Consider the following 242,704-nt stretch of genomic DNA (forward strand, 5'->3'; position numbering starts at 1 on the left):
CCACGTGAGGTTTTTCAAAGTTGAGGTAGCTAAAAATTGTCAAAAGGAGTAGTTAGGCTCGCTAAAAGCTATGAAGAAGATTACTGAGATAGATGAAGTCTTTGAATCAGACACCTCAAGAAAAGGGAATAACGCTTTGTCATTAAGAAACTTGCTTCATCTCTCTATTATTGGGACAACAAATCTCTGTCATTCATCACCGACTAGTTTTTAGGTCGCCTAAACAACAATTATGAAAGGAATCTGTGCCAATTAGCAGGTGGATTGCTAGGATCTGTTTTTGGTACTAGGACGGTATTTTTTATAGCTAGATATCGTTTCTAACTACTTAATTACAGTATTTCAAAAAAACAAGAAAACTGAAACTACTGATAATATTTAAACTCGAACAAATTAACAAGTTTTTGGTAATTCATTTTAAAACAAGTTTCACTTGTACCTTTTCTTCTTCTTCTGTAAGACCAGGACAAAAAAGCATTTCCACATTCTCTATTTTATTATTATATGCTGTTGTTGGCGCTAGCTCTTGGAATAGGTTGGGCGGTAAAACATAGCTGCAGGAGACTGGAGGACGGCAAAAAGAGGAAGAGAATCAAGAGATCGATAGAAAATTGAGTGGGTTGGTGAGCAAGCTTGTGAGTCATGTTTTCGTGAGTATTCAGACATGCATGTTGGCTTAGAATATGTGACTAATCCTCATGTAAATAATATGCTTTAGCAGGAAAGAGAATGTAAATCTACAAATTGACTTAACTTAAAATGGTATAAATTACCTTTGTTATAAAAGAGATTTAACATACGTATCATGACTTTTGAGCCATACAAGTTTAAGAATTTATTTTTATAAGATCTTTTTTAGCTTTAAAATTTCTCATAATTAAAAAATATAAATAGCTAAATAAAAGCAAGAAATTAATTAAGTACATGCATTAATACTACTATAATAGCTAACAAATTTCTTTTTCTCTCTCGCTTTTCTTTCATCGTATTTTCGGGCCGGTTAATTAAACGTATTTCCTAAGAAATACTATTTCTTAAAAAATTTACCGAAAATTATTATTAATATTTTTTTGTACATGGGAGTTACTGATAGGGATTGATCCCACGCTCCCTTTAGAGATTTGACAACTTGGCCACTTGCATATATATTTCAGTTTTCCGTTTTGGGTAATGTGTTGCTCCCACATAAAAAGAAAAAAGAAATTGCCAATTTGCCAGAGTTTTCTTCTTGGTTCAAGCTAGCTTATGATGGCAAAAGTTGAGCATATATAATTAATGCGATTACACAACGTCGTACTAGATTAGTTTTCAACTTCGGTGGAGTTCGGATCTCAAACATAATCTTAAGATTGGTGATGAGCATAATTAATAATGCCACTAGCTTGCAAATTATCTTTGCGTTGCCAAATAAAAACAGAAGGTCGAATAATTATATATATCTATTTCGTGGCAATCTCATGATGATCATGCGAGCTGATATATTTTCTTTCTTTATTGAATAGGCGTACTTTGATTATATATATTCCTTATAATTATATTCCAAGTAGTTAGATCTTCTTGATCTTTTCGGTGATACTGCAAAACTGTTTCCACCATTTCACACCATAACATCCTTCATAATTCACGATGCTCATATCTTTGAATCACAAAGTTTTTGGGTAAGTTCTTTAATTTATTCTCGAGTTGCCAAAATGTATGCACGAACCTAGCTATATGGGTCAAATATAGCATCTAATCTGCCCTAAACTATTCCTGATCTATTGCCTATGGTGGAGAACCAATTTGAGAATTAGTATCTGGGACTGGGATATCTACCGAACTAAAACGTCCTTGAGGGCCTCCAAGAGGCATAAAAGAATAAAGTCCCAGTACTGGACCAACATGCATGCATGCTTCGATGCATGTGTATCATGTGTCTGTATATATATATATATATATAGAATTCCACAACACAAACAATAATTCGTATATGCTCGATCGTTTGATACAAATAATTGGAGAAATTACAAGAATGTACATGAATTCTTCTTTTCGATCTTTTTTTAATCAAAAGAATCTTGAAATCTTGATCACGGCAAGTAATTATATATGACCCAATATCATGAAATTAATCAGGTCATGATCATGCTTTATTATATTTTCCTATAGTAACGAGAATATATAGAAGCTGGGAATATTGCATTATATATTAACCTAGATGTAATACTGATAACTAGTTACGAGAAAAAATATTATTTTCTTTTTATATAAAATTAACAAAATTAAAAGCACCTTTCGGATACTAGAGCTCGTGATCGATCACAAAGATAAAATATCCTGTTTCGAATAAAAGTGAATCATTTGCTTTTTATATAAAAAAAAATTAAATTAAATTAAATATTCTAACGGATCATGATCAAATGAATACACGTCAATTTGTGATATTATTTTTGTATGGTTTCTTTATAAATGTAACAGTTTTTTGACTCTATATATATTACTATTCAATCCACTTTTATTGCTCTCACACATACGAACAATTTCACCCGCTCAGTTAAAGATAAATATTAAATATTAAATTTACCTAGCTCTTCCTAGTTATCAGCTTATAAATTAGCTTTCCGGATAAGTTATGTCTTCACATGGTATTAGAGACAGGTTCATCCTCATTGATATTATATATATAAACATGTTCATGAAGTTGGCAATTATGGACAAGGTTTGAAAATTCTCTACTTTGGCTCTTCTGTTTCATTTCACAATCTACGTCACCATGATCGAGATGGTCCATCGCATGCATGAAGTGTCACACATCTACTGATCACCCTAATAATTCGTTTGGTTAAGCTTAGAGTAGCAATAGTAGTATTAATCGATCCGTGAATTAGAGTAGTGTTAATTTTATGATCAGATCATATAATGTTACGCTGGGCACAGCTAATATATATATATGAGTAATTAATTAATTAACTAATTGAAGTACGCAAATATATATAATTAAATATTATAAGTAGGATTATCTAGAAACACTATAAATTAAGTTTCGTTTATTCGATTAAAAATCACCATTAGACGCTTTCTAGCTAGTTCCTTCTACACGATCCATCGCCAACTTTTCAATGAATCATCATTGCAGAACACCCAATAATATTTATCGATCATGTCTCCATAATGCTGTGAATACTTGTGAGCCTGATCTTCATTTATTTATAAGTACTAGAGATCTTTAGCTGCTTAACCCCTTAAAAAGTCCGAGCCGGCCACTTTAAAAGATTTGGCCCAAAATAGAAAAAACAATCCTGCCCTGTTGCAGCAAACAACAATGGCTAAAAGAAACTGATCATACATTAATGATCAATATCTGGATTTTATGTTTGAAACCGATCGATTTCTAAGTTATAGGATCAACAATTCATCTGTCCGTCCAGACTTTACCTTATCATGTTTTGAAAGAATAAAATTCCCGATTAGATCAATTAATCCGATCATTGGATTGGACGTTTGTACTATATATATAATGAACTTTTGATTTTTTTTTCTTGAAAAAAATGCCCTCCGGCACCCAGATGGAAAAACCAGACGCAGCACAAGATGGATGTTTTTATTTTATTTTTTGAGACGTGACTGCAGGGAAAATGTTGCCATGGCTATGATTCATCAGGGACCCACAAATAGAGCCATAGTGCGAAACCCACTCGTGGCCACCACGCCCACTGGTCTCTATCCTCACTGGTCTGTAATTTTCTTTCCCCACTAGCTAAAACCTTGCAATAACCTGGATATCCCCGTTTCTTTTTCTTTTCTAGATTTTTGTGGAATTTAATATTTTGTGGAGGGCGGGGCAATTTGAACTTGCAGAGGTCGATCATCTTTCTGGCCGTCTGCCAACTTTCAGAGTTTGATCGAAAGTGTGTTATTGTTTTGTGTGTTTGGCAAGTACTACAATGGAGGGAGCTGGCTGTAAAGGTGCATGGGGTACGTATTAAGAACCGTGCCACACTTTGCTTGTAATTCTATCATCTGCCATCTGGAAAGTGGAAACAACTCTTTCAACTTTCTATATCATGAATTCATCTAAAGTTTACAATTACAACTAAGTGAATTTATTGCATTTATATATAATTAACCATGATCCACGTGAGTTGCAACGGTAATATATTAAATGTTTAATCTTAGTCTTCTTCAAGCACTTAAAATGAAGATGATATTTTCTAGTGTGTATATATATATATTACTCTAGATATAAAATGATTACATAAAAATGAATCTATAAAAGTGATGTAGCTTAATGTGATATATCATATTGTAAAATTATTTTTATAGTAAAGTACATCTAACGGATTCTATAAAACCACATCAATTTGTAAATTTATTTTGTGTAATTTTTTTTGTATATGTAGCATATATATATATATATATATATATTTGTGATGGGTTTTGTGTTTTGGCAGACGTTGTTGGTCAGTATAATTTGCAAGCTTTTATGAAAAATGGAAGTCAATTAATGTTAGTAACATTCGAGTTAATAAGGCTGCAAGGATGCAGGAAATGGTTTTAATAAATTGACAAATCATGTTTTTATTCATTATAAATGTTGTTATCTTTAATTATATTTTTTGTGCTGACATATTTTAAGGGGTAGATATGATGTGAAAAGTAATAATTGACAAGATTTAAGATAAATACTAATATTATTTTAATTAAATAATATAAATCAATTATATATAATAATATAATTATATATATATAAAAGGTGTACAATTCGAATGAAAATATATATATTATTTCCTAGTTGATAATACTGTCATTGAAAGATCAACTCAAATCATGTATGGTATCTCCTTTTACATTTGTTTTATTTGAAGGAATGAAAGCAAATGTACTTGGAGGGAACATGCCAAGAACATAATTATTGCAGTAATTTGTGCATCTTTGGAAGTCATGAAAAGATTGCTTATAATCGATTCTCTTTATTTGTCAAAATCAGAGTCCCCCCCCTCCTTTTTAATTTTTTTTGAGTGCCTATTGCACTAGAGTAGATGGTCCAAAGTATAATTGATTGTCTTGTAGTACCCACAAAGGAACGTTATATCTTACAATGTGACATTCCATTATCGAGGCTTCTCTAGCCGCCATTAATTATCGCTCGAAGGTTCTTTAATTTTCACGTTTCTTTTTAGCCAACCCTAATTAATATTGCATTTTTAGCATTGCGGTAAAACATAGAACTTATAGCTTTAGGGCTTAACTTATAGTTGAAGTATATGTTTGGAGTTGCAATAGAAAATATTACTTTTAACTGAATGCTTATAGTTTAGAGCTTAACGTAATAAACTTTACTATTAAATAATTATTTATTATTTGGGATCCGTATGTCTAAAACACATTCAAACATATTATATTTATTTGGAAACAAATTTAAAAAATACTTTTTGAGATATAAATGACATAAAAGGACAGATACTTGATAAAAATCAAATATTATAATAAAATAATAACAAAAGTAGTCTTATAAATTTTTCATTAATTATAATGAATAAAAAATCTATTCAATGATACATAAGTAATATGAGAAGAATGAAAAATATTGATAGATAAAGTCTTGAGTAGATTATACAAAAATAATGAAAAATATAGATAAGTAGAGTTGTCATTATGTTAAAATGATAATGGTCATTTTGTAATGTACATAGCACGGTAAAATAGGAACTATTTTTTATGAAGTGCTTCTCCAAAAACCATCACTTCGATGCTTTTGTTGAAACGTAGTTTTCTATTTTTTCTTTGTTTTAAAGTACTTTGATGTAAAACTACCAAACGAACAAATTTTATCATTTAAGTACTTTAAACCGTTCTACCGCAGTACTTTTTAGACCTCCCACCATGATCCCAAATAGGCCCTAAATAATAAGTTCTATTATTAAAATGTTATTTAATATTTGGTAACTATATGTTTCTATCACTTTCAAATATTTTATATTTATTTGAAAACAAATTTAAAAAAATGTTTTATAAGGAATAAATGATGATTATTTAATTTTTTTTAAATAATGATCATATTCTTAAAATTTTAAAAATTGTAATTATCTGAAAGTTATATAGATATTTTCACATATTAACAATTTTTTTCAAATTCAAATTATGTTCTATATTATCAGCAAAAATACGTTTGAGCTCAAACAAAAGCACATTTTAACTTATTTGAAATTTTAAAAAATATTTTAATATATAACACTCAAACAATATTTTTTTTATTATTATTAAAGAGCTTTTAAAACCGTTGAAGTATTTTTTTATACTCTTAACGTAATCTCAAATTGATTCTTAATTTCCATCAATTTAGTTTTACCGTTCCTATCAAAACACACAAAAACTGAAAAAATAAAATAAAAGAAGAAGAAGAAGGAGTGATTTTCCTTGAAAATTAATGTTCTGAGCGCAAACAACGGTCTCGAATGTTGATTTTTATTGGGTCTAGTAAAATAAGGGATCATCTTGGCATGAGGTCCGAATCAAAATGATGTACACATTTCATGCTAAGAACTCAAAAGTTGGTGAATAAAGTGAGTGAGGGAACCAATTTGGCAAATCATCGCTCAATTGAAAAAAAAAAACTTCCATATATTCCTCCACGTTAGGGCAAGGGATCGAAGCTTATTCGACATAATAAAGTCAATTTTCGATTTTTGATTTGATCACAGGCTTGCGCATGATATGATTAGATCTCTACCCACTCAATGACATGACTACCTGCAGTGTTTGAAAATTTAAAATACAAAAAAATGAAAAAAATATCAAGTTCGAAATTTATTCCAACTTTAGTCTATAGTCACGTGCTCTTATATTACCAAAACAGGTGACTCATAAATAATAAATAAATAAAAAACTTGTTATCTTTAGGCCGATACAAGGACAGCCGCAAATGATCCGTTAGGTTTCGTAACTAACTTCCAATATAAAATTTTCATCTAATTTTATTATTATATTTTTTAAATTTTTTATACAAAATATAATAAATAATTCAATTTTTTTTTAATCCTAATTCAATTTTTTTAAATTTTAAAATAATAATAATATTACAAAATAATATTTTAAACTTTCGTCGAAAATTAAAAATTTTCATCTCACTCCCCAATCCTTAAATCAGGTTTTCTTTTAGGAATTTCTACATTTTTTTCACAAAGAGAAATTCCATATTTATAATGAGAACTTTGACGTGTACATGTATTTTTTTTAGATCAAATAACCTTTAAGCTATTAAAATTATCACTTAACATGACTCGAAATATTAATTACAATCTAATCTGTATTCTAAATTAGAGAGTAAATGGTAATCTTAATATTCTGAATGCCATGTAACAAAATAGGTAATGAAATTGAACTCTGATGGGAATTGATCAGAAAATTGCAAAACTTTGATAAACAGCATTAACCCACTTTTTTGGGAATTGATTGGGCCTTTTCTTAGTTCACGACTAGTCCAACCCAAACTTTACAGAGGCTCAAGATTGGGCCTTATTAGCTATTGTTCGATTGCAGATCATCAAATTAAAATGTCCTTGCGAAGTGCACCCGAAATTTGCTTGATTGCCATACCAGCCCATCTCCCCTCAAGCCTCGATCTCCTGCCAATATGAACAAGTGGAGTTGCACGACTTAATTCAAGTATGTCTCATATTAAAATTTTCATTTTATCTATTTTTTTTAATTTTCAAACAAAAAAATAAAAAATAATTCGAATTTTTTAAATTTCAAAAAAGAAAATTTGAAATTATATTATAATAAAATTTTAATTTTATAATATTTTTTATTTAACATTTTCTCTTTCATTTTTCAAAATTTAAAAGATACTCAATTCAAACTATTTTACTATTATTCATAAATTATTTTATTATTATTCATAAAATTTCCATCTCATTTCAGTCTCCAAACGAGCCTAACTACACACGGAGGATAATAATACGAGTAATGCACTTTTTATCTTAGTTTTTATCATTTTTAATTATAATAAGTCACATTTCAACCAAGCCGTTTGAAAAATGTACTGTTTAAGGTGCCAAGATTTAGAATAGAGAGTAATATAAAAGAATTTGAACCCAGATGTGCTGAAAAAGAAAATGTTTATTAATCATAGTTACTGTAATATTAATCAAAGGATAAGGTAAAAAGCTCCTAATCCTTTGATCATATTAATTTACTAGATTTTCTTGGCCCATTTTTAGATGGCTTTTTCATTTATATATTAATTGTTTGGATGTCCATTGTCAAATACTTTGTCACGAATATAGTTGTAGTTGTAAGTGATTTATATACTTATATTTGCATTATCAATCACATTAATCGTGTCTAAAAATGTATTTGGATAAGTTAAACTCATTTGTATGAAAATATGTTGAAACAAACCGTATTTAGTATAACTCACTTTAGTTGATAATTAAATAGATTACATAGATGTTGTCGTGTTACTTGTTATATATATGAATTATGTCATCTTATGATTTTAGGAGTTGATTTGTTCAATTAAATCAGCTGTGTTTAATTTACCTATATAGCCAAATATAAATTTTATATACAATCATTGTTACGTACTTTTTTATATACTTTATTCATGCGATTAGTTACGTATTAAAAGAAAATTGATGCAGTTAATCATATTAATAAAATGTACAAAGAGTACATAATCAAATATTACACGATAGTAATGCTAAATATTATTATGAGTTATACAAGTATTGCACATTCATTTTAAAAAAGATTGAATCTGCTATTAAAAAATTAATTTTTTATACAAATATTCTTTTATTTATTTATTTTAAAAAATAATTTACAAATAAGTAATACTACATACAATCATAAGCTATACAAATATTATGCATCCCTTTTTTAAAAAATAAATTTTATTATTACAAAATTATGAGTTTTGCTATTTATAAGTATAGTATCACACTTTTTTTATTTTTTATTTTTATTTTTATTAAATTAATTAAATTTTTATATTTATTATTTATATACCAAATATTCGGTGGATAATAAAAAAAAGTGTACTGTGCGCTTATGTTTAGAATTTTTCCGTAAGAAAAGGCTGGACTCGTTACGTATAGGCTACGGCTTTTCAGGCCCGAAGCGGCATTGATAAATTGTAGGTTGATAAGATCCTCCGCTGCCTTCTGGGTCTTCCCCCTGTCCTCCTTTCTCACAATCTTCAACGCCCCGTTAAGCTATTTCCGCGGCAAATCCGTCTCTAGGACGAGCGGGGCGTTCAAGCTCATCAAGCTCACCCCCCCCCCCCCCCCCCCCCCCCCCCTGCCTTTCGAGTTTTCATCCTTCATCAGATTTATTCGATTCTTGATATCATCCATATACCTATAGAGAGAGAGAGAGAGAGATTAGATCGAGGAGTAGCGATGGACGGTATAATGAACAAGCTTCGGAACCTGGACGCGTACCCGAAAATAAACGAGGACTTCTACAGCCGCACGCTCTCCGGTGGCGTTATCACTCTCGCCTCCTCCATTGTCATGATCTTGCTCTTCATCTCCGAGCTCCGTAACTTTCTTCCCATTTCTAATTAGTCGCGCCCGTATATGCACTGTTTTGTCTTACGAGGGTTTCAATTTTTGTTCTCTATATTTCGATCTAGTTCTTTGCAAATGTTATACATACATAGATACAATTTCTTCGTGATCTGTTTAAATTGATTAATATAATACAGGCCTTGATATTGATAATTGTTTTTCCTATGCTGTAACGCTCAAGAGGCTGAGTCATTGGATAGTCAATTAGGACCAGGAGAAAAATCCACCAGGTTTTGTTCCTGCCATATTCTGATAAATTGGACTTGGTCTATTTTTTTGTGAAGAATATTTATTTCTTCGAATGATAAGAGTAAAACTAGAAAGTTTGAATGATAAATTGAGTAATTTTTTTGTTCTTTTTAAGTACGTCTGGCTGGGAAACAATGATCCACAACATTACGTAGTCAGAAGGTTCTAATTCTGGTCTGTTCTAAACTTTCTCGCAATTCAAAATGGTTTGAGGACTTTATAAACTTTTTTTGGTGCAATGACATACATAGGTTCACAACGTTGAGCCCTATTGCTTCATTCTTTGCGTCTCAATCACAAGTGACAAGGACAAAATCCAACTGATAAGATTATTCGGATGAATTAATACTTGGCTCTTAGGGTAATTAGTGTCTGATTTTTCAGAAGTCTAGTTGTGGTTACCCTAACAGCTTTGCTAGTTGTATGGCTGGTGTTGCTTCGATGTAGATAGATAATGTAGTGCTTTTGTTTCCTTCATCTATCTTTCCATTGGCCGGGTACCATTGATTAATTAGCAGAATTTGTGTTATTATTCTAAATTGCTAACTATGCCTTTTATTGTGCATTGCTTTCAGAATTGTATCTTCATTCTGTAACTGAAACAAAGCTCGTGGTAGATACTTCGAGAGGAGAAACGCTACGCATCAATGTAATGTTTGTATTTTCTGTTTAAAAATTCAATTTTTTTGTTATCTTTTTATAAACCCTAGAATCTTGCATAACCTTTCTTTGAGGTGCTGCTACAACCATTTTTTATGACACGAGGAGTTCCTTACTGTTCTTGAGGGCTCCTGATTCTCTTACTTAAAGCTCGGAATCTGCTTTCTTTCCTATTCAAACAAATTTTCTCAGATTTAAAAGATCTTATCCAGGATATGAAATTGATCCTACAGTTTTTCCTATATTATTAGGGTTATGTGATACACTTCAATTGTCCACTTAAGTTATTGATTCATGTTCCTCATGGTATTTTAAACTGCAGTTTGATGTTACCTTTCCTGCCCTCCCATGCTCTATACTCAGTCTTGATGCCATGGACATAAGTGGAGAGCAACATCTTGATGTGGTATGCCTTGCAAGAGTATTTTTTTCACTTTCTTCAATGGTTATGTGTGTACAATTCTGTTTACAAATTTGCCCACTTTCTTTCAAAAAATTAGTTGTAAATGCTGATGCTTCTGATTAAGCTTCCCTCCCTCTTCCCGTCTCTCTCATACATATGAAGATGCAGAAAAGCACAAAAGACTCTTGTGATCCTCTCAGTTAGAGCATGAGTGGGATTGATTGTTTGACTTATTTTGCTTGCAGAGACATGACATAATCAAGAAAAGATTAGATACTCTTGGAAATGTTATAGAATCAAGACAAGATGGAATTGGTGCTCCTAAGGTTGGTAATACAGTTTTCCTTGCAGTTTATTTCTTGGTACTAACACACACACACACACACACACACACACACACACACACATTAAAAATCGCTTCAAATTTCTACTGGATATACTGAGCTTTAAATTTGGAGCGTCTTATCTCCAACCTAGCATCGTTATGTTTGCTTGAGAAATTTGTGTTTTGCAACCCATGAGAGATGCAAAAAAATGAATTGGATCGATAAAATGTTACATGAAATGAATATTTTGCATTAAAAAAATCAGAAAAGGAACAATGTTGGAGCTGTTCACCCATAATATCAATGAAAAGCCATTTAGATTATGAATATTAGCCTGGAAAGTGAACAACCTGGGCACTCTGATTCTTTTTGAATAAAATTTCTTGGTTTTGATGTTATGTGGCTTTGTTTTGCAACTGGGATTACCTTAAAGTTATATCATGGAATTCAGTGAATTTTTCTCCTAATCAGTCCAGTAGTACATCGTCTTTGTTCTTTCTGCCAATTCAGTGATCCTTTTCCTCTTTGTTTCTCTCTACTTATTTCCTGGTCTGCTCGACTCAGATTGATAAGCCACTACAGAGACATGGTGGCAGGCTCGAGCACAATGAGACATACTGTGGCTCCTGTTATGGTGCAGAAACGGTATGCTTGTCTGTGGAGGCCCTTTTAGTGATTCAAAGTTTTTTAGTTTAGTCTTGGAAGCTCTATGTAGCTTGTTGAACATAAAATGTTGAAAGTTGTTGGTGCAATATGGGTATCATCGATTCTGTTTCCGTCACTGCAGGCAGATGAAGATTGTTGTAATACCTGTGAAGATGTTCGTGAAGCATATCGAAAGAAAGGTTGGGGAATGTCGAACCCAGATCTGATTGACCAGGTTCGTCTTTCATAGAAGCTTGTTTATCCATCCTCAATCTGCAAATATTTTGTAACAAGCTTTCAAGACTGGAAAAGTAGCTTGATACTGGAAGAATAACATGCCTTTATATACTTCTATTGTACTTGATGTGTATCTTTAATTTTCACCTTATTGGAGAACTTTTATGTGCAGAAAGAGATTTTTTTTAATCTTTTGATTTCCTTCCACTATCTGATCAGTACACACAATACTATTTTTTTTTTTTTGAAATATAATCAAGAAGTTTTATTCATAATAATAGGCAAAGCCCAGGTACACAGGGAGTCTACTTGAGAAATACCTAACTAGTACACACAATACTATTTGCTTCTTTAGTATGATATCTTAGTGTGGTGTGCTTGAGACAGAGTTTAAACACACCCCCCCCCCCCCCCCCCCCCCCCCCACACCCTTCTTCCTCCTCCTCCACCCAAACACTTTCCATCCAAATAAAGAAGAGATGGCTCCTAATTTCTCCCATTAGTTTGGTACTGGAAGCTGGAGGGATATCAACTGGCTAACAATGACTGAGGTTGAATAAAACATTTTTCTCCTAATACTGGGTGGTTTTTTTTTTTTTTTTTCAAAACAAAAGGAATAAAATGTTTTATTTGGTGCCTAAATTCCCTCATGCCTGCATTTTGCACTCCTCATAAATATGGCCTTGAAAGTATAAAGAGAAATGGCTACTAGTTATACCTTGCCTAATTTGGCGTGCTCAGTACTGTCATACATGATCAGATAAAAGTGGCTATTGCGTCTCCAGAACACTTGTACTCATATGGATCTTTGTGCAGTTATGTCCAGTAGATTATCATGGAGGAAAATGCCTCGATGAAATTATAGACAACGATTTCTGTTGCAAGTTTAATTTTTTACATGATTACTCTGAAAAAGCTTAATGCCACCTTTTACCGTGTTTAGGTCCTAACTTATTCGAAACTTTCCATATACTTTGAAGCTTTTACCATTGTTGATTAGGTTAGAACAAGCAACTGATTAGATCAAACTAGATTTGAAATCATGTTTTTAAACATCAAATTTCCTATTAAAACAGTTCTTTATGTTGTGATAAATTAAAATTGATTAGTATAGTTGTTGTTTTGGGGGGTGGGGGGCACACACGCATCAGGTTATAAGATTAATCTGGATCATATGAGACCAGAAGTACATGGTGTAGCAGTTCTCTGCAACTATTACCTGTTCAACTATCTAATTGGGACATTATAATTTGATCAATGCAATATTTGCATTAGATAATAAATATGTATCCATAAAAAAGATAATGAATACTTTAGTGGTGATAGTGCAAGATGTATTATATATAATACCAATAACATGTGACAATCAGTGCAAAAGAGAAGGTTTTCTACAAAGGATTAAAGACGAAGAAGGTGAAGGATGCAATATATATGGATTCTTGGAAGTCAATAAGGTGGCAGGAAATTTTCATTTTGCTCCTGGAAAAAGCTTCCATCAGTCGGGTGTTCATGTACATGATCTACTAGCATTTCAAAAGGATAGTTTTAATGTAAGTTATGAGCCTGATCTTTTCATTGATATGCTGTTGATATTAATCCATATATTTTTAAAAGTCTTCAAATGTCATGCTATTGTATTTCCTTTTATTTGACCTTTGTTATACTTTCTGGTAAGGCATCTGATAAATGTGCTATATGTGATACAGATAAGTCACAAGATCAATAGATTAACTTTTGGAGACTATTTCCCTGGTGTTGTGAATCCTCTGGATGGGTAGGCAATTTTTTTCCTTTCACCCTAGTCCAGTGAGCCATCCCTTGTACAAAAAACATAATCCAATTTTTGTATATTTGTCACATTGTATATATTAAAATAAAAATATTCTATTATGTACAAATTTCAGGGTGCAATGGACACACGAAACACCAATTGGGATGTATCAGTATTTCATCAAGGTTAGTGTCCTGGATGATTGCCTCGTGTTCTCATATAATGGAAGCCAAGCATTATGATGCCTCTCGATTTTATTTTGATTATTATACTCTCTAGGTTATTTGCCTTCTATAACCTCTTTATAAGTCACTTGATTCTCTTGGAGCATTTGCACCAAACTCAGGTCCGAAAGTATTTGGATAAAAGATATTGCTAAAAAGTTCTTGATGAAATCATTGAGAAACTCTTATCTGGTTTTAAGGAATTTTACAGATTTGCTTTATTTTCTAGGTTGTACCTACAGTATACTCAGATGTGAGTGGGCACACCATCCAGTCAAATCAGGTGCGGTTAAACTCACAGAAGCCATTAATTTATTATTTTGCTCTTGTATACAGAACATGACATGATACAAACTTGAATTTGATTTTGGCAGTTCTCGGTGACTGAACATTTTAGGAGTTCAGAACTAGGTCACTTTCAGTCCCTTCCAGGAGTATTTTTCTTTTATGATCTTTCTCCAATTAAGGTGGGTTTTCGCTTATGGCAATTCACAAGAAAGATCTTTCAATCAAATATACTCGGTGATGCTGGAACTATTGAAGAAAATTTTACCGTGTGATTCTGGTGCGTGGACTTTTACTTTTGGGCTCATTTTTATTGTATCTGGCTTGCACTCCGCAGGTAACTTTCACAGAGGGGCATATCTCATTTTTACACTTCCTAACAAATGTGTGCGCTATTGTTGGAGGTATTTCCAAAACATTCCCTTTGATTTCTCAATCTCAAATTTATTGAGAAAGAACGTTTATTTTTTTAATGTTTGATTTGATGCATAACAATGATGTTTGTCTGTTGTGTTCAGGAGTTTTCACCGTTTCAGGAATATTGGATTCATTTATATATCATGGTCAAAGGGCGATTAAGAAGAAGATGGAAATCGGTAAATTTAGTTGATGATTGATCTGGTTGGCAATTGGCGCTGCTGTATTTGGATATTTTGTCAGTAGATGGCTTTATGGAGAGGAGAGCTAAATTAAGAGGAGGTACTATCCAATCGACACTCCGTAATTTTGGCTGGGCCGCTTATGATCACAATTTACAGCTGAAACTGAAAGTATTCTCAATATATCTGTTTGGTCACTGAAGGTTAAATTCCCACTTGACAGCTCCTTTTTGCCCAGTCTTACCAGTTTGTAACTGCTCTGTTAATGTGACTTATCGGGGGAGGTTTCCTAGTGAGACATGTCGAGGATAAATCAGGCTTTTTCGAAAGATAATTGTGAATTATATTTATATATATTACATGTTGGAAAATGCTAGGGCCCCTCATTCTTACTGCTCATGAATTTTAATTTTTTTAATTTATTTATTTTTAATGGTTAAAGAAGTGATATTGTATATATATATATTTTTAATTTTTTCTTATGATTAAAGATGTTAAAAAAATCTTTAAAAGAAACTATCTTTAGATTATAGCTAACAGTATGGTACGCTCAATGGTAAATACTGGACGGCCACTATCATCATTGTTACATGTTTTGTCCTTGCCGAAGGGGAAGACTGTAATAGTCCTTTTGTTTTGTCGACTTTCCCCTGACCTCCAACACCATTATTTTCAATATAGTTTATCATGGGCATTGCTACAAACTCTAATTCGAAGGACAGTTTAGTTTCGTGTCATTTTTTTTTTTTTTTGGGAGAAGGGGATTTGTGGACTTAAGGTTAAATAGGTTACAATAGTTATTTTCCATAACCTATACTCCAGTTGCATCTTTTCTGATTGTAGAGCATTAAGAGTTGCTGGTTAATTTATGGTTAACAACTCAATGGGACGAGGAAATGCATTTAAAGCATGGGTTTCATTTAGTTTTACAATATAAATGAGATAAGATATTTTGTTAAAAGTTAAATAAAATCTTGTTATAAGATAATTTTTTAATATTAGTTTTGTTTTGAGATTTGAAAAAGTTGAATTGTTTATTATATTTTGTATGAGATTTTAAAAAAGTAATAACAATGAGATAAGATGCGATAATTTAAATTTAGATAAACAAATGAAACCTAAAAAAAACCACACTCGAAATCAAGTATCAAGGGTAAAAAAAAAATATTGGTGTTATTTATTTATTTTTTTAAATATTTTTTAACAGTCTTAGTTATTAAAATATATATATATATACAATTTTATTAATATTCAATTCCTTAATCATAAAGTAAGAAAATAAAAATTAAAAAAAATTAAAATATTTGAACTGTAATTTTGAACGATAATATTGAAAGATTAAGTAATATTTTTGAAAAAAGTTATGCATCAAAGTATTAAAAACTTATATTTATACTACTATTGATCAAACTACATATTGAATTACATCTGAATCAAATTCTTATTAATTAAATATGAGCCACATATTTTTAAAAAATACCCTACAAATAAATATCTCTTCCTTAACGTGTGTGACTCATTTTTTTCCGAGGGACGAGGCCAACAGAAGTTGCAAAAATGGGGAAAAAAATCAAAACAAAAATAAACAGAGCCCAAGATACGGCCCAACTTGCCCGATACAGTTGGGCCAACGATAATAAATTGACCGAAGAGAAACGGCGCTAGGGTTTTCGTCAGCTCGCCTCCCTACAATACATATAAACCCGAGAAACCCTAACAAAGCTTCGTGCGGCCGAGCAAGCGATACGACAGAGAGATAGGCTTAGCTTCATTTCGTCGGCGAGGCTGTAAGTTCCCCCCACTTTTTATTTCACTTTTTTGATCATTTCGTTTCAATTGAGACTCCATCTTTCTCCAACTCTCTATTTGGTTGCTGAGAATACTGACTTTTGGTTAAGAAAATCTAAACTGGTTTTCTGCAAATTCCAAGGTATAAGCGCATATATATTGCCTTTTGACCTTTTTGTTCTGCCCCATTTCCAGATCTATGCGTTTTACTGCTATCCAGAGTTATCATAGTCCCATTTATGAATTGGGTGATGCTGTTTAAGATTTTTTCGGGGATGAAGTTTTTGATTGTATGTCTCGAGTAGCTTCTGTTTGGTTTCTGAGAAAAAAGTGGGGAAATAGACGGAAAGGGAATTTTATTTTTTAATCCAATTATGTTTCATTTTCCCAAATAGTCGAATAACCTGGCTATTAAGTGCTTCCTTTATGGCCATAAGAATAGAAAAAAAATGCTTGGTCGAACATCACGTGAGAAGTGTACGAAATGATGATATACTATGTATTTCGAAATGATGGTAGCATTGTTCGTCGAACTATTTAGAGCATTCTATGGGGTTAAAACAGCGCCTGAAGAAGATTAAATATCGTATGCTGCATAAGCTGTATCACGTCCATTTTTTGTAATAGCCCTGTTTTTACTGATGCATATTGTTTGTTCTTTGGAACAATGATGTGTAAAAAGAACGTAGTTAGAAGTACATGGTTTGTTGCACGGACCACGAAAAGCAGGTTTGAACTTCCATTTGAGGGTGCATCTTAACGTATATATATGAAACAAATTCTGTTTGCATCTAACAGCATTTCTCAGTTTTAGTTTAGAAGACGTCACTTGGACCCCTGTAACATACATTAATGTCCAAGTACAAGATAAAGATTATTTTTTGATCTTTCACTGTGTGGATTGCACTTAGTTCAGAGATTTTCTTTGCTCCATGTACCATATACTCATGGTGTTAACTGTATGTTTATTATTTGAAGTTATATCTCAGTCATTCCATGGCTTTACAGGTAAGAAATGGTTAAGCACAACAATGTTATCCCTAATGGTCACTTTAAGAAACAATGGCAGAATTCTGTAAAGACCTGGTTTAATCAACCAGCTCGGAAACACAGAAGAAGAATTGGTGAGTATTTTTTCCCTTTTAGGGATGTTGTTCCCCATTTCTGGTACTGAAGTGCTACATTTTGATTGTTCACTCATAAAAACGCCATGCATGTATCCTTGGAGGCAAAAACTTTTGTTTGGAGATGGAAGTTTTGACTGACTTTTGATCTGTTCTGTATAATAACTATCAGCTCGCCAGAAGAAGGCTGTCAAAATTTTCCCCCGTCCAACTTCTGGACCTCTTCGTCCTATTGTACATGGGCAGACATTGAAGTATAACATGAAAGTAAGGGCTGGGAGGGGCTTTTCTCTTGAAGAATTGAAGGTGGGGTGTCTTGAATGTCAACTTTACTGTCTGTTAAAGTTTGGTTTACCCTATACTGACTTGTTAATACACTGGTCAGTTTATTTGGAATATTTCCATGTTCGCTGAACTCACAATCCTTGAAAATCAAGTTGTAGTCAGTAGGATGCATTCTGCTTCTAAATCTCCATAGATTTTTCTAGCGAATGGTTTTTTGAAGATAGTCTTTAAAGATAATAGTTGTTCTCTTGCAACCAAACAGAGGGTTGAATCCAGTATTCCCTTTCCTCTTGCAGTCATGCTTAGTATATGTCAGCTTTGTATTGTTCTTTATGTTGTTACGATATTGAGAGCTTTTTGTAATCCAGCAAACATTTTTTTCATATAAACAGGCTGCTAACATCCCCAAGAAACTTGCCCCAACTATTGGGATAGCAATTGATCATCGCAGGAGGAATCGCTCCCTGGAGAGTCTTCAGGCGAATGTGCAGAGGCTGAAGACATACAAGGCAAAGTTGGTTGTCTTCCCAAGGCGTGCTCGCAGCAAATCTAAGGTTGGCTTATGGCTGAACTTCTACGATTGGACAATAGTTTTTTGCTAGCGTTGCACATCTAACTCTCGTACCTTTATTGCAGGCTGGTGATTCTGCACCTGAGGAGCTTGCAACTGCAACCCAGGTCCAAGGCCCATACTTGCCCATAGTACGTGAGAGGCCATCTGTTGAGCTGGTGAAGATTACTGAAGAGATGAAATCATTCAGGGCATATGACAAACTTCGCATTGAACGGACCAACACGCGCCATGTTGGTGTTAGGATGAAGAGAGCTGCAGAAGCTGAAAAGGAAGAGAAGAAATAGTTTTGGTTCAATGCCATCAAGAAGCAGCCTTTGGAACTTCTAATGTTGAAAGGCGTTTTGCATTTTTGGTTTTACACATTTATCTGGACTCTTGAAACTTTTTATTTTAGGTTGTTTAAGGTCCGTTGAATTGATGAATTTTCAGGGCTTGGTTATGTTGACCTCTATTTGGTAATGGTTCTGCGTCCTTTCTTGGAATGATTACACTTTAGTGCCGTCGTTTGTAGTGTTGGATGAGATTTTGGAGTTTGAAATAGCTTAGTTAAGATGCACTTGGGTGGGGAATTTTAGCAAGCTACGGTCTTCATTTAGGGCATCTCACTTCGATCAGAAGTGTTCTTAAATTGATTGGCTCCCTGGGCTCCGCTTCAATTTGATGTTGTGGTTGAACTCGTTTAATATGTGTAGAATTTTAAAAATGGTGGAATTTGTGAGTTTTATTTATGGGGGAGCTTGGTAAAGGTTATTTAGTTTTTATGTTTTATGAATCGCCTTGAGCGTGGAAAATATATTAATGCAGTATGTATGCATTTACAGCATCCTAAATTGTTTTTCTGCTTTTTCCCTTTCCCATTCAGTTTTTTGCATTATCAAAAAACGGAAACTCGTAAATAGTGTATGGCAGTCACCATCGCTAACTCAGTCTGTGTTCATATATTCAACGGTCTGCTATTATTGACCCGTAACGCAATACTTGCATTATTACCTTCTCCTAAGGGTCAGACGGTGCAGACACCACTGGCTGGATGCCAAAAGATTCACGGGGACGGGTGAGAGCGACGATAACATTGATATATAGACCGGTATATTAACTGATGTTCTACACCATATTATGAGTTAATTACCAGTGCGTTTACAGTTCAATCTTGTACATTTTAAAGTGTGCATGTCTAGCGAATTAATCAAATACGCCGAGTAAACCATTTTGGAGTCGCAGGCTGCATATATGCGAATGATATCTATCTAACGTCTGCAGCTTCTCATATTCTGGAATGATCAAGAATTAGGAAATTTTATTTAATTAATTTTTGTCATCACTAGGTCAGTTCCAGGTTCGTAGAGGACAAAATATATATAACGAGACATGTCAGAAACAGTGTAAAGCAACCACCACGTGTACACTTAATAGCCAAACAACCAGGGCATTTTTTTTTTCTTTTCGGTTTTGTTCGAGCAGGCTGTGCATGTACTAATTCACTATGTCATCAGACGCACCCCTGGACGGAAAATGATCGGCGACGGGTCTGAGGAAGGATACCAGGTTCCCATAAACATGGTCAGAAGCCAGCTTTGATTAATCAGTACTTCAAGGCCTGAAAAGATTGTTCCAAAATGGGTCAATCACGAGAGGATCTTTGATGTTCCTTTTCTTTTAGGCAGGAGGGATATTTGGTGAGAAATATATAGAGGAATGTTACTAATAGTTGTGTAATTGTAAACGCCGTGTAATCATTTTAAAAAAGAATGAGGTCCACGATTAAAAAGTTAGTTTTTTTTTCATGTGAATTCCATATTAATTTATTTTTTTCAAAACGATTGCATGCCGCTTGCACAACTACAACTGCAAATATCATTTATCAAATATATATATCAAGAGCTGTCATTTGTGAGAGCAATCAGTGTCATAGTAAGAAATTGTAGCTTAAAAAGTAAGAGTGCCAGAACAGTTCAATCTATGACATGTCACACGACATTCTGGTTCCTCTGTCATTTGCCGTGGGGGTAACAGCTGAACGCCATATTGGCAGGTCTATATGTTCATGTTGCCAAGAAATAAACGATTCTAATAAGCTTTTATTGATATAATGACTGACATTGACCTGGAGCACTTACAGCCTTACAGGAGGATTCTTCTCCATGTGTTATTGATCAGCCAAAAAACTTTTTGCCTGAATTTCCAAAATTAAGCAAACCTTTCAATTTTCTATTATCGTCCGGACAGGGAGAATGCCGTTTTTGTTAAACGTAGTTTAGCAAATGAGACTTTGAAATGTGGGAGGGAGAGAGGTCAAGACTTCTAAAGGAATATATCCTAAAAGAAAAGAAAAGCACCTTCTTTTTAATACAGCCAACACACTGTCAACGTGGAAGTTTTAACAACTTATACGTACCAAAACTCATACCTTAGAAGCCCTAACCCAAGTTCCATCTATCCAATCTAGGCGGGGTCTTAAGGCAGAGTGCTGAAACTCCTCTTCGTCTTTCGTGCCCTTGAAGTAAACTTTGTACCTTGAGCCCTTGAGAACCCTGGAAATCACACCCTCCCACCAACCATCATTGTAAAAAGCATCAACTTCTTCATTCAAATTGAAATCACAAGCCATGACAATTTCAGGAGGCGGCGGCCTTATGTGCTGTATATCAACCTCTTCTCTCAAAAAGTTTGTGTCATCTTCTGTTCTCAGGCTCCGGTACTCAATGAGGTATTTTTCCTGTCCTATAGCATTGAGAACGGTTGCAGCAAACCAAGCACCTTGAAATCCATCTTCGTCACTGCTTACCTCCACTGGTGTTCCTTTCTTAAACTTTTTCATCGTTGCCCTGCTTGAATTTGCGTCTTTCTTGATCGACCATTCCTGCAGTCTAGGATTTGAGAACATTGAACTAAACAAGAAAGAGGAACCCACAAAGATAGAATAAAAGTAACATAACAAAAAGGTAATTTGCCATGACTATTAGTTCAGAAAGACTGTAGAGGCTCCGCATTCAAAATACTGATTTTTACAGGTTTTTCTGGATCCCCTTGTTGCTTGTTGTATTAAGGCATTCTTACGCACACAGGTCCCAAGCCTGAAACAAGTGAGAGAATATTTTCTTACGCACAAAACATGTTCTTCAATGCTTATTGAAATTAAACAGTTACAGGATTAGCCAGGAGAGAGAGAGAGAGAGAGAGAGAGAGAGAGAGAGAGAGAGAGAGAGAGAGAGAGAGAGAGAGAGAGAGAGAGAGAGAGAGAGAGGCGCGCGCACGCACACAAGCAGGCGCATTATCACTTTGACTGTGCATGGTCAATAAGAAGAAAGCCATCAGCTAGTTCTTACAACTTGTTCATTTTTAATTTCGGAGAGAGATCTCTCCGGCTCTTTACCTGAATTAGAGGTCAAATTCTGAGAGAGAAGGATATTCTTAAATATTAGTGAGTCCAAATTATCCGGAAAGCGACGAAATTCATATGTTGGGTCTATGCCGAGAATCGAAGAAGATCCCGTTGAAAGCCAGCGCCTACTAGAGAAAAAGGGAGAAACAGGAACAATAAAGAAGACAACGAGAGTTCAGTCAAGAAGGTTAATAACAATTAATATTTTATGTGGATGGAAACCCAATCTATCGGTGAGAGGAAAATTGTTCTTTATAATTGGCTATTTCTCGTGCGAGTCTAACCCAACTATGACTATGAGTCTCACTATAGCTAACAGCCTCAAAACAATCAATAAAATTGTTCTTTGATGAACAGATTAATACTTCGCAGATTTCCCTTCATTGGATGAGGAAAAGAAACCAACTTAGGTTGAAAAAATAAAATAAGGAATCTTACCCTAGGTGGAAGCCAAGTTCCCTCAACCCACTCCCGATGATGCCTTAGCTCCTCGGCCTGAAACGAAAACTGCTGCTGCGCAAACCTAAAGTAAACCCAGTACGTCGGACCCTCAGCGACCTCAGTGATAACTCCTTCCCACCATCCGCCGCTAAAAAACGCGTCGACCTCGTCCCCAAAATCGAAACTGTAATCGTGTTCTGGTGGAGGGAAGGGCCTTAAGAGCGCCAGATCAACCTCTTCCCTCAAGGATTCATCGTTTTCCTGTAGATTCTTGTATTCAACCACGAACTTGTTGCTTTCGGATGGCCCAGCGATTATCGTCGCGGGGAATAGCGTGCCGCGTAGGTCGTGGTCCACACTGGTGGCCTCGACCTCGGCTCCTATCTTAAGGTAAGACCGAGCCGGGTTTGCCTTGCTGCTAGCCATCAAGACTTCAGGATTTTCCTTCTCTTGTTCAACTTCTTTAGGGTTTCGGGGTTGGCGAAGGAGAACTTTAAAGTTTAAAGTTCCACCATGATAAGAGGCCGTGCATGCATTCTAATTCCCATATCAGAATAAATATGGTATCGGAGGTCGGGTCCACAACTTTTTATTGGACACAATTATCCTGGTCTGGAAATATAGCATTACTCTTATATTATTTTTGTTGTTATTTGTCCTACAGGTTCTTGCTCAATTAAGCCACTTTATTTTTTAATCTCGAGAAAATTCAAAAAGTAAGATAATGCTGTTTATATAAAAGAATTATATAAAAATAATTTTACAAATTGATGTAATTTCATCTGATTTATTAAATCTACTTTATAATAAAAATAACTTTATAATTTGACGAATCACATAAAATCATATCAGTTTATAAGATTATTTTTATGTAATCCTTTTATTTCTAGAGTATTTTCTTAAAAATAATCATTTAATTTTTAGTTTCAACCATTATTTCAAATTATATAGTTGAAATATTTATGATGTCAACATTTTTTACTCTCAACATAATATTTATCATTAAAATATTTATTATATTTTTAAAGATTGTATAAATCAGATTTCAAGCATTGAATTCAAAAGCAATTGTTGAGATTAAAGGATTATAGACATATGTAAAAATTAGGACATCCTATATTTAAGATGATCAGAAATACTTGCCTGGTATTAGTTGGTGAAATATTTTCAGATTCTAGGAACTTCTGTTATTCCTGAACACTGCTATAATTAATTAAAACGTTAGAAGATAACCAAATGACATAATTTGGGTATTATTTAGTTATCTATTTAGAAGTCTTTACGCTACGTACGTACCATCAACTTATGATATAATTTGATTTATAAAATTTAAATTTTAAAATTTATTTTTTAAATCAAGTGATATTATATAAATAATATATAGTGTAAAGACTTTTAAATAAAATTATTATAATCAAATACCCACATTGGCATGTTACCCACAAAGGTGAGATTTTAGAGAAACGTGGGTTCCCATTACATTCAACTTGGGAAAACACATTCGATTAAGAGGATGTTTGGAAATAATTTTCATCTTATCTAATCTCATCTCATCTCATTACATATCATTTTATTCACAAATATCATTTAAATACAAACATTTTTAAACTAATCATTATATCTTTCCCAAATTTTTAAATTAAAAACAAATAATAATTTAACATTTTCAAATTTCAAAACAAAAAATTATATTCTAATAATATTTTAACTTCAAAATTTTCTAATCGGCTCTCTTTTATTTTTCAAAACCTAATAAATACAAAATATTTAGAAATAATTTCCATATCATCTTATCTCATCTTATTCTATCTCATTTATTACCCAAACATCAATAAAATATACACACTTTCAAACTAAGCATTACAACATTTTCAAATTAATTATTATAACTTTCCTACATTTTTAAATAAAAAATAATTTAATTTTTTTAAATTTTAAAATAAAAATAATATTAAAATATTATAATTTATTAATATTATAATTTTATAATATTTTTTATTCAACTTTTTCTCTATCATTTCTTAAAACTCAAAAAAATTTTTATTCAAACTATCTAATTTCTATTCACAAATCATCTTATAACTATTCACGAAATTATATCCTTCACTCCCAGCATACTTTTAAGTCAAAATTACAGATCCAGACGGGGGAATCTGTCATTGTACTGTACAGGGACATGTTACGAATAAAAAAAATTTATAATAATAAAAAGGACTTTTTAACTACTGTTCAAATGTATTACCTCTAAGACGTGTTTATACAAGAGCTTCTATCAAATGCGAAATCTCGTTATCCTAAAATAAATACGCCCAAGAAGAAAATTGGAGCAGTCACCAAAACAAGTCAATGTTATAATTTCATGAAATGTCGCATCTTTAAGTTTCACTCATCATCATCTGCATAACTGTCGCTTTCAAGAGCAGGAATTCTTCGGAAACGGGCCAAGTATCGAAAATATGATACTTCACTTTTATTTGATGTTACTGATCTCTTCCGCTTGGCTGAAAATCCTTTCGCAGATAATGAATCAAACAAGTCCCCCATGTTCATATCCTTTGGGACCCCACTGCTTTCATCAGCAAAACTATAAAATCACCCATGACACTAAATATTAGTGACAAAAATAATCCTTTTCTAATGGCATTACAGATACAGTTTAAGATATCAGTACACCTGATGATAGACATGGAGGAAAGTAAAATTATAAATCCTATAAAAGTTCCAGTTGTTAAGATGAAAATGTCTGATGAGTTTCCTACATCAATTGAAAAGGAAGGCCACTAGGAGTTAAGGGAAGCCATACCGCTCGCGAATTATTTTAAAAGCTTCTTTTGTTGCATAAGGTTGCCCTGTCTTTGGATCGCGGTACCTACAACAGCAGATGACAATTAATTGGAAGGTGTGATAAGGTGAAATTCTCAAAAAATACAAAAAATTTCTATATCAGGCCAATAGAAGTGAAAAGAATTCAGTTTCCTAAGGCGTCAGATGGGTCAAAAAAATTGCAAGGAAAATACAAAATAAGACAGCGTCCCATAACTAATCTTCACACTAGTAGGGGTATCTTGTTATTCTGGCACAAAACAATTTCTTGTTTACCCCCATCTTCCTTTCATCATTTTCTTTGATTAAAAAAAAAAAGTTACTTTGGAAAGCACAAATTGGGGGTGAACAGTTACCCAGTGAGAATACACAAAAGGTCTGAGGAGTGAGGATACCCAGCCAGAGAAGCGATAAATATGGTCACCGAAAAAATAATAATGTCAATGTAGAGCAAGTTGAAACACTTGGTGGGGAAGGCTTTAAGGGGGGGTCCAGTACCCCTTCAACTTTCCTAATCCTCTTCCCAATCGACTAATTAAAAGTAAATCTAAACAGGGGGTGTAGCACCCCACCCCATCCCTTCCACATTCATTCTCTATCCTCTCCCTCCATCGAATTAAGGGCTAGTTATTCATAATAGAACATCGAGGTAAAAGCCACATGTACACCAACTGTACTGGTATAGAAATCATCAACAATATTAGACAATGCAATAGTTTCCAACAGTAATTTCTTTAACGAAAATCATTAACAGCCAAATAAGGAATTGGATCTTACCTGGCAGGCAAACCAGTAACTGCACATACAGCTTTTTCTGGATCTGGAAAGAAATTTAAAAAGAGTAAGTGAATCAATAGCATGGCCATAGAGTACAATCAAGAAGTCCCTAACGGCCACCAAAGAATGTGGATCTGCATCTACATGTGCTTCTAAATGCAAAAACCTTTGGCATATATTTCTTCTTTTTACACTCTATTCTACTAAAGCCCGGAATTATTACTTTGAAACAATGACAGATTGAAACCTTCAATCATTTTAGGCTTTTCAGTAAACCAGAATAAATATTAATTTTGGAAGTAACTGCATCACGTGGTTAAGACCTATTCCTATCCTTCATGGAGCTCCAGGTTTTATGGAACATTTAGGAGTCTAAAAGAGACATTTCTTGCCACCTTCATCTTAATAGGCCACTCGCTTCGACTGCAGAAAGCTATACAAATTTGTTTCAATGAAACAGAGGTGAAGAAAATGGAATTTCCACAATGAGAGCAAGGCCTTCAAATATAACCTGAGATACAAACTCTAAGATTATCATCAGACGCTTAAGGTTATTTCAAAAGGCATTTGTAAGATTCCTACATTGTTAAGGCATGGGATCTAAAGGTTCATCTCAACTCCAACAGAACGTATGACTGAATTGTTTGGTGGGAAAAAAAAAAAAAAATCCATAACAAAAAAAATACTTATCGATAAATTAGTCACATTTTGCATGGAGACCCTTCAGCAATTTCACTAACACGATATAGTGCTCACAAGCATGTAAAGTGAAACTCACATGGAACAGACAATGTAGAAATCTCTGACTGAAATGACAATCCTTTACTGAATTCTAAATATGAAGAACCTGTAAGAAATTTAAAGATGAACATTAAATTAATCCAAATTGAAATGATATTTCCAATCAAATAAAACTTCATATATCACTATGTTCTTTTCAAAACAATATGAACACTAGAGAATGAAAGAAAGCTTGCCATCTTTTGAATAATATCGTATCTGTGGACCACTGTAGACGGCTTTATGCACAATTGCTCTTTTCTTAACTTCTTCCTCCCTTGCTAAAACACGTTCCAAGTTCCTCAAGTTCATGATTTCTTCAAAGTTGTCATCAATGTCATTCAAGTTGAGATCGCACAGAAACCACCGTCCTCACAACATCAGACATTTACTTACAAAGTTTCAGGCAATCTACAGATAATCTCCTAAATATTGAGATAAAAGTCAAAACCTGTTTGAGCTGCTTCCAAAAGCATCTCTTCTTGTGTCATCCTCTTCTCCTCACCTTCTTTTTTCCTTTTTATTGGCTAACAATGTTGAAAATAGCATTACTATGATGATTTCACCAATAACAAAATCTACATAAATCAAATAACCCAAGGAATGCTGAAAATGGAACTTCCTTCTTATTGGCTAACAATGTTGAAAATAGCATTACTATGGTGATTTCACCAATAAAGAAATCTACACAAATCAAATAAACCAAGGAACGCTGAAAATGAAACTAAGGATTGCAATCACATGTTCAGCAATATGGGCCAACTCATTTAGGAGAATTAAAAATTAAAAAAACAAAGAAAAAAAGCAAGCACATTTTGAAACAATTGGGGCCTTTAGCAAAGTGCAAAGCAAAAGAAATGTGCATCTCTCATACCAGGACAGGCATTTGAGACAGTTAAAATAGTTCAATTCAAACAACTTCAAAGAGGATTGGCCTGAGACCTAAATCTATATATAACATCTTTCAACTTATTCTATCATATGAGATGTTAATGATAGCATAAAAGGTCTGGTTTCCGTCAGCAACCTATTGTTCCTCTTTTTATTATTTTTCTTTCTCTTAACAGAGAAAAACAACCGGGATTGCAGAATAAAGGAAACAAACAATAGGAACTCAAAATTTAAAAATAAAATAAAGGATAAGATATCTATGAACTTCATAAAAATTGAACTGAAAACATTGTTTCAGTATATGAAACTTTAATAATCCCACAACCAAGTCGAACTGGATTCATCAAGTTAAAGTATCATCACAATCAAAGTGAATGGCTATTAACATCGATTATCATTTCATCTAACCAACAAGCAGCACTTCAATCATGATTCAGAAGCATGTCCAACAAGAAATGCAGTGAAAGAACACCAAACTGACCTTCATTGTTGCTTGCAGAGCTGCACGTATTGCATCTCTCTCAGCTTGCCTAACAATGACCGAAGTTCTAGTAGATTTCCTCACCGTTCTCTCTCCGTTGTCATCAGGGACATCGTGGTGTTCAGGCGAGGCCGACTTTTGAGTTGGTTTTTCATCCTTGGTACCGGCCTCTAACTTCGAAAGGTCTTTCTTTTTCTTTTTCTTTTTCGGTACAGGTTTCCCTGGGAATATTAATCTCTTCTTTTTACGCGTCCTATAAGAAAACCAAACAATAAGAAGCACAAACAAATTATAGTACATAAAGTGTATCCTTGCCCTTGGCTTTAGCCAATAGAAGCTAAACCTGTCATCCGCATCGTTATCTACTTCTTCATCGGGCTCGGGCTCCTAAATAAGACGATAAAAGAATTTTGAGCATGACTGGAAAAGTAAAATACGAGCTTGATTGCAATACAGATATCATTGACATGAAATATCTTAACAGTGATAGTAATCTCACATCTTCATCAAAGTCGCTATCAAACTCGTCAGCAACCTCTGGCTCTGCTTCATAATTAATATCGTTCTCTTCCTGTAAAACACATAGTATTACTTACAATTTTGTTGGCCATTCGAGATTTTCATAAAACATAGACACGCACACAGAGAAGCTTTATGTGCAAATTTAGGCAAATAATCATAAAAATAGGCATATTTCTAACTAGATAAACGAAAAGGAAAATAATCGTGAAGAATGAAACCAAAAAATTGAGACAAGTACATATCGAATCTACCTCTTTAAGAGCTTCCTGGTTCCAGAACAGCTCATCCTCCTCAACTTCATCGTCCAGCAACTTGGTCATCCTCTTTCCTCGTGTCGCTCGAGAGCCGCGATCGAGAAAGATAGGGGCCTCTGGGTCTTTTGAGGTTTCCATCGTTCTACTTTTTCTCCTTCAACGCAAGCTCCGAAGGAATTTGAAATAGTTCTACAGCAAAACGGAGCTAGATATATATAAATATATATTCCGATCGAAATGATATTCTAAAAATCCGGAAGTAGCAGTTCTCGTCCGGGGTTTTATCCCGGCGAGGGACCGATGGGGTTTGCAACAGCGGGGAGCCGACGGTTCACGGCAGGGATGTTGGTAGGGCGGAACCAGGTGCACGTGGCTCGCGTTTTCGATTCCAACAAAAAGGCCTTTAAAATGGGCTTCGCGACTCCAAAAGCCCTTCTATATAAATCCAATATCATCCAGTAATAGGATGCCGTTTTATTTTCGTTATTACTTTTTGTTTTTAATTTTTTTCATTTTTAAATTACTTCGCATAGCCAAGAGCACGGAGACTAGAGGCATGTCGGCCGGTTTTTAAAATCGAAAATTTGAGTTAAAAAAGAATGATTTCGTCTATTAATTACTTAATAGATACATATTTAAAATATATAACACCAAGAGATAACAAAACTTATAATGAAAAAGATACGGATAGATAATATAAATAAAGATATAAGAATCTTATTAGTTATTATTATTCAATGATAATTTGTTTTTAGCATTTCCTCTTGTAAGATTTTAGGGTTCAAATAGTATATTTAAATTTGTATCTAATATTCTTTAATGAGTATGCATTCCTGCCAATTTTTTGTCCGATTCAGTCTAAAATTTAAAAAAATTAAATTCATTTTATAGATATTTGAATTTCATACTTATTCATATTCAGATACGGGTATGATTATATAATACAAGTTTCAGATTAACACTTAGTACCCGTAACTATTTTCATATTAAAAAAAAAAATTACCTTATAGATAAAATGGCATCGTTTTGTGTTTATAATCCTCATATTTAAATTATTATTATTATTGATAAATCCAAGTGTTCAGTTGCAATTTGGATGACTAGATATCTTGATTTTTATAATTTAAAATCCGTCCAAATTATAACTAAGTTAACCCGGACTAGTATCTGAACTGTATTATAAATCTGAACGTGGATTCAAGTATATTTGGGTACCCTGATTCGCATTCAAATTTACATTTCTACATTATTTAATATGAGACCTTTTTTAATAGTCTAATATAGAAGTTATCAATCTTTAAATAATGTATCATCTAATTATTCAAAAATAAATGGCATGGAGTATGTACAAGTTCAATTGAGATTCAATTATCAAATAATTCTTATCATTTATTTTTTGTCTATTTTAAAGATGAAAAATAGATGAACCGTGTAACTTGTAATTCGTCTAAGAATTTTTTATTTTCATTTACACTTGTTAAAACATTATAATTTAAATAAGTCTGACGTTAATTATTTAAATAAATAATTCTCAAAATGTGATCTAAAATAATAAATTTAAAATGCATTTCAATTTCAAACGGTCTTATTGAAAGGAGAAATAAAAATAAAATAAAAAAAATGCCGTGAGTGATATAGGCCTATCATTTCGCTAATGAAATTTACACGTTGGATCGGATCACTTGCGTGTTACGGGTTCGATTGTATGCCATGACTTCGCACTGCAAACATTCGTAAGCTCGGCACCGGACCCAGAAAACCCACCCTCCCACTCCCAGCAAAGGTATTACCAATTTACTTGTGTCCTAATTTTTGTGATAGGCTAGGATCATGGCCACAACCCTGCCATGGCAACCCCCACTCCAGTTAAAGCCACGCCACCGTATCCCTATACCCTACCGTACCCGCCAGGCCACTTCTGTTCGCCAATTGGCGCCCATCCGGGCCTTCAGGCGCAGCGACATCGACGGTTTCGCGAGGCGCATGGTCTCCGGTGAGGCCTTGAGGGACGCCTGGCGCAGTGCCAACGACGGATTCGAGCAGCTAGCCTTCGAGGCCAAGAAGGCAGCCGAGCGCCTCGACCGCCGATACTCCGTTTCGCGCCGCCTTAGCTCCGTTGCCCGCTCCGCCTCCGAACGCGCACGCGACATCGACAGGGAGTTCGAGATCGGGCTCCGATGGCGCACTTTCACCATGGACTTCAATAGAAACTTGCCGAGGGTTTGTTCTATCTCCCTTCCATCAACCTGTTACATTTCGTAAATTGTAAGGGCTTCGTTTGTTTGGTTTGCTGAGGAGACATTGGAAATGAAATCGACACCAGAGAATTATGCTGGTTTTTAATTGGGATTAGCTGTGAGAGTGTTTATGTAGGTCTTTCTTTGTACTGTGTTTCATCCAAATGCCATTATTTTTCTCAATTGTGCATTTTAATTGGTTCGAAAGTAGTGGAAACTAATAGTATGAAGTTCACGATTCTGCTTCCTAGTTAGGGAAAGAAAATCACTATTCCTTTTATTTTTTATTTTTTTATCAGTATTCAATGTTCATTTGATTGCCGCTTTTTAAACTTTTTTCAACCCCACTTCCTGTCCAGCTTGCATTTGGTGAGCTTGCCACCATACGATCGAACCCTCCCTGAGATTCGTAGTTGCATTAGTTATACCTTCATTAGTTGTTAACAAAGTCGATTCTGAATTTTCATTCATTCCTAGGCATAACTTGTATCCCTGCACTTCAGAAAACAGAGAAATACAAAATAAAAAAGATGAAGCTTTTACTTATAAAAAAAGAAAAGAAAAGATGAAGCTAGGGCGAAAGAGTTTTACCAATTATTCTATGCACACACCTTGACATATGTTTCGTATATATTACCACTTTTAGAATTTACAATGATTCAAAATGCATCTTCGTTTACAGATTTCAGATTATTTTCAGAATCTGTAATACCACTACAACAATATTTGAACAGCTGAAGTAATCAAGTACACTTCAATTTCATCCGCCTAGGATTTGTCAAAAGATGGATATCTTTGAACAACAAAGAAGATAACTATTTGGTTCGTTGACATTTAAACTTCAGAATTGTAAGCTCTAAACCTAAAATATGCCTTCTTATCTTCAACAAAGAAGATAACAAAGAAGTTACCTTTCCTTATGATTTATGGTTTTAGAACTCATCTTTTCTTGAGAGTTCTCATCTATATTTCGAACTGCTTGAGTGCATAATGTAGTGCTAAGTTAGGATCCAATACAAAAACGGATGGAGGATGGATTGCTCTGCCAGAAACTTTGATGTGAAATCTTTTGAATTTAGCACTATATACTGGTACCTTGGGTTTTGGATCGAGTAGAAGATGGTGAATGATATCTCACATTACTTATGAGAGAGAAGTTATTTTAGTTTATATTGATCCCAAATGGTTTCAATTGTACCGTTGATTTATTCATTTGGAGTATAAGCCTAGATGTAAGTTGGGCTTTTCTTGACTCGACACATAAAAAACAAAAGAAAGCAAGTTTTTTTTTTCACCTTTTACAGTTGTTTCTTCCAAGGCTTCTAGTTGGGGTGCCTTACATTTGTTTGTGTTCTGTATGAAATTGACACTGTCTTTGTCTTTAAGTATTGTTTTTGCCTAATTGGATCTTATGTTTTCAGATGTCAGTGTGATTAATCATAATTTTTCCTCATCATCCATGCAGTACAGGAAACAGCTCAATGATTTTCTGGATACTCCACTGGGAAAAAGTTTTGCGGTATGTATACCTCAAATTTTTGCAGCATGTTACACTTAATAGTTAATGGTGTTTTCTACGACAATTATTGTTGGTTACACTTTATATTATTTGACAGATGGCCCTGATTGAAATACATTCTTGTGATTATGCAGTTTTGGTTGTGTTTTAGTTTTAGAGAAAACTGTTTCCTCAGAATTTTTGTGTCAGCAGTTGATTAAGGTTTTGGAGGGAAACACAACAGAGAGAAATTATTGAACTACTCTTTTGACCTTAAGATATTTTAGTAGTGATCAGTTCTAGAAACTACCAAATACAAAACTGAATCATATATATTTAATCTTGCCTTTCTTGTGCCAATAAACAGTTATGATATTGCACATATTTTGTTTGGTAGGTAAGTAACGAAGAAAAAGAAAAAGAAAAAAAAAAAGGCAGGTTAGAACTCCTAGGGAATGATACTCATGGATCTGATGGAACCAAACTCTGCCTTTGAATGCCATATCCCTTCTGCCTGCTGCTTTCTTTGGTTTTAAATAGACATGAGTGACTTGCACATATACAAACTTTGTGAAATTACTACTAGTCCCAAAAGTTTAAGTTGATGGGAAGGGGGAGATTTTATTATTTATATTTTTGTTTTAAGAGTCCCTCACATGTGAGCCAAGCTCGTCAATAAGTGGGTCATCACATGGAATATTTAATTAATTGGGTGAACTATAGAGTTAAAAAATAAAAAAATGTGCTATTCCATATTGCTAATCTAGCTTGTCCTTTAGTGCAACTTTTCCTGCCAGATTGGATATGCACATGTTACAGGGTGCAGATACCAAATGTTTGCCAGCTCTATAGCTGTGATACAACTTGCTGGCACTTTTCTCACTTCTTTTCTCGTTGATCAATTAAGGTTGGGTTTCTAATGGTGAAGCCTTCACCTATTAATGGGTTGTGTTCGTGTTCTGTCAAGTTGTGTATGTTATATGATATGGGTCAACCCGAACACAACCTGTTAAACTTAATGGGTCATATTTTCAAATCCTAACACGACCCATTAAAATAATGGATTGACACGACACGATCCGTTATGAATTAATTTAAAATATATTGACACAACATGACCCATTTTAACCCGTTTATGTAAAGGGTTGAATTGATCCAAATAATCCATTTGACCTTATCAACATAATTTCACATAAAATTTAAAATCACAATATTTTCCAAAAATATAAAACTAACTACATAAGTCTAAAATTATAATCGAAACATTAAAAACACCAAAATTACAATCCATAGGAAGTGTGGGAGGTGGTCGTGACTCTTGAGAATTGACTCAACTGAGAATTAAGATAGAGACTCAATATATGTGAAGATGAATGTGAGATTGTGAGGGAGTTTGAGTTAGAGTGCAGCGGGAGTAGGATTTTTTACTTTTTAGGTATAAGGGTAAAAATGTAAATTTAATTGTCTTAACAAGTCATAATGGGTTGACCTGTTAAGCAATTGTGTCTTAACGGGCTAAATTATTTTGACTCGAACCCGTTAAAACTAAACCCAAACCCGCTTTTATCGTGTCGTGTTCGTGTTAGGTTAATAGGTCGTGTCATATATTGCCACCCCTACCTTCACCTAACACAAGATTCTTGTTTAAAATGACTTATTTACTCTAAGCACACAAGATTCCTATGTACTTGGGCTATGCCGACCTTTATATTATGAATAAAATATTTTACTTATAAAAAAAGATGGAGGGTTGTATATTCTGTTTGTGAGTGGTGTAGAAAATCTAAAATATGAAATTGATATATTTATTTCATACTTTGAACACCTGGGTGATTCTTCATAAGAATTTGTATGCTCATTTCCTGTCCCTTTTGCCATAGCCTTGGGGGGAGGAGGTGTTGGAAAGGGGTGGAAGTGGGGAGAGACATTGTATTATTAAGTATATTGAGGAAAAATATTCTTGAATATGTATTCATGTTCTCTCTTTGTGCCTTCTGGATGTCAGCTCTGCAAATGTTTTCTTAGCTCACTTAATGTAGTTTTCCAACTTTCTTGTTTTCTTTTTGTAGACTATTCTCTTCCTCTGGCTTGCATTATCTGGATGGCTTTTTCGTTTCTTGATATTTGCGCTATGGATACTTCCACTTGCCGGTCCTCTTCTCATTGGGACTATTGCCAATAACCTTGTTATAAAGGTATGGCCAGTTCTTGTTCAACTTTTGCCTGCAATGTGCGTGCATATGTGCTCATATAATTTTATTATTGTTCTCTGTTACTAGTTGCATTGTATACCATTATCAGGTTTGCTTTGTACCTCATAAACTCAAATGAATTTTGGGACAGAAGTCAACCTGATGAGATGAGATAACCAAGTGATTCTCTTTGTTTGAACTTTCTAGCTGTTAGCATTCCACTGAAATTTTGGCATTTTGTCTTTATAGCTTTTGCAACTACTATCCCGTTTGGATAGTGAAAGTGTTTCATCTTATCATTACAACTTTTCCAAATTTCCACACAAAATATAATAAATAATTCAACATTTTCAAATCTCAAACTAATAATAATATTTAAAAAATAATATTCTAACAATATTTTATTCAACTTTCAACTTGTATCTCATCTCAAATCACTATCCAAATGGCACCTAAATGAAAAGGGAGACCCTTACTATAATTCTTTTTGTCTGTATTCAGGTTGAGCCCCTTGGACCCTCGCGATTATAATATCATTGCTTTTACTTATGCAAAAATCCTCCATTGGCATGTGCACCTCTTTTTTATCAAAGAATTCATTTGGTTTTGAAAATTGCTAAAGGGTGGAAATGGTTTCTACTGAGTTTGGGCCTTGTCATTTAAATAAATAATATATTAATTATTTTCGTTAGGAATTTAAATATTTTCATCCTACTTAATTATGTCCTCTAACTTAGTTCAATAATTGGATTTGAACGATTTTGTAGTATAGCTTGTTCACACGTGTCAGATATTGTCAAAGATAATCATGTTTCCTTAGCATGAAATAGTAGTGATCAATACAAGTCATTTTGGTTGGTAGCTTTTCTTGATGTGCCTTGGGGCGCTCTCTCTCTCTCTCTCTCTCTCATATTTATATTTATATATCGTAACATGTTATTCACACCATTTTGCACTAAAATTGGACAGGGGGCTTGCCCAGCCTGTAAGAGGCAATTTGCTGGTTACAAGAACCAAATAATTCGTTGTACAAGCTGTGGAAACATCGTATGGCAGCCAAAAGGGGACTTCTTTTCAAGAGACAGCAGAGGCACCACTACTTCAAAGTCGGAGCCTGACATTATTGACGTGGACTTTGAGGAGAAATGACGGGATACCCAGGTAGTAGTGCCATGGTGGTTCACTCAAACTTGGACATGGTATACAGAGAGCTATGAGAATGCAAGCCTTTTCACTGTTTGTCTGTTCTGATATTTAGTCTCATATATTTTTCATGTTTAGTGTTAATTTTTTTTCCTGTAACTTGAAAGTGCTTATAATTTTTGCTGGATAACGAGGATCTGTATATTTTTTTAAAAAAAATTAGGAATACCCCGATGTCTTGTTCAGCACAGAAATCTTCATATCGATGGTAGGCGGCCTTATCATCTTAAGAGATTCAGCTCCCCTTAGCTTTTGCAAACACAATCTTTTCAGGGTAGGGTGAAGTTAGTTATTTAGTTATGTTTGCTGTTATCCTTTGGACCTTCGGTAGCACTAATCTAGTGAAGTCTTGCTGTCATTTTTTCTTTGAATTCTCGATGTGAAGATGATTGTTTGATCTTAATGCATGAAGTTCATTGATTTATAACCCACGGTTTGAGGCCTAGTCCACGTATGGCATGCATGTTATATAGATCCGATTTATTGCTATTTTCAATTGTCTTATTACTTCTTGTTATTATTAGGGTGTTCACGGTTTATTCATCACTCCGGTTGCACCATTCTGGCAGAATTACTATCTTAGAAATGACTTCTTGGAAGTGATTTCTACATTCTATTGTTAATTGTCAGAACACTTTTCTTCATTTCTCTTTACGTTTGCATATAAGACAGCGTTTCTGGGTATTTGTCTACTATACAATTAATGCACGCTGTACATAACCGTGATTGTAGACTGAATGAGGACAAAGAGGGTATTTTGTTGTGCAGCATGCAGTGGGTCTTAGATGGCAAATGGCAAAATTTGATGTGTCACAGAGAAAAAACTAGTTTAATGCATTGCCGTAAACCAGTGTGGATTAATACATAGTGAAAGAGATATTTGGAACTAGCTTAACAAACGCCAGGAGAACCACCTGGATATTATTTTGATTGGTAGAGATTCTATGATAACATATATCAATAAGATCTATGCGTCTGCAAGAGATTAGAAATCACTGAAACCCAGAGTGACCATTGATTTTCATCTTCAAACCAGACCTTGATATCACCACTGTGGCTTTTTAGGCTGATGGAGAAGTTGCCATGAGCTTCCTCAGTTTCCTCCGTCACATGAAAAATCTTGTCTGCACGGTGTTAGATTATACTTAATGATTTTACTTGAGTTAAATTAAGGGGAGAAAAAAAAAGGTTTCTCATATTATGAGCGCATGTGAATTTTGTTGTTGCCATATCCAGTTTAGTAGTTGGCACTACCCTAATCCCAATATTTTACCTTGAATAATTTAGTTTGAAAGCCTGATCTACACCACACATCATTCAAGTGGTATAATGAGATTTGAAAGATAAATTTTAAAAACTTGAATATTACAAATTAAATTATGTTATGTGGTGTGTGGTGTAAAAGTGTTATACTTTATATCACTTCAAATCATTCCCGAGGGCATGCAAAAAGTTATTTAATTAAAAAAAAAAAAAAAAAGGACGAAGAAGAATAGATCTTACACTTCTTTAATGTTGTCAAAACTCCCAAGAACTTCTTTTCAAGGCTCAAAATGAGCTGCTTACGTTTGAAATAAATGGAGACCCGCATATGTCTTTTATTCCCTGTGCGTATGAACCAAAAATTGTTTAGGATCATTTTACCAGCAGAAGTAAAGTGTTCATCCTTTAGCATAAATTCTCATATGCTTCTGTGACAACAAAATTATGGAAATCATTCAAGGGGACCGTAATTTTACCAGAAGGTGTGACTACTGCCAACTGGGCCCCTATTTCAAGCAGTTCTGGACACCTTGATAAAGAGTCGTATGCCATAGCTCTGGATTTGAGTATCGCAGCTCCTCTTAAACCTGGCCGAAATTTCCTCATACCATCAGTTTAATCCATCGGCAAGAAATGAAGTGGTCAACAGAAAGGGAAACTGTATAATCAGATCGTATTCTGAAGTTAAGGTGAGTATAGGATGCATCACATGTTGCAGCAGTTGCTGTAAGTGTAATTATATCAACAGGGGTTTGAGCGGCGAGGCCCGAGTTGACGGCCGAGGCGACATGGGCTTTGTTTGCGCCGATGGACTCTGCGGTTTCAGCACATACTGTGGCTATAAGAGCAGCAGCCGAAGCAACAGTGTCGCCCATGTTCTTGTCCCATGCTACTTTGCCTCCATCTCCATTACCGATAGGGATGACATCTTTTGCTGCCTCTTTGGTGCTGTTGGCAGCAATGCCAGCTATTGCGGCAGCCAAACATGCCACAGAAAGGGTAGCATGGACATTGGCAGTGCGAAGTCGGTCTTCCTCTTTTGTCGTCACTCTACGTCTTAATAAGCTGGCAAAGAACTTAGGCTTTTGAAAAAAAGATGGAACAGACCTTTCAATTGTAAACAGTGCCTGCGAATAGTGGCCTAAAATACGTTAAAATGTTTCTACTTCTGCTTTTATGGTGGTAATGTTCAAGGAGATTTCCTTTTTATTTAACGCAACATCAGGTTTTAGTTTGAAAAACATTGATAAATTCGTGTGTGAGAGAGAGAGAGAGAGAGAGAGAGAGAGAGAGAGAGAGAGAGAGAGAGAGAGAGAGAGAGAGAGAGAGACCCACCCGACTGAAAGTACTTCTGTTGCTTTGGGCTGCATACCCTTTGGTTTTCTCCATCTCTGCTTTTCCTTCCTGCTCTCCTAACGTATGATCGTCATGTAGCTTTTCCTCCTGCCGTCCTAGATAGCAACTGTCTTGTGAAGGAAACAACAGATTCTGCAAAAACGACAATCAGCGTTCTCCCTTACCAGAGCAAGCAAAAATTATGCCGTTTATTTGTTTGTCTTAAGAAAGATCGATCATCTTCAAATCAAGCAAGCTCGATACCATGAGAGAGAGAGAGAGAGAGAGAGAGAGAGAGAGAGAGAGAGAGAGAGAGAGAGAGAGAGAGAGAGAGAGAGAGAGAGAGAGATTATCTCAACTCTCCATCTCCATCTTTATCTTAAAAACACTGTGAATAGTGAACGGCATTAGAGAAATTAGCCGTTGGACATCATTCATATCTCATAGCCAAGTAACAAATACCACTGATTAAGCATGTTAAAGCCAGGCAACACCCTGCATGCTTACTGCTTCCCCTTCTTTTGCCTTATCAATATTATGCAGCCAAATCATGGTAACACATTTCATCCATATAAGCAAACTTGTCAAAGGATAAAGACATGACATCTGATTGTGGTTTCTCACGTACAGTACTAGATGAAAATATCTGCATGAAGTTAGTTGCCGAGGGGCTCCATGGGCGACACAGGAACTCCATGGCATGGACAGGACCCTGCAGAATGTCCGAGGAGCGGCAGGAAGAAGAGCAGGATGGGTTTTCATTTGTAGTCAAGCATCCATGTGCTCTTGTACAAGATTCGGGCTTCCGTTCCTAAAATTAACCATGTTTCAATGGACAGAGGGAAAAGATATTCAAAGGGAAAAAGCGAAGGAGAGAAGTAAATAGTAATGTTGCTTCAACCTGAACAAAATATTAATTCTAACGGAAAAGGAGTACTGTACTCATACTCACTAAATCAGCTGTTGATTGGTGCTCATTTTTAAAGGAGATTCTCCCTGCTCTAAAGGCTCCTTGTGAATCCATGCAAGATTCAAGTTATGCCATCTGTGTGCAAGTAACAAAATCGTACAGGTCTTTTCTACCTGTGCCGAACACAAATCATGATTTTTCCGATCTACGTGTGCTTAAATTAGAAAAAGAGTCGAACAGGTATTCATATTACTGATCATCTGGTTTTAGATACTAGCTAGCTGTATTTATCAAAGTTAGGAACTTAGGGTTCATTGAAGATACAAATGGCCACCTCGAGTTCCTAGAGAGGGATAAAAAACAAAACAAAACAAAACAAAAAAAAGGAAATGTGAGATAAAAAAAAAAAAAAACAACAACAACAGGAACGACCAAAAATACAGACCATAATTGTAAACTGTAACCATTCTAAATGGAGAAAATATAACGATCATGAAAGTTAGGGAAATTACTGCAATTTAGCATAAAGATGCATCTTGAATGAAAGACTTTCTCAAAGAGGAACGTCAAGGTATGCCATCTATCTATGTTTGTAAAGGAATGATTAATCGAGAGAGAGAGAGTCCGCACTCATTACTTAAGGTGGAATTCTGTTGGGACAAAAAAAGACACACTGCCCGAAGTAGTGTGTCCTGTATCTGGATTACCATACAAAGCTCCTTCATTCTTCTATTTATAATAGGGTTCTTTTCTTTAGATTCCACAAGTGGGAAAGGATTTTCACAAGTGGGAAGGGAGACTCCCAAAAATAATATTCCCGTGAAAGCATGATTTTAGATCCTCCTTCACAGAATTAGAGTTCACAGATACCATTAATAACCAAACATTAATTACAACTCCACAATAAACTAATAATTTTTTTAAAACTCAAACACCAAATCAAAGCAATTGTATAAAAAAAGTAACACCCATATTTATTTAAAAAACTATTATTTATACTTATAAATTTACTTACATAATCATACGTGCTAATGTGTAAACAATTGAAAAGGATAAAAATTTTAAAATTCAAAATTTGAAATTCAAATTAAAATAATAAAACACTGATAAAACGGAACTGCCACTTAATATGTATAATATTATGTGTAAAATTGTACGTATGTGTAACACTCGTATTTTATTTTATAGAATCATAATTATTGCATCACATAGATGACAAGATTTTGGGTGGTACTTCTGAATCTTGATTTTAACACCCATATAGTTATTGATTTTAATACTCATATAGTTGTTGATGGAAGTAATCTCGGGAAGTGTGGAAGAAGCGGATGCGGAGGTATCCTTAGGGATGCAGATGGTCACATGATTTTGCTTTTTCAGATTTTATGGCATAAGTTTCAATAATAATGTTGAGATCAGGACTCTCTCAGATTGTTTTAATTTATGTATACAGATGAATATTATGCATATTGAAGTTGAAACTGATTATAAGCTGGTGGTCAAGTGGTGGGAGGAGTCAAACATATTGGCATGAGGTTAAGTTGAAAGCTAGTTCGTTGGTGATGAGAATCTCTCATACTTTCAAGGAAACGAACCACGTAGATGACAAATTAGCTAAGCATGAGATTAAGTTGAAAGCTAGTTCGTCGATGATGAGAATCTCTCATACTTTTAAGGAAACGAACCACGTAGATGACAGATTAACTAAGATGGGAACAAATGGTAATGATATATATTTTTTCTAATAAACAGAGTCTTCCGAAAGACATTATGGGAGTTATTTGAATGGATCAAGTTGGATTACATATTAAACTTCATACAGGTTTGCTTTCGTTTATTTTGTTTTATCTTTACTTTAACCGGATTGTTTGATTTTTATGCAGGTATATTTTTCGGTTTTCTTACTTTGTCATTAATATCGGTAGGTCAAAGCTTTATGTAATGTTTAGAATGATATTTTTATATCTGAGTTTGGATTTTATGATTATATATAATCTCTAGGTGTTTTGGTTGTAATTATGATATTTTTCCGCCATAAATAAGAGCTATCAATAAAATTGAGGCACCGTAATCTTTAAAAAAAAAAAATCTTAGATTGAGAAATATACAATGTTGATTAATATTTAGGCCTTGGGACCACGTTGACTCCAAAGAGATGGTATCGGGCTGCATGTAACCCTCCTCTGTTTGAAATGTACTATATAATTATATATGTATTAGCTAGGCCCGCCTAAAATAAGAAAGAATAAACAAAAATCTCATGCCTTTTTAGGTAGTGCTTAATCTTTTGCGTGAAGAGCTAGACTGCAATGGCAATTGCATAGGGATCCATGCATGCATTCATCCGCGTATATATTTATGTATTTGTTTAATCAACAATTTGTACGCACTTTAGCATGCTCCTTTAGTCTATTGCTACTTCCCAGATCTAGGTTTTGATAGATCGCATTCTTCGACGTCGCTAAAAAATTTTATTATTAGCTATTCACTTCTGCAATCGATGCTAGCCGTACCGTAAAATGGCATGCACACAACGAAAAGATCTTTTTCCCCATCATATGATCAACCATCGAAACGACCAAGCCATTACACAATCTTTTTTTTTTTTGAGGCAAATGCTAAGAAGTACGACTATTACATTAATACTAGTTCAGTAAATTAGGTACGTAAGTGGATCCTTTCCACTGTGATAATCTGAGAGAAGTAAATGCATTTTACCAAATCATATGTATACTAGATCTAATTTGCATTACCTGATTAAAGTATTCGATCCGTTTTGTGTAGTCTTGGAGGATGATTATGATCTTTGTGGTGATGGGAATGAAATGAGATTAGATTAGATTGTTGTGAATAATAGTGGAATGGTTTGAATTATGATGTTTTAGAAAAATGAGAGAAAATTTTGAATAAAAGGATTATAAAGTTGAAGTATTGTGAGCACATAAAATTTTAATATAATTTTTATTTTAAAATTTGAAAAAGTTGAATTATTTTTTGTGTTTTGTTTGAAAATTTGTGAAAATTGTAATGATTATGTATGAAAAAGTTGAAAGTTTAAAATTGAAAAATATTTGTATTTAAGTGATGTTTAGGAAATAAATGAAATAAGATGAGATCTAGAGGGACAACCATGCATGTAGGAGGTTTCCATTGATTAAAAAAGTTTCCAAGGGACTGAATTTTCCCATGCACAGGTTGAAATGAGCGGCTTAGATGAAAGAATGCAATCAAAACTCTAAATATATATAGTTACTATTGAGTAATATTACTTATCATTCTTTTTTTTATCATCTTCTCATAATAATCCTATGATGTGACAGTAGATAATTGAATATTATTTATTATATTTCACTTTTAAATATATCATCTAATGTCATATCATGAAATAATAAAAAAAATAATGATAAAAAGAATAATGAATAGATTTTTTTCAATTTAGTAACCGGGCAGTACTACTTGATCTCTTCATTAAAGTTGAACTTTTACTTCCTGGCCTCCCCCACCCGAAAAATAAAAAATAAAATCCCATTAATGATATATAAAGCTAGGTAACTTCTATTATGGGCCGATCTTATATTAATGTTTAGGTGCAGAAAGTTATTTTGAAAACATACTATATACAAAAGTGATTTTCTTGGAAGAAAACCCAGCTCGTGATTGTGGTCCATCGATCGTCTATAATTCATGAAATTAATATATCGAGTTCTTGATGTTAAAAATCCTCATTCAAAGACAAGTAATCGGTTCGTTGACTCCAAAGTCCAATACAATTTCGAACAAAATTAATTAAATTACTAGAGATCAAATGCATGGGTTCCGCGTTTCAGTCTTATTACCACAATTAGTTTTTAATAATTATTAGCCCACATGAGGCATATGTTATGTACTTTATCCCAGAAAGAATGATTTGATAGATTTTAATAATATTTTTAATTTTTAATCACGATTTATTGGAAAGCCCAGGCATTCATCAACAGATCGATCTATCCCCGCCGCTTCCATCCATGGCTCATCGATCTTGTTAATTGTAACACAGATTGCGAAGCAGGCCGTACGTTTTGCGAAGACAGAAATAGAATTATTTAATAATAGGCATGTAGTAGCAAATGCAATTATCTGAATGACCCAACTGTCCAGCGTCTAGTTAATTAAGTCATGGTGGACACGTGGTCGAGGCACCCCCCAAAAAAAAATATATATATATATTAATTATGTACTCAAGAAGACTAGAAATCTTGCATGATATCATATTATTTGGCTTGAATCAAGAAGCATACATGTAACGAATCATTTTTAGTCAATATTTTCAGCCCTACCTTGGGCCAGAAAATGAGATACCGATCATCTCCTAATTAGATGACTCTACTTCATCTTAACCGGGCCAACAACTTCGATCGATTTTACAGATCTTACGGCCAGAATATTGATGATCAGTTTGATATTAATATGAATATAATTGAATGCTTGATGGCTAATGATCTAAGTATATCTACCATGCGGTAAACGCCAATTATATATGCTTTTTATGAGCAATATATATACATTAAAACGCACGTAAGTAGTAGACGAAAGATTTTAGTTTCACATGGTTCTAAATCCCATACGCAATAAGCGCGCACTCTTGATCATATATAGCTCTAAACTTGGTTTTCTACTCAGTAGCAGTTTATAACATCTATTGAAAATTAATTAGCTCATGATCACATATCAAATATTGTTAGCAATGACCGTGGCATAACGATTCTTGGCCGTCACAGGAAGGCCAGACGCGGCATGCATGACCGTTCACGGGCAACTATTTTTGAGTCGCGCCGTGATGGCTAGAGTGGTTGGCCGCTCATGGGTACTGGCCCTATCTGGACCGCCTTGGCTGCTAGCTAGACGGTGGCAGCCACATTTGCCATCAGATATATAATTTGAACTTTTTAATTTTATTTTAAATAATTATAAGTAATTAATATTAAAACAATATTATTTATTTTTACTATTCATCAAATATCTGAAAATCTGATTTCAAAACCTAATTTCAAACTCATCTTACAGTAATTAATTCACAAAACATTTTTTTTTTCTTTTTACAGATTTCTATCTCATCTTACGTGCAAACATACCTTTGGGGGCTTGTTATAATAAGGTAATTAAGAACCGTCTCGCGTGAGGAGATACGGATGATTTCCCACAGAACTCTACAAAAGTAAACCTCTGCTTCACTACCACACAAGACCTGTAGATTTCGGCCAGAGATCATCACTATCAAACCATGCATATCTCTTGATCAGCAACAAGCAAATCACATGGATAACTTCAACGATAGACTCATCCGTATAGTCATATTCTGCCTTTTGTTAATCGGTTTACTCTATATTGTATTCATCGACACCCCCACCAGCTCCAAGCCAGTACTCTTTTCGTTACGATATCGCCTACGTCAACCCTCTCATGAGATAGTGAGCATCATGATCCTTTTAATCCCCGTGTCCCTTTTCTTTTTATAAATTCTTTTCCGAGAACAGCTACCAATATTATGGTTAATTTCTTTTTTTCATTTATATATATATATATATATATATATATTTATTATATATGGATTGATTGTAAAGTTAACTTTGTGGTCTTATATATTTTATGCGATGGAAGTGTTACAGTAGGACCAAGCACAGCGATGAACTTGAAGCAGCTTTGTCTAAGGCTTCCATGGGGAAAAAGAGTACTACTGTGATAATCGCAATTGTCAACAAGGGTTACATAGATCAGGGCGAAAAGCCAATGCTTGACATGTTTTTGGATAGCTTTTGGGTCGGGGAAGACACCAGGGAATTGATGGATCGTCTTTTACTAGTTGCGGTTGATCAGAGGTCCTTTGAAAGATGCAAATTTCTTCGGCTTCATTGCTATAAGCTTGAATTAATATTGGACGAGGGTGCCGTGGATTCTAACGGTGAGAAGCTGTACATGTCTAATGACTTTATGAAGATGATGTGGAGGAGAACCCTCTTTCTAGGAGACATACTCAAGCGGGGTTACAGCTTCATATTCACAGTACGTTCGTACGTTAAACTTAATTCTCAAATTTCTGTTAACATTAATTTAATTAGCAGTTTACTTTTCTTCCTAAATTCTTGTTTTTCTAAGCAGCATTAGCAGTACTTTTCGATCCTTATTTGGGTTACAAGAAATATAACCTTGAGAAGAGCGTTTGTATGAGAATATATCATGCCTTATTAGCCGTAGGATCGACTTTATGGCTAATAATTAATAATAATTCAGTATTGTAGATGTATATGAAATCAACACTTGTTTTAAAAGTTTAAACCAATAAAAAAATATAGACTAATTTATTATTTATTTTATATGATCTTCATATATCGTCAATCCTTTTCTACCAATTTATCCAAAGAATTAATGTCATTTTTTTAAAAAATTATCATTTTTATCATATTTAATTTAATATATCCCTTAATTATTTATTTTAAAATTAATCTCCGAAGATTACTTAAAAGATGCCACTCATGTAAATTAATATGATTAAAGATCATAACATATCATTATTATTATCTGCGCATCCTACTTCACATGAGCCTCTCGGTTCTCTCCGGCCCGTCTTTCTAACTCTTCTAAACGAGGAATGAATGACCTATCAGCTTGAACTGAAACGGGAGATAATCAGCTAAAGAACTGAGGGATGCATGACCCGAAAGTAGGGATAATGAGGTACTATATATATATATTGGAATTTAAGACTTTTATTTCGACCCGAATTCATATGCATGATGCACTAAGTACGTACGAGTTCAAATGACCAAATTAACTGAAAAAAGTTGTTTTATTACAGGACACTGATGTAATGTGGCTAAGGAACCCATTTCCAAGGCTGAGCCAAAACGAAAGTATAGATCTTCAAATCAGCACCGATCGATTCAACGGAGATGAACAGTCGGAAGCCAACCAACTTATCAACACTGGCTTCTACATGATCAGATCCAACAACAAGACCATCTCTTTATTTGATGCATGGTACGCCAGGAAAAATAGCCCTGCGGGATTAAAAGAGTGAAGAATAATAAAGACTGTAATATATTCATTTGTCTTACATTACATGGAGTGCAGTATTCTATTTATAGAGAGACGCAGTACTGCACTAATTCAAGCCTGCGTACAAGCAGGTGATATGCGTTGGTGCTTTTACACACAGCTGGGAATCGTTACAACCGAAAGATTCCTTTGTACAATTATATTCAAAAACAGAAAATACAGAATTACAGAGAGGACATTCTAGAGGATTCTGCTGGTAGAGATGAGACAGGATCATGTTGTGGAGCTGACATGGAGTCTTGCTCAGAGGAGGTCTTGCGTGGAGCTGACTTGGAGACAGCAGTGCTGGTATTGCTTTCACCCTCCCGCGAGTCCAACAGGGGCACCATGGTGAGACTCGTCCGTAATTGCAGAAAGCGTGAGGAGGCCAATGATTTGGTCAGGACATCTGCAAGTTGATCACGAGAAGAGATGAAGGCAACATTAAGTGTTTTGGCTGATACACGATCTCGGACAAAATGGAAGTCAATTTCCATATGCTTGGTGCGTGAGTGAAGGACAGGGTTCGCAGAGAGATATGTTGCGCCAAGATTGTCGCACCATAGTGTAGGAGGTAGAGGCAGAAAAATTCCAAGGTCTTTGAGGAGAGACTGAATCCATAGAAGCTCTGCAGTGGTATTAGCAAGGGCTTTATACTATGCTTCCGTGCTAGAACAAGCAACAGTTTTCTGCTTCTTTGAGCCCCACGAGAGAATATTTGAGCCAAGGAAAACACAAAACCCGCCAGTGGAACGACGGTCATCGGGGCACCCTGCCCAATCGGCGTCCGAGAATGCATGTAGTGAATACTTTGAACATGGTCGAATATGAAGACCAAAATCTGCAGTGTGCTTGAGGTACCTTAAAATTCTTTTTACAGCTTGCCAATGGGGAAGCTTGGGAGCATGCATAAATTGAGCAACCTTATTAACAGCAAAAGCCACATCAGGACGTGTAAGGGATAGATACTGAAGACTCCCAACAGTGCTTCGGTAAAGGGTTGGATCAGTGAAGGCAGGGCCATCTGTGAGAGACAGGTGAGTTGAGGTGGACATTGGCGAGGTGATGGGTTTGGCAAGATCCATATTTGTACGCTTGAGAAGGTCACATACATATTTGGTTTGGGATAGATGAAGTCCCGTGGAAAGGAAATTAATTTCAAGACCAAGAAAAAAACGCAATGGTCCAAGATCCTTGACTGGGAAAGAAAAACTGAGGGAGTGAAGCACTGAGGAGATGGCATCCAAATGTGACCCAGTGAGAATTATGTCGTCTACGTAGACAAGAAAAAATAAGGTAACAAAATCATGCTTGTAAATAAACAGGGAAGGGTCGGCATGAGAGGATGAAAAACCGAGATCAAGTAGACGAGCACTTAACTTGGAGAACCAAGCTCTGGGAGCCTGCTTAAGGCCATAGATAGCCTTATTTAATCGGCACACATGAGTTGGGAAGTTTGGATTGATGAATCCAATCGGCTGAGTCATGTAAACTTGCTCATGGAGATCACCGTGCAAGAAAGCGTTGTGAATATCAAGCTGCCGAAGACTCCATCCTTCGCTAACAGCAATGGTGAGTATGGTTCGAATAGTTGTCGGTTTGACAACTGGGCTAAAAGTCTCGGAGTAGTCAATTCCGGCTTGTTGGTGGTAGCCTTTGGCAACCAAGCGAGCCTTCCGTCGCTCAACTGAACCATCTGCAAGACGTTTTGTCCTAAAAACCCATCGACAGCCAACACGGTTAGTAATACCAGAGGAGGGAACAAGGGACCATGTATTGGTGTTTAGGAGTGCTTGAAATTCCTCAGTCATGGCATTTCGCCATTCTGAATATTTGGCAGCCTCGGTGTAGGAGGTGGGGTCTTCGGGTATGGTGGAAACAGAGGTAAGATAGCTGCGTGGTGGTGGCCATAATATGGTGCCATCGGTGAACTGTCGAGGATGAAGAGAATTTGTTTTTGAACGAGTGACAATTGGAGATGGAGAGGAAGAGATATCTGATGCTGAGGAAGGAGAGACTGCAGAAGTGTTAGGTGAAGAAGATGATGAGCTGTCGGAAGAAGAAAGAGGGTCACTAGGCTCAAGGGAAGCAGAAATAGGTGAAGAAGTCGTGGGTGAATTTGACTCAGTGGACTGCACAGGAGGAGAGTCCGTGAGTGAGAGGTTTGCATGGTCAGCAGGTTGCGTGGGCTGACTGGGCATATGAGACACAGGAGGGGGGCCTAGAAGTGACGGAAGAGTAGTTGTGGAGGATTCTGGAATGGGGGGGCAGTTTGAAAAAGGAAAGAAAGTTTCGTCAAAAACAACGTCACGGGAGTAGTATATGCTATTAGTGGGGACATGGAGACACCTGTAACCTTTATGAGAATTACTGTAACCCAAGAAAAGGCATTGAGAAGAACGAAGGTCAAGTTTGTGTCGGTTGTAAGGCCGTAGATGGGGCCAACAAGCCGTACCAAAGACCCGAAGAAAGGTATAATCTGGAGATTTTAAAAACAGCTTCTCAAAGGGAGATTTGTTTTGAAGAAGGGGAGTAGGAAGTCAATTGATTAAATAAATTGCTGTGTGAAAAGCATCAGCCCAAAAAAGTTGAGGTAAAGATGCTTGGGCCATAAGGGCGAGGCCTGTCTCAACAATATGGCGGTGTTTGCGTTCCACGGCTCCATTTTGTTGATGAGTGTGGGGACAAGATAAACGGTGTGAAATGCCTTGCTTTTAAAGAAGGTTGTGAAGGGAACGATATTCACCGCCCCAATCACTTTGAATTGAGAGAATTTTGGCATTAAACATTAATTCAACATGTTTTTGGAAATTGATAAAAACACTCAAAACATCAGATTTTTGAACTATGGGAAACCACCATGTATATCGTGTAAAATCATCTAGGAAGGAAACATAATATTTAAAACCTTCTCTAGAAATTACAGGGGCAGGGCCCCATACATCGGTGTAAATAAGTTGAAGGGGTCTTGTGGAATGCTGATGTGTAGATCTGAAGGGAAGTTGAGTGCTCTTGGCTTGTCGACAAGCTGGACAAACTGGAGAGATAGAGCTAGCAAAAACAGGAAGATTATTTGACTTGATGATACGATGGACAAGTTGAAGAGATGGATGCCCGAGACGTGCATGCCACTGTGAGGAAGAGGTGCGCTCACCAACAAAAACTTGAGAAGGAGAAACTGACTCGGATTGCTGAAAGGAGTAAAGGCCATTAAGCATTGGACCACGAAGAAGAGGGGCTCTCGTCTTGGAATCCTTCACAAGAAAAAAAGAGCTGTGAAACTCAAAAAATACAGAATTATCACGACAAAATTGACTAACCGAAATTAAATTTTTGGTTATGTTAGGAACATGTAATAAATGCTTGAGAAGAAATGAACGAGAAGAGGAGGAGAGAGCAGATTCACCAATATGAGAAATGGGAAGGGCAGAGCCATCACCAACACGTATCTTGTCTGTACCACCATAAGGAGTGCACTGAAGGTTCAGATTAGAGAGATCAGAGGTTAGGTGGTTTATGGTAGCAGTATCAGGATACCAAGTGGGGTTAGGAGAGGAAGCAGAGGTGGTGTAATGAGCTGTGAGGGAAGGAGGTGGTTCACTTTGATAGGAATGGTCAAAACGGAAATAGCACTTTAAAGCACCGTGACCAACTTTTCCACATACTTGGCAAGTGGGCTTGTTGGTAGGTAGAGGAGCTGAAGATTGAGTAGGATGTGGAAAAGATGAGGGTGATGTTGTGCGTCCCCTCCTACGACCACGATTGTTACCGGGATAAGAACCACGGAAACCACCACGGCCACGTACGGGAGAGGAGGTGGTGAAATTGGCAGAGAGGTTGAAAGAAGAAGGCAAATGGTTGGAATGAGCAAGGCGATTTTCATAAGTGAGTAAAAGGCTGTATAATTCTTCAGTAGAGAGAGGGTCAAGCCTGGCTGTAATAGAGGTAACGAAGGCATCATACTCACTATTAAGGCCGGCAAGAAGGTAAGAAAGAAATTCTTCTGGAGAAAGGGGAGAACCAGCGGCACTCATAGTGTCGGAAAGATGCTTGACCTTTCGAAAATAATCAGTGACAGAACTAGACCCTTTTGAGATAGTAGCTAGCTGATAGCGGAGCTGAATGATCCTAGCATGAGATTGAGAAGTAAACAATTTTTCAAGGGCTTTCCAAACCTCACGAGCTGTAGAGTAGCCAACGACTTGAGCAATAAGATTATCAGATAGGGAAGAGATTAAGGCACTTAAGATGAGCTGGTCAGTTTGAATCCAAGAGAGAAATTCTGGGTTGGTCGTGTTATCAGGAAGAGTGGGGGAAGGAGGTATTCCAGTGCCATCAACAAAATAAAAAAGTCGCTGCCCTTTGAGATGGGGCACCATTTGAGTACGCCATAAAAGAAAATTTTCATTTGTAAGTTTAACAGTAACTAGATGAGAAAGATGTGGAAGAGAAGGGGTGGAGGAGGACGATTGTGAAATCTGGGTTTTTGGAAGGGGAGACTCTTCCGCCATCGTTTGACATTAGTCTTAAAAAAGCTCTGATACCATGAAGAATAATGAAGACTGTAATATATTCATTTGTCTTACATTACATGGAGTGTAGTATTCTATTTATAGAGAGACGCAGTACTGCACTAATTCAAGCCTGCGTACAAGCAGGTGATATGCGTTGGTGCTTTTACACACAGCTGGGAATCGTTACAACCGAAAGATTCCTTTGTACAATTATATTCAAAAACAGAAAATACAGAATTACAGAGAGGACATTCTAGAGGATTCTGCTGGTAGAGATGAGCAAGGATCATGTTGTGGAGCTGACTTGGAGTCTTGCTCAGAGGAGGTCTTGCGTGGAGCTGACTTGGAGACAGCAGTGCTGGAATTGCTTTCAAAGAGCAAGATGTTTTATTAAACATGATGCGTGCCGGCGTCTTCAGAGAGCTGGGCCTTGAAGTAAGGTTCTTGGACACCAACTATTTCAGTGGGTTCTGTGAAGATAGCAAGGACTTCCGAGCCGTTACCACCGTTCATGCCAATTGCTGCCGTACTATTGTTGCCAAGGTGGCAGATCTGATGGCTGTTTTTCACGATTGGAAAATGTTCAAGAGGTCATCTACCAATCAGACTTCGACATCTAGATCATGGACGAATCACAAAGCTTGTAGAGATTCGTGGAACTAAAAGCAGTACTTGCATGCAGTCATCTCTAATATATATATATATATATATGGTTATTTTGTATGAGATACGTGCTACAGTCATAAATAAAATTATAAAGACAAACTTAATTACATTAAACCACAAACTAATGTGGTTATTTTGTAAGGTTATAATTTAGATTTACTATACAATAAAAACAAATTTTCATAATCTTACGTATATACCATATTACATCAGCGCTTCCTGCTCTACGTACGTGAATTTCCATTCTCTTTTTGCTTGCGGGAACGTATATATGCGAGCTTGTTGTTTTTAAATTATATCATGCAACCAAACTGATAATGTTAAAGGATTATATACATGATTCAGGAGAAAATTAATTACAACCAAACAGTTATCCCTTAATGATCATTGTGAACTCGAGCATCGCAAGTTCATGTATTTATTTTTTGTGATGGCAGGCCGCACGCTTGTATTCTATTTTCAGAAAGAAATTAGCGGAGGAGAAAGAAATATATAACCTGATTTCTTAGCCCCATTTTGCAAACCACCGACCTTTAAGGCCCCCCAATGATAACGGAAACCACAAGTGACAAACAAAAAAAGAGCGTGGACTTCCCTTCAAGTCTCACGTACATTGTTTCCGGTTCCCAAGCTAGCTGTCTCATGTCCATGCTGCGGCTTATAAATACGCCTATATTTATAGATATACATTCATCCAAAAACTAGTAATATTCAAACACCGAAATACACCAACATGGTCGGAAAAAGGACATCATGCGTCGCCGTCCATGCGGCTCTAATGACAGTTCTTCTCATTGCTATATCTGTCGTCTCGGATGATGCAACGCCAATACCAGCCGACAAGGCCCAAATAAATACCTGGTTCGACAACAATGTCAAGCCGTACAACCAAAGGAAGGGTACTCTAGATCCCGCACTGGTGAAGGCTGAAGAGGGTGTTGAAGTTATTAAGGTCAGGAGCAAGGGAGGAGCAAATTTCCAGACCATCACCGATGCCATTAACAGCATTCCGGCCGGGAATACCAGACGTGTCATTATTTATATTGGATATGGAGTCTACAAAGAGAAAATTAAAATTGATCGGTCTAAGCCTTTTGTTACTTTATATGGTGCACCCAACTCAATGCCAACTTTGACTTATGACGGTACTGCAGCGCAGTATGGAACCATAGAAAGTGCCACCTTGATCGTGGAATCCAATTACTTTGTTGCCGCAAATATTATCATTGCGGTACAGATGCATGCGTCTAAAACATCGTCCATCTTCTATTTTTGGCATGCATACAATCGTTGGAACTTTATCTCTCCGTATGTGTGTGTATGATAACATCAATGATTTGTTGTTGCAGAATTCTTCGCCAAGGCCTGATGGGAGACGAAAGGGAGCTCAGGCATCTGCTCTGAGGATTTCTGGGGACAAGGCAGCCTTCCATAACTGCAAAATAAAAGGATTTCAGGACACCATCTGTGACGACAGGGGAAAGCATTTCTTTAAGGACTGCTACATTGAAGGCTCAGTTGATTTCATATTTGGAAGTGGCACATCCCTTTACATGGTACGTACGTCCAAATTAACTGATCTCTCCGTGTCAAAAGAGAAACAATAGCAAGGCTTTTGATATCTCCCTGCCATGAATGCCTTTTTTGAATAAGGATGCTTCTTTTTTTGTTCTATCTTGAGATCAATAATAATATATGTCGAATGATTTTTGTACAGAACATTACACTAAACGTACTTGGGGATGGTGGTTTTTCGGTGATCGCAGCACAAGCAAGGGAATTTGCAGACGAAACTGGATACTCATTTGTACACTGCAGCGTAAGTGGCACTGGAAGCGGAACATATTTGGGAAGAGCATGGATGAACAGGCCCAGAGTGATTTACGCCTACACCATCATGAGCGGCGTTGTCAGTCCCGTTGGATGGAGCGACAACTTCCACAAAGAACGTGACGGGTGAGCCTTCTTCTTCCCGTTTCTGTTGATCAATAACATATTTTGGGAATTAATTAAGCTGTGACGATTGACATTGCATGGATGCAGCACCGTTTTCTATGGAGAATACAAGAACTCCGGACCGGGTGCAAGCGTTTCTGGCCGAGCCAAGTATACCAAGCAATTGAATGAATTTGAAGCCCAGCCCTTCATCAGCCTTGGCTTTATTCAGGGTTCCTCATGGTTGCTTCCTCCTCCAAAGGTTTGAATATTTCTACAATGGAATAGGCTGGCTCAAACAAATGCAAACGGAAATTCCAATCGCATGATCCCTCGTGGCCCCGTGGGTGTCACGTACAGCATGCAGTACTGCACATTTTGTATATAGAATCAGGCCTTCCACCGATCATAAGAGAGGTGATTTACAAGAAAGATGTATTATAATTTTAAATTAATATGCATAGATACACCATAGGCATCTTTATTACGTGTATTCGAATTAATAAAGCTATATAGTTTCTTCCTTGAATTTGAAGGATGGTTAGTGACGTATTATGATCAAAATTAAATTACTCCTTTTTTTATTGAACAAGAAAATGCGAAGAATTATTTTTATAAAAAATGATTAAAAATACAATTAGTTTACAATTATTTTTTAATAAAATGGTACAAATATATTAATTAATTTAAAATAATATATAAAAAGGTCGTAGATATATATAAATTATCCTGTTAGCCTATGATCATAAATAATTATCAGTTGAAAAGTTAATTAATAGCCCATCGTAAAAAATACTTGAGTTGAAAAGTAATGGACGTAGTGTATAGAAATTCATACAAATTTAATGTAAAAGGATTTGTGGGAAGACGGGGCCGGCCCTGTCCATGGTCGAATGAATTAATCGGTTTTCCTTGCGGCGAGAGTCATTAGACGGAGATCACTTTTCATCATGACTCAGAGGTTGGCAGTCTTATTTTTCACTTAATCATGATATAGAGGTCAGTTATAGCAGGTACACTAAATACCATACTGAAACATAGCCCAAATAGATTTTACATTGTTTCCTTCTGATCTGGCTTTTGTATTGTGGCTATCCTTATTAATCTATGTACTGCTAGTGATAAATCTGCTACACGGCAGAGCACCAATACACACACTGTACAAAATTAGTATATTCTAGATTAATAATCCTTGCTGCAAAATACCATAGCGCGTTTCTATTTTTTCAATTGACTATGATATGAAAAAATAATATAATCCATCCTTTCAATGCCATACAAAGAGATGTGCACATTATAAAGAGGTCTGATTTGGGCTCTGTTTCAGTATCAGTTACAGTTCAATCCAATAGGTCAAAAATTAGTAATCATCTTATTGCAGAATGACTAGAATATATCTAAATTTTTGTGCATCTCTCATCTCATTTACAATACCCAATGGAATTTTTTCTGTTCATCTACAAAGGAACTAAAAGACACCTATGCTCTTTTGTACAATAATTTAATGCATATGACAAGGATAAGGAACCAAGCCTGGGAAAACCTGAGTATTTCTGTTCCCATCATCTTAGGGGTGATGTCTTCAGAGACAGAAGGCTGTTCAGCTCCGAGATGGGGAAATCTTCATTGCTAGGGGGTCCAAAAATCTCCCAAAACCGAAGAGTCTCGTCTGCCCCAGCTGATACCACAGTCAAACCATCAGGGCTCTGCAACAAATCAATCATATGAACTTAGTTCAAGCGCTGAAAGACATACTCTGTAGTCTACCTGCCAGTTTGGCTGTTCCATGAAATCAAATGGCCTCATTTATACCTTTACAACATCTAATGCACAAATTAGCAACTTAAATGGGGACATACGAAGAGTCTGGAGTCTTCACTACAATAGATGGACTAGAGTCACCTTAAGGTTTTCATTACGTGCGCTTAAATTAAACTTTCTAATGTACAAGTTTGGATTTTGTACATCAAATTAATACAAAGCTCAAATGATGGAGCTAATCAAATTCTCTTGAGTAACTTTCAACTTAAGCTGTATAGAGACAAACCTGGGAAAGTTGGAGGACTCTGGATGCATGGCTCTTGAATTCTCCTGCTTTAGTCATGGAAGGATACCTCCATAAGCATAGCATGTTCTGATTCTCCCTCCCGCTGAAGCCATGACCACTCATGATCTCTTTGTGATGCCTGTTCCACTCCAGTCCACAAATCTGGATACATAGTACCAAGACTGCACGCGATGAGAATACAAAGTAAAGGGGTATATTCGTAAAAGCCCACTGTTGTTTTATAGAGAGACTGGTTAACCAATGGCAAATAACAAATCAGTACAGTGCATTTCTTTTTACTCAAAATCGATAATTTTTTAACTAGTTAGAAGTATAAGAACTATGTAAACTTAGGATACAAAAAAAAAAAAAAAAAAAAAAAAAAGGAATTTAAATTCTATATAACTAACCTGGGCTTTGGTATCTATGCTGTTGATGCAGATGCCCCTTTGTATATTCCATATCTTGATACAACCATCTGCTGTGCCTCCTCCGGATGCAAGTATATCAAACTGATATGGGCACCATGCAAGAGCCTTGACTGCAGCGGTATGGTCATTGAAACGAAACAAGAATTTCGAAGAGCTCATTTTGGAAGATTCCCATATGTATATAAGATTTTCGTTACCGCCACTTGCCAATATATTGCCCGTTCTTGACCATCTCAAACCGCACACTTCTTCGGTGTGTACTTGTATATGTGAGGTCATATTATTTGACGCTCGAACTGCCAAAGAAAACATGCATGCCGGGGCGTAAAAAGGTTAAAATTATCTCGTTCTAACAACTATTTATCATACTCAGAATAGAATGGAAAGCACTGATTTAGGATTAAATTACCATCATGATTGATAATGGATTTGTCCTGGCTTCCAGATGTTAGAATGTGACCATTCCATCCAGTGGCTGCTATCCTGCCATTATGACCTTTTAGGCTTCTAATCTGTAGGTTAAACCATAAGAGTAATCCCAAAACCTTGAGTCCAGAACCATTGATTCGTCTTTACAATTTACAAAGAAAAAAAAAAGGCAGAAACACACACAAACACAGAGGTTTACAAGTTTGGAAGTCTCGGCATCCCAGATTTGAAGTTTGGAATGCATGTACCCAACCGCCACCTTTTTGGCATCCCCCGACCAGGCCACGCTTGTAGGATAGTCACCGGCACCAACTTGCAACAACTTTTGTACACGTCCGTTCTCTGAATTCCACAGAAAGGTTTCTGAACCCAAAGCTACGGCAAGAATGTTGTTTCTCCCCCAATCCATGATGTTGAGGTAGAAGTCATTTATTATGTTTGGAGCGTCCAGAATCCTAGATTCTCTCTGTAGACACAACTAAGTTATCTGAGCATCGAACAGCATAAATAATGAATGGAGAAAAGCTCCCCGCCTGTACATACTAGGGAAAGAAAATAAACCACTCATCACTTGCCCGCGTGTCTAAGCTTATATGAATACATGAATGAATATGCATTTACGTATTAATTACCAAACTTTGGTTCACATACGATTTTTAAAGTTTCAAACTCAGAACTCACACGAAACTACGAGGGGCTAAATAAAACTAGAAGAGAACGCTGTGACGAGCACCTTGGGCAAACACCGAAATTGATTGTCCTTTGTACTATTATCCAATGCCTCTTCCTCCTCCCGTCGCGTTTCGTCAATAAGACGAATCGATTTTCTACTTGATTTTGGGCTTCCCCTAAAAACCAACATTCTGAATGGTCTCCCCTCTGAATCCAGAGTCAGCTTTTCCTCCAATCTCTGTCGGTACAGTTCCTGCCGCAAATAAAAGAACAGAGAGTAAAATGAAGATTACCATTTCCTTCATTGTAACAAGTTCATCAAGTCATAATCAAGAAAATCCGAACTCCCAAGAACTTATATACCCATTTGAAGCTCTCGATATATGTTTTATCCATCTATAAACTTTGGGAAAGAAAAAAAACAAAAACCCACGAATCTAACCAGTATCGCCTTAAAGTCAGGTACAAAGAAATTTCAAATAAAAAGTGAGCATCCGGGAGTGTAAATAAACCATTAACGATTTACAAGAAAATAATTCCAAGAAACATTTTGGCACACACAACCCCGCAAAATTTCGAAAAATACGATAAAGCAATGAGAAGAATGGTCAAGCGTACACTAAAACCGGGATTGTGATAAGCTTTATTAATCCTGCTTGTCAACAGACTGCGGGCTTGATCAAGATCCATCAAACTCCTATTCGGTATAAACCGGTCACCCTGACAAAAATACCAAACATCAAAACAACAAAACCATCACTAACCAAGCGGCAAAAAATAAAAAAATGGTTCTTGATGAAGAAAACTAGTCGTACCGGAAAGTCGTACTGGATGGCGGGATCGCTGAGGATGCGAGTGGGAGAGTACCGATCTGATTGAAGTTTCCACATTTTTTTTTTTAATTTCCCTATTGGGTCTTCGGGACTTGGGAGTCCTTCCGAAGTAGAAGAATTAAAAAATAGAGAAAAAGAGGATCAAGGGCGTTCTCATTTGAGGCATTTCTGTCTACACGGGTATCTCCCCATTTCCCGCCAAATTCGTCTTTCGCATTTTATCGAGGGGATGCCTTCTTGAACCGTTATTACCGTTAGGATAATTTGGTAGTAATTTGTTATTCACACCTACTAAATGATTTCGAAGTTTTCGCTCTAGTCTTAATACTTTTCTGCTAAATTAATTCCCAATGCAACTTCTGCATTTGCCAATTATATTTGCAAGTTAACTATGTCTATTATACTTCCATTAAATTCACAGAAGAAATATTGGTTCACAAAAATATTTCATAAAAATAAGTCTTTAAATGAAATAGCATAATATGGTTGAAGTTGATATCAATGTCTTGTAATCAAAGTATATTGAAGTACATGAGAAATAATAATTTCAATCATAAAGTGTATGCTCCTTTTAAAAAACTGTATAAATCTAGGACCTGCATTTAAAAAATTAATATTTTAATGATAGATTTTTTTTTTTAAGAGATCAGTCCACAGGACTTACACATTATAAAATTATATCTAATATTACTATATATATATTATATGAACAACCACTAGATTAGGGGTGACAATTCATGTTCGTGAATTATATTCATGTCGTGTTAAGTCATAAATCATATTCGACTATATGGCTTCTTAACTCGAACCCGACCACTAAGCTAAAATATGTCAGATTTTCAAATCTTAACATGATCTATTTAAATAACAGGTCATATTGTGGCACCCGTTTTGACCTATTAATAATTAATTATAAATTGATCAACAGGACATGACTCATTTTAGCCCGTTTCATGTAAATTGGTTGAATTAATCCGTATAATCCATTTGACATAATTAATATGATTTCACATAAAAGTTAAAATATATATTTATTAATATCCACAATATCTTAAAAAAAAACAGTTAGACTCCTTACTAACAAAAAATATTAATACTTTTCATATTTTGACTTATAATAAAATCAATATTACAATTCTGATATTAACAAATATGAGCAAGTTCATAATTACAATCCTAACAATAAAAATAGAAGCATATTGAAAAATATCAATATTACAATCCAGCAATAATAAAATTGTGATTGTGATTTAAATCTAAACAAGTCATAATAGGTTGATTTCGTGTTAAGAAAATTAACCCATTTATAAATCATGTTTTAACGAGTCAACCTATTTTCACTTAAATCTGTTAACATCAAATTCAAACTTATTAATCGTGTCACATATTACCGCTACTACACTAAATTAGTCCCCAACCGTGCTTTATTTTTCCTTTAATAATTTCTAGATTGCTTGTACATTTCGGGAATCCATGGAAGTTCGTCCAAGGCAGAAGACAATATAATGTTGATTTCCGGTGGGAAATTCCCTACCCTCTGAGAATTTTGAGGACGTGCATTTTTCATCGATTGTAGTGGCCGTGGCCGGTACTGCATGCATTGGAGTTAATTATAATTATGTATTCTGATGGATTGATTTAGATATCGATTGAATTCATTTTATATAAAAATTAAAAATTAAAAATTAAATAAAATATTATTATAGTATAATTATTTAATATTATTATTTTAAAATTTTAAAAAATTAAATTATTTATTATATTTTATATAAAAATTTAAAAATAATTGTAATAATTATGAAAAATGAAACTCAACTCATTTGATAATCAAACCGGGCCTAATTAGGATAATCTAATCATTGTTTTATGTGATAATTGATCTAATCGTGATGTTTAAATCTATTATTACAGCCTTACCTAACTTTCCATGATTATTAATTTCTTCTTAATCTATAGTAAGATTGTATTTAATGCTACGTTTGGGTAATGAGTTTGGGTAATGAAGTGATATTAAATAATCTGTAAAGAGTAATAAAAAAATGATAAAAAATAATAATAAATTATTAAATAGTAATAAATAATAATGAAAAATATATAAAAAAATAATGATAAAGTATTAAATAATAACGAGAATTCCACTACCCAAACACAGGCTAAATTATTGTCGCTGAGATGTACCATGGTATATTTATATATATATTGAGGTGAAAAATCTAAATCATTTAATTTGATAATAACGATAATTAAGATATAAAAACTCCTTAGTAAATTGATTTACAATATTTTTCATTAATCCACGTCTGGCCCAGGTTTTATTTTTCTTTCATATACAAGGGAAATGTTAGTAGAGTCCTTCAAATTTACCGCTTGATTTTTTTAATTTATTGTTTTACTTAATGATTAAAGAATTTAACTATTGATAAAGTTGTGTATTTTGTTCTTTTGTTCTTAATAATTAAGGATGTTGAAAAATACAAAATTTAAATACATTGGTGGGGCATGCCAATGGTAATAGTTGGGTGGCCCGCTAGCAGTATCCCACCACTACAATAGATTGGAGTTTTCCCGGCGAGTCAAAATTGCCAACAAAATTAGAAAAATCTCCGCTATATCCCTATGCCAACGACTAAAAACTCGCCGGTCAATCGCCGGTACTATTCAACCATTTCTAATATATTGCGGCGTAAAATAAATATCGCCGCCAAATATGGCATATTTCCCAATGATTTTCTAATCGCTGGCATAAGAATTCAAAAACATAACAAAATTTGCCAGCAATTTTTGAAATGCTGGCAAGGGAATTCCATAACCGAAATTTTTTCTCAACGATTAAAAAATCGCTATCAAAGAAATTTAAAACTTCGATTAAAAAATCGATGGCATATCAAATGGCAGCAAATTTTAAAATGCTAGCAAAGAAATTTAAAAACCGAAAATCAAATTCCAGTGTTTTATAAATCGCTATCATTTGATATGCCAGTTATTTTTTAAAATTAATAACGATTTTTTAAATCGTTATATAAAAGTGTTTTTATCCTCATTGTCTTAGTTTTTTGGTGACGGAAAATTAATAACAAAAGCTGAGATAGATAAATAATTTACGTTACACATCTAGTCATGTTTAGTTTGGATTTCAAAATTTTCCTTTATATATATACCATCATTAGAAATTAAGAAAGTGATATATCATAATTGTGTTTAACTAATCACATTAATCCAACATGTTCAATAGTTTAATGATGTACTAAACAGATTGAGCCACTAATTTTAAGTGATCAAATTATGATAATTTGAGTTTTAAAAATTGAAAAATTAAAAACTGACGCCTAAATAAGTAATTGGATGATCAAACGAAGTACCCTGATTTTAAAGCAACACGGGTCTCATTGATCATGAAGGGTTGGATGAGTACTTATATATGGTCCCTCCCATCATGGCTTAATTCCACTTTGATCTAAAACTAGTTTAGGTTTGTTCAATCAAACAATCAAGAGATAGATGACCCACTTTCAATCTTTATTACAATATTTGGTGAATCAAATTTGTAACTCAAGATCTAAGACTGTCTTTCCAGCATGGAATCTGAATCAAGAAGCAGATATTTTGTCTTCATGTATGAGTTGGTGGGGGGTATATAGGAGACTAGAGAGGAAAGTAGAGGGGTAAATAAATTCTGGAATTATATTGTTGAAATAGTCAGCGATATCATTTTTAAAGGAATTATGGAGTCTTAGCCCAAGGCATAAAAATATGTTCATCTTTCTTTATAATAATTCTTTTTAATGAGATATAATATTGCTTTTGTAAACATATATATTACACAGTGTTAAGCTTGTTGCCTACAGTCATATTATAAAATATATCTAACTTTTATTGTTTAGATTAATTAACCTAAAAATTGACATCTTTATTTGCCTATAATAACATAATAGCATATTCCTCCATATGTGTCTACATTTTGTCATGCTAATTAACAACATGTGACCAAGTCAGCGATTCTCAACTAATAGTGGGTTTTGCCAGGAAATAGCATTTTTATCAAAATTGAATAAATATGAGTAAGCTTAAAAAGACAGCCTTAGGAATAAATAAACATTACCATGAGCTTTGTTTGAAAAGAACACCTAGTTTCAAGCAACCAAGCATACTAAAATTGAATTTAACAAGCATAATGATTTTTGGAAAGAACAAAAGAAACTCTTGTTATATACAATTTTTTCTTTAAAGCCTGCATGGACAATGTTGGAGATATACGGTTTCTTTTTCCCTAATCAATTATTTCCCAGAATGTAGCCCTAAAACTAACCCCAAATGCACATTGTTAGATGAATGGAGAAATCGCAGTAGCACGATCAGTGAAAAACCTAATATATTTGAGGTTATATATGCAGAAATTGCCAACTACCAAGAATGATAATCAACCAATGAATCGATAATATGCACAGCATCGACATATCACAATATATATATATATATATATATATATAAACTACAAAAAGTTTATATTAAATAATTTGTGCATGTCATCCAACAATCCAAGTAGACAAACAAATGACGCTATGTTCATGCATGTATGGAGAAAATAATGAGTTCCAAATAGAGTTTGTGAGTAGAAAAATACCTTGGACACGCTGAGCAGCACTCGAGCAGTTTTGGCCAATCGAGGGCTTAGAATGGATTGGCAAGCCTCGCACACAGGATGTTTGGGACAGCAATTTTAGGGGAATTTCTGGTAGCTCTAATGCACAACAGAGGGTGATTTTGGCAGCAATCGTCGTGTGTACATATGCATTCAACAAAAGGGGGATTTAATTTTTGGTAGCTGAAGTATTGGGTGGCCGAAGTGGAAGATTTGAAGGGGGTTCATAGCAAAACTAATGGGTAAGCCGATTGATGGAGGCAAAGCTTGGGTCTTAGAAGGAAACGATGAGCAACCTTCTATGCACAAAGAAAATGTAGTGGAGACCAGAGATAGAGTTTCGGGAGCGTTTCATAAATGGGGATTACTGGAACTACCATGTATGGATTCGCCGGAACAGATTTTAGTTGCAGGTGATGGAAAATCGATGACAAACACACACAAAGAGCAGAGAGGGTACTGTGAATAAGTTGCGGGGAGGGAAATAAAATGCAAGTTTGGTGCCTGAGAATATTTATGACATTTAACAGCGAAAATTTTCGTTGCTAAAAATATAAAAATTGCTTCCATACAGGCACTGTGTAACAGCCCGCTAGAAATTCAATTGTGAAATTTCTATTAACTTTAGGAACCTCGTGAAAACCCCATAAGTTTTCACGAATCCATTAATCGTATAGGTTTTTGTCTAACTACATAGTTAGTGTTATTATTTACTATGGTATCAGAAGTGTGTTTTTGATTATTGGAGATAGTTAGAAGTGTCAAAATGTATTATGGTTTGTGTCATTAGACTCGGAGGGTTATTTAAAGTCTTATGGCGCAATAACATTTTTTCATATTTTCGGACAAAACGTCTGTTCAAAACTGTAGATATTATTGGATAAAAAGAAATATCTTGAGGTAATTTTCATGAATATTATTGGGTAAAAATATTTTGAGTTGATTTTTTATAGATATTATTAGATAAAAATATCTTAAGTTGATTTTTTGTAGATACTATTGGATAGAATATTATGAGATAATCTTTTATAGATATTTTGGGTAGGAGAAAACTACACTCAACTCTCAACTCCAGCCTCATCTCTTCCATATCTCATTCATAAGTATCTCCAGCCACCTCTCCCCACGAAATTATCTTCATTTACACTTTTCATTGAAAGAATATCAAACACTCTCTCTCGGACAGCTTTTAGGAGGTCTTTTGCACACCCATTTCGAAGCTTTTGTAAGTGTTTTATCATGAAGTCTCCTTCATATAAGTTGTTCCTTTTTTAGTCTAGTTTACATGGATATCTTATTTGCCCCATTTGAAAATCATTTGATCAGTCAAATATTGTGTAAACTATAGAAAGGTCATTCTGGGAGATAAACTGGAGAATATGTTATAGTTTTGAGTTTTTGACCAAGCTAATGGATAGATATTGGTCTGAAATTTTTATGGAGTATTGTTAACATGTATATGTGACTATTGGTTGAGGAGTTTTGCATGATTAAAGGTTTTGATGAAAGATTTTCTTAGATTTAGAAAATTAGAAACTGGAAGAAGAAAAACAGTTTCTGTTTTGAGAAAGTTTAACTCTTTGGTGGTCTAAACCTATTCTAATGACTTTAATAATTTTATTGGAGGATCCTAAGTATCTTATATACATGTTATATTATTATTTTGAAGATATTTGATATTAGTTTCAAAAATATGAAATTTTATGCAAAGAGATATTCAAATAAGCCAAAGTGTGGATATTCTTGGCTAAATTTATGTTTTGGTTAATTTCTAACCATGTGATCTTAAATTAGAAGCTTATATATGTTTTAGGACATTTTTTTAAATCATGTAATGGTTTGGTTTGAAGATCATATATTTATAAGTCATAGATCAAGAGATTTATCAAAACTAGTTGAGGAAAAAGTTTCTGTTTTTGGACTAAGTGTAAAACCAAAAATTCCAAATGTTATTTTGTGATTTTGGTGACTTTAGTTTGATGATTTAAAGCATGGTTGATGTTAGGATGATATTATGAATATGTTAGAAGTAAGATTTGATTTTTGAAATTCTTGGAGATGTTTTGATTTAAGGTCAAAACTTGTGATTCAAGTGCTTGGATTTTTTTACAAAAAGTTTGGTGTTAATTATTAGCTTTTTCTAAATGGATGTTTTAAGTATGGTTTTGAACTTAGGATTGGAAGATGTTTGTTGCAAAATTTTGGTTTAAGCACGAGTTTTGAAGTTGGAAGGAATTGCAACAAAAATCAAGGGAAATGGCCTATGGATGTTTCGGCCATAGTGTGTTCTTCATAGTTGTGTTTTGTTTTAAATTTTTCTGAGTTGATATTTAAGTTTGGGAAAATTCATGTAAATTTTGGAAACTTTTGGAGTTAGTATGCAAAATCCTTAAGTTATGGGTAAAACGGTCATTTTCCCAAATGTAGAGAGTAAAATGAAAATTTTACTCTTTAAGTTAGTATTTTTCATATTTCAAATTATTAGTGATTTAGTTCTAACTTTTAGAATCACTAATTACAGTTCCTCGTGGTCGCATTTGAAGTTTTATAAGAAACGCGGAGATCGAGGTAAGTTAGCTTTTAACTTACTAGTAGTCTATTGTGTATGTGTGCTAAGTAAAGGAACTACAGTGTATGTATGTGTGTTATCATATATGTCATGCCATGTCAAGTTATCATGCAATTGTCTATTATACAGAATTTATTCTGTCGTCAATTTTTATCTGTTACATAATATATTCTGTTATGTATTACTATACCTTACAAGTACGTCATGCTAAGTATGCCATCTATTACATGTATGTCAAGTCATGTAATATTCATTGTTGCAAGTATGTCATGTTAAATATGTTGTCTATTATATGTTATGCAATGTTACGAAATTTTTCTATCTCAAGTTAGTCATATATTTCAAGTTATATTTAAGTCACGTTATGTTATGTCAGGGATTCAGTCATTTCGTATTCCAGTCACGTTTCATCTTGATTACTTATGTATGAGGTCACAGCAATTGTGACGCATACACTACGTGAGACACAGCAATTACGACATGTAGAATACATGAGGCCACAACAACTGTGGAGTATGTATTTAAGCAGTTAAAGAATAAGTTTCCGTAGAATACATGGGGCCACAACAACTGTGGAATATGTATTTTTCATATTAAGTCAAGTTTGTGTAGAATACATGGGGTCACAACAACTGTAGAGTATGTATTTACACGTAGAATACATGGGGCCACAACAATGGAGTATGTATTTTTCATGTTAAGTCAAGTTTGTGTAGAATATATGGGGCCACAACAACTGTAGAGTATGTATTTACACGTAGAATACATGGGGCCACAACAACTGTGGAATATGTATTTTTCATATTAAGTCAAGTTTCAGATCAAGTTCATGTCAAGTCAAGTTCAGTTCATGTTTCAATTTAAGTTATGTCAATTATGCTATGTTGTACGCCAAGTTATGCTTTAATTACTTATGAATTTGATTATGCATTTATGCTTTTACTGTCATGCATGCATCATTAGCTTGTGTGGAAGTTTTTTGTTAACTTACTGAGATTTGTAATCAAATCTCACTTTGGTAGTCCCAACTACCATTCCCCCCGAATGGTAGATCTTGTTACAGGACCTGAAGGAGAATCAGGAGCTGATCAACTAGACACGGTTGACTAAGCGACGGTGCGACGTCAATGTTAATATAGTAGTTAACGTAAATTACTACTTGTACAATGGAGTTACATCTTTAGTACTTTTTGGATCATAACCATTTTGGACTAGTGTTGTGATCTACTCAATGGGTCTTTATGTATGAAGTATGTTTTAAGCATTTGGGATATTTTCAATTTGGTGCATGGTATTGCTAAAGAAAAAAATTATCCGCTGCGAATATTGCATAATGTTAGATGCATGTTAGGAACATTGCATCTTATATGTCATGAACGGGGGCAGGTAACCTTGTGTTGCATGTCTCGACGCTTCAAATGTCCGTCCGATCCCAAACGGAATTTGAGGGCGTCACACACTGACCCGCCAGCTTAGGATTTATTTTCTCCAGCGAGTAAGAAATCGCCGTTATATGTAATATATGCCAGCGATTTCTTTGTCAGCGATTCAAAAATTGCTGGTAAAAGCCCAGATTCTTGTAGTGTACTTTAGAGATTTGTTACTCTTCATTCTCATACATCACACTTGTTTTTATTTATTTTTATTTTTTGTTTTGTTTTATTCTTAAAAAACTAATTGATTTATTATACTCATAATCTATACACCACATATTTGATGAGAGAAAAAAATAAAAAAAATTATATGTGACATGTGGTGTGTGGTGTACTGAAGATAATGAATAGAATTTTTCAATGCTTTAATTTGTGACACAAGTGGGATTAGGATTAGCCAAATAAGCTTTTATTTTTCCCCCCTCAAGTCCCACGACATGAAATTGATGAAATATAGTGAAATGCAATTAGAGAAGTAAAAAAGCTAAAGTAATTACTATAATATATAATATATCACTATTTATATCTATATATATTGAGACCTCCGAATTAGGACATAACTTCCGGTCACTGATGCAGAGAACACCCTAGCTATCTAGCAAGCAATGATGAACGGCATTAAGAATGTCAGGCAAGAAGAGGAAGGAGCAGTACCATATAATATGCTTATATCTTCACACGCTCTATGTTGTCTATCAGGAAAGATCGCTTTGTGAATGATAGCAGTACTACTCTCTGATATGGATCGGAAGGACTAGCTCCGATATTCCGATAATACTCGCAAGCTAGATCAATGAGTGCATGCAAAACAGTGTGGAGGCCGGCCTGCTAGGACTTGACGTTTCGAAGAAGAGAAGGCCCAGCATGAGAAAGAAGAGACTGCTAGATTAGCCAAGGAGATTGCCTACGAACCATACAGGAGCAGCTTCTTGCTACAGCTAGACTGCAAAAATACATGACTCGATCGATCGTCAATACGGTTGATTGCATGAAGAAGAAGCCTCTTGGAGGTGCAGGCAAGTCATCCTTGGCTACCAAACAGGACTCTTATCCTCAGGCTAGATCTCTCTTCTCTCAGATGATTTTGCTTCCTTATCCGAAAGCTAGCTGGATGATGGTGAGAAATACTACGTTTTGGAGTCTCTATTTATAGGCCTAGCTAGGGCTGAGGATGAGAGAAAAAGAATCGTGTTTGGACCGCCCCAAATGTAATCTAGCTTACGTCCCTTCTCTAACCAAATTGCATGCCCAGTCCTTATCTTCTCGCATTTTCCTTTCCATTTGTCAACTGCATCAATTAGCTGACCATATATGATAGAATATATTCAATATTACAATTAAAAAAAAAAAAAAAAGGAAAGCTGGTGAATTGGCTTCAACCTTGCACTTCAGTTGGGCAACTTGCACCAAATGAACTTGCTTGCTTGCTTGCATAATTCAAAAGGGAATTATGGCTACATGTATTAATGTCTCGACTTTGTTCACCACTTTTTCTTCAGCTAGTTTCTGTGTTGAAGCGACGGGGTGGGTATCTCTCAACATGTGCTTGGTCCTGATCCCTTGATGCACAGGATATTTCTCTCTCATTGGATGGTAGCTAGGCCTGTTGTCACAAAAGTACCAACACCATGCTAGCTGGGTGCTGGACCATTGTGCTTCTCTCTTTTTTTAAGTCGGATAGGGTAATTCCATATATAGTCAAATTGCATTTCTTTTTTTTCCTCTTCTGAGCTCACAGTCAAAATAATGTATGATAAGTTGCAGTGGCGACATCAACGTCTTATACTTCAACGTACATACATTACTTCAGTGCTGGAAAGTGGAAAGTATCATGATGGTATGTTTCTTTAGTGAGACGTTTGCAAGTTAGCGAGGATAACATGCCCCTTTACACAACTCATGACATGACAAAACTTAATTTGTGTGACAAATTTAAAAATCAAATTTCTTTCTATTCTATTAGTACGTTTGGATATAGAGATGAGACATAATTATTGATATTTAAAAAAATTCTCATAATTTTATTCTCAAACATCATTTAATTATAAAGCACTTTTTAATTTTAAATTTTTAACTTTTTCATTTAATAATTATCTAATTATTATAACTTTTACAAATTTTTTAAACAAAATATAAAAATCATTACAATTTTTATAAATTTTAAAATAAAAATAATATTAAAAAATTAAATATATTCAACCAATTTTATAACTTTATCATATTTTTATTCAATTTTTTTTCTTATTTTTTAAAATTCAATAAAATATTTTAACTCAAACCGTTTTATTATTATTTATAAAAATCAAAAATATTTCAAATGTCTAAACGAGCCATAACTCTATCATGTCAGCTATGTAAATACCTAAATGGTATGTTTTTCAGGTCAACGTGCACGTATAAGTATTATTTAAAAATGATAATAAACTTATAATTATTTTATAAAATTTATATTCGGGGAAAAAATTAATACACATAATGCAGCTATGGCAATCGTAAATTCACATATGTTAATCTCGAAATGTACAAAATTTTAAAAATTTTTATGATAAAATTCACTTTTTTATAAGTTCAAGTTTTTATTTTTTATTTTTTTTTATTTTTATGTATAAGTAAAATCGTGTATTAATTATAATATTAATATTAATTTTTTTATATTTAAAATTTAAATTAATATTATTTTTAATAAAATTTACTTTTTAATTAATTATATTAAATTAATACGTATTAATGTACGCTTAGATTTTTGCGTTGATAATAATCGAACCGTCAGCAATGGGATGTACTAAATCCCATATATACCCCTGTCTAATCACAAAATCACTAGTTTCAGCTTTGGCCCCAAATCCACAGACAATGCCCGTCGGCCGCCCGATCCCAAACTCAGACCCATTGAAATACGGAGGATTGGAGCTGGAAGCCATCTCATACTGGTAAATTGAACTGAGCGTCGGAGTGAGAGTAGAGTAGAGAGAGAGGGAGATGGATCGGCAGCACGAAGAGCAAGAGCACGAAGTGTATGGAGGAGAGATCCCCGACGAGGGTGAGATGGAGGTTGACGTTGAGATGTCCTCTAGAGCTGACGACGAGGAGCTTCAAGATCCTAACTCCAAGGTTTCCTTCCCTTACCTACAATCAATCTCTCTCGTTCTCTCTCCGTCGCTCTCAGTCAATATTTTATATTAGTAACTTTGCTTTCGTGATAGGACTTGGAGGACATGAAGAAGAGGCTTAAGGAGATTGAAGAAGAAGCCGGCGCTCTTCGCGAAATGCAGGCCAAGGTTGAGAAGGAGATGGGCGCTGTTCAAGGTCTCTCTCTCTCTCTCTCTCTCTCTCGTGTGTGTGTATATATATATATATATATTTGTGTGTGTGTATGATTCCTCAAAACTGCATTTTGTTGGGTGCTCTAGGTTCTGGTTTTCAGTAAATGGTTGGGTTAAGTAAAAAAACTGTGTAGCCACTTGTTTCTGTATGGGACATTTAATATACTCGTTGGTGAGATTTGTTATTTCTTGTTTATATTTAAAGCTTTTTCCTAGTGAATCGGTTAGGGGAAAGAAATTGAAATATTATCCCATTCTGAGACGGGTATGAACAGCAGTGTTGGGTTATGTGCAGTCTAGTGAGCTGAGAAGGTGTCAACCCAAGAGTTGGCTTGACTTTTGCTCAACATGACACTTGAGCAAAGCTCAGGCTAAGAGTTTGCTCGAGTAGCGCTTGACATTGGGCTCGAGCGAAGTTCAGGCAGAGAGTTTGCTCAAGTAGCGCTTGACATTGGGCTCAAGCAAAGCGAACTCTTGGGTGCACTCGATGGTTGGGTTGAGCGAACATTGAACAGAGAGTTCGTTCAAGGCTCGCTCGATAGGCTGCTCAAATGTTGGATAGAGAGTTCGCTCGAGGTGCTCTCGAGATTTTGTTCGAGCGAATAACCCAAAAGTTGTTGCATTAGGGTTTCTCATGTCGTTTGCTATATAGATGTTATTAAATACTTATAAAAAAAATGTTATTAAATAGAACGGAAAAGGACAGTATTGAGCATATTGAATCCAAAGAGGAGAGTAATAGCATTTGAGCTTTCTAGAGAGAGAGTTGAGATTGTGAGGAGAGAGAAGCTCTTGTAAAACACTGTATGTTGTAAATCTCCTTTGAGTAAAATCCCCTGCAACTCCGTGGATGTATGCATGTTGCCGAACCCCATAAATTTTGTATCATGTGTGACTGATTCCTATGTTTCCTTATTTATCGTTTCACTGTCTTTCTCGTTATCATTGTTTGTGGGTGTGGTGATTCCCCAACAAGCAGTACAAAATTTTAGTTAATGATTGCAGACTTTCATTGTGTCTGGATTGTGCTATCAGTGGCAATCAGTGTCAATCAAAGAAGTTATAGTAAAGCAATCAGTGGCAGCCCGGTTAAGTCATTTTGAACCATATGTGGCTTGTATGCTATACTGCACGTTTCCTCTCATTTTCTGGTTTTGAATTTAGTATTTGTTTGAAGATTTGACTCTTTAACTAATGATACATAGAATTTGTTTCATTAGTAATGTTATTTTTGAATATGTATGAAGATTCATCCAGTGCTACTGCAACTCAGGCTGAAAAGGAGGAGGTGGATGCTCGATCCATTTATGTTGGTAATGTGAGGTTCTAACCATCCATTTCTTGCTCCATCTCATTTTCTTTTATTTCAAATGATATTATACACTGAACCTACTATTATATATGTTTTTGCTTATTCTTATCCATTATTTAAAGTTTGTACAGTCTATCCTTTGTACAGGAAAATTTGAATCGTGAATGATGACTGATAGTTTTTTATTGCGCTGTACCAAGTTGAAAGAAGGAATTATTGATTGAGATTGTTTTAATAAGTGCTTATTGATTGAGAATATTACTTACTTTTAACTAGGCATATATATATCAACTATCCATTTCTCGTTCCTAACCTGTAACTAGGTGTTATCCATGTATACTTTATGTGTACTTGGGCTTTGCCTATTTACTTGATTAATAAAATCCTATGTATGTCAACTGACTAGTTTAGTTTAGTAAATGACCGATAAAAAAAGAAGAAGTTAGTTTGGTAAACGGTGCTTATCTTTACTTTGTTTATTGAATTTGTATTTCCAGTAGGAATTTCGGTGTTCAATTTGCCTTTATGCACTGGGTAGTCTTGATCACAATGCTTGTGATGCGAAGATGTTGGCATTTGCTTGAGTAATAGTTAATAAAGCTTTTGATGAAGATGAAGTGGTTGGGCAAACAAGTGTATTGGTTGATTTGATTAGACTTTGTTGACCAGTACTTGGGAGTAAATGCCAAAAAGTGAATGCACTGGGATTTAGGTTCCTTGTTATAAGGGATTTCACAATTTACTAGTTGTTGAAGAGTTTCACGACTCTTGAAAGATTCCCGGCTTTAACTTCTGAACCAAGTTCACATATACCTTAAATTGACTGTAGCAACTGCATCATCAATCTGATATACTTCAGCATGCACAAAATCTTCCACTCTGAGACAAAACTTATATGCATTGAGTTTCATAGTCATTACAATTTATCAACTTCTTGGATCTTCAATATTACACTAAAACTTTCTTCTATTTTCTGGTTCATTTTGTTATCTTTTGAGTGATTGGAAGAGAATACTTGCCCAACAACGCTCCCAAGCCGAAACACTTTGCTTGCCAAAAGCAAAGCACATTTATAAAAGTGCATTCTATGATCAGTAAAAAAGTGATAATAAAACAAAACTGAGTGGAAGAGGATGAGGATGAGAGGGTTGGAGGAGTTTGGGAACTCAGCCGAATCATTGAAGTAATTTGCAGGTCGGTATGTTTGGCTCTGATGAAAGACCTTTTTCCCTTGAATGTCTGCTTGTGCGGGATTTTAACTAGGAGGGAATAAAGGAGGTAGGTCGAAGGGCTTATTGGGTAAGTTTCTTGTGATTTAATCCTAACTGTACGTGAAAGCAGCAAGCCAAAAAACTCAAAACACCCTGACCAATTATACTCCAACAAAAACTCTGTTAATTAACAGTTCTAGTGTTTATTGTCATATCATTTACCCAAGCCATCTATCAATTTAAGTTGTTGCATGCATAGAGACTCTTCTTCAGTGACCGATGCATTTTGTCTTCCCAAGTTTTCAGTTGTGGTATGGACCCAAAGTGAAATTTTGGGTTGCATGCAAGTGTTTGAAAGAAACCACATGTCAGGGATTGGTACCATGTACATCTGTACTTCCTCTGATGCATATTTAATTTGTTTAGGAATGCTTTGGACTTCAATAAATACTTGAGGAATAGTTCTGGTACTAAATTTTATGATGCTTCATGCATGTGAGGCCCTTGGAAAATGATCTTGTATTATCAATCTCAGGTTGACTATGCATGTACTCCTGAAGAGGTCCAGCAGCACTTTCAATCTTGTGGAACAGTAAACAGAGTGACAATTTTGACAGACAAGTTTGGGCAACCAAAAGGATTTGCTTATGTTGAGTTTGTTGAAGTTGACGCTGTTCAGAATGCTCTTCTGTTAAATGAATCCGAATTGCATGGTCGTCAATTGAAGGTATTGAAATTCTATTTGTGTCATTAATTACTTTGTGAACTTAATTAATTACAGGAGTGGGCTTTGGCTTTATATAGGTCTCTGCTAAGCGAACAAACATTCCTGGAATGAAACAATACAGAGGAAGACGACCTAACCCATATTTAGGTTTTCAACCCCGAAGGCCCTTTATGCCTGTTTATCCTCCATATGGTTATGGGTAAGTGTTAGAATTTTTACTCAATTTGGTTGCTGGAAGGGAAAGAAAATAAATGAACTTGGGAACTGGACATTTTCTTTGAAATCAAATGGAGCCTTTACTTCACTATCTTTTAGATTGCAATGTGTTTGAAGCTTTAGATACCTTACAGTATATAAGGGATTCATTGTGTGTTTTCCCAGCTCATTTCATTTGTGTGTGTGGCGGGGGGTGGATGAAGGGGTTGTTAAGCTTCGGGCCAATCTAATTTCTGTTCAAGCTGTTACCGGATAAACAATCATGGATAATGATCATTTTCATGAGTTGTGGTCCATAAATCATTTATATATATATATATATATATTTTCAAGAAAGTCCTCGACAATTAAATTGGTTTAACTAGATGCCAGCAAGCACGCACACAGAGATATAATCATTTAAATTTCTTTCACACTGTTTTATCCTAGTCTGTACCTTGGTTTTCGATATGTTTTGAATCTAAGTACTCATGTTTTCTCAGCCTCAAATTCCGAACTTACAGTTGAGACATCATGTATATATTTCATGTCTGTTGTTGCATTGTTGGAATGACTGCCTTTGCAAATACTCTCTTCCAATCTTGTCTTCACGCACACCACCTTACCCTATTGCTCAGACTATTCATTTGTCCATAAATGCAGAAGGGTTCCAAGGTTCAGAAGACCAATGCGGTACCGGCCATACTAATGGTTAAATTGTGGACGTGAATTTTTCCCCCTAAGTTGGAGCTTGTAGTATTACGTTTATCAAATTACGCATTTACCTGCTTTGGAGGAGACAAAAGGAGCGAGTATGCAGATTATAATTGTAGTGATAACTATTAATTCTCTTTAGGCCTCTATGAGTTCCTCCTCCAGATTGGTAATTTTCAATTCAGTTTGGCTCAGCTCAGACATTGTAGAATTCAAATTGATCCAGTATTTGCATTGATTATGTACGCTAATTGTGAATTATGGAAAACTATTTTGCAAGTTTCAAGTGTCGTGAGATTATCTAGCCTAGGTAGAGAATGTGCGACGAGATTGGTGTTTAATATTATCAGAACAGATTTAATTTTTGTTAAAGTGGGATTAACATATATAGTCCTTCTGTTTCTAATATTTAGTGTCGAGTAGAATTTAGCCTTCGGTATGAAATTTAACCTTCTTAGGTTCACAAGAAAATTCGGCAAAAATAAAATTCTTAAATTGACAAATCACATAAGTTTGTGGATATAAATTCTCAAAAATGAAATTCTCAAATCTTACAAATAACTGTTTTTCTTTTATCGGTACCTTGTGATCAGGTGGCCCTTAGATATTGTTTGCACTCAAGAAGATTTGAATCTTAGATCGGGAGAGCACATCCTTGAATTTAAAACATTTACCACTTGAGCCAACTTTTAAGAGTTTTCAAATCTTACAAATCACATAAGTATGCGAATATAAATTTACAAACATGTCTTTGTAAATCAAATATATATTAAAAACTAAACCTAAAACTTTCTAACACAACCTTTGGAAGTACGCATGTTGATGTTGTGATATCCCCTTTTTATGTATATTTTCACTGAAGGGTTGTTTTTAATTTGAATAATATATTAGTTTATTTATTTTAAATTAATGTGTTTTAATTGGTTTTAATTTATTTGATGTGTTTAATTTATTTTAATCATTTTATGGTTTTTAATATCGTTTTCGGCGGATCAGTTTTTGGTCTCCAGAGTGAGGATTGAACCTCATTTCTTTTCTTTCCTCTTTTTCATTTTCCCTTTTTCCTTTTCTTTTTCCTTCTTTTTCTTTCCTTTTCTTTCTTTTCTTCTTCTTTCTTCTCCTTTCTCTCCCACGTACGCCCAGCTGCCCCTTTTTCTCATTCCCGTCACCGCCACTTTGACTGGCCAGTTCTCCACCGTCCGGCCACCGTTTGGTGCGCCGTCACCACCATTCTCTTCCCCTTCCACCAGAGATCATCCCCACCAATTTTCAGAGCCATCGGAGCAGCCGTTAGCTTTCGAGAGCCGCCGGAAGTCGCTGCACCTGCTTTGTTTTTGCCCCTGTCGCCGATTGCTTTCGCAGCCCAGAATCGCCGCTCGCCAGCGGCGTGGCCGACACCACCCACCCAGTTTTCTTCCCCTTTCACCGGTGAACATCCCCACCAAGTTTCACCTCCATCTGAGCCACCGTTAGCCGCCACAAGCTCCTCCAAGCCATACGGTTTTTCACCGTTTCCGGCACCGTCGCACCACCTCCGGCCACCATCTTTTCACAGCTTCTTCCCCTACCTCTTGCCGACCTAAACCACCCATTTCCGGCCTCGATCCGTTGCCGGAGCAGCTCCCACGAGCTCAACTCCGTTCAGCCCTTTTTTGGCCTTCGACCGCCATTTCCACCACCACCCACGGCCAAAACTCATTTCCCTTAGCTTCATAAATATCTCAAGGCCATTCCCTATCAATTCCGAGCCTTGGTTTGTCCCCGTTCGAAAATGGGTAATTTATTACCCACGACAACAGTGTAAATTACACTGTTACGTTGCTTTTTCTCCGCCGTTTGCAACGCCGGGTGTTTTCTAAAATTACCGTATAGTGCTGTAAGTATTTTCCAAACCCTATTTTCAGATTTAAAAATATATTGCTCATTCAATTATTTTATTTGTTGGTTGGCTGATTCTGGACTGAGTCCGAGGAGTTCGGGGGTCGGATGGATGGAGGACGGAGTTGCTTGATTTATTGTTTTATGGTTGGTTGTTTGTTTTGGAGCATTGATAATTGCATTTGCATGGCGCATGCTTGTGTATTTATTTTATTTGAGAAACCATGTTTTGCTGACGTGAATGGATTTTCGGGTGCGTGTGTCTCACGAGCCCAAGCCGTGATGGGTTATTATCTCGGTGGAGCTCCTTTGGTCACTCGGGAGTGGATAATACTGAGTGACGTTCCCTGAGTCGTCGCTGAGCGACGACGGGAGCGGGGCTAGAGGATGGCCCGGCCAGGTACGCGCGGGGCGCGAGTCTGGGCATCGCTCTACTCACCAACTCCGTGGCCCTTCGCTGGCGAGGGCTAGAGGATGGTCTGGCCAGGTACGCGCGGGGCGCAAGTCTGGGCATCGTTCGTTTAGGTGTCACATGCGTAGTTGTTACCTGCGGTGTGGCACAGAGCCAGGGTGTGTGGATGATCCCTAGGGGAGATCATGGTGCATGCATAACCAATTTGTTTTTATGGCTTTCGGATGCAGGCCATTTTCTGGGAAAATGGCGAGTTTTGGTTTTGAGGCTTTTGATCCATTTTCTGGAAAAATTGTGGTTTGGGCCATTATCTGGGATAATGGCGAGGCGTGGTTTTTAAGAATATGTTTCTATTGGGCCAAATGAGTTTTTGGCGTGCGTGGAAAAAATGTGGTTTTGTGGGGCATGTGCATTGGTTTTTCTTGCATCCATGTTGTTTGAGTTCTATGTGTTTTTATCTGGTGGTGTTTGGGTTTTACTTACCTGCGGTGCCATTTTTGGTTCCATAGCTGTTGGTGCAGAGTTGGAGGACGAAGAGGAGGAGGCTGAGCCCGAGGATACGGCTCCGCCGGGTTGCTAATGCTATGCTTTATATTTGGTTTAAAACTGTATTTGTGTTTTGTAATATTTTATTTATGTATGTTTAAACAGCTTGTATTATGTTGAGAAAAAATTCTGGTACTTAGTTATGACTTTCGTTATCCGCTGCGTGTTCTTTCGTGCACATTTGTTGCTTTTGCACACACTTGGGACCCGTCGATAGGATGGTGACCCGGGTTGTCACCATCCGGACGTCTCGATTTCCCCGTGTTCGGGCGTGGGGATTTGGGGGCGTCACAGGTGATATCAGAGCCGTTTGGCTCTGGGTAAAACCATATGTCCCATAGGTGGAGTACCAGAAAGTTTTAAAAGCTGGTGTTAAATTTATTTTAATTTATTTAAGTTGATTTGTTTTTCTTTAACTTGATTCGATTTTATTTGATTTGAATTTATTTTATTTAATTCCATTTGATTTGGTTTGGTTTGATTTTATTTTATTTGAATTGCAAGTATATTGTTTATTTGTTTTATTTATTTTGTTTTAAGTTGTTTTGTTTTGTTTTGTCCGAAGTTAAAGTGGGGTTGAGGATTGTGCTATGGCAGGAGGACAGTACTATTGAGAATGTCGTTGATAGGAAAAAAAAAATACTTAGTGAAGTAGGGTTGAATTTTATAGAGGTGGGTTACTTTTATAATATTGTGGTTAGAAGGGAACGACATGGATTAGACAATTTCTTGGGAGTAGGAATGTAAGTTGCAACTAAGGAGGGGAGTTAGCTTTAAGTCGCTTAAGATGGTTAAGGTCTTAGGTTTTGTAGAATTTATGTAATGAAGCTATAGAATAGGAGAGTGTAGGTTCAACGAACTTTAAGGATTGGTTTAAGATAATTTTATCTAAGGTTTGAGGCCTTATAGATTTTAGGAAATAAGATTTTGGTAATTAAGGTTTTAGGTTCGACAAGCTTTGGAGGAAATAATTAAATTCCAAGTTTTAATTTCGCTGATTCGAATGAGCAATTTGGTGGCACTTTGGGTTTTAAAATTTACAAGCTTTGAAGGTGAATGTTTTAGATTAAAGCCATCAATCTTGAGGATTTCAGAAAATGATTTATTATCTATTAATGTTTTAGAATTTGAAAGATTTGGGAGTTGATTTTTTTTTTCTATTATGGGATGTGAGTTGTTTGATCTTAGAAGTTCCGGAAGATGATTCTTATTTGATTTAAGGTTTTAGAATTGCAGAGTAGAAGGATTGACTTATAATAAGAATTGAGTTCTTAGTTTTACAGACTTAGTGCTGTAGCTTGATCTACTCTGGTGAGTGATTAGTTTATAACCATTAAAATGGGGTTGATTAGAGTTGAGTTATTGATATGAAAATTTTTCTAGAGTAGATTTCTTTGAGAATGGAAGGTAATGATCTAGCTCATATACTTCTTTGAGAATTGTAGATATTGACTTAGTTTAGAAAATGACTATTGTTAACTCGAGGTTGTAGTAATTGATTTTAGGAAATGATTTTTGTCGGTTCGGAAGAAATAGATCCATTGAGGTTTTGGAAGCAATAGTTTAATTGTTGGTATTGAATTCGATTGAAGTTGAGACCTCATATTCCGGAGACTTTTGGGAACGGATTATTAGCAGGTTTAAGGTCATTTTCAGTACAAAGCTTTAAGCGATAACTATTTGCTGATGTTAAGGGTATAAGTTAAGCAGATATAGGAATGATTCATGTTGATTTGCAGATATAAGTCCAGATGATGGAAATAGTAGTAATGGATTACTTGTACGTTAGAATGACTATTGGTTTCGGCTAAGGACGTATGAGATCGACACGTGATAGTGGTGAATCGATTGGAGTGTTCAGTCTAGGCGTGTTACTCAATGGAATGTAGGTTGGCAATAATTGTTATAGCTCGAGGTTATAGTGATAAGTTTTGGGATTGATTCATACCGAGTTGAGGATAATAGATGATGCAGGTTTTGGGAAATGATTTTCGTTTATTTTGACGATATAGGTACGGATGTTGGAAATGGAAATAATGGATCACTTATACGTTAGAATAATTATTGATCTTAGCTAAGGGTACATGAGATCCATTTATAGTGGTGGTGAGAGTGTATGGATTTCGGAGAGTACAAATCCTAGTCTCTTTTTGGCTTGAGAGAAGTGGCTTTGGTGAGTACTGAAGTGGATTAGATGTGATAGTATTAAATTCAATAGATCATAACTTCGAGTTCTTGGTGAGTTGATCGGAGTGTAGAGTTGAAGTGGGTTACCAATTGGAGTGATGGTTGTCATTAATTATTGAGACTATCTCTAAGAATTAATTGTGACTTGAGGTCACATAGGAATTTAAATTTTGAGGCTATACTTTCCTTTGGAGTTTGAGTGTCCAGTTGGGAGAGTTATAGACATTTTATTTAACTTGAGAGATTGTTGGGTCGCAATGTGTAGGTGGATAATAAAATCTTGAAAGTGGAAGCTGGGGAATCAACGGTGATTAGCCTAAGCAGGTACGTGAGGTAATAAGCAGTAGGAGTTAGGAGGGTAGTGCAATAGTTTTGATGGATTGGAGATATGAACAGCATGGCCTATCTTGAGATTTAATTTTGTATGCAATTAAAGGAAATAGTCGTGCTACTACTAGGGTTATGAGAATGGAAGTAGGTAAGTGAGTTTTCAAGAAGGGTTCATTAAGGTTATGGTGAATTCAATCGTGGTTCGTAGTGTATTTAGTCATCTCTAAATTTAGACGATATTCAGAATTTAGGTGATGATCTTGATAGTGTAAGTTGTTGGGTAGGAGTTATAGGTGCTTTATTAGTTGGTCGGGATGGATTCGAGCCTTATGTTCTTTATCTTAGATGAGATTGGCGTATTTTGAGATAATGTTACTTGTTTTTAATTTGGAAGTTGCAATTGATTGATATTGTCTTTTTGTTGAGGATCATGGGTGTCATTGAGGAATCTTGATTTGATTAAGGTAGCTAGAGATAATTGAGGGATAGGAGTGATGATTCATGATTTTGGGAGATTTTATTTTCTATCAAAGTGTGGTAAAGGATTTTCTTGCTTTCAGGTGTTAGAGTTAACTTGTACTCAAGGGTGTTAATTTATGAGGATATAGTCTTTTTGCATTTTGGCGAGTTATCAGAGTGCGCACAGAAGCGTGATATTTTGAAGATAATTAGGTGTTTAAATCTTGTGCTGATTTTGGAAAATTAGTGATGACTTAAAGTTTTAGTCAGAAGTTAATCATTTGGTTGTACAAATTATGTTGATTGATGGTTTATTTTGGAAGTGATTATTAGGTTACCAAGATATAGTGTATAATGAAGGTTTGGAGGTTATAACACAGGAGCTGATTGAGGTTAACACAGTTTATTGTGGAAAGATACTAATTGTTGGAATTTACTTGGGTGCGGTTTTGAAGTTCTTGTGGATATGGTGATTTCTGTTTACGGGGCCGCTTTAAGAGTTCTAGACGTGATGCGTCTCTGAGAGATTAGTGCGAATGTGATGGAATTGCTTATAGGAGTATATTTGGAGAGAGCTTTATTCATACTTGTGTGAAAATGGTTGATAGTATGATTTTTTTTTTTCAAGTATAATCTAAGTTGTATATTGTATCTGCTTGGAGCTTATGTTTGATTTCACAAATTTCGAGGACGAAATTTATTTTAAAGGGGGGAGGATGTGATACCCCGTTTTTACGTGTATTTTCACTGAAGGGTTGTTTGTAATTTGAATAATATATTGGTTTATTTATTTTAAATTAATGTGTTTTAATTGGTTTTAATTTATTTGATGTGTTTAATTTATTTTAGTCGTTTTACGGTTTTTAATATCGTTTTCGGCGGATCGGTTTTTGGTCTCCGGAGTGAGGATTGGACCTCATTTCTTTTCTTTCCTCTTTTTCTTTTTCCCTTTTTCCTTTTCTTTTTCCTTCTTTTTCTTTCTTTTCTTCTTCTTTCTTCTCCTTTCTCTCCCACGTATGCCCAGCTGCCCCTTTTTCTTATTCCCATCGCCGTCACTTTGACCGGCCAGTTCTCCGCCGTCCGGCCACCGTTTGGTGCGCCGTCACCACCATTCTCTTCCCTTTCCACCAGAGATCATCCCCACCAATTTTCAGAGCCATCGGACCAGCCGTTAGCTTTCGAGAGCCGCCGGAAGTCGCTGCACCTGCTCTGTTTTTGCCCCTGTCGCCGGTTGCTTTCGCAGCCCAGAACCGCCGCTCGCCGGCGGCGTGGCTGACACCACCCACCCAGTTTTCTTCCCCTCTCACCGGTGAACATCCCCACCAAGTTTCACCTCCATCCGAGCCACCGTTAGCCGCCACAAGCTCTTCCAAGCCATACGGTTTTTCACCGTTTTCGGCGCCGTCGCACCACTTTCGGCCACCATCTTTTCACAGCTTCTTCCCCTACCTCTTGCCGACCTAAACCACCCATTTCCGGCCTCGATCCGTTCAGCCCTTTTTTGGCCTTCGACCGCCATTTCCACCACCACCCACGGCCAAAACTCATTTCCCTTAGTTTCATAAATATCTCAAGGTCATTCCCTATCAATCCCGAGCCTTGGTTTGTCCCCGTTCGAAAATGGGTAATTTATTACCCACGACAACAGTGTAAATTACACTGTTACGTTGCTTTTTCTCCGTCGTTTGCAACGCCGGGTGTTTTCTAAAATTACCGTATAGCGCTGTAAGTATTTTCCAAACCATATTTTCAGATTTAAAAATATATTGCTCATTCAATTATTTTATTTGTTGGTTGGCTGATTCCGGACTGAGTCCGAGGAGTTCGGGGGTCGGATGGATGGAGGACGGAGTTGCTTGATTTATTGTTTTATGATTGGTTGTTTGTTTTGGAGCATTGATAATTGCATTTGCATGGCGCATGCTTGTGTATTTATTTTATTTGAAAAATCCTGTTTTGCTGACGTGAATGGATTTTCGGGTGCGTGTGTCTCACGAGCCCAAGTCGGGATGAGTTATTATCTCGGTGGAGCTCCTCTGGTCACTCGGGAGTGGATAATACTGAGTGACGTCCCCTGAGTCGTCGCTGGGCGACGACGGGAGCGGGGCTAAAGGATGGCCCGGCCAGGTACGCGCGGGGCGCGAGTCTGGGCATCGCTCTACTCATTGACTCCGTGGCCCTTCGCTGGCGAGGGCTAGAGGATGGCCTGGCCAGGTACGTGCAGGGTGCGAGTCTGGGCATCGCTCGTTTAGGTGTCACATGCGTAGTCGTTACCTACGGTGTGGCACAGAGCCAGGGTGTGCGGATGATCCCTAGGGGAGATCATGGTGCATGCATAACCGGTTTGTTTTTATGGCTTTCGGATGCATGCCATTTTCTGGGAAAATGACGAGTTTTGGTTTTGAGGCTTTTGATCCATTTTCTGGAAAAATTGTGGTTTGGGCCATTATCTGGGATAATAGCGAGGCGTGGTTTTTAAGAATATGTTTTTATTGGGCCAAATGGGTTTTTGGCGTGCGTGGAAAAAATATGGTTTTGCGGGGCATGTGCATTGGTTTTTCTTGCATCCATGTTGTTTGAGTTCTATTTGTTTTTATCTGGTGGTGTTTGGGTTTTACTTACCTGCGGTGCCATTTTTGGTTCCGTAGCTGCTGGTGCAGAGTTGGAGGACGAAGAGGAGGAGGCTGAGCCCGAGGATGCGGCTCCGCCGGGTTGCTGATGCTATGCTTTATATTTGATTTAAAACTGTATTTGTGTTTTGTAATATTTTATTTATGTATGTTTAAACAGCTTGTATTATGTTGAGAAAAAATTCTGGTACTTAGTTATGACTTTCGTTATCCGCTGCGTGTTCTTTCGTGCACATTTGTTGCTTTTGCACACACTTGGCACCCGTCGATAGGATGGTGACCCGGGTTGTCACCATCCGGACGTCTCGATTTTTCCGTATTCGGACGTGGGGATTTAGGGGCGTCACAGATGTCATAATAATCGGTCCTATGAAGGAGAAGATGGTACATTACGACATCATCCAACAAAATTAACCCTACGAAGTCATTATTATTATTATTATTTTTATGGAGGAGGCTGCTGGGCGTGGACAGTTTTATATTTTTATTTTATTTTTTTAAATATATTTAAATATATATATATATATATATATATATATGCTAATACATTAAAAGTTACTTTTTTAATAATTAAATAAAAAAAAATTAATTTGAGGCGTATAGTAGATTTATTCTTTTTTATGACATGGAAAATGAAATACAACTATTCGTACGAAGGACAGAAATAAAATTAGAAAACGATTATCAAATGGTTCCCGTTCCGAAAAGAAAACACCCATGATTTTAGTTGCTAAACAAAGCGTTTCAATAAATAATCTTTTACACTAAACGATTCTGTTTTTTATATCCTCCTTTGCTTGGTAGAACGATAAAACAAGCTATTTCTTTATAGTTTTGATACGTATAAATAAACTTATGTATTAATTTATGTATTAATATTGATTCTTTAATATTTAAAATTTAACTTAATATTATTTTTGATAAAATTTACTTTTTGACCAATTACATTATATTAATGCATATATTAGTACACAATTATACTTGCAATTAGATCTTTCCATTTCTTTATATATTTTGGATCAGGTGATACCATTATGGGCTTTATGGGCCTGGGCCTGTCTGGCCTCATTTGCATATATTGGTCATGCTATGAAGACACGGGGTAGCTCTCCCTCTCTCTCTGTGACTAGAGCGAAATTCCAAGTAAAGATCTCTTCCTCCCACATTTTTTTTTTTTTTTTTTTTAAATTTTCGCAAGTTTTCGTTGCAAAGAAATTTGTTTATTGATTCGTGTTTCCCTTCAGTGGAAGAGGGTTCAGTGGCCTCTATTGAAGAAGAAGTCGACGATGTAGCCAGTACTCCTTCCTCGTAAGCACCCAACGCTTTCTTCTTCTCGATTTTAAGTTACATGATTCCGATTTCCGACCCATTAGATCTCCGTCTGTATTCCGTATTTGATTGCTGGGACATTCGAGGAAAGGATGGGAAGGATGAAGGGGGCGGGGGGAGGGGGACGGCTCAGTCTTTTTTTGTTTTTGGACGAGTCTTCGAAGAAGTAGATGAAGAAAATCATCCGAGTCTTAATAGTTGCGTTAGTCTTGGTTTAGTGGCCTCTTTTACTGTCTCAGGCAGATAAAAGATTATCTTTAAAATTCTTTTGACTTTTTTTTTGGTTTTTGTTGTTCTAAAACTGTTCTCGCCATGTAAAAATAGGGTATTCTCTCAATTGCATAGCTTTGGTTTTATTTTTTTCCTTGTGATTGCAGTGATATGTTGAGGAATATACGATTCAAGGTTCTTTCCCTTTGTTGAGTGACTCTTTTTTTTCTTTTTTAATTTTTTAATTTTTATTTCAGGCCAGAGAACACGTATAAAGATCCAGATGATGGAAGGCAACGGTTTTTGCTTGAATTGGAATTTGTACAATGTCTAGCTAATCCCACCTACATCCACTGTAGGTTTCCAAATTTCAATTTCCTTCTTGGCAATCAAATGGTGCATTTGTTATTATGATGCAACTATGTGGGGGAAAGAAAGCCCCCTCTTCCACTAAAGCTTTCTAACGGGTCTCTTATTAGATATTTTTTGGTAGGTTCTTAGGTTAATAAAACTCTTTTTTTTTTAAAATCATATATTCATCCATGTTTATTCAATGCTTCAGTTAGTGTTACAGACATATTTGATAAATGTAAGGGTTAGGTCTGGTTGTGTTTGCGTGAATGATTTGTAGGTGGAAAAAATTGGAAATATCCACTGACACATTTCTAATTTTTTGCTTTCAACATCTTACTTATCAAAAAAAAAATTTTTTTGCTTTCAACATCTTGAATGCTGGTGACTTCTCTGATTCTGATTGCATTGTGGTTGCCTCGTGCCCAATTGACTAAGCTTTTGTTTTGTGGAATATTTTTTTATTGGCACCGGGTGTCCGGAAACAAATTCCCAACTAATCTCGGGGTGCACAAGCCCTCGGCAAGGATCTTTCCGCAAGTGCACCTCGGGTAATTCAAGGGAAAAATCCCCTAGTCTGATGGTCCCAAGAGATTGTTTGCACCTAAGGGAATTTGAACCTTAGATCTGGGAGGAGCATACCCCAAAACCCAAAGCCTTTACCATTTGAGTCAAACCCTAGGTTTTTTTTTTTTTTTTTTGGAATATATAATTACCATATCAGTGGTTCTTGAGCTCCAATGGTATATATGTTGGGAATTAGAATAGGTCATTAAGGTTCATTTTAATGTTCAAACCATCATTTTTGTTTTTGTTTTTGTTTTATTTTTTTTTTCCCTCAGTCAATGCTATGAATCCAACCATTGGTCCCAACCCCACCATTTTATATGTCACCCATAGAAAAAGTTCCTCCTTTTTACATGACTTTTCTGAATAAAATTGAAGAGCAATGCTTTAAGAGTGTCAGCTTTGGGGGGTTTTGGGGTGTTGTGGGGGGGGGGGGGGGGGGGGGGGGGGGGGGGGGAGGGAGAGAGAGATTCTGGGATCAGAAGGACAAGGTTGCGAGCAGCAGTTCCATGTGAAATATTGGGGTTATTTGAAGAGTAACTAAAATGAATTTTTATTCCTTACCCAAATTAGCATGAATATTTTTAACAAATGAAGTAATCTCAAATTTGCACAAAGACATGCTAGAGGATGTTAGCAGTGGCAATGATCACTTCTGTTAACATTGGATACGTTTTCTTTGTTGGTCTTTATTTTTCTGAAATGTCTAGAGATCTAAGGATTGGATGCTATTGTCTGCAGTGTGTGAGCCTATGTGTGCTTTCGTGTGTTGTTTTATTCCTAATACTTGGTTCCATAATCTCTAATGGTAGATTTGGCTCAGAATCGCTATCTTGAAGATGAAGGTTTCATTGGCTACCTTAAGTACCTTCAATATTGGCAACAGCCTGAGTACATAAAATATATAATGTGAGCTAATCTCTCAGTATCATGCCATGACATTACCTCTGGTCTTTTTTTTTTGGATGGGGGTGAGAGTGGGAACTGAGTTTAGCTTTTCTCTAGGGTTTGATGTTCTGCCATTTTCTATCCTTTTTTCCTCACATAATTGCAGGTATCCTCATTGCTTATTTTTTCTTGAACTTCTCCAAAACGCCAACTTCCGCAATGCCATGGCACATCCTGGAAACAAGGTCAAAATCTTTTACTTTTATATTTCTCTTGAGCTAAATCATGTATCTCTCCATTAAAATGTCCTTGATGCCTCAAAAATCTATTTGAGAACAGTAACATGATCGGTTTAAACTTCTTGGACTTTTCAGGAACTGGCGCACAGGCAGCAATTTTACTTTTGGAAGAATTATAGGAGTAATCGGTTGAAACATATTTTACCAAGACAGCTTCCTGAGCCCATTGCTGCACTCCCTGCTCCTGCTCCTGCTCCATCCCAGCCACCTGTACAACCTGTTCCACCTGTGCCACCTGTTCCAGCTACGTCTATTGCTGTTACAGCACCCTCTGCTCCAGCTCTTTCTCCAATGCAGTATGCTATTCCCCATGGATCAGCTCTTGGAAAAAATGATATGCGGAGCAGTGGGGTTGATCGAAGAAAAAGAAAGTATGTAAAATTTTGTCTACTATGGAAGTTAAGAAAATTATAGATTTTTTTTAAATTTTATTTTCAGTTCAAATGTATGTATTATCTAACATCAGTTTATTGCACAAAAGACCTTGATGAACCAATATTCTGATAAGTATATATATTTGATTATTTCAGGAAAGAAGGATAGCTTGCCCTCTGTTATAACAGGAAAGAGAATGCAGGGGCGAGATGCCTACTAAGGTAGTTAATATTTTCTTGTCCTCCTGGTTTATGAGATTGGAGAGAGATTGACACCAATTCTCTATTAAAAAATGTTGACACTATGATTACCACCTTTGTAACAACATAGAACCATGATGTTTCGTACATTACACTTAATTGCTTAATCTAGATTTTACATCTTGACATTTCCTTAATATGAACATTTACTTCATCGTTCTTATGCTTCTTGAATGATGATCTGGGTACTTCATGAAAGTCTTTCTGCTCCAAGCTCTTCCCGTATGTCAATGAATTGCAGTGTTGAAGGTCCTTAAAGAGTTCTGTATCCACGCTTTGGGTAGACCAGAATTCAGGATTCCAAACAATTAACATTTTTTAGATTCAAACAATGATAGCCAGCTTTCTCATTGTAAATTTCAACCTACAGCAATTCCATCCTGATGTAGTGTAATAGGCAATGACGCATCACCTACTTAATAGGTTACAGATGGAGGAAAATCTTGAATATGTCACACCGTTGCATGCCCTTTTGCCCTCCCTCCTTCCCTCGGTTCAATGAACTGCTTACCAAGTATTCTTCTTTTACATTTACTTGAGAAAAGAGGTCTCTCTTAGATTAATGGATGCTATACATTCCATATGAAATGGGGATCTGTTGGAGGTGAACACCAGAAGCTCTGTTTCTTGGCTAGATTGGACTTACCAGGATGTAATGTCTCCAATTACGTGTTAAAAATTAAAAATGCATACCTCTCTACTTAACTTTAGCTCAATACTTGCATTTAGTGGCGAAAAACAAGCTTTAATCATGTTGTGGATTCCTATCAAACTTGCATGCCAACGACACGCTTCCAACATGCTCTCCGCACACCCCTTCTGCGTGGTAATCTGCCTTGTATCCTTGCCCTTCTCAATTGATGATATTTTAGATTTATTTTATGAATTTCAGTCTATATTCTGTACCCATGAAAATAAAATGTCAGACTGTATTATGTGATTTAAAATCGTGTGATTATTGATAAAAATGACATTGATTTATATGAGATATTAATAACGTGTGGAAATTCAGCTTAGACATGATTCTTCTGATATTCATTTTTCAAAATAACACATTTTTCTGCTATGATTCTTCTGATATTCAATTTTCAAAACCCTTGCAAGAAACTCTCCGTATCACCCCTTATAATATTTAAGAAAATATATTTGAAATTTGGATGCATATTTTAAATAGACAGAGATAGACATGCCCACAAAATCCACCCAAATGATCCCTACCATAACAGTTGACACCCAAATCAATCAGACAAGTGTCAGGCGTGTAGCACTTGGTTAGAACTTCTTTTGGAGGGCAATTTGAAATATTTTAATCAGATATATATAGATATAATTGTGATATTTATTTCTCCAAGAAGATCATCAACACACGAGTGCACGACCGTGCCATTTTTCTAAGGATTGAATGCATGTAGCCAAAAACAAAATTGAATCAATCTAAGTGGGCTGGCCGTGTACGAAGCTGGATATAGTTCAATGTCTCGTCCGAAGCATTTCGCCTTAATTTGATAATGGATTATCATGTTGCCCACGTTTTTTGGATGTCATTCATCCAAGTAGTTCATCTTCTCTTCAGAAATTGATATATTTCTTTAGGCTCTATTTTGCGTGTTGCAATGTGATATTTTTTGTATTAGAGAACATCTTTGGGTAGGATAATCCGATATATGGAGTTTAATAAACACCAATAAAAAGTTGTCACATTAGCATCTCACACAAATGTAGCATACACACGCACACATAATAACATTAGACAAATCAAACTCATTTTAGAAAATCGAAGTATGCCGGTGGAGAAGAGCCAGAGTAGACTGGCCCAGCCCACCATAGTCCCTAGCCCCATCGCAGCAGCTGCCTTCCAGACCATGCTGTCGCACGCTGTGTGTTGATTTTTTCTTTAGGCTCTATTTTGCTTGTTGCAATGTGATAGTTTTTGTATTAGAGAACATCTTTGGGTAGGACAATCCGATATATGGAGTTTAATAGACACCAATAAAAAGTTGTCACATTAGCATCTCACACAAATGTAGCATACACACGCACACATAATAACTTTAGACAAATCAAACTCATTTTAGAAAATCGAAGTATGTCGGTGGAGAAGAGCTAGAGTAGACTGGCCCAGCCCACCATAGTCCCTAGCCCCATCGTAGCAGCTGCCTTCCAGACCATGCTGTCGCACGCTGTGTGTTGATTTTTTCCATTTGGTGAAAGCAGTTTTTTTGATATTTTTGTTTCATTTGTGTAAATTTCATGTTAGAAATTCACAAACTGAAACTCGTTTTGATCAAATTTTTAAACAAGCATCAACATAGACAAAAATACAGTATATACATGATGAAGTGCTACGCAAAAGATGGAATTAAATACAAAAATAAAGTCCCATATATGTCTATATATAACAGTTCTTCCGCAATACAAATGTAAATTCCTAAATGCGAGACCCACTCCATCCTGTGCAGCCCCACCACTCCCTCCCACTAACAAACATATACACATCATTGAGCTCAATCGGTCAACATTTCATTCATACGCTCAAATATACACATCACTGAATTTCCCAACTGGAACGTAACAAACATTTTCATAAACAAAGATTTGAAATTACTGAGCTTTGGGAAGAAGTGGACGTCGATTGAACTTTACTTTGATTGAGATTTGCGGCTTTGAACTCAAGGTTCCTAGAGATGGGTGAATGGAGAGAGGGTCACCCACAAGTCACGGGGTCTCAGCGTCAAGTAGAGATGCCGTCAATGGGAGATATTGGGCAAGTGTGGGAATCGGTTGGAAATGTCATCGAGTAGAGATGTTGATGGTTGGGTGGGTAACGGTAGGGGTCGACGGGAGAGAGTGGGGCTATCGGAAGGGAGTGAGTCTGTTGTTGGCTTGAGAGAGAGAGAGAGAGAGAGAGAGTGAGTGAGGTCCAATGGGAGAGGGATTTGTATAATCCATTTGTTACTCTGTATTGCAGTGTATATGTTTTAGTTTGTGGACTCTACATGGTAATGTGATATTGGAGTTTGTTATATGGGATTTAATGGATAGTCCTATTTGAAGATAAACTCTGTGTCATTGGCATGGAGTCTAGCTCATTTACACCACACGTGGTAGCTACATTATGGCCCAAAAACATATGTCTATAAGGAGGAAGCCACGTCGTAGTTTTGATGTTTTCTTAAAAGGAGTAACGTTCTTTTTATATTGTCAAAGAGAATTTTAGGTTTATAAAACATCTTAAATTTATCATATGATATAAATTAATTTGATATTTTATATATATATATATATTATAAAAGAATATTTTATAATTTAATATACTATATCAAACTACATAAAGCTTTAATTTATTTTTATAAAATTCCTTCATAAATTATCGAGAAAATCCTTTTATCCGAATACATTTATTTTAATATAAGTATTACTACTGGACAATTTAAAATTTACCATTTAAATGACTTTTTTGACGCAACACTACATGTCACACGATTTATTAAAAAGAGTAATTTTACATATAAATAATATATTTAAATATAAAAAATGTTTAGAAATATAGAAATAAAAAGACTCAAATTCTATACTTTTTCTCAACCGTAAATTTTGGCCAAATGCCATTATTTTGTCCAAAAAATAAGAGTCAAATCCCTAGACTGGATAAGAACGTAAGGCCCAACGTGGCAAGAGCAGGCATGCCACCTAATTTCTTGACTGCTTGTGTTTATTTTATGTATTTTATTATATATAAGTAAAGTTATGTATTAATTTATATATTAATATTAATTTTTTTATACTTAAAAGTTAAATTAATACTATTTTTAATAAAATTTATTTTTTAACCAATTACAATAAATTAGTACATATATTAATACATAAATATATTTACAATTAAATTTTTCTTTATTTTATTTTCTGGTGTTTTTACTGTTTGGTCAGACGAAAAGCTGGCAAGCTTATCTAACTGTCCACTTCATCAAACGCGGCGAAACAACGAAGACCCGGAGGGTGCTCAGGAGCGCCGCGTCACGACCAAGCTGTGTTTAGGACTTGTTTGAACTAAAAAGGCCAACCACGTGGAATGAGTTAATTGGGGAGAGGTACGAAGAGTCAAGACCTTTCCGGGTTGTGAACGGTCGAGAACTTCCCAAGTTCATGGGAATTGACAGTACTTCTCGAATCTATGCATAAGGCACCGTCCCCACATCTCGATGAATTTGATAATTTCATCCAGATATTCAGGTACTGAAAAAGTAATAAAAAAATATTAAATAATAATAAATAATAATAAAAAATAATGATAGAATAAAAAATAATAGTGAAATATTATAAAAATACTTTACCATTCAAGCCAACTCTCAAATCTTATTTCCTCCGTTAATAACCATGATAATAAATATATATTTACTTTTTATTAACCAGAAAGTAATAATAAAGGTGTTTTTGGATGCACTTTGCAATATATATCAACTCTCTTTCAATATATTTATGTTAATCTTTTGCTAAATTTGCTGCTAAATGTCAAAGAGGTAAAAGGTATAAAAAAAGGTGTTTTTGTTGGGGTTTTTTTTGGGGGTTGGGGGGGTGGTTTGGATTGGGGTCTTGAAAAAATAAAATAAAATAAAAGAAGTTGGTTCTTAAAGACAGAGAGAGAGAGAGAGAGGATATTATGGAATTATTCCATCCTAATTAGCTTTGAGTTCTGCTTCCCAATCAGACTCTGCCTTCAAAAACTTTACAATAATGTTATATATATGGAAAAACATAATTGTAAGTATAATTGTATATTAATTTGTGCATCAATGTGATGTGATTGGTCAAAAAGTAGATTTTATTAAAAACAGTATTAATTTAAATTTTAAGTATGAATAAATCAGTATTGATACATAGATTAGTGCGTAACTGTATTTGTATGTCGCAAAACTCTATATATATAGTTGAGATTGTAAGTACGTATAATTATTTAAAAAAAATTACATAATTTTTTACTATTTACACAATTTCTACGCACCATATTTTTTATAATTTTTATTATTATTTTTAATTAAATATTTAATATATAGATACTAAATAGAAGAATTTAATTAATTTAAAAAAATAAACTCAAAAAATATTTTTAAAATATATGAAAACATTTAAATTTTTTTTTTAAATATGACATGCAGAGATTAGGAAAGTTGAATAGCATTAATCAAGTAATTGAAGGACGCATGCAGACTCACGTCCCAACATCTATCCGTCCACGAGAATTCAACAATTGCACTGCCAGAAGTGTATAGCCCATTCCTCTCTCTAAATGGCTATATATATTGTACTACCCGTCGACCCTAAACCGCCATTCACTCGTTTCTTGTTCTCTTAACTAAAACCAACTCTCTCTCTCTCTCTCTCTCTCTCTCTCTCTCTCTCTTTCCTGGGTTTTTCAAATTTTTCCTTCCCTTTCTTTTCAAGCCAGATTCTTTTACTATCCTATCAAACTATCTAGCCGTCTTACCATGAATGCTCTCGCCGCAACGAACCGTAATTTCCGCCATGCGGTACGTTTACTCGGGTTGGACTCAAAGGTAGAAAGGAGCCTCATGATTCCCTTCAGGGAGATCAAGGTTGGGAAATTCTTAGTTTTTCGGTTCACGGATTTTTTTTTAGGACATTTTTTCCCGGAAAATCTGATCTGTGGTGGTGTTGCTGTTTGGTTAGGTGGAGTGCACGATCCCCAAGGATGACGGCAGTCTGGTATCGTACGTTGGGTTCAGAGTACAACATGACAATGCACGTGGCCCTATGAAGGGTGGGATCAGATATCATCCTGAGGTTTGGGTTACCTTACCTTTTTTGGTTCCTTTGAAGCTTGAAAATTGTCATTTTGTCTCAGTTCAAAAGTTTTGTTTGTTTCCCTGGAAATTGCAGTTAAGAGTTCCTTTTTTTGTGCCGTCAGAACCTTTTTTTTTTTGTTTTCAGAAAAAAGAAATTTAGCGGTCCTTAAAATATACCATTGAATAAGGGTAATAGGATTTTATATAGAAAAAGTACCAGTACAATCTTAAATAAAATAAAGGGTGTCTTTGGATGCACTTTGCAATATCGTGCTGTAGTGGAGAGGGGAGTTGTTTTAGAATTTTATGTTCATAAGGAATGCGCACATTGATCTTGTGGATTTACATGAACACCAGGAGGATAAAAAAAAATGCCAGGGATAAGACCCCGCTTTATGCGAACATTCCACATATCATTCACCGTCTTGTTTTTTCCCCAAGATTTTCAATGTGGCTTTTCGACTTGCAAACAGTTTGCCTGCTATCTATCTTGATGAAAACTGGAGCGTATTTTTTTTTTCTTTTTTTCCTGTGGATTTATGATATGTTTGTTTTGAAAAGGTTGACCCTGATGAAGTGAATGCTCTGGCTCAACTAATGACTTGGAAGACCGCTGTCGCGGACATTCCATATGGAGGAGCAAAGGGTGGGATTGGATGCAACCCAAAGGACTTGAGTTCGAGCGAGTTGGAGCGTCTCACTCGTATCTTTACCCAGAAAATCCATGATCTTATTGGAATTCATACTGATGTTCCTGCCCCAGACATGGGCACTAATGCTCAGGTTTTATGCCCCCCTCTAATTATTTTTCTTTTATGAATCCAGAATTTCCCTTCTCTTACATGTCTAAAAACTATTTGGACAGACTATGGCATGGATTTTGGATGAGTACTCAAAATTTCATGGTCACTCGCCAGCTGTTGTGACAGGAAAGCCCATAGTAAGTATTTGAGACTATAAAACATCAAGAATATCTTTGTTAGATACTCTCACTTTCTCTATCTCACATGTGGCTATCCTTCCGTTTTTAGGAAATTGGTGGATCATTCGGTAGGGATGCTGCTACTGGGCGGGGCGTTGTATATGGAACAGAGGCTTTACTTGCTGAGCATGGGAAGTCAATTAAGGATCTGAGATTTGTTATTCAGGTAGATTTGTCAATTTGTGTGTTGATTATGGATCCGCATAATAATGAAAATTTCCTTTGTTTTAAAAAATACTTCACCATCTTCTAAACCAGTACTTTTATGAATAAATTCTCTAGGGATTTGGAAACGTGGGTTCTTGGGCAGCTAAGCTAATTCATGAGAGAGGAGGTAGAATTGTTGCAGTGAGCGACATCACTGGTGCAGTTAAGAACCCAAAAGGCATTGATATAACAGAATTGCTTAATCATAGAGAAAGCACAGGAAGTTTAAAAGATTTCCATGGTGGAGAGACAATGGATCCAGATGAACTGCTTGTTCATGAATGTGACGTTCTCATCCCATGTGCTTTAGGTGGAGTTCTGAACAGGTTTGAACATTTATCAAGAAATTGTCTCCCAACTTTTAATTTCCAGGTTCTTGTGTTTGTGAAAAACTAATGCTCAGAACCATATCCATCTGAGACTCAGATTTCTTACATGCCATGTGGTGCCAAACCAAATTTTGTATTATGTGAAATGGAAATTATATTGTCTATTTTAGTTGAAGAAACAGAATATAGTAGAGCGGTATACCTGATCAGTTATTATAGTCTCCATCAGAAATTATTTTATAGTTGAGATTGTTTCGTGGGTTGAAAACTTGTAGCTGGTTAGACTGATTGATATTAGCTTTTACCATCTGTGTGCTATGGTAAGTTGTGTTAGCTGAATTTTCCCGAAGTATTACACCCCTAGCTCACTTGGTCTAAATTCCTTCATTTCTGCCGTGAAGGGAAAACGCTGCCGATGTGAAGGCCAAATTTATAATTGAGGCAGCAAACCATCCTACTGATCCTGAAGCAGATGAGGTATAGTTGTCATTCCACTTGTTTACACTTACATTTGATTAAAAGTTAGATTCTGACATATGATAATATATTGATGCAGATCCTATCAAAGAAAGGAGTTATAATACTCCCCGATATATATGCCAATGCCGGAGGTGTGACCGTTAGCTACTTTGAGTGGGTTCAGGTAACAGAGCAAATGTGTTCTCTGTAAAACTTCTGATATAGGAGTGGCCATATGCACAAATAGATTCATCATATTTTTAAGGAGAATGCTGATAATTGTGGCAATTTAATTGAATTTGCAGAATATTCAAGGTTTTATGTGGCATGAAGGGAAGGTAAATAAGCAGCTTAGGAGGTACATGACTCGAGCTTTTCAAAACATGAAGAACATGTGCAAGTCACATGACTGCAATCTCCGAATGGGTGCCTTCACACTAGGAGTAAACCGGGTTGCGCGTGCCACCCTCCTGAGGGGTTGGGAAGCATAAATAGCTTACTTTTTCAGTCTTCTGATTCTATCTTTACTGCTTAAATGTTGCGGGAGGGATTTGTTTTATCAAGCAATTGGTATTTCTTACTGGTTACTAGCAATTTGTTTGGAAGAGTCAGTCTTCATTATTCTTGTTACTACTTTCATTCATGTTTGGGATAAATTCCATCTTTCATGACTTCTGGAGTAAATGAGAACATTTAAGCTTTGGTGTTCAGCCCCTATTCATGGTCCTTAGTTTCCCAAAAGAATCTCGATCAGCATCTTATGGTGGATAGTATGTGTTTTCATTAAATCGATTGTCCACCTTTTTATTTGATGGATTGGTTGAATCAATTGGCTCATATTTTCAGTGTAATGCGATTCTAACTGAACTTGTCCTCAATTTTCAATGATCTGAAATCCATTCATCTGAGTTCATTGTTCAAAGATGTTGCACCAAAATTTTAGCCAGTTTGTGTAACTAGTGACAGTAAGCAAGGAAATATTAAGAGTAACTCCACAATCAAAGATCAGCCTGGCCAGGGAAGTTGAATGCTTAGGTGAGGAGGCAACTTTAATTGGCATCTCTAATGCATTATATTTCTCTTTTACAGACAATGCCAATTCTGTAGATAAAAGTTGAATACTTGCCCATAACTTTACTGACAAAAGTGTTGAAAAACCACCTGCAGTGTGAAAACAAAGAGAAACACCGTTCTCTCCCTTGGCATATTAGGCACCTCCCACAGACACCCACAGTGTCTGCACATCCATTTCTTCCATAAATCCCTCCACCGAAATTGTAAGTTGTAGGCTGCTCTCTCCTATAAATAGGAGAGAGCTCAGTTGCAGAATTTGGGGCGGTGGGCAGAAGAAAGGCAGTGGGTGAAGAGAGAAAGAGGGATGTGAGAGAGAAATAAAATTTTGTAGAGTATTTTGTAAATCTCGTACAAATTCTATAACAGAGGTTCCAGTAGACGTAAGCAATTTGCTGAACCACTTTAAAATTATTTTGTGTGAATTATGGACAGGCCGAAGGCAAAACAATTGGTATTAGAGCTCTGGTTCAAGCTGTCCGAAAATTCAAGTTGCTTAAAATCAATTTTTGACAACTCCAAGGTATTCCTCGCGTCGAGACGAATCCGTTGCCGCAAACGGAATCGAAAACGGAGGTCGGAGGAGCCCACACGTGCCCCTAGAATATCGGCATGTGCATTTGCTGCAACTCACGCGCCCCCACGCGCATCGGAGGTTGAAGACGACTGATCCAAACGCGCCCACGCGCCCCCATGCACTCTAGAGGAGGAAGACGCGTGTCAGACACGCGCCCACGCGCCCTCACGCGCCCTACACAGGTTCAACGTGTGTTATACACGCGCCTCACGCGCTCCCCACGCGCATACAGAACTATAACGCGTGTGATACATGTGCCCACGCGACGCCCAGACGCCCTACTCCGCGCGTGCATCCCACGCGCCAGACAGATTAGAACTGTCCGTTTTTCAGATTTTTTTTGGGCTAGATCTAAGCCATTCGGAGTCCGATTTCGACGATCAAATAGTGCTTTCTAACTATTTGGATCATTCTGGACTCATCCGTACGATGTGAATGTTAAGATTCGCCATCGGTATAGTCAACCTGTACCGTCCACGTGTTGCAGATCATTTTGGGCTAGATCTACGCCAGTTGGAGTTTCATCGCGATGATCAAATAGTGATGACAAACTATTTGGATCATTCCGGACTCATCCGTACAGTGGGAATGTTGAGATTCGCTATCGGTACATTCGATCTGAACCGTCCACGTGTTGCAAATCATTTTGAGCTAGATCTACGCTAGTTGGAGTACCATTGCGATGATCAAATAGTGCTGAAAAACTATTTGGATCATTCCGGACTTATCGGTATGGTGGGAATGTTGAGATTCGCCATCGGTACTTTCGATCTGAACCGTCCACGTGTTGCAGATCATTTTGGGCTAGATCCACGCCAGTTGGAGTTCCATTGCGATGATCAAATAGTGCTGACAAACTATTTGGATCATTCCGGACTCATCGGTACGGTGAGAATGTTGAGATTCGCCATCGGTACTTTCGATCTGAACCGTCCACGTGTTGCAGATCATTTTGAGCTAGATCCACACCAGTTGGAGTTCCATTGCGATGATCAAATAGTGTTGACAAACTATTTGGATCATTCCGGACTCATTGGTAAGGTGGGAATGTTGAGGTTCGCCATCGGTACTTTCTATCTAAACCGTTCATAGTTGCAGATCAGTTGTGGGCTTGATCGTAGCCAGTCGGAGTCGTGATGAACTCATTTGTTTTGGGCTTGATCTCAGCCAGTTGGAGTCGTGCCAAACTCATTGGTTTTGGAGCTTGATGTCAGCCAGTTGGAGTCTAATGTTGCCGGACTCAATTCGTTTGGGCTTGATTTAAGCCAGTTGGGATCGTGAAGTTTGAGGAGCAAACTTCAGATCATTGGACGATGCTGATTAACTTGTTATATCAACAGGTTTTTTGCAGTCATACAACTCATGGAGCATAATATTATTAAGAGAAGAACCGCAACGAATCTCATTGTGGCTTTCTTTGAAAAGCCAATTGCAAATAACAAAGTGTAGATGAAGAAACAGTTCAACTTCATAAAAGGCAGAAGATACTATTGTTGCCCAATAGCATTTGACGTTGTGGTCAAAAGATTGAGAGTTCATGAGAATGGCTATGAGTAATTATGCAAAGAAGTCAAAGTTGAAGTTTCTTAATGTAAGAGATCTTATCCTAGATAAAGAGGTGCGCAGAAGAGATTCTGACAAGATCTCGAGTTGTTGGTCCTGAATGTTGATAGTAAGGACAGAGGCAAGTCAAGATTTGGACAACAGATGACTCGCTAGAAATTGTGGCAAGACAAACCACAAGAGACTGCTAAAATCAGGAGAAAATTGAGAATGATGCTGTGAATATGGTAACTGAAGAAATACATGGCGTTGCATTTCTTGCAGTGCACAATGCTGTTAAAAACAACTTGAAGACAATAGTCATTCAGTAGTGTTTTCTCAAAAAGACATGGAAGGTCACGAATGATTCATTGGTCTTGGCTCGTGGTAATGGTCGTGTGAATTAAATGAGGAAGTAAAAGGAACTCAGTTTTACTTTTCCTCATCTAAATCTAAAGAAATCTCCTTAGACCACGACATGAAGTACATGTGTGAGACATGGAAACAAAACGTAAGATGTTTCAGGGATGTCTACACCTAAAGTTGGTGATCACATAACTGCCAAGACGATCAGACCTCCATGGTGGTTACTACCTTAAACTATATCCTGCTGAATGAAGGTAGTGAACTATGGTATGAAGAAAATCTTGCAAGAATGGAGATTATGCAAGTCGAAGTTAGTAGAGACTGCACACAAGATGGGCACATCGACTGAAGACAGAATATGTTAGCAGCAGGATGGAGAGTCAGTCGCCCAAGTCAGAGATGGAGACCTCAGCAACAGGTTCTCTTATATGTGTCAAGGTCCGTGCGAGACCATTGATTCCCAGTACAGTGGGAGATGTGTTGCCCTATATAGATGTATTGATTAAGGGCACTGTACGTGATGAACTAAAGTTATGCATCACTTTAGTTAGTCTTCTAAGATGAAGACATGAGCTGTAAAATTGTATAGATGATAAGGAATCAAGCTAGAGATAGAGGCTAGCATGTTGAGAACTAGTCTCCAAGTTGGAGATTGGTGTGATTGTAGGATTATGGAGCCTGGTTTTGAAAGCTGTAAAGGCACCAGGTAGATTTTTCGCTCGGTTGTGGCTCGAGCAAAGCTCAATTTGCTCAAGATGTACATGAGTGCAGACTTATGGACTCGAGTAAAGAAAAATCCTAGGGAGTTGAGATTGTGCAGTTAAGCACTTGTAAATCTCCTCTGAAGAAAATCCCTTGCAAGCTCAGTTGATGTAGACAATGTTAATGCATTTGAAGATGCATTTGGAGAGGCATTTGAACATCCATTTGAAGACGTACCTGCAGATGCATTTGATAGCGAAAATCTCTCATGTCAAAGAAAGAGGTGCATTCATTTGAAGAATGAATCCGTTTGTAAGCAGCCTAATATGGTACACTTGGGTGGAGGGGGTGATTGTTGAAAAACCACCTGCAGTGTGAAAACAGAGAGAAGCACCGTTCTCTCCCTTGGCATATTAGGCACCTCCCACAGACACCCACAGTGTCTGCACCTCCATTTCTTCCGTAAATCCATCCACTGAAATTGTAAGTTGTAGGCTGCTCTCTCCTATAAATAGGAGAGAGCTCAGTTGCAGAATTTGGGGCGGTAGGCAGAAGTAAGGCAGTGGGTGAAGAAAGAAAGAGGGACATGAGAGAGAAATAGAATTTTGTAGAGTATTTTGTAAATCTCGTACAAATTCTATAAAAGAGGCTCCAGTGGACGTAAGCAATTTGCTGAACTACTTTAAAATTGTTTTGTGTGAATTTTGGACGGGCCGGAGGCGCAACAAAAAGCAGAGGGGCGAAGATAAGTTTTTCTATTTTAAAGCATGGGCTTCTTCCCTACTTTCTACCCATAAGACCATTTAGACTCGTAGAGCAATAAAATAGAAAGGAAAGAAGAAAGGAAGAAACAAGAGCGAGATGAAGAGCTTTCTTACAGGAGGAAACATGTAACAGCCCGCTAGAAATTCAATTGTGAAATTTCTATTAACTTTAGGAACCTCGTGAAAACCCCATAAGTTTTCACGAATCCATTAATCGTATAGGTTTTTGTCTAACTACATAGTTAGTGTTATTATTTACTATGGTATCAGAAGTGTGTTTTTGATTATTGGAGATAGTTAGAAGTGTCAAAATGTATTATGGTTTGTGCCATTAGACTCGGAGGGTTATTTAAAGTCTTAAGGCGCAATAACATTTTTTTCATATTTTCGGACAAAACGTCTGTTCAAAACTGTAGATATTATTGGATAAAAAGAAATATCTTGAGGTAATTTTCGTAAATATTATTGGGTAAAAATATTTTGAGTTGATTTTTATGGATATTATTAGATAAAAATATCTTAAGTTGATTTTTTGTAGATATTATTGGATAGAATATTATAAGATAATCTTTTATAGATATTTTGGGTAGGAGAAAACTACACTCAACTCTCAACTCTAGCCTTATCATCTTCCTTATCTCGTCCATAAGTAGCTCCAGCCATCACCTACAAACTTATCTTCATTTACACATTCATTTAAAAGAATATTAAATACTTTCTCTCGGACAGCTTTTAGGAGTTGTTTTGCACGCCCATTTCGAAACTTTTGTAAGTATTTTATCATAAAGTCTCCTTCATATAAATTGTTCTTTTTTTAGTCTAGTTTACATGGATATATTATTTTCCCCATTTGAAAATCATTTGGTCAGTCAAATATTATATAAACTATAAAAAGGTCATTCTGGGAGATAAACTGGAGAATATGTTATAGTTTGGAGTTTTTGACCAAGCTAATGGATAGATATTGGTCCGAAATTTTTATGGAGTATTGTTAACATGTATATGTGACTATTGGTTGAGGATTTTTGCATGATTAAAGGTTTTGATGAAAGATTTTCTTAGATTTAGAAACTTAGAAACTGGAAGAAGAAAAACAGTTTCTGTTTTGAGAAAGTTTAACTCTTTGGTGGTCTAAACCTATTCTAATGACTTTAATAATTTTATTGGAGGATCCTAAGCATCTTATATACATGTTATATTATTATTTTGAAGATATTTGATGTTAGTTTCAAAGATATGAAATTTTATGCAAAGAGATATTTAGATAAGCCAAAGTGTGGATATTCTTGGCTAAATTTATATTTTGGTTAATTTCTAACCATGTGATCTTGAATTATAAGCTTATATATGTTTTAGGACATCTTTTTAAACTATGTGATGGTTTGGTTTGAAGATTATATATTTATAAGTCATAGATCAAGAGATTTATCAAAACTAGTTGAGGAAAAAGTTTCTGTTTTTGGACTAAGTGTAAAACTAAAAACTCCAAATGTTATTTTGTGATTTTGGTGACTTTAGTTTGATGATTTAAAGCATGGTTGATGTTAGGATGATATTATGAATATGTTAGAAGTAAGATTTGATTTTTGAAATTCTTGGAGATGTTTTGATTTAAGGTCAAAACTTGTGATTCAAGTGCTTGGATCTTTTTACAAAAAAGTTTGGTATTAATTATTAGCTTTTTCTAAATGGATGTTTTAAGTATGGTTTTAAACTTAGGATTGGAAGATGTTTGTTGCAAAATTTTGGTTTAAGCATGAGTTTTGAAGTTGGAAGGAATTATAACAAAAATCAAGAGAAATGACCTATGGATGTTTCGGTCATAGTGTGTTCTTCATAGTTGTGTTTTATTTTAAATTTTTCTGAATTGATATTTAAGTTTAGAGCAAAATTTACATGAGGAATGTAAATTTTGGAAACTTTTGGAGTTAGTATGCAAAATCCTTAAGTTATGGGTAAAACGGTCATTTTCCCACATATAGAGAGTAAAATGAAAATTTTACTCTTTAAGTTAGTATTTTTCATATTTCAAATTATTAGTGATTTAGTTCTAACTTTTAAAATCACTAATTACAGTTTCTCGTGATCGCACTTGAAGTTTTATAAGAAACGCGGAGATCGAGGTAAGTTAGCTTTTAACTTACTAGCAGTCTACTGTGTATGTGTGCTAAGTAAAGGAACTACAGTGTATGTATGTGTGTTATCATATATGTCATGCCATGCCAAGTTATCACGTAATTGTCTATTATACAGAATTTATTCTGTCATTAATTTTTTATCTGTTACATAATATATTCTGTCATGTATTACTGTACCTTACAAGTACGTCATGCTAAGTATGCCATCTATTACATATATGTCAAGTCATGTAATATTCACTGTTGCAAGTATGTCATGTTAAATATGTTGTCTATTATATGTTATGTCATGTTACGAAATGTTTCTATATCAAGTTGGTCATGTATTTCAAGTTATGTTCAAGTCACGTTATGTTACGTCAGGGCTTCAGTCATTTCGTATTCCAGTCACGTTTCATCTTGATTACTTATGTATGGGGTCACAGCAATTGTGGCGCATACACTACGTGAGATACAACAATTGTGACACGTAGAATACATGGGGCCACAACAACTGTGGAGTATGTATTTACACGTAGAATACATGGAGCCACAACAACTGTGAATTATGTATTTTTCATGTTAAGTCAAGTTTGTGTATAATACATGGGGCCACAACAATTGTGGAGTATGTATTTACAAATAGAATATATGGGGTCACAACAACTATGGAGTATGTATTTTTCATGTTAATTCAAGTTTCAAAGCAAGTTCATGTTAAGTCAAGTTTCAGATCAAGTTCATGTCAAGTAAAGTTCAGTTCAAGTTTCAATTTAAGTTATGTCAATTATGCTATGTTGTATGTCAAGTTATGCTTTAATTACTTATGAATTTGATTATACATTTATGCTTTTACTATCATCCATGCATTATTAGCTTGTGTGGAAGTTTTTTGTTAACTTACTGAGATTTGTAATCAAATCTCATTTTGGTAGTCCCAACCACCATTCCCACCGAATGGTAGATCTTGTTACAGGACCTGAAGGAGAATCAGGAGCTAATCAACTAGACACAGTTGACTAAGCGACGGTACGACATAAATGTTAATATAGTAATTAACGTAAATTACTACTTGTACGAGTAAGTTGCATCTCTAGTACTTTTTGGATCATAACCATTTTGGACTAGTATTGTGATCTTAGTTGTTCAATGGATTTTTATATATGAAGTATGTTTTAAGCATTTGGGATATTTTCAATTTGGTGCATAGTATTGCTAAAGAAAAAATTTATCCGCTGCAAATATTGCATATTGTTATATGCATGTTAGGAATATTGCATCTTATATGTCATGAATGGGGGCATGTAACCTTGTGTTGCATGTCTCGACGCTTCAAATGTCCGTCCAATCCCAAACGAAATTTGGGAGCGTCACAAAACAAGAGCAAGATGAAGAGCTTTCTTAGTGCAGCCATGGCTTCCATTACCATTATTGGCCCATGCCGTATAACTTGCAGTTCACATCATGTCACCAAGAAAAAACAGCCTCAATCTGCATGGGCGCGCTCTTTAGGGCCAAAGCATGTGACTTATGTTGTTACTCCAGATCTTGAGGGCCGAAAAGGTTTTAACATGGCAGAACAGCATTTGAAGTCTCCTTTGCACATTGATAAATCAAAGAATGCGAAAGATGAAGTGGAGAGTGGATTAAAACTAGAACATTCTGCGTCGAGATTTACAGACGAGCGATGGAAGCATGGGACATGGGATCTAAACATGTTTGTTAATGATGGGAAGATGAACTGGGATGAAGTTATTGTTGCAGGTAACTCACTCTCTCTCTCTCTCTCTCTCTCTCTCGCAGAAAGAACAACCATTTTTTCCTAGACCTTTTCTTAGTTCACAGTCTTAGCTCTAAAAGGTACAGTAGCCTGAAAATAGCATTTTGTGTAACTATAGGGACCCGTGGATAAAATCGACGAAGTACCTGCATCAACTTGGGATCCTGTCAAATTACCATATAATTGTACTTTTAGGCTTTAGAGTGTGACAAACAATATGTTTCAAATTTCCACAGGCTAGCTTCTAGCTACTCATCTTTAAACATTCCATATTTCCTTTAATGTTCCAAATATGTTGGCGTTGCAAAAGCAAGGAGAAGAAAGTTTCTTGAATTGTATCCAGAAGCATTAACAAACGAAGAACCAGTCCTATTTCGGACTTCCATCATTCCTTGGTGGGCATGGCAGAGTAGATCTCATCTCCCAGAAGCCGAGCTCCTCAATGGTTATAACCAAAACCTTTAGGCTTTAGCACTTCACATTCCCATTATTCAAGTCTCTGAAATTGCAATATTGCCAGTCACTCGCATCCTTGTTGTAGGTCGAGCTGCAATGGTAGGGTTCTTCATGTCATACTTAGTAGATGCATTGACAGGGCTCGATGTAGTAGGCCAAATTGGCAATTTCATATGCAAGGCCAGACTCTTGGTGACGCTCATCGGCATGATGGTCTTCAGGCGAACCCAAGACGTTGAGAATCTGAAAGGCTAGCCGATGAGGCTACCTTCTATGACAAGCAATGGCAAGCATCGTGGCAAGACAACAAAAGTGCATCCACCGTTGCTTCAGAGCAAATTGGAAAGAACTCTTAGATTGCCTTCCCAAGTATGAAACTGTTCATTTGTTGTTAGAGAAGTTAGAGATGAAAATAGGCATCGAATTTAGCATGTGAAAGATAGATAGATAAACGGGGCCCAATTTTGTTATATTCTGTATGCATAGCTAGGTCTAGTTGATCGATCAGTTTGATTTTTCGTTCATAAGTAATAGAGCAAATGATGACTAAGCCTCAAAGGAATCTTCTGCAACAAATTCACAACAAACCTGTACCGAGAACGTGCTGGAATAATGGAACAATCTATAAATTCTCTTGTAACCAAATCCTTTTTATTTTGTCTGGAATATAGACTAAATCAAGTCAATAAATACTGCACTGTGTTGGCATTATTGTATCAAGGAAAATACCTGTGATAGAATGAATTCCATTTAGTAGAAATCTTTCTTTGTGGCATTTTATCAAATAGATACAATGCAACTCTATTTTTATATTTCTTTCATGGTATCAGTCAGCCATTAGGACCTCCGTCCATCTCTGTCTCGTTCCCTCATGGCTCTTCAAGTTATTCCAAAACCCAACCCCAACATTACCTTTTTCGTCGCCCATACCATCACAGTCAAACTTACCTCAACCATCTTCTCTGGCAAGCACAGGTCATTCCGTTTCTCAAAGGCAATCAGCTCTATGACTTTGTGGATGGATCGTGCCCCAAACCTCCTCCTACCATTGATGATGCTCCTAACCCCAACTATGAAAAATGGGTGCTTCAGGATCAACTCTTAATTTCTGCTCTTACTTCCACGCTATCTGATAGTGTCCTTGCCCAGGTCTTGGGCCACTCCACTTCTCATGAGGTTTGGACGACCCTCCATGGCCTCTTTTCTGCTCAAACCCATGCTCATCTCATGCGAACTCATCTCCAGTTAGCAACTCTCAAAAAGGGAAATGAATCCATTACTGAATACTTTAATAAAGCCATGGCACTCTCATCTTCCCTCACTGCCGCTGGTTTTCCAATAACTTCCACTGAGTTTAATGTCTATCTTTTGGCTAGTCTTGGATTTGATTATGAGTCCTTGGTCACATCCATTTCCACCAGACCCGACCCACTCACTTCCAATCAAATCTTTAGCTACCTTCTCAATCATAAATTGCACATCACTCATCAAACGAAATCTCTTCTTTCCAGCAGTCCACTAGCTACGAACTCCATGTCTGTTCCCCCTCCCTTTTCTCCATCAAACCGAAGCCGTGGTCGTGGCTTTTGGCGTGGACGAGGTGGAGACCGTGCCTCTGTCTCTCCTAATTTCTTTTATTCTTCATCTTCCAATCGCCCTCTGTGTCAGGTTTGTCATAAGGTGGAACACACAGCCTTAGAGTGTCACCATCGCTTTAATCATTCCTATCAATCTTCTCCTCCACAGTCCCTCTCGGCGAACAACATCACTTATTCTCCCTTGCCCAATAACCTGAACAGCTAGTTCCCTGATACTGCAGCCATCAACCATTTTACATCAAATCTCTCCAACTTAAGCTTGGATTCCTCTTCGTATCAAGGCACTGACCAAGTTTGCATTGGAGATGGCTCTTCACTTCCCATACAACACTGGCAATGGCATTCTCCCCTCCCCCCATGGTAACTTTCTTCTTCGTCATTTACTTCACATTCCTTCTATTTCTCGCAATTTGTTATATGTTCATCAATTTTGTTTAGATAACAATGTATTCTTTGAATTTAATTCCTCTAGTTTTCTTGTGAAGGATTTGCGCACTCAGGGGGTCCTCCTCCATGGTCCCGTTAAAGAAGGCTTATATGTGCTTCCCGATGATGCTCAGGCCATAACTAATCCATCCAAAGCCCTCATTGGTGAATGCACTTCCTCTCAAATTTGGCACTACAGGCTTGGTCATCCTTCCTTGCATATTACAGCTTTCATTATTCGGCAATTCCAACTTCCAGTTACTACCAAAAATAATGTATCCCCATGCTCTGCATGTCTTCAAGCTAAATCTCATACACTCCCACATCCACCTTCATCAACTCGGTCTACTCAACATTCTCAACTTTTATTTTTAGATATTTGGGGACCAGTGCCTATGCTCTCCTCTAGTGGGTTTCGCTTTTATTTGTCTATAGTTGATGACTTTAGTAAACGCATTTGGTTTTTCCCTCTTCGTGTCAAATCTAATGTTATTCCTATATTTCTAGCATTTATTAAATATGTCTCAAACACCTTTTCATCCAAAATTATTGAAATTCAAACTGATTGGGGAGGTGAATTTCGCCCTCTTCCTAAAATATTTCAAAATTTTGGAATCACTCATCAAATCACTTGTCCATATTCTCATCCTCAAGATGGTAGTATTGAACGGCGTTATTGTTATATTGTAGAAACCAGACTGTCCTTATTATCTCAGTCTTCGGCTCCTATTAAATATTGGGTCGATGCTTTTCAAACTGTTGTGTTTATTATCAATCGCATGCCAACTCCCATTTTACAACATCACTCTCATTTCCAAATTCTCTTTCATAAAATCCCTGATTATTCTTTTTACGTACTTTTGGTTCTGCTTATTGGCCTAATTTACACCCATTTAATCGTAATAAAATGGACATGCACTCTAAACTTTATATTTTTCTTGGTTACAAAACTGATATCTCACGGGATGTCTACTTTGATGAAAATACATTTCCTTTTGCTACTAGCACAAGTCTCCCTTCATCTACTACTACAGTTTCACCCACTGGCCCTTTACATGATTTTCATAATCCCATACTTTCTGAGCCTTCCTCAAACTCATGGCCCTCTAGTCCACATACGATCTCTCCTTTTCCCTTAAACACTTCACATCCTTCTATCTCTCAGAACCTAACTTCCCTTCTCGGCCCAACATCACAAATCCACCAAAACACCTCGGCTCGGCCCGATACTCTTCTTCATACTCCCAAAACTTCTTCCCTGCATCCTGAGTCTTCATCTCCTTCTACAAACCCTAATACTTCACATTCCCAACTACCCATGCCGCTACCATCATCCTCTGCCCTTACCTCACGCTCCAATTCCAGTCCAAACCCGAGTCACCGAACCTTCATAGCTCAACCTGATCCTCTTTCTAACCACTCAGTTCCACAATCTTCCTCTGTTTTGACACCTAGAAATACTCATCCCATGCTCACTCGAGCAAAATCAAACACTCACTGCCCCTTGGTACGTTCCAACAGTACTATACTGTGGCCCACTCCAAAACCTTCTTCTCATCTTACTGAATCTACATCAATTCTTGAAGAACCTCACACATACACCGAAGCCTCTAAATTCGCTGCCTGACATGCTACCATGGCCAGTGAATTTGAAGCCCTTCTACATAGTCATACATGGATCCTTGTTCCACCTCATCCCACTCAGAATATTCTTGGCTCGAAATGGGTTCTCAAGACTAAGTGGCATGCTGATGGCACTCTAGAGCGACGCAAAGCTCATCTAGACCCTTTATCAGCAAGCCGGTCTTGATTACTCTGAGACCTTTAGTCCCGTTGTCAAACCTATAACGATTCGGTTGTTGCTCTTTATTGCGGTTTCACGTCACTGGCCTTTGCATCAATTGGATGTTCAGAACGCTTTTCTTCATGGCGATCTAGAAGAGGACGTCTTTATGCAGCAACCAATAGGGTTTGTAAATCATGACTTTCCTCAGCATGTTTGTAAACTCAAAAAATCTATTTATGGACTTAAACAAGTCCCAATGGCTTGGTTTTCCAAGCTCATTTCGAAATTAATTGATATGGGTTTTCATGCATCTGTTTCTGATTCATCATTGTTCATATACACTTCAGATTCAGTCTCTATCTATGTGCTTGTTTACGTAGATGATATCATAGTTACTACTTCTAAGTTATCTTTTATTTATGATTTCATCACTACCTTATGCTCTACTTTTCCTGTAAAAGACCTTGGAATGTTACACTACTTTTTAGGAATCCAAGTGTTGAGAACCTCTGCTGATTTATTTATGTCACAGTCCCATTATATTTCTGACCTTCTCTCACGGACAAATATGCAAAATTCCAAACTTGTGTCTACGCCCATGTCTACCTCCACCAAACTCAGTGCTCTTGATGGGTCTACATTTGAGGACCCACAACTCTATCGTAGTGTCGTAAGGAGTCTACAATATCTTTATTTTACAAGGCTGAATATCTTCTATGTTGTGAAAAATGTTTGTCAATTTATGCATTGTCCCTGTCTCTCTCATTGGCAAGCTTTTAAACTCATACTTAGGTATCTCCGAGTAACAGCTACCTTTGCCTTACATTTTTCTCTCAATTCCTTGCCAAAACTCCATGCCTTTTCTGATGCTAATTGGGCTGGTTATCCTGATGACCGAAAATTCATTGGTGGATGTGGATTTTGTATCTTTTTTGGTTCACACTTAATATCATGGGGATCTAAGAAGTAACCTACAACTGCTCGCTCTTCAACAGAAGCTGAATACAAGTCGGTAGCAAATACTGCATTTTTCTCATTGCCCCTCCTACTTTATTACGTGATAACCTTGGTGCTACTTATCTATATGTGAATCCTATTTTGCACTCTAGAACAAAGCATGTAGACTTGGATTACTATTTTGTAAGGGACCGTGTGGCTACTAAGACACTCACTGTGTCCTTTGTTCCTAGTCATGCTCAGCTTGTTGATATTCTCACCAAGCCCCTGTCATCAGCCCGTTTCTCCTTGCTGCGATCAAGTCTTACCATACTACCTATACCGCTTGACTCGAGGGGGGCTAATAGAGCAAATGATGACTCAGGCTCAAAGGAATCTTCTGCAACAAATTCATAACAAACCTGTACCAAGAACGTGCTGGAATAATGGAACAATCTAGAGATTCTCTTGTAATCGAATCCTTTTTATTTTGTCTGGAATATAGACTTAAGGGTGGGTTTGGGTGTTGAGAAGTGTTGAGGAGAGTTGTGAATAGTAATAAAAAGTAGGTGAAAAGTAATAATAAAGTAATGAATAGTAATAAAAAGTAGGTAAAAAGTAATGAATAGTAAAAAAAGTAGGTGAAAAGTAATAATAAAGTAATGAATAGTAGTGAGAAGTGTTGAGAAGTGTTGAAGATACTTCAACACCCAAACACAGCCTAAATCAAGTCTATATATACTACACTGTGTTGGCATTACTGTATCAAGGAAAATACCTGTGATAGAATGAATTCCATTTAGTAGAAATTTCTCTTGGTGACATTTTATCAAATAGATACAATGCAACTCTGTTTTTTTATTTCTTTCAATAAGCAAATCTTTCTTCTTGAGCAAAAGGTCACGATGACCTAGAAGGCATTTGAGCGAAAAGAGCGATCACGCAGAATCGTTGGATATTTCTTCTGCTAAGACTTGAGAGTCTATATTTATCACCTACAAATTAAAAGCTATTGGAGATCAGAAATGTGGAAGAACTTCCTGATAACTACTTACTAGTTAGATTACGGAAGATGAGTAGCTAGAAGCTAGCCTGTTGTTTATATATATAAAAGACAAAGATGAGTGCACAATTTTTTTTTTTAAAAAAAAAAAATAAATACATATTTTATATTAAAAAATTAATTTTTTAATAAATAATTTTACTCTTTTTTAAAATAATTATATAATATTTACACACTTTATAACTATATATAGATCACTTAAAAGTGACATCATTTAAACGTATAATACTAAAATGGCAAATCTAAAAATAATGTTAATTATCCTAGGATCCCCACCCATAATAAGTCTTGGACTTTTTAAAAGTATTTTTTCAATGATGTGAACTTTTTAAAATATTTAAAAATATAATAAAATATATGGAAAAAGAGATCAAAAGACTCTGTGGACAGAATTAATCGGATACACCCTTGATGGGCGTACCACGACTCCAAACCCAATTGGAATATTAGTTCCGGTCATTTAATGGATTGAAGGCGCCATGCAATTTGCATGACATATGGCAACACAGTTGTTTTTTTTTTTTTTTTTTTTTGGGTCAATTAAACCTCCACGATTGTTTTATTTTTGATAATTTCATTTAAAAAAATTATATTAAATCAAGTGATTATAAATTGATTTTAAATATATATTTTAAAAATTAAATTTTATTAATCAAATCTTATCATTTAAATAATATAAATTATAGATTTTATATATATTAAATAATAGAATATATAATTAATTTATATACTACTTAATTAGACATCGTTTAAATATAATTAAAAATAATAAAATCTAGAATCCATAACACGGATAGCAGTTACACTCAATTCATTGGTGTAAGGACAAACGCTAGGCATAGTCTAACGCTTAAAAGGTCATCCGAAAGCCTTCTCCCTCTCCTTCGAGAAAAAATAAAATAAAATGAAAACCTCCTCTCTCTCTCTCTCTCTCTCTCTGAGAGTCAGTGCTGAATAAAAAATAAAATAAATAACCAGTGTACTCCATAAGTAACCATCCTGATTCCTGCGTTTCTTGGTTCTCTCGCGGACCAAAATGGCATCAGCGTCTCCGCCATCGCCACCTCTGCAGGATAACGTTGACGCGGAACGCCGGCTCCGGGAGGCCGAGGACCGCCTCCGTGAGGCTATCGAGGAGCTCCAGCGCCGCCAGCGCAAGGCCGGGGCTGCGCGTGGTGCCCACCAGCACCAGCACCATCAGCATTGCCCGCCCTGCGACCACGCCGTAGACGAGCCATCGTGTGTGGCTAACGCCATCGGCAACCTATGCCAGAGCTTCCTCCTCTCCTACGGCGTACGCGTCGGCATCGGGATCCTCCTCCGCGCTTTCAAGCTCGCCCGTCGCCAGTCCTACTCCTCCCTCCTCGATCTCAAGGTCAGAGCTCCCGCTTTGAATCTTCCGTAATCATCGGCATTCTCTGCGTCTTTTTGTTATTGTTGTTGTGTACTGGATTGGCTTGCTAGTGATTCGTGATGAGGTTGATTTCAATTAGGGATTTGAAAATATAGCCAAAACACGTTCAAAGTTTGAAGTCAAGACGTTGATCTTTTTGTTTTCTGTAAAAAATAAAAGAAAACATAAAGTCTAGTTAATGCTTTTTACGGTGTTTTCTTTAAGTATTTGGGACTGCGTGATGAAATACATATTAGAACTTCTTCTTATTCATTGATTTGTTAAAAAGTTACGCAATAGAAGTGAAATCAATAAATAATTTATGTGTATCGGTGAGGGTATTCGTTGAGAATGTTCTCAAGGACGATTTGTGATAATGCGATTTTGTTTGCAGCAACTTGTCTCAGAAAAAGATCTAATAGTAAGAGAGGAAGCGTGCCGTATCGGGTTATTTTTTGGTGGATTCACTGGATCTTATCATGCCCTGAGATGTTTGTTGAGAAAGTTGAGAAAGAAAGAGACGCCATTCAATGCGTAAGTTTGCACATTCAATCCTACTAATTGATTATTTCCATCTTGAGTCACTCTTGATACTTCTTTTGTTTTACTTTGTGGTGCCTTGAAGTCATATGCCTTATTTATGACTGTTTAAGGTGATGATGGAGCAGCATTTTAGCAGGTTCAGTTGCTGGCCTGTCTATTTTAGCCCTAGAGGATTCTAACGGGAGGCGTACACTTGCTTTATATCTTCTGGCTAGGGTAGCTCAGGCATGTGAATAAATGCCATGTAACCTAATTAATTTTCATTTGTTATCTGAATCAATCATTATTATTTTTGTTTTGATTTGCTTTTATGCTTGCTTGTGCTTGTGTGGATGCATGCCAGTCTTATGATTTTTTTTCCTTATCTTATCAGTGTGCTTATAATTCTGCAAAGTCTAAGAACAAGTTTCACCTTTGGGGAAGCCATTGGAGGCATGGAGATTCTTTGCTGTTTGCTTTAGCTTGTGCACAGGTACCATAAAGTTCATTTTGACTTGTAAAGCTGTAATTAACTTGAGAAACTTTTTAGAACCTGTTTCATGTTCTAAATATACATTGCCTAGTGAAATGGCTTCCAAATAGAAGTATGGAAGTAGTTATGATTGATGACCAAGTCCTGCCGGATAGTCACCATCGTTGTCGCTTTGAGTGTAATGTACCTAAGTGGTACAGAATTGAAGTTTGAAGTTGCCCATTGAAGTAGTTTGCAATGGATGAAATACTCTAATGCTGTGTGATCAACCATACTATCATACTGGAGGGATAATTTAATAGACAGGTATTTGGTCAGCCATGCTGTCATGGAATCACATGTTGTGTGGTTTAGCTGAAACTTGTCCCTGAGTTAAGCTAAGTTGTACGCAAATGTTAGTTATAAAAAAAATAGTTGTATGCAAATGTTACTTATAAAAAAAAAAAAAAAAATAGCTGTATGCAAATGTTGAGAGTTGAGATAAGTTATAAACTTAGGAAGTGCAAAGTTAGTTTATATATAGTATTCATCTAAAGTTGGGGGAATCAAGCAGTTGGTGAAGATTTTTCATCTTAGAGTGAGAAGTATGGTAACTATTCCAGAAAGAACTTCAGACTCCTGTTATGATGCAAAGTAGTAAATTTTTTCTTCAAAATCTGTTCTCTCTCTCTCTCTCTCTCTCTCTCTCTCTCTCTCTCTCTCTCTCTCTCTATTCTTGATTGATTAGCTACACACATGCATATTGGCTCTTGTGGGTAGGAGATACCAGTTGAGCTACAGCTCATTGTCTACCTCGATTGATTTGTTCTATTGTATTTTTTACTCACTTTTAAGTTGGTGCATGTCGGCAAGCTCATTCACCTTTGTAAACATATTGCAATTCTGCTTCTTTTGACATGCTAACACAATGATGATATGATTTGAATTTCTTAACTCTTCTATGATCCTCTCAAAATATATTTTCATGAGTTGCCTTTCTTTCGCATATCAGGTGATGTATGTCTTTGTAATGCGTCCTGAGAGCTTGCCGAAAGCATATCAAGACTTCATCCAGAAGACTGGTCCTGTTGCGCAGCCTGTATACAAGGCAGTGAGGGACAGCTGTAGAGGTTACCCTGTGGATGTGGTCTCACTTTCTGCATACTTATCTGACAGAAGGAATTCCAACTGTGTAAAGTTGGAAGAGTTTCCCTCCATTGTTCCTTGTTCCATTATTCACCCAGACACAAGCTCCTGTTTAGCTCACAATGCAAATGCAACATCAGCCACATTCAGGAAAACATTTCCAATTTACTTCTCTTTGACCTTTGTACCATTTGTTGTTTTGCATCTACAAAAGGTACATTCTTCACTCTCAAGTTTATTTTACCTCTACTTTCAATCTCTAGTAGCACAATCACAACATGTATTTTCATTGATAGCACTATTGCTGCCATCTTTTCCATAGGGATGTTGCCACTTCCTGTCAATACTTCAATTGACAGGAAGTGGTTGTGCTACTAGAGATATTATTAAAAAGGTCCCTTGATATTACATATTATTAGAAACCTGTCAAAAAATACTACAATTGACAGCACCATCTTCTCTGCCTTCTCCATCTTCATCAACACTACCAGTCACATACTTTTGCTCATAACTATGTTCATAGACATTATTGGTCTATAACTAAAACTTCACCACGGCTATCTCCATTCATTTCAAGTTGTACTGCTAGCAATAAGGATACTTTTATGCTACGTGGACAAAGATCATTCTTATGTTTCGGTTTTGTTCTTTCCGAACACACTGATATAGATCAATTCACCTTTATCTATGTAATAATTGAAATGAGATTTATGCTGACTGCTGGAATCTTAGTTTGTGCACTGCTGCTGCATGAAAAATGTTGCTATTAGTGATATCGTTTGAAATGTAATTGGAAAAAATGAAGCCCTGTATTCTCAATCTTATTTGGAATTGGCAAATTTCCTAGACCTTAGAACTTATCATTCAAATGAGAAAGGAAAAAAGAAAAGAAAAGAACTTCCCATTCTTAATTTTCTACTGTTATTCCATACATGATACATCTGCTGTGCAAGGCTTGGACTTGGTCGTCCAAGTAGATTAAATTGACTCTCATTGTGATATCATCTCTGGGAATAGAAGCACAGCAATTCTGATAGTCTTGCTAATTTGAACTTCCCTGTTCCTTACATTTAATTCGTTTTGCACATGTTATGTGGTATGATCTTGTGGTAACTGATTTAGATGTACCAGATTCCAATGATTGGAACCAGGACAAAGTAAAACATCATTTCAAAGGCAATGAACATAAACGTTTTGCCTTTTCTGGAAATTGAGAGGGATTTTTCTTTATTTAGACTAGCCATGGATGACATGTTATATCTCTGGAAATATCATTGATATTTGCCTGATGCCTTTGTAGTTCATGGATGCTCCTGCTCGTACCTGTGGGCTTGCTGTTAAGGGGGCTGTTCGCTCAACAGCATTCCTTTCAGCTTTTGTTGGGATTTTTCAGGTACCTGTCTCTTAATCTTTCTCCACATGTCAATTAAATCTGCATGACCATGTTTTTAATCGTGTGATGCTTGGGCAATGCAAGGGAGTTATATGTATGCATAGAAAAGTCTCGTCAAAAGACCACAAGCTTGTATATTGGATCGCAGGTGGCATGGCTGCTCTTTCCGTACTGTTGGAGAAAAAAGCTAGACGGAGTGAACTTGCTTTATATGTTCTTCCCCGAGCTGGAGCCTCATTGTGGTATATCTTAGTGAACCGTCACCTGCTTCCAGATATTAGGAATGCTGAGGTATTGTCTGTTTTCTTGCGTAACCAAAACATATTGCCATCCAAGATTGCAGTAACTGAAACCTTTTGTTTTCTTTCATACCAGATATTTACTTAAATTTGACACGTTTTCAACTGACAGGTGTTTTTATTTTGTATCTGTATGGGAGGAATTATGTACTATTTGGAATATGAACCAGACACCATGGCTCCATTGCTGAGGGGCTTGATTCGCCGATTCCTTGCCAGCAGAATTAGCAGTCCTGGCATTGCATCAAATCGTAATGCTTCCTATACATATTTGGAAACTCTTGATGCCATGAAAAAGCCAACATTGCAAGATGGTCAGCCTGATGAAGCTTCCCCTTCTCAAAAATACAGTCTTGAATCCATTCCAGGACTATAGGAGAGGGGGGGGGAACTCACGTTAGTGGTGGAAAGTATCCTGATTTTTTGGAAAAAAAAAAAAAAACAACAATAAAAATCGAAAGGTTCAATTACTCTCAGTTCCATAGCAATTTTTTATTATTTTTTATTTTTTAAAATATGAAAGACGATACTTTTCTGTCTCTATTGAGCTATTGGAATCTTTATTGGTTTGAAAGAAAAGAAAGAATTTACAGCAAACACAAAGATGGAAGACAACTGTTGAAATTTTGATTGGCAGATATTTCAGAATTTATCAAATTATAGGACGTGTGGATCCTGTTCAAAATGCTGAGAACTGGTAGGTCATCTGATCCACACGTCCTATAATTTGATAGTAGGTCATTTGTGGAAGCTAGAGTTGCTTCTGATTTTGGATACCTTTTGTAGGTCATATCATTACCAGTATGACTCCCCATATTTACTCTTACTAGTAGGAGTGCGTACGATAGGATTGGGCACAAGGAACGAAACAATTTAATAATGTTAAAGCACCCAATAATCAAAACCAAGTACAATCATCGTATACAAGTAAACATAGCATCATCAACCCCAGGTTAGAAACGTTTACAAATATGTTGATGACCCTAGCCAAGCACGGCAAGAATTATAATGAACCAATAATCACAATGATTTGTACTGCTCAATCAAATGAGAAGCATGGAGGCGGGACGTAGGGGTGATAGTGCATCCCAAATTTTGCAAATAAGAGATCTGCCATTGACAACGTAACAAAAGAACGGTGAGTTTCACGGCCATAGACAATCACACTGGACAATATGTACTTAGGCTGGGAATTTTAAAGCCTTACGGCCCGAGCCTAAACTTACTACTAGAGTGGGAAGCAAAACTAAATGGTATCATATGAACGCAAGACACTTCTTGAAGAGCTAAAAACTAAGGACTTATTTGGAAAATGAGATATATCATCTTATCCCATCTCAAAATTTTTTATAATTTTAAATTTTTTTCCAAATATCATTCAAACACAAATACTTCGCAATTTCAAATCAACTTTTTCATCTAATCATTACAAATTTTCCAAAATTACAAACAAAACAAAAAATGCAACATAACTTTTTCAAATTTCAAAAAATAAATATTATGTTCTAACAATATTTTAATTTTATAATATTTAATTCAACTTTTTCTATTTATTTTCACAAAACCGAATAAAACATCTTAACTCAAATCATTTCACTACTTAGAATTTTCATCTTATCTCATTATCCAAACACCCCCTAAATCATGATTATTTCAATCTTTTCACAACTTAAAAATAAGAAAAAATTAGATACATACCTGTTTACATGTTGGTGCGGATGTACCCATCGACTTCTCAATCCTTAGTTTTTGGAAGTGCTCCTGAAAGGGAAAAAATATATATTTGATAGATTGATAACAACGACAAGTACATATTGGATTTAAACATAGTTCTTTATTGGTTTTTAGTACAAGACGGTTTATCAGCCTGAACTACATCAGATATGATGAAGAGCCCTAAATAGGCAGTCTACCCTGTAGAAAATATGCTAAAAGATTCTGGATCACTTTTTAGAATCACTGACTAAATCAGACAGTTAATTGAGTAAGAAAAAGGAAAAAAACCAAAACCAAACAAGAAAAGTGACTTTGCAGCCAAAGGTGGAGAATACAGCATATTATAAGTGAAATATCAAACCTGCTTTTCCCTCATTAAATGGGCACGTTTATCAGCAGGGATTTGCTCCCATCTCAAAACCTAAAGAAAAAAGAACCAAGCCTACATGTATTAACAATATATAAAACTTTAACAAGAAGGGCAATCAAAGTAATCTTTTTCAGTGCAAAAAGTAGCTGCTATGAATAGTAAAGCATTGTATATGTTGAAGCCACCCATTATTATCCTAAATTATTGGCCACAGCATACTTCTGAGAACCAGCAAATATACTTACATATTCTGCATATTGAAATGCTTCATCACAGCTCAGGCACAATTTCAGCGCACTCAGAACATCCTGAAATATACATACATATACATATATATTTAATAAGCAACAAGAACTACAAAAGGTGCAATCCAAGTACACATGATGTATATAAGAAAAACGCCTATCTAAAAATGTTCTAACAAAGAAAACAGTATGAAAATACATTAATAAACTCTTAACTGAATTCTACCTTGATGTAAAAAGAAATGGGAACCATAATCGACATAAATATATATGAAAAGAATACTCTCATAGAACTTAAACATCGAAAAATGTCAACATTGCAGCAGAATAAGGCCAACAAAAGTTTGTTGTAACCAGAAGGATCACCCTGATAGAGTTTGTCATGACTTTTACTGGTTCCTAATTAAAGCTTTGTAGTTTCGAAAGCATGCTGGACATAAAAAATATGCCACGGCATTAAAGTCAATTCAGTCACTCCAAAGGACAGCACAAAAGATAAAAGAGCAATGACATTTCTTGGAAAACATTAGGACCAATTTGACAGCAAAGTTTTCAAGTCATGAACATAATTGCGTATTTTTTCAAAGAAGAAATATTTACTTCAACCAAACTTAATTATACATTGCAAATATGCCAATTTATTGTTTAAGTATAAACATGATGTACTTAAATAGGCGTCTCTAGCCCTGCTCTTCAATTGTTCATCCGTAAAATGGCCTATAGCAAACACCTTGTATAGTTTCATAACTTAAACAAATAAAAAACATTGCAAGATTTAGACATTTCAGTTATCTCCTTAAATACATTGTTCAGTCTTATGCTACTAGAAAATAATATTAGAGAAAATGCTGTTAGCATAGCTAGGGTTGAGCCATTCAGGTAAGTAAAGAAATCGCAGTGCATTATTTTCCCAAGAATGGTATGTGTAAACTAAAGTGCAGAACACAATGCATGATTCTTGTTGCATAGAAGGGGAGCAAAGTAAAGAGCAGACAAATAATAACTTGTATTAAAATATAATTGGGCAGCTGAGAAAAAATATAATTAGAGAAACTATATGACCTTGTGTTTGTTTTTCTTGGCTCTTTGGCGTTCATCAATTACAAAGCCCACCTATAAATACCACAAAGTGACATAAGTCAGTACTCACACTTCCATTTTGTTTGCATTTCAATGATCAGTGACCGAAATTATGGATTTTAAAAGTGCAAAGCACATGCTCGTTTCCTAGCTAACTAATACAAACATTATCAACCACTTATACTAAAACTAGAAAATTAAATCAAACTAGTGTGTTGAATTCGGAGGGGAATAAATAATAGAAATGTAGAAATGTAGAAATAATAGATGAGAGGGATTAAAACTTTCCTCTTTCAATACTATACTTCATTGGACAGCTGTTATAGATTTTAATAGACTAATATGGTTTGGTAGTAAGATAAGAATTTTGAGTTTTAAGATAAAATATTAAAATATTATATTTCTATATTATTCTTGTTTTGGGATTTGAAAAAGTTAAGAAAAAGTTGAATTATTTATTATATTTTATATGGAAATTTGGGAAAATTGTAATGATGAGATGAGAATTTTGAGTTTGAAATAAAAATTTTGATGGCCCAAACCGAACTAAAGGTTTGTTTAGACACGTTTTAATGAGTTTCTTGCATATTTTTTTATTTTTATTTATTTTTATTTATTTTTTATTAGGCATTCCTCTTGTATGTGTCTTGTATACTTGGGCTATGCATTTTATGCTTTTTAATAAATTATTTGGTTACTTGCAAAAAAAGTAACACTAGAACGAAAAATAAGCAGAAGTCAATGTTATACCCAAGATTTGTCTACTTATCAGTATTATGCATGAGACTTTTTACTCCTTATAAATATAGATAATTTGACAAATCAGACCATATCTCTTCTATTTCACAATGACAACCAATCTCTACGAATTTATAAAATTTAACTCAATGTCAAGAACATCTTCATCTAGAACAACAATAACCATCATCATATACCTTCAGCATTAGTATCAAACATCCTATGTTACCTTAACCACCATCAAAACTACTTGATTCCATGCATATCAATCTTCCTAACTACATCGCTGAAACCTGTAAATAACATGCCAACCTAAAGCACTTATATAATTATGTTATTTAAATGAATTAATATGGCATGATAGAGAAAAGGATGTAAATAAATGGTCAAGTTTCTTCCTATATTGAGCACGGAGCACGTTATCTAACCGACCTATGTACTTCTTTTCATTATTCCCAATCCCGGCTGGTGTGGCTAATAGGATGGAAAGAATTTTCCGTGCTTTCTTGTGGGGCGGATTGGGGGATGAGAAAAAATTTCACTTGATTAAATAGGAGAAGATTTGCACTCCCCTTGCTTGTGGAGGTCTGGAGATTAGAAAGCTGAGTATTTTCAATAAGGTCTTACTTGGAAAATAGTTGTGACAGTACCATAAAGAAAGGAAGGCTTTATGGAGGACCGTGGTTGATGGCAAATTTGAAAGTACTTGGGGAGGCTGGATTTCTAATGAAGGGCGAGGATCGTATGATGTGGGTGTACGGAAATTTATTAGGAAGGGCTGGGAGAATTTCATTCGTAATTTTAGATTTGTGGCGGGGCGTGGAAATAGAGTTAGATTCAGGGTTGATGTTTGGTGTGGTGATGCTACTTTAAATGAGGTTTTTCCTTCTCTTTTCAGAATTGCATTGCATAAGGAAGCCTCTATTGCTGAGTGGGAGACATTTTTTATTTCTATAGCACCTTGTATGCACTGATTTGGAACATGGCGTGGAGGACACACTGCTGTGGACAATAAATTCTCAGTCAGTTCTTTATATAAGGCTATGTATACCCACTCTTCTCAGAATTTCCCTTGGAAGCGCACTTGGAAGAGCAAAATGCCTAGGGGGTATCGGTGCAGTTTTTTGTCCAAAATTGAACCGCACCGATACCCTGAAATGATGTAAATCTCGACCAAAACCGACTGGTGAAGGGGGAGGAAACCGTCGTCATCGGTCTCTGGTCGGTTCGTTGGCATCTTCGGTGGCTGCGTTTGCCGAGAGAGAGAGAGAGAGAGAGAGAGAGAGAGAGAGAGAGAGAGAGAGAGAGAGAGAGAGAGAGAGAGAGAGAGAGAGAGAGAGAGAGAGAGTTGGTGACAGAGGTGGCCATGCATGGCTGCATGCGCTCTGTGTGTGTGTGTGTGTGTGAGAGAGAGAGAGAGAGAGAGAGAGAGAGAGAGAGAGGAGCAGCAAAACTTGAGAACTGTGAAACACTGAAAGTGAAAAAAGAAATGAGGAGGAAGAAGAGGAGTGTGCGCTACCCTAGCGTTAAAACGGCGCCGTTCCTTTTAGTTCAACAATCCAGCCCAAGCTTAAACCAGAACCAAACCACTAGACATCGATTTTGAATAAATTCCCCCGTGCACCGACCAGTTCTACCCCGGTTCCGATCTCCGGCGACCGGTCTGACCAGTCGGCTTTTCGGTATTTTGTACAGCCCTAAAAGTTGCTTTCTTCAATTGGCTAGCCTCTCATGATATAATTCTGACCATAGACAAGTTGAGGAAGCGTGGTTTCTTCATAATTGATTGGTGTTTCATGTGCAAAAGGAATGGCAAATCGACGGACCATCTTCTTATCCATTACGATATGGCAAAAGCTCTATGGGATGAAGTTTTCATAAGGCTGGACATTGCTTGGGTGATGCTCAAAAAGGTGGTAGACCTATTGGCTTGTTGGAGTGAAACACGGGGAAATTGTCAAGTAGTGGATGTTTGGAAGATGGTGCACTTATGTTTTATGTGGTGTATATGAAATGAGAGGAATGGAAGGTGTTTTGAAAATAGTGAACATTCATTGGTGGGGATTAGAGACTCATTTTTCCAAACTGTTACTTTGGGCTAAGACTATTGTATTAGATGTGGGTAATTTTAGTGACTGGCATGCGTCTTTTTTTTTTTTTTTGTTCATAGGCTGTAATTAGGCATTTCTCTCTTGTATACCACCTGTATACTCGGGGATCAATAAACTTTATTAATTATAATAAAAATAAATAAATAAAAATAAAAAGAATATTTGGACACAAGATGACAAAAAGAATGACTGAATTTTTTGATCTAGACTTACATTTTACTTCAGATACCATATAAAACATAATTTACTACACTACCCATTACTTGCAAAACAACAAGAAACAAGTCACCTTGTCAAGCAACCTCTTGGGATTCTGAAATGCTTGCTTCTTGGCCCATTGATGGAATAAGTGGGAAATAACTGATCTGTCCTCCACACTGAATCTGAAACAGTAACAACGAATCAAGTTCAGTTACAACATACCTTTTTTTTTTAATTGGCACCAGGTGTCAAAGAACAAAGTCTCGACTAATCCCGGGGATGCACAGACCCTCGGCAAGAAGTATCCTGCAAGTGCACTTAGAGTAATCCAAGGGAAAGTTCCCCCAGTCTGCTGGTCCCTAGAAATTATTTGCACCTTAGAGGATTTGAAAACTTTAAAACAATGTTAAATAACCCATCATAAGTGGTAGGAGAACCTTCTTAAGAAACTGCTTCCATTGCTTGCCTCAACTGTTTCATTTAAATCCTTATGCAGACAAGTATTTAGCAAATCATTTGGCACCATGTCCACTTCAGAAACTTCCTTTTCTCTTGGCATATTAACAGAAAATCGTGTGGTTCCATTTGGAATGTGTTCCTGTTTTGTTTGTAAATCTTGCACTCTGAGTTCAGCCTGGGTAAACAAGCCATCCATTAAGAACAATGCAAAGAAAGTACTACTGTAGTTGATTCATATATGATGTGAATAGCCATGTGAACAAACCAAATTCCAAAGTGTTTCTCCTTATATCTAGGATTCAATAATTAAATAAGTTACATGGTTCATTATAAGAAAATTTTGCTTAATCATAAGACATCATAGTTAACAGCCAATCATCCATCTCAACACAAACACATGTTCCCAGATCAACTTATTTAGAAACAATATAAATGAAATGCTGGAAGACATCATAACCATGAAATTCTCTATATGGTAATACTATTATGAGGTGAAAACCTTTCTATTATTGCTACCAAAACAATAACTTATGAGAAGGATCAGCATGACAAACCTGAACCTCACAAAGATGATCTGGAATTTCTTTGAGAAATCTTGATGGTTGAATCATCTAAAAAAAGAAATATTTATTACTCAAATGGAAAACAATATTAACATATAAAAAATCATAAGAAACACATAACAATATTTTCAACATCAAATATGACTACGAGTTAAATTTTTTTTTCATCAAGTTTCAAATTTTACCATTTACTGACTTATAATCATGTTTGAAAATGGTATAAAGTCAGCTTCTTGAAATTTTAAAAACTAGCGTGTAGTAAGTTCCAGAAATGTTGAAAATTTGAGGATCAACTCTATAGATGTTTCATGCCAAAAACCTGCCAATTGGAATTCATCATAACATAGAGGATGAAGAGTTTTTTCCGAGCACGAGTCATTGCAACATATAATAGCCGCCTTTCCTCCTAAAAATACAAAAAACAAGCATACTTGACTACCCCACTAAAAAAATATAAATAAATAAATAAAAAATCAATATTGCAATAACAAATTTACCTCAATTGAGGTGCCATTTTCCTTTGCCATACCATTAAATTCATGCAACAAAGGAATTTCTGATTCATTTGCCTGCACTATTGATTTGAGAATTAATGCAAGGGGAAATGGCTTCAACTATATTATAATATCTTCATGTGTTAGGAAGGAAAAATGACCAGTCACAATAAGATAAATCATGATGTACAAGGAAGCCATTTGTTTAAAGAAGCATGTCAAACAAGCTAGTAAGTCAATGAAGTCAAGTACCTTAACTATGAAAACAACATCCCACTCTAAGCCTTTTGACTACACAAGAAAGAACAGATGGATTAAAAAAACGTTGAGCCAAGGATATTGTCAAACTCCACAATAAGACCAATAGAACAGTACTAGCAAATAAGAATAGACCTGATGAATGGTAGTCAAGGTGATGGAATTTTTATTGTCTTGTCTCCGGGATTGAAAATTTTCTTGCTCACGCTCAGATATGAACTCAATAAAAGCTTTGAGCACACTAAGACAACCTTTCTCTTTTGATACAATTTTGTTATCCCGTTCTACAGCAACAAATTTCGTTGATATAAATTCAGAGACATCATCCAGTAAGTAATGAAGAACCTGCAGGGACATGTGACCAAATTCCAACTGTATATATGAACAACATTAACTGAGGACAAATTAATTTGAAACCTCAAGATGAAAACTCCATACTTACCGATCTTATGTCATTGTCTTCATTCAGCAATTTCCCCCCATCAACATCAATAATTGCTCGTTGCTCAAGCAGGTATTTCTTAAAAATGAAGGCATGACAAATAGATAAAACATTGATGTAAGTACAGTGTCAAAACAATGGTATCAAATGTTTGAATATAAAAGGCATGCCTATTGTTAAAAGTTTCATTCAGATGCTAAGTACCACTCATAAAAAGAACAAGAATGGTAGAAAGTAATTCGTCGAAGCTCACAAGAAGATTACTCAGTAAACATATTCATGGAAATAGAATACTCATAACATTCTCCACATTAAAATAGAACTTTTTTTCGTAAACACATCAAAATATAATAGTTGCAGCTAACATTAAATATCTAAGGGTATGAAAAAAGTGAAAGATGGTAAAAGTTGCTATAATGCCATGAATAAAAGAAAAGCGGATAAGGAAGACCAAGAAAATTTGACCTCCACATCCTTTATTAAAAAATCAGCTCATAAAATCAATATAAGGGAAGACCACTGGTAACAACCAATCTGAAGGTTAGATACTTTTATGGGAAAAGCAAACGTACTTTAAAGTAACACATAAAAATGGAAAAAACATAAAATAAAATAACACATAATAAAACACATAAAATGTTTCTACGTCATGACAAAATGGGTTAAAGACTTAAAGGGAGGACAAACCTGGGGTACCATGTTTGCTACTGAGGTTACAACAGCTGAAATTGATTGTTCCTGTAAGCATTGATATGCAGCGTTAATTTACTTGAAATTAAGTCAAACAAATTGACTGCTAGAATGGAACTATACCGATAACAGGCCAGATTACACCAGTAAAAAGCAAAAAATAACACAAGCATCAGACCTTATCTTTAAAGAAGGAGATGGATCCTTGGAGATTCTTCACAAATTAAAGAAAGAAAAAGTAAAGGAGAAAAAAACTTGGAAAATTTAAGAATTTTCTGTTAACCGCACAAGATTGAAATAATATGATAATTAAACAAATATTGGATTAAAATTAACTAAAAAATTAGTTTATTTCATTTATTGCCACCACATAAAAAACATTACTCATAACTAATAATAAAAATCAAGTCAAGGATTCTGCAGTGAAGCCAAGTCTATTTACCCTGTGAACAAGTTTTGATAACATCTCAAGTGTTGACAACACCTTGCGTCCTTGGGTAAGCTGACTCCTATAATCAATTGCACTCATATTCAGGATATAAAAAGAGGATGTACATGGTATAGTCATACAACATCAACACAAAAAGCTGATACACGTGTTTATGAGAGAGAGAGAGAGAGAGAGAGAGAGAGAGAGAGAGAGAGATCCCGCAGTTTAAGACAGTTGTGGAACTTCCAGATTTAACTACCATGCTTCTCAAAAGAGGCACACTGCTATAGTAACATTCCAGTGTATGCAACAAGTGGCATAGAAATTTCTTCAAATCCTGGAAACCTAGAGTAAAAGTTCAAATCCTGGAAGATTTAGGGCTCGTTGGACACAGAGACAAGGCACAAAATTATCAAAACTTCTCATAATTTCATTCCCAAACATCACTCCAACACAAAACACTTTTCAATTTCAAATCATTACCTAATCATTATCCAAACATAAAAACCAATACAACTTTTACAAAACTTTCAAAAAAAAAAAACACAAAAACCAATACAATATTTACAAAACTTGAAAAAAAAACACAAAAATCAATACAACTTTTACAGACTTCAAAACAAAAATTATATTCAAAAATTATATTCAAAATTTTTTTTAACTTTATAATATTTTTATTCAACTTTTCCTCTCTCCTTTTCCAATACCCAATGAAATAGGAAAACGCTACTTCCCCACCCTCCAAGTGGCCCCCACTTTGCTCCAAGTGCAAAAGTGTTTTTTTTTTTTTTTTTTTTTTAAAAAATGCTAGTCCCCCCCCAACCCCCCCTAAAAAAAAAAATGCACTAGGGGGCAAACTGGGGGTACTCTAGGGGGGCAGAGTAGCACCACCCAATAAAATAATTAATTCAAACCATTTCAGGACTATTCACAAAATTTTGAGATAGTCCAAGTGTCCAAATGAGCCATTATTAATTTTAATATCATCACAAGCAAGGAAAACGACCTTATACATCAAAATGGACTAGCAACGGGCAAGGATTTTATAGGTTTGGATCGGGCCATTCCCCTCCCTTGCCCACTGTTATTGTAAATGCCAATTTCCATAAACGATAACCATATTCAACTATATAGAAATTCTAATAGTGAATCTTCAAGCAAACAGACAGCATCAATGACGCTTATAATAATCTACACACATGCATAATAAAAACAATGAGCTACCATCTCAGGTAAGAAAATTGAGAGAAATTTGTTTAGCATAACCTCTTGAAGGTACCAGAAATCTTTGCACTGAAAATGTCAGAGGCAGCTGATATAAAGCTGCACTTTCTAATAGTTGATATTTTGTCAATATGGTCAATTACCTGCAGGAAAGAAAGACAAGACTCGGATATTTCAGCCCCATGGACAATGAACACATCCCGACAAAAAAGAAAGACAAATAGCACCCATACTGCACACACGGTCACAAGAGTTAAGAGAAAATCTAATGTATAATATTTAATTCAAAATAATATGCACTCACGGATGATAAAACAAAACATGTACCTTCTTCTTTTCCTCTTTCTCAAAAGGAAGTAAAGCCTTGAAGACCCGACGATATGGGCCATCATCACATGCAGGCAACGTTGTTCTAAGCATAGAAATAATGGCTCTGACTACCTGTCACAAGACGAGCTAAATCAACAACCAAATTACAATAGTAAATTTATTGGCCCGCATGTTAGAACAATGATGAGATAATGGTAATGATTTCTACAAATCAGATAAATAAAAGGACACGAGTGTATGGAACATAATCATTAGCACCTAAAAAGGCAGGAAAGCTGTACGAAGAAGCCAAGAATTAGGTCCCACGTGCACTCAAATGCACAGGTGTTAAAAACTCGAAGTAAGCAAACTTGATGACAAACCAGAGGCTTGTTTCCTAGAAGAAATAACGAAAGTAAATCACATGATAGAGTTCCCATAAAACACAAGTTGATATTTTCAGTCAAACATTAACAGGGAACAGTCAGTGCCAAGTATTCCCACATATGCACACAAATTTTTGATATATGTGTCAGTATATATATGTATGTCAAGACTTCTTTCAACTGTACAGGAGCCTAGCTGTAATTTCTAGTCTTAAAACACTCAAGATCATCAACTGCAATATAGTTGATGACGGTTACCAACAGAAACTAATAATATGCAATCTATAAGTAAAATACCAAACTGATTTCTCAGAGGCCTAAAAATTTATATAACATTTCTTTAAATTTTTAGAGTATGGATAGATCTGCTCCTTTGTTTTCATTAGCGGTCAAAAATTCATAAAGACAAATTAAAAACCATATAAGAAAATAATTAAATCCAGCTTATTCAATATCCTATGAAAGCTAAGAACATAATTTCTTCCATCAGATTAAGGAGCCTCCTGGGCAGGGATGGTATCATGGCATCATACAACCATTAGATATCATGCCTTTAAATGGTTATATACGTTTTAAGCACCCTTAAAAATTCAAAATTAGTGCAATACACATAATATATGTGGAAGTTTTCTTCATTCTCACATTTTGATAGCTTCCATGGGGGTAATGACAATACCTAAATATAGATCAGCATAACAACATGAAAACATTTCTGATGGCGATTTCCAGTAAATGCATCGCATCTTTGTAACCCACGAAGGTATCCATGTGACAGAAATTATAAACTTCCAAATCTTATTTCCCATAATCTAGTCCTTATGGAAGCTAAAGCAATTACACAAGGCAAGAATTCCTCCTCAAGACATGTAAGAGCACCAAGCATCACACAACAATAGAGATTATATCAATACAATTAACAAACATCATAGTATAGAAAACACTTAAATGAGAGACCCCACATGCATAACATCCTCAGTATAATCAACCAGAATAAATGATACAGAAGAAAACCTTTGTGAACTAAAAAAATGTCAAAACCTTTTTCCTATAGAATGCGACGCCATGAATATTAAAAGGTATTTTCCTCTCACGGAAAGCCATTTGGAAGACTTTTCCTGATACCTGTAGCATAAAACATTAGAAGATAATCAGTCAGTGTATTTCAAAATGTTCTGTATCATGAAAACTTTACTGTGGCAGCTAATTGTTACCTGCCTCCGGTAAAGGATTGCAATGTTTTCATAAGAGCAGTTAGAAGCAGAACCATTAGAAGCAGTTTCCAATATTTTGTCAACAACAAATGAACATTGTGCATCTTCAGTGTGACATTCTTTGATGGTTATCTGTGCATTATGGGTCACATAATTAAGCAACCAGCTACAAAATAAATACCAAATTGCATCAAAAATATTTTTCTCATATGATGAATAAAACAAATAAATTACCTTAGATCCAGAAGAATTATCAGTAAGAACGTCTTTTAGCTGGCATCGCTTCCTATTATTCCGTATAAGAGACGAGGCAGCCTCAATGATACAGCGTGTGGATCGATAGTTTTTATTAAGTCTGACCTGAATTATAATGGTATAACAAAGTTTAAAAATAATAATCAACCACAGCCTTTAATCTCCTTTCTAAAAATCCAACTCTAGTTCCAATAAAATAAAATAAAAAAACAAATCCAACTCTTGTTATGCAAACTTTCAGAGACACTGTAAATATAATCAAGGAATAAGCATGAGTGAAAGGACAAGGCAAACCTCTTTGTAGTTTGGAAAATCTTTGCGATACGAGTCAAATCCAGAAATGTCAGCGCCATTAAAACTAAAAATGGACTGCAGTAGGACAGGTTTTATTTCACTTTAGAACTAATAAGAAATAAATAAATAAAATCAATTAGCGAACAAACAACAAACCAGAACAGAAGTAACACATAACAAAAACTTCAGTTGTGAAAGAAATAGCAAGCACACCTGATCATCATCACCAACAATGGTTATGCGCTTATGAGAGGCAAGAAGCTGTAGAAGATTGTATTGCATGGAACTCGTATCTTGAAACTCATCTATTACAATGGCTTTCCAGGAATCCTGACATTCCTTGAACACTTTTGATTGGAAAGAAAGAGCAAGCCATTGTCAAAACATAAGTAACTTCTAAAGTTGCAGACGTTGGTTAAATTTAGTTCAGATAATATCAACCTTGGGGAAAATTGGTAAGCAGCTTTACAGAGCAGCTGATAAGGTCATGGTAATCTAGAGCATTACAAGACCTTAGAATGTCGTTGTAGTTCCCAAGAATTGCAGCCTGAATTGAATCCAGAGCTTAGAATCACAAAACTGTAAGCAGAAGTACAAAAAAAAAAAAACCACAACGGTCATCTGACTGCTTACTCCTATTTCATCACCCATTTCACGGCATTGTTCAGGAGTCTTTCCAGAAGCTTTAGCCTGAAATTGGAGTAAATTAAATGCATTGTAACACCCACTCATGCCATACAGATACATACACACTATATATAGATAGATAGATAGATAGAGAGAGAGAGAGAGAGAGAGAGAGAGAGAGAGAGAGAGAGAGAGAGAGAGAGAGAGAGAGAGCTTCCAGTGGATGTCAATTTTGACCCATTCCCACGGGCTTCCTCTCCTAGCCTTTTTTAGCTGTTTTTTGGCAGTTTTGTTGCAAGATACCTTGGTCAAAAATTGCATGTACAAATTTCCAAATGTTGATGTAATTATTAAATAAATAAATAAAGCAATAAAGATTGCTTTGGAGCTTTCTAGTTGACATTTGTTTTTAACAGTAAATAAGAATTTTATTAATATATGCAAAGCCAAGTAGATGTGACATTTTATCACACATTCATGTTGATAAACCTGTGGTGATTTCCGTGCAAAATATTTCATACCCACACCCACCCTCAAATGAAAAAGGAACAGCTAGTTACATAAAAACAGAAAAGCGTTTGAACCTCTAAGGGCATTGGGTTTGACAGGATAATTAAATGGAAGGAAGGAAAAATAATAAAAAAGAGTTAACAAATTTGGCAATAATAATAGCAATCACTGGCTTTATACTAGATCTATTAACATTTAAATTGAAAAACACAGCAACACCTTATGAATAACATTGATTGAACAGCAACCTTAGTCACGAACTTCAGCCATGTCTTTGACTTATCCTTAAAATATTGTGGAGATGTTATACCACTAGAATCTTCACCGAGTATGCAGGCATTATGGCTTTGTCTACCCTTCTCATTCTCTGATAATCTCAAAGCCTCAATAATTGCTCTTCTTTGTTGCCCATGTCCATATATTAGGAATTCTGGTGTGCGCCCTAACCTATAACATCAGCAACATAATCGTCCTCAGACAGTCTCAATGTCCATATATTAGCAAAGAAATAACGGATGCCAAACAAGTTCATGGATTGGCATTTCAGAGTTAAAATAGAAGGACGATTAAAATCATGATGCAAACAAGCCATTATACATCAAAAGCGAGTAATATATATGTGGTACTTGGTGTGAGTCAAAACACACTTTCAGTTATGCCTTTTCCCTTTCCTAATTTTTTAAAAACAATACAGATTCATCCAATGTATATCATTATAGAGTGTTCAATAGAAAAAGATTCTGGTGAAGGTGATTATCCATATTCATTTGCATGCTATGTAGCAAAGATTTAATATAGAATATGGCTTTAATATAGAGAACCTTGAATAACGAAATGGGAGGTTTACTGAGCCAGCTACTCAATTTTGAATAAATTTCATTTAAGCAAAGAGTGTGCATACTTCTCCGCATGTGATCGACAAAGTTGCAAGGAAAATGAGTGGAACGTGCTGATTGTAAGCTCCTTAGCTGTTGCCTTTCCAGCCACTGCTCCTATGCGATCTCTCATCTCAGAAGCTGCCGCTGTAGTAAAAGTCATTGCCAGAATGTTTGACGGACTAATTCCCTAGACGTAGTTTTTAATGCATAAGAAATTAAAGCAAAAGTGGGTAATCAAGCCAATTAGAATAGTAATTTAGAAGGACAGAGAGAACAGAAAAGAGAGGAAAAAAAAAATCCCAAGTTAAGGAGACAAAGCACACATAAACAGATATATCAGAGAAGAAAATAGGATATACCTCATTAATCAGCATTAACACACGCCCAACTATTGTGGAAGTCTGAAATTAAAAGCAAGAAATTCATCTCAAACAATGGAAGAAACGTTATATGGTTTTAATGAAGTATGCCAAATATATCAAGAAAAGCATTGTGCTATGTTGGAGAAAGACAGAGAGATGGGGAGGAACCTTTCCACTTCCTGGACCAGCAACGATCATCAGAGGGATTGAAATATCACTACAAGCTGCTTCTCGTTGCCTGTCATTCAGAGACTGCAAATATTTCCCGCACTCCTCGGGCATGTCCCCAGTCCGTGTAGGCTGTGAAGTATCTGAATCATTTTCTCTAGAGTCCAAACTGCTCGCAGAGACCGGTGTGCCTTCCTTTACAACACTGTCATGTACATTGGTAGAATCCAAACTGGCTCCCGGATCACAATTACTATTACTATTATGCTGCGTACCTGCAAGAATGTCACCACTTGGAACTGACCTTTCAACTTTTGCTGCAGATTTCTGCATGCAGAAATCGTCTATTTCTTCCAAAATGGACTCATCAAACTCATCATCTCGAATGCAATCCATCCTAGTTGAACATTCTGGTTGTTTCATAGGAGTTTTACAAGAGTCTAACACGACGTCATTCTCTAGAAGAGTAGAAGTTTTCCTTGAACCGGAACTATGATCAATCGATTCCCTCCTACTGATAATTAAGCCCCCGGAACATGAACTGCTGCTATTTTCACAACCTGTTGATTTGAACCCCATCACAAGAGAGGGGGACGGTGTGTTTTTTGATATCTCTGCAAGAGGGCTTCTGTTGATGCTGTCAACACAAGCCGGAGTTGCAATTCCATTTATATCCCTGATTAAGATATTGAAAAGATCAGCATTATAAGAAATATCGCATTTAATTAATTAATTTTCTCACAATGAACAAACAGGAGAAGATATATCAACTAATAGAATCGCTAATTAACATATGCGTCTTCATCCTGAAACTCCGTAGATCCATCAGACCCGATGGTTTTGAAGCTTGGGCCCTGATCGGATGCCTAGCGCTGACTTCCGCAAACCAACAGGAAATGTGAAAAGAAAAATAAAGGTTGTCGTAGAAAAGCGTTTACTTATGAGGAGAAGATAGATGAGGGAAAAGAGCGGTAGCGTCGAGGCGAGGCCGTTTGCGAGCAAGCAGTGCCTTTGCGGCTCTGAAATTCCGAGATATTCGAGCTCTCTGTTCATCGGAGATTTCTCCACGAGACGATTGAGGCACGGTAGGATGAGCATTTTCCTTATACATCAGGAAAAGTTTCCCAAAAGCTGAACCCTAGACGGTGGTGGAGGAGGAGGAACTTTTTCTGTTTGGTTTCTTGAAACTCTACTGTTTTTGTTTCCCCCTTCTTGTTAAATTCAAATTAAAAGGGCTTTCGCTGTGACTGTGAACAACTAAAATGGGCTTTGGTTAGGAAAATATATAGTGGGCTTTGAAAAGCTTACGCGTCACGCTTGGTTTTTTTTTTTTTTTTTTTTTTTTTTGGTTAAAATTGAAAAGGAGAAGAATGTGTTGGGGCGCAGAGAGAGAGAGAGAGAGAGAGAGAGATGGAGGCATTGCAAGCCTCATATGGAGGAGACGCTTCCTCCGATTCGGACGCTGATGACACAACTCCAGTCCCTACCAACTTCAAGGAATCCCCAACCCCTTTGCCCCCACCTCCTCTCTTCCTCCTCAACCCTTCCAATTCCACGCCCGTCGGTAACTTACCCACCAATGTTCTCTATTTTCTCGATTTCATTGTTTGTTACTGAGAGAACCCCACAAAAGTAAAAACCCTTTTCTCTTTCTTGAAAGCCATCATTAGAAAAAAAGAAGAGCAAACGTTTTTATCAGCAGCCAAACAGAGCTGAAGAAGATTCTTGATGGTTCTATAATTTTTTAAATGATTATATAACGTTGCTCACTAAGCGTTTGATATTTTGATTGTTATAAGGGACCATGGACTGCCTGCAAGCTGGACAGGCCGCTAGAGTTAGGAGCTTTCCCCATGTAGAAGGGAACTACGCTTTGCATGTGTACATTCCTGGTAATTCAGCTTCTTCATTCTCGTTAACACGCTACTTTCTTGGCTTTTATTTATAGAAAATATATCAATCTTCCTGTCAATATCAATAATCTTGAGAAAGTGGAACTTCTTCTTTGGGTTGCTTTTTATGCAAACTGAAAAATGGACAATCTTTGTCTGCATGTTGATAACTAAATGTGGTTGCTGATGTTGACGCTATCTCGTGCTGCCAGTCTTTGAATTCGACTATCCAGTACTTGAAAGGGAAAAAGTTGTACAGACAATGTTAGTTTTTTTCCAGATACAGTTTGTTAGATTTTTGCTGACTGAAGGCTCAGCTGAAAGGTTGATGCCTCTCTAGATTCTTTTTGGCTATGACTAGTTCTTGAGTGCATTAGTGAGAAATATTTGTGATCTTTGTCGTCATTCTGCCCTTGTTATCAGTAAGGGGGAACAGACAAGTGCACTTATTTCTTACCGTGTTCTTTTTATTTCTGATTGGAATATGTCCATTAGACTTTTGTGAGCTTATATCCTGTTTAATCAATGTGCTTCAGTTTACATACCATCTGTACCAAAGAAGGAGCTGACCTTGTTTTTGAAGAAGCTAGCATCTATTGTACCCGGTCTTCATATTGTTGATGTTGATGTTCCCCTTAACAGTCTCTACGAGGATGATCACAAGCTTGAACAAGTTGCTCTAGGAAGGGAATTCCACATTAGTTTGGGAAGAACTGTTCCCATTCGGGTGCACCAGATTGATTCAGTGGTGGCAATGCTTCGGCAGAAGCTTCAATTCCAGAAGCGGTCAGATTGTATTTTCTAGCATGTGAATTTTAGTTTAATTCTAGAGCATGATATTATGTGCTTTCACATCAATGCATACTTTTCTTGTGAAACAGGTATTGGATTGATTTTAGTAAGTGGCAAGTTTTTGTTAACGATGATCACACACGAACCTTTTTATCAATGGAAGTTGTTACTGGAGGATTAGCTGAGGTATCCTGCGCATTCTTTTATTTTCTTGTTCCTTTTCCCTCTCTCATTAATTTCACGTTTTCTTTCGTTTTTGTTGTTAAAGTAGGACTTCAAAGTTTGAATTTGTCGTTGAGATGCTCATTTGCTGCCTTCTTTCTTCTTATTCCCCTCCCAGCAAGTCTTTGGTCTAGCTTTGTCATATTTTTCTGCACCGTAGTCCATGCCCACTTGGGGTCTGGTTTTGTTGTAGTATATTCTGCAGCTATTGTTTCTTAAGAAGCATGCTTGTTTCCTATAATACTAAATAGATGTGATATTCATTTCGGCTTCAATTTGGTTCAGATAAGAAAGCAAATTCACTCTGTTAATGAAGTTTATAAGCTTCACAACCTTCCTGAGTTCTATAAGGTAGGTGTATTTACCCTCTTGTATATTGTTATTTAATTATTGAAGTTTTAGCTGGCACTTTCGTCAATTTTACAGCAGAGAGAGAACGAGGAAGATTTTCTTACAGCAAATGATTATGGTTGCCACTGTTGGTTTTGATAACAGGATCCACGGCCACATATATCTTTAACTTGGGCGTTGGGTGACATCAGCGATTCCCTAGAGAGGGTGGTTGAAGAAGAAATGAAGAGATTCAATGTTGGGAGCTCATTACATAAACGCATTTTTACCAGTAAGTTTGGTGGCATCGAGTGTAAGATTGGTAACAAAACATATAAGATATGTAAATTTCAAGATGAATAACAAAGACTCTTTTGATTGAATAGTGTCTATGCTGAAGAATTTCACTTCTGATGGTGTATTTTACGATCGACGTTGCTTACTCCCACATCCACATTATGAATTTTATGATAGAAGCTGGATGGGTAAAGGTTCAGCCTATCGGCTAAAATGTGTCCAAAAAATAACAGATTATTGCCCAGCGTGAAATTCCGCTCGCTTTTCAACTAAAAATGTGGCTTCCCTCTCACATGATAAACACGCATTTCCTTTATTTTGTAGATTTGAGTGTGTAGAGGTTATTTTATTGAATAACAATACTTCGGAGTGCATTATCTAAGCCGAGGAAAATGCTGATTGACGAAAACTGTATGAAAATAAATAAATGAAATAAATTGCGGTGATCACTGATTGCCGATCGGCACCTCTTTTCCGCACTGGCTTACTTTCATAGAGAAGAAAATGCTGAACTCCTCCGCTGTTTGTATATACAAAAATAGATGTCTTATCAACAAATACAGTTACGGTAATGCTTCTGAACATCCATGGGAGACTACAATTCCTTGGTACATAGATGTTCATGTGTTTCCTTAAGCTGTTTGTATAAACAGAAATATTTACGATGTGTTGTCAAAATACTAGTATAGTACAAGAGAGGCAGCCCATGACGATGTAGGCTGCAGTTCTTAGTCAAAGGGATCAATCCGAGGGTCATGTTCACTAGCCATAGCCATTCCGGTACAAAGGCACGTAGGGCACATAACCTGACGAATTAAAAACAAGTGTTAAAATGGAAATGGTGGTTTGAAACTTGCATTTGTTCCTAGATTAAAGCTTAAAACAGAGGAAAAAACTGGGGAATGTAGAAACTTCAACTTCTATAAGTCGTTTGATTCCGTTCATTAGTGGGGCCCTCTAACGAGGTTTCTTCTATGCTAGATGCCAAGCATCAAATCCTTAATACCTATACAAAATATAGGGCTGAAATTCTACGTCTTGAATTCAAGGAGCTGTTCCTCCATATGCATATGAGCCATGAACACTAAGTGTTAGGGAGAAACGACAATCAAATATCCACATATATTGAATTTCTCATTCAATAGATAACAAAAACATTAGAACCAACTGTTAGATGTCCAACCTTTCCAGATCCTGAACAATTCGAGCATCTTTCTGTTTTAGATGGTGATACAGGCTGATCTCCACCGTCGGTTGTTGATATTGGTTCAATAAGAACTAGTGCTCCGCTGCTTGAACAGCGAGCACAAGCAAGATATCCTGCATCGACCAATTAGAAAAGATCAAAGAGTGTATTTCCTGAACAGGTACATATCCTCTTCTCAGGCATGAAACCCAAGCAATTAGCTCTATTCAATCACAAGTATCACCAAACAATTTAATCAATCATACGGTTTGGTTAACCGGAAGAAAAAACGAATATTCGGTTAATTTCAATTTTATCTTTTATTCAAATAAGAAGCCATAATTTGATACCTTATAGTGAGCACAATCAGATTAATGCCCTAAAATTTTCTAAATTTTGTGAAAATCCAAATTTCTTTAAAAGTTTCGAATTTCGATGGGGAGACCTGCCCCCAAACAAATGAAAGAGGCTCCACACCTACTCAAGTATAGTTTAGTAAAACCATTTCAAATATGGATATAAAAAACAATATCAAAAAAGAAGAGATTCCAACATTAATACCAGTTCCAAGACAATATTTGCATCTTTTATGCTCCTGCTGTTTTACATTGTTTATTTCAACTACCATCAATGCTGAGATGACCCCAACTGCTCCTCCAGAGAATGACGCCACAATGGGATCAACCTGACTGCAGTTATGTGACACGAAAGCTGATTAATAAAGATATCACAGAAAGCAGTGTATGGCCATCATTTAGAACATATTCAAATGAACATGGATTACATGGCGTGTTTTGACTGAACGTCTACAATTTCCAGATCTCTGTAAATTACAGTTGTTTCAGTTCCAAATTCAGCCCATGCCTACCAGATGAAGTTTTGACTAACAAATAAATTGGGTGCACTACATTGTGTCATACACAAAACAGGTGGTACTTCGTATTTTCAGAGTCCCGAATCTAGGTAAGAATTTTGGGCAAAGGATTAGCTTAGAATAATAACCAACAAACACTTTCTACTATTAACAATAAATAATTTTTCCCCCATCAGAGTAACACATAAAGGATAATGGAAAACACGTAATATGCTTAACTCTAGTTTTATCACCTCCAATAAATTTTTCTCAAATTGAAAATATATTCCAACTGAGAACTGCTACAGACACAAAGATATTACACAAAGTAAACCCACAAACTGATCAATTTGTGAGTTTACTTTTATGGAATCCCTTTGTGGCTAAAGTATTTTTCATTCCCAAAAATATGCAAGTTCATGAATGTCAGATTTTTGTTACAATAGCGATTGGTAAGTGATGTACTTTCCTTATTTCTCAAGTTAGATAAAGATATAGTGAGTGCATCAACAAGAAAAACTTAAAAGGGAGCTAACTAGAAGTTCAAACTGCTGAACAAGAAAACTTCTCACTACATTTAGCAGAGAGGTGACTCCTTTCTTCACGTGTTGAAAAATTGTTTGTAAGGTATTCAGTTTGGATATTCCAATATATTGTCCACTTTTAAAGTCGATAGACACAATTTCAATAATTTTCCCTACTTATACTTTTTCAAAAAACTACTCTCTTTTCTAAGGGAGACAAACATTTTGGGATCATGGTAGTTTCAATTTTTGGTTCAGAGAAAAAAAATCAACTGGAAAATAAATTGATTTGTAGGATGGAGACTCTAGTTTATAAACCAAAATATGTGGCCTTCAGGCAGTAGTCTTGGGGTCTTGAACATTTTCATGGAAAAAATTCTCATATTTCAACAGGCAGTTGCAAAGCAAAACAGGAAATTGACTGGTAAGAGAGAACAAGATATGTACCTCAACTGCAATGGAAGATGCACACTTCGGATAAAATCTTCATATGATGTGCCTCCAAGCCCCAATTTAAGCTCCAACTGAAAGATTGAGAAGCATTAGGAGATTATAAAATTAAGAAACCAAAAGCATGTTTTCTAAAGAACCACAACTTTTCGATATGGGTCATAATTTTCTCTTGATAATATTCTCTGAGATTTTCTTGGAAGCCCTGTCCTCTCTTTATGATAAATGCATATATAATGGCCTACATAAGAATTAAGCCCAGCCAGTATAATTTACTTGAGAAATATAGCAGCCAAGCATTTAACATAAAATATCCTTTAACAGTAAAAATAAAATGAGGTGGGATAGATGTAAGTAAAATTTTTAATTATGTCCTTGCATTGACCAGGCAATAGTTCAAGGTTTGCTTTCCCCACATGGTCAATTATATGAAGCATAACATGTAAACAAAAAGTCTCTTATATGAAGCATTGGTTAAATCAATCATAAGATTTAGTGCAGAGATAACTTACAGCGGGTGCTAGAATGCCCCCAAAAAGGATAATCCCGGCAATAAGAGAAAAACAGGTGGCATAATACAGCTTAAGGTTTGCTGAACTCTGCAGGCAATATATTGATTACCTATGACATGATCAACATCTTGAAGGAGAACATAGCTCTACTTGTCTATAAATCAAGAAAAAAAATGAAAAAAAAAGGGGGAAAATAGGTTGAGTTGAACAAAAACATAATTTAAATTTATTGGAAAATGTATTCACCATAAGAATGTTACCCTATGCGAAAAAGCTCACCAAAGGAGGCAAAAATGGAATGAATGATGGAAAATTAGGAAGTTCATTTTCTTGTGCTTCCTTTAAAATCCCAAGTTCTGCACTTTTAATCCTCTGTTGTATTCTCAGCCTACGAACCTATGAATTGTAGAAGGATTTCAATAGAAATTAAATCTCATTGGATAACAATGAAAGTAGAAAACATGAAATTTACTCTCAGTCATTATTTGGACTTTATCGAGCATAATAAATACTAAATAGGATACTGCACTGTGTTAAATTGCTAATTATGGTTGAAAAGGTGGAGCTAAACATGGAGCTAGATATATCGAGCTAAGACTTAACAAACAACAGTAAAAGTCCATGTTTGTTAAGTCCTAGACATCTAGAGAGCACGATGAATCTCAGAAAGACAAAAAACGAAAATGAATAAATACAACGCCTTTTAAAGACACGAACAAAAAACGTTAAAAATAAAAAGAAAATGAGAAAGCTCAAGAAGCAATTTTGGGAAACACGACGCAGATTCAATGCAGGTCAAAATCCCCAGTATCCAATAAAACATGAAAATATTACGCAAATTCAGTGAAGCACTTTCCTAAATCTTTATCTGCTAAGCACGTGACTGGTTTTAGGGAGAGAAATGATACCATGTTCGGTTCAAGACAAGACTAAGAGGGAGGGTACGCGAGAGTGTAATACGATTTGCCGATTTGGTACTAATTATTCCTACCATGAACCATGATTCATTAATAGTTAGCCTAGCTGTATAACTTTATCGCCAAGATTTCCTTCACTGTATTTTCCTTGTTAGCCATGACTCATGGGATCTTTTTTTTTTTTTTTTTTAAGTGACTCGTGGAATTTTGGTCCTACTCTTGTTTAATCTTTAAAAAAAAAGTAAAAAAAAAAAAATGGAAACGGAATGGGACCAAACATCCGAAGGCCTTCTCTTTCTCCTCTCCCCGTCCTTTCTAAGGCTTTAATAGAGTCGGTTGGATCGAATAGATTTTTTAACCGGTACACAAGGAACAGGAATATTATCCAAAAAATTTGCTACTGTGCGAAATTGAGAGCTCAAACAACCATTCAAGCTTATGTGTCAAACCAGTAAGCCTTGGGAGAGGGATAGAGAGTATCCATAGGATTCTCACTCACCTCCTCCATATGCAAGAAAATTTTGTTCCGACGACTCCGAATACAACCCTGGATCTCCTGCAATTCCATTGCGACAAAGTCTTGCTCTGTTTCCGGCCCTTCTATTATACAGAATCTGAATCCAAGGACAAAGAGGATCGAATTAATCAGTCGATATATTTTGCACAAACCCATAAAAATATGCATGTCGAGCGATGAGGGAGGAAACAAATAGAGAGTACCCGGCGGTTTTTTTCTCAGTAGGGTCGAAATCGAAGGAGGCAGCAAAAGAAGATGAGGAAGAAGAAGAAGATGACGAGCCCGGGTCGGCGACCCTGGATCGCCATCTCGAGTCGAGCTCGTGCTTTACATGTCGAAACCTCGCGCTCCGGTGAGGGAATCTGTATGGAAAAAGCGGGTTTATATGTTGCGAGACCGCCAACACTCGACCCGAACAGAGCATCCTCCCAGTTTGTTCCATGCCCGAGCTTCGTTAATGGAGTGTAGTGGACTCGGGAGTTAGAATATTGGGGTATATTTTTGTTTGTCACTTTACGATAAATTTGAAGGAGCGCATGCAAGATGCAAGTTCTGAGTCAAAAATAAATAAAAACTTATATACATTATACTATTATTTTATTTTTATTTTATTATATAAAATATAATATATTTATTTAGATGATCATTTATTATATAACTTTTTATTATTTAATAATAATAAATATATCACATCTTACATAATAAGATAAAAGTAAAATAGATATGTGGTGTATAATATTACTCAAAAATAAATTTATAAATTGACATTTTACATTATCTGTTAAATTTTTTTAAATAAAAATAATTTTATAATTTGATATATCACATCAAATCAAGTCATTTTATAAGTTTATTTTTATGTAATCTTTTTATGACTAAAGTATTTATCAAATTAAATTATCAAATTATAACAAAAATATAACTTTTAACATTTCGAGAAATAATATTTATAATTTTAAAATGTATAAGTTACGTAAATTTTGTTTTAAAAAAGTAGATAAATTTGTGACTCATGTAACAAAATTATTTTAAAGATAAACCTTAATTTTAAAAAAAAAATATGTGTGCAAAACTTACACATTCTAATATTATATATAATATTATTTTTATAAAATATATCTTGAATTATTTGAACATAAACATATTTTTTATGGAACATGTATTTTCTTATCAGATTCAAAAAAGAACTTTTCAACAAAATTTATAAAGCATGGATATTTTGCCATGTGCAAAGAGGATGTTGGTTGGTTTCCTTCTGTTTTTTCTTTTTCTTCTTTATTTTTTATTTTTTTTAATGGAGGGTAGGACGTTTCGAACGGTGGATCGCATTACCAAAACCAGTACAATCATGCATAAAATCTATTTAGAAATTTTATTTTTTGTATATCTAATAAATTGCTGATGTGGAAGATTATGCTAAAGAATTTTTAATTTTTTTAATTATAATAAATTTCACTATAGATAGTGCGCTGATACAAGCAAAACACAATCGCATAATAATGTCTCTATCTTTCGCTTCGGTAAGTGTTCTCTTTTTCTTTTGGATAATACGGATGCCATTCTTTTTGTCTTTCATTTGGATAATGTATTAATATGATGTATTCGTTATTAATGTCTTTGCTGTAAATGACAAAACATATCCTTTCAGATTCCTACAACCCTCGATTGTGATCTTTATTTTTTCAGAAATGTTAAAGCTAATTCGGGAGGCAAAAAATCTACCGATTTTTTTTTTCTTATTGAGTAAGTAAATTGTTCAAAATAATTTTTTGAATTTTTTTTTTAAATTTAGGAATATTAAAAAAGTTCAAAAAAAATCAAAAAAAAAAATGCTGCATTCAATGGGAATTCGAGCTACATTCTTTGGTGTATATAGCACCGCTCTTTTTTTTTTCATTTTAAAAGCACAAATATATTATAAATTTGTAATAACACTATTTAATTCGTGTTGAGATGCAAAATAAATAAATAAATCATCATCTGAATGTATTATTGTAGTACATACCAAATCCTTGCATAATTATATTATGCACAATTTTAATTTTTATATATAATTATGCACAATTTTAAGTTTTATATATAAGAGGTTGAGATATATGGTCAGTTTTGATACTAAGAATATCTAATAAGAGAATAATTTCAGATCGGTTTATCCTACCAACCCTTATTATCGGAAGCCAATAGGTGAAAGCTACTTAAGGGCTAGATCACCAACTTTCCAAGCCGCGGCGTAGGGGAACTCTTGCTCTCTCTCACGCAGCACGAAAGCGAAAATCCCTCTCTCTGCTTCGAACCCATCAAGCGAAACCCCTGTCTCTACTTCACCTCTCTCTCTCTCTTCTCGCTATCTCCTTCACCCATAAAGTAAAATCCCTCTCTGCTTTGAACCCATCCTTTGATCTCTCCTTCTCCCTATCTCCCTCCCTCCCTTATAAAATCGAAACCCATAAAACCCTAACCCTCCATCATTTTACAATGAAGAACAAAGCTTGAAAAACATAACATGGAGAAAGGAAAAAAAAATTAAGCTTCCATTTTGTAGAATGAATGTACGTTTCTCTCAGGGTTCGAGTTAATTTCTAAAAAGTTGGATCATATATCACTTAATAAATTTTTACAACAAAACTGACTCATCACCACAAAAAATAGAATACCAAACAAATTTAATACCATATTAATGGAATACCGAACAATTGAACACCAAAAATTTGTATTTGTGTTAATGGAACCAGCTCGAAAACCCCAATGGTAGTTGTTGATGGATTCATGTTGCTTGCTTGTAGTACGAGAGAGAGAGGGGTTTTCGGTTCGACACAGAGGGGTTTTCGGAGAGAGAGAGAGAGAGAGAGAGAGAGAGAGAGAGAGGTGGGAGGACAGAAATAGAGAAAAAATTACCTGTAGCACGGCGCACATAATAGTTGAAGGGTCACTTATGTGTAACTAGCTCATTCGTTTCCGTTTATCTCCACTTAGAGGATTGTCTTGCCAGAAGTGTTTCTCATCTAATAATTATTTTCTTAAATATGCTAGTAATCATATGGGGATTCAATTTCAAGATTGAAAAAGCATTAACATTTCACACAATCATTTGAAAGATAACTTTTTTATGGGATTATTTGTGTTAACTTTATGGTATAAACGAGTGAAGTTATCCAAATATACCTCAAGTTTGAAATGAATGCACCCATGTAGGCTTCTAAATAAATATATCGCTAAAGAGAAGGAAGTGGCAAGTGCTACCCAAACTCGATTTTGTTCAGTAACCAAGCATAAAAAAATAAATTTTGAGACAATTTTAAATATGCACAGTAAACAAAAAATGATTTATACAGCTTTAAGTTGTGCAATTATAATCTTATAAAAATAAAAATAAAAACTAAAAAAAATGTTACAGTTATTGACATTAATATTGATAAAAAAAAATTCTTTAATGATTGGCTTTACTTTTTTCACAAACAAAAAACTGTACAAGAATTGCACATATTAGAACTATATTTAATATTATTATTTTAAAATTTTAAATATTAAAAATCAAATCTTGAAGTGTTTTTTTTTTAATTATTTTTTAATACTTTTAAATATTTTTAAAAAAAAAATAAAAAAATTTATAATAATATTAAACAAATTTTCTTAATCATAAAGGGGGGAAGGAAAAAACCAGCAATGCCCCCCAGCGAGAAAAGCATTTCCCAACTTGAAATTGGTAACATGCTAGTGCTACTAGCCTACTACCAATCAATAACAAAAAATAAAGAAAAACTCTGTATACAACCGGCTCGTGCGACCGTAGGGTAGTTGCCAATGCCATATCAGATAAATGAAACACACCGTTTCATTTAAAGTTTTCAACACGCTGTAAGATGAAAATTACACTTAAAAAAGATTTCATCTTTAATAATTGTTTGAAGACGTGTGTCGTATGAAGTCACCTTTTTCCCGTGCTTCTCTTTCTCCCTTCTCCTTCAACTTTTTCCTTAAGGTTTTTCTTTCACTGTGTCCCCAGGTTCTATTCTTCTTTGTTTTTTTATTTTTTGAGTACTTCTACAGTCACCGCTCCTCCCTCCCGCTTGACGTGGCTTGCCACGTGTTATTATATTAAAACCAACAAAAAAATAAAGAGAAGAAATGAATAAAGAACTGAAACGTAAATGGACTTCTCGTTTCTCAGTTTTGGGTGAGCTCCACCGATCGGCCTCAAGACTTTTCAGTGCATTTTTTTCATTTCTGTGTGTTTCTAGCGACTTCGACCTCCAAGTATTTCCATTAACATTCCATCATTTTCTCTTACATTAGGGTTTTGTGGATGTGATTCTCTTGTTGGATATTGGGTTTCGATTTAATAATTTGCTGGTGTTTAAGAAATAACTTTGGGCATTGTACAGAGAGATGTCAATGAGAGAGAGATTGAGAAATGGAGGAATTCTTAGAGAGAGATAGAGAGCGAAAGGGGGTTTTGGAGGGATTGGAGAGAGAGAAAATACCATGGCATTCACACGGAGACTATAGAGAGAGAGAGAGAGAGAGAGAGAGAGAGAGAGAGAGAGAGAGAGAGAGAGAGAGAGAGGGGGCAAGGGAGATGGGGTATAATGATTGGGGTTAAAAAAACTGGAACTTTGATCTTGCCTACAGAGATAAAATATTTTGCATCTTGCGCATCCCTTGTATAAGGCACTTTTTATTCATTTTATTTATTTTCCCAGTTTAAAACAAACCTCCCTACGTGCATTCGACCAGAAAAAATGTCTATGTCTATGGCCGTCTTGGCCTCAGGTTTAGGAAACAGAAAAAGATACCACCAGAAAAGAGAAAGAAATAAAACTTAATATAAAAGGTATTTAATTTCTCATAGGTCATTTCTTCAGTCGACTCCATCTATGAGCATTTTCTGTGTATGAGGGTAATGATGTGGATGAGAGAATGACGAGAAGGCTTCTTCGATCTCAAACAAAGACGATGTGGATTCTTAGAAGGAACTGGGATGGCTTGCGGAGTCGCGGACGATGGGATTCCAACAAAAACGTAAATGGGTTTGGCTTGCTGGGATTCGAAGAAAACTCGATGAGTTTGCCTTGTGGACGATGGGATTCGAAGAAAAATCGATGGGTTTGACTTGCAGACGATGCGTTTAGGAGAGAGGAAGAAAAATCGATGAAGGGAGAGAAAGAGACTGGATTCAAATTTGTGTTTTTATTATTTAAAAATCTGGCTACGTGGGCTTTCCACGTCAAGCGGGAGGGAGGAGCGGGAGGATAAAGCGGTGGGAGTAGCATTTCTCTTATTTTTTAACTCAAAACACACGCACATACAACTGGGTAATCAAAGAAAAGAAAAAAATTCTGCATTTTTAAAAGGTGGATAAAAAGACAAGAAGAAAGTATTTTATAACACTGAGACATAGACAAGCTTAGATAAGAAATGGGTTTGAGACCTGGTTTTTCTTCTCTGTTGGAAATGGGTTTGGGCGTTTCCTTCTCCAATGGGTTTCGGCATTTTAGTGTACCGATATCTTCTTCTCCATCAAAATGCTCTGAGTCGAAATGAGTTTTAGCGTTTTTATTCTCAGATTGTCTTCTTTATTTCTGTCAAAATGAGTTTGGGCATGAGTTTTAGTATTTTTATTCTCAGATAGTCTTCTTTCTTTCTGTCAAATGGCTTCTTCCTTCTTCGTTGAAATACCCTCACTTGAACCAAGTTTGGGAGTTTTTCTTCTCAGCAATTTTGCTACCCAAGTTTCAGGTGGCTTTTTCTTCGTTGAAATGCCCTCACTTGATGGCTTCTACATTTTATTTTATTTTTAATTTCAGTCAGACGTTGACGTGGCAGCCGGTTACACGGCGATTGCATCCCGCGGTTGTAAGTAGCAGAATTGAAAAAAAAAAAAAGGGTTCCAGACTCCAGCACGTATCATTTTGCAATTCGGCAAGGCCCAGTAGAACCCTAGATATGCTTCCCCTATAAATTCACAATCTTCCGCGCTGCCCATTGTCCTCTGCACAATATGTTCACAGTGTCTCTTCCCATCTCCTTCGTATGTGCTTTTGCGAGTGGTTAAAACGAAGATCGACATACCGAAACGCAGAGTTTTCTCTTGTTTTAATTGGGAGAAAGCCTTGCGTGTAGACCACCACGCTCACCGGTGGAGCGATCTCACTCATCACTTTTGTGTCTCTATTTTTTTCTTCACTTGAAATAATTCTGTTTGGTTTCCCAGAAAATACGACAGTTCCATAGGAAATTAAAATTCTTGAATCATCTTCTATTCTTGATGTTAATTAGCATTTGCCCTTTGGTTTAGTCACTCTAAAACAAAAGATCAATACGTTATTTTAATTTCCTGATTTTTTAAGTCGTTTAATGTTCGGGTTTATATTCAATTTCACAGAGCCTTTGGGGAAAACAGAGTTTGCAATGAGGATGGCAAAAGCTCCCTCTTCTGAGGTTTTAAGGTGAGGAATTCTGCTGGCAGAATCGAACCTACAACTTTAAACGCCACAACCGAGTAACCTCTCTTCCCTTTTTTCCATTTCAATTAATTCACTTTTGTACTCTTATCGTGTCTGTGTTTCTATAAACAATTTAAGTATTTCGATCATTTTAATATTTTTGGATATCTACTCTATGTTCTGATGCGGATGAATGGTAATAGCCTTCAAGAATGTGACAATATTTCTTAATTGTTGGCTTTGTTCTGAAAAGTATAAATACTATTTTGCTTTCTCCTATATTTAAGTTGAGGCCGATGATGATCTAAATGATTTTTGCCTACATTGCATGATTATCTGGACTAAGATAGTGATATATCTGAATTTTCTGAGGCCTTTAGATCGTAATTTCTTCGAGTCATGGGATGGGCAGGATATGTTTTGATGCATGTTAGATCTGCAGCTTGACCACTATGCTGTTTTTAGTGTGCATTATAATGTCTACATTCATAAATTTGGGAGCTTTGTTTTATCAGTTTTCTGTGTTCATTTCTTTCCATCTAATGTTAGAACTGTTTCATGTTTTGCTCAACCTGCCATCAAAGTGTACAATCTATGTAATCTCTCGTTCTTCATAGGGAACTGGTGACGTGTTTTCTTAAGGTATTTTCTTAAGGTATTTGGGTGACTTGAAAATGATATATATATATATATATATATATATATTTTTTTTTTTTTAAAAAGAAGAATCTAAAGTCCTCAGTCTCTTCCTTATAGATCGATCTATAGGAGGGGACAAGTAAAAATACCACTCTTTTCTAGTTCCTTTTAGATTAAGCATACAAATTGATGGCCTTTTTTATTTCTTTTTTAAGTGAATAAACAATTTGTAAACTTGCGTTGATGTTTTTGTACAATCTCTTGGCTGCCCTCCCAATCCACCGTTCGAAATATGTTTTCACTCGCTGGGGATATGGATGGTCTTCATATATGTATGAAGCTATAGCAAATAAACCATGATGCTGCAATGCAACTAATCAAAACATACAAAGAAGAAAAGGAGTTGGAGTTTCATGGATTATCAATCTTGGCATTGAGTGATTTCCGCCAAGTGGTGCATGTCTCTATAGATAAATTTATGGGCGAGCTAATGGCATGTAATCTAAGTTCTAACAATATGTTGTTCTCCGTTTTATAGCAAAAGTTTATATATGAGATCAAGGCCGTCTGTATCTCTTACACTATTATTTCTCACTTTTTAGTTGAAAGTTGGGTATTAGATCGTTGGTTTCCTTTTCAGTGTAGTAGAAGGAAGATGAACATGTTATGTTAAAGAAAGGAAAACGTATTACAATAAAAATAAATAATCGTGCTGAGGTAGGAAATCTGATAAAAGTCCAATGAATAATAAAATTGCAATGAGTATAAAGATAATGGCTTGGTGCCATTTGAATAGTGAGTTGAGATAAAAGTTAAATAAAATTTTATTAAAATATTATTTTTTAATATTATTATTATTTTAAGATTTGAAAAAATTGAATCGTTTATTTTATTTTATGTAAAAATTAAAGAAAATTATAATAATGAAATGAAACTTCTTGTATCCCAATCGGGCCTAAGAGGAAGCTCGGCGAGCACCAAGATGAGACTTGAAAATTTTCTTATGATTTCATTCTCTTATCATTTCATTTATAAATATTGCTTAAACAAAAAAATGTTTTTCAGTTTCAAATCTTTAATTTTTTTAATCTAATCAATATTTAAACACAAAATTTAATATAATCTTTACAATTTACTCATTATATATTTATCCAGGAAGTAAGAAATATACAACATATGCATTCGACTATAATTATTAAAATTAACAATAATAGTTTTATTAATATAATTATAAATTTTCATAAGGTAAGAAAATATATTTTATTAATAATTTAAATAGATCTACATATTTATTAAATCATTTAATGTTTTGAATATAGTGTTATTTAATATAATTTATTAATAATTAAGTTCGATATTTTGAAAATCTAATATTGATTGTATTTTTTAGAACATATCAACTTTATTCAACTCAAATAATCCAATGGATGAATATATGAGGAAATGTCCCCCAAAATAATGCTCTCCTTAGAGAGTTTAATTGCATCATTGGCTAAGACATGAGCCAAACTATTACAATCTCGTGACACTTGAACTATGGACCACCTATCAAAGTGAAGCAATAAGGCTTTGACATCTGATAGAATTATCCCTATTGAAGACCCTTTCTGGTTTGGGTTGTTAAGATCCATTACAACTTGTTTTGCATCACCCTTGAAGATAACATGTTTAATGCCTAGTTGTTGACACAAGATGACTGCTTTCAAGACTCCATAAGATTCTGCTAAATGAGCATAAGGAAAAATATTTTTAGGTGAACTCAAAGAAGCTACCACTCTTCCCTCCCTATCACTACATTAGCACCAATCTTGCTCCTTCCTCTATCGACAATTGCATCCCAATTGACTTTGAAGACATTCAAAGGTGAAGGGCTCCAGCTAGGAACACTATGACTAGGTCCTACCTGAACTATATTAGAGATTTCGTTAGCTGCCTTGTATCCTGATACAACAATTTTGGCTGCCTATACTATCTTCCCTGGTTTCCAAAACTTGTTTTGAAAGACTTAAGCTATTCATTCTCTTCCAAATCTGGTAAACTGTTGCTGCAAACTCGTCAAGTTTTTCATTTTCTAGTACAGAAATTAAGTGAATCCACAACTCCTTAAATGTATTTTCCATAACTACTCATTTCTGCAATTTCTTTAGACTCATACCCCACACATCTTGTAGGGAGATGCACGACCACAAAGCATGCATGACAGACTCTAGCTCCTGTTGACAAATTGGACATAGTGGAAAATCCACTATCCTTTTCTTAAAGAGATTAAGTTTTGTAGCCATTGACTTGTGACAAGCCCTCCATAGTAGCATCTATTGGCATTAGTGACCCCCAGTTTCCAAACATGAGACTAGACTTTGTTCTTTTGGACAGCATAGGAGGATTGACCCTAATCCTTTGCCTCCATCGTGCCTAATAAATGATAGGCACTCCTAACAGAAAACTTTCCATCACTAATGCATCGCCAAGTCATTAAGTCACTAGCATTAGTAATACTCAAAGGAATTCGACTTATACCTGCAGCCTCTTCTGGATCAAATACTTCATGCAATAATGGTAACTTCCATTCACCTTCTTGCTGGTCAATTAAACAACTAACTTTCGAATTTTCATCCAAGACCTTCCTTGATGATTGAACTTTATAAGAAGTTGGTCTGGGAACCCATCTATCGTGCCCTATTCTGACCGAGTCACCATTACCAATACACCAAAACATTCATTCCTTTAAAACCTCCTTACCTGCAGTAAAACTCCTCCATAAATAAGAAGGGTTACTTCCCACTTTTTCCTTCGTAAAGTCAGTTCTGTGGAAATATTTTGCCTTCAACACTCTAGTAGCTAGTGAATCTGGATGTTTTATGAGTCTCCACTCTTGCTTAGCTAGGAGAGCAACATTGAACTTCTTAAAATCTCTGTAGCCAAGCCCTCCCTCTTCTTTAGATATGCCCAAAATTTTTCAAGGAATCCATTTAACTTTAGATTTGTCCCCTTTCACCCCCCATCAGAATTCCTGCAATAATGAGTTAATAGCAGTCAAAATTGCTTGTGGGAGCTTGAAGATGCTCATACAGTAGGTGGGAATAGCTTGCACAATAGATTTCAACAATACCTCCTTTCCAGCCTGAGATAAGAACCTCACTGTCCAATTTTGCATTCTTACCCTTATGTTGTCCTAAACAGGTTTAAAAGCATTCAATTTCTATTTTCCTACGTAGGCTGGAAGCCCTAAATATTTCTCATAAGACTTAAGCTTCCACCAGACCTGCAGGTACCAAAATAGCCTCCTTTGCTTCAATCCTCGTGTTACAACTAAAATAAATAGTTGTTTTGTCCATATTTAGCCTCTGCTTAGAAGCATTTTCATAAGCTTTGAGAATTCCACAGAGCTTGCTCCACTCCAAAGCATTGGTTTTACAAAACAGCAAACTATCATCTGCAAAAAAAAGATGATTAACCAGTAAACTTCCTCTATCAAAAGGAAAACTTGTAATGAACCCCTTCTGCTTAGCTTGATCCAGCATCTTTCCAAGCACCTCAGAGCAAAAGATAAAGAGATAGGGGGATAAGGGATCCCCCTGTGTCAAACCCTTCATAGGATGGAATTTTCGCTGAGGTCTTCTATTAAGCAATATGGAGTAATTAAGCAATATGGAGTTTGAGACAAGGGGATCTCTTATCCCCTTATCCATATTCCATTAAGCAATATGGAGTAATTAACAATTCTTACACACTGTAAAACCAAGGCAATCCACTCCTTACTGAAACCCATTTTAAGTAAGTCAGCTTCCAAAAATGCCCACTCAATCCTGTCGTAGGCCTTACTCATGTCTAGCTTTAGTGCCATATACCCTTCCTTCTTACCTCTCATCCTTTTTTTCATTGAATGCATCGCTTCATAGGCCACAATGATGTTAGCAGATATTAATCTCCCGGGAACAAATGCACTATGAGAAGGGGAAAGTGAAACAATAGAAGGCAGAAGTTGTTTTAATCTGTTAGCCAGAACCTTAGAGACCACCTTGTAGATTACATTGCATAAACTTATGGGTATGTACTCAGTGACTAAAGTAGGATTCTTCTTCTTGGGAATCAAGGCAATATAAGTATCATTAATCTCAACCAAACCACTCCTAGTATATAGTATTTCCTACACTGTAGCTGCCACCTCCACACCAACTTCTAGCCAGTTATCCTGATATAAACTTACAGAGAATCCATCAAGCCCAAGAGAGCCATAAGGATTCATGTCAAAAACTGCCAAATCTCATATTGATAACACTATTAATAAGAAATTTCATTTTTTGCAGTATTATATTCTATTTAATTTCTAATTTTATAAATATTGATTTTTATTTATTACATCTGTTATTATTCATAATATGTTAATATAGTCTTATTTAACAAATATAATTATACAATTATTGTGTTCTGTATTTTTAATGTGTTCTTTGTAACAAATCTGTTGCTTCTGTTCTTATTTCACTCTTCCTCATTCTGCTTCTTGTTAATTTCCTCTACTTTGTCAATTCTTTTATTTGTCCTCTACTTTCTGATCTCAAATAAAAAATACTTATTCTATTTTATTAATGGATAATGTCATACACTACACTTTCATCCTATTTTTATTTTATTAAATAAGATGTAGCACATTCATTAACATTAGATGATAAATAAACATGTAATAAATGATTATTTAATGGTAATAAATATGTCACATTTTACTTGGTGGGATGGTAATAAGGTGTATAAAATTTTCCTTTATTAATAACATTGTTAAGAAAAAATTTCATTTTCTCCTGTCTTTTATTCAGTTTAATTTTAAATTCTATAAATATTGGATTTATTTCTTATAGCTGTTATTATTCTTAATATATTAATATAGTGTTAATTAACAAATACGACTATATAATAATTGTGTTTGTTTGGACAGTTCTTTTATTTGTTACTTTGTGGTATGTAATTCTGTCTGCTACAATATTATATTCTGTTCAATTTGCAATTTTATAAATGCTTCTCTTATTCATTATGTCTGTCGCCATTCTTAACAGGAAAAATATAGTTGCAAGCACAATTGTGTACTAATCTGTGTATCAATGTGATGTGATTGGTCAAAAAGTAGATTTTATTGAAAACAATGTTAATTTAAATTTTAAGTATGAATAAATCAGTATTGGTACACAGATTAGTGCGCAACTATGCTTGTATGTAGCAAAACTCTTCTTAATATTTTATTACGTCATTCAATCGTATGTAATGTTTGATGTATTGTTATTTAATATAGTTTAATAATAAAGAAATTATTTTAGACACCTCATATCAATAATAAATATCAATTTATATATTAGTAATAAATTTGATATTAATAAGAATGTTAATGTTGTTATTAGCTAGTAAGATTACTTATAGTTAAAAAAATTTAATAATTTTATTATTATGATTATAAATTTTCGTGCAACATTTCATACCAATTAATAAATATTAATTTATATATTAGTAATAAATTTAATATTAATAACAATTAATGTTGTTATTGATGACATTGGTTATAATAAATAAAAAAAGAAAATTTTTTATTACTGTGTTTATAAATTTCCATAAAATATGAGCATATTTTTCCTAATAACTTAAGTAGTCTATTTTCAAAGTATATTTTAATAAAAATTTAGGTAAATTCAAATACCTATTAAATCACTTAATGCGTTTAATATAGTTTTATATGATATAATTTATTAATAAAGAAGTTTGATAATTAAAAAAAAACTATTATTCATATTGATTAATATAAGAAAACAATATATGAAGACATAAAGGAGAAAACAACAAAACTTTCAGACCTAAAAAATAATAAAAAAATAAAAAAGATCATTTTCTGCAGTGTTATATAACTTATATTGTATTTAACTTTGGATTTTATAAATATCCATTCCATTTATTGTATTTATCATTGTTCTTAATGTGTTATCATAGTTTCATTCAATAAATGTAATTTTAACTTTATTATATTCTCTTGTTTTTATATTCTCTTCCAGATAAATCTGCTAGTTCTACTTTTTCCGATTTCATGACCTCACTTGCTGTTGATTTTCTGCATTTCTAGTTTTCTACTGTTCTTTTATCTGTCCTCTACTTTTTGATATTTTCTGGTAAGAATTTCTTATTACTAGTTATAATTAATGGATGCCTGTTATGTGCACATTTAAAATTTTACAGGGAAATTGTGCTGATAATGCATCTACTATACCAACAATAACAACTATTACTACCAACAACATCGTTCAAACTTCAACGCTTCATAATTGTTTCAGAAAAATATTACATACTGTAGTTTCTAAACCAGATTATTTAGCATCATTACCTTCATGTCATTATTGTAGAATAAAAAATTTTTGTCATGAACCCAACGGGTTTTGTTGTTCTAATGGAATCATCTCGTTAAGTCTTAATCTTATTTGTAAAGAACTTAATCAGTTATTCACCTTTGATTCAGTTGAATATAAAAAATTTTGTACATATGTTCATATATATAATAATAAGTTTGCTTTCACATCATTTAGAGTAAAATTTAATAGAAATCTCTGTAAAAAAAAGGGGGAAAAATTTACACATTTAGAGTCTAATGACAAATCTATTACTATATTAACAATTTAATTCCTGAGGACGGACATCTTTCGTACTTAGAATTATATTTTTCTGATATCGAACATGAACTATAAAATCATATTTCTGATGCAGAGATTAGATCCTTGTATTATTGCCCAATTAATAGGTGTACTCAAAGTTAATCCATATTCTCGTTTCTTCTGAACATTGAGCAACGTATCAAATATTGAAAACCATATAACCCAAATAAGATTAGATCTTGATTTAGATCAATGTGTGTGTTTATAATGGTCTATTGACATCACAAGTAGCCACTATTTGGACACAAACTGATAACTGTACTGAACAAAAAGGTAGAAATATTATAGTTTTCAATCATATAGGTGGAACTCATATTGTGTAAAATTATTTTGGTTGTTACAATCTATTACAATATCTATTATTATTTCATTTTGGAGACTCAGGTTGGCATCAAGGGATTGAAAAAGTTAAAAAAAAAATATTAATGTCAATAAATGCTCCAACATTAAAAATTCCAGATGTCTTAAAATTAAACAATGCAGATGAACTAATTAGAAACGAAGAACAAGGTAATAACAAATTTCCATATGCTAGCTCCTTTATCTTAAATTTATATATCTCCAAACTTCTAAATTTGTCCTTATAATATTTTTAGCTATGAAGAAAAAGAAGAAAGCTCTGACAATTTCGTGTTGTGAATATTATTGTTAGAAATTACAAATTAGAAATACATATAGATCGATTCTTTTATTATACAGTCGTTTATTACCATAGGTTGTTGTTGATATGTATATTAAAATTGAATCATTAAGATTAATTTTTTTTTTCGAAACAATAAGAAATAAGATTAGATGTGTATCAAGGTGTTGTCGATGGTATTTTAATTGAAGAAACTAATGCCTTACAAATTGAAAAGCGTATTATCCTACCTTCATATTTTATTGGAGATCTAAGAGATATGCACAAAAAATATATGGAAACTATGGCATTAGTTCAACGTTTTGGCTAACCCGATATTTTCTTAACTATGACATGTAACCTAGGCTAGAAAGAAATTTTAGATGAATTGAATCCACACACAAAGAGATTCAAAACCGTCCAATTCTAATTGCAGGTGTATTTAAAGCAAAATTAACAAATCTAAAAACTGATTTATTCAAATGAAAATTTTTTAGCAAAGTTGTGTCATATACTTATACAATTGAACATTAAAAAAAAAAAAAAAAAAAAAAAAAAAAAAAAAAAAGGTCTTCTGCATGTCCATTCTTAATTATACTATAAAAAGATTGAGAAATTTATGCACCTTAATCTTTTGATAAATTGTTTCAGCGAGGATCCCTGATCAAACGAAAAATTTACATTTATATAAAACTATCGTTAAACATATGATACACGACCCTTGTGGAATGCTAAACCTAACAACTATATGTATTAAAAGAAATAGCACTTGCAAAAATCGATATCCTAAAGAATTTGCATAAAAAAACAATTGTTGGAACTGATTACTTTCCATTATATAAATGTTTTCATAACGGAATCACTATTAAAGTTGGAGGAAAAAATTTATACAATAGTTGGGAACCATATAATGCATATATTCTTTCAAAATTCAACTATCACATCAATGTAGAGATTTGTTCTATAATTACAGCTGTTAAACATCTATATAAATACATTTACAAAAGATATGATTATATTGTTTTCAATTTAATTAACGAACAAAATTATGAATAGATTGATGAAATTGAACAATTCCAACCAGGCAAATGGATTACTCCACCTGAAGTTATGTGGAGAATATATGGTTTCTCACTTAATGAAACGTATCTATTAGTTTATAGTTTATATCTCTATCTTGAAGATCAACATTTAGTAGCTTTTCATGCATATGAAAATTTGAACAATATTTTAAATTAAGATTTCTCAAAGAAATCAATGTTAACAAAACTTTTCGCTAAAAATCAAGTTGATGAAAATGCATGATGTATAGAGAATTTTCAGATAAAAATTTGTTCGGGATTCACAATAGAAGGTTTGGAGTGCAAGAAAGAAGAAAACTATTCTAGGCCAAATTGTTACAGCTAATATAGTTGAATGTGAAAGATATTATTTACAAATATTATTAAATCACATTACAGGACCAACATCATTTGAAAACTTAAGAACAGTTAATAACGTTATTGTACCAACATATTGCAAAATAGCTAATTGACAAGGTCTATTAAATAAAGATAGCAATTTAGAAAATTGTTTAGAAGAAGCTTCTCTTTATCAAATACCAAACAGTTTAAGGTGCCTTTTTGCCACAATTTTAGTATATTGTAATCTTACAAATCCAAAAAAATTTTAGGAACACTTTGAAAAAGAAATGTCTACAGATTTTAATTTAGAAAATCGGTCAACAACAATTGTTTAAAAAATGTCATTTTTCCTACACTTAAGTCAATGGAAAAAAACATAAATATGTATCATTTTGTTTTGATTAATATATTGCTCGACGAAAATGAATTTGGAAATAAAGAAATTGGCGATGAAATAAGTGTTACAATTTCAGAAGAAGATATATTTGCATCAAAACGTTTAAATTTTGAACAAAAAATGCATATAATTTGATTTTTCAAACTTTGCTATTAAATAAACCTGTTGCATTTTTCATCAATGGTCCTACCGATACCAGAAAAACATTTATATATAAAGCATTGCTTGCCGAAATTAGACCAAAACATATCATAGTACTTGCAATTACATCATATGGCGTTGCTGCATCTATTTTGCCTGGATGATGAACAATACATTCACGTAGGGGTGTAAAAAAAACTCGGCAAATCGGAAAACCGGCCCGGACCAAACCGGACAGGACCGGTTGTGCCGGTTTTGGAACGGTTCGGTCTGGAACCGGTTTTCATAAATGAAAAACCGGCCGGAACCGGTCCGGTTTCGGTTTCGGTTAGTTTTGGACCGGACCGGACCGGTACTATTTATATATTAATATTATATATAATATATTTTATATTATATATAATTTTTAATCACATAAAAAATAATCACATATATACTAATACTAATATTCTAATATAGATTATAGTTAATACTCATACTAATATAGTTATACTAAATCATCAAAACTAACACTAACATATAGCTATACTAATAGTCTAATATTAATACTATTATATTGTCTAATATATTATATAGCTATAACTAATACTAATATATATATACTAATACTAATCGTCTAATATAGGATTATAGCAGATTTTTTTTTTACACTAAATTTCTTATTTTAGTTTTTGTTTTATAGCAGTTTTTTATATAGCGAATTTTGTTTATATAACAGATTTTTTTTATAAAACAGATTTTTTATATCAGAATTTTTTACATAACAGATTTTTTTTTATAAACCAGATTTTTGATAGCAGAATTTTTTTACATAGCAGATTTTTTTTTTGCAAAGCAGATTTTTGTAAATGGTAAACAGAATTTTTTAAATCAGTTTTTTCTTTTAAACAGAATTTTTATAAAAAATTTGTATTTTATTAAAACAGGAAAACCGGACCGAAAACCGGAATACCGGTTCAGAAAGAAAATCGGTGCGTAATCGGTTTTAAAAAATGCAAAACCGGTACCTACCGGTTCGGTCCTAGATTTTGTACAAAACCGGACCGGTTACACCCCTACATTCACGTTTTAAAATTTCATTGAACACAGATAAAAATAGCAGATGCAATATCTGCAAATAAGGAAACCTTGCTAAATTATTGCGTCTTGCAAAATTAATTATATGAGACGAAGTCTACAAAACAATATCTAGAAACATTAGATAAAATGTTGTGAGACATAAATGATACATAGGTGGAAAAGTCTCTTTTTTTTTTTTTTGGAGATTTTCGTCATTATTACCTGTAGTTCAAAAAATACAAGAGAATAACAAATTAATGCAAATTTAGCCTGTTCTTATTTATGGCCCGTTCTAAAAAAAATTAAATTAACGGAAAATATAAGAACTAGATTAGATCCAGATTTCTCACATTATTGAATTGAGGTTGGCAATGATAACACACCAATTACTATTGATAACAATATCAAAATTCTCAAAAACATGCTCATTCCTTATAGCAATGACATTGAATCTCTAAACTCTTTATTAGATGCTATTTTTGGAAACATTTCCGAGTAATCAAACAATTTGCTCAAAATGACAAATTGAGCTATATTAATACCAAAAAATAATCAATTAACGAAATAAATGTTATACTCATTGAAGAAGATTCCCTGACAATATAGTTTAATACTACAGCTTTGACGAAATAATCGATGCATCTAAACAAGGTATTATGGAAGATTTTTTTAAAACATTAGCACCAAATGGACTACCACCACATAAATTATTGCTTAAAAAAACTGTCCAATCATGTTAATTAGAAATATTAATTATTCAGAAGGTTTATATAATAGAATGCAATTAATTTGTTGAAACTTTAATTGTGATATTATTAATGCGCAAATTACAGTTGGTCATCATAGTGAAAAAGGGGTATTTATACCTAGAATTCCATTTCTACGATATACAATTGAAAATGGTGGGTTCTCATTAAAAAAAAAAAAAACACACAATTTCCTTTTAAAAGTTTTGCAATAATAATAAATAAATCATAAGGGCAAATATTATATTCTGTCGGCATATATTTACCTAAACCAGTATTTTTCCACGGATAGTTATATATCGCATTATCAAGAGCAAAAATTATTGATTCAGTAAAATTTTTTATAAGACCAACCATAACTGGTAGCTCTAGAAAAATTATACAAAAAAATTGTATATAGAGATATGTTAACATTGACAAATTTGTTATAGCATTACGTTAGTCTTTCAACCCTTTTCATGTTGTAATTGTTGATGTATTGTATTATTTTCTTCGTTTCTATTGTAAAATTTATAATATGTATACTAATATTTGTTTTTGTTCTAATTTTTAAATGTAACAAAAATGCGGATTCTTTACACATCGATCAAGGATATCACTTTAGCAACAAGAAATTGAAAAATAAAGATGATCGTAGCAAAAAAATACCAAAACAGACAGCACAAAATTCACTGATAAAATATCAAAATTTAACACTGATAGATGTTGAGGTATTAAAATATGGTTTTTATTGTCTCTCATAAATTCAATTCTAAAATAATGATTTCTCTACATAAATATACAATAAATAATTTCTATCTTTTTTCAAGGTAACTCAGTCCAAACAGTGATATTTGGACGAGACATCGATCTCCAATCCTATTATATAAGTAATGTGTTCGTGAAACAAATGGATGCAAGACATCAAGTTGAGGTGTATGAATATCAATGAATCTTGAATTTAAGAACAATTATTGAAAACATTGGAGATGAGATAGCAATAAGGCCTCTGAAATATAACATCGTCTCTTTGGATCAAGTTGACGCTTATAAAGACACTGATGTTGAAATAGGTCAGCATTATATAAGTATTTTCATTCGTTTATATGTTTTTACTTGATTATAAACTAACAAAAAGAAAATTAAAATTTAGACATTTTAACCTTGCAATCCACATGAAACCGTCGAAAGAAGTTAACTTCGTTCATGGCAAAACAATGGTTCGAGATACATATATATTATTGATCAAAGGTTTGGATATATTTTCAATTACATTTATGAAGTTCTTGATTTAACATCTTTTATTATTCTCATTATTAAAAAGTTACTTAAATTTGCACCTTTTGTAATCTAAAACTCCTTTGCTTGACAATGTGAAATTTTTGTTCGTGACGAATGCATAAAAATTTCAAATCTCATTGAAGCAAATCCAATAATACTGGGAATTCGAATAAGAGCTAGCTCTTACAATGGTACTTCCCGAATAAGAGCTAGCTCTTGCAATGGTACTTCCCGTTAAAAGTAACATTTTTATTATATGTTTACATGTTTATTCATACATATCTATAATTCAGGCCTCTCTTTATTGTTAAGACCAACAAGTGTTTTCATCATTGAACCTCTCCTCCCATGTGCAGTAACCTTACGCACATGATAAAGAATCTATCTAAAAGAATTTGTTATGATATAACATTAGATATATCTAACATAATATTGTCTCATTTTTTAGTACTTTCATTAGTTTAATTATCACTTCAAACATTCAGGGCGACACAAAACGATCCGTTGTTGGAAGAAATAATTGAAAATAACTTCAACACACTCGGAGCATCTACTTTAGGCACTATTGTAAACATGACAATAAAATTTTTTGAAATTGTAGTGATCATCAAATCTGCACTACCGATAATAGTATATTCTCATTCTTTATAAATAAATTTCTTTTTTTATTTGCAATTACTTTACTGTTATATCAAAATATTAATGACTTACACACACACATATATATTGTTAATTTATTATATGACATGCTTATCCATTTCCGTCTTAATACAGAGGCCAACTTTTATGATTAAAGTAAGATTCTCCCTTGTTGACTTAGATCAATACTTCTATTATATGTCTTGTGCAAATTGTAACAAAGCAACAATTAGAATTTTCTATATTACAGTTACAAAAGGATGATTGTGTCCCACAACAGCATGATTGTGTCCCGGCCACGGTAAAAATTTTCTTTCATATTTTGAAATTATAAATTCTCACCTCAAAATTAGAACATACTAAATGTAAATACTAATAAATAACAATCTATTTGTTAATCTTAGATATCAAATATATTTGGAGGCATATGATGATACCAAAAATATTGCAGTCGTAACGTTCATTTAGACCAATTGCAGAAGAAATCATCAATTGCACCACAATAGATATCTTAGAATACGAAAACGAGGTAAAACGTGTATTTATAATTTATTTTAAAAATTTGATACATTACTTATTTATATGTTTTCACCATTACATGATCGCCTTTCATATTTTTAGAATTTAGCAGTTCAAATTTTCACTAAAAAGTGGATGATCTTGTTGGGCAGATAGATAAATTACACCAAAACAAATAGAATGTTCTTTTTGTTAATACCACTCCCAAAGCAGAAAATTGAATATTTTAAATATCTCATTTGAAAGTAGCCTTGTTTGGTTAAACAAACTAAAAATCTCATTTCATCTCATCTCAACTCATCATTACACATTTTTCAAATCTACATATAAAATATAATAAACAATCTAATTTTTTCAAATCATAATATAAAATTAATATTTAAAAATTATATTATAATAATATTTTATTTATTATTATTTAAAATATCTTATCTCATCTGTATAACCAAACGGACGTTAGCTCATGTGATACATTCTTTAAAAATATATATACATAGTTGTACTTATTATGTATAGTTAAAAATTTGAAACGTTACAAAATTAGTCAACTGGTCAAACGTGCCGCCCACGTTTGAAATATAGGCAGTTGCCGGGCCGACTAGTATAGATACAAAATTGAAACATGGCAAAATTGCTCAACTGGTCAAACGTGCAGCGCACGTTTGAATATAGGCACGTTGCCCTTATTAGATTTTTAATAAGCGGAAAATATAAACTTGAAATTGGTAAAATGCTACTACGAATAATACAGCAAGAACGGGTCAGCACGTATCATTTTGCAATTCGGCAAGGCCCCATGGTTCCCTGGTTGTGCTTACCCCTATAAATTCACAACCTTCCACGCTGCCCATTCTCCTCTGACAAGATGTTCCCAGCGTCTGTTCCCATACCGAAATGCAGAGTTTTCTCTTGTTTTAATTGGGAGAAAGCCTTCCGTGTAGACCACCACGCTCACTGGTGGAGCGATCTCACTCATCACTTCTCTGTGTCTATTTTTTTCGTCACTTAAAATAATTGTCTGTTTGGTTTCCGGGAAATACGACTAATCCATAGGAAATTAAAATTTTTGAATCATCTTCTATTCTTGAAGCTAATTAGCATTTGCCCGTTGGTTTAGTCACTCTAAAACAAAAGATCAATACGTTCTTTTAATTTCCTGATTTTTCAAGTCGTTTAATGTTCGGGTTTATCTTTAATTTCACACAGCTTTGGGGAAAACAGAGTTTGCAATGAAATGGCAAAAGCTCCCACTCCTGAGGTTTTAAGGCGAGGAATTCTGCTGGCAAAATCAAAACTACTACAACTTAAGATTGAGTTTAGTTGTTGAGAAGTGTTGAGGTATGTTGTGAATAATAATAAAAAAATAGATAAAAATTAATAATCAAATATTAAATAGTAATAAAAAATAAAAAATAATAGTCAAAAATAAGTCAAAAATAATAATAAAATATGTTAAAAAGTATTGAGTATCTAACCATAACTGAGTAACCTCTCTTCCCTTTTTTGCTTTTCAATTCATTTACTTTTATACCCTTATCGTGTCTGTGTTTCTAAAAACAATGTTAGTATTTCGATAATTTTAATATGTTGGGATATCTACTCTATGTTCTGATGCGGATGAATGGTAATAGCCTTCAAGAATGTGACAATATTTCTTAATTGTTGGCTTTGTTCTGAAAAGTATAAATACTATTTTGCATTCTCCTATATTTAAGTTGAGGCCGATGATGATCTAAATGATTGTAGCCGACATTGCTTGATTATCTGGACTAAGATAACTGTGATATATCAATTTTCTGAGGCCTTTAGATCGTAATTTCTTCGAGTCATGGGATGGGCAGGATATGCTTTGATGCATGTTAGATATGCAGCTTGCCCACTATGCTGTTTTTAGCGTGCATTATAATGTCTATATTTATACATTTGAGTAATTCTATCGTCTGCCTTCTTTCTCCAGCACCACACAACGGTGGTGACATGGATTTTGTTTTCTTTTTTTTTTTTAATTTTTTTTCCTGAAAGCAAAACGCACGTTTTATCCTCCCTCATTTCTATCTTATTATTCCAGTATCCATTTTGAATTTCTTTCCCCTCCCCAGCGTTGTGCCTTCGCCGGACGATTTTTTTTCCCCTCCCTCGTTGTGCCGTCTTCGCCCCTCCGACGACTATCTGGATCTTCCGACGAAGTTGACCGGCCGAACAAACTCACACCCAGGTTTTACGCTTCGTCCTCTTCTTTCTTTTTTGCCATTTCTCTCTCTAGAAAATGGCTCTCTCTGTACACTCAGGTTTTACATTCATCTTTCAGTACTCTCTCTCTGTATATTGCAAGATCCAAATGTTGTATATGCACAATTTACAGGTTTTCTCTTATTCGTTTTACTATATGTTTTCTTGTATTTATATATGCATGATTTCTGAAGTAGAAAAGAAAGTAACCATCTTGGATAGAAGGGAACGACGGTTTGAGGAGAGACTTCTCAGAAATCACTCCCGAATAATTTTCTTTTGTGGGATCAGTATCAAGAAACCAAATCGAAGTCTTTCTGCTCCTGGTATCGCCTCTTTTTCCTTCTTCTTCATTGCTCTTGTATGATGTTTTCAGTAAAGCAAATTGAAGGATTAAAAAAAAAATAGTAGTACAAATTGCGAAGCTTTTGTATGTGATAATTCTTCATTTGCTTTGTTGGATGTGTTCAGGATTTTATTGTTCTCCTTCCTTGCGTGATTCATGATTATGGATGTCTCAGTGATAAAGTCGGATGCTTTTGGACCTGGCTATAAACTGGAATATTTTATAGACTACATGTTATTCTTTTTGCCTTCTGTTTTTTAACATCTTCATTTGATTCTCCAATTGAGCTCTCACATGTAAATTCTACTTATGTCAGATTTTATAAAAGTGATGAGTTAAATGTGTATTGAATCATCATCCCCAGAGATTCAGAGAACACCCCTCATATGAGAGAAACCAAAGTAAAAATACCTGATGAGTTAAATGTATGTTCAATTTTTCTGTAACTCACTAGTGCTGGCATTGGGTGCTTTTTTATCCTACAAAGATACTCAGGCAGTAATGATGTTGTGCAATACAGCCAAAATAGCATAAAACGATGTTTCCCTTTGTGTAAATATTAACCTACCATTTGTTAGAAGATAATCTAAATGTATCTGACCATACCTTAGTATTAGTATTATTCAAAAAACGTAACTAGCACGTATTAGGCGTAGCTTCTAGCTAGAACCGTGGTTCGAGGGTTGGTAGGAGGAAGAAGAGCAAGAAGAAGAATTAAATGAGGTATCCACGCCGGGACCAAATGCTTTGATACAACTTATAAAGAAGGTTTTACCTACAAAAAAAAAAAAAAAGGTATTATTTAAAAAAATTTATGGGGCTTTGTCCTCTTAAAAAAGTATTGTTTTTCTCCATATTTATTGAACTGTTTAACTTTCGGAATTTTTTAAGTGTACATATTTTAAACGTAGTCGTGATGAGATAATAGGAAATATTTGATAATAAGTTTTAAATATTTGATAATAGGAAATATTCTAAATGTAGAACTTGCATTGAAGGTGTGATTAAAATATGTATAACGATCCAGAGAGGTTAATGGAGCCAGGTAGATTCCTTTTAGCAATGCTTTTAAACTTCTTTTGTTACTTGCATTTGAGCGGTTCTAACAGTGATATGCCAATTTATAGCCTCCATCAATGCCCTCTTTTGGACCAACGATTCTCTATCCTTAGTCGACTAATGCGGAGGAGTCGAAACGAGTTCAACATCCAATCCAGGATGGTTTTGAAAATCATGTTGACAATGTTATGGTGTTGTGCCATTTCAGAGTTCTATTAACTTCTGTTGTGTTTTAATCAGATTTTTCTTCAGTACTAATATTCTAAAGTTCATTGATCAGTGATTGTTAGAGCTCTCTCTCTTTCTAAATTTCAAATAGCTTGCAACATATGAAAAATCAGCTATTTAATAGTGATATAATCTGTAAACTTGTGTTGATGTTCTTGTACAATCTCTTGGCTAGCTACCCTCCCAATCCAACGCTGGAAATATGGTTTCACTCGCTGGGGATATGGATGGTCTCCATATATATATGAAGCTATAGCAAATAAACCATGATGCTGCAATGCAACTAATCAAAGATACAACGAAGAAAAGGAGGATATTGTTAGAGTTTCATGGATTATCAATCTTGGCATCGAGTGATTTCCGCCAAGTGGTGCATGTCTCTATAAATAAATTTATGGGCGAGCTTATGGCTTGTAATCTAAGTTCTAACAATATGTTTTTCGTTTTATAGCAAAAGGTTATATTTGAGATCAAGGCCGTCTGTATCTCTCACGCTATTATTTCTCACTTTTTAGTAAAAAGTTGGATATTAGAATCTTAGATCGTTGGTTACCTTATTCAGTGTTGTAGAAGGAAGATGAACATGTTATGTTAAAGAAAGGAAAAAGTATTACAATGAAAAATAATCGTTTGATTAAAGTCCAATGAATTATAAAATTGCAATGAGAATAAAGATAATGACTGAGGAAGTTTGAGAGATGAAATTTTCACTACTTCTAATAATTTAATATTTCATTCACAAATATGTTTAAATAAAAAATATTTTTTAATTTCAAATTTTTAATTTTTTAATTTAATTATTATTTAAATAAAAAAATAATATAATTTTTATAATTTCTAAAATAAAAATAATTTTAAAAAATTTATATTCAAATAATTTTTTAATTTATAATATTTTTATTTAGTTTTTTCAATCTCTTTTTTCGAAATTGAATGCATAAAGCATCTTATTTCAAATGGAAAACAATGCCTCAGCATTTCAACGTCTTGTGGCCCAAAAAAGAGAGCCTGGATCCGCTGATAGCCTCTTGTCACGCTGTTTCGTGGTGTCTTTTCCCCTCTTGTCACGCTGTTTTGTGGGGTCTTTTCCCAGTTTTCAACGATTTTTTCATGTTACCATTTTCAATTGAACCTACATATCCGTATAATTTATCAAAAATATTACATTTTAAAAAGATAAATATGTTAGGAAAAAAATTATATAAAAATAATATCATAAATTAACGTAATTTAATGTGATTTATTAAATTTTAAAATTATTTTTATTATAAAATATATCTAACGAATATCATTAATCACGTTATGAATTTATTTTTATAGAATATAATTGAGGCTGCAGCAATATTCTTCCAAACGAAATGTCAAAATGATTGATTATATACACGTTAGTTGAATCAGAACAAATCACACTATCATCCGTCTTGCATTGACGCTTTCCAACTTTCCACTTCATATGGGAATGAAGCAACTGATCATCTTCTACTCACAAAACAACGTTTTTATTTTTTCTTTCTTTCTTTATGCACAACTCAAGCTAATCGATTAAGTTGTAGGGACTCACGGGAAATATCCTCGTTTGAGATGGCGTTGGCCTAACTATGTTCTAAGCCATTCTTATTGAGTTCACCCCCAAGTCTTGCTTGATTTTGGAGCTTTCGGGCCAAGGTATAGTTATTTCTTAATAAAATTTAACTTCCCTAGAAAAGAAAATTCTCGCTCCAAAAAAGAAAAAAATCTCTCTGACTAGTCAGAAAGTTAAGCTTCAATTACGCAGTCGGATGTTTCAGAAGTTTTTCGTGAACTTACAATACATGCAACGGCATATAGGAAACGCTGCTAAGCAACGTTGGCCGGCCGCGTTACCTGCCGTGAGGGGAAGCACAGCGCAAAACGCCATCGATCGTGTTTTGTGACTCTCGTTTATAATTGGAACGAAATGCAAAGTCTGCCTGCTGGCTGCAGCTTGCTTCCATATTCATGACTCTCGATATATATCCATATATATATATGTATATTCCAAAACTTTATTGAGGTGATAAATCATACTTTCTATCTTTAATGAAAATCATTTCTTTATTTCAAGTATCTGATGTTTATTTGACCTTTATTGGTGCACCTGTAACAGCCGAATCACAAGCCGCATCTCAAGTAACGGAAACAATGAAAGCTACGGAAATGGAAACTGCAGAAACAGAGGATACGGAAATGGAAAGCTACGGAAAAGGAAGTTATGGAAATAGAGACTACTGAAATGGAAACTGCTATCAGTTACCACAAATCAAGCATAAGAGAATCGCATGAATTCTGGGATTTGAATTTTGTATTTTGAATGTATCTTCTTTTGTTTGTAATATATATATAGAAACACTTGTACGTAAATAAACTGTCAATGAAAAAGAAACAGAGGTGCTCTTCATCCATTCTTCTCTAAAACGTTTTACATGGTATCAGAGCCATTAAACTAACTCGCTAGAACAACATCCTTTGAAGTATTTCCCTAGCTAGCATGGAAACTATACGAGATACAGACAGATAAAATAAACAGAGATCAAGAAGTACTTAATCGCATTGGAAAATCCATAATACGATATTAACATAATAATACTGCCAAGGCTTACACATTAACAATGATGTAAACGATACTGATCTTTTTATAACTCATGATAACATTGATCATGATATATATAATTTTTCTTCTCGAGAACATGCAATTCCATGATCAGTACCAAACCAGTGCATTATTCAACCATGCTTCTTTTTCTCACCCGAGCCTCCACTTCCTCCACCACCACCACCACTGCTGCCACCATATCCTGACCCGTAGCCGTACCCTGAGCCCGAGCCTGAGCCAGAACCAGAACCAAAGCCATAGCCAGAGCCTCTTCCAAAACCGTTAGGAGATCGGCCAGACCCCGAACCATAACCCCATCCACTTCCGGGGCTCGAGCCCCATCCCCAACTGTAGTCCCAGTTGCGGCCATGGCCCGAGCCACTATCACCGGTACTTGGGGTCCCAGAAGGCCTTTCCGAAGATCCACTACTCATTCTCCCCCCGCCACCATTACCAGGCCTTCCATGTGCTACGGAAGTTCCAATGATCAAGAAGAGAAGAAAGAGAGCGAATCGCAAAGAATTTGGCTGCATTTCCTTCTCTGTTTTTTTTCTCCCCTTTATCTTGTGCCTCTGAGCTTTGCTGGCCAGGAAAGTTAGTTCGCCACTCTTCGTTAGCACTTGCGGGTGTGATGCAAGAACTGATGAAAGTCGTATTTATAATGGGTTTCTGACCCTTAGGAATGGTGGATATGGACACCCGTCATGAAAGTGTCGATTGGACTAGGTAGATCAGATTTTAGCCACAACAAAGAACTGCACGCCAGATTCGCACCACCGCCTCTGGACTAATTAAAACCAATTTGCATCTTTTTCCTTTTCCCAATCCCTCTCCTTCTAAATTCTGATATCTCTTTATCTATCTATCTATCTATCTATTTATTTATTTATTTTGTTTTCAATACTATGGGGTTTTACTTAGTGGTTGCAAAAAAAAGGTGCTTTTTGCTTGTGCTATCGTGCTGTGTGGCGAGTAATTGACTTCTTTCACGTTCCATATGCTGGACGGATCGGATCCTTTAAGAAAGTGACCCGATCCTGACACGTGTCCGATGTTTTTGTGATATCATTATTAATGGGAAGTTCACGGTGCAAGTAGATAGCAGTTTGTGGCATTGTGCAGTGGGGCTGTTTGCACTTGCAAAAATATCTGTAGTTTTCAGGCTCAGTGCTGTTGAACTTATCCCAACCCATTAGAATCACTACTTTGTCAACTTTTTATTAAAAAATTAAATTATACATTTAAATATATAATTCATACATTGGATGTGTTTGGTTGTTGAAATTAACTCAACTCATCTCAAACTAATCTTTAATAAAATTTATTATTTTTTCAACTTTTCATACAAAAGTTAAACTTATATCAACCTACTTCATATATTTTATTAAAACACATCTCAACCTATTTACATTTAAATACATATCAATAGGATCCACAAAAACATTATTATTTATAAATTAACTTAGATTATTCCAACATCCAAACACAACTAATCAATCATTCTAACCTAATTTTCAAAAATACTATTTATTAATCAGACTGAAAGATTCATTTCACTCTTAATCATCGATATTTTATTGTTTAAAGCTAAATGATAATCATCGGATAAATGATTTAGCCACAAAAAAATTTTATAAAAGTAAATTTATAAATTGACGTGATTTAATATGATATGTTAGATTATAAACATATTTTTACTATAAAATAAATAATATTAAACCATATTAATTATCTATTCAATTTTATAAAATCTCCTTATATATCTAACATTTCTCTAATCATTAACTAGGTGTTAGTCAAGTCTAGAAGCAAGCAAAGAACGGATTATCTATGTTTCAAGTGGGAGAGGAAAACTATAGAACAAAAGGAATAAGGCAGGGATCCATGACGTAGGAGCTGTATGGAATCCAGGAGACGTGAGGTGATGGATGGGTGCACACGTTCTAAAAGCTCACTGTATGGAGCCCTATGTAAAGAAGAAAACTAAGTGCAAACAGAGTTGTGGCAGAAAATATTGAATTTAGCTTAAGATCTATAAATAAGTTATATTATTAAAAATTTATTTATTATTTATGATATGTATGTCTAAAATATTTTTAAATATATTAAATTTGTTTATAAAAGAATTTAAAAAGCACTTTTTAAGATGAAAATGACACAAACTGGTATATTTTTTTTATGGAAATAAAATATTATAATAAAATAACAACGGAAATAGTCTAATAAATTTTTCAGTAATTATAGTGGAAAGAAAATATCTTCAACCATGCATAACTGAAAGAGCAATATAATCACGCTCAATATTAATAACATTTTCACTGGATATCTCTGATTGCTGCATGCTTGATTAATTTTTTGCTTCTTCGTCCTCCATGCTTCCAGGAGGTAAATAATCATCGTCATTATCGTATGGTTGGAACTCAATATTCTTTAGTGCATGAGTTCTAATAAAATTATGAATAGCCATAGACTACATGACAATTTTAACTTACTTATGATGAGAAAAATTTGGCATATGATCTAATATCTTCTATCTATTTTTTCAAACTCTAAATGTTTTCTCAATAGTGCATCTGAGCGATGAATATGCATGATTAAATATTTCACGCATACACATTCGTCGAGGACCACGATAAAAATCTAGTAGATGATATCGTTTCCTTTTGTATGGCCCCATGTATCTGTTCATATGAAGATATTCAGCATCTATCCAGTAATATTTACCTATATATAATTTAAGATAATAAATTAAAAGTAATATCAAAATCATTTATTATCTCATTAAAATTTATTAATATCATTTTATTAAATTCAAACTTCTAAATGGATGTAAAAAGTATAATTCCTCATTTCGAATAACTTCTATATCAGTGCGATACCTTTCCACCCAACTCAAATAAAAGTGAAATGCACATGAAAATCACAGGCTGGCAAATGGGCAATCCGCGTTCCAGCCATTTTGAAACCTCATGTGCACCTCTTGTCCAAGCCCTATCTATGTGCTTACTAGCTCACCTTGGGCCCGCTTAAATTGGATCCAGTTTTATATATATATATATATTCAACGGATAAGCTACTTCAACTTGTACATCATGGCCTATGGGCCATGTGTGTCAGAAGAGCTTGCTTTTGGTCCACATTACAGAAAAATTCTGCTCTTCCAATCATACAGATCGAACCCAATTAATCGACCGAATGCATTTTGGGGTGCCTACATCTACCATATAGCCGTACGCCTGTAGGCAGTGGCGGACAGGGGGTAGCGGATAATTGAATTCATTTAAAGCCAAGATTTTGAAGAAATTTGGTAAAAGCCCAAATAAATGTCCAAATTTTATGATTTTTTTTTTCAACAATGTTACGTATAGTTTTTAAATATATAAATTTAAGTAATTTTATATTTTAAATTTTTTAAAATTATAAATATATTTATTATAAAATAATACTTTTTCTCATTTAATAAAAAATCTACATATATAATCTCTACTTTGAGATTGTAAATATATATATATATATTTTAAGTTGAATCCAATTTTGGGTACGACATGTAATTTTAGTGTGTACACTTTTAGAAAAAATAAAGTATTATTAAAAAAATAATTACTTTTTTTTAAAAATAATTGTCTAAAATTTATCTTATTTATTGTAAATATCATTTCTCATATATTTTATAATATTTACTATAAATATCATTTCTCATATATTTGATAACACCACTTGAGGAAATTATCTTTTGTAAATACATCAAAAACATTATGGGAATGATAACTTATGGATCCGCCTGTCATTTAGATTAAAACAAAAAAGTGCTGAAATAAAATTTAAAACAAACTTCTTCTTCTGGTAATAATTTTTACTTTTCTCCGTCAGAATTCTTTGTTGAAATAAAATCTCATGAAAAATAAAGACTTAAATAAATTTATTTCTTAATTATTTTGATTAAATTATAAAGCAAAGAGTTTTGCAATAGGTAAAAACACATTTCGTCCACTAATTGGCATATTGATTGTCTTTTTTATTTAAAAAAATATAAAAAAATATTTCAAATAAGAATAAAATCTTATATCTCATAAAAATTATTTTTATTTTCAATTCATATTATTTCTTTAAATAAATACTTTACATATCAATATCGATATACAAATTAATGCACAAAATATACTTACAATAAGATTTTTCCATCAAGATACTACCCTCGGACTGACCAGTACAAACAGTAGTCAAGTCAAGGTTTTGCTTTAGGCCGGTGATCAAACAAGACTTGTAAGAGCATCCCCATCCGGATCTCTATAAAATTCTTTATAATTTAATTCACAATTACATTCCCTTCAATTTATCTCTAAATTTTATTCATCTTTTAAAAATTCCATACATCTCATTCCTCATCTTTATCTCTATTCTATTAAATAATATTTCTCTATTATCTTTTTATTATTTTTTTCTCTTTCTTCCATTTACAATCTTAACTACTAACTCTTTTGTCTTATTATCTTTTTTTTTTTTCAAATTTCACTTTCTATTAAATATTTATACAATCTTAACTATCTAATACAATATTATTTTTCAAACCAAAATTCGTATTATAAAAATAGCAATTTTTTTTTAATGTGTGCATTTTCTAACATGATGGGCAATTTTTTTTTTTTTTTATTTAGTACTTTTTATCAATTTTTCTAATTGTAATACCTAGTCGCATATTGATGATAAAAATTTTTTGTCATTTCTGTAACGGTAATATTTTTTGACATTTCTCCAGCAGTAACATTTTTTATCTTTTCTCTAACAGTAACCTTTTTTGTCTTATCTCAAACGATAACATTTGTTGTCATATATGTAACAGTAATTTTTTCCTATATAAATACGCATATTGTTATCCTCCATATTATTAAAAACTCAAGTCTCATTTGATCTATAAAACTGAATTTCAATAGTCTCCCCTGATCTCCCACTCTCTTGATCAAATGGCTCGTATATTCTTTCGCAAATTGTTGACATACTTATCCTCTAAAGATGATAGCAATGTTGTTCTTAATAATGAGGCCGATAGACATTCATCAAGGCATCATGGCAATTGTCAACATCGTAAGTTTATTCGGTGTGATCATATTCAGGGACATGAGTGACTATTTTGCAGAAAATTCAGTATATCTCTAGAATATATTTCAAAAGAGATTTCGGATAAGCCTTCCCCTATTTATCCGTATTCTAAACGAGATAGAGTCTTATGAGCCGTAATTCATCCGAAAAAGAGATAATGCTGGAAGACTTAGTTTATCTTCTATGCAAAGATAACTGCAGTACTTAGAATGCTGGCGTATGGGGTTACTAAAGATTTTATGAATGAATACATACGTATTTTCACTGCAATGGAGAGCCTAAAAAAATTCTCTGAGACAATAGTAAATGTTTTTTTCATATGAATGTCTACAGTCTCTAAATGCCAATGATATTGCTCGATTACTTGTTGTTGCTGAACAATGGGGATTCCCAAGAATGCTGGAAAGTATTGACTGCATGCATTGGAAGTGAAAAAATTGTCCTGCAGCATGGAAATGTATGTACTCCGATCACATTCGTGAATCGACTATTATTTTAGAAGCAGTTACTTCATATGATCTCTGGACATGACATGCATTTTTTTGTATACCCGGTTCACATAATGATATTAATGTGTTAGAGAGATCTTTTATTTTCACGGAATTTGCTTAAGGGCATGTTCATCCAGTCAATTACACAATCCATAGCAATGACTACACTATAGGGTATTACCTTGCAGACAATATTTATCCAAAGTGGTGAACTTTTATGAAGACGATTTCATCACTATGAAGGAATAAGAAGAAAATTTATGTGGAAGCAGAAGAATCTGCAAGAAGAGATGTCGAACTTGCATTCGGAGTACTTCAGCAACGATTTGCTATCATTCGTAAACCTTCTCGAATGTTCAAAATGAATGAACTAACAAATGTAATGAAAGGATGTATTATTTTACATAATATGATCATTGAAGACGAGTATGATGATAGTGAGAGTCCAAACATTGAGTATGATCAACTTAATGATGATCTTTCGGAATTGTCACGCAATCATATAACTGAGCTTACAGACTTCATCAAGCGTCATCATCATATTAGAGACAATTCGGCATATCATCAGCTTCAAAATCTAATTGAACATCAATGACTATTATATTCCCAACATTAGGTATGTCGCATTATAGTATGTATTTCCTTCATGTTATTTTAAACTATGTTTAAGTTAATCAGCTTTGGATTTGTATTTTCTTAATGTTAGTAACGACTATATTAATAATAATCAAATTTAACCTCGTATTTTCTTCAGTATGATAATAGACTATATTTGAAATCATTTGTAATTATTTCTAAAATTGTAATCGCCAACTTCATTGCACAAATATATCAATTTACATCACAACAAAAATACAAAAAAATATTCATATTACTTTTTATTCATCCATCATTGTCCAAAATATAAAATAAGAAATACAACTTTTTAAAAAAATATATTCAATCAATCCAAATCTGTTGCAACATTACGCCTCACCATGATTTTTTTTCGGAGTTGCTAAAAACATAACGGCTATATTTCTAACATAGCACTATGTCCATCATGCACTAATATGCTTCTTTCAACGTGAGCTCTACTTTCAGCACCTTCAACATGAATCTTTCTTCTTACAGATTTTATTTAATTCTTTCAACCCTATAATAGCTTACACGAGGAAAACTACAATGCACACATGCCCAATCAAATACAAAAGCTCTCAAATTGAAGATGCTCCTCAAACCAAAATATTTGAAGATGCAAGCACTATAAAGCTTTTTTGAATAAGCATTCCAACTATTACATCACTAATAGTTAAGACGTTCACTCCGGCTAAAGCCTTAATTGGTTATGTAAATGAGATATTTTAAATAATAATAAATAAAATATTATTATAATATAAATTTTTAAAATTAATTTTGTATTAAATTTAAAAAAGTTCAATTCTTTATTATATTTTATATAAAAATTTAAAAAAATTATAATAATTATACAAGATTAAATAAGATTGTTTGATTTTTGATATCGGCCTGAAACACTTCATAAGTCAAGATCCCAACCATATCACAACCTTTTTGATACGGGGCTGGGAGGGTTTAAAACCAGAACTCACGCCATCCTGTCTAAACTCTAAAGTAGCTTGGCTTTAAAACCTTGAGTGGTTTATCAAATGATTAAAAATTTGAAATTGATTTTTTAAATTTTACAATGAGAATGTTAGGAACAAGCCTACACAACATATGCCCATAACACCAGCGATAAAAAGAAACGAATATGTGAATTGAAAACAACTTTATGAGTCCATGGCTCGTTATAGGAGAAGTAAAACTTCGTAAATAAAACATCCGTCTGGCCGATTTACAATTACCAAGCTGTTATGAATATTCCATTGCATTGAAGAAAAGTAGCGCACAAAAGTGATATCTTTAAAGAAAAAGGCACCAGACTTTCAAGCAAATAGGAAAAAATGTACTTAACTACGCATCATATGCAAGTCTAATATGTTGAAGCAAGTCAGCTTGTAGGCAAATGCACAAGATGTCATCATCATCAGAATGGAATTTCTATTCTCATCCACAGCTAATAAATACTGTGTAGGAAGGTGTCCTAAGATTTTTCAACTTTTCATCATATGATGATTTAGATTAATAATTTAAAAAAATCGAAAAATATAATGAATTACAAGTTTACTTTTTCTCCAACGGAGGCAAGAATATCTTTGATCCTGATTTCGATATGAATGTCATGGATAACAATCTTTAAGTATTTGGCTAACATAAAAGCATTCCAATTCATGGACCTTCATTGATAGAACAACACAGCAATAACAATTATTATGTGGCATCAACGTTTCTATTGACGTCCCGCAATTACAGGCACTCAATTGATTATTGAAGTCCCTCCAATCTAATCTTACCAAGGACCCATCGTTTGATGAACCGAAGTGCGTCCCTCGAATGAACCAAAATTCATAAGACAGCACTTCCAATGAATCAAAAATATTTTTCAAGCTTAAACTTATAAAATTAATCAAAACAAGAAATAGGAGGGACAAACGAGGGCATTGAAAAACAATGAGAATAATCGTATAAGCAGAGATTCAGAAGCCATATTTATAATCACTCGAAAATGAATATCTCAGATCAAGTGTTGGATTATGTTATTTTGCTTCATCCCAATCTTGCATAGATAATAAATTAATAATTTACCAAACTCAAAATAAATTCACACAAAAACAGCATGCCATTGTAACAAATCATAGAAAAATGCTGAGTATATGAAGTGGGAAAATAGATTACTCAGTGGTGGCGATAAAGTCATAGGTTCGATTCTGCCAGCCATCTCTCTTCAAACTTACTTCAGAAGAGGGAGCTAAGAATCCTCATCGTAACCTTAGGTTTCCCACAACATAGATATATAAAAAATACAAATAAACAGCACACGCAATATCAGTTTGGTTTCTGAGAAAAAGCAGAACTTCATAAATAAATACTAAAATTTGAGATCTGAGACTTGAAAGTGTTTGGAAAACCATAAGAATGAAGAAAAAGGTAGAAAGGGGAAGATCGCTCAGTTCAGCGGGGTGGTCGACACGCAAAATTCTCCAGAAGGAGAAACCTGCATTCCGGTCTGTTGAGCTTGAATTTCTTGGAGTCATCACTGCGATCTCTCTCCCATTTTACGCAAAAACCAAAAACAACTTACAGCCATAGAGAGGTTCATAAAAATTCTAAAAGAAACAAAAGCAGAGTCGGATATACAAAATACAGAACAGAACGAGAGAAGTGGTGGCGAGAGGAAACCCTAAACGATAAAGAATGGTTCGTGGGAAGCGTGGTGCTGAATGGTTGTGTTAAAGCCCTAATTTATAGTGGTTGATTTAGGGTTTGCGGGGATTCGGGCCAAACGGTTGTGTTGTCATGTCTGAGACGGGCCGGGCCGACTATTTCAATAATAATAATAATAATAATAATTATTATAGTGCACTTGCGTGTATTTTTATAGAAAATAAATAGATATAAGATTTACTGTGTGGTTGCTTCCATAGCTCTTAATTGTTTTTAATATTTTTCTTGCATAATTTGTAATTGTATTTAATATTATTCTATAAAAAAAATTAATAATAAAATTAAAAATATCTTTTTTTCTATTATCATATGCAACTTTGATTGAGCTACATTGGAAAAACAAAGAAGAGGGAAGGAATAAAAAAAAAGAAGGGAAATTCCTCATTGAAATTGCTTCAGTGACACCAGTAGGCAGTAGTCCAGTTCACTTTTATTTGATAACTGGTAATGTGCTTTGCAACCTGCAGAACAATGACTAGAGTTTTGCATAATTTTGGAAATTTTTTTTGTAAATAAAAGAGATATAAATATAATGTAAGGATCATATAGTATTTAATTTTTTCTATGAATAATGTAATGCTAATTGCTATAGATATCCGCATTAAATATTGTGAAATTCATATCTATATCTCTTTTAATGGGATGAAATACTTGGAGCAAACAGTTGCCCATTTCTATATGCCATGAAGAGGAGACGAGGCAAAGCATAATTGGATTCCAAAAGTGAAAACCATCTCATTATTATAACTTTTTTAAATTTTCATAAAATAAAATAAATAATTCAACTTTTTTAAATCTCAATTCAATATTTTCAAATCCTAAAACAATAATAACAATATTTTATTTAACTTTTATCTTTCATCTAAAACCATCTCATCTCTTTATCAAAAAAAAAACCATCTCATCTCATCTCTAAATCCAAACCACACCTAAAACACTCAAGTTGTTCTTGCATTACTCGACATGCATACAATGGTTGGTTATGCTTCTCCACCTTGACCACGCTAGCATGGTCCACAAAACAATGTGTATTTGGTTTATTCCAGCAGCACTCTCGTGTAAGTTCGATTATGCCAAGATGATGTGCAAAACAATTTCCGTACTATCACCTTCGTCGACTGAAAATGCCATCCCCATGCACTCGAAGAAGAATGCCCCCATCAGCTATGTCTCAAAAGAATACTTTTCTGACCCCAAAAAATTCTTACAAAATACCTTAACAACCTTATGTGGTAAAAGAATTTTAAGGTGCTTTATGTACCATGCCATTCATGAATGTTCCATGCATTGCAAAGCTTAGAACTTATTTGTTATGCACAACACCAAAAAAAAACCAGTCATTTGAGCGCTACACTCCAGAGAGGCAAACACTTCTAGGACAGAAAAGCTTTTCATATATACCAACTAGTCAAACTAGCAGAGTGAACCCTCCGATCAAAAGAAAAAACATGCTGCCGGTGTAGATACAAATGTTGATGCTGGTTGGGGAACTCTATAACTAATTTACAGATCCATGTCTAAAAGGTAAATGCACTGGCATTCTTATTGCAGCAGAGTATCATAACCACAAAGGCATATGAATATGGCAGGCTAAAGGACAAACCTATAGACAAACAGTCTCAGGACACGTAACTAGAATATACCCTTTGGCTGGGGTTCGCCATTGAAAGAGACTTAGCCATAGCATCGGATCGGATCATTGCAGCCTTTGGCAGACGACTGTTTAAAGCCAAAGCGGCCACCTTTCTCAAGGTACTGCTGATGGTATTCCTCAGCTTGGTAGAACTTTTTGGCGGGCAGAATCTCAGTCACAATCTTCCTGTTCAAGAGCTTCTGCTGACGCTCCAAAGACTCTCTTGCTGCCTTCTCTTGCTCAGGCGTGTAGAAGTATATACCGGATCTGTACTGTGTCCCCACATCATTCCCCTGCACATGAAGGGTTTCCAAGCTATTAGGATCTGTGAAGTGGTCAGGTTCCAAGACCAATGAGTCTAACGTGGTTGGATAGAGAAGATTGACATCATGTTACATGCTAGGAGCTTTTTTTACAAGTGAATGTTATGTAATAGGAATTTCTTCAGTATAAGCTCCTTGTAACCAACTAGTTTTTTTCCTACAATTAAGAATTTTGCAATTCCAAACCAGGATATCTAGAATCCCATCTAAGTATTCCCAACCAGGTCTACCAAAGAAAGAAAGAAAGAAAAAAAAAAACTCCTATATCACAACTGTAGTTCTACCACAGCACTCGCCAACCCATGAAAGACAAATAGAAGATGCTCTAATGCTAACATGTTTCTGGTTAAACTAGTGCCTCTTATCCAATTTCCCAGAAAAGCAACCTATTGAAGAGTGGAAGCCATTTTCAAGATGCTTCCAGATATCTCAAACCACACTACAGATTCAGATTAATGAACAACATAACTAAAAAGAGATTGTTCATATGAGTTTCACTGTCTCCATATAATTCAATGTCCATCTCCCCAAGCACAATTCTAATAGGCCATAAATGTTAATGGTTAAAGCAATATGACCTTCCTCACATGAATCGATAGCTTGTCGCCTTTTGATAACTCAGATCAAAATACACTTTCCTAAATCTCAAGCATGCCAATGAGTCCTAAAAAAAGCCAATGAGTAGCCAACATGTGAAATAAAATCCAGAACATGCCATCCCAATTACTACCATCAGCATTAATTGATTATCATCTATCAAGATCGCTAGAAAGATAAAAGTACAAATTAACAGACTGAAGATAATGGGCACTAACCAGAGTCCAGAGTCTAATGTCATTACTCAGAATTGAACACAACCAGAAAAAATCTCAATCTGAAATCGTCATGAAGATAAATAAAAGGAAAAAAGTAAACATTTCTGTATAGTTGATATTCATCTTCAATAATTCACCACATAACACCAGACAGGATTCAGAAGTTACAGTTCACCCAATGGGGAATATTGTAAGTTTCTAGCTGTGGATAGCTTAAGAATAAGGGAAAAACAGGAACAAGCACATCCTTCGGTTCTATTGATGATAACAGCTAAGGGAAACATCAATAAAAGTCAAAGTGGTTCCCATATGGTCAGATAAGTTTTAGGTGGCTACGTTTAGATGTTGATATGAGTTGAGTTGAGTTGTGAATAATAATATTTTGAATATCCCATTGAGATGGGTTTAACTTTATAGGTTAAAATGTATGAAGTAGATTGAGATGAGTTTAACTTTTTTATGGGAAGTTGAAAAGGTAGTGGATCCCATCAATGATTTATTTGAGATGAGTTGAGTTTGGTTCCCAAACACAAACTAAGAGAGCAATCCATACCATAGTTTTAAATTATGTTCCGTTCCGGCCGTTTCAGCCGGAATTTTCCATTCCGGTGCATTATATGGTACACTATACATCCTTGTTCCGTTTCGCTCCAAATTCTGGCCTATTCCGGTTTGTTTCAACCATTCTAATCAAATTCTGGCCATTCCGGACCCTATTCCATTTCTACTATGTTTTTGTCATTATCTTGTGCTTGGATGACATTTTTGTAAATTTTAAATCTAAACAATATTTAATTAATTCTAGAACATAAAATGTATTTATATAATCTTAATTTTTTTGTAACTTCAAATACGTCCATTCTCTCTTGTTTAAAATATCATTATTTTTAATAATTTCTCTATTCTTCTCTTATTTTTTGTTTTCTTTTTTTGTGTCTTAACTCAAGTTTGTGATTTTTTCAATGTATATTCATTTTATAAATCTTCAATTCTTCCAAATATATACACATATACATGATACACAATTACATATATATGTATTTATTCTATTAATTGTTAGTTTATATATAATATATAACTAATCCTGAAATGGTACACTGGAATGCACCGATACCGAAATATTCCGTCCAAGAACTTAAACTGGAATGATCACTGGAAGAGAATTTAACACAAAAATACAGACACATCCTTAAAAATTAGATGGTTCTGAAGTCTACTCTCTGCACAAGTCAGCGGTAAAATTTAAATTAAAGAAAAATACAATAGAATATTTAACTAGAAGATCAAGCAACGAGCTGACAGGCAAATATAGACATTTGCGCTACATGGCTTTTCATTCCCTTTCAGATAGAAAATACATAAGCTAAATCCAGGCAAATCCCAAACGAGCATTGGTTCACAAATATTGGCGAGAAAAAGAATAACGGTATTATCTTAAAAAAAAAAAAAATTAAATCACTTAACATTACAAAGTAACCAAAACTCAAAGATTCATCTACAGAGCTAACCAACCATAATTCATTAAAATTAAGGTGAAAATAACAATCAACCCTGCTTCCTCTAAGAGAAAAGCATCACACTGCAGAGCTTATGAACGAGGAAAAGAACCAAGACCTAGCGAGAATCAATCTCAGTACAATTCAATCAAAACGCAAGAATTATTCGTCAAATCACAGCCAAATCAACCATCAACCCCAAAATGATCAACCAAATCACCGTAATGAAAACATCCATAAAAATTTAGACCAGTCATACATCATAAATCAATCATGGGCCTCAAAAGAAGCGAAACGCAAATCAGATTTCTTCAGAATTAAAAAAAAAAAAAAAAAAAAACCCACAAATCCAAGAAACCAACCTGCCGATTGAGCGTGGTTGGGTCATGCCTGGCCCAGAACGCGTCAAGCAGAGAATCGAAGCTGGACTCCTTGGGGTCGAACTGGACCCTGACGACCTCGGAGTGGTTGGTGGTTCCCGAGCACACGTCCTCGTAGCTGGGATTGTCCAGGAAGCCTTGGCTATACCCGACCTCAGTCTTGGTGACACCAGAAACTCTTTGGAAGGCCAGCTCAACGCCCCAGAAGCAACCCGCCCCGAACTGCGCGAACTGCTGACCCGGTGCCGGAGCTTCTTCGTCCAGGCCCTGCGGAATCGACGCATCTGCTGTGGATTGAGTGGCCCTCGGGGAGCCGAAGCCGAGCTTGTTCAAGATGTTCATGGTGGTGGTATATCGTTTGGAGAGGTGTCCGAGAGATATTTCTTTGTACTTGGAGAGAGGATTCAGGAAGGATTTGTTGAGTGAGGGCGAAAAATGAAGGAGATGTGAGGTGATGGAGGCGGTGGTGGTGGTGACTGGTGAGGGTGCGAGCAGCGAGAGGCTTTTAAGGAACCTTTTAGCTAATTAGCTTTATGTCGTACATGGAATTGGAATTGGTATTTCAGAAAAGAAAATATATCGAATAGGAATTTTTCTTTTTTAAAAAAAAAATGCATTTTACATAAGAATCATAATTTTTTTTTCTAATTTATTATATGTTCTTTTATAATTTACAGAGTAGATTTAATTTAATTTTTTTTTTTATAGAGGTAGGAAGTTCAAATTCAGATTTTCTATTTAAAAAATCAGATTATTTCATCATATCATCTAACTCTTAGACTAATCAATTTAAATTTAAAAATATGATATATTATATATTTTGACTATGTAATAGCAAATTATTAAAAATAGAAATCTGAAATGTAAGTTAAATAATCTAGTTGAAAACTTGAAAATGGAGAGACTGGTGACAATTTTATGATAAAAAATATAGATTTTCCCTATTTGTTAGTCAATTGCTCAAAAACATATCTTATCTATTTGATTATAAATAATATTTTACATGTTTTCAAAAAAAAAAAAAAATAATATTTTACATCAAAACTTGGGGAAAAAGCTAGCAGATGTGGTCGTAGTTTATCCGCATGGTCAATTTTTTTATTATTATGGTAGGTCTTTTATTGCCAATACGATGTCGCATTCAACTAATAACAAATAAAATAAGCCCAAAACAAATTTAAGTTTTGGAATCAAATTTAGCAAACTCAAATCTTAAATTATTAAATAAATTAATAGAGAACTCAAATAATTTTGAAGGCGAAATATAATTTACTACTGCTTTAACTAGTCAAAACAGAAATATTTGACTTTCTCAAAACGATAAACAATTCCCTTCTTTTTGGCTCGATTTGTTTGAATAGTAAAAATATTTTATTTTTTTATAATAATTTTTTTTATTTTTATATAAAATATAATAAATAATTTCATATTTTTAAATTATAAAATAATAATAATATTAAAAATTAATATTCTAACAATATATTTTTCTTAACTTTTATCTAAAATCATATCATCTCATCTTATTATTCAAACTGCACCTTAATTAAAAGCTTTATATTTTTTAATTGCGATCATAAATATTATTTATGAAAAAAATAATTACAATAAATATTTATTTTGAAAAGAAAATAGTTATTTTTATCACAAATTACAAAAAAACATTTTTCTTTTAACATGCTCTTAAAATGAATCAAAAACTTATTAATTTTGACAGTTCTTTTTTTTTGTTTTTAAAAAAAGATTTTTGCTCCTCGCAGGATATAGGAAGGGAGCAATAGTACTAACTAATGGCTTTTTTTTTTTTCCCCCAAGAAAAACGAAATAAATGCATCTGCGATTAAAATAAATAAGTAAAAACCGATGAGATTAACCTATTTATTTACTCAAAGTCCTTTTTATTTAGTAAAAACTATGCAAAGTGAAAAGAACTTGCAAAAGAGATTCGTAGAGACTAACATGGCGGCCAGTACCTTCTGGCCTGCAAGTTGATATTATTCTGGTTCGAGGCTCTCCTGGCAAACCGCAGCTCGATCGATCTTTGTATATATATATATGATCGATCGATATTTACTAATTAATAATATTATGTATGGCAACGTTAACGTTATACGTACCTAGAATATTTGACTTTGTGCTGGATGTGCGTAGCTTGACAATCTATTCAAGAGGAATATGTAATTATGCTTAACAAAAATGCTTTGGACAACTGGCCTGAGTCTCCGCCGCGGCCTTGCGTCTTACATGGCAAAAAAATCAAAATGAAGTCAAAAGAGATCTCTTCATCTTTTGGATCTAGGTTCGCTCTATCTTCGACTCTTCTTCTTCTTCATCCCTATCTTTCATCTTCTCTAAGCTGCAGACAGACCTCTCTGCATCTCCATCGCTCTGTCTCCATCAAACCACAAAATATAATGCAGACGGATGGAATAAAGTGTAATTTGTGTCATTGTAACTCTAGCAAGGGTCTATATCGCTCTTTCTGGGTCACTTTACGCAGCTTTAGGTTCTAAGGTAAAGAGATCTGAGTTTTTTTTTTTTTTTTTTAATTCTTATCTTTTAAGTCAAAATCCGGAGCAACATAAACTCATAGGCTAGAATAAGAAAGTATTGGTGCTTTGATTTCTTTTATAAATATAATGGATCTTATAACACATAGTGCAATGATAAAGTAGCAGAACTTGAAGAAATAGCAGCCAAAGTTATAACTTTTGCATGTATTTTGCTTTCTCTGGCAAAGCAAAAAAGAAAAGAAAAGTTGACAATAAAGACAAAAAACCATTTATCTTCTACTTATTTGCTTGTATTTTGGTGCGTGAAATTTATTTAACGATAAATAAATTCCTTCAGCTAACTTGGACATTGAAGTTAACAACAATTCCTTTGGCTAACTTTAAAGCCAATCATTTTTCTAAGCTAATTTTGTGAACACTGTACATGAATCTCTATGCAAACTGACAGCAAACAAACGTGGTTCCTCCTCTCACTGGGAACCAAGATAAACTCAAATGAAAAATTCAATTCAATACAATCATTTGTGAGATTTTAGCACATCTAGGTATTGGATCTAACTACTTCATAGGATAATATTTCTTAATAGCAGATGGACGAGTCACTCTCTCCTTTACGACGATGATCGCGACCAGTCGCTCTCTCACCCACGACGACAACTGCGACTCAGAGATGTGGATTGTTCCACAACGGCAACCGCAACAACCAGATGAGGAGAAAAAGAAACTCAGGAGTGGCTCATTTTAGTTCCCACTTTCTTGATTTTTTTTTTTTAAATAAGTTAGCTGACGTGGCATACTATAGGGGCCATGGCAGGGACGCAACCCCAATTGCCCCTAGAACTATTGTATGCTTAATTTATGTACGGTCTTGCACCAGAATACATTTGCTGGTTGTATACATTCAATATCAAAAGATCATATTGTACATACTCGTGGTGATAATGTCAAAAATTGTACAACAATCTTTAAGGAGACAGAGTTTTTCCCGACCAGCTATAACGATCTTGGTCTTAATCGGTGTAACTTAGAGCCCCTAGCCTGATTAAGTGGGGATATGCGTATATCCATGATAATGAATGAAAAATAAATACTAAAATATAAAAGAGGATAAAACATATAGGTTTACATAGTTCGGCATAAATCATATGTCTACAGAATTTTTGGGGATGGAATATCCAAAATTATAAGCTTGTTTTATGGTCCCTCATCTCCTCTCATTTATTAGTGTACAGTAGAGATCTTAAATATATTTATTAAAAAAGATGTTCTCATTAAAGCTCATTTCCATAGATTGAAGAAGCTGAATAAGAGGTTAAAAAATAAATTTATTTTGAGTCGTCTGTCAATTTCTTTTTATCCAACTCCTTTTTCCGTGTGCCCATCGAGAATAGTGAGGATGGACTGTTTTTCTCTTATATATCTGATATCTTCATTTCCTTTTTTATTTTATTTTATTTTTTTTCTTTCTCCTCTTATCCTTTATTGGCTTTTCTTTTGACATCCTCCCTCTGATCGTTCCCCCTTTGCTCTCTCTAATGTCTCTCAGTGGTGGCTTTAGGTGGGCTAACCTGTTCGATCTTGGGCTGGGTTATTGAAAAGATCATGACTAAGATGTTTTTAATCAATTCTCGGGACATATTACTTCCAAATAAATTAATGCCGTCGGTTTTGAACCCCTATTTTAGATTTTCATGCACTCTGGATAATGCCCAAAAGGTTCTATTTTTGTCGAAAGAATCATTCTTAATTGGTAGATAATATTTCCCTAGAGAAACCACGGGGCGCCGCAATATTACAATTTGGGCTAGCTCCAGTTCGGCCATGCTTAAACATTAATCCAATACATAGTATTTGGCACTTACTAACAAGTACTACTGTACGTACAAGATATATAGTATCATTGGAAACAAAAAAATATCGCCCGAGAAGTACAAGTTTCATTAAAATTCCTCATTACATGATCATGGTACGTAATTAAGCAATTAATCACTTAAAGCTGGGAAAGTGGATAGATAATATTCAAAGTCCAAATAAGTAAAACCTTAAAATTATAATAAATCCATATATGTTTCTGAACATGATAAAAATTAGATTTGCACTACCCATAACACAGTAGCCATAAAACCTAGACAAACTGACACAAGGGTATGCCATCCACCATGCACAACTCCGCTTGAAATTGGCACCTTGCTCTTTGTAGAAGGCCGCGGAAGAGTATCACCCCCCTGGTCTGAACCATCTGCCGGTAGAGGTGCACCGGCTGGAGAATATGCTTGATCATTGTTGTCTTCTACATTTACCTGGAGCTTCATCCCTCCAAGGCAATATAATTTGTTTCCAGATATGAAATACATGGGGCCAGGTTTTGACAGTGTAACGGTTGTGTTACCGTTTATATAGGATTTCAATACATTGGTCGTGTTGCAGTTGTTGAAATTTTTTTGCGTCACTTCCTCTAGACTATTAGACGAAGAAAACTGGAACACTGCAAATATATACAATATAAGCACATAAATATAGCAAAATTTTCATTCGACCACTTCTACATTTGTGTTGGAGGAATTAATATATCCGTAGGCAAGATTTATGAACGAGAAGGCCAAAATAAAAAAAAGAGCCAAACTCGACCCCCTCCCGGAAGAGGGAAAAACAACATGATATGCTCTATAAGAAAGAATAAACAAAAATGAAAAGAACAGTACTTACGTAGAACATCGCCAACAAAAAATGTCTTGCCCTTGGCCCACGAATCAAGGTCAGTGCTTATGTCCCAGCCAGAGTTACCCCCCACCAGGTACGTCGTGGCGGTGCATGTTAACGCCAGGCTGAGCGCGATAAGAACAAAAACCTGAAGCTGCTTCGCCATGAATTATGAACAAAATGTGACGAAATTATACGAGGCGGAACGAGTAACTTATAAGCACAGAGAACTCCGAATTAGATATATGTATGAAAACTTGCATAGCATTAGATAACCTAACTTTGGAATTCACAAATGACTTGTGCTTGTGGAGGATTGTTTTTGCACGTTGTGTGTTTGCATGTGTGCGTGTTATATATTCTATCAAAAATTTGTTTCAGGATCTCTGAAAGATATATAATGTGATTTTAAAACCATCTTATAAGTACAAGATTTCCATTCAAACAGTATTTTTGTTGAAATTTAACATTTACGGGTTTTAGAATTTAAGTGGGTGGGGTTGTTGAATGGAGAGTTCGTTGGTAGGTAGTTAAACACCTCCCACCTATTTAGATGGTCGAATTACCTAATCGGGAGCTGGCCTGGTACTTGACGGAATGATCAAAATAATAATAATAATTAATTGTACATCTTTTATTTATTTTATTAAAAAAAACTCAAAATTAAATCATGTTCGATTAAATATTTTCTCTTTAAGAAAATTATACTCATCATTTCTTACGTTACATACCATCATAATGATGTGATTTATAATTTCTGTTCTTCTATTTAGAGACACGTGCATATTAATAATGCCTAAATAATAAATATGTATATTTAAATAGAATGACAATAATTATAAATCACATGTATATTAGTGTGGTGTGGAGATGATAAAGAACATTTCTCTTCCTTTTTAATAATTTAATTAATATATCTTGAGACTTATTAATAAACTAAAATTTTATTTTTAACCTTTTTATCGATGTATCAAAATTTTGTTTCACTTTTCAAGGGGATAATTAATTACTGTAACTTTAAATTCAAGTTTTTTTTTAATAAAAATAAGATGAAAATATTATAAATAATAAATTTTTTTCACTCTCAACATTAACAGCAGGATGTTCAAATTAAGCATCATGGTCGCGCGTATGATTCGACTTTCAAAGTTGAAAGTACCACTGCTTTATAAAAGAGTGGTTATGCCAGCCGTTTCATTTACAATTATTATCTCTCTCTCTCTCCAATACTTCCATTAGTTGGAGAGAGAAGGAAAATGTAGAGAAAATAGAGGAAGCAGGGTTGTTTACGAAAGCAATGTCAGCATGAGTTTATATTCCATTACTCTTAAATGTACAATATGTTGCAATATATATACACAACACGGAAATGAATTAAATAAAGAATATAAATGGCAGACACAAAATAACAGAAACATAGCTCATCAATTTGGTGGTGGTTCTCCCATAACCAACTTGTCAGCAGGAGGAGGGGAAACTTGAGAGATTGCATGAGATAATTCTAATATCTCCTGCAAGATGGAGAGTAAACATTGATTACTCCCATCTTGAAAAGAAGTCAAGTGAACGAAAGAGATTGCAAAGGCTTAGTAAGCAAGTCAGCGACTTGAAGATGCGAGGGTACATGAGCTGTTTGGACCTGCTCTTCAGTTATTTTGTCTCAGACTACATGACAGTCTAGCTCAATATGTTTCGTTCATTCATGAAAGATAGGATTCACAGCTATATGAATGGCTGCTAAATTGTCACAATATCATGTGGCAGGTCTAGGAATATTAACATGCAAATCAACAAGAAGATAACGCAACCAAGTCAATTCGCACACCACATAAGCCATCGACCTGTACTCAGATCCAACAGATGATCTGGATATTTTTTTGATTTCCATGAAACCATGGAATGTCCTATAAATACACAGAACCCAGTGGTTAATAGCCTTATGTCTCGACAGTCCGCCCAACTTGCATTTGAATAAGCTACAAGGTTTAACTATGAGTCAGGGAAAAACAGTTCTTGACCTGGTGTCCCTTTCACATATTGTCGAACCTTGAGAATTGCATTGTAGTGAGGTATCCTTGGTATCTCCATGAATTGACTTAATAAGAGCACGCTATGAGTAAGATCTAGTCTACTATTTGTGAGATATAGGAGTTTGCCGACAAGCTTGCGATATAGTGCTGGGTCATTGAACACCTCACCCTTGTCTTTTCTAAGTTTAATGGTTGGCTCCATGGGTGACAGAGATGGTTTGGAGGCAAGCATGCCTGTTTCTGCCAGTATATCAAGCGCGTATTTGCGCTAAGACAATGGAATTCCATTCTTTGAACATCCAACTTCCATTCCAAGGAAGTATTGAAGATGCCCAAAGTCTTTGATTCTGAATTTGGACTCCAAAAATTGTTTTACCGTGGCATTTGATGATGGATCCGAACTTAATAAAACGATGTCGTTGACATAGACCAATAACGTCATAAATGAAGTAGGTGCTGTCTTGGTAAATAGGCTGTAATCAGCCTTAGATTGCACAAAGCCAAATTCAACAAGAGAAGTAGTAAGTTTCGCATTCCATTGCCGTGAAGCTTGGCGTAAGCCATAGAAGCTTTTCTTTAAATGGCAAATTTTATTGGTCTTGGCAGCAGGATGACCTGGGGGAGGTCGCATGTAAATTTCTTCATCAAGTTCACCGTAAAGGAAGGCGTTATTTACATCGAGTTGTTGAAGTGCCCATCCTTTGATGGCTACGACTGTAAGAAGGCACCTTATCGAAACAAGCTTTGCTACTGGTGAGAATGTATCATGAAAATTGATACCCTCACGCTGTGTGAATCCCTTTGTGACTAATCGAGCTTTGGCCCCTTCAATTGTTCCATCTGCCCGAAACTTGTAATTGTATACCCATTTGCAGTCGATTGCCTTCTGTGCATGAGGTAATTCCATAATGGACCAGGTCTCATTGAGCTCAAGAGCAGCAAGTTCTAGCTTCATTGCCTTGCACCAAACAAGGTCTTTAACAACTTGGGTATATGATAGTGGTTCGGCTTGGGAGGAAATGAATTATGCCTCTTGGTTGATAAAAATCTGGCATGGAAAACTCAGGGCCATTATCACTCCGAATTATTTTAATTTTGCTGGCAAATTGGTTGTTAATGAGAGAACAAAAATTTTGGAGGCATGAGCATGCTTCGGCTTTGGATTTTAAAAGGTAGAGCCAAGTAAATCTAGTAAATTGATCAACTATAGTTAGAAAGTACTTGGAGCCATCGTAAGCTTGGATAGAATTGAGGCCCCATATATCGACAGATATAAGATCAAAAGGATTGATGACATTGTTTTCTGATTGGGGAAAGGGTAATCTATGCTGTTTGGCAAGTGGACAGATAGTAAATGGACTAGCTTTAGTCGAAATTTGAACATCATTTTTGCCAATATCATTCAGAACATATTGTGTCATGGAGCTATGTCTAAGCCAAAAATGCCACAAAGTAAATTCATCATATTTTGTAGTAACAGTAGTGCTAACAATTTTGTAATAAAATAAAGTAGAAGAAAAAGTTTGAAGAGCAGTGGGAGATGGTGGTTCAGGTTGTAAGTGGTATAGGCCATCATGCACGTCACCCTTCCCAGTCATCATCAAAGTTGAAAGGTCCTGTATGTAGCATGAATTGGAAAAGAAAAGTAAGCAACAGTTGGAATGTGTAGCTAGAGACTTGGTAGAAATAAGGTTAAAAGAAAAAGCTGGAACACATAACACATACTTGAAAACCAATTGAGGAGAAAATTGTATGTCACCGAGATGAGTGGCAATTGTGGTTATGCCGTCTGCAAGCTTGACTGAGTGACTAACACGAGTGATATTGTGTGTAAAAAATTTGGGGTGACAAACCATGTGGTTTGTGGCCCCAGTGTCGAGAATCCAATGTGCAGATGGGGGTTTGTGCTCGTATGTGTTGAGAAACAAATACTTTTACCAGACATGGTGGAAGGGTCTGAATGAAGAGTTTGAACGTGATTTGCTATTGCAGTCGTGTTGTCGATGATGGAGGATGGTTAGAGTAAGGCAAGAAGTTTGCTATACTGCTCCTGAGTAATGAGTGAGCCATTGTGTATTTGCTCCTGCTCAAGAGAAATAATGTTAGCAACAGATTTGGATTTAGGGCCATTTTTATGGCCTGGAGGATACCGATTTAACCGATAACATTTGTTTTTAGTATGGCTTGGAATGCGACAATGGGAGCAGATTGGAAGGCTTGGATTAGTCTTGAAACATCACTTAAGAGAGTGCCCAGAAATATTGCAGTGAGATCAGTATAAACGATTCTTGCGTGAGAACCATGGGTTTGGTCCCCGTGTGGCCATTGCAACTGGTGCTGGGACAAAGTGCAGTTGTCAACGTCTCTCTTCTTGTTGAATAAGAGAAAAAACAAAGTTTAAAGACGGAAGTGGGTCAGATAGAAGGATCTGAGCACGTACAGAGTCATAAGAATCCTGTAGTCCCATTAAGAATTGCATGACCTTGTGATGATGGTGGTACTCCATAAGAGTCTTGATAGAGCCACAAGTGCAAAGGGGCGTTCATATATATCGAGTTCATCCCAATAGTCTTTAAGTTTATTGTAGTAAATACTCACAGAATCAACATCTTGAAGTAAGGAGGAAATTGCCTTCGTGAGCTGAAAGATGCGAGGAGCATTCTGTATAGAGAAGCGTTCACAAAGATCATTCCAGAAGTCGGTTGTTGTCTCGGCATGGGCAATTGTAGATCGAAGGTCTAAGCCAACGGAGTTTTAGAGCCATGCAATGATCAGGTCATTGCATCGTTCCCATGCAAGGAACAAATGGTTGGAATCCAAAGGCTTGGAGATCTTACCATCAAGAAATCCAAGTTTATTTTTAATGTTCAAAGCTCTGCGAATTGAACAAGCCTAGGTAACATAATTTTTGGTGGTAAGTAATTTGGGAACCAACGGAGAGGAAGCATTCCCATCGGGCTGAATGAAATACAGACTGGCTGGGTGATGAGGATTGTCCTCAGGTTTGGGATTTTTAGGGTTGGGCATGGCATAATGAGTTGGAGAACTTGGAGGGCTTGAGAAGTTGGAGAGCTTGGAGCGGATTGGCTTGTGATACCATAATGGAAGTATTGAAGAGAAGGAAAATGCAGAGAAAACAGAGGAAGCAGGGGTTGTTTATGAAAGCAATATCAAAATGAGCTTATATTCATTACTCTGAAATGTACAATCTATTGCAATATATATACACAACAGAAATGAATGAAACAAAGAATATAAATGGCAAACACAGAATAATAGAAACATAGCTCATTAATCTAGTGGTGGTTCTCCCGTAACCAACTTGTCAGGAGGAACCAGAGGTGAAACTTGAGAGGCTGGATGAGATAATTCCAATACCAACTCTATTAAATCAGCGCGAATAGCACATGAACAATATTTTCATCCACTCTTTATTTTTTTTCATATTTTGCTCCTGGTTTTATCACATAATTACGTTTTTTCTGTTATGTTCTGTTTTTCATTTGCTAACTGCTTCTGCTTTAAAAAAATAATTCTTTCCTCTCCATAGATTTGTCGACTAAGAGCACTGGGAAAGAAGCTTTCCCAAGCTGCTTTAGATGAGTATTCTTGTTTATATTGCTATGGATGTACCTGTGGCTTCTAATCCAATGACAAGCCAAAGACAAAGAAGGAATTTTTTCTTGCAAGACCTGTTCAAATAAGGAAAAACTCTGCCTTTGATTTATCAGCATCCACGACAGCTCCACCTAAATCTACCAGCAACCATAGAACACAGAATAAAACCATCTTAATGCACAATTCAAACAAAAACCTAGATTTCAAACACACTCAAAAGCACATGCAAAAAAGCTTCGAAATTATTTTACCAGAAGACAACAAGGCCTCGCCTTCGAGTCCTATCCTCTTTTGATTTTGCATGTCTGCCGACTCCCATCCTCCATGTCTACCAAGCTATACATAGATGCACATTAGATCTATAATGCCCTTCATGATAACTTCACTCAACAATCCAAAGCCACCTTTCCTCCATCCAAAGTCTCCATCACATGAAAGAACCAAATATCACCACAAAACACATGTGCTTTCCCATTCCAAAACAAAGCATGCTAGCCGAGGCATTGAGGCAGTGTGATGTTGCAGGTTGTGGAGGGTGGGGACTGTTGTTGGTGGAAGTTGGATGGAACACAGAGAACAGAGGAGAGAGTATGACTGGCTGTGGTGAGACACAGAGAGAGAGAGAGATGGTAAAGAAGCGCTATGGAGATAAACGAAGGGAGGAAGATGGCGACTACTGCTGTTGGTGGAAGATGGGAGAAACAGAGAGGATAGAAGAGAGAGTGTGAACCCAGTAATGGATGGAGAGAGAGAGAGAGAGAGAGAGAGAGAGAGAGGGTTTCCATTAAACATTGTGGTACTCAATAGGCGTTGTGGTACTCAATAGGGGTTGGGCTTTTGAGACAAAAAGAATTAGGGTTTCCATTAAACATTGTGATACTCAATAGGGGTTGGGCTTTTTTGGGGCTTTAAACTTAAAAAAATAGACAATTTTGAAAATTTAGCTCATGTAAAAAATTATCACAAATGATTTATATATATATATATATATATATATTTTAAATTGACAGAAACTGATCTTCATAAAATTTTTATGAAAAAACTATAACTCTTGAAAAATTTAACTTTAATATTTTAAAAACTTTTTTCGTTCAAATTTGATCTCTCTGAAAATTTATCTATTAACCTCAAATTGTATTACAATGTCTTTATTTTTTTAGTGTAAAGGATGGGACTTTACATTATAATCATATGTTCAAATTATTTATCACTTGGTACCATAGTTTAGATTATTAAAATTGACACCTTACATGTTTCTTATACAAATAACTAATATATAACATACACATTCTTTTCTAATTGTTAAGAGTAATAATAATGGGTGAAGTAATATAATTATAAATTTCAAAAAAAAAAAATATATAACTTCTTTATAATTTAAATATATAATATATCATTATTAATATTTTACTTTGAGAAGTATGAGAATATGTAAAATCAATTAATGTTTTGCCTTTTTTTTTTTTTTTCTTATAGTGTCTTTGACAAATGAAATAAATTAATAAAAACTTTTTTCCTTCTATCAGGCATTATATAGCCTTTTCTTTTGATTATTTTACACGCGAATAGTTACAAATTTAGAATTAAGAAGTGTTAGTGTTTTAATAATGTTTTAATAGTACTGTTTATAATATTGATTGTATTTCCTTCAATTTTTAGTTTAATAATGATATTATTAAATTAATATTTAAAACTTAGTAATGTAATGTGTAAGTTTAAAATGATCACATTATATATTTATTTTCTAACTAACAAATACACAACATATGCATCGAATTATAACTATTAAAATTAACAATAATTATTTCTTCTTTTAAAAACGAAATTAAAATCTTCTTGTGGATCTTTTTCGGCTATACAGACCAATACAAGTTATGAAAATTTACTATTATTTATTGAAAAAGGAAATTTGTTTCGTTTGCCCCTTTAGGTGTGATAAATAAATAATTCTAGAAATGAGTTTGGATTTATCAATTGGACTATAGTCTTCTCTTCTTTGCTTCTAAATAAATACAAAGTGTTTTAAATTTTTATAACCTCTTTTAAATTCGTTTGATTTTTTTTATTTATCTTCTTATATAATATTTATCATTTAATACTAATTTTATTTTATTTTTTAATTTTCTCAACTGGGCACACGTGCACTAGTACTGCACGTTGCCCTTTACTAGTATATTGTATATATATATATATATATATATAATATTTGTGTTTTGAGCTGACCTAGATTCTAAACTTCTATTCATGTTAATTAAGAATGATGCAAAATCTTCATGTTGGAAGTTCGAACCGCTTCCACGTGGAGTAGACGTTACAGAATTTTTGAAACCTGGTGTAAAAATCAAGTATTATCATGTCAATAAAATAGAAGTGGTATTTTGATTCTTGAACACCTACTTCTACTTCTAAGTAGAAGAACTCTTGCTCAAAACAAAAATCTTCATTACACGAAATAAAAGTTTCTGTGTCCCTTTCTCTGATCATTTCCTTGCACAATGCTCATATATATATATATATATATATATTAGTCTGATCAAAGAATATATTGAATATATTTGGAAATAAAAAAAGCATTTTAGTAATTGATTTATTTATAAGAATAAATTTTGTCAGCAGAATAGAAAAACCAAAATATTTAAGTAACTATTAAGCAATATTCTTCAAGTATATAAATAAGTTATTATAAGAGTATATAAAATATATTTATTTTCAAGATCTTTTTCAATAAATCCTGGCCATGCATGCACGGCACTCTGGCAAATAAATTAACATAGCAGAACATATTTCAAGATTTATTTTATTTTCATCACAAACATGTTTAAAGAGTAGCTTATATATATTTTCTAGATCGAATTAAATGTTGTTCGCTTTTCCTAATTGCTGTCCTTTGTTTTTATTATCAATGGCGGCGAATGTTGTTTGCTTTATCATGAACGTGGACCACTCTACGAAATTAGTACGAACAGGGGCGTGGACCACTCTACGAAATTAGTACGAACAGGGGCATGCATGCATTTTATGATGTCAGCGGATCCCATTTTCATCAACAGCTTTGCTATTCATAAATCGTCACATAATTTTTTATTTTTTTATTTTTTAAATTTTATTTAGTTTCATTCTTTTTAAAATAATAAAATTATTCTATTAATTATTTATATACTACATATTTAATAAAAATAAATAAAAAAATAATAATAAAAATAATGTATAATATATGAGAATTATAAATAGAATTTTCCTTTCATCAAACGCATTGATGTGAAAAAGGTCGAGTAGTACTACTCTTTACCAGCTCTGATAAATAAGTTCACATCCAGCCGGAGCTAGCAAATTAAATTACAATCACATGGCTGTGAGCTGTGCATATGAAGGGTGTTTTTTTGGATTTCAGTCTTAACCCCTCGACGCCAAGTGTTCTTTATGTCCCTGTACAAAGTATGCTCCCCTACTAAGCAAGTTCCAACTTTTTGCACGTGAACCGCCTCAAACATCTCTATATAATCCCGTTATGCATGTTTTGCCAAACCATCTGAGTCTCATTCTCACGCACAAGTCACCTATCTTTGAGAAGCAATTCTGTAATTCAGGACTCAGATCGATTACATGGGGGTGATCATGAGAGTTCGAGCTCATTCTCGACGGGAAAGAGTGCACAAGAGAGAGGCTGGTCGTACGTCCCCGATTGTTACGTGGTTCCAGCCCCACAACGACAGAGTACTTTACACTCAGAGGTCGCCAAAGTTCCCGTTGTTGATTTGGCTGCGTTGAGACAGGGTTCAGCTCGACGGCCTGTCGTTATTGAAGACATTCGAAATGCTTGCCAGCGTTTGGGTTTCTTCTAGGTAAGCATATGAAGAATTCATTTAGTGTAATTTAGCAGGTACGTAGCTAGCTAGCTTTGTAATTACGTTTTAAAATTATACGCTGCGCTGATATTGGGCTTTGCTGCGGCACCCATGTACGTACCAGATCGTCAACCATGACATTTGCCAATCGGTGCTGGATGGATCTCTTTCTTCAGGATTCGATTTCTTTAAGTTGCCAACCGGAGAGAAGATGGAGTTCATGTCCAACGACGTTCGCAAGCCGGTGAGGTATGCGACAAGTCTCAAGAAGGGCATCGACAAGGTGCAGTTTTGGAGGGTCCTCCTTAAGCATTATGCGCATCCTTTGAAGGACTGGATCGATGCATGGCCTGCTAATCCACCGAGTTACAGGTACTTATTTTCTCCTGATAGGTATGGATAATGATACTCTGGCCCGACAAATTGGTTTACTGATTAATATTTTCTTTTAAAGTATCTGTGTCCGTTTATTTTTTATTGTATTTTTTAAAAAAATACACAAACATACTTTAAAAAAAAAAAACAAAATATAACACTGTTCTGTATCTTTTCTCGATGATGTAGCATCATTCAATAGGCCAGTATATATGTATATGATAAGTACATACGCGTACCGCATGCGCAACGTACGTAATACCGGCCGTCTGATCTAGTATATATGATATTATAGCACGAAATGAGACATGGACAAGGATGACGGAGAATGGGGAGCAGTCGAGCAACTTCAAGGTGCCCTACAAGTGCATCTGGGCGACCATGTCGAAGTACTGAGTAATGGCTTTTACAAGAGTGTGGTGCATAGGGCGTCACTGATCAATCGTGACAGGACTAGAATCTCCATTGCTAGCCTACAAAGTTTGGGCATGGATGAGCTGATGAAGCCCGCCAAAGAGCGTGTGCATGAACAACAACCGAACAGGTATAAAGAAAGTAGTTTCAGAGATGTTCTAAATTCTCTCTCCAACAATGACATCAGGGAGGGAAAGAGTTTCATTAACACGCTTAAGATGAAGTCATAATAATCTTAATGTACTCGCTTTGAAGGTGGTCTAATTCCTTGCTTGTATTTCCCTAAATTAAAGTGTTCTGAGAACGCATTATGGGTTTGTTTGGAATTATGGGTCAGTTTTTTAGGTGCAAAAACTCTTTATCCAGGTGATATTACATCTAGCCTTAATAGTCGAAAAATATTTTTTGCAGTCGACGTGCAGTCGGTTGTAAAAAAATGAATTAATACGGAACCTACATGAAAAAAAAAATTATTTTTATAATTTTTTTTATTCATGTAGGTCCTCTGAATATAAAAAAAAAAAATTAATAATTTTTTTTATTCATTCTGTACAATCGATTATATACTGACTATATTTACCGACTGTATATAGCAAAGCCCTTAATAATCTCCTGATAGTTTGGTTTTGGCTACAAGTCAGCTTTGTCGGTTTGCATTTTATATAATTTTATATCCAGTTATTGGGTTTTTTTCTGGTGCCCCTGTTTTCTATATATTAGCCGGGAAGGCATCTAGCTTTTTTCTCGTGCCCTGTGATATTTGCCTGATGTAAGAGTATTGGTATTGAATTGAATATTTTAATTTTTAAAATTTAAAGAATATGTAATTTTTTAATTTTTAATTAATTATTCAACACTTAAAATTTATATTAGATTAGTCATCATATTTTCTATAATAATAAAATATTATTATTTTTTATTATTTATATTTCTTTAATTAATTTTTTAATACTTTTTTATTTTATTTTCATAATCTTCAATAACCTCTAATAATTATATTTATTTTTATTTTAACAATCCAACAATCTATACTATAATAATCTCATATGTACATAGATGGTAAAAAATTTTATTATATAAATAGAAATCTCATATGTACCATCCATAAAAATTCCATATATATAATATAATAATATTAAATGTGGGATGGATGTGAGACAAGAAATAATAAAATACTAGTTTGAAGAAGTTATAGTTGTTTTCATATATAGAATGTGGGATGAATTTACTGTAGCTAATAGTTCATATAAAAAGTGTTTAGCTAATTCAATGTAGATTTAATTTTATCAACATTCTTCAAAATATGAAAAACATTGGCATATGGCTAATCCAATGCGAGAGCTCTAATGCGGCTAAGAGTTCGGGTTACTCTTTAAATTTATAAAAAGGGCAAATGCTGAAGGGTTATCCTGGAAAAATCTTCCTACAATGAGATTTCGTATACTAATTCGTACACCAATATTGATATATAAGACATATAACAAAACGATATGAATTGAAAATGAAAATAATTTTTATGAGATTAGAGATTTTCTTACTCTCTCAAAAAAAAATTTATATTTTTTTAAATAAAAAAGATGTACAAATTGGTGCATAAACTTACTTGTAACTAGCAAAATTCTATTTCATGTAGTCCTTTCTTCTTCTTCTTCTTTATTTTTTTATTTTTTATTTATCTCTCTAAAGTTATTTTGCGTGCTTTCAATATTATTTGTCTACACCATCGGTTATCCAGTTTTTTCTATGCAACTGATGACTGATTGTTTAAGCATGTAATATCTTCTATATATAAAAAGTGTGTATGAAACGGAAAATCTTGTTTTAATGGTTTTTCTTGTTTTTCCGTTAAAATTAACACCGTTTGTTTTAACGGTTTGGCACATAAAATGAAGACATAAATGTTGAGAGAGATAGCATTCAATGTTGTTATATAATTTATTAATCTCAATAATTATAATACTTAATAGTTTATATAATAATAAGTAATTAAAGATTAGTTATTATATTTTTCTCTTTCTCCTTAACATATACACGTGTATTAGGTACATAAGACGTGAATCCCTAAGTATAATATACGTGTATCATACGTTTCATTAACTCAGATTATTGAGTATTCCAAATTTAAAAATCTCATATAATATATAATACAAGTGTGTTTAATCAAAGTATTTTTTTTTCCATGGTAGTAAGACGTAGCTTTTGCTAAGTCATATTCCATACGTGAGCTTGTTATGATAGGCACGTGACAAAGCCGTGATCCTTGAGCTAATCAAAAGAGAGTAAATTCGGCCAACAATTTCAAAATATATTTTATGATTTATATATATGCTATATATAGAAAATATTATACCACAAATTTTATAAAAAGATTATGTTTTAACTTTATGTTGTCCCTGATCGACTCAACCAACAGCAAAATAAGAATTTCAATGTTGTCTCTATTTATTGTCTACAGAATGACATAAATTGATGAATTATAATACAAACATCAAACGACACATATTTTGAACTACCGTTTGTGTTAGACTTTTATTAAATTTTTCGTATACATCTTTGCTAAAATTATAAATGTTATAAACATGTATTGGATTATATGATACTTTGAACTAATTTTTTTATTTTCTCCAATATGCCTTAAATTATGAAGTGACATCAATAATTTTTATAAAATATATATTATTTTTTACAAATAATCATTTCATAAAATTAGACAAACGTGCTTTGCACGTTACTCCTACCTAGTATATAAATATATATCTATATATAAATCCTAATGGGATTGGAACCCGACGTGTTCTGGTTTCCGGGGCTGTTTTTTTTTTTTTTTTGAAAAAATTCCGTAACCTTGCATTATGTATTCAAAGTATTAGATGACCTTTTCTTTACAATTAAATGTTCTATTTGAACTGGATCTTCTTCAATCCAGCAACATTCCTCATCTAAATTTAGAGCCATTTTTGCTAAATTGTGCGCCACTACATTACTTTCTCTATGTATAAGATTCAAGGACCATCTGTCATACCTTCTCAATACTGTTCTAAAATCCATAATTATTTGTCCACATTCTGATTCATCTAATTCTGTTGCAGAATTAATTCTATCTATCACATTCTTTGCATCTTCTTATCAAATTATATCCCAAAAGCCCAATTCCTTACACATCTCCATCGACCTCCAAAGAGCATGACACTCAGCCAGGAAATGGGAGACTGCCAGTTTCCTTGGAGTGCATATTGTAGCCATCTCCTGAATTATTCCTCACTATTATCCCCAGACCTATCTTCTTATTCTCCATATCCACTGCCGCATCACAATTCACTTTGCAACAATTACCCACTGGTTTCTGGGCTGTTTGCTAGCCTCAATTTCACAAAGAACTTATAAAAATAAAAAAATTTATAGAGAACTAAACGCTTGTGGAACTCACTTTTAAAGGATATTAAAACTTTGGCAAATTCCAAAAAGCAGAGGATACAAATAAAAGGAGAAAATCTTGGCTTCAAATCCGGTATAATTAAGGACAAAGTGTGATCTCATTCTCATCTAGGGCTGAAAGAGTAAAAAATGATGGATCCAGTCAATCTATTATTCCACAGAAAATAAGGGTAGTCAAGGCTAATACGAAACTGATTTACCCAAAAACAATCCACTTTTCTTGAACTGCAACCTTCGCTCCCTCCCCCGGCCCCCTCTTCCCCCACCTCTCTCTCTCTCTCTCTCTCTCTCTCTCTGTGACACACACACACACGAACACTCTGACTTTCATTCTTTTAGATTCGTATTTCCATTGCTTTTCATATTCTCTCTTTTCATTCTTCCTTTTTCTGCCAAGGAGAAAAATAAAAATGTATAGATCGGCGAGCTGGAGCCGCGTCTCTGACGGCGACGATTACTTTAAGCATGGACCCTCACCTTCGACGAAGGAGTCGCTGAGCATGCAGAGATTGTCAGCTTCGTTTGAAAGCAATAATGAGTTGCCTGTCTATGACCCTATCGCGGAGTTGGCTAAGAAAGAGAGGGCACGCGTCAAGTTTGCAGAGAATGCCGTGCATGTCATACCCTTTGTCCTGCTTCTCTGCGCCACTGTTCTCTGGTTCTTCTCTAATCCGGGTAAACTCTGCCGAATCCCAAAAGGGAGCCTTCTGTTTGATGGTTTAGCCATTTTATAACAATCAAATGAGTTTGATGGTGCAGGCAGCAAGACATTAATGTGGAATTCCTTCAACCGATACTTATTATTATGAAGTTTTTTTTAGCATTATGTATTAATCTAGGCAGCCAAACAAGAAAATCTCGTGCCCTAAGTAATGCTTATTCTTTAAATAATAGACACGCATTTTCGATTTTGGATGCAGAAGTGGACGTGGGAATCAGAGGAGATTCAGCAGCGGCAAGAATCGAAGGATTGACACTCGAAGGAGAATTTGATAATGATAGTGATGGCACTCAAACGGGTGCTTTGCCGAGACTGGATTTTGGGGGTATAGACTCACCGAAACAACTCGAAGGTCGCAAAGGTCCAATCAAATTGGCCCACAGATCTTTCAAATGATGCCTCCGTGGGTAACGCATGACACTGCTATGTTTTAACTTTTTGCCTACATTTTGCCCTTAAAAAAAAAAAAAAAAAAGAGAGGTTGCTACGACATTGTTTTTCTCTCAGCAGAATCTATAGGGACGGCAATGGAATAAATATTTTGTGTCGTGGATTATCAATATTTTTTCAATTCACCACATAAGCCGTCAAATTTGAATAATTTATAGACTTGATTAAGATTAATTCGTTTAGATATTATTATTGAGTGCATTGATGGTAATTCAAAAGCATTAATAAAGCCTATCAACTAAGGGTGTCAAATCGTGTTGACTGTTCGTGTTCATATCGTGTTAAAGTATGTATATTATACTATATAGCTCAACTTTAACCTAACCCGTTAAGCTTATTGTGTTAAAATCTCAAACCCTAACAAAATTCATTAATATAACGGGTTGTGTTATATCAACCCATTTTGACCCATTAATGAATATTACGAAATAAATTATCACGACACAATATGACTCGTTTCAAATTATTTATGTAAATGAGTTGAATAGATCTGAAATTAACTAGTTTGACATAATTAAATTTAACATAATTTTATATAAATTTTAAAATTACAATATTTATAAAAATTATAAAGCTAGCTACAGGTCCAAAATTACAATCTAAATAATAAAAATATCAAAATTGAAATTCTAACAATTTTACTTTTAGGTATAAGGGCATAATTGAATTTTAACTTTCTTAACATGTCATAACGGATTGACCTGTTATCAACACGTTAAGCAATCGTATATTAATGAATCAACCCGTTTTGATCAAAACCTGTTAATACTAAATCTTAACCCATTATTATCATGTCGTGTTCATACTGGATTAACAAGTTGTATAACATATTGACATCCTTAATGTCGACCAACCAAAATAGTCATTTCCAAGTTGCCATTTTGTTTGTGCATTTTCGTATGGTTATGCATTCAACTTAAAAGATGGGGCTTTTGGAGTCAAGATCCCTTTAATTTGTAGTTGCCGCGGCAATTTCCTGGCCACAATTTCTTCCTTGTTTGAACACCATCACGTTCATATGCTTACTTGTCATATATCCACCCAAGGTCCCAAACTATAAGGACTTGATTGGACTATAAAACTTGTTAGTTTTTTAAAATAATGAGCAAAGTGATTTCCATTTGAAGTCTCTAGTATTTGTGGTTACTATCCTCATTTTATTTTAATTATACCGCGTTACGTTAATGTGATTTTATTTATTAATTATTAAGATTATTATTATTTTTTGAGTTAAATTATTAAGATTATTATTAAAACAAATAATTGATTCAATTTATAATATTCTTAATAAATAAGTTCACTGAAAGAATACAGATAATTTGTTTGTTCATAGTGGGTATACGCATTACCCTGTTGGGTACATCTCCCCAACGACCAATAATAACGCCACCCATTACTGCAGCTAAATGGATTAGCCATTACACACGGTTGCGTATGGTCCCTCCCAGACGAATAAATGCCACTTATAATTAAAGCTAACATTTTCTTAACACCGTATAATTTTAAGAGAAGTTCTATATATACAAAAAGTTATACAAAATAAATTTATAAATTGATATAATTTTATGAGATCCGTTAGATTTATTTTGTAATAAAAGTAATTTTACAATCTGACGTACCACATCAAACCACATCAGTTCATAAGTTTTATTTTGTGTAATTCATTTGTATCTAAAGTATTTTTTTAATTTTATTAAGTTATATTATATGCAATCATTTTGATGTATTTATTGCGTACTTTATTAATATGATTAATCAAATCAATTATTTTATATTAAAAAATATAATAAAGCTAATCGTATTAGTAGAGTACGTAATAAATATATAAAAGTGACTATATATATAATTTTTGAATTTTATTTACATAATTATTAAAAAAAGTCATTCAAAGTGTACCGAAATGTCGATAATTAACCAAAGATAGAATAATGGAACTAAGAGATTAATTAAAAGAATAAAAATTTTATGTGTAGTTATTTTTACATACTCTTTTTTGTATTTTATTGATGTGATTAATTTTGTATTAAAAAAATTAATGTTGCTAATTATATAAATAGAGTGTATAAATAATACACAAAAATAACTGTACGTAGCATTACTCATTTGCTACTATAGTATCACATAAACTCGTATTTTTATTTTTAGTTTTAAAGTTTTCTTGAGAAACAACATTTGGTGGGATAAGTTTTCGCGATTGGAATTAATAATGAAGATTTTTAAAAAAGGGATAATTAATCAGAATGAGAATATAATTGCAATAAATTATATTAAATTAACATAAACCAAAAGCTGGTGACTAGGTTATGTGGATGAAACATTAAAAATGTTGAACAGAGTAGATTTATATTTTCAGGGAATACTGAAATTTAAATGAAAGGAAATACTACAAAATTCTCTTAAACTTCCCAAAATTCCCTAAGGGCATGCATGGGCAACATGACCAAAGTTCTGAAACAATCTCGTAACTTTATTATCAAATATAACTTAAACAAAAAATACTTATATATTTTAAATATTAAACTTTCCATCTAATTATTATTAATTAATTTTTATGAACTTTAAAATAAAAATAATATTAAAAAATAATATTCAAACAACTTGTTAATTCTATTTATTTACTTTGATAAACTTTAATACAATACTTATTTTAAAATTTATCTATTCAAATTTGTTCTCAATCTTTCCACAACTTAATAAAACATATTCAATTAAATCATTTTATTACTATTCATAAAAATTTGAGATATTTTAAATTAAAAATTTTAACAATTTGATGTGCAACAACAAGTTACACCAATTTGTGATATTTATTTTTATAAGATTTATTTATATATCAAATATTTATTTTTTAGTAATAGGCATATTAGATTATTTAATATGAATTTCATTAATAAATATTCAAGAATGACAAAATCTCCTCAAAAGAAGTAAAATTACTATTAATTAATCGATAAATTAATTTTTTAAGAGATTATAGAGTAATTAATATGCTGAAATGAAAAATTATATTTATTAATCTATATGAATAACATATTTAATATATTATTTATAAGATAATTTGATTTAAAAATAATAATATTAAATATTTTAAATTAAATATTATTATTTAAATATTGATGATGGTGTAGCGAAATAAAATAACTGCAGTTCAAAAAAAAAAAAAAAAGGGAAAAAAAAGAAAAGAAAAAACTCCACTGAAATATATCACATCACACGTGCATGGGCTACTGAGATGAGTCAGATCCGTGCAAACCCGAAGTTTACGGTTTCGTCAGCATCCACTTTGTTCGTTTCCCATCTCTCTAGTCTCGACGATCCATATTCTCCCCCATTTGTGTTTCACTGTCCAATTCGAACTCCCCCCCTCCCTTCTCTTTAACACCATAACCGGGTCTACCGTCCCCGGTCTGCCCGGTCCTATCCCGGTCGATCTCCTCGCAGGTTAAACACCACCGCCAACAAGAAGGACAACAACTCGGTCATGAATCCTGAATAGTAAGTCTCTCCCATGTCAATCTCGTCGTCGGGATTCTTACAGCTTTAACCTCTGTTTGGTCGCTTAAAGATTGAGAGGAGATAAAAAAGAAGATTCTGAATCGGTGGTTAATGCGATTTTATCTTATTCATAGTTACTTGCAACCAAACGCAACGTGAATTGGAAAATTTCTTTAGATCTCTGATTGTTTTGTGCTTTTTAGGGTGGTGGATCATGGATGCATGAATTAATATTTTTTTCCTCTTTAAGAAATTAAGTTGATTCCGGAAGGTTCCTCAGTTAATTCGTACGACTTAGTTCGCTTTCCTGTTTGGTTGCCGAAAAAGAAAAGAAGCGGGAAAGGAAAGAAAATAAATGAAACTTTAGTGCTTTATTCTCTTATTGGTTATTCGATGCTGCGAATAATAGGCTTCCTTACTGTTAGATTTATGGTCGTAATCGCAACTAAACGGAAGCATTTTTTTTCCTTGGCCGTTTAGATCTGCAACGAGAATGTTTTAGCTCGGATGTGCTATTACAATTTTTTTTTCCCTCATGAGAGTACTCGTCTCCGTCATTGCGATATAATCGCTGTATCTGGATTGCGATTTTCAACCTCGATAAGTCGACAGACGACAGTGTTTGCGTTTCAGATCTCAATGTTTAGTTTGATGCATCACTCTTTTCTGTATGGTGTGCATGCGCCTAATCGCCTTCATCTTTTTGTGTCGCTCAATGTACACATCCCATATTTGTTTCGTCCACTAGGTTGCAAAGATAGTTTTGTCTAATCTTCCCAACTATATCCTTCTCTCGAAGTTAAGTATATAATTAATTGAAGTTTAGGATCGAATTGAACGTGCTAGGTTTTATGCTTAACAAGTTGCTGTTGGGGGCTGTTTGAGCCCTTTTATTAGTGGTCACAATCTCGGAGATGCTCCTTCATTAGTGGCTATTCGCTTTTGGAATTAGGCACATGAATACTATTTTCTGTTTTTCCGTACCATATGCTTGTCACTAAGTCGTTGTCAGGACAAGGATCACGCCCAAGCATTTAATTGAAGATATTACCTAATTTCTTTCATAAGGCCTCACTGATATTTATTTTTAGCCCCATGATTCCTTTTGTTCTATATTTGAGTACAGAGATTTGTCTGTTAAAAATGAGTTACAGCTTCGTGACTCATGTGGGGACAATTTTATTTATGTTTAATGTTCTCTTCTGCAGTGACTATCTGTTCAAGCTTTTGCTTATTGGAGACTCTGGTGTTGGCAAATCATGTCTTCTTCTGAGATTTGCTGTAAGTTTTCAAAAAGCCAGGCTTCATTAAATTCCCCCAATTTGTTGTGGGTTGATATTTTTCTCTGCTGCGTGCCTCTCTGGATATTGATTCTCATCCAGTTCAATTTTTGTTGTCATCGATTTTGTATATGTTTATCCTTGCTTCTTACTTGTCAAGAAGAAAATTTGAGACCTAGTTCATGCCAGAGTGGGTCTGGAAAAGATGTTTGTGTCGCAGCTTGAAGTTTTCTGCTTGCCGAGCATACTGAAGCCATTGTGCTTTTCTTGAGCTTTCCCTTTACTCTTTCCACCTTTTATGATAAGAATTGTCTTTCATCAATTTGATACAGGATGATTCGTACTTGGACAGTTACATTAGCACAATTGGAGTTGACTTTGTAAGTATCACCTGGGTCTTAATGCATGCTATTTTAAGTGAAGCAATATGATCCTAACTGTACTTTTCCACCGATTGTTAGAAAATACGCACAGTGGAGCAAGATGGGAAGACAATAAAACTTCAAATTGTAAGACTTATTCTCTCCCCTATGTTTTTTTGGACACCGCTAGTTCCCCAGCATTTATTTAGCTGATTAATTGGAAATCTCAAAGCAGTCTTGTTAACATTCTGTTTAATCAATTTTTACTCTTATCGGGTGTCTGCCTTGCCTTGTTATTGAACTATCTGATAGGAAGTGTGTCATGAAAGTAATCCAATGGTCTTTGGATTAAATGACATCTCCTCCCTTTGAAACATGTGAAGGGTGACGTCGTGGGTTAAACCTTGCGAGGGTGTGAGAGTTGTATATATTTATCACTAGAAACATGTTGTAAATATAAGTATAGTATTTATGGTGGTGAGAATTTCTATCGACCATAAAAAAAAATTCTATTGTATTGTTTTGGAAGCTAACATTAGAAACATGATATGAAAATAAGTCTAATAGCTATGGTGCTAAAGGTTCTACGATATTTTTTTGGTGGAATATGATGATACAGTTCTGCCACATTAAGGATTGATATCTTCGAGGGGATTATGGCTCCAATTTCTGGGATACAATAAAATATGATGATTAGCCATCAGATATCTATGATGTGTAAAATAACTGAAAAGGATATCGGATTGTAACAGTATCCTATTTTAAATGAACATAACAATATCTGAGATCTGGCTAGGTGTATCGAATGTTAACTCCCTATGTACTTGGGTAGTGACTATCTACTCATTAGTTAATTTATCTTTTAAAAAAAAAATCTCCTAGTTGAATGACTCAATAATATATGCTTTAATTAAATGAGAAGCTTAAAATTATAAAGGCATGGAGACTAGATAAAAAAGGCTACTTGGTGATCTGGAAAATCAGAATCATCTTTAACATGTTTGCTTTTCACTGATGACCATCTTCATGCAGATGTATATTTGGATGGTGGCATGGTTTTAGTATTGTTAATAGATTAGGATGCGGTGCATATCCACAACTTTCTGTGTTGTGGCATTCTGTGCAAGTTGCTTTTGTTTCTATCTAGTTGTTGAAAACTCGCCTCTCTCCTCGAACTTGCAGTGGGATACTGCAGGACAAGAGCGATTTAGGACAATCACCAGTAGCTATTACCGTGGAGCACATGGCATTATAGTAAGCTCTCTCTCTCTCTCTCTCTCTCTCTCTCTCTCTCTCTCTCTCTCTCTCTCTCTCTCTCTATGTGTCAGGTTTTTTGGCACTTTGCTCATGGTTGTGCAGTGAGTCTGTCATCTGTGTGTGTAGTGTATTGAATTTGTTTCACAATGTTCTTGGCATGTGTGGCAGATAGTTTATGATGTGACAGACCAAGAGAGCTTTAATAATGTTAAGCAATGGTTGAGTGAAATTGACCGATATGCTAGTGAGAACGTAAACAAGCTTCTGGTTGGTAACAAAAGTGACCTTACTGCTAATAAAGTTGTGTCCTTCGAAACGGCCAAGGTAAAAGCTGGTTTCCTTCAATGGCAAAACCTTGGTTATTTTGTTTTTTACTGGATTATTATTAACCCAAACAATGTTGCCTGTGATCTGAATGGGTTCTAATAGGCTTTTGCGGATGAAATTGGCATTCCATTTATGGAGACGAGTGCTAAAAATGCTACTAATGTGGAGCAGGCATTTATGGCCATGGCTACTGACATCAAGAATAGGTACTTCTTATGGATATGACTTAATGGTATCTTGTGGTAATAAAGTAGAGAAGAGGTATATCATACGTAATTTACAAGGAAAAAGCATGTGTTGGACAGCTTCGAAGGAGCGAGTTAGAAAATACTCAGCTTCAGTTTTTGTTATGGTTGGTTAATTTGCTTGGGGACAGGATTACCTTGTATTTCAAGTACCATCTTCGAGTGCAATTGCATTGCCTTTTCTCAATGGTCAAGTAATTCTTTCAACACTTTTTGCAGGATGGCGAGTCAACCAATGAACAATGTGAGAGCACCAACTGTGCAGATACGAGGACAACCTGTTAACCAGAAGTCTGGCTGCTGCTCTTCTTAGTTGCTTCGTTCGATATTCCCTTGGACGTACGCTGAATCAAAGTGGACGAACCCCCTGAATGCTATATGATTATGATATGCAAGTCAGGTTGCTTTGTTAGATTTTCTCCCACTCCGTTATTTTTTCGGTTTGTTTCTAAATGGTATGTACAAATGATCTTATTCTAGCCACAAGGCATTCTCTGTTACACACTCACTGTCTAGTAATTCGACTTTAATCTTTGTGATACTAAATTCGAATCTTTGTCATACAAAATTCGAAGTAGCTTGCTGATAGAATGATGAAACATTAGCTTGGCAGAGAGGTGCCCTTCTGTCAGACCGTATTGAGTTCCATTTTTTGAAAAGGATAATACTAGTCCCACCATTGGTAGCTCCGCTGGGATTAGTTCATTTTTTTTTTTACTTTGTGATTAAGAAAGTGTTTTTTAATAATGTTGTGATTTTTTTTAATTTTTTTTTAAATATTAAAAGAATACACGTAGAAAAAATTGAAAAAATAAAAACACAAAAAACAAGTAACGCCAGTTACTGGAGCAGTGGCTGGAGTGCCACCCTTTTGAAAAACAAAATTTGTGCTAGAAATTAGTAGATAATGACCCTACGTTTTTGTCATGCTTTGCATTTCATCTATGATTTTTGGATGCCATGGTGGTTTTCAGATTCAGAAAAATACACATGAATGTTCCCCACTCCCAACAGTTTTTCACGTGTTGAAATCAAATGATTTTTATCCCGAAGAGTTTTGCGTGGTCAAGCTGGTGGGGCATTGTCAAGGAATGCTTGACTGATGATAATTACAGCATCATGAGTAGAAAAGTTTAGCTGGGCCCCGGGGCAGAGAGGGATAACTGCGTGGGCTGGAAAGACGGGTAAACTAATCGTAAATGGCTCGACACTTGGACACTGAAAGCTTCAAATAAGGCCGAACGTGAATAAAGCACTTAGAAATAGCGTAATATTATTTCCAAAATACCTTCCCCCCCTCCCAAAACCCAAAAATCCGCCCTGCCTTCGCATGGGCGGACGGGATACTTCGTGCGAACCACTTCGCATGGGTGGACGGGATATTTCGTACTGTATATAGATTCCGTCCTGCATGAAATATACTATAGGGGGCGGACACGAATCAATCCCGTCCCACATTTTAATTTATATTTATAAATATATATTTATATTTTACAAATTATATGTGAGACTTAATAGAACAAGTCTAACAAATTTAAAAATTAATAACATAATTTTTATGCTAATAGTCTTTAAATTATTATTATATATATAAATTTTAATTAACGATTTAATTACATAATAATTTGAGTCTAAAAAAATATTTTTAAACTTTTTTTAAGCCCAACGAAATATAATGTTCCTGAAGTGGGCGATGGGCGGGGCGGATGGGGTGTTCACCCAGCCCCCACCTCCCGGGGGCGGGGTGCGGGGAAAGGGTGCCCCTGCACCCGTATATGCGGGTAGCACCCCTACTAAATACACAAAAAAAGACATTTACTTGTATTTCTTCCTCCTCCCTTTTTCCATTTCCACTTTTTGCTCTTTGAATTCTTCCTCAGTTATCTTATCAATGGGAAGATTCACATTGAAGGATATCAATTCAAAGAGAGAGATTCAGAGCCTCTTTTACTTCTAATTATACTAATTTGTCTGTATAATCAGGATTTGAATCTTTGTTTTAGATAGTTAGATCAGATGAGAAATTTGTGAATAATAGTAAGAAAATTTGTAAATAGTAATAAAATAGTTTTGAATTAAGATTTTTATTGAGTTTTGAGAAATAAGAGAAAAAGTTGAATATAAATATTATAAAAATAAATATTTATCAGAATATAATTTTTATTTTGTAATTTGAAAAAATTGAATTATTTTTTATGTTTTTTATAGAATTTTGTAAAAGTTGTAATGATTAGTAATTATTAGATGAAAATGTATGAAATAGAAATTAAAAAAGATTTATATTTGAATAGTATTTAAATGTTGAGATAGGATGAAATCAGATAAACTCTTATTCAAACTCGACCAAGTCTAGGCTATGTTTATTCATGAATACTCTCTCTCTCTCTCTCTATATATATATATATATATATAAGACATATATGAATCAAAGTTGTAAGAAAATATCTAATATTTTCGCACTTGTTTAACTGAAACTTGCTTTTGGAAAATATTGTCCCATTTGGTTCCAAAAAACTTAAAAGACCCACAAAGCTCAAAAAGAAGAAAAGAAAAAAAGACCCACAGGGCAACAAGGCTCTGCTCAACTCGAGTCGTATGATTGCCATATGCGCACACCTGCCACATCCAGACCAATCAAGTCGTCCTCGCAAAACCTTGTATTCCAAGAATCCAAATTCAGCCAAGTAGTAGTACAAGACAACGCAGGCCGGTAACCCCCTCAGAAAAAGGAAAAAATATTGTTAAACAAAAGAAAAAGAAAAAGAAAAAGAAAAAGAAAATGGAGTAGCTGCTCTCGAGTCAAAATCCGACCCAAAATCCATCCAATGTACTTACCAGTTACTTCTCCACGATCGCCCTGCCTTTTGAAGACTTTCTGGAACCCCCACCTCTACAGATCGTACCGCTCCTGGTTGCTTTCTCAGCTCTGCGACCCCTTTATATTATAATGAATCCCTCCTGATTTTCTGAGCTTCCTGAGAGCTACGAAGCTCAATTCCTGTTTAGAATTGCGGAAGCTATGTGCCGCCAAGATTCCCGTGTGCGTATGTCGGCCGAAGAGGAAGTCGCCGCCGAAGAGAGCCTCTCTGTTTACTGCAAGCCCGTAGAACTCTACAACATTCTTCAGCGCCGTGCCATCAGAAACGTAGTCCCCCGATAATCCATTCAAATTCTCCTTTTTGACTTTTTTTCTGCCTCTGCATTTCTAACTCTACACGTTGCTTTTGCTTGTGTAGCCGTCTTTTCTTCAAAGATGTTTGCACTACAAAATAGAGGCAAAAAATAGAAAGAGGTATATCGTTTGAAGTCTGCATTTTATTTTCCATTCGTACTCGGATGCTACATTTTCCTCACGATATTGCTTCTTTTTTTTCCTGTAAATTTTGTTTTATTTCCTCCCCCATAAGTTTAAAGCTTATTCTGAACTATTTTTAGATCTTGGTTCTTTAGAACACTTTTTCATGTGCTCGTTCTAACATAGAAGTTAGATTGAGCTGCGGATCAGCATCTGTTGTATGACAAAGTCGGGTAATTGCTTTCTAGGGCAAAGTAATCTGTATTTCTTGAATTTAAACTCGCCAATTATGAATGATAGAGATATCTTAGTCTTCATCATATAGTTTTTCATATTCAATAACACCGACTGTCGTGGCATTTCTCGAGTCGCTTTGATAGTTAACTTGTAAATGAAAAGAATATGATACATATGGCTGGAGATGAAAACGTTCAAAATAAATAATAACATTTTTTTAAACATATTGTTTTTCTAGTGTTTAAGAGAGGAAAAAATTCATCCGTGCAAATCACAGTTTAGTTAAACATTTCACGTTTTAGTTAATCATCTTCCTCCTGCTTTACTCGTGTTGTTGAATTCTATTTGTTTTCATGACGTTTATTGCTAAATTTATTGAACTTCAGCAACTTTTGCAGAGACCTTTCATTCGTGCTATTGTTGTTGAACTTTTAATAGAGAGTAATTCCTTTAGGCATATGATGAATATAGATGATGGTACTGGCTTTTTGCTATTCATCTTTTTTTCCCTGCATCGTTATTTGAATTCCATTAAATTTCATGACACTGAACTGATATCGATTGTATAAGGACGTGGGCTTATCTGCTTTAGTCTGTCCTCATCCTACAAATCAATTCGTGGCACTCACTTATTCCTGTTGGTTGATCATGTAGAATACAAATGAAAATTTCTTTACCCGGGACTGCGAATGAAAGTTTACAAACTCAAAAACTGTTTCCACTGTGTATTTTCTTGGCAAGACTAGTTTCTGAAGTTGCAGATGCCGAGGTAAGAATGCATATGATTCATTTTTAGGCTAATATTAATCAATATATATCTTATTGAACATTATTCTAACTTTGCTAGCATCTGTTGACGATAATCTTCTATTTATTCTACCCTCTAAATTGTTTTGCTGGCATTATTTTTAATTCCACTTCCCCATAAAAAAGTATTCAGCTGTGTACCGCTTTAGTCGAGCATTCATCTTGAACAATCCTACCGGAGTAGGCGGGAGTACTCAAATTCAAGCCAATATTATTCTTCCTGAGATTAATAAGCTAGTACTGGAGGCCAAATCTGGTTCACTTGTCATCTTGCTTGTCAGCTGGGGTATGCAATAATAATGTATAAACTGAATGATGTGGAGGGATTGAAGTGTGATTCTCACTGCAATATTTGGTCATGTTATTATTTTCTTGCAGCTGGGGCCAAAAATCCTTTGCCTGGAATCAATTTAACCAAGGGATCTTTGGATGTGACTTCTTTTCCATGTAAGATACATAGTAGTTCCTGTACTCTGTTGTATATAAAATACTTCACCACGTGTTTTAACCGTTCATGAGTCATTGTCTTTTTCTTTTTCCTAATCAATATATGACAATTCATGTGTTTTTCTGATTTAATTCCTTGCATTTGCTTTACTCATGCTAATTTTTTTCATTGGCAATGGGTGTCCGAGAACAAAGTCCCCCGACTAATCCTGAGGGGTGCACAGTCCCTCGACAATGAGTTTCCTGTAAGTGCACCTTGAGTAATTCCGGGGGAAGTTCCCTCATTCCGATGGTCCCTAGAAATTGTTTGCACCCAAGAGAATTTGAACCTTAGATCTGGAGGGAGCTTACCACCAAGACCAAGGCCTTTATCACTTGAGCCAACTCCTAAGGCTTTATTCATGCTAAATGTGTTTAATATCTGTAGGAGATTTCATTTTTTGATAATTTTGTACAAGATTGCATTTTATTACACCAATATTAAACTTCCTAAATGAAAGTAAATAAATACCTCTGAAAAATGTAACTTATGATCACCCAAAGGTTGCAAAGAAAACATTTCATAGAGCACAATCTTATGTTAGAGCTAATAGATAATGAGACCTTTTTATAATATTTGAATTAATTATTTAATGCATTTTCAACCCCATGATCCATAGAGTATGAAACGATTTTTGTCCCTCAGCATAAGAATGTTGCTGGTTTGGTTTTCTTTTCACTTGACAGTAACTGCTGGAGGAGACTGCTTATGGGGCAAGATACCATTCGAATCACTTTATTTGTCATGGGAGAATTCTCCTAACTTTATCTTGGGCCAGAGGGCTGAGATAATTTCAACTGTAAACATGCATTCTTGCTTCTTAAAGGTATGTCTTATACATGCTTACTAACACTTTTTTTGTCTTGTTTTTAGCCTAGACGTGCTAATTAGCTGTTTAGATATGCCTTGGGAATATTGTCATATTCTAATAAATTTATTTTACTTTACCCAGCTGAGTTGTTTGAATGAGGACAGATGCATCTCAATTCAACTTCCATATAATTCTGAAACTCTGGTATTTTCCACATTTAACATTTCCTTGTTAGGTTGGAAAAAAATGAGTTTCATTTCTTTTTCTTTTTTTTCCCCCTGTTCCTTTTTCTTTCTACTATTCTATATATATTTTCACATTGCTCTGCAAGGTCCTGTTTTTGATAATATCTGTTACTTTTTTTTCCCCGTTGCCTAAGAGTACGTCACAGCAAGTGCAAGTCATCATTTCTGCAGAAGAGATTGGGGCCAAGGAGAAATCTCCTTATAATTCATACATGTGTAGCGACATCCCTTCTTCATCATTGTCTCATATTATTCGGTACTCTTCATCTCTCTCTCATGTGTGTGTGTGTGTGTGTTTCATGTATAGGTAGGTAGGTATGTATGAAGACATTCACAAGTAGAGACACAATAGGTAACACAAATTCAGCCACATGAATGTTATAGAAAATATATTATATGCATTGTCACGTCAAGATTAATACCTTCCCATTTTTTAGTACAATGGGATGATATGCAGATCCATATAATTCAAATTAATCTATGCCCATCTTTATTACTTATCAAAAAAAATTAATCTACCAACCATAAAGGTGAAAAATTTCCAGATTTTGATTGAATTGTTGAACACATCAATTTATATCTTTTCTAATGATTGAACGGTGAATAATGTTGTCTGTGTGAGCCAGTAATTATGTTGATTTCTTAAATGAAAATGGTCACTTAATTCATATTTTAGCTTTTTTTACTTATTAAAAAATATCTTAACTTTTTTCACCTCTGTTATAAAGGATCTTTAACTATTGAATGCTTAGAAGGAGGATAAAGACATTATCTTAAGTGAGAAAGGATGAGGGTCTCTCAATCTTGATCAGGCAGCCCCACATCGTTGATTATCCCTGCACGTCTTTATATATTCACAACTCCTTGTGCTTCATAGATGCTGTTAGGGTTGGAATTTAGAAATCTTCATTTTTATTAAAACTAATAGTCTTCTAGAATTGGTATACTGCACATATTTTTCTTTGTTGAATTTTTTCTGCCGTTCCAATCTTAAATGAATGTAAACAAGCATTGATCCAAGAATGTTGTTACATGTTCACTGTAGATTATCAAAAACTAGCCCCAAGTGGATTGAGTCTGTATCTTGGTCAATAATATTCAAAGTTTTAGTTTGATTGTGAAAATTTGTATGCCTTGCTGTTCATTTGGAAGGTTCAAATAGTGCATTTGGCATTCTTATTGTTTAGCATGGTCCGCTAAAACATTGGCCTGGCATATTCTTTGTTTTCTCATTTCGATTTATGAACAAAAAATTGGCTGATTGTGATATCCAGGCTAAGGGCAGGAAATGTCGTTTTTAATTATCGATACTACAAAAATAAGTTGCAGACAACGGAAGGTGATGTGGATTTCTCTTTTTGCTTTCTGGTTGATCTGTAGTTTTCTTACCCTTTCAATTTGTTCTCTATCTCCTTTCCCCTGCACAGGGGGCTGTCCCCCTTTTGTTTGGTTATTTCACACTCCTAGTGGCATTGATAACTTGTTATTGCTTTGGCAACCTGTTGAAATTCATAAGGGTGCAAGGAAAGAAATAGAGAGAGAAGCATGAATGTAACTGATTACTTATGTTAGTTTTCTCTTATAATTAGGCATGACAACTTGTTGTAGCTCCATAGCATTAACTCAGTGAGTGCATTCTTGTCCTCTGAATTTTGAAGTGGTATCAATTTATATCTTATGTTTTATACTGAGCATTTCATGCCTGTATTATTTCCTGTGAAAGCTAAACTAGTGTCAGTTACCAATACTCTAGAAAGCGTAAGCCATTAGGAAATGGATTAATAATATGAACCTGCTAAGCTCTCACTTACTTCTCCCTTTTGTGTAGACATAAGATGGACTGCCCTTTCCATAATACCTTTATTAAGGGGGAGCAAAAGCTGTTGATGGGATTCTGGAAGCATAGTAATTGGAGGAAAAGATAAGTCCGTGGAGGTGGAATAGGAAATTGAGAGTTTGAAATAGTGCAGGGAAAATCCCATTTCAAATGCAAGATGTGTCCAAGGGCAACTGTCTCGTTAGAAGGGATCCGTTTGAGTAGTTGAGGGTCTATATGAAGCACTTGGATAATTAAATCTTTCTGAACAACAATGAACAGAAGTCATTTTTCCTGTTAGTTTCCAATTGATAATATATTACAGAAGACACTTTCTAATTGCAGATGTAGTCAAGGTATAGTAGGAGATGGCAGATTATTTCCACCGTTAAGAGATGGAGAAATGATAACATCACAATTGGATGCTTAGTCACTGATGGACAAGTGGGTTTGCACATGTTTGAGTTCCATCAGGGCTAGTATATGATAGAACATATCTGTTTTTGTATCATTGTTTAAAGTGGTGAAGGCATGCCATCAGAAAAGAAGAATGGATTCTTGGTGCTTGGGGGCTGGGGGGCTTTGTAATAATTTTTTTTGATCAGTAAAACAACCGTAAGGGGGGGCTTTGTAATAATGATAAAGGAAAGAAAGAAAATAAACGGTTATCAACAGATTCTTGGTGCTTTACGATTCCCCTTGATTGCTGTGAACTTCATGTATATGGTCCATCTTCTAGTCAACTTGTGAGGTTTTTTATTAGTTCTAGCCAGTATACTAATATGGTAACTTGTGGCAACTCCTCGATGATAACTTGGTTTTAGATGAAGTTTATCAGTTAGACATTCATAAAAGAATAAGGGTTTTCTCATTTTGCACTTCCATTTACTTGTAAGAATATAGTAGATATTGATGCTAATGGAAATTCCTCTTCCAATTTTTCCCTGCTTTTTTTAATCCTTCCGAATAGTTTTTTTTTTTTGTAAGGATTATCATTGATCGAATAAAACTATGCAAAGCCCATGTACGCAGGAAGTATACAAAAAGAGACACCTAGTTACATTCTAAAAAGCTGAAAAGAAAGCAAAAACTCATGAAGATTCCCTCCATAATTCCCCCCTAGCTCTCTCCTTGTTGTTGAAGCATCTCTCATTTCTTTCTATCCATATACACCACAATAAGCACAAAGGGGCCATCCTCCACGTCCCAGCCAGTTGAGGACTCTGATGATGCCTATTCCAGCATGCTAAGAGTTCCGCCACCCTCTTAGGCATAACCCAAGACAGCCCGGCTCTACTAAGTAGGCCATCCCATAACTCCCTTGCCACTTCGCAATGAAGCAGAAGATGGTCAATTGATTCGCCATTGTTCTTACACATATAATACCACTCCATTACTACCATCCCCCGTTTTCTTAAGTTGTCAACCGTCAAAATCTTTTCTAAAGCTGCTGTCCAAGTGAAAAAAGCAACTTTGGGAGGCACAGGAACTCTCCAAATACCCTTCCATGGAAACGCAATGGGCTGATAATTAGTCAGTACCTTATAGAAAGATTTAACAGAAAATTTTTACTCCAAATACCCTTCCGAATAGTTTTTTTTTCCCTAACTAGGTGTCTTCTATTGTATAAGTCCTGTATTTGGGCTTCCCCTATAAATTTTTACTTATAAAAAAATAGTTCTGTATGATGTATGCTTTTTCCCCTCTCAATGCATGGTTGTGATCTTTGAGCTGTAACCTGGTTAATTCATGAACTTGCAGTAACTGAAGACTTTACCTGCCCATTCTGCTTGATAAAATGCTCTAGCTTTAAGGTAAATCTTTTTCCTTGTTCGTTTTCTGATCTCTTCATAGTTCATTTCATATGAAAATGAACAGATAGTATGGATGCTTTTGCATGTTGATGCTTATAAGTTTTGAAACCTTTTCTGTAGGGTCTCAGATTTCACTTGTCTTCATCACATGATTTCTTCAACTTTGAGTTTTGGGTTGGTAATCTTCAAAATTCTTTTCATTCTGATTAGTAAAATTTGGCGAAGCATAACTAGTAAAACATGGATGTATTACAGGTGACTGAAGAGTATCAAGCTGTAAATGTGTCTGTAAAAACTGAAACGTGGAGATCTGAGGTGACAATAACTTTATCCTGAAAATTATGTTGTGATGATTTTTTATTGTACTTTGGTTTTCATTAACAGTCTAGTATTATTGTGTGTACATGATAGAACCAGTATCTTACTACGATGAAAAGTGATAAATTGTGATCCACTTAGGGCTGTAACAAACCACAAGTTTTATACTCTTTCTCCTTATCCAAAATAAACTACAGATCCTAGTATTTATAGCCATGCACTCTTGACCATGTATGGAAACCTACTCCTATTCTAATAAAAATAACAATCCTAACTGACATGAGCTAGTTTAAAGCCACATAATAACTCTTCCTACTCTAATTAAATAATAACTCTTCCTAGAATAAAATGCAACTTCAACCCACTTCGTGTCCTACTCCACTGCAGCTTCTCCACTTCGTAGTAGACTTCCAAGTTCCATTTCCATCGGTACAACATTTTGTTTTTGTGTCATTGATATTCCTGTCTGGAATTTATATCCAAGTTTGTTCTCCTCAGGTTGTTGCTGATGGTGTTGATCCTAAGCAACAAACATTCTTCTTTTGGTAAGTTCTCTCTTCTTTTTCCATAGTGTGACCTAATAAACTTCTTTGGTTTTGTTCCATTTAAGTTCATATACATAATCAATTCCTTAGAATTAGTGTGAGGGCTCATTTCTCTATCCAGCTCAAAGCCACTTAGACGCAGAAGACCAAAGAACCTAGTTCCAAGTGCAAAGCATGTACATCCACTCACCTTGGAGTCACAGTTACCATCAGAAGTCTGTGAACTTCTAGACAAGGCTGATGGTATGTGTTCTTTACTTTTATCTATATCAGCAGCCTCAACAGATCTTCTAATCAGTTCTTTCGAATGAGCTTCTAAACACAACTCGTGCTTCATAGTAGATTGGACCTGTGGCCTTATTCTCCACCTCTTGCTTATTCGGAAGGAGATGTCATTTGACAACAGATTGTTAATGGGCCAATAATACTTGTAGCATAGAAATACCTTGGTGTTTTTTAATTTTGGTTCAAATTATTGCCCCCGAAAAAGATAAAGGATTAAGTTTGTAGAGAACTAGCATGAAGGAATCAGAAGAGAAACAAAAGGAATTAATATTTCATCTAAAAATACTCACCACTTAATTATTATGCGACTTACATCCATAGTCTACCTAGATTGTCCTAGTAGGGAAGTCCTGATTGAAGAGATGAATTTTCATGCAATCCATTTATCCACCCCTTCAAAGTGGTTTTGTTTAGGCATGTTCATCCAGGCCCTTTTTAGGGCCGGTCCGGAACTCGGTTATCCTCCGGCCCAGAATAAACCCTATGCTGGTACCCGCATAGGAAAACTCAGGTACACCCGGTCCGGGTACCGGGTTTTAAACCTGGAACCTTTGGAGAGAGAGAGAGAGAGAGGGGGGGGGGTTTCCCCTTCTCTTGGTTTGAATGTTTTGATGCTTCTTATTTCGTTTATTTATAAATTATACTTTTGAAATAGCCTTCGAGATTCTTTTGGAAGGCAAACGAATGGGGCGTTTGATTATGTGCACATAGATTGTTCTGTTGCCTTATTTGTGAGACAAACCGGTGCGTGGTATGGCATTTGGTATGAAATTCTGCACTCAAAAGTCATTCAAAAGCTTCTTTCAAATCCAACTAAGTTATTAATGCAAGATACATTTCTAATAAAAAGCAAAAGTTGAATATCTGTAATACCAAGTAAGTTGAATTTTTGACCAAAAAAAAAACCGGGTACAGCCTGGAACTGGGTGAATGCCGAATGGTGCTAGTGTCATTTCTTTTTTTCTCACTGTTTACAGGATTGTAGATCGAGAAGAATTTCAAAACCTCTCTCTTCTTTATTGGGGCTGGAAAATACAATAAACCTAGAATTTCCCACCTGACAGACAAGTGACTCCTAACAACTGATAAAAAAATAGGATTGTGCTGAAGCAATCCAACAAATTGAAACCATGATGGTCTACCAGCTCCTTAAGGCTAGTGCATGACATGTCTCTTGTAAATCACTAGCTCTATAATAAAGTGGGTGACTTGAATGTGGAACTGCAATGAGAGTGGTGGCTTCAAATTTATTAGTAAACCTTAATACTGTGAGCCTCTTTTAGAATGTGATAAACTTGTGTGCACACATGCATGCATACCTAAGTGCAGAAACTGCATTGCCCCAAATTTCCTTTCACATTAAAATTGTGCGTAGGGAGGGATCAAGGCTGGGACGAACATGTTGTGCAGCATGTAATCTGCAGATTGCACTTACATTTTTGCAAAATGACCTCCTGGAGTAGGTTTGGAACTTGTGAAATGACTTTCTTAGTTGCCCTACCAAGCTTTGTTTCAAAGACCATCTCAAAATAGGACTGCATTGTTGAAAACTATCTAGCTTTGTGCCACCTGTTGAAGATATATGGAAAAGGTGGGGTGAACCTATTGTTGCAGGCTTTGTAAGGCATCGTATTTTCAAATAAGCCTACAAGATATCTCCAGCAGCTTGTAGTTTTAGATATCTGCATATACTGTGAAGGATTCTTGGACTAGATAGACTCCTGCATTCTTTTCTTTTTTACCCTGTTTACCCATTCCCATGGATTTTATTTATGGACATTGATTTTTTTTTTTTTTTTTAATTTCAGATGCTCATTCTAGCAAAGGTGATAGGGCTCGTTTCTCAGGTGGGAATGATTTGCAGAATGCCATTCTTAGTTCTGAAGAGTGTTTAAAATTTGTTGTCCGACTTTGATGTTGCAGGGATTTCAAGTGCCACACCACAATCACATGTTGATCCTGATTGTGTTCAATCAATACCCGGGAATAATCTTGTGGCCCCTACCGTGCTACAGTTTGCAAAGACGAGAAAGTTATCTATTGAACGATCTGATCCTAGAAAGTACGTGCCCCCCCCCCCCCCCCCCCCCCCCCCCGGGGTCTCTTTCTCACCCTCCCCCCATGGTTTGGCATATTCTTATTTGGAAGGATACAAATTTTTATAAATTATAAATTCCATCATCTTATATGTATATCATTATAATTATTTTTTCCGATCATTTCAGCTGTGCCCTGCTGCGGAAGCGACAGTTCTTTCACTCACATAGAGCACAGGTGTCAAGTTCATGTTGTATTTTTTTCAACAACATAATTTTTTTGTTTTGGATACTTCTGCTCAAAATATATGAATCAATATATCTGAGAATAGATATTATTATCTTGTGCTTGTAGCCAATGGAACCAGAGCAAGTATTATCAGATCAAGATAGTGAAGATGAAGTTGATGACGATGTTGCAGACTTTGAAGATCGAAGGGTATTCTTAGTGATTTCATGACCTTTTTTGTTGTTTTCTTGGAGTTGTTTCTTTTTGCTTGAAAAAGAAATTTTAGGTTGAAGAGTAATGTTTTTAAGTTACAAAATAGTTAATAGCTAAGGTATTGAAGAGTAATTTTTAGGTAACATTTAAGAAGTATCAATTACAAAGGTCATAATTAGAGCCCATTACAGGAAATTAATAGCTAGCTAAGGCATTGAAGAGTAATTTTTAGGTAACCTTCTGTATCGATTACAAGGGTCATAATCAGGGCCCATTACAGGCAATTGTCAATTGTTATAATTGTGCTAAATTTCATATTGTTGGCTCTTCAAATGCATGTGGAAAACTGTTCACATTCTTTGCTTCTTATTAGCAGTTCCTCCTTTTAGGTATCCATCCATAAATATGTAAGAATGATTAAAAAAAAAATTCTTGGTCCAGTCTTTGTTGACTCCATGGTCAGTTTGCTGAATATAATTTGGGCCTTGGACTAATCAAAAAAAAAAAAAGGGGGGGGGGGGGGGGGGGGGGGGGCCTTGGTAAAATCAATGGCCAAGATATCGTTTTGGTTGTCATCCTTTTTTATTGGTGATTTGATTGTTGCTCATCCACATTTGTTACTTTCATTGTACCGATAAAAAAAAACAAAAGAACATTTTGGCCTTCAGTTTAATAAGCATCTTTGACTTTGTTTACTTAGAGGTGTTTTGTTCTCTATCAATGATAGCATCGATACACTTTTATCATGTTGCAGATGCTTGATGATTTTGTTGATGTGACCAAGGACGAGAAGCTAATGATGCATATGTGGAACTCTTTTGTGAGGAAGCAACGGTAATCTTCTATCTCGTTTCTATTTTCTTTCTTTCTTATTTTTTTTTTTGGCTTTACAATTGACTTTCTCTCATTAGCCATGCCTGTCTGAACTGGCTGAAAGGGTGATTGTTTCTGGGTTCTGTGTAATTGTTTGAATCAACCTAACTGAATGAAGCCATTAGTTGCCATTGAGTGATGTAGGGAAAACTAAATATAATACGGATGTCTGAATCACAAATGCAACCTATGTTCAATACTTTTATTTTATATGGAAAATTGCTTTGAGTACTTCTCACTAGGCTAGGACGAAAACTAGAATGGGGTGTATGCATCAATTTGAGTGCGGTTTGATTTCATGGTGCATTTAATAATGATATATGATGCATGGTTCATGATCTTATTCATTTGAGGCTTGTTCTTTGAAATACTCTATATTTGGTAATGTCAGGGTGCTAGCAGATGGTCATATTCCTTGGGCATGTGAGGCCTTTACAAGCTTGCACGGATCTGACCTGGTCCGTAACCCTGCCCTGATTTGGTAAGCTATTTTCATTTGATTCTGAATTGTGAGTATGTTCATTCCAATGCATCCCTTAAAGTTTCATTTCCCTGCTTCTGCTTAACTCTGCCCTTAAAGTCTCATCCAATCTGCAATTATTTGATGAATATAGAATGCAGTCAGAACACCTTAAATTGAAAATGTGCCACACGACCTAGCGAGGATATATGTGTGGACGGTGTTTATCGTTTTGCACTTGCTTTGTATGTATGCACATCATATAAGTGTGATGTTATGCCTGTTGATTTCAGTCTTCATTTTCTTTATTGATTGGAAAGGTTTGAAACTAATTTCTCTTTTGCTCCATGCTGATTTATGATAACATGAAACTGTTCATAAACAGATTGAGTGTGTTGAGTCAGTTAGAAATTTTGTATAAGAACATCAAATTTATATATTGTCAGCATTGGCTTATTTAAATTTAATTGGGGATTGCTTTTAGGAGTCACATTACAGAGCCTCCATGCTCTGGGACTCAGTTGCCTTTGACGGTTGAATGAAATAAGGGGAGAGGGGATGGGGGAGAGGGATTTTTACTTAAACAACAGTGGGCACATCTAAAGGTTAAGACTAACGGTTTTTAGATATTAGTGATGGTACTTTCCAGGCCATGCTCTTGTGCCTCTCTTGCCACCAGCTCCTTACAGATGCTTTGCACCAAATGGAGAAAAAAAAAATTACAAAACAGATTAGCTGTTTCCAATATCGCTGCTTTTGGGAGTTTAAAGGTTTGAAGGAGGAATAGAATGAAAAGGAAAGGAAAAAAAAGAGGAAAAAAAAAGAAAAGAAAAGAAAAGCAAAATGAAAAAGAACATTGAAAAAGTGAAGTGTTGGTCCTTTGATGTCAAGAATTGGATTTGATATTTAAGGACTCGAGTTTCCCTTGTTTGTGCCTCCTTTGCAACCATGTGTGTTTACTAGCTCACCTCTACTTTTGTGGGCAATGCCCGAGTTTTATTAGTAATTGGATTACGATGTGTGACATGTTGCCTTGGGCCAAATCTTTGATTATCTGTTTATCATTACAATTTCTTGCTCTATAATCTTAGTAAAGATGCTCTCCTGTCTTCTAGTGTCATCTGGTTGGAAGACTATAAGGTGGTAGAACTCAAATTCAATAGAAGCCATCGATTTGCATATAACTTGTAGTCTGGAGTATTAATATGCTTATGGCTTGGCAGGTGTTGGAGATTATTTATGATCAAGCTATGGAATCACGGTCTCCTTGATTCGCGCACCATGACCAATTGTAATGTTACTCTTGAACAATGCCAAAGCCAGGATTCATATCCTAAAAGCTAAAGGGGTGATTTTTATTTTTTATTTTTTCTGAGTCAGCAAAGGTATGGGCCAAGATGATATGATTCGTCACTCATGTATCAATCTCGATCACTACATTTGTGGCATTTTATTCTCATTTTCGGTCCCCAAGTCGACCCGTCTGTTTCTCAGCACACCTTGTATCCGACCAGAAAAATAAAAAAATAAATGTATTTTGTATATTGAATTATAGAGGAATTAAAATTTTGTTCCATTGTACAAGATTGGAATGGAATTTCACATCTTCGCAAGATTTTTGGGTTATTCATGGAATCCTATTCACTTTTTCACGAAATTGTTCTTTTGTTATTAATTGATGTGTAATTTGGATTTTTTATATTTTATGCTTTATAAATTCCACCAATAGTTTTATATCTATAATGAGTTCCAATTTAACACTTCTCACTATTTTGAGGTCTCGAAGAGTTTTTAGAGAGAAAATTCTTTCCATACACCTAAAGTTTTCTCGTGAGGAAAAGTGAAAACTTTCCTTCTGGTGAAGCTTGAGGTTGCTAAATTTTGAGTGGGATGAGGCTTTTGAAATTTGTGGTTATAGAAGCTAAGGAATTTGAGGTTTTTAGAGATGGGGTGCAAGTGTTCATTATCGAGAGAGGGAGAAGAGTGATAACAGAGATATGTTTGGGTCTGAACACGGTTAGATGGTTCATTAGAGCCATGGAGGATTGTCTAAAAAGTGGGAGGAAGGTATTCTATTCTGCACATCGAGAAGGAGGAAGAGGTTACACTGCGCAAAAATGCTCCAACTTCAGGGGTGGATACATGGAGGTGGTGGCATATGGAGGAGGTGGCCAAAAACTCTGTTTGTATATCAGAGGACAAAGATGGTAGGGGATGGGGGATGTTGATGGAGGTGATGAGGGAGGTGGGAAGAAGCCCTGCTGTCCTACCACCACCACAGACGACTGTGCATTATGCCTCTCAGTCATATAGGGAGGCTTTTCAACAGAGGCCTAGTAACTAGCTTTCCAATGTCAGAATAGGGGATAAGCCGAGAGATAGAGTAGGTTTGCCGAGAGGAGTTTTTCCAGCTACTACCCAAAGTGTAGTAGGAAATGGCAGAGAAAATGATGGCCTTAATATGGAAAGGGAGGAAGGCGTGTTACAAGAGCTGATGGCACAAGTCAAAGCCATGCAAGAAAAAATTGAATGGCTTATCAAAAGGGCAGAAGAAAAATGAAACATGGGCTTGGGCTTGGACCTGGGCCATGAAGCAGAAGTGTCGTTGGGTCATGACTTGATGGCTGGGTTGAAGCGTAAAGGGCTGGATCTCGGCCCAAGCCCAAGAAAGAAGTGGGTGGATACGGGGAGGAGGCTATCCGCTTCATCCAAAATTTTGGCTAAGCCGAAATCTTCAATATCAGAGCCGATACTTGAGCAAATGGTGACAAAGTCGACCCAAATTTTTTCGATGGTCTGGTGGAGCCCAGCTTAGCAGTGGTTACGGAAGAGGGAGAACTTCTGGGCAACGATGGAAATTTTCTGGACTCCGCGTGTAACCCGACGTCTGTGGATGAGGAGCTGACCTTGCCAATGGGACAGAAAATACCGACAACTTCAAAATTGACCCTATGCAACCCGACGTCACTGTAAGAGATCCAGAGCACGCTGATGAGTGAGCTGAGAACTGCTGGAAGGCTGATGAGTGTGATGGGAAGCTTGGGTCAGACACAGACCATGATGTTGGAGGAAGAGGTACCCCTAGCAAGTGAAGAACAGCCTAGGCATGGGGAAGAAGCTGAAATTCCAGATGTAGAAGGGGTTAAAGCCTCTTGGGTAGGGGAAAAAGTGGAAGAAAGGGAGAGAAGGGAGGTGGAGGGGGAAGGTTTAATGGTTCTGTTTAAGGGTGAGGATTTCTCAGAGGAAGATCCTTCTCCAATAAGTATGAGTTACCTTACCTCATAATTGGGTCTTGAACAAGGTGATAGAGATGCAGAGTGTGGTGGGGATCTCGTGTGTGGGCTATGAAGACCAATTTAAGGCGCTGTTAACAGCCATTGAGGCCAGTCACAACATGGTGCTGTATCAAAAAAAAAGTAGGGAGTTGAGAAGGCTTACTTGGTCTATCAATTATGATGGCAAGGATGGAAAGGAGGGGAGTACAAGTCGTAGTAGAAATAAGGGAAGGGCTGTTTCAGTTGTTAAATGAAGCCAAAAATTCTGAACTGGAATGTAAGGGGGTTGAATGAGATTAACAAACGCCTCCGGGTACGATCTTTGTTGAGACAATGGAAGCTGGACATTATTTGTTTGTAGGAAACAAAATTGAAGATTATTACAAGAAGAGTCATAAGAAGTTTATGGAGTTGCCAATTTGCAGGATGGTCTTATTTACCTTCGAAAGGATGGTGGAGAATATTGATGAGTTTGTGGGAGAATATTTAGTGTGGGGTGCTTGTTCAAAAACTTTGAAGATTGGTTTGCGTGGGCTTTCGCCGGCGTTTATGGTCCTAATTTGGATTGTGAGCGGCGGATGCTTTGGGATGAACTTGTAGGCATGGCTTCATGGTGAGAGGTTCCATGGTGTATTGGAGGAGATTTTAATGTAACTAGATTTCCTAGCAAAAGATCAGGGGAGGGTCGACAAACTCTTGCTATGAGGGAATTTTCAGAAATTATTTATGAGCTGGAATTAATGGATGTACCACTAATGGGGGATGATTATACTTGGTCCTCAAACCAAGCCTGGTCAAGACTAGATAGATTCTTAATATCTCCTTCTTGGGAGGAACATTATCCAGATCTCTCTTAGAAAGGCTCTCTAGGATTTGTTCAGACCACTTTCTCATTGTGCTAGATTATGGAGGGATCCCAGGGGGTAGAAGGCTTTTTAAATTTGAGAATATGTGATTAAAACATGAGGGGTTTGTGGAGCTGATGGGACAATGGTGGAGCTCATATCATTTGCAGGGCAACCCGAGTAATGTATTGGTTGGAAAGTTGAAGGCGTTGAAAAAGGAGTTGAAGTTATGGAATGAGCAAATATTTGGTGATGTTATGCTATAAAAAAAAAAAAAAAAATCTGTTTCAAGAGTTACAAAGCTTGGAGGGAGGTGGAGATGAGAGTAATCAGAAAGGGCAAGTCATTGCTGATTTGGAAATAGTGATTCTTATGGAAGAAATTTTGTGGCGACAAAAGTCAAGGGCTTTGTGGCTTAGGGAGGGAGATAGGTGCACGAAGTTTTTTCACCGCATTGCAAACTCTCACAGGAGGTTCAATACCATTGAGTCCCTAAATGTGGATGGCAGTGCACTTACAGATCAAGCTGAAATTAAGAATCATGTAGTTGGACACTTTGAACACTTGTTATTAGAACCTCATGATTGGAGACCTACTTTAGACGGATTAGCTTTTGAGCACATCGACCAAAGTAGTATGGTTTGGTTGGAGAGACCATTTGAAGAGGAAGAGGTACACATAGTAATTAGGAAAATGAATAAAGACAAAGCACCGGGCCTGGATGGCTTTACTATGGCTTTCTTTCAGAAGTGCTGGGAGGTGGTGAGGGAAGATGTAATGCAGGTCTTCCAGAAATTTTTCACATATGGCAAATTCGAGAAGAGTTTGAATGCTACTTTCATTGCACCGGTCCAAAAAAAAAAGGTGCTATAGAGGTGCAAGATTTTAGGCCTATTAGTATGGTGGGGAGCATTTATAAGATAATCTCTAAAGTCCTGACTAATAGAATGAGCACAGTTATGGATAAAATTATTTCTAAGACTCAAAATGCTTTTGTGAAAGGGCGCCAAATACTGGATTCGGTTCCTATAGCAAATGAGTGTTTGGACTACAGGATCAAGTCGGGAGAGCCAGGTATTTTATGCAAATTAGACATGGAAAAGGCCTATGATCATGTCAACTGAGACTTCTTGTTATACATGTTGAGTAGATGTGGTTTTGGGACAAGATGGAGAAAGTGGATGAGACATTGTGTGTCAACGGCTCGTTTCTCAATGTTAGTAAATGGAGATTCAGTGAGCTTCTTTAATAGCTTGTAGGACTACGACAATGTGATCCATTATCACCCATTTTATTTGTCATCGTAATGGAGGCCCTAAGTCAAATGCTGTCAGTTGCGGTGGAGGGGGGATTCTTGGCTAGTTTTGTAATGGGAAACATTAACATCTCACATCTATTGTCTGCGGACGACACATTGCTGTTTTGTGAGGCAAATGCAGGACATGTACAAGCTTTGAAAGCTATTTTATTGTGTTTTGAAGCGGTATTGGGGTTAAAAATTAATCTTGCAAAGACGGAGATGGTTACGGTTGGTGAGGTGAGGAACATTAGAGGGTTGGCCAACATTTTTGGATGCGGAGTCTCTTCTTTGCCATTGAAGTATCTTGGCCTCCCCTTGGGAGGTACTTTCAAAGCCAAGGTAATTTGAGAGGAGGTGTTGGAAAAATTAGAGAATAACTTGGCTGGGTAGAAAATGCCGTATTTAACTAAAGGGGGCGGACCACTCTTATTAAGAGCACACTATCCAACATTTCTACATACTACTTGTCTCTATTTCCTCTCCCCGCCAGCATAGTAACAAAAATGGAGAAGCTTCAATGTGATTTTCTGTGGAGTGGCTTAGGCGAGGAGCTCAAATTCCATCTAGTAGGGTGGAATGAGGTGTGTACTGCGTTGAGAGATGGGGGCTTGGGGTTTCGAAATGTGAGGGCCTTTAATGAGGCATTATTAGGAAAATGGTTATGGCGGTATAACAAGGAAAGTGTAGCCTTATGAAAAGAAGTGATTGATATGAAGTATGGAAGTGAACCGGGGGGGGGGGGGGGGGGGGGGTTGGTGCTCTAAGGAAAGTAGGGGGACTTATGGGGTGGGGTTATGGAAGTACATAAGGAAAGGTTGGTGTACCTTTGCTAGTAACACTCGTCTTTGTGTGGGAAATGGCAGGAGGGTCAGCTTTTGGAATGAAGTGTGGGTGGGAGACACGGTTTTAAAGGAGGTTTATCCTAATATTTTCAGAATTGCTCGGGATAAAGAAGCAATGGTGGCTGATTTGAGGGTAATAAGCAATGGTGCACAAGAGTGGAATATAAGTCTTACCTGGGATGTACATGATTGGGAAGTTACCAGGATGGTGGAGTTTCTCAGCTTGCTGTATAACATGGTTATTGATGCTACAAGTGATGACAAGATAGTATGGAAACCTTCGAGAAAAGGGAAGTTTTCTGTGTGCTCCTTTTATGATACAATTACTATGCAGCGGAGACACAACAATTTTCCTTGGAAGAATATTTGGAGGAGCAAAGCACCGAAAAAGGTTGCATTCTTTGTATGGATAGCAGCATTAGGAAAGATTCTTACTATGGACAATCTAAGAAGAAGAGGCATAATCATAACCGAATGGTGCTGTATGTGCAAAATGAATGGTGAAACGGTAGACTACTTACTTTTACATTGTGAATTTGCTCGAAAAATCTGGAATTTTTTCTTTAGCAGAATGGATATAGCATGGGTCATGCTAGGAAGAGTGATAGAATTAATTGGAAGCTGGAGAGGAATTGCGGGGACACCACAGATTGCGGCTATATGGAAGATGACTCCTTTTTGTATTCTTTGGTATATTTGAAGTGAAAGAAATGATAGACTTTACTTTTTGAGGATCAGGAATGTTCTATAGAAGAGTTTAGGAGGTTTTTTTGGAAGACTTTATTTATGTGGGCCATCACTCTAGAGCTGAATGGTCTCAGTTTTCAAAATTTTCTTGTATCAATTACTAGATCCTAAATAAGTGTATTCACATGTATACCTCTAGTATACCTAGAATATGCTTATTAATAAAATTTTTTATTACTTATCCCAAAAAAAAAATTATTTTGAGGTCACGAGTTCTAGGCACTTCGTTAAGAGTGATTGCATGAATTGTCCAAGGAATCATGCTTTACTAATTTTATTATTATCACTTCATCATATTGTATAATTTCTTTTTTTTTTTCTTTTTTTTTTTCTTTTTTTAACCTGCAGATTTGTCACCCTTTGGGTTGCGGCTTGCGAGTCAGCCACGCAAAGTCCATGCAAGCAAACAGCACACCCATACAGCTGAGTACTAGTCACCTAGGATGAAATTAAGATCATCGGCAAGCATGAAATTAGACTTTTTTATTTTTTATTTTTTATTTTTATTTTTCACCCAATCATTTAATACCAAATCAAAATATGAGGAAATGATAATAATAGTATTTTTCATACCTTAAAAACTCAAAAAAATCCCAATGTGAAAAGGTAAGCTGACTTTTGATTACTTTTTTCGTTTATTAGCCCAATCGTGGAACCAGCTTTAGATCTATACATAATGATCAATGCTAACCTCAATTTCAAGTTCTATAGATATTTGGTACCAATTCAACAGACAACACGTACGACTCGGAGATGTGTTTTAGAAAAGAAAATACTCCAATCATGAAGATAAAAGGTTTATTATGCACCTCGATTTTGTTAAAAGCTCTGCACCAACTCTTTTTCTCACATAGAACCCCAACAACCATTTTGTTGCAGCTAAGGGAGGAGTCGGTTTTGTTTTGCTTTTGTTGTCTTGTGAATGAACCGAACCACAGAGAAGATAAGAAATTAACGCTTGCCAAACCGAAGGACACCTCTCAATAAAGAGCAAGGAGAGTAACTCAAAACTGTTCCAGCTCGGGTATTTGATCATCTGACACGTGAATGCGAGAATCTCTTACTACTTCTGTCGTAAATATAGGTCGGGTCACTTATCATTTCCACGTGTGGATTGCCGTGCGTTGGCCATCTTTAGCAAAATTTGTTCTCTCTGTGGTGTGGGGGCCGGAGTAGACACACTGTCGATTCTGTTTTTTTTTTTTTTACTATGGTCTCATCGAAACGTCTGTTAAACCCCTGCTCTCTGCGATCGGCAATCTTTACGTCACCACATTTACTTTGTATTTTGGCCTCCAGTTTCATGATCTCCAGTTTCATTAATGAGCAAAATAATGCCAATTAGTAATTATGAGAAAGTACGGTAGATTTTGGTGAGGGTGCTTTAGCAAATTCACAGATCTTAGGTCATAAAATCTTGATTTCATCAAGAGATCTCCAATTAATCATATTCTACCAGATGGTGAGTTAATTGCAAAGTTGTGCATCGCTCTGCAAGTCGCAACGATGGCCAACATGAAATGGCCAAGCTGCCCCTTCATGGGGCTCACAACTGGCAGATTGTGTTAACCAATGTCTTCCCGGTGGCAAAGAAAGCATGAATGCCAATGTCATGCCCATTAAGGGGAACCCCAGCAGATGTCCGTTACCGTTAGACGAAGGGTCCTTTTGTGGACCTCAATTGTAACTCATAATGGTTAGCTTTTAACTCTAGCAGTGTTCAGTTCCTGTCGCTATAAATTCACGTACCCTTTCCCTTACCTTCCTTCACTTCAATGCTTCCTCTAACAGCCTAGCTTTCCTCTAGATTTCTCTGGCATGCTTAATGGATCTGCTCTCTGCTTCCCTTCTTTCCTATATTTGCAATCGCAAAAACAATATTTATCTGTAGCATCCATAGAATCAATAAGCAGAGGTATTATGAAGAGATTAAAGCTTGACAGATTGTTTTCATCCCTCAAGCCCCTGAAGTGTTCGGATTTCTTCAACCCAATGCATCCTGGAGTTGAATTTTCTTTTCAATCTTAATTTCTTGGAATTTCTGACACACACGCATGCACATCCCATTGTCATGCATTCTCGATTTGTATAAAAAAATTTGGCACTTAATTTTTCTCTTTCCTTTGAAGCCGTAAAGCCTTGTGCATATACGAGTGCAGTTTGGATAGGTTCTCTCTTTCCCTTTCTAAAATCTTGTCCAGCCATAAAAATGTTGAATGGCATCAATCCCGGTTTCCACGATTTCTCCCAGCAGCAGTTTCCCCAAGTCGTCACTCCTTCCGAGTTCAATTCTGACCACATTGACAACGCCGGGTTTGGCACAGATGAGTTCCGCATGTACGCCTTTAAGATCCAGCGATGCCCGAGAATACGAAGCCACGACTGGACCGAGTGCCCCTACGCGCACCGCGGCGAAAAGGCCCAGCGCCGGGACCCACGTAAATTCAACTACTCGGCCATCGCCTGCCCCGCCTTCCGCATGAACGGGAAATGCTTTAAGAGCGATGCCTGTGAGTTTGCGCACGGAGTCTTCGAGTACTGGCTGCACCCCGCAAGGTACCGCACGCGTGCATGCAATGCCGGCAAATATTGCCAACGTAAGGTATGTTTTTTCGCCCACACGCCCGAGCAGCTGCGATCGGAGACCAAATACAAGTGCCATTACACTTACCGGGCACGAAATAACGGTGGGGATAGATCAAATGGAAACGAGGGAGCCATATCAGCAGTACCACCGGTGCCGGATCAATTGACGGGGAAGAAGAATGAGAGTAATTGTTTTGATGGTGTTTCGGAGTTTTTGAAAACATTGAGGGGCTTGAAGATTAGGGATTGCGAGGAGGCAGGAGATCAGAGGAGCTCTACTTCTAATTGTTGGGAATTACCAGATTCGGATTTACCTCATCTCGGTTGGATTTCAGAGCTGTTGCAGTAAATATACGTATGCTATGCGCATTTGATTTGAGAAGATGAGACATATATATATGTCGATTCTTGAGAAACATATAATATATGTTTTTGCGGGTAAATATGCTTAAATATTACGTTTAAGTAAAGATTGTTTTTGTTTACTGCCTATCTTAACTTGAGCACTCCATTTTGGTAAATAATGCAGTCAGCATCAAGTTTATCTAAAAGCCTTTGAAAGAATGTGAATTTTGCAGTATTTATTTTTTATCTATTTTTCGCCTTCAAATTATTAACTTTTTTTTTCATCTTCTCTTTAATTTCCGCTTTAGCATTATGAAATCGTTTAACCAAAAATTAGAATAAAAGGACTCTTAATTAATTTCATGGATAATTGAAACTAGAGATATCATGTATTAACCTTAGCTTAATTATTTTGAAAGCTGTAAATAAAATAAGAATAGAGCACTGAAAAAAATAATAATAGAACACTAATTCATGAGTACCTAATTAACAAATTAAGCTTCGTCAAAGAAAAAACGATATAGAGATCAGCTTACGAAGAAATTATTTAATTGTGGAATTTAGCTTTTATTATTTAATAATATTTATACGAAGAATAATAAATATAAAATTAATTTTTTATTTTTTTTATTTTTCTCTTACTTAAAATTCTCAATTTGGAACAAAATTATTAGAAGAAACTTAAATCCCATGTTATGCTCATGAGTTACCTGCAGATCATTAACGCTATTGTTTACGTCATCGCCAGACGTTGAAATGCTAATTAATTAATACTAAGTAGTACTGGAAGCTGGGAAAACAAAAGCAAAAAATGAAATGCATGATGCATGGCTAGCTAGATGATCATGGGGGCGCAACGCTAACGTACAATTCATTTCTAAACTGCGATATGGCTGAATCTCTCATGCACGTTGATCAATATTATTAATGAAGCCAATTCCCAAATGCATGCAAAACCATTGCAATTTTAAATCCTGATCATGATCTCTCCTAACACCTGCTTTTATGATCCGTTTTCGCTCTTCTTGGGATTTCATTTTCCTGATTTTAAAAAAGTTTCTTTGCTTTCTTTTTTATTTATCGATCTGTTTCGCTTCTTTCATTGAGAACAATAATTTTAAGTAATTTTCTACAAAAACCATAAATGAATACTCAAAATCTATCTCTTGACAATTAATATCACTTTAAGCAAACAAAATTGGAAGCCTAATTTTAAGATTATTATTATTATTGATAGCTCAAATAAAATTTTTGCAATAAATTATCATTAAAAGATCAATTAATAGAAACTCAAATTAGTCATAGCAGTACTAGAGCCACCGATAATGGGCTTCCGACACTGCCATGCTATCTAAAAGGCTAAGATCTTGTTTGGTTATACAGATAAGATGAGATGAGATGAAATATTTTGAATAATAATTAATAAAATATTGTTATAATATAATTTTTGAATATTAATTTTGTATTGAGATTTGAAAAAGTTGAATTATTTATTATATTTTATATTAGGATTTGAAAAAATTGTAACGATGAGATGAGATGAGATTTTTTATTTTTGGTTAAATGCCTCTTCTTCTTCTTCTCTTTTTTCATGCATTTTTTTTTATATATTTTTAAATATTTTAAAAAAATCATAATATTATTAAAAAAAGTATTTATTTAATCGTTAAATAAAAAGATAGCATCGAAAGAAATGCTCAGAGGGACCATGCATTTCTTAATCATAAAGCAAAGCCCTCATTTTTATGCCATACCAAAGACAATTCGGCAAAGGCCGGCATTCAAAGCTGCGACATGTGAGAGCACAATTTGGAAGTCATATATAATAAATATGGGAATAACAACGCATGCGTAATTAAGAAATTTGATAGGTGTGGGTTGTCCCGTGTCTGCTGACATGGAAGGTAAGTAAGACACTTTGTGCTATGTGGACCCAACTACAGTCGATTTATAGCTAACCAGCCATCCACGTAAGAGCGTCTCCCTCCTTCTCACAGCCAGGACATCTCCTTCCTGCGCTACGTGCCTCTGTCACAGACTACCCGGCCCTCCATTATAATCCCTTCAGACCCCCCCCCCCCCCCTCTCTCTCTCCCTTCCAACCATGTCCTCCCTCTCAAGGTAATTAAGATAGGTATCACTCCTCTCTGATCTGATCAGATTCTCATGTCTTTGCATATTGCATACGCGCACGCAGAATGTGCCATATTGTTGAGGTGATTGGATTGAGATCATATATGGGTTTTCAATTCTTACTTTGTTTTGCATGTTGATAATATAATATTTATAGGTGGATAGAGATGTCAAGAAATCCTGACAAGAATAATAACAGAAACAGAAACAGCCATAGCATTAGCGATGGCGACGATCATGAGCCTATTGCAATTACCAAGTACTTCAACGAATGCTCTGCCTGCACTCAGGTGGGCGTCCCTGTTTTCCACTCCATCCGCTCTGACTGTGACCTGCGCCGCCCCAGCTGGGGTCCTTTCGGGAGAGTTTCGGACCCACGAAGCAAGCGCGTGCTGAGGTGGAACCGTGCCGTCTTGCTGGCACGTGGCATGGCTTTGGCCGTGGATCCCCTGTTTTTCTACACGATTTCCTTTAGTGCGAGTGGTGCCCCATGTTTCTACATAAACGTTGCGTTTGCTGCTATCCTCACCGTTGTTCGCACGGGTGTGGACTTGGTTCATCTTTGCCATCTCTTGCTCCAGTTCAGGCTGGCGTACGTGTCGACTGAATCTTTGGTGGTTGGGTGTGGGAAGCTCGTGTGGGACGCACGTGCGATTGCATCTCACAACCTGCGTTCCCTGAAGGGTTTCTGGTTGGATGCATTTGTAATACTTCCGGTTCCTCAGGTTTGTTTCCCTCACAAAGGATACTACTTTCCCTATGTTAATTAGTGTTCAAAGAGTACGGATTATACATGATGACATGAACGCTTCTTTTACAGGACAGGCCTCCTCAATAGCTGAATTTCTCTTATCCACGTGCACGTTTTAGATGTCATCATGTGCTATACATAAGGCTCTGTTCAGAAATGATACTCTGTCAATATTTAGACCGAATTTTTCAATTCATTCATCTTTATATTTAGATCGAGTTTGTTTTTTCAAGTGCTTCCAAAACGATCAAGAAGCTGAAGTAATAAATCCGAACTCTGAAAGACTATAAACGAGAGAATATATAAGAGTTAAAAGAAGAGAGTGATGCATTTGGCCGTGTGATTCCAATGGCATTGAGGAATTAGGGAGTTAATTCACACCAAATGGAGGTAGCTAGCTAGCTAGCTAGCCATAATCCATTTTCCTGAGGCTCAATATATATCTGATCTCCTTTAATTTGACAGGTGGTAACGTGGTTGATAGTCCCAAAATTGATCAAAGAAGAAGGGATTAAGCTGATAATGACAATACTTTTAGTAACCTACTTGTTTCAGTTCCTTCCCAAAATCTACCATAGCATTTACTTGTTGAGAAAACTGCAAAAGGTCACAGGTTATATCTTTGGTAGTGATTGGTGGCGTTTGCACCTTAATCTCCTTGCCTACTTCATTGCTTCTCATGTAAGTTGCCTGCCTAGCTACCTTCATTCTGCTTCAAAATATGAACTAATTTTACCTATTTATTTGATAATTAGAAATTAAGTAATTAATTATCCTATGATCTACAGGTTGTAGGGGGGTGCTGGTATGCCCTTTCAACACAACGACTTGTGTCGTGCCTCCAGAAACAGTACCGTGACAGACCAAGTATTAACAAGTAGTACTACCGTAATCTCTCGATCTTTATTAATTTGCTCAGAGGGATCAATTGGTTGTGTTAACCAGTCTCCACCAACAAAAAATATTTATAGGTCATTATGCTTGGATGTCGATGGGCCTTTCAATTATGGGATCTATACGGAGGCACTTCCAGTATTTTCTAGCAATTCTCTCGCTCTTACCATCCTCTATCCCATATACTGGGGTTTTTTGAACCTTAGGTAATTAAATAATGATTAAAATTATTATAATCTTAATTAATGCCAATACAAAAATGATCTTAGTTGTATGTTATCATGCGTTAATTAATTTCCATGAATTTTTAGATCGTAGCTTAGAAATTAATAATCTAAATAATTTTTTATACTATTAGTTATATACGTAATTGTTTATATAATTATGCTTATATATATATATATTTTACATGCAGCACTTTTGGAAACGTTCTTGAGCCTTCATGTAACTGGTTGGAATTGATAGTCAGTATTTGCATCACGCTTGCGGGCTTGGCACTCTTCATTACTTTGGTTGGCAACATCCAGGTGACCCATTACTCATGACGTGATTTTTTTTTAAGAAAAAATTATTCTTAATCTTAATAATTTATTGACTTATCAAATATATGAATATTTGCACCGACTTGTATATAGCATCACGCTTTAAAAAAAAATTGTCAAATGTATTAATATATATTGGACATTAAAAATTAGAAGAACTTTTCTCTGTAATTATGAAGATATTTCTGCATACGGTCACGGCAACTAAGAAAGAAATGCAGCTGAGATATCGAGATATGGAGAGGTGGATGAAAAGAAGGCAGTTGCCATCTCATTTGAGACGGAGAGTTCGCCATTTTGAACGCCAAAGATGGGCAGCCATGGGAGGATTGGATGAGATGGAATTGATTAGAGATTTGCCCGATGGCCTCCGTAGGGACATTAAGCGTTATCTTCGCATAGATCTTGTCAAGAAGGTAACAAAAACCATTTATTTCCCTTGTCAAGATCTACAGACGAGAAGACGTTTAAAATAAAATATGACATTATTTTGAAAATGAACTTCAATTGATTTACATTAATTGCACTATGTATCTCTCGTGATCGTGATCATGATCAGGTTCCTCTACTCCAAATGTTGGACGATCTTATTCTTGACAACATCTGCGATATGGTCACACCCCTTTTCTTTTCCAGGGGCGAAAAGGTGCAATTCTACCCGCACCTTCATAAATTATATTTATAAATTGGTGTGGAATGCATACTATTTACATGTTAATATCAACTTCTAGTACCTTATTTAATTAAGTTGCAAGTTGTACGTACGTAGAACTGCTCTTAAGAATTTCAACTTTTTTTTTTTTGAACTAGTTTGGTGTTCCCATAAATTAGCAGATTATTAGAGAAGGAGACCCTGTTCACAGGATGATATTTATAGGTAATGGACGCCTAAACCGTCGCCAAGCGCTTGGTAAAAAATTCATAACGACCAGTACTGTGCTTGAAGCTGGTAGCTTTCTGGGTGAAGATCTCCTATCCTGGTGCCTCCACCAATCTTTTACAGATCGGCTTCCGTTCTCACCTGCAACATTTGTTTGTCTAGAGTCCGTAGAAGCATATGGTCTGGATGCCTGCAATCTCCGATTTATAACCGAACATTTCCGTTACAAGTTTTCCGGCGATAGACTTATGAGGACGATGAGATACTACTCGTCCAATTGGCGAACATGGGGAGCCGTCATAATACAGTTTGCTTGGCGTCGCTACAGGATAAGAACTAGGAGATCAGCAGTGACTGATCATCTTGATCCTTTGATGCAAAATAGATCAGGCAGTAGTGAGAATTTGCTCAGACAGGGTGCTGCATTATTAATCATGTCACTCAGGCCTCATGATCACTTGGAATAATAATAAAAAAAAATGTTTATGTTGACAAACTTTAATTTGGTTAACTGGTCTAACTATTTGTTTATCAGTAGTACTAGTCATGATGCACTTCCATTTCTGACGCACATGATCTCTGCACTTGCTCGGCACACATGTAACACATCTCACAGTACTCTCACCTATCCCAAGCTAGCTAGCGTAACGCGCGACTTGTACCTTTAATTCCCAACTCAAGATGCATGTCCAAGACATACGGTCTGCGAAATAATTAACGAGAAAGCTGCCTACACGGACGACTAATGCTATTTTGCTCTATTTGAGATTTATAGTTTAGGTCATGATTTTCTAATTTTTTTTAAGCTCTTTTGATTTTATTATATATATATATATATCTATAGAAGTATATATTTCTTTTTTTACCGTACTCTGTACGGATAGTTCTCGAACAATAATTTAAGTTAACAAAAATAATATTTACAGTCATTTTTAAATACTTTTATGTATATTTTATTAATGTGATTAGTTATATATTAAAAAAATTAATGCATTCAATCATATCAATAGAGTGTGTAAAGAGTAGGTAAAAATGACTTCGCGTAACATTATTCTTAAATTATTTTACTGATAAATTGAAATAATATCTAAATAAATCTAAAATTAAATTCCGGAAAACTTATCCCCGCATAGATTCTAATGGATTGTTTGGAAAAAAAAATGTCTTTATCTCATCTAAAAATTTCATTTTCAAATATCATTCAAATAGAAATATTTTTTAATTTCAAATATTTTAAATTTTTTATCTAATTATTTTACTTAATTAATAATTATAATTTTTTTAAATTTTCAAACAAAACATAAAAAAATGATTCTCTTTTCTCTCTTATTTATGACATAATAAAATATTTGAGCGTAGGAGAGAGAGAGAAGAGAATCTTAATCCTAAGATTTGATATTATGACATATTTGAGCTTGCAGACAATTATTAAGTCCTTCGTAACAACCCATGCATTTTGATCTCATGATGTTTATAATTATAATTATTATCAGCGATCATGAGTAGTCATGACAAATAACAAAATTGCCTAGATTTTGTGGTAGCACTACCTCTCTTTAAGATTAAGATATTGGCTGGCCGTTTATGGGAATCTTGATGAAATTAATTTACACGTGTTTAATTTGCTGCAGCATGCATATATATGTATCACTTGTCATGCCTCAAAAGCAAAAAACAAGCCTTCGGATTGCATTTTGCATTCATCGATCCAGCCACCTGTCTGGCCTGTATGTACTAATTAATTAAGGTGCATGACTTCGATCGAGTGCATGCAGGCCTGATCTATCTATCAGATTACTTTCAAACCCCATTCACAACTAAAAGTTACGGCCAGCTTATATAAGAAAATAAATAATAGCCCAAATTAAGCTCCTCAGGAAACTAAACAAAGCAAAAAAAATCAAAATAGAAATTCAAGTTCACTTAAAAGAGTTCATAAATTCATTACATCGACGGTAACGATCGACAGACACCATATAAAAAGCACTCAAAAACCACAACACGATAACGATCGAGAAACAGACAATTAACCAATGAACCCTTCCACTACAGCTTCCATCGCATGGACGCACGCGTACCTAGATGAGAGCTTAAGATCAGCCCTGGGCACCAGAGACATGCTGCTGACCAAACTGCTCAGCCTTGTCCTTCATCTCTCGAGCCTTGCTAGCCAGCTTCATGCGTGCCTGGTCAATTTGTTCCGCCCCAGGTGGTTTCCCTCCTGTCACGTACCTGTAAATCCACGACAAAACTGTCACCGCCGCTACTCCGAATCCACCGGAGGCCAAGAACCCCAAGATAATAAGACAGACTGTAATGACCGCCGGGACGAGAATAGGACTGAATATCACAAACAGTGGGGTGACTACGGTCAAGGCGATGACCGTGCCGGCTAGGATCAAACCAGAGAGTAGCAGGAGGGACCCTCCAGCGGTGGCCGCGGTGGCTGCCTTGACAACTTGATGCGACCGGGGTTGTTGGGCTGGGTGCTGGGATTGCCGTTGGTGCTCGGCCATTGGATATATCGATGAAGATCGATCGGACGATTAAGAATTGAGCAGAGAAACACCGTATATATGCTGGTGGGGCTTCTGATACTGATCGTAGGCAGACGTGGGAGGGATCGAGGTGGGTTTTATAGAGAGGCATGAGGTGTCGTTGCATTTGCACGTCTTGAAGAAAGGGTGGCACGTGTTGGAGAGTCTTCATGCACGGACCGCATGCAGAAGAACGTGGCTTGGTCTTGAGACACGTACGTACGTCGACGTTTTTGTCCGATTTGAGATTGTTGGTCAAGAGATCAGAGAGCGAGGTTGGGGAGGATAAGGATTCGACAATGACTTCGGCTGGAAACAATGGAGTGCAAGTGCTCGACGTCGACTACTTGTAATCGACTTAAGTGCATGGGTATATATATATCATTATCGTACTGTACTAGTAACATTTTATTTATTTATTATTATTAGAACCATGCAGTGACAATTTGATTAAAAAAATGAAAGAAAACAATTGAATGCATTAATATTGTTCGGGAGTTCATCATGTAAAAGACTAAGTATCTTTGGCTCATTCGACTACATCAAGTATGCATTCATTATAAGGTTTTTCCCAGGATATATATTTCTCCTATTTCGTTTTAAAGCCTTGACTTGATCCCTGAAATGTTTGAGTTGCATATAAATGATCTTATCCAAAAAATCTATATACTGATTATATGGTTTAATTGTATGAATCATCATATTTACTTTACAATAAAATAAATTTTATAATCTGAAGGTTCACTTTAAGCCACGTCAGTACTTACGTAAGATTTATGTGTAGATGATCTAACACTTCTCTTTAATGGATGGTGCATATGTAGTTATACAGAACACAGTTCTCAATTCAAAGCAAACAAAAGAAAGAGACGTTCACAATTCAAAGCCACGTCATTCCAGAGATTTTACGGTTTGTAATATCAGATATTTTGTTGAATTTTAATCTCACGGATCTTTTTTTTTTTTTCCTCAGCAATCTAATGATGGAATAAACCTTATAAGAAATATGGTGAAGTTGGTTTGAAAAGGAAAGTTACATGAAAAGGAAACTAAAAAAGACAAGAAGAAATTAAAAACAAAAACAAACTGGACCATATTTGATAAGAGGGCCGAGAGAAAAGAATACCACTATACCAGGAACTATTAAAAGAATGGCCCAGACCAAGAAAAGGGAAGGCCCAAAGATCTGCCGGCCTAGACCTAGAATACATTTTTAAATAACTCTGGGTATTTTGTCCACTTGTAAAATCGTGTGTGATTTTACATTTTTACCAGTGTGATGTCTGACAAATTTAGTTATAATGTTACGTTACCATTTTGTAAAAATTGATTTTGGCACGTTGACCTTTTTATTTTGGGGGGGGGGGGGAGTTGAGACTCCACCAAACAGGTAATAAAGGCAATCTAATTTTTAAAAAGTCTAGATATTACTTCACTATTATTTATAAATAATTGGTTACTTTTAATTATTATTTTTATTATTATTTACAAATTATTTAATACCTTTATCTCAGTATCCAAACGTATCCTATTGCGACCTGCATGTTGGCACTTATAATAAGCTGGTCAAACGCACGATTATGCGGTCTCAGACATTTTGATCTCACCTAGCTCTAGGATATGATCCGTCCCATGCATACAACTTATATATAGTATCACACATGCAAACAGTAAGTCATTATATCTAGTTTTGGTAAACCACGTTAGTCAAGAACTTTAAAAATTTTTCGTGGAAATCCTAATTCCTTGACTAGATCGTGATAATTCAATATCTCTCAATCGAGGAAGTCTTTTCACATCATGATCACCCAATTAATGGTTTTGAAATGCCTTAAAAACTGGCCTACTATGATTCCTTTCACACTGTTTTTTTTTTTTTAATCCTTAGACTTTCACACTGATTTCGTTTCAATTTCCACTTCCTTAGTTATGTCAGTATTAATTCTTCCACCGAGGTTACCGTATATATGGGTTTGACCATAAATCGTAGGATACATATATTTTATAATATATATTAGCAAACTATTGGTAAGACGAGCGTAGTAAAGACTAGTTACACAACCTATTTATAAGCTAGCTCGCACTCATGTCGTAAAAGGTAGGTGCGTGTATATATATATATATATATTAATACTGTATGCATGCATGACTTCATCGATAAATTATTATTATTATTATTATTATATATTCATTGTTGCACATTAAATAATTTATAAGCAGTTTTGTCTCGGACCATATAAATATTTATGGTGTGATCGATTGACTTTTGTTTACTCTTTTCTTTTTTCTATTATATATATATATGAGCTATGTTTACTGCTCTGGTAGTTTTGTCTGCATCGTTGAATATTTTGGGTCGCTTTTATGCATTAAAAAAAATCATTAATTATTATTTATAATTAAAAGCATTATATACATCAAACTCTCATGATGTAATATTATGCAAATATTAAAACGCTAATTACAACTTTCGAGCATAAATATATATATTATTACAAAAATTTAATTAAATTCTTATTGATTTTTGTAGTAGTCATCCTTTTTTTATGGGATTTATTCTTTTTTCTTTATAATTAGCAGTCAAATTTAGAAGCTATAAGCTTAATCAACTATATATATGTTTGATCTAAGCATATATAAATTAATTATATGGTTGGGTAAGTGAGTGTACGTTTAGCTATATATTAATCAAGTTGAAATACGGCCATATAATATACTTGCTACACGACTACTGTAGGCCTCTATCGGATGATCTATAAGTAACTGGAAATAATTATTTTGATAATCTTGTTAGGTCAAGAAGTACCATACAAATTCTCCTCCATTGAGACGATCTCTTTTTCTAGACCCTACCAATTTAGTTTGCATGCATGCGCATATATAGCCACCTACCACACTTTTATTATTCTATAGTATATTTAATTTTTTTTAAAAGTATTTTTTTAACATCTTTAATTATTTAAAAAAATATACAACTTCACTAGCTAATAGTCACTTTCTTAATTATTAAATAAATAATAAATAAAATAATAATAAGAATAATAAATAGTTGTAGGAAAT

At 35.1% G+C, this 242,704-nt stretch overlaps 24 protein-coding genes, 2 long non-coding RNA genes, 7 other non-coding genes and 2 pseudogenes across 48 annotated transcripts; 21 read left to right on the plus strand and 14 right to left on the minus strand.

Annotated features, from left to right (window-relative positions):
* Positions 1-9,099: 9,099 nt before the first annotated feature.
* Positions 9,100-15,324, plus strand: LOC122315407 (endoplasmic reticulum-Golgi intermediate compartment protein 3-like). The gene is made up of 13 exons (XM_043131282.1): positions 9,100-9,525; positions 10,379-10,452; positions 10,786-10,869; positions 11,112-11,192; positions 11,757-11,837; positions 11,980-12,072; positions 13,445-13,624; positions 13,781-13,848; positions 13,979-14,030; positions 14,299-14,352; positions 14,444-14,536; positions 14,692-14,758; positions 14,873-15,324. The coding sequence occupies exons 1-13, from the start codon at positions 9,384-9,386 to the stop codon at positions 14,962-14,964; spliced, it is 1,161 nt and encodes a 386-aa protein (XP_042987216.1). The 5' UTR covers positions 9,100-9,383; the 3' UTR covers positions 14,965-15,324.
* A 1,264-nt stretch (positions 15,325-16,588) lies between these two features.
* Positions 16,589-19,183, plus strand: LOC122315409 (60S ribosomal protein L13-1-like). The gene is made up of 5 exons (XM_043131285.1): positions 16,589-16,740; positions 17,750-17,865; positions 18,038-18,171; positions 18,543-18,704; positions 18,787-19,183. Exons 2-5 carry the CDS (start codon positions 17,757-17,759, stop codon positions 19,006-19,008), a joined length of 627 nt encoding a protein of 208 aa, XP_042987219.1. The 5' UTR covers positions 16,589-16,740; positions 17,750-17,756; the 3' UTR covers positions 19,009-19,183.
* Positions 19,184-19,589: 406 nt separating this feature from the next.
* On the minus strand, positions 19,590-23,134 carry LOC122315408 (protein AGENET DOMAIN (AGD)-CONTAINING P1-like). The gene is made up of 3 exons (XM_043131284.1): positions 22,545-23,134; positions 21,132-21,584; positions 19,590-20,321 (listed from the first exon to the last, which is right to left on the minus strand). The coding sequence occupies exons 1-3, from the start codon at positions 22,971-22,973 to the stop codon at positions 20,307-20,309; spliced, it is 897 nt and encodes a 298-aa protein (XP_042987218.1). The 5' UTR covers positions 22,974-23,134; the 3' UTR covers positions 19,590-20,306.
* A 1,592-nt stretch (positions 23,135-24,726) lies between these two features.
* On the minus strand, positions 24,727-29,491 carry LOC122317253 (SWR1 complex subunit 2). The gene is made up of 10 exons (XM_043134234.1): positions 29,073-29,491; positions 28,799-28,870; positions 28,643-28,686; positions 28,300-28,552; positions 27,379-27,454; positions 27,125-27,244; positions 26,926-26,994; positions 26,148-26,190; positions 25,351-25,416; positions 24,727-25,131 (listed from the first exon to the last, which is right to left on the minus strand). Exons 1-10 carry the CDS (start codon positions 29,211-29,213, stop codon positions 24,930-24,932), a joined length of 1,086 nt encoding a protein of 361 aa, XP_042990168.1. The 5' UTR covers positions 29,214-29,491; the 3' UTR covers positions 24,727-24,929.
* Positions 29,492-30,754: 1,263 nt separating this feature from the next.
* On the plus strand, positions 30,755-36,632 carry LOC122317104. Its single transcript, XM_043134025.1, has 4 exons — positions 30,755-31,295; positions 32,778-32,831; positions 34,880-35,005; positions 35,972-36,632. The coding sequence occupies exons 1-4, from the start codon at positions 30,906-30,908 to the stop codon at positions 36,149-36,151; spliced, it is 750 nt and encodes a 249-aa protein (XP_042989959.1). The 5' UTR covers positions 30,755-30,905; the 3' UTR covers positions 36,152-36,632.
* A 381-nt stretch (positions 36,633-37,013) lies between these two features.
* On the minus strand, positions 37,014-40,366 carry LOC122317103 (VAN3-binding protein-like). The gene is made up of 8 exons (XM_043134024.1): positions 40,226-40,366; positions 39,756-40,056; positions 39,432-39,614; positions 38,804-38,956; positions 38,178-38,595; positions 37,945-38,055; positions 37,709-37,810; positions 37,014-37,329 (listed from the first exon to the last, which is right to left on the minus strand). The coding sequence occupies exons 2-8, from the start codon at positions 39,825-39,827 to the stop codon at positions 37,163-37,165; spliced, it is 1,206 nt and encodes a 401-aa protein (XP_042989958.1). The 5' UTR covers positions 39,828-40,056; positions 40,226-40,366; the 3' UTR covers positions 37,014-37,162.
* Positions 40,367-52,640: 12,274 nt separating this feature from the next.
* Positions 52,641-54,428, plus strand: LOC122317190 (putative pectinesterase 63). Its single transcript, XM_043134144.1, has 4 exons — positions 52,641-53,195; positions 53,314-53,520; positions 53,682-53,920; positions 54,008-54,428. Exons 1-4 carry the CDS (start codon positions 52,698-52,700, stop codon positions 54,165-54,167), a joined length of 1,104 nt encoding a protein of 367 aa, XP_042990078.1. The 5' UTR covers positions 52,641-52,697; the 3' UTR covers positions 54,168-54,428.
* Positions 54,429-55,185: 757 nt separating this feature from the next.
* LOC122317100 (cell division cycle 20.2, cofactor of APC complex-like) lies at positions 55,186-58,415 on the minus strand. The gene is made up of 8 exons (XM_043134018.1): positions 58,294-58,415; positions 58,097-58,198; positions 57,540-57,731; positions 57,006-57,272; positions 56,787-56,889; positions 56,357-56,673; positions 55,947-56,108; positions 55,186-55,605 (listed from the first exon to the last, which is right to left on the minus strand). The coding sequence occupies exons 1-8, from the start codon at positions 58,366-58,368 to the stop codon at positions 55,462-55,464; spliced, it is 1,362 nt and encodes a 453-aa protein (XP_042989952.1). The 5' UTR covers positions 58,369-58,415; the 3' UTR covers positions 55,186-55,461.
* An 11,357-nt stretch (positions 58,416-69,772) lies between these two features.
* Positions 69,773-74,713, plus strand: LOC122317266 (polyadenylate-binding protein 1-like). Its single transcript, XM_043134253.1, has 6 exons — positions 69,773-70,063; positions 70,156-70,258; positions 71,523-71,593; positions 73,334-73,525; positions 73,603-73,724; positions 74,384-74,713. Exons 1-6 carry the CDS (start codon positions 69,932-69,934, stop codon positions 74,427-74,429), a joined length of 666 nt encoding a protein of 221 aa, XP_042990187.1. The 5' UTR covers positions 69,773-69,931; the 3' UTR covers positions 74,430-74,713.
* A 9,212-nt stretch (positions 74,714-83,925) lies between these two features.
* LOC122317248 (mediator of RNA polymerase II transcription subunit 31) lies at positions 83,926-87,292 on the plus strand. Its single transcript, XM_043134228.1, has 7 exons — positions 83,926-84,019; positions 84,121-84,184; positions 84,673-84,770; positions 86,146-86,242; positions 86,388-86,466; positions 86,596-86,891; positions 87,051-87,292. Coding segments are annotated over exons 1-7 (648 nt in total). The 5' UTR covers positions 83,926-84,018; the 3' UTR covers positions 87,064-87,292.
* A 5,176-nt stretch (positions 87,293-92,468) lies between these two features.
* On the plus strand, positions 92,469-95,643 carry LOC122317247 (glutamate dehydrogenase 2-like). Its single transcript, XM_043134227.1, has 9 exons — positions 92,469-92,746; positions 92,841-92,954; positions 93,518-93,739; positions 93,822-93,896; positions 93,988-94,104; positions 94,221-94,471; positions 94,876-94,951; positions 95,031-95,117; positions 95,239-95,643. Exons 1-9 carry the CDS (start codon positions 92,639-92,641, stop codon positions 95,422-95,424), a joined length of 1,236 nt encoding a protein of 411 aa, XP_042990161.1. The 5' UTR covers positions 92,469-92,638; the 3' UTR covers positions 95,425-95,643.
* Positions 95,644-103,484: 7,841 nt separating this feature from the next.
* On the plus strand, positions 103,485-104,563 carry LOC122315600 (light-harvesting complex-like protein 3 isotype 1, chloroplastic). Its single transcript, XM_043131606.1, has 3 exons — positions 103,485-103,803; positions 104,160-104,297; positions 104,394-104,563. Exons 1-3 carry the CDS (start codon positions 103,485-103,487, stop codon positions 104,561-104,563), a joined length of 627 nt encoding a protein of 208 aa, XP_042987540.1.
* Positions 104,564-110,990: 6,427 nt separating this feature from the next.
* LOC122315033 lies at positions 110,991-115,883 on the plus strand. The gene is made up of 8 exons (XM_043130721.1): positions 110,991-111,492; positions 111,905-112,044; positions 112,179-112,278; positions 112,427-112,525; positions 113,517-113,864; positions 114,951-115,043; positions 115,128-115,334; positions 115,455-115,883. The coding sequence occupies exons 1-8, from the start codon at positions 111,154-111,156 to the stop codon at positions 115,716-115,718; spliced, it is 1,590 nt and encodes a 529-aa protein (XP_042986655.1). The 5' UTR covers positions 110,991-111,153; the 3' UTR covers positions 115,719-115,883.
* Positions 115,884-116,192: 309 nt separating this feature from the next.
* Positions 116,193-132,674, minus strand: LOC122315032 (ATP-dependent DNA helicase SRS2-like protein At4g25120). 6 transcript variants are annotated; one of them, XM_043130719.1, is made up of 29 exons: positions 132,302-132,671; positions 131,364-132,039; positions 131,193-131,234; positions 130,857-131,020; positions 130,204-130,402; positions 129,452-129,508; positions 129,260-129,365; positions 129,032-129,165; positions 128,819-128,893; positions 128,504-128,629; positions 128,270-128,401; positions 128,097-128,180; positions 126,691-126,804; positions 126,406-126,506; positions 125,152-125,218; positions 124,707-124,757; positions 124,020-124,097; positions 123,713-123,922; positions 123,572-123,610; positions 123,323-123,394; positions 123,145-123,231; positions 122,817-122,873; positions 122,241-122,437; positions 121,892-121,985; positions 118,736-118,786; positions 117,674-117,736; positions 117,420-117,479; positions 117,041-117,103; positions 116,193-116,452 (listed from the first exon to the last, which is right to left on the minus strand). In XM_043130719.1, exons 1-29 carry the CDS (start codon positions 132,472-132,474, stop codon positions 116,363-116,365), a joined length of 3,462 nt encoding a protein of 1,153 aa, XP_042986653.1. In that variant the 5' UTR covers positions 132,475-132,671; the 3' UTR covers positions 116,193-116,362. The 6 variants fall into 6 exon arrangements, 2 of the variants coding, with proteins under 2 accessions (XP_042986653.1, XP_042986654.1); XM_043130720.1 differs by lacking the exon at positions 123,145-123,231 and having other exon boundaries at positions 132,302-132,673; XR_006243932.1 differs by lacking the exons at positions 116,193-116,452; positions 117,041-117,103 and adding an exon at positions 122,093-122,162 and having other exon boundaries at positions 117,455-117,479; positions 132,302-132,674.
* Positions 132,675-132,726: 52 nt separating this feature from the next.
* Positions 132,727-134,982, plus strand: LOC122315034 (U6 snRNA phosphodiesterase). 4 transcript variants are annotated; one of them, XM_043130722.1, is made up of 7 exons: positions 132,727-132,927; positions 133,163-133,255; positions 133,468-133,579; positions 133,898-134,041; positions 134,137-134,233; positions 134,555-134,620; positions 134,765-134,982. In XM_043130722.1, the coding sequence occupies exons 1-7, from the start codon at positions 132,774-132,776 to the stop codon at positions 134,960-134,962; spliced, it is 864 nt and encodes a 287-aa protein (XP_042986656.1). In that variant the 5' UTR covers positions 132,727-132,773; the 3' UTR covers positions 134,963-134,982. The 4 variants fall into 4 exon arrangements, with proteins under 4 accessions (XP_042986656.1, XP_042986658.1, XP_042986659.1 ...); XM_043130724.1 differs by having other exon boundaries at positions 133,468-133,519; XM_043130725.1 differs by lacking the exon at positions 133,468-133,579 and having other exon boundaries at positions 132,727-132,972; positions 133,184-133,255; positions 133,792-134,041.
* A 419-nt stretch (positions 134,983-135,401) lies between these two features.
* On the minus strand, positions 135,402-140,392 carry LOC122314843 (protein ORANGE, chloroplastic-like). Of its 3 annotated transcripts, XM_043130465.1 has the most exons (9): positions 140,059-140,392; positions 139,838-139,952; positions 138,701-138,817; positions 138,422-138,508; positions 137,907-137,983; positions 136,644-136,771; positions 136,080-136,216; positions 135,903-135,948; positions 135,402-135,702 (listed from the first exon to the last, which is right to left on the minus strand). In XM_043130465.1, the coding sequence occupies exons 1-8, from the start codon at positions 140,295-140,297 to the stop codon at positions 135,928-135,930; spliced, it is 921 nt and encodes a 306-aa protein (XP_042986399.1). In that variant the 5' UTR covers positions 140,298-140,392; the 3' UTR covers positions 135,402-135,702; positions 135,903-135,927. The 3 variants fall into 3 exon arrangements, with proteins under 3 accessions (XP_042986399.1, XP_042986398.1, XP_042986400.1); XM_043130464.1 differs by lacking the exon at positions 135,903-135,948; XM_043130466.1 differs by lacking the exons at positions 135,903-135,948; positions 138,701-138,817.
* Positions 140,393-145,597: 5,205 nt separating this feature from the next.
* LOC122317532 lies at positions 145,598-147,556 on the plus strand. Of its 2 annotated transcripts, none has more exons than XR_006244493.1 (2): positions 145,598-146,019; positions 146,238-147,556. It is a non-coding gene; the product is annotated as an uncharacterized LOC122317532 (long non-coding RNA). The 2 variants fall into 2 exon arrangements; XR_006244492.1 differs by having other exon boundaries at positions 145,598-145,991.
* Positions 146,254-146,358, plus strand: LOC122317681. Its single transcript, XR_006244598.1, has one exon. It is a non-coding gene; the product is annotated as a small nucleolar RNA R30/Z108 (small nucleolar RNA).
* Positions 146,587-146,676, plus strand: LOC122317647. Its single transcript, XR_006244570.1, has one exon. It is a non-coding gene; the product is annotated as a small nucleolar RNA SNORD34 (small nucleolar RNA).
* Positions 147,557-161,137: 13,581 nt separating the features above from the next.
* LOC122315204 lies at positions 161,138-163,326 on the plus strand. 3 transcript variants are annotated; one of them, XR_006243968.1, is made up of 5 exons: positions 161,140-161,357; positions 161,607-161,738; positions 162,500-162,615; positions 162,827-162,955; positions 163,101-163,326. It is a non-coding gene; the product is annotated as an uncharacterized LOC122315204 (long non-coding RNA). The 3 variants fall into 3 exon arrangements; XR_006243967.1 differs by having other exon boundaries at positions 161,138-161,738; positions 162,824-162,955; XR_006243966.1 differs by having other exon boundaries at positions 161,148-161,738.
* Positions 163,327-166,652: 3,326 nt separating this feature from the next.
* Positions 166,653-167,707, minus strand: LOC122316674 (putative glycine-rich cell wall structural protein 1). The gene has a single exon (XM_043133385.1). The coding sequence runs from the start codon at positions 167,404-167,406 to the stop codon at positions 167,005-167,007; it is 402 nt and encodes a 133-aa protein (XP_042989319.1). The 5' UTR covers positions 167,407-167,707; the 3' UTR covers positions 166,653-167,004.
* A 6,773-nt stretch (positions 167,708-174,480) lies between these two features.
* LOC122317654 lies at positions 174,481-174,577 on the minus strand. Its single transcript, XR_006244577.1, has one exon. It is a non-coding gene; the product is annotated as a small nucleolar RNA snoR31/Z110/Z27 (small nucleolar RNA).
* A 454-nt stretch (positions 174,578-175,031) lies between these two features.
* Positions 175,032-175,120, minus strand: LOC122317668. The gene has a single exon (XR_006244588.1). It is a non-coding gene; the product is annotated as a small nucleolar RNA snoR31 (small nucleolar RNA).
* Positions 175,121-175,232: 112 nt separating this feature from the next.
* Positions 175,233-175,333, minus strand: LOC122317680. The gene has a single exon (XR_006244597.1). It is a non-coding gene; the product is annotated as a small nucleolar RNA R30/Z108 (small nucleolar RNA).
* A 168-nt stretch (positions 175,334-175,501) lies between these two features.
* Positions 175,502-175,605, minus strand: LOC122317655. The gene has a single exon (XR_006244578.1). It is a non-coding gene; the product is annotated as a small nucleolar RNA Z107/R87 (small nucleolar RNA).
* A 1,554-nt stretch (positions 175,606-177,159) lies between these two features.
* Positions 177,160-180,981, minus strand: LOC122317300 (peptide methionine sulfoxide reductase-like). Its single transcript, XM_043134299.1, has 2 exons — positions 180,415-180,981; positions 177,160-177,711 (listed from the first exon to the last, which is right to left on the minus strand). The coding sequence occupies exons 1-2, from the start codon at positions 180,772-180,774 to the stop codon at positions 177,460-177,462; spliced, it is 612 nt and encodes a 203-aa protein (XP_042990233.1). The 5' UTR covers positions 180,775-180,981; the 3' UTR covers positions 177,160-177,459.
* A 3,876-nt stretch (positions 180,982-184,857) lies between these two features.
* Positions 184,858-185,989, minus strand: LOC122316847 (stellacyanin). Its single transcript, XM_043133665.1, has 2 exons — positions 185,649-185,989; positions 184,858-185,427 (listed from the first exon to the last, which is right to left on the minus strand). The coding sequence occupies exons 1-2, from the start codon at positions 185,806-185,808 to the stop codon at positions 185,030-185,032; spliced, it is 558 nt and encodes a 185-aa protein (XP_042989599.1). The 5' UTR covers positions 185,809-185,989; the 3' UTR covers positions 184,858-185,029.
* Positions 185,990-191,778: 5,789 nt separating this feature from the next.
* LOC122316396 lies at positions 191,779-196,344 on the plus strand (annotated as a pseudogene).
* Positions 196,345-198,812: 2,468 nt separating this feature from the next.
* LOC122317245 lies at positions 198,813-200,640 on the plus strand. The gene is made up of 2 exons (XM_043134225.1): positions 198,813-200,034; positions 200,280-200,640. The coding sequence occupies exons 1-2, from the start codon at positions 199,770-199,772 to the stop codon at positions 200,474-200,476; spliced, it is 462 nt and encodes a 153-aa protein (XP_042990159.1). The 5' UTR covers positions 198,813-199,769; the 3' UTR covers positions 200,477-200,640.
* A 3,159-nt stretch (positions 200,641-203,799) lies between these two features.
* Positions 203,800-208,127, plus strand: LOC122317496 (GTP-binding protein YPTM2-like). The gene is made up of 8 exons (XM_043134618.1): positions 203,800-204,025; positions 205,234-205,306; positions 205,638-205,685; positions 205,767-205,814; positions 206,850-206,921; positions 207,093-207,248; positions 207,354-207,457; positions 207,716-208,127. Exons 1-8 carry the CDS (start codon positions 204,012-204,014, stop codon positions 207,807-207,809), a joined length of 609 nt encoding a protein of 202 aa, XP_042990552.1. The 5' UTR covers positions 203,800-204,011; the 3' UTR covers positions 207,810-208,127.
* Positions 208,128-210,088: 1,961 nt separating this feature from the next.
* On the plus strand, positions 210,089-223,593 carry LOC122315977 (polycomb group protein EMBRYONIC FLOWER 2-like). Of its 3 annotated transcripts, none has more exons than XM_043132366.1 (21): positions 210,089-210,641; positions 210,733-210,788; positions 211,683-211,797; positions 211,962-212,121; positions 212,214-212,282; positions 213,009-213,148; positions 213,275-213,337; positions 213,525-213,634; positions 214,653-214,717; positions 216,956-217,008; positions 217,129-217,182; positions 217,264-217,323; positions 217,825-217,871; positions 217,993-218,114; positions 219,965-220,003; positions 220,080-220,218; positions 220,382-220,430; positions 220,548-220,631; positions 221,389-221,468; positions 221,899-221,988; positions 223,191-223,593. In XM_043132366.1, the coding sequence occupies exons 1-21, from the start codon at positions 210,516-210,518 to the stop codon at positions 223,309-223,311; spliced, it is 1,842 nt and encodes a 613-aa protein (XP_042988300.1). In that variant the 5' UTR covers positions 210,089-210,515; the 3' UTR covers positions 223,312-223,593. The 3 variants fall into 3 exon arrangements, with proteins under 3 accessions (XP_042988300.1, XP_042988301.1, XP_042988299.1); XM_043132365.1 differs by having other exon boundaries at positions 210,101-210,641; positions 213,513-213,634; XM_043132367.1 differs by lacking the exons at positions 217,129-217,182; positions 217,264-217,323 and having other exon boundaries at positions 210,094-210,641; positions 213,513-213,634.
* On the plus strand, positions 221,138-221,248 carry LOC122317663. The gene has a single exon (XR_006244584.1). It is a non-coding gene; the product is annotated as a small nucleolar RNA snoR111 (small nucleolar RNA).
* Positions 223,594-230,732: 7,139 nt separating the features above from the next.
* On the plus strand, positions 230,733-232,113 carry LOC122315179 (zinc finger CCCH domain-containing protein 54). The gene has a single exon (XM_043130968.1). It carries the CDS (start codon positions 231,186-231,188, stop codon positions 231,909-231,911), a length of 726 nt encoding a protein of 241 aa, XP_042986902.1. The 5' UTR covers positions 230,733-231,185; the 3' UTR covers positions 231,912-232,113.
* Positions 232,114-233,978: 1,865 nt separating this feature from the next.
* On the plus strand, positions 233,979-237,609 carry LOC122315139 (annotated as a pseudogene).
* Positions 237,610-239,025: 1,416 nt separating this feature from the next.
* On the minus strand, positions 239,026-239,727 carry LOC122317528 (oleosin 1-like). Its single transcript, XM_043134657.1, has one exon. The coding sequence runs from the start codon at positions 239,621-239,623 to the stop codon at positions 239,204-239,206; it is 420 nt and encodes a 139-aa protein (XP_042990591.1). The 5' UTR covers positions 239,624-239,727; the 3' UTR covers positions 239,026-239,203.
* Between the last annotated feature and the right edge of the window lie 2,977 nt (positions 239,728-242,704).

The sequence above is a fragment of the Carya illinoinensis genome, chromosome 7, assembly GCF_018687715.1.
Source record: "Carya illinoinensis cultivar Pawnee chromosome 7, C.illinoinensisPawnee_v1, whole genome shotgun sequence".
Lineage (NCBI taxonomy): Eukaryota > Viridiplantae > Streptophyta > Magnoliopsida > Fagales > Juglandaceae > Carya > Carya illinoinensis.

What these genes read in the sequence shown, in the direction of transcription:
- LOC122315407 (XM_043131282.1), top strand. Translation starts at nt 9,384, where the DNA reads ATGGACGGTATAATGAACAAGCTTCGGAACCTGGACGCGTACCCGAAA. An exon ending in GAGAGCAACATCTTGATGTG is followed by an intron (nt 10,870 to 11,111) that starts GTATGCCTTGCA and finishes TTTTGCTTGCAG; the next exon opens with AGACATGACATAATCAAGAA. An exon ending in CCTGTTATGGTGCAGAAACG is followed by an intron (nt 11,838 to 11,979) that starts GTATGCTTGTCT and finishes CCGTCACTGCAG; the next exon opens with GCAGATGAAGATTGTTGTAA.
- LOC122315409 (XM_043131285.1), top strand. Translation starts at nt 17,757, where the DNA reads ATGGTTAAGCACAACAATGTTATCCCTAATGGTCACTTTAAGAAACAA. An exon ending in GAAACACAGAAGAAGAATTG is followed by an intron (nt 17,866 to 18,037) that starts GTGAGTATTTTT and finishes AATAACTATCAG; the next exon opens with CTCGCCAGAAGAAGGCTGTC. An exon ending in TTTCTCTTGAAGAATTGAAG is followed by an intron (nt 18,172 to 18,542) that starts GTGGGGTGTCTT and finishes TCATATAAACAG; the next exon opens with GCTGCTAACATCCCCAAGAA.
- LOC122315408 (XM_043131284.1), bottom strand. Translation starts at nt 22,973, where the DNA reads ATGGCTAGCAGCAAGGCAAACCCGGCTCGGTCTTACCTTAAGATAGGA. An exon ending in GAACTTGGCTTCCACCTAGG is followed by an intron (nt 21,585 to 22,544) that starts GTAAGATTCCTT and finishes CCTAGACTGCAG; the next exon opens with GAATGGTCGATCAAGAAAGA.
- LOC122317253 (XM_043134234.1), bottom strand. Translation starts at nt 29,213, where the DNA reads ATGGAAACCTCAAAAGACCCAGAGGCCCCTATCTTTCTCGATCGCGGC. An exon ending in ACCAGGAAGCTCTTAAAGAG is followed by an intron (nt 28,871 to 29,072) that starts GTAGATTCGATA and finishes TGTGTTTTACAG; the next exon opens with GAAGAGAACGATATTAATTA. An exon ending in ACGATATTATTCAAAAGATG is followed by an intron (nt 26,995 to 27,124) that starts GCAAGCTTTCTT and finishes AATTTCTTACAG; the next exon opens with GTTCTTCATATTTAGAATTC.
- LOC122317104 (XM_043134025.1), top strand. Translation starts at nt 30,906, where the DNA reads ATGGCCACAACCCTGCCATGGCAACCCCCACTCCAGTTAAAGCCACGC. An exon ending in TCAATAGAAACTTGCCGAGG is followed by an intron (nt 31,296 to 32,777) that starts GTTTGTTCTATC and finishes TCATCCATGCAG; the next exon opens with TACAGGAAACAGCTCAATGA. An exon ending in CCAATAACCTTGTTATAAAG is followed by an intron (nt 35,006 to 35,971) that starts GTATGGCCAGTT and finishes AAAATTGGACAG; the next exon opens with GGGGCTTGCCCAGCCTGTAA.
- LOC122317103 (XM_043134024.1), bottom strand. Translation starts at nt 39,827, where the DNA reads ATGGATTCACAAGGAGCCTTTAGAGCAGGGAGAATCTCCTTTAAAAAT. An exon ending in AGATATTTTCATCTAGTACT is followed by an intron (nt 38,957 to 39,431) that starts GTACGTGAGAAA and finishes TCGTTTTTGCAG; the next exon opens with AATCTGTTGTTTCCTTCACA. An exon ending in GGCAGTAGTCACACCTTCTG is followed by an intron (nt 37,811 to 37,944) that starts GTAAAATTACGG and finishes TCATACGCACAG; the next exon opens with GGAATAAAAGACATATGCGG.
- LOC122317190 (XM_043134144.1), top strand. Translation starts at nt 52,698, where the DNA reads ATGGTCGGAAAAAGGACATCATGCGTCGCCGTCCATGCGGCTCTAATG. An exon ending in CCGCAAATATTATCATTGCG is followed by an intron (nt 53,196 to 53,313) that starts GTACAGATGCAT and finishes TTGTTGTTGCAG; the next exon opens with AATTCTTCGCCAAGGCCTGA. An exon ending in TTCCACAAAGAACGTGACGG is followed by an intron (nt 53,921 to 54,007) that starts GTGAGCCTTCTT and finishes GCATGGATGCAG; the next exon opens with CACCGTTTTCTATGGAGAAT.
- LOC122317100 (XM_043134018.1), bottom strand. Translation starts at nt 58,368, where the DNA reads ATGTGGAAACTTCAATCAGATCGGTACTCTCCCACTCGCATCCTCAGC. An exon ending in GCATAGATACCAAAGCCCAG is followed by an intron (nt 56,109 to 56,356) that starts GTTAGTTATATA and finishes CTATGTATCCAG; the next exon opens with ATTTGTGGACTGGAGTGGAA. An exon ending in GAGTCCTCCAACTTTCCCAG is followed by an intron (nt 55,606 to 55,946) that starts GTTTGTCTCTAT and finishes GATTTGTTGCAG; the next exon opens with AGCCCTGATGGTTTGACTGT.
- LOC122317266 (XM_043134253.1), top strand. Translation starts at nt 69,932, where the DNA reads ATGGATCGGCAGCACGAAGAGCAAGAGCACGAAGTGTATGGAGGAGAG. An exon ending in GGAGATGGGCGCTGTTCAAG is followed by an intron (nt 70,259 to 71,522) that starts GTCTCTCTCTCT and finishes ATATGTATGAAG; the next exon opens with ATTCATCCAGTGCTACTGCA. An exon ending in TATCCTCCATATGGTTATGG is followed by an intron (nt 73,725 to 74,383) that starts GTAAGTGTTAGA and finishes CCATAAATGCAG; the next exon opens with AAGGGTTCCAAGGTTCAGAA.
- LOC122317248 (XM_043134228.1), top strand. An exon ending in GTAGCCAGTACTCCTTCCTC is followed by an intron (nt 84,185 to 84,672) that starts GTAAGCACCCAA and finishes TTTTTATTTCAG; the next exon opens with GCCAGAGAACACGTATAAAG. An exon ending in TGGCACATCCTGGAAACAAG is followed by an intron (nt 86,467 to 86,595) that starts GTCAAAATCTTT and finishes TGGACTTTTCAG; the next exon opens with GAACTGGCGCACAGGCAGCA.
- LOC122317247 (XM_043134227.1), top strand. Translation starts at nt 92,639, where the DNA reads ATGAATGCTCTCGCCGCAACGAACCGTAATTTCCGCCATGCGGTACGT. An exon ending in ATCTGAGATTTGTTATTCAG is followed by an intron (nt 94,105 to 94,220) that starts GTAGATTTGTCA and finishes TAAATTCTCTAG; the next exon opens with GGATTTGGAAACGTGGGTTC. An exon ending in TTAGGTGGAGTTCTGAACAG is followed by an intron (nt 94,472 to 94,875) that starts GTTTGAACATTT and finishes TCTGCCGTGAAG; the next exon opens with GGAAAACGCTGCCGATGTGA.
- LOC122315600 (XM_043131606.1), top strand. Translation starts at nt 103,485, where the DNA reads ATGGCTTCCATTACCATTATTGGCCCATGCCGTATAACTTGCAGTTCA. An exon ending in AAACATGTTTGTTAATGATG is followed by an intron (nt 103,804 to 104,159) that starts GGAAGATGAACT and finishes TTGGCGTTGCAA; the next exon opens with AAGCAAGGAGAAGAAAGTTT. An exon ending in AGAAGCCGAGCTCCTCAATG is followed by an intron (nt 104,298 to 104,393) that starts GTTATAACCAAA and finishes TCCTTGTTGTAG; the next exon opens with GTCGAGCTGCAATGGTAGGG.
- LOC122315033 (XM_043130721.1), top strand. Translation starts at nt 111,154, where the DNA reads ATGGCATCAGCGTCTCCGCCATCGCCACCTCTGCAGGATAACGTTGAC. An exon ending in CCTCCCTCCTCGATCTCAAG is followed by an intron (nt 111,493 to 111,904) that starts GTCAGAGCTCCC and finishes TTTTGTTTGCAG; the next exon opens with CAACTTGTCTCAGAAAAAGA. An exon ending in TTGCTTTAGCTTGTGCACAG is followed by an intron (nt 112,526 to 113,516) that starts GTACCATAAAGT and finishes TTCGCATATCAG; the next exon opens with GTGATGTATGTCTTTGTAAT.
- LOC122315032 (XM_043130719.1), bottom strand. Translation starts at nt 132,474, where the DNA reads ATGTATAAGGAAAATGCTCATCCTACCGTGCCTCAATCGTCTCGTGGA. An exon ending in AAGACAATGACATAAGATCG is followed by an intron (nt 123,923 to 124,019) that starts GTAAGTATGGAG and finishes ATGTCCCTGCAG; the next exon opens with GTTCTTCATTACTTACTGGA. An exon ending in ATTTAATGAGGGAAAAGCAG is followed by an intron (nt 117,104 to 117,419) that starts GTTTGATATTTC and finishes TTTCCCTTTCAG; the next exon opens with GAGCACTTCCAAAAACTAAG.
- LOC122315034 (XM_043130725.1), top strand. Translation starts at nt 132,774, where the DNA reads ATGGAGGCATTGCAAGCCTCATATGGAGGAGACGCTTCCTCCGATTCG. An exon ending in TTTGCATGTGTACATTCCTG is followed by an intron (nt 133,256 to 133,791) that starts GTAATTCAGCTT and finishes AATGTGCTTCAG; the next exon opens with TTTACATACCATCTGTACCA. An exon ending in AAGCTTCAATTCCAGAAGCG is followed by an intron (nt 134,042 to 134,136) that starts GTCAGATTGTAT and finishes CTTGTGAAACAG; the next exon opens with GTATTGGATTGATTTTAGTA.
- LOC122314843 (XM_043130464.1), bottom strand. Translation starts at nt 140,297, where the DNA reads ATGGAACAAACTGGGAGGATGCTCTGTTCGGGTCGAGTGTTGGCGGTC. An exon ending in CATCTTCCATTGCAGTTGAG is followed by an intron (nt 136,772 to 137,906) that starts GTACATATCTTG and finishes ACATAACTGCAG; the next exon opens with TCAGGTTGATCCCATTGTGG. An exon ending in CAAATATTGTCTTGGAACTG is followed by an intron (nt 136,217 to 136,643) that starts GTATTAATGTTG and finishes TGGTCGATGCAG; the next exon opens with GATATCTTGCTTGTGCTCGC.
- LOC122316674 (XM_043133385.1), bottom strand. Translation starts at nt 167,406, where the DNA reads ATGCAGCCAAATTCTTTGCGATTCGCTCTCTTTCTTCTCTTCTTGATC.
- LOC122317300 (XM_043134299.1), bottom strand. Translation starts at nt 180,774, where the DNA reads ATGAACATCTTGAACAAGCTCGGCTTCGGCTCCCCGAGGGCCACTCAA. An exon ending in CAACCACGCTCAATCGGCAG is followed by an intron (nt 177,712 to 180,414) that starts GTTGGTTTCTTG and finishes CTTCATGTGCAG; the next exon opens with GGGAATGATGTGGGGACACA.
- LOC122316847 (XM_043133665.1), bottom strand. Translation starts at nt 185,808, where the DNA reads ATGGCGAAGCAGCTTCAGGTTTTTGTTCTTATCGCGCTCAGCCTGGCG. An exon ending in TTTTGTTGGCGATGTTCTAC is followed by an intron (nt 185,428 to 185,648) that starts GTAAGTACTGTT and finishes ATATATTTGCAG; the next exon opens with TGTTCCAGTTTTCTTCGTCT.
- LOC122317245 (XM_043134225.1), top strand. Translation starts at nt 199,770, where the DNA reads ATGTATAGATCGGCGAGCTGGAGCCGCGTCTCTGACGGCGACGATTAC. An exon ending in CTGGTTCTTCTCTAATCCGG is followed by an intron (nt 200,035 to 200,279) that starts GTAAACTCTGCC and finishes TTTTGGATGCAG; the next exon opens with AAGTGGACGTGGGAATCAGA.
- LOC122317496 (XM_043134618.1), top strand. An exon ending in GTCTTCTTCTGAGATTTGCT is followed by an intron (nt 205,307 to 205,637) that starts GTAAGTTTTCAA and finishes AATTTGATACAG; the next exon opens with GATGATTCGTACTTGGACAG. An exon ending in TGTCCTTCGAAACGGCCAAG is followed by an intron (nt 207,249 to 207,353) that starts GTAAAAGCTGGT and finishes GGGTTCTAATAG; the next exon opens with GCTTTTGCGGATGAAATTGG.
- LOC122315977 (XM_043132365.1), top strand. Translation starts at nt 210,516, where the DNA reads ATGTGCCGCCAAGATTCCCGTGTGCGTATGTCGGCCGAAGAGGAAGTC. An exon ending in CAACAAACATTCTTCTTTTG is followed by an intron (nt 217,872 to 217,992) that starts GTAAGTTCTCTC and finishes TTCTCTATCCAG; the next exon opens with CTCAAAGCCACTTAGACGCA. An exon ending in TGATAGGGCTCGTTTCTCAG is followed by an intron (nt 220,004 to 220,079) that starts GTGGGAATGATT and finishes TTGATGTTGCAG; the next exon opens with GGATTTCAAGTGCCACACCA.
- LOC122315179 (XM_043130968.1), top strand. Translation starts at nt 231,186, where the DNA reads ATGTTGAATGGCATCAATCCCGGTTTCCACGATTTCTCCCAGCAGCAG.
- LOC122317528 (XM_043134657.1), bottom strand. Translation starts at nt 239,623, where the DNA reads ATGGCCGAGCACCAACGGCAATCCCAGCACCCAGCCCAACAACCCCGG.